Raw genomic sequence first — 227,221 nt, 5'->3', positions numbered from 1 at the left:
GACTGAACCCAGGGATGCTCTACCACCGAGCTATATCCCCAGTCCTTTTCGTGTTTTATTTTTTATTTTATTTATTTATTTTGGTTCTGGGGATTGAAACCAGGGATGCTTTACCACTGAGCTACATCCTTATCCTTTTTAATTTTTTGTTGAGACAGGGTCTCCATAAGTTGCTTAGGGCCTTGCTAAATTGCTGAGGCTGGCTTTGAACTTGCCTCAGCTTCCGGAGTCACTGGGATTACAGCCATGTGCTAATGAAAATCTAAGTTTTCATTAGAGATCATAGTCAGGAAGCGATGAAATTTCTCTTTGGCCTCTTCTCAGCTCCCCTTTCTGAATCTCTCTCCTTCCTCTCTGAACTGTGACCCAACCAGGAAGCTTCTTTATATCTTTTGATAAACTTTTATTAGGATCTCAGCATATCTAAACATCTACATTAAAAGACTTGATAGCTTCCTTGTCTAACTGACAAATATCTTAAGGCACAATAGTGTGACTTTTTTTTTTTTTTTTTTTAGAATTTTAATATTTATTTTTTAGTTTTCGGCAGACACAACATCTTTTTGTACGTGGTGCTGAGGATCGAACCCGGGCCGCACGCGTGCCAGGCAAGCGCGCTACCGCTTGAGCCACATCCCCAGCCCAATAGTGTGACTTTTTAAAGATGTGAAGCTTGGAGCAGCCAGACTTGCCTGAATTGAGGTACTTTCTTCCTTGCTGTGTGCAAGTTACAAATGCCCTTGAAGCCCCTTTTCTTTTTTAAAGAGAGAGAGAGAGAGAATTTTATTTTATTTTTTTTTTTTTTTTAGTTTTCGGCGGACACAACATCTTTATTGTATGTGGTGCTGAGGATCGAACCCAGGCCGCACGCATCGCAGGCAAGCACGCTACCGCTTGAGCCACATCCCCAGCCCAGCCACATCCCCAGCCCTCGAAGCCCCTTTTCTCAACTATAAAGTGGTCTCTGTAGCTATTATATGAGGGAATATACATGTATTTGGCACTCAGCAACGGGGAAGCCTGAGGAAGAAGGATCCCAAGTTCGAGGCCGGATTGAGCAACTTAGCAAGGCCCTACCTCAAAATAGAAAGTTAAAAGGGGGACTGGGGTTGTGACTCAGTGGTAGAGCACTTGCCTAACACATGTGAGGCACTGGGTTCAATCTTCAACACCATAAAAAACTAATAAACAATATTACTATAATAAATATAACAGTAATAAAAATAAACAAAAACATAAAAAGATCTTTATTTAAAAAAGGGGGCGGGGGTAGGGGTGTAGCTCAGTGGTAGAGCCTCTGGGTTCAATCCCCAGTACTAAAAAACAAAAAAGGCTGGTTGGGCTGGGGATGTGGCTCAAGCGGTAGCGCGCTCGCCTGGCACGCGTGCGGCCCGGGTTCGATCCTCAGCACCACATACCAACAAAGATGTTGTGTCTGCCGAGTACTAAAAATAAATAAATAAATAAATATTTAAAAAAAAAAAAAGGCTGGTCACTCAAGCACCAATGTGACTGACCTCCAAGATCAGCGTGTTGCTTGTCACATAATAGGTACTTAATAAATTTGTTAGTCATCGAATACAACATCATCTTTTTCTAACAGATAATGCAAATCTCTCCTGCCTTAATGAGGATCCTTCACACTGTGCCTTAGATGTCCTCTGCACGTTGCATCTTGCAGGACAAACCTCAGAGTCCTGAGCTCTGCTGACACTTCCCACCCACAGCCTGGTGGGTGCTCTGGTCCTCAGGAGATCACATGCACAGTGTGTAGGCCAGGGGTGACAGAGGGAGGGTGGGGGGCATCAAGATGGACTGCATGTCCTTATTGTCCTAGGAGGCCCTCCCCTGGTGTCTTCTCTGGAACACAGCAAAGGCTAAATAAGCAATATCTCAGGCAGAGTTTTCTTCTATCCGTTTCTCTAGCTTCCCCAGTTGTTCTGAAATCTGATCTTATTCTCCAGAGCTGACTTGGACACTGAATAAATTTTTGGTTTATTTCATCTCATCTAAGCCCTAGAAGCAGTCCCAGGACAATTCTGTCCAGTGTTAACTTTACTGTAGAAAATTGATATTATGGGCTGAACTGTGCCCCTCCCACAAAATCCACACGCTGAAGTTCTGACCCCAGAATGAATAGTGAAGTAACCTGGTGGAGAACTTTTTAACAACTCTATGGGCACAGAGCTTTGCAAGCACTGCTGGAGTCATTGCATGCCTTCTGGGCATGTGCAGGGTCCAGTAGCAGTCCTTGAAACAAACCAGAATAAGATTAGGTTTCAGAGCAACTCGGGGAAGCTAGAGAATCAGATACAAGGAGAAGATGGAGGTAGAACCTTTAAAGAGGTAGTTAAGTTAAATTGGGGTTGTTAGGGCCAACCCTAATTTAAGATGACTGATGTCCTTATAAGAAGAGGGAACTTGCACACACCGAAAGTCACTGGGAGCCTGACAGGATACCTGTCAAGCCAGTGACTCAGGAGGCTGAGGCTGGAGGATCACAAGTTCAAGGCCAGCATCAGCAATTTAATGAGTCCTTAAGCAATGTAAGACCCTGTCTCAAAAAAAATAAAAAATAAAAAGGGTTAGGGATGTGGTTCAGCAATAAAGCACCCCTGAGTTAAATCCGCAGTATCCAAAAAGAAGAAGAAAAGAAAGACAGACACTGGGAGTGGTCATGAACCAGGAAAGATCTTTTGAAGACAATCATCTGCAAGCCAAGGAAATAGACCCTAGGAGAAACCAGCCCTGCCCACACCCGATGGAAACCTTGCAGGCTGTGGGTCTTTGTTACAAAATCCCAAGCTACATGTTCCAATGGGAACCCAGGGGATTTACCTTGTGCACCCCGATACTACAGACCACAAGGAGCTCCTTTCAGCCCAGACTGCGCAGGGGAGTGCGGAGTACAGAGCTCACAGGGCCAGAGCCAACCCTGCTGCCACCCCTGACCCTGCAGTGAGGGGTCATTTCTGCAGTGATGGGAGCCAGCCAGCACCACACGGTAGTGCACAGAGTCAGGTGGGTGATGGCCGACAAGTGCTCTGTGTTTGGGTGCCACCTGACCTGCACATGGACAGGCAGCAACACATGCCTCTAGTAGTCTTTGCAAAGCTGTGTGCCCACAGAGCTGTTAACCGCCAGGTTACGTCACTGCCCACTTATTCCCACTATAACCCTGGAGGTGCTTTTTCCTACTGTGGGGAAATCTGCTAAATGATTACTTGCCATTGAGGAAGGGGTTAATGTGGTAGTCCTTCTTCTCCTGCTGAGCTGAACCTTTAACTTCTGAGAATTCACAGACTCACATTTCTTCCTGGTTTGCCTTTTATTCACTTTTCAGGGTCCCACATTCATAGATTCTGGAGAGTAAGGAATTGTACTTCAATAATTGATGTCCCCTCTGACCTGTGAAATCAATGTCCAGCACTTCCAATTCCATGCCTGATGGCCTGAGTGGAAATTAGCAGGCTAGACTCGAGGTCATATTTTGCAACCTGCACATTCAGTTGCACAACGTGCAACTCTATTCACTTCTCCATAACTGAACTTTCTTGCCTCATCTCCCTCCTGATAGCAGAAAACTGCACCTACTTACTTTCAGACTCTTCACACCTGTGTCAATGCAAAAGATCAATTCTGCTTTAAAGAAAAAGAAGATAGATTATTCTGAACCAAATATAAGTAGCTTAGGCCTGGGAACACAGATTCGAGTTATTTGAAGGCGTGTTCTGAAGAACAAGGACCTGCAAGGACCCTTTGGGCAGAGAACAAAGGTAATCACAAACCAGTTCATTCAGGGAATACATTGATAAAGTGGATGGTACCTTGCTGCATTCTTAGAAGACTGGAAAATCGGGGGCCTATTCTTTTACCTAGTTGTCAGTGCTAGGCCAGATACCAGGTCAGAACCATGACTTCTTTATCTTAGGGCCTCAGGTACTTTGTCCTGCAGGTCCATCTGCCTGGGCCTCATCTCTCTGGGGAGGAAGAAGTTATCTCACTGGTGCTTGCTAAAGAATTCTATTGCAATAGTTTCTTGGGAAATGTTTCATTTCACACTTTAGTGATTTTTCAGACATTTCAGGTTTAAAATTCAATCAATTCCACCTCGAATTGTTCCTTTTTCCCTGGGTGGGTCTGCACAAATGGACCTGGCCATGAGAGGCCCATACTCCTTGGCCTTGGCTGAGTCCTACATTGGCCAAGCTGAGACCCGATCTGCCCACTGTGCCTTGGCTTTGGCCCAGCCCCTGTGGCTTCTCCTGGGTAGCCTAACCATCCTGGGCCTGCTCATGTGGGTCTCTTGTTTGCTCCAGGAGGCCTCTAGAGCCTGAACACTCACTTTGCTATCATGCAGTTCTTCTGTGTTGGTGTCTGTGGAAGAACCCAGGAGCTCACAGGTACCCCAGGTCCCACAGGAAGGCACCCAAGCCTTCATTGTCGCCCGGCTCCTCACCTCTGCAGGAGAGAGGGCTTCTGCACCCAGAGCCTCCCTGTGGGAGGTAACCCTGCCTCTTCTCCTCCCCCTCTCCAGGCAGCTGTGCCCTTGTAGGAGAGAAAGGGACACTGGCTATGTTCCAGCACGTCTCCCCTCCCCCTCAAAGAACTTTGTTTGTTTTCAGTGCTGGGAATCCAACTCAGTCCCTCATGCATGCTGGGTAGGTGACACCACTGAGCTATGTCCCCAGCCTCTCCCCCAATTTTCTTTTTACTTTTTATTTAATTTTATATTTTAGTAGTGGCATTTGAATCCAGAGGCACTCTACTGCTGAGCTACATTTTAATAATTAATTTAATTATTTAAAGAAATTTTTTTGGTTGTACACGACACAATACCTTTATTTATTTTTATGTGGTGCTGAGGATCAAACCCAGTGCCTCACATGAGCTAGGCAAGTGCTCTACCACCGAGCTACATCCCCAACCCTAATTATAATTATTTAATAACAAGTTAATTATTTTTAATTTTGGGACAAGTTTTCACTAAGTTGCCCAGGCTGGCCTCAAACTTGTAATCCTCTTGCTTCAGCTTCCCATGTCACTGGGATTATAAGAATGTGCCATTGGGCATGGCTCAGTTTTCTTTTCTTTCTTTCTTTTAAATGTTTTTATCAGTGTGTTATAGTTGTACATCATAGCAGGTTCATTTCGTCATAATCATACATGCATAGACTATAATTTGCTCCATATCAGTCCCCAGTACTTCCTCTTTCCCTCCCCTCTTCCCTCCCACTGTTCCCCTTACTGTACTGATCTATTATTATTCTATGTATAATTGGTGCTTTATAGATGGTGAAACCCACTGTAGTGAATCATTGGGTCCATTTCATTCTGTAGTCCTTCCATTTCCCTCCTCCCTCCCTTTTCCCATCCCTCCTCCCTCCCCCATGGTCTTACACTTCACTCATCTGCTATCTGTTTTCCTGGGATACCCCCTCTTTCCTTCCCCTGATTTTGTCCTAGCTTCCACATAGGAGAGAAAATGTTAGATCCTTGACCTTCTGAGTCTGGCTGATTTCACTGAGCATGGTATCCTCCTATTTACCAGCGAATGCCATAACATGTTCACAGCAAAATGTAGAGGAAGGTTCAGAGATTTCCCATCTGTGTCCCCTGTACACAGCTGCTTATCTCTCCTATCTTCTTTGTTGGCCCTGACCTACTGGGCAGTGCTTCACTCTGAGTTCTTCAGTGATAAAGACGCATCCTGTCCCTTGGGTAACTGAAGCCTTAGATCTGCTGCCGACTCCTGGGTTGAAAATGAGTGGATGTGGCACAGACTGACAAACTCTCCTCCTGCCTATAGTTTAAAACTGGGTTGTTTTCTAGGAAATGTTTCTGGTTTATTTTTTATTTTTTAATTGCAGACTTATGTTCATTTGCATGCAATGTGGTCCCCTATCCCCCCAACTAAAAAGATTTTGTTACAATATTCCATTCAGTTTGGGTGTATTTTTACTACAGAGAAAAGAGGAAAAACAATCTTTTTACCTGGGGAAAGTTATATGTTGGTGCACACAAAGCTGCTTCAGAGTTATAGGTAACATCTGAGGGGAGATACAAGGAGGCTGGGCTGCACTGTCCCAGGAGGGATCTTACACTTGACCTTCTCACTACAGGACCATGCTGGAGGAAGCCCGGGTGGGGCTTTGTGTCTTGGTTTCTCAAGCTGGTGCTGGAGTGTTGAGATCCAAGCTTTCTTCTCCTGGTTTTGGTAACTGCAGGAAGGGCCAATGCAGGACGTGCTCAGTCCTGCCAGCTTCCTTCACCCTAACAGATGAACAGATCTCTCACAAATCACTCTTTGTTTAAAATATTCCCTCTTTGGTAATAGCTCGTGTCTAGCTCCCATGCTTAAAGACAAAAACACGGAGCAAATTTCCTGAGCCGGCCTCTGTGCATGAAATGCTTTAGGTTCACAGGCCTTTCGAAGACAGATTAAGTTTCTTAGAATGATTCCTGCAAATTATGCTAGGCATGTTATGAATGTATCACTATGCGTTCCAATTTTACATGTAATATAATGTGCCAACTTAAAAAGTAAACAGAAGGAAGACCAATAGGGTAAAGGAAGGGAATGCAGGGAAGGGGAGAGGAGGAAGTACTGGGGATTGAAATGGAGCAAACTATGTGGTATGCATTTATGAATATGTCAAAATGAATCCTACTATTATGTATAACTATAATACACCAATGGATATTTTTAAAAATATGTATTGAATTTCTGACAGCTGTCAAAATCAGTCATATTTTAATTGAGACAGTGTTTTATTTTACACTTTAAAAAACCTGATCTAAACTTAAAATTCTTTTTAGTATAGGGGTGTGTGTGCACATGTGTGTGGAGAGAGTTGGAGGAATAGTAAGCAAGAGGACAGGAGCACACACGTTTAGCTTCCAGGGATAAACAACTGACGAGATAAGTAATGAACACATGACCCATGACACTCCAGGTCTTGTGCAACCACAAGAATGGGAAGTTGTGCTCCACGTGTGTGTGATGTGTCAAAAGACACTCTACTGTCACGTGTAACTGAAAAGAACAAATTAAAAAAAAAAGAATTTCTACTTCTGGGCTGGGTGTGTATCTCAGTGAGTGGTGGAGTGCTTGCCTAGCATGTGTGAGGCACAAAAAAAGAAAAGAGAAATATTTTTTTCTACTTCTAAGGCAGCACTACTAATAGAGAATACATTTCATCAAGGATGAGCGTGGGATTCGAGTGAGATGAATGTATTCTGCTTGTTTGTGTCTCAACGGGAATTCTGAGTCTGGCGTAGTGGTGCTCAGGACGGCAGGGGAATATTGTGAGTTCAAAGCCAGACTCAGCAACATAGCAGCAAGATCTTGCTTCAAAAAAAAACCTAAAATAAAAAGGCTGGGGATGTGATTTAGGGTTAAGCTCCTCTGAATTCAATCCCTGGTACCAAGAAAAAAAAAAAGAAGAAGAAGAAGAAGAAGAAGAAGAAGGAGGAGGAGGAGGAGGAGGAGGAGGAATCATGATCAGTACCAACATTTGTCAGGAGAGGAACCTAACTTAATGGGGAAAACAAACAAATTTCCTACTTCTGTGTGTGGATGCACCTCCAAGTATGTGATTTGTCCTTTGTTCACTCACTTGTTCCACAGGTGAATATTGGCCATGGTCACAGGGGACACAAAGGGGAGGGGAGGTTGGGGTGCTGTGTCCTGCGTGTTGAAGGCCACACCCGGAGGGTTCCAGATGAAATTGGCAGTGGGACTGGACAGGAGAAGATACCACACAGGGAACAGGAATAAGATGACGGGGCCAGGCAGAGCCACAGGCTGTGTGGGATGGGCTTGACCATTGCTTCAGAGACAAAGGAGTTCAGTCAGCTACCATGGTCCTGTGGTGATGCGTCCTATCAGCGAGACTCCAAGGAATACGGAAACATTTCAGAATACTAGTCAGTTCCACACCTTGGGCAGAAACCTCACCTTAAGGGGGAAGCACTGCAGGAAAAAACAACAAAAAACTCCAAACATAGCAGCAGGCCAGGGCTGGGGGTATAGCTCAGTTGGTGGAGTGCTTTCCTTGTATGTATAAGGCCCTGGGTTCAATCCCCAACACCACAAGGAAACAAGCCACTAAATCTTTCACAATCCCACCCCCTCAAATAAGAATTTTTAAGACTAAAGTCACCTCCGGATAACATTTTCTCTACACACACACACACACACACACACAAATCCTTACAATGAAAATTTATTGGGTCATACAACTCTCCTGAGACCATTTCTCCTGGAGTAGAGGTGGGACAGAAAATAGACCTTTTATTTCCATTTGGAGAGCTGTGTTAATGTTTGTAAAGCTAACTTCTACAAAGTCCGTCCAAATGTTTCCTTATTTAGAAAAACTTCTGTGTGTTCATGAGCATTGAAGTCACCGTGTTTCAGGACAGCTCTCACCTTTCCTTTGACTAGTCACAATGCCCTCTAACGTTTTCAACAAATGCCACGCTTAACCCAAGTTCTAGGCGGCTTATTTCACACAGTTTACAGTTTTGTTATTTTGTATCCATATAAAAATATTTTACTTAAGACAAGAGCATATTTCTGCCCTGATTCTGAATAGTTTTGTGATTAAGAAAACAATGCAAAAGAGAAAGGGGATACAGTCCCTTGCTCCCCGAATCTCAGAAGGAACTGACCAGGAGAGGCATTAGAGGTGACTGCATCAAGATCAGGCAGGGCATGAGGACCCAAGTGTCAGTGAGAAACAAATTGGGGGGCCCTGGCCTCAAGGCTGTTGCCAGCCCCGTGGCGAGTGTGCCCATCAGGTGAACCCCTGGCTGCCAGCGAGGCCACTCTCAAGCCACCCTGGGGAATGCGTGAATGGCCCAACCAGATTGGGTGACTGATGAGAATTGGGATTTGTTGGTCTCACTGTCCCAGAGGCTGGCAAGTCCCAGAGCATGGCGCCAGCCTCTTCTGAGGGATTCTTGCTGAGTTATGGCAAGGCAGAGGGCTTTGCCTGGGAGATAGCAAACTTGGTCAGCTCAGGTCTCTCTTCCTCCTCTCTGAAGCCATGGAGGCAGCATGGGGCCACCCTTGTCTAATTCTACTTACCTCCAGAGGCCCCACCTCCAATTAGCATGTACATGGGAACCTAGGGACAAAGTTTCCATCATGGGAGCCTGGGTGGGACCCTTTCAAACCCTTGCAAGGGCTGAAGTGAACACATTCCCGTCCTGCAATATGAACGGTGCTTTCAGAACCTGGAAAGGTTCAGAAGTTTCCTGTGATATTATATAGGTTTTGGTTTTCAACCTCGGTTCCTGGCTTCCTTCCCCAAGGAGGCTCTTCCTCTGCCTCTAACCTGCTCTTAAGAACTTCTCTGACAGTGGGTCATAAGACTTCTTTTTTTTTTATTTTTTATTATTATTTTTTTTAATTTTAATATTTATTTTTTAGTTTTCCGCAGACACAACATCTTTGTTTGTATGTGGTGCTGGGGATCGAACCCGGGCCGGGGTCATAAGACTTCTCCTGCTAGAGGGATCCTGCCCATTCTGGAGGAAGACTGTGAGGGATCCTAATGCTCAGGCCTTGCTGAGCTCCCTCACCTGGTCTACTAGCTTTAGGTCAGGAACCTTTTGTGCAGTCACAATCACGTTCATGCAAAGAAGTGTCCATAAAACCCAGAGGAGCAGGGTTGGGAGCATTTCCTGATGGTAACACATGGAGGTTCCTGGGGGGTAGCACCACCAGAGAGGGCATGGAAGCTCCCTGTCCCTTCCTCTATACCGTGACCTTCAATTGTTCCATGTGTCCTTTGTAATACCCTCTATAATAAACTGGCAAGGTGTGTTCCCTGAATTCTTCAAGCTGCTCAAACAAAATAATCAAGCCCAAGGAAGGTCCTAAGAATCCTTATTTCTAGCTGGTGGGTCAGAAGTATGGGTCAGACAACCTGGGGCTTGTGACTGGCATCTGAAGGGTAAAGGTGCCATCTTGGGACTGAGCTCTCCACCTTTGGGACCTGACCCTACCTCCAGGTAGACAGTGTCAGAATTAAATTGTCATAGAGGACACTTGGCTGCCGTTGGGGGTGTCAAGTTGGAGTCCAGGTTTTGGTGTCCCAAATAAAAAATTGAGCAAGACACACATAAGTAACAGCCACAGTGCAGATTTATTGAAGGTAGCACTCCATAAGGTAGAGTGGAGAGGGCTGAGAGAGAGGAGGCTCAAGACCCTGATGTCTGGAAATTAGTGTCTTATAAGCTGAGCATGAGGCCTTCTCTTCCCTGTGCAGACCTGATTGAAGACCTGCCCCATTTCCCCCCATTGGGTACCTTGTGAAACCTAATTAGAATAGTATCCAATTTCCCCCCATTGGTTGCTTTAAAAAACCTAATTTTAATATTGCCCACTTTACCCCCATTGGTCATTTTAAAGCACCACATCTGTGGTGGGAGTTGTTATGGTGATACATCCTCATTGGCAGGAGTTGTCATGGCAACGGGACTTATTCTAACAGGAACACGCTCCCCTGTCTTGTCCTCCAGCGGCAGCCTTCTTGAACCCTGCTCCCACTCTCTTGGTGTCCCTGAACTCGTACCTCACAGGAGGTCTCAGAAGCGTTCTGTGTTGTGGTTTCCCAACACACATTCCCCCGTTGAGCTGGTCAGAAAAGGCCTGCCTAAAGCCAGCGGGTCAGGAGTCTCCTTTTCTTTATGCCTGGTTTGCTGGACCGCAGCTCAGCGCCTGTATTTGTGGCACAATTGCTTTAGACTTATCTATAACTAACACCCACTGCCACCCTCATGCATAACAATTACACCAATATGAACAGGTGATTGGAAATGATGATTTTTAACAGTTTTGCAAAATGGAACAACCAGTGAAGGCATGGCCAAATTAGTAGAGTGAAAAAAGAATCGAGTGAGAAATTAAAAAAAAAAATAGCAAACTGCATTTGTGTTGTTTAATCCGCAGCATTGTTTAGATCCACAAGTTCTCACCGAGTCATTCTGGATCAAATGGTCTGTTGCCTGAGACACGGATGAAGGAGGAAATAGAAGGAAGAGATCTAGGATAGGATCAGAGTTCTCCGAAAGTATAACCTAAGCCTGTCCCAAGGCAATCCCACGTGCAGCGGGTGCCTGGGCTTGGAGGGGAAGCAGGCTCAGTGTGGGCCAGGCTGGCTGACCCTGGCCCTCCCCAATCGGGATCAGCATGAGCCATAAAGACAGGCTGACAGCACTGAGGCTCTGATGGCCCGCGTTGTCACCGACTCCCAGGCTCCAGGAGACTTTCCTTTTCATCCTTTGCCAAAGGTTCTCTGTGGAAACGGCTGTGCTGTGGAGGGGCAGGAAGATTCGCTCCGTCCCCAAACACCAGGGCAGCAGAAGTGGCTCAGGACGTTCCAGAACACTAAAAATCACACTTGTTCCAGAACAAATGCCCTGTGACTTCCGGGGAAGAGGGTGTCAGAGACAGGGTTACCCAGCACACTGAGCCTGCCCTCTCCGTGGTTCAGGACACGAAGGAGAATGGAACACCCCAGGAGGGACCATCTCGGAACTTTGTCGACGTCCCTTTACGTCTCCTTAGTCCGCCACCATCCTTCTCAGGTAGTGCGATTGGTGACAGAGCTAAAGCCTGCGTGTCTGAGGGACGAGAGGTCTGAAGCGGGAAGTCTGTTCCTGGACATTCCACAGGCAGTAGTATCCAGAGCTTAGACCAGCTCCCAAGACACAAATGCTAGAAGGTGCCATGCAGAGGCTCCCACCTGTCATCCCAGTGACTGCGGAGGCTGAGGCAGGAGGATGGCAAGTTCAAGGCCAGCCTCAGCAACTTAGCCAGACCCTGTCTCAAAATAAAAAAATAAAAAGAGCTGGGGATGTGACTTAGTGGTAGAGCCACTCAGCCCCTTGGGTTCAATCCCCATAGTACCAAAAAAAAAGGAAAAGAAAAAAGATCTAGAAGGCCACTCTCCTTCCAGGCCCCAAGCCTCTCCTAGTTCTCACACACTGCCTCGTTCTCATGCCCCGTCCAGCCTCTGTCACCCTCAGGTCCCTACAGGCAGTACCCTGTCCTCTGCCCTGACATGTTTCCAGTTTCTCCTCTTCCCTCTGACCCGAACAGCCCCTAACAGTGGAGCCCTCTGGAAGCTCGTGGGCACTCCCAGGGCCAGTGTGCAGGGGTGAGGCTGGTGTGTGGGTGGCCGTGCCCTCCTCTGCCACCACACCCTGGCTCCTCTTGGGCTCTTCTATGTTAGGCGGGAACTCTAGCTCCCAGGAAGTCCCTGCCTCTCAGGTCACTGTCACCGTCTTGTGTGAGCTGGCAGCCCCCTGTTCATGTCTCTCCTGGCTTGTGACTTTTCGCCCGACCCCAACATACCTTTCCAGGTGTTGCCAACATTTAAAGAGTGGTCCTCACCTGCTTGTCCGCAAGGTGGCTGACAGCTGCTTGGGGCGTGTGGAGAAGTCAGTGAAACTGTGGAAAGGACCTGCACAAAGTAGGTGCTCACTAAACTCTGGCCTCTTTCCATTGCCTGACCTTAGTGCTGCTTGGTGGTGCATTTGCTTGTTCTTGCTAACTCTTTCCTTCCACTGGTTTCTCCCAAGCCCTCTGCTCTCTGCTCAAACCCCAGCCTCACACTGCATCCACTGCTGTGGTCCAAGCTGACTGCAGCAACCTCACCATCCCATTCTCCTCCTGCTTCTCCTCTGCCCAGACCCTGCCCTTCCCTTTGTGCTGGGGGCCTCCCTGCCTCCTCCTGCTGCCCCTCCTTCCTCTTCATCTCCTGTTCCTCCTGTGTGCATGCCCTCCGTCCATCTGCCTGCACTATGTCCCCCTTCCGCTCAGTCTCCTCTTCCTGAATATCCCTGTTGACCTTGTGCCTCTGGTTCCACCACTCTCCTTTGGTTTTCAGCCAATGTCCCCCAAAGAGTGCCCGTTCCTCACATAGATGCCACCCCTGTCACTCCAATGTCCCCAAGGAGTGCCCCCCTCCCTCACATAGACGCCACCCCCGTCATTCCTCAGTCCACGCCTCGCCCTGTGTGAGCTACTGCTCTTGCAAATGTCACCAGTGCCCTTCCAAGGGCTGCACACAAGGAACCCTTTAAGATGTCTCTCCTGCTGGTGTCCTCGATGGCATTTCACTCAGCGGACGACTGCTTGGAATTCTCCTCTGGGCTTCAGGACACAGTGTCTGCTGGTGCATTCCACGCCACTTTCTGGTCTTTGTGAAAACGCTCGCCTCCCCCTCCCCTGTCCACTCTTGGCCACGTTCTGCACGACTGCCAAGTGCCAGGCTGGAGGCTCGTGTGTGTGTGTGTGTGTGTGTGTGTGTGTATGTATGCTTGCCACGGGACAAAGGCGAGGTCTCGGGCCTCAGGGAGCACGATGTCAACGAGGTCCCCAGAGAAGCAGAATGTGAACGAGGGGCCTGGATTTGCTGAGCGCAGAGCGCATGCCCAGCGGGCTTCAGGCCCTGGGTTCTGTCCCCAGCCTGGAAAAACAAATAAAATGAGAGAATAACTGAAACTCCTGAAATACAGGGTGACCCCCAGCCACATATTTTTTTGTTTAGACTAATCAGTGGAAAGCTCGGTTCTCGGTCAGAACAGCTTTGTCCTGGACACTGAGGAGCCCGGCTCCAGAAAAAACTCTGTGGTCTTTCAGACCTGGCCCAAGGCGACTCCTTGCTCAGCAGGTCAGGTGCTGCCTCCCTCACTGGACCTGGTGTGCCGCTGGTGACCCCAGCTTATGGATGGATTTCAGTGTAGGACTCAGAAACCACCTATTCCAAGATGAGAGGCTGCCTCCGAGGACACTCTCCTGCCCCTTCCTCTTGGCTTCCTCTTCCTCTTGTGTGCACTCTGGGACCCTGAGGATGCTCTCCCAGCCTAACCCAGAGCTCATACTTCTCCACACCCAGCCCTCCTGGCTCTGCCCTGTCCCCAGGCCTCTGGGTCCTGGCAGCCCAGTTTATTCCAACTCAGTCTAGAAATACTCACACCAGGAAATTATTTGGTTTTCAAATCTGATTGGCACTTAATGATCATCTTTATTTATTTATTTATTTTTTAAAAGATAGGGTTTTGCTATGTGCTGCTTAGGCTGGCCCCTAACTGTGCTCTCCAGTGATCCTCCTGCCTCAGCCTCCCTGGTAGCTGGGACTTCAGGTGCTCACCATCACGCCCAGCAAGGGAGTTTAGAATTGAATGAATAAAAGCAGGTTTCCATTTTCGAGATGACAAACCTAAAGAGAGATCACTGGGCATGAGTGATGGGATAAGGCTTCAAGAAATTTTGTGGACAACTTGGCAAAGGAAACTTAAATCCTTAGATCTCAGATATGGACAAGGAAGGGGGATGTGGAGTTGACTGGCCATTGTAAGGTCAGCATGTTGAAGGGCCTGATGTTTGGAGCACATGGAGCAAGACCTGACTGAGCTGGTCACACTGGAGGTGTCCCAATGACTTCTGGGCAAGCTCTGAGGGTTACTTATTCAACTATGCGATGAAATACATTCAAACATGCAATCTTGCACCTGGCAAGTTTTTTTTTTTTTTTTCCCTAGGAGGGCAGGTACTGAAACTTCCACCACAGTCAGCTGTCTCCCATTGGCCATTGACCAACAAGAACATGTCCAAGGAAACAATGGTGTGAATCAGGATGTATATTTGGGGAAAGAAAAGACATAGTAGTGAAGAAGCTAAGGATGAACTATCTCAAAATATGCCAAATTGGTCTGTTGCTGATTTTGAGCTGATATCATTTGAGAAAGGATAGGCTTGGAGAAGGTGGCTCAGCCTGTCTGTATGAAGCAAGCCGGGAAGGCAGGGAAATGGCCTTCTTCACCAGAGCCTGTGCTTGGGCTGCAGCGGATGGGCTGGCCCAGCTCCCCAGTCCCCTGCTCTCCTCCTGGCTCTAAGTGACACCCCTGGAACTCACTGCTGACTCCAGATGGCCATCTGGGCTGTCACCCCTTGCCACGAGGGTGCTTTGGTCATCTCACTGTCCTGTGAAGGTCCGCATGTACATATGAAATTAATAAAGTTTTACGCTTTGCTCTTGTTAATGAGCTCCTGTGTAAATTGGGTTCCTGGATGCAGTTGAAGAACCCACCTAGGAACCGTGGAGGGTAGAGAGGACACTCCCTCCCTGCAGCAGCCAGGTAGAGTGTGGGGTGATAGAAGGACTCTCAGGAGAAGGGGCCACAGCCAGCTGCCTTTGCTAGGGCTCTCCTGGGACAGAAGCTCCCAGGCCCTGCCTGCCTCCTCCCAGCCTTTCATCTAACTCACATGGTAGTTGGTATTCTTCTGAAGGAGGCCCTGGGATTGAATGGGGCCAGCACAACCGCCACAGCGAGGCCTCCTCAGAGCCAGAATGAGTCCACACACTGCCGCATGCATCAGGGCTAATAATAGAGAAGAGCAGTGAGGCCTGACATTACTCAGGGTCTGGGAGCTCACCCAGTCAGTGCTACTCAAACCTGGGCAGGGCTGCAGCACCCAGGTGAGCACAGCACTGGGCGCCTTCAGGAGGGGCAGGTGAGCACAGCACTGGACACCTTCAGAAGGGGCAGAAGATCTCCTGCAGAGACTGCAGAGGAAATGCCCTCCTCCGGCTATAGGAATCCTAACCTCCACGATAAGCTATAGAGCATTCACAATTATATTTTTTAGCTGTGCCTTATACCTGACACCCCAAGTCCAAACTTGCAGTAGTCACGTCCTCTTTAAGTTGCCACAGTACAATGAAGTAGTAATGCACATACAAAAGCATGTGGCATTCCAGAAGAAGTCTTTTCTCAAACACACTCAAGCCAGTTGGGACTTACCAAATTTAACTTGCAATTGATTCCAATCTCCCACTCCTCCAGCCAGGCTGTAGGAAACTGGATTCCTACCTCAGGTTGTCCTGTGCTTTCTCTTCCTCACAGTGTGCAAGTAGTGACAACCTGTCCCACCACCCTGTCCTCACTGCAGCCCCAACAGTCCAGGGTAGCCTGTCCTTCAAGCCAGGTCAGCAAATGCTTGAACACACTGGCAGGTAACAGTGACAAGCAATGGCAGCCACATGCTGTGGGTTGCAAGTACCGGCTGAGTGTCCCTTTTCTGAAATGCTTGGGACCAGAAAGTTTTCTGATTTTGGATTTAAAAAAATTTTTTTTTTTTGCAAACACATCACGTGGTATCTTGGGGATGGGGACCAAGTCTAGACATGAAATCCTTTTATGTTGCATACACTGTATTCACATAGCCTGAAGGCAACTTTATGCAATATTTTAAATAATTTAATGTATAAAGATCAGCTTCGCATGGAATTTTCCACTTGCAGCATCATGTTGATTCTCCAGATTTCAAATTTCTGAGCATTTGGGTTTGGGATTCCAGACCCGGGTGCTCGATCTGTATTCCAGTTCCCACCAGCAGAGTTCCAGGCCAACATCAGGCCCAAGAGACACCACCTCAGTTCTGAAATCTCATCGGCGAGAGTCTGTTTCCTCGAGGCCAATCTGCCATCAGTCCTGGTCCTGGCAAGAAAACAGAAATAGCCCTAAGCATTTCAACAGAGAGAACTCGACACAAGAAATCGGTCAAGCAGGTAAAAAGGCAAAGGCAGGAAACCGAGGCCGTGAAGATAGCAGTGGAACCAGTTCCTGCCATCACCAACCTCAGGGCAGAGGTTGGGAGGACGGTGCCTGGAGCTGAGAGCCAGAGCCCACAGAGGACGCTGCTGGGCAGGCGGGCAGGCGCAGGCGAGGTCTTCCAGGAAGAGTGCTGCTGGCTGGTGCCACACATCCACAGGGCACAGTGAGGTGGGCCAGGGGTGCTGATGAGGACAAGGGCAAGCAGGTCCCTTGGGCTCCAGACGCCCTGTCATCTTTGTGCTCTCCCACTGCTGTCCCTGCTGCCTGGTCCTAGCAGAAACCATTGGCATAGGGGAACTGCATGTTCAGTCAGCCTCAGCAGCAACCTGTGGAGCAGAGGAGGGTGGCACTGAGCTCAAAGACCATGGCTTACAATCCTTAAAGCATGGCCCCTGGGGTCCTGTGGGCCTCGCTGCCCACCAGTCCTGCTGCCCTTCATGTAAGACAAGCTTCGTGCCCTCTCTGCAAGTAGGAAGGGTGAAGTTCTCTTTCCTTATGATCCAACGCACCTGCTCAGGTGACTGAAAGCCAGGGACCAGCCAGGCATGGTGGAGCACCCCTGTAATCCTACGGGCTCAGGAGGCCGAGGCGGGAGGATCTCAAGTTCAAGGCCAGCCTCAGCAACAGTGAGGCACTAAGCAACTCAGTGAGACCCTGTCTCTAAATAAAATAAAATAGGGCTGGGGATGTGGCTCTGAGTTGAGTACCCCTGAGTTCAATCCCTGGTACCAAAAAAAAAAAAAAAAACAAAAAACAAAACAAAACCTTGGGACCATGTCTCCTATATCATCCAGGAATCTGTTTCTCCCACTGATGCTGAATTTCAGTATCAAGAGAATGAGCTTTCATTGTTGTCTCTCCAGAGTCAGCACTGCTGTCCCTTTGAGTCCTGGGGCCATCTGTTCCAGGATGCCCCGCAGATCCCCAGATCCGCAGATGTTCAATTCCCTTATATAAAATGTTGCTGTATTGCGCGGAACCCCCATGCATCCCTCTGTGTACTTAATACAGGACCAACATGTCACCGCCTTTCCATGGGCTCAGCCTGGTCCTTGGAGCATGACAAACTCAAGTTTTGCTTTTTGGAACTTTATGGGTTTTTTTTTTTTTTTTTTTTTTTTTTTGTGACTCGGTCTTGTCAGGGCCCAGGCTGGTCTTGAACTCCTGGACTGAAGCAATCCTCCTGCCTCAGCCTCCAAAGTAGCTGGGATCACAGGTCGACACCACACTTGGCTTGGAATTCTTTTTTTCCCAGTACTGGGGACTGAACCCAGGGGTGCTCTAGAACCCTACTACTGAGCTACATCCTCAGTCCTTTTTACTCTTTATTATGAGATAGGATCTAACTACACTGCCCAGGCTGGCCTTGAACTTGCCATTCTCCTCCTCAGCCTCCAGAGTCATTGGGATTACAGGTGTGAACCACCACACCTGCTTGGCTTAGAATTCTTTTAAAAGGTATTTTCTATCCACAGTTGGTTGAATCCATGAATGCAGGTATGGAGGGTCAAATGTACTTTGGCTGGCACATGTAGGTACTTCAAAACATTTTGTTGGGTGGCTGGGGTTGTGGCTCAGTGGTAGAGCGCTTGCCTAGCATGTGTGAGACACTGGGTTCAATTCTGTGCACCACATGTCAATAAATAAATAAAAGGTAAATTGACAACTAAAAAAAATATTTAAAAATTTGGTTGGATGAAGGAAAATGTCTTAAGTGTTTGTCAAGTTTGGTAGTAATATTCTAATTTTAAGAGATCACATATAAGTTATAGACAAATGAAAAGTTTTAATGGGAGGTGAAGCATCCTGGGCTTAAATTTTTAAAGAATCCCTGATCTGCAGAAAACTGTAAGCTAATATAACTTCCATTTACAATCAAATGCTTGTCGTTTACTCTCTGGTAGTCTAAAATCCTCCATCTCCACAAAATAGTTTTGTCTAATGTAGGTAAATATCTGTGGCCTGAGGATAGGAGGTGTTTTGTTTGTTTTGTTTGTTTGTTTATTAGGGAGGGGTCTTGCCTTGATGCCCAGGCGGAGCCTAAACCCTAACCCTAACCCCCGTTGAGACTGCAGTGGGGGCCTGTGGCCATGGGGCCAGCATAGAAGGCGTTTGTAAAGTGGGGAGTGTTTTTCATGTTTTCTTTGAAAGATGGCTGTTCTTTTAGTAAGAATGGGAGAAGTAGCAAAACCACATTGTTCCCTCCCAGGAACACAAGCCATTCGACAGGAAGACACTCCTCCTTCCTCGAGAGGCATCTTCTGGTCAGGGGAAGCCAAGGGGCAGCCGGGGTCTCTGGCTCCGAGGTGCCCAGTGACAACCTCAGAAGCTAAGATGGTGCCAGTCTGATACTGATGTGAAAGGCGCGTGAATCAAGGGGCGCAGAAGTGAGCTTGCCCAACATGGTCAAGGCCCTGGTTTCCATCCACAGCACAGACAGGAAGGAGACCAGGGAAAGGGAAGAAAGCAGGGGAGGGGTGTGTGTGTGTGTGGGGACACCCACAGCGGACAAGAGGGCTGGGTAGCCTGGGGTTTCTTCTGAATAGTGGAGGAGAGAACAGAATGCTTCCCTGTTCCAAGTGGAGCAGCTGGTGGATTTGGAGCCTGATGGCGTCTGACCGTGGTTGTGAGGGCGGGCAGGACCACTACCCACAGCCTGTTCTTTGGTCCATAATTCCCAGGTGGGTGCTGGTCTAACTACTGGGACATTTATATCACGTGAGTGGTGCAAATGACTCCTGAGGTTTTCATTCGGCTGAGCTTATTTCACGTACAAAATTGGTCTTAGAACAATGTTCTTTCTACATTTTGGCATTAAAATATCATTTTTTAAATAAATTGACTGTTATGAGAAATGACAATTTTGTTTTGTTTTTCTTCCTCTCACTTAGATGTACAAATGGTTGATACACCTATGCAGGCAGCCATCTAAACAGAAACAAAAAATTTAAAAAATATCCCTTTTTGAGACCCTGTTGGTGTGTGGAAGCTGGAAGTCTGGGAAGCAGTGTGTTGGTCAGCTTTCCATTCCTATGACAAAATACCTGAGGTAATCCACCAACAAGAGGAAAGATTCACTTCAGCTCACAGTTTGGAGGTTTCAGTCCAGGTCCATTGTCCCTATTTCTTTGGGGGGTTGTGACGAGACAGTGCGGCATGGCAGGAACAAGTGGCAGATGAAGCTCCTCACTTTGTGGAAGCTCCTCACTTCAGTGAAGAATGAAAGGAAGGGGTCCCAAGGTCCCCTTCAAGGCACAACCCCAATGACCTCACTTCCTCCATGAAACCCCACTTCCTAAGGTCTCCACCGCCTCCAGACAATGCCACAGGCTGGGGACTGAGCCTTTAGCTGGCCTTCATGCCCAGTGATGAAGTCCCTGGGGGCTTCTCCCACCAGACATGGTGAGCCAAGGAGAGGAGAGTTGGGGGACAGGACATCAATAGAGAAGAGCACTCCATCTTTTCCCAGTTAAGAGTTGACAACAAAGTCACTGGTGAGAATCCCCAGGACTTCTGAGATCACCCAGCTTTTCTAAGTAGCGATCAGAGAACTTTCTCTCGGATTATGCCCTTTTAGAAGGAAAAAACAAAGAGCTGCTTTGTACATTCCCAAAATTGCATTAATCAGGAAAAAAGAAATCACGTGGTCCTCAGGTGAACCGAGCCCTGACCTTTGCATGGCTTGAGCAACCGGGTTTTATGCACTTCTCTGAACCTGTGGCTCAAGAGCGGTTGGTCGTGCGTGCACCGGGAAGAGGGCACTTTGCTGGTGTTTTCCATTTCATTTGCGTTTTTGTTTTTGTTCTGTGAGGTGGAGTCTCACTGTGGTCCAGGCTGGCCTTGAACTTGTGGGTCCACGTGAGCTTCACCACAGGCACATACCACTTGAAATTACAAGCTAAAATTATAAATTCAAAGACCTAACGTTCTCTCTTTCTTGGTTTCTAATTTTTTGAGGTGCTCGTTATTGAACCCAGGGCCTTGTGCATGCTAAGCAAGTGTCCTGCCACTGACCTACATTCCCAGCCCTCAAACCTGATTTTTTTTAAAAAATTATTATTTATTTATTATTATTTATTTTTGAGGGTGCTGGGGATGGAATCCAAGGGCATGGTTCAGACCTTCTCTTTCTTTGGCAGTGCTGGGGATGCAGCGGGAAGTGCTTGACCACCAAGCCACATCCCAGCCTCCCAAACCCACTGTACTTAAGCCCTTGTGTTCAGTTCATAAATCTTATTAATCTATTCAACAACCCAGTCCTGTTAGTAAGTCAAAAGATTTAGCTTCCCCTTATTCTTTAATCAATGCTCAATTTGTGCATAAATTGGACTGGTTAAATTCTCTCCCAAGCATAATATTTCCAAACTTGATTGAATTGCCTTGGACATTTCAGGCTATAATGATGAGTGTGATGCCTGATTTTTTTCAAGCATTCCAAATACACAACTAGGTGCTTTCATAATTTGCAAAGACAAAATCTCCCTGAGTACTTAAGTGGCTCGTGTGCTTAAGAAGGTTGACTTAGAACCCTAGAGAACCCGGTTCTCCTTGCCAATCCAACATCACAATCTCAACCAAAGCCCACAAACCACGGTATTCTAAAACCTGTCACGACAATGACAGAGCGTCAAAAACATTCTCAGCAACCGAGAGACAGATCTCTTATTCCAGGTCCTCGGTCTGGGCCGGAGCTGGAAAGCTGGGCCTGAGTGAGAGGCTTGGCTTAGTCTGGCATCTCAGGATTGGAGACAAGGCTCCCTGCTACCTCATTTCATTGCCTTGGTTGATTTCTTTGCTGTCAATATTTTTTGGGGGGAGTGGGGTACCAGGGACTGAACTCAGGGGCACTCAACCACTGAGCCACATCCCAGCCCTATTTTGTGCTTTATTTAAAGACAGGGTCTCACTGAGTGCTTAGCACCTGGCCATTGCTGAGGCTGGCTTTGAACTCAGATCCTCCTGCCTCAGCCTCGGAGCTGCTGGGATTGCAGGTTGCCACCGCGCCCGGCCAGATTTAGACTCAGTTTCAGAGGTTTTAATTTGGTCACTTGGTTCCGTTATTCTGGGCCTGTGGTGAGGTGGCACATCCAGGCTCGAGCTCGCAAGGAGCGGGTCTCGTGACAGTTGAGAGGGAGAGGCGGAGAGGGCCCAGGGACTGGACACCCCTCCAGCGCCCGCACACGCAAGGTTGCCCTTGCGGTAACTGGGCCACCGCCTGCAGTTCCCACCACCTCCCTGGAGTCCTCTCAATCATGAGCTCATCACTGGACCAATCCCTGGGAGATCAGAACCCTCAGACCAATGCCCTGTACGGGGGATCCAGCCTCCAACACGGGAGTCTGGGGCACTCCAGATCCCAGCCCCTCACTTCAGTTGTCCGGCTGGATGTGACTGGTACGCAGTGGGCTTAGCACAGTGCATCGTGTTCTCAAGCTGATCTTGGAAATGTATGCATGGCTTTGCTTCACCCTCCTTAGTCTGCTTGTCCCTAGGAGGTCACAAGTGACTCATGCCTTTTTTGCAGAATGGTTAATTTCTTTCTTGAATTATTGTCATGCAGCCACGGGAGCTGGCTTCTGGGGAGTCTTGGAATGCCCTCTGCTTTTCATGACAAGTAAGTGTGTCAGGATGGCTGGGACTCCTCTCAAGACACAGGATCAGACGCTGAAGTGCAAGCAGCCCAGGGACCCTGGGGAGGTGACACTGATTAGAGGACTTTAGGTAGCACCATGTGCTGTGATGTGTCCACAGAGGTTCCTGTGTTGGAGGCGTGGTCCCCAAGGTAGTGGGTGTGGGTGGGCAGTCAGCCCTCAGGACCTGTCCAGAGGCAGTGGTACCTTGAAGGGGTGGGACCTGTGGGAGGAGTGTCCTCCTGGTCCTTAGGAGGCAGAGACCCATCTCAGGGAGTAGGTTTGGTCACCTAGAGAGAGGGTTAGGTTGTAAACAAAATGAGTTTAACCAGGTGCAGGGGCAAGTGCCTGAAACCCCACTACCCAGGAGGCTGAGGTAGGAGGATCTCAAGTTCAAGGCCAGCCTGGGAAACATAGTGAGTCCCTTCTCAAATGTTCTGCTTTCTCCGATGGTTCTCCTGCTCCTTCTTACCAGGTGAGCTTTCTCACCACATGGTGCTATCAGCCATCACCAGAAGCTGCTATCAGGGCCATGCTCTTGGACCTTCAGGACTGTGCCTAAATGAAACCTTTTGCTTTATAAAGTACTCTCAGGTATTTTGTTACAGCCATACAAAATGGAGTAAGACATGAGTTTCCATTTATGGATCTGTTAAGCCTCCATCTTAACTCAATACTCTTTTGGTTGAAAACATCCTATTCTACAATAAAATCTTCACTTGTTTCCCTCTTTCTGATCTACCACTTCCTTCTTCTCTGACATAGCCATGCCCTCTTGCCAAGTTTGAAGTGCCATCCTGTGTTATTTTCCCCAACCATTTGATTGAATCACACTGTTTGTCTAGCATTTTTCTGACTTTCTGTCATGCAAGATGCACCTATTTAGATCTTAGAGTCTAAGCAGCACAATCTCACCTGGTTATAATTACAGCTCCATTTTCTCCTAAAATCTCTTTTTTTTTTTTAACAGTAGTTGTTCTGGATCCATTTGAGGTCAGCACACCCTATCAGGAGCTGCAGTTTATAGTGTTCAATCTGCAAGACTGACAAAGAAAATATCCTTCAGTACTTCGCATGACTTTCGAAGTTATATGCTGCTTCGTGAATAGAAGCAGTGAACATAATGGTAATCAATGCTACTTTACCACCAAACTACACTTTAATGTTTGTCTTCTAGGGTTTGAGATTGTAATAATCAGTGCTCAGGAGGACAGAAGAGGGTCAGGTAGCCGAGGGCCTTCAGGACATTAGTTCACAAGCATGTGCCTCTTACTGTGCCAGGCCCGCACCACCCCCCCAATCGTGCTCCAGTGCCAGGACACAGGGTATGTGGGTGGCCAGTCAGCCCTCAGGACCTGCGGGGGACCTCCTGTGTGCTCTCCACTGCTACACTACACAGCAGAACGATTCAAGCAGAGAACAAAATATCTGCCTGGAAAGGCACAGTAGGCAGAGTGCTGAATTGCTGTGGATGATTTTCTGTTAAAACAGCTGTTGCAGAGGCATGCTCCTGGAACCCCACCTGCTAGGGAGGCTGAGGCAGGAGGATCACAAGTTCAAGGATAACCTGGGCAACTTAGTGAGACCCCATCTCAAAAATAAAATTAAAGGGCTGGAGGTGTAGGTCAATGGCAGAGTGCCAGCCTCGCACGTGCAAGGCCCTGAGTTCAATCCCCAGAAATAGAAAAAGGGAAGAAAAAAAAAATCTAAATGTCACCCTTCTGGCCTTCGCTGGCCTTTTAGGCAGAATGCGCTGAATGCCCCTATCCAAGATGCCAGGGGTGGAGGGCAGGTTGCTAGGAGGGGAGTTGTTGTCTGTTGGTCCAAGCACCGGCCTGACCCCACCTGTGCCTTCAGGACAGGACAACCTGCGCTGCTTCTCCCCCATAGCTTCAGTCTTGAAAACTTTTTTATTGAAGCACATGTGCGTTCAGAAGAGCACATATATCCTTAACATAAAACTCACCGAATTGCCACAAACTGAATGTATCTGTGCGAACAGCGCCACCTTAAAATGCAAGGTTTCATTTTAATAATATGAATAATAATTTTGCACAGGACATGAATAAAGAAGACAAAAAGGGCGTTGTACAAATTAGTCTCCCTCCCCCCCCCCCCTTTCTCCAGCCACCCAATTCTTGCTAGAGATCAAAGCATCGTTAGTGGTTCCTTAATCAGTGGGTTTTAAACAGACGGGCTTTTAGACACCTGCACCATCCTGGCCGGGGTGTGCGCCTGGATGACGCTGGCGTGGTCTTTGTCAGCCAGGGCTGCTCAGCGGGGCGGCTCTTCTGGGCAGGACCCGGCACCGCGGTCCACTCTGGCGCGGCCTGGCTGGGACAACAGCCTCTCCTGGCTGTGGGAGAGGCCCGCACAGACCCAGGAGTTCAGAAGCGAGCCCTCGGGGCGCTCAGCCGCCACCAAGGAAGGTCCCAGCGGATGCCGGCCCGCTGGCTGGCGCCTGGCCAGGTCAGTCCTGGGAAAGGGGACAGAGGAGCCTCGAGTGGCAGCCTGTCCCCGCGACGCCGGCAGGAGGCAGCACGTCAGGCTGGGCGTGGAGCCCTGGGCCCGGAGGGCTCTCGCGGGTCCCTGGAACGCTGTGCGCTGTAGGTCCCGCCCGCCCCGGCCCAGGCGCGCAGCCTTGGTGGCGAGGCCCTGCGCTTGTGCAGTGTGGGAATTTCCAGGAGAGATTCCAAAAATAGCCCAGCGTGGGTGTGAAGGGCCGCAGCAGCTGGTGAGCTGCAGCACCTGCTCAGTCCAAGCCCCAGCACCTTGGGTGAGAGGCCAGCCGGGCCTCTAAACCCGCAAATACGGCCTCCTGGAAGTGGGGCAAAGGTCTCCGCGGAAACCCGCGCAGGGGTGTTCAACGGGTAATTTCTTTCCTTTGAAGAGGGTACACTTGTAACCGATTCATTTTTTTTTTTTTGGAGTTGTAGATGGACAGAATGCCATTTTTTATTTGTTTATTAGTGAAGGCGGTCCTGCACCCACTGTCTGAAAGCGTCACAGTGTGGGGGATGCTGGGGCAAGGCTGCACCATCTGGAAACTGGAACCATTAGGAATGTTAAGTGTTTTGTTTATGATACTCATGGTATGGATAACAGGGCATATTTCAATCAGTAATAAAAGTAAGTATTGCCTGAGATTGCAGGAAAATTCCCAGAATGAGACTAAGGATTCAATGGAGACATGCCATGAGGTGCGTTTCAATATCTCTCAGGATACAAACACTAGTGTTATTCCTCAAACCTGAGCAACAAGAAATATTTATCCCATGGTTAACAATTTACGCTCCCCCCCCCAACCCCATCCTAAAGCCACAACCTGTACAATAGCCTAGCTACAGAAAAACAATTGCTGTGCCAACAGTACAAGGATCACTATATGTAGCTTATGGTATCCCCTCCAGGACAAGAGGCTAACAAAAATACATTCCCCAACCAACAGACCCTCCTTTGCTTTATGTAGAAACTTATAATGAAAATGGAAAACACATAGTTAATATAAATGACAAATGAGTTGAGGTGTAAAGCCTGCCCTTCAGTTAAAGATTACAAAGACATAAGAATTGATGTGCTTTGACCAAGGATCAAGGAAGTTCTTTAAGAAAGCAATTGAATAGGTCATATTAAAAAAAGGAAATTACCTTGGAAATTAAAAATAGAATAATGTAAAATTAACATAGATATATTTTAGAGGCACTTCAGAATAGTAGGCTTTTAAATAATAGACTTTCACTACTTTAAGTATGTTTTACTGGGATTTTAGTTCAGAAGTAAGAAAGCTTGGGCTGGGGATGTGGCTCAAGCAGTAGCGCGCTTGCCCGGCATGCGTGCGGCCCGGGTTCGATCCTCAGCACCACATACAAACAAAGATGTTGTGTCCGCCGAAAACTAAAATGTAAATAAAATATTTTTTTTTAAAAAAAAGCTTACCAATAATCATAAATATGCTTTAAAGTTAAAGGTTAATGAAATAATTATAGGTATGCTTTAAAGTTAGAAGTGAATAATAGGTCAGGAGTCATGTAGTCTAGTTGCAGCGCCCAGCACCTAGTGATTGACATGAAAACCTAAAAGCTTAATCATGATTGTCTAAGGTTGCAGAAAAATATTTTGAACAATGTAATATCTTAGGTAATCAATGTACGTCAGAAAAGATTGTAATTCTTGAAAGTTATGTAAATCAAAAAAGTTTCGGGCTTTGAAGCTATCTATTAACTACCTGAAAAAACACCTGTAAAAAGGTATAAAAATAAAAGTCCCTCCAGGGTCAATGAGATGTCTTCTTGAGGTTGCTCATAACTTGCAACCTGTCATCCCGACTCTTCTTCTTTTGCCAATGCCACTCCTCCTTCAGGACCACCCTGGACCCTCACCTCTCCCCCTGCCGGGGCTGGATCTCGGCAGTTTATTTATTTGTTTTTAAAATTAATTCATTATTTTAATCAGATATATATACAGCAGAATGCATTTTGATTCGTTGTACACAATTGCAGCTTTTCATTTCTCTGGTTGTACATGATGTAGTGTTGCACCATATGTGTAGTCACTTGTACCTATGGTAATGATGTCCATCTCATTCCATCGTCTTTCCTGCCCCCAAACCCCCTCCCCTTCCCTCCCTCCCCTTTGCCCAAGCACAGTTCCTCTGTTTTTCCCCTGCACCCCACCCCATATGGATCAGCATCCACTTATCAGAGATAAGGCCTTTGTTTTTTTGGGATTGGCTTACTTCACTTAGCATGATATTCTCCAATTCAATCTATTTACCTGCAAATGCCGTAATTTTATTCTCTTTTAATGCTGAGTAATATGTGGTGCTAAGGATAGAACCAGTCATACATGCTAGGCAAGCACTCTGCCACTGAGCTACAGCCCCACCTTCCTTCTGTGAGTAACCCCCAAAGATCGTGCTAGTTCTCAATTCACCTGCTATCGAGGTCAAGTGATGAGCCATATATATATATATATATATATATATATATATATATATCCTTTATTTTTATTTATGTGTGGTAGTGAGACTAGAACCCAATGCCTCACTCATGCTAGGCAAGCATTCTACCACTGAGCCCCAGCCCCAGCCCTGATGAGCTGTTTTAATTCCTTGACATTGCAGTAAATTTTGAAGTTGACCATTAGATAACATGTTGATGGGCACCTAAGTTCAGCCCTGGGCTATGCCTCCCAGAGTCTAAAAGAGTAAAACTGAGCTCAGTGGATGTATACAGGGCACATGCCTGGTAGTGCAGGATTCTCCATAATAAGGTGTTAATTCAGATGACTGACTTTCTAAGAGTTGGGTGGGGAAGACGTGAGTGAGAACAAAGAATCAGAGAAGAGCCATCCATCTCCAGTTGGGTAAGATTCCCACGAGTCTTCCCTGGGTGACACTGCCCTAGACCTCTGTCCTCACGTATCCAGAAGCCTGTGTTAACTGAAGGCTGTGTCCACACGTCCATGTGCTGTCACAGGGGTAGTGTACACTATTACTAGTGCCCCAGAAGTGTGCCCCCACCCCCTGCAGCGGCTTCCCCTCCCTCCTGCACCTCCTGCAGGTACACACTGTTGTTCCCACAGTGACCACAGGCATTCACTGTTTGCATCTAAAAGTTACCTGAACGTCCTCTGTGCTAGCCATAGCTGTCGGCTACTGTCTCTGAACCTGTCCTTCTGTTCTGCCTCTCCCAGCCCAGACCCCGAACCGGGCACTCCCTGGATGGGTCTGCCCACCGCTGAGTCCCTCTTCCTCCAAGACCAGTTTTGTTTTATGCTCTCAGGGCTGAAGACAAGAAGACACCCCTGTGGCTGGCTATGGCCTCTCCTCCAAGCTTCCAAGTTCCCAATTATTTTTATTTGCTCTCCAGCTGTCTGTCCCAGGTTGCCAGAGGAGTCTGCAGTGGAGTATTCTGTTCCTGCCTCTCCAGAGCCGGGGCCCAGCACTGCAGATGCTTTCAGGTCTATTCACTTTCTCATAAAAATCACAGAGCCAGGCTCCCAAGTGTGAGCAAGAAAATTCTGTGGATAACAAGCAAAGTGGCATACACCCTGGCTGAACTCCATCATCTTTAATCAGCATCCCCTCCCGAAGCCTCCTTCAGAATTGGCTTGATTTTTAATTTGTTATGGTAAGCTCACAGTTTCTCCATTATGAGAGCTTCACTAATTATGCTACCAGATAATCAAAATAGTTCCAGACAGGCGGGTATGGTGGTGCACACCTATCATCTCAGCGACTTGGGAGGCTGAGGCAGGAGGATTGCAAGTTTGAGGCCAGCTTGGGCAACTTAGTAGGAGACCCTGTTTCAAAATAAAAATAAAAAGCCACTGACATTTCAGTCTGTGCTGGCAGGAAACATCTTGACCACAGATCCCAGGGCAGGCAGGATGTGGTGTCTCAGCAGAGGGCAGCTGGTGCCACCTGCTGGGCGCTAGGTAGATCTTATTCCGTGGAATACCACTCTCCACCTGATTGAGGGCCTGCAGCCTCACCATCTGGTGTTCCTGGCCAGCGGTGGTGCAGACTGTTTCAGAGGAACGCGAAGTACAATTCACCTTATATAAAAATAAATTTAAACTAAAAGATGCAGTCATCTGCTTACCCCAAAGGACAGCCCAAGGAGGAGCTAAGTGAATAGCCTGATACCTTTAGGGTGGTCTCAAGGTGTGTGTGGGGGGGGGCGGAAACCTTCCAGCTTTGCCCTGGGGAAGGGCAGCTGGCCCGGAGCTCAGTGCTAGGCTGGAATCCTTCTGTCATCGGCCAGTCTACTGGAGCCCCTTCCCCACAGACACAGAAAAGTGAAATCAGCCTTGGCTTGAGTTTCAAACTCGGCCCTCAGGCCTGTTGCTCAGGGAGTTGCTTCTTGGCCCTACAGACTGCTTCCTGCCCAGCCCTATGCTGTTGCTGGCCTCCTGCACCCCACCCCCTGGTCTGGGCTGCTGGCCTTCTAGGACTGGGGCCCCAGGTTCTGCTGGTGACCCTGCCCCTGGATGAGGCTCTCAGCTCTGTCCTCTCCAGGGAGGATTTACGTGTATCGAATCACTCCTGGTGTCTGCCGTGTTCTTCTCTTGGCTGCAGCTGACTCCTGACTCCTCCTTGGGTTGTTTTGGTGGAGTTTCAAGGTTCCCGCCCAATGGGTTTTACTTGCAGGGTGTGAGGAAACTATTTCCTCCAGGGTTAACTGGAAACTCCATGACCTACTTGTCAGATCAGGCGAGGCAGGCAGCGGCCAAAGGAGGCAGATTTAAAAGGGCCGCTGAACGAGGCTTTATTGAGATATCACTCCCGGGCGGAACTCGATCAGACCCACAGAGTGGACAGGAGAAGGGTCTGAGAAGAAACCATGTGGAGGCTCGACCCGACTGGACTTTTATGGGGCTTACAGCAAGAAGGGAAGGGCTTGGGACAGGAAAAGGTGTTTTTAGGGTCCCTTGTCCCCTTGGAGTTGGTCAGGGGAGTTGGCTGAACTCCAGGATTGGCCAGGGGATCCTGCTGATTGACAGGTGTTAGGCAGGAGATCCCGCTGATTGACAAGCGATTTCGCTGGCACCTGATTGATGTTCTAAGTCGGGCTGCTTTGTTCTAAGTAGCCACTAAGTCCCACCAAGTCGCCACCAAGTCACCACCACCGACCTAACATTACTTTCCCAAGCCCCGGGTCTGCTTCTCTGCAGGAGAACAGAGGGCTTACTGGAGATGACAGCCATGGATCCGGAGGAGTGAGGACCCCTGGGCTTCTGCCCTTGGAGCAGCCCCTGGCTCTAACACTTCTTCCCCCAAGGGCAGAGCCTCTGCTTCTGACGGTGTCAGAGGTGTCAGAGGTACTTAGTATGCGAACATTCCTACGTTATAATAAAAAGCAGTCTCTTTTGTCTTGGCTTTCTTCTATAATTTTATGAAAACAATTTTATACTTTCAACTGTCTTCAGAAGCTGTTCAGATTTTCTTAAAGACTGTCACTTTATTCTTCTGTGTGACCTTTCCAAAGGACTCCTACTATCATGGGAGCCAAGCTGCCATTGGTAAGGCTCATGCTTCTTGTGTGAAGGTAGAAACAGTCCAAGACCCAAGACCATTACTCTAGATTAAAAAAAAATTACAATTACCACAACAAATTAAATCAACTAAAACTTTGAAAGTGTTACAACAGGCTGGGGGCACAGTTCAAGGTGGAGCACATGCTTAGCATTTGCAAAGCCCTCTGATTAACTTCCAGTACCTCTATTCTCCCAAAGTGGTAAAGTCCGTGATGATTTTTATTTCCTGCCATTCTGGCCATATTTATTTTTCCTTTCTTTTGCATGAAATATCTTATTGACTATGTTCTGCAATGATGGTTTAGTGGTTTTGAATTTCTTTTAGTTTCTGCTTGTCATGGACAGTTTTAATTTCATCTTTAATTCCTAATTGTTTTTCAGGGTGTGGTATATATTATTCAAAGCTCTCCTGGCTATTATAGTCTGGGCTGAGAAATCAGTACAAATTCAAATTGACTTATCTCTAAATGTGCTGTACTATTTTTCCCTTGTGGCTTTTAGAATTCAATCCTTTTTCTGAATATGAGGTGTTTTATCCACAATTTGTCCTGGAGAGTGTCTTTTTTGATCTTATCTATTCGAGGTTCTAAATGTCTCTTGATTTGGATTTCTGGTATTGTTTAATGAAAAGGTTGTGTATTTATTTAGTTTGTATTTTGATTCCTTCATGTACACCAATTAGATTTGGTCTCTTGATATTATCAGATTTCTTGAAAATTCTGGTCATGATTTCCTAAAACCTTTTCTTTATTGTTGACTTTATTTTCAAGATTGCATACCTTGTCCTTGAAACCTGAGAATCTGTCTTCTATTGGTGATATTTTGCCACAGTCTGGCTGGGCACAAATGCCGCAGTCTGGCTGGGCACACAATCACGAGCCACCACACAGCTTGTAGATTCAAACAGCAACTCTTTATTCCCGAACTCACACCAGCCGTCTACAATCACGTTCTGGGGAAATCCACGTTCTCTGCCCAAATCCACGTTCTCTGCCCAAATCCACCTCCACTGGGCTTCTCTCTCCAAAAATATACTGTCTGAATCCCGTGAGAACTCAAGGGGAACTCAGGCAGCAGGATACGCCCTATTCCCAGCAGGAATAATCTTAAACCTTAAACCTGGAACCTAAACTGGGAACGCCCTAAACAAGATTATCTTAAAACCGGGAACACCCTAATCTGCCTTGGTCCTTGAGCAAGGTTAAGTACATTCAATGTCACTGCAACATGGGGTACGCTGGCAAGGAAATTGTCATACTTACTTGGCTAATGGCTCCCAGCATCTCCCCCCTTCTGATTAATTAAACAACAAGCAATGTGGCTTAAGGACCGTGCCTGGTAGGTTGTCCAATTCAACATATGGTTCTTACCCGTCATGGGAAAACTGACCTTTAGGCGTCAGCCTCCTGTCTTAGGTTGATACCACTGCAATTGAATCATACCCGTCACTGACTACCGGTCCAGCATACAGCCATACTTGTGGATAGGTCTATGCACCAGTGGGGGGGTGAGGTTCTTTGCCTCACCTCTGTTGGCCCCCAAATTTGGCCTTGGTGCCAGTGGGGGAGTGAGGTTAATGTGGCTTATGGACCGTGCCTGGTAGGTTGTCCAATTCAACATATGGTTCTTACCCGTCATCGGAAAACTGACCTTTAGGCGTCAGCCTCCTGTCTTAGGTTGATACCACTGCAATTGGATCATACCCGTCACTGACTACCGGTCCAGCATAAGCCATTGGCCCCCAAATTTTAGACCATCACTAGCAGAAGGGAGGAGGATACAGAAATGCCACGACACCAAGCCAATTGACGGCTCCTTGGGAAAAATTGCATCACTGGTGACACCATCAGCAAAGATATGTCAGCACTACCACAATTAACATGGGGTGCGCTGGCAAGGAAATAAAAATTGCATCACTAGTGACACCATCAGCAAAGATATGCCAGCATTACCACAATTCGCTGCACCAAACGATAGTTACATAGTCCAGGCAAGTTCTGCAAGCAGTTCAAAGCAGAGGAATCTATCAATATGTCCATTTCCTCCCAAAATCCGTTTCCTCCCAAAGTAAGTTGACTCTTTGATTGAGCATTACTTGTTGAGTTCTTCACCGGCACTGGGATGGAGATAGGAATTCTGGCAAGATGCTAAAGAGACATTATCCTGAAAAGAATTATTAAATATAATGAAAAGGAAAGGTGAAAGTAAACAAACAGATCTGTTAACCTACTTTAAAAACAATCCTTAACAGCCTTTTACCTAATTTAAACTAGTAAACAAACAGATCTGTTAACCACCTTTAAAAACAATCCTTAACAGCTGTTTACATAATTTAAATTAAACCATTTAAATCACGTGAATAAAAAAATAATAATAATTCGGATCCATTTTTTCATGAGCGCTCCTCATATAAGAAATATGGACATACGCACATACAGACATACAACACAAAACACAAGAGTGTACACAAACGTACAACACATAAGAAAATAGTAAAGGCCTTGTAGCTTTACCTAGGTGAAATCTCCATTGCAATGTTTAAAAACTCCACAGTCAAAAAATAAAACTGATCAGAAAAACATTAACCTAGGTTTGTATGAGCTCAAAAAATAAAAATAGAACCTTATGATGTGGAAAAATGCAATAATAAAATAGCTATTGAAAAAAGCATCCTGGTTAATCACTGTCGCAGATGTAAGAATGGCCAAGCTGGAGTTCTGGATATCAACTGTTATGGATTTGAGTCAAATCATCTTCTTTTCGATCTGTAGAAACTGTTTTAGTTAATCTCTCTGGAATCCAAATGGGCTGCTGTTCTCCCTGTGGAAAAACACAAACAGACCCCCGACTCCAGACAATCACTGGGTCAGGACCTTTCCATTGTCCTGTTAGAATATCTTTCCAAAGTACTTTAGGCTTATGTACATTTTTTGGATACATATGCCTTTCCGCAGCACTAAGTCCTGATGAATCCAAATTTAAAAAGTTTAGAGTAAAAAGCGTTATTTTAAGTTTATCTTTGGGGGATATATACCCCCTTCCAATTCCCTCTTTTTGCTTTAATAAGTATGTTTTAATAGTTTGATGAGCTCTTTCAACTATGCCTTGTCCCTGTGGATTGTATGGGATTCCTGTTATATGAGTAATACCAAATGATGAGCAAAATTGTTTAAAAGAGGTAGAGGTATAGCCAGGACCATTATCGGTTTTTAACTGTTTAGGAACGCCCACAGTGGCAAAATTTTGTAAGCAATGAGCTATAACATCTTTAGTTTTTTCTCCGGCATGAAGGGAGCCCATCAAAAATCCAGAAGAAGTATCGACTGTAACATGTAAATATTTTAATTTTCCAAATTCTGGCAAGTGTGTGACGTCCATCTGCCAAATATGGTTAGGTATCAGTCCTCTAGGATTGACTCCAAGATTAACTTGTGGTAAAAATGTCACACAATTTTGACATTGTTTTATTATATGTCTGGCTTGTTCCTTAGTTATTTTAAAACGCTTTTGTAAAGTATTAGCATTAACATGAAACCTTTTATGAAAATTTGTAGCTTCTTCAAATGTAGAGAAAATATGTATGTCATGTGTAGTTTTATCTGCTAAATCATTGCCTAAACTAAGGGCTCCAGGCAATCCTGTATGTGCCCTAATATGTCCTATAAAGAATGGATCTTTTCTGTCCCAGATTAGACTTTGTATAGTGGAAAACAAAGAGAAAACAGTAGAAGAAGGGGAAATCCTACCGGCATCTTCAAGAGATACTATAGCATTAACTACATACTGACTATCAGAAAATAAATTAAATACAGAATCTTTAAACATCAAAAAAGCTTGTAAAACTGCATTAAGCTCTACCTTTTGAGCTGATTGTTTGGGTACTAAAAATGTAAAAGTTTGATCAGGGGTAACTACTGCTGCTGTACCATTATTTGACCCATCAGTGAATATATTTGGAGCATTCATGATAGGTGTTTTTCTTGTCATTTTAGGAAAAACTACAGGATGCTTAGACCAAAAAGACAACAAAGGATTAGATGGTAAATGATTATCAAATGAAACATTAGATTTACACATGATTATTGCCCAAGTATTTAACTCATTAGCTAACTCATCAATTTGATCCATAGTATATGGAGTAATAATTTTATTGGGAGAAATTCCAAACACTCCCTTCGCTGCTTTTATTCCTTTGAGTATTAATTGTCCTACAGCCTCAGGATACCTAGTAAGAATCGTGTTAGGAGAATAAGATAAATGTATCCACAATAATGGACCTTCTTGCCAAAATACTCCTGTAGGAATATTTTTTGTTGGTAGTACAATAAATAATAAAGGCAAACTTATATCAATTCTATCCAAATGTATGTTTTCCATATATGTTTCAATAATTTTTAATGCCTTTCTTGCTTTAGGAGTTAACATGCGGGGTGAATTTGGATCTGATGGACCTTTTAGAATATCAAATAAAGGTCCCAACTCTCCTGTTGGTATACCTAGATAAGGCCTTATCCAATTTATGTCTCCCAATAACTTTTGAAAGTCGTTAAGTGATTTGAGTTGATCTACTCGTATTTGAATTTTTGGTGGACGGACCATGGTTGAGGATAGTAGAACTCCTAAATAATTAATTGGAAAATTTAATTGTACTTTATCTATTGCTATCTCTAGATTATAATTTTTTAATAAGTTTGTAAGTGTGGCATAACATTCCAGCAATATGTTTTTATCTTTATGTGCCAATAATACATCATCCATATAGTGAAATATTTGTAGTTCAGGATTTTGATTTCTAAGTGGCTGGATTGCTTTGTTAACATATATTTGACACATAGTTGGACTGTTAGCCATGCCTTGAGGGAGTACTTTCCATTCATATCTCTGATCAGGACCTTCATGATTTAATGCAGGGATAGTAAATGCAAAACGTGGACTATCCTCGGGATGAATTGGAATTGAAAAAAAACAATCTTTAATATCTATAGCTAAAACATGCCAGGTTTTTGGCAAAGCAGACAATTGAGGAATCCCTGATTGAGCAGGTCCCATAACAACCATCTCATTATTAATGGCTCTTAAATCTTGCAATAATCTCCATTTACCAGATTTCTTTTTGATGACAAAAATGGGAGTATTATGGGGAGATATGGAAGGTTGTATATGTCCTTCCGTTAATTGTTGTTTGACCAGATCATGGGCTACTTGTATCTTTTCTTTAGTCAGGGGCCACTGAGGAACCCACACTGGTCTTTCTGATTTCCAAGTAATTTTGATTGTCTCAGTGGCCCTTTCTGAAAATCCAACCCATGTCTGTCTGTTCCTTGATCTATTTGTACTGGTGCTGCTTTACCTTGCCCTTGTTTTCCTAATCTTTTTTCTTTCCTAAAGCCTTGTCTAGCCCTAGTAGTGGGCGCATTAGGATTGATGTTATTTGTTAACGTCAAACCTAATTGATCTAGGACATCTCGTCCCCACAAATTTATAGGAAGATGATCCAATACATATGGCTGTATAGTTCCTTCACATCCTTCAGGATCCTTCCAATCTAATACCATAGAACTTCTATGGGGATTAGTCGCCACTCCTAGGCCTCGAAGCGTTTGAGTGGCTTGTTGTAATGGCCAATGTTTTGGCCATTCTTGACGAGATATGATGCTAAGGTCAGCTCCTGTGTCCAGTAGCCCATTAAACTCATGACCTTGAATATTTAGTTTTAGCATTGGGCGAGAATCTAAATTTAAAGACAACATAGCCCAATCTACACCTGTGGAGCCTAATCCCCTGGAACCTCTTTCTACACTAAGACTAGGAAATTTATTATGTAGGCTGGGTATTATTAACAACTGTGCTATTCTATCTCCAGGTGAAATTACTGATATACCTCTTGGAGAACTAGCTATAATTTTTATTTCACCTACATAATCGGGATCAATTACCCCAGGACTTATCATAAGTCCTTTTAATGTAGATGAACTACGTCCCAGTAATAAGCCTACTGTTCCTTGGGGAAGAGGTCCTTTTACTCCTGTGGGAATGATTTGAACTCCCATCTCTGGAGTTAATACTGCTCTGGCAGAGGCACAGATGTCCAACCCTGCGCTCCCTCGGGTTTGTCTGATGAGGGATTTAATGGACAATGTGTCCTGGGCACTACCCTGATGGTGTTGCTGGGATCCTCCACTGCCCCGTATATTTGTGGTTGTGGGCCCCGGAGCATTGGGCCCCCCTGCCCGTTTTTTGGCAATGGAGCCTGATGCCTTTCTCCACGATATCTTGGATAAATACCTGGTCTTTGTCCGTTTTTTGATAAGGGAGTACCTTCTATGGTGGTTTGAGAACGGCATTCATTAGCCCAATGTCTCCCTCTACGGCATCGTGGGCAAATACCTGGTATTCTATTCCTTTGATACCTACTTTTGTTAAACCCTCCTCCTATGGGGCAATTCCTTTTAAAATGTCCTGTTTGTTCACAATCATAGCATGTTTTTGGCCTGGCATCTAAAGCCTGTTGTACTGCAGCTGCCAAGACTTGCCCTTGTTCATTAATATCTCTACATAATTTAATATATGTGTTTAAATCTTCATGTCTCCATGGTCTAATAACCTCTCTGCAGCAACGATTTGCTTGGTCATAAGCCAGTTGTTTTATTAATGGCATTGCTTGTTCTGTATCCCCAAAAATTTTGGCAGCCGTTTGAATTAGCCTATCTACAAAGTCAGCGTAAGGTTCATTAGCTCTCTGTATTACCTTAGATAGCTGACCTTGTAAATCTCCATGTCCTTGTAAAGTCTTCCATGCCCTAAACGTCTGCAGCAATTTGTGCATATATAGCAGGATCATATTCAATTTGTTGCCGTTGACCCTCATAAGGTCCTTTTCCTAACAACATATCTAGATTTCTTTGAGGGTAACCGGCTGCTGCATTTCGCCTAGCTGTCTCCGTGCAAAATTCCTCATTGGCAACCTTCCATAACAAATATTGTCCTCCATTTAGTACAGATTTACACATGCTAGCCCAATCTGCTGGCGTCATGTCCAAGTTAGTAATGGACTCAACCATGCTTACCGTGAAGGGAGCTTGTGGCCCGTAGGTTGTTACAGCCTCCTTTAACTGCTTCACTGTTTTAAAATTTAAAGCACGGTGAATTCGCTGCCCTCCTGCCTGTTCAAGTACAGGGCATGCTAATCTTTGAGGTCCTGTCTCAGGATCCCATTTATCAACTACGGGGTTTGAGGGCCACTCAGCTGTCTCCATCGGTGGGGCTGTTGGTTGAATTACGCCCTCTTGTGATAAAATGGAGTTAGTAACAGCCTCCTGTTGTGGCCTTTTTCCTAACAACCCCTTTTCCTTTAAATTTTCTTCCTCTGTCTGACTAGCTCGAGAGACCTTCTCTTTTGCTTGATCTAAAATGTCTTTCTCCATGGTCTGAACCTCTAACAATTTACTTAACATCTTTTCGGTTTGTTTTTTACTAATTTCTAATCTACTATAAAGATAACGCAACCCAATAAGATAGCACAAAACAAAGCCGAAACTGAATGAAACAAAAACGGAATAAAAAATCGTTGTATCAATTTTCTCTTCCTCAGGGCCGACAAACTTCAAACCTTTAGTCAACCATTTTTTCCAGTTTGCCTGAGAAATTTCTAGGGATAGGCAGCTTGAAACAAAAACAAGATAAATCAAAACAATAACACATTGTTTTTTGAATTGGTCACCCATTCTTTCGCTCTTCCTCAGGGGCAAGCAATTTCACTTACCTCCAAGCTTCAGAAGTTCCCCGTACAAGCCGCCAAATGCCACAGTCTGGCTGGGCACAAATGCCGCAGTCTGGCTGGGCACACAATCACGAGCCACCACACAGCTTGTAGATTCAAACAGCAACTCTTTATTCCCGAACTCACACCAGCCGTCTACAATCACGTTCTGGGGAAATCCACGTTCTCTGCCCAAATCCACGTTCTCTGCCCAAATCCACCTCCACTGGGCTTCTCTCTCCAAAAATATACTGTCTGAATCCCGTGAGAACTCAAGGGGAACTCAGGCAGCAGGATACGCCCTATTCCCAGCAGGAATAATCTTAAACCTTAAACCTGGAACCTAAACTGGGAACGCCCTAAACAAGATTATCTTAAAACCGGGAACACCCTAATCTGCCTTGGTCCTTGAGCAAGGTTAAGTACATTCAATGTCACTGCAACATGGGGTACGCTGGCAAGGAAATTGTCATACTTACTTGGCTAATGGCTCCCAGCAATATTTTCAATAGAATTTTTGAGTTGAGACTTTCATTTCCATTTCGGTGAGATTCTTTTTCAGAATCTCTCTTTATTGAACTGTCCTTTTATTTCCTATATTATCTCTCTTAGTTCATTAAACATTTTAATTGTCAACTTTATAAATTCTTTTCTTTTTTTTTTTTGAGGGGGTGTACTAGGGATTGAACTCAGGGCACTTGACCACTGGGCCACATCCCCAGCCCTAGTTTGTATTTTATTTACAGAGAGAGTCTCACTGAGTTGCTTAGTGCCTCACTGTTGCTGAGGCTGGCTTTGAACTTGAGGTCCTCCTGCCTCAGTCTTCCCAGCTTCTGGGATTACGTGCCTGGCTTGTTAGCTATTTGGGGTGGCTGATTCCCTTGATTTTTAATATTGTTAGTATTTGTACCCATCTGCTGGCAGGATTTTTCTCTTCTACTTTTTTGTAAGGGAATTTTTGCTGTTGTTCTTAGGTTGACATGAAAGTAGAGTGTATTTTGACGTATTATTCATAGATGGAGTATAACTTATTTTAGTTAGGATCCCATTCTTTTGTGTACATGATGTGGAGTAGTACTGGTCATGTATTCATCTGTGAACATAGGAAAGTTATGTCCAATCCATTCCACTGTCTTTCCTACTCCTATCCCCCTCCCTTCCCTTCCTTCCCCTTTGTCTAATCCAGTGAACTTCTAGTCTTCTCTCCCTCCCTTATTGTGTGTTAGTATCCACCTATCAGAGAAAACATTCAGCCTTTGGTGTTTGGGGGGATTGGCTTTTTCACTTAGTGTGATATTCTCCATTTCCATCCATTTCCCAGCAAATGCCATAATTTCACTCTTCTTTATAATTTCATTGGGTATTGTCATGAGGGGGCAAAATTATGACATATGCAGTCGAGGGGAGAAATAAAGAATGTCCAAAAAACACTTCTGCCCCTTTCAATGCTTTATTCACTCAAATTACTCAATACAATTTTACTCTATAGGTTCTTAATCAAAAAAACGACAATCCTTAATGCTAGGCGCTGCAATAGACATAATCAAGTCACAGCAAACACTTCTAGATTAATTAATTCACAGCAAATAATTCTAGATTAATTCTAAGCACTGCAAAACACAATTATGACAGGCTAATGGCAGACATTCCCTCTGCATGCTAAGTTCAAAGGTCTTAAGTCTTAGGCTTTTAAGTCCAGCAGTTGCACACTCACTCAGATGAGGCAGTAGAGTTTGGGAGTGGTGAGGATCATGCAGAGGCTTAGGGAAGGATGACAAGTGATGGGATGTCAGGTCCTCATCAGGCTCTCCAGTTCGAGTGCATCCTTGTTTGCTGGCTGAATCCCTGTTCATTTCCTTTATCATTTATACTAAGTTTTGGGTTTTTTTTGACCCGCCCCCTTTCAATCCTTATCAGCTACCACGGGATTTCTCAGTGACATCATTTACCCTGGGGTCAGAAACCTCTGGTCTGGTGTTCTCCACCCTGATCTTCTGGAAGCCTTTCCCTCTTATCAGGGGAGGACAGCCTGCCAGGGGCTGCCCTCTGTTTGTCAGGGTGAGGGGAAGTAACTTGTCTGAGGCCATACTGGAGGGCTCTGTGGGTGTGGCTGGTGAGACTGCAGGTTTCAAAATGGAGTTTTTAAAATGGAGTATAGATCTAGGAGTGGAATGACTGAGTCAAATGGTGGTTCCATTCCAAGTTTTCTGAGGAATCTCCCCAGTGCTTTCCAGAGTGGTTGCACCAATTTGCAGTCCCACCAGCAATGTATGAATGACCCTTTTCCCCCACACCCCCACCAACGTTTATTGTTACTTGTATTCTTGATGACTGCCATTCTGGTTAGAGTGAGGTGGAATCACAGTGTAGTCTGTAAGGGACATTTTAGTGAGTCATTTTATTTTTACTGTTTGTCCTGGGTTGGGTGAATGTCTTGGCCTCAATTTGAACTCACTGTTATTTCCAGTATCTAACTCCACATTGGGAGGAGATGCTGGTCTCAGTGACCACAGTCATTTCAGAACACTGTCTTGTGCTAATCAATCTTTTAAGAAAGGACTTATTAACGATGTTCCTCCGCAGCCCACTCACTTGACCATTGTTCGTGGTCAGGTTTCTAAAGTATGGGTTTGCTTTCTGGGGTCTCAGTCATCACGTGGTTCATTCTTAGCTTTGACCCTAAATGGTCAGACTCCTTAGGGGGTCTTTATGCAGAATTTCACGACAGGCTCATTCCTTTCTCAACTGGGCAGCCTTGATGTCCCCAATTTTTCTGAGCACATCTCAGACGAGTGCTGGGGAGGACAGTGGGATGTGCTGGCCTGCCCTCCCTCCACTTCCAGGCTTGAGGGGACTAACGCAGCCAGGTCTGGTCAGTAGTGCTCTTCCCCGAGAGTCGGCCAGGCTCCTAACAGCCAGGTCTGGTCAGCAGGGCCCGGGCCCCCATATCGCATCCCCGTCGGCCAGGCCCCTGACAGACTGCAGATGTCTGTTCCAATGCTACAGCGGTCTGCTCCTCTCCATTTGCCGGTGTGAGTGGCTATTCTGACTCACTCTTGGGGAGCTGCCATGGCCGTGTGACTTCCTCTGAACCCTCTTATCCCAGCCCCCCAGGGACAGTGGTCCCACCCAGGTCCTGGCCTGAGACCACTGTCCCCATTATACTCTGAGCTTTCTCTACATTCCTGGTTGGGAGTGAAGATAGTTTTTATTTCTTAAATTGTTTCCCTTTTAAGTCTGATTCTTTTCTCAGGTTGCCACTTCATTTCTAAATGCTCCTAATTCTGACTTATATTGTTCTTTAGCTCTTTTATGATTCTCTTGATGTTGTTAGCTTGTTCTGAAATAATACGCCATGGATGGGAAGTGTAGCTCAGAGGCAGAGCCTGTGCTGCTCACCTGCCTGAGGGAGGCCTGGGTTCAATTCCAGCACCAAACAATGAGAGAGACAGAGAGAGAGGAAGGGAGAGAGGGGGAGGGGGAGGGGGGAGAGAGAGAGAGGGAGAGAGGGAGAGGAGGAGGGGGAGAGGGAGAGGGGGAGAGGGGAAGGGAGAGAGGAGTGGGGAGAGAGGGAGAAAGGGAGAGAGGAAGGGAGAAAGGGAGAGGAGGAGAGGGGAAGGGAGAGGGGGAGAGGGGAGGAAGGGAGGGAGAGGGGGAGGGAGGGGGAGAAGGGTAGAGAGGGAGGAGGTAGGGAGAGGGGGAGGGAGGGGAAAGGGTCACAGTTTGGATCTGTTGTGTGGGCAAGTCCTTGTGGCCTGCTTTCTTTGTGGGAATGTTCTCTTCTCAGTTCTTTCCTGGTAATGGCCTTGCGTGTGACTGATCTCAGTTCTCCCTAGTGCTCATTCTTATGTACATGTAGAAGGAGGCAGAGTTTAGGAGAGCTTTGGCAACTTCATTTAATGTGGTCTTTCTGGACTTCTATCAAAATGCTATAGTCTGGGTGGTTTATGAACAATGGACACTTACCTCTCACAGTTCTTTAGGGTGGAAGCCCAAGATCAAGGTGCCAGCAGATTCGGGGTCTGGTGAGGGCCTGGTTTCTGTTGCACAGATGGTACCTGTGAAGGAGGTCCAGTTGCTGACCTCACCAACTTTATTCTGACCCTCTGATTCCATTCACCTCTTTACTTTTACTTTCCTTTGAATCACTTTCTTTTGCAGTTACCTTGAATTCCAGGAACAGTAGGCCTGATTGATAAGCATCTTTTTGACCAGGTACTGAGCCCAGCCCCCAGAGCTGGGAGCCCCACAGGACAGATGACCCCACAAGGAGACTGTCCCCTCAGCAGGCACTGTCATCCCTGGGGGAAGTGAGGCTGCCCCTTACGCAGGAGCAGTGACCTCATGACAGGACCAAAGACTGTCTAGATGGGCCCCCAGGGCATGCCTGGCCAGCCCTGCTACAAAGTGTTCTCCTTGCCATGGTCTGTGCCCCCTTTTCTAGAAAACTTCTAAGTGTCTGTCAGTCCCTTGAAGACAGACCTTTGGTCACTGTCCCCTGCATCTTTCTTCTCAGTGTGGCCACACGGAATACATCTCCTTTCCTGCCCTTCACCACTGCTCCGCCCTCTGACTGGCACATCGGGGTTGGTGGTGGAGCCTGGTCTGTTGGGACCACTAGGGCTGGGCCCCCTCCCAGGGACTTCCATAAAACTCTCCTGCCATGCCTTTATGGTAGAGGCTAAGGAACTCTCTGGGGAATTTTTTATTTTTATTTTTGTGTGATACTGGGGATGGGCAAACACTCTACCACTGTGCAACATCCCCAGCCTTTCTTCCTTCTTTATTTTGAGGCAGGGTCTGAGTTGCCCAGGCTGGCCTTAAACTTGTACCCTCCTGCCTCAGCCTCTGGGATTACAGAATGCCCTCCTATCCCAATCCCATGGGCTCCCCTGTGCTCCAATCCCTTCCTAAGCATCCCAATCTCCTAATCCTATCACTTTGGTGACTGTATTTATCGTGTGAGTTTTGGGGGATACAAACTTGCAGACCTTTCTGCTCTTCTCCGCAGGGTGACAACACACAGAGGCTCTCTGAAGTCTCCTTTCCCACTTTGTCTGCACTTGTCTGCACTTTCTCTTTCCTGCATTTCTCTGGTACACTCTGTGGGGGTTCTTATTCCCTCCTGGGAGTCTCCCCTCTGTGAGGGGCCTGGAAGGAGGGTTGGCTGTAGTCAGGTCTGGCCCTGGCCCCTCTACGTGCTCACTATTGCCTGGGGCCAACCCGTCCTCATTGGTTCTCCAACCTGGGGCAATCTGATGCTTTCAGGTCTCCTGTCTTCAGGTGCGTGGAAAGTGTAGCTCTATTCCCTGTTCCTACCTGCACAGGCTGATAGCTCGAAAGCCTCATAGCGTTCTGTGGTTCATCCCACCCCTTTATATGTTGGGCCTTCATGGAGATACACCTTTGATGTCTTGTGAGCTGTCTTGTTCCAAGCAATGTCCGTGGGGTTTGGTTTTGATACCTAGTTGCTCAGTCCATAGTACTTACAGATAAATGGCCCTTGATCCATATTAAAAAACGAAAAGAAAAAGAACATCTTACTGAGTCATTTTTAATAATTTGAACTATGGATTCTGCCTTGAACCAAAAATATGAAGAACAAAATCTTGAGAGAGTAATTCTCCCAAAAAGCGGAAAAAAACAAGCCACCCCCAAGTAATGAGCCTTAGAAGTATCTAAACCAAAGTTTCCTAAACCAGAATCTTTGCAACCACTTAATATGTCTTACTGTTTTCAAGACATTCAAGACATTCTGAGTGTGAATCTATTGCAGTTGGTGGTGCTAGTGCAACTAAGTGTGAAGCCTGGGCCTCTTCAGAGTCTCAGATCTGATTGTCCTTATGTCGGACACATGAGGCAGGACAGTAATCTGCAAATTACAATGACTAACGTAAGATGTCCTTCCACATCTCATCGCACATTGACCATAATCGATCTTGGGCCACCCCCCACCCCACCCCGCAGTTCTCTGTAATTCACTGGGATCACACTGCAAGCACTACTTGGAGGGAGGGAAGATGGATGGAGTAGGTACACTTTGACCCTAAGAAAAAAGTTGCAAAGGTCTAAGTAGCAAAACAAAATTTGAAATGCAAAGTTGAGGAAAACAGTTCCTGGAAGATCTTTCACCATCTTAAGCAAGAACTCAATGTCACATTAAGCTTTATAAAACAGACTAGAGGGCTGGGGATGTGGCTCAAGTGGTAAAGCGCTTGCCTGGCATGTGCAGGGCACTGGGTTCGATCCTCAGCACCACATACAAGCAAAGATGTTGTGTCCCTGAAAACTAAAAAATAAATATTAAAAAATTCTCTCTTTAAAAAAAACAGACTAGAAATAATATTTCACATTAAAACTGGATTCTCTATAACTTTCCTTCTGATAGCTCTCATCTGCTTTTATATCTTTCTCTTTACATTGTTTTTTTTTTTTTTTTTTTTTGCACAAATCCTATTTCCCCTTCCCCTGCATAACTTGGTTTAGGTATCTTTTTAATATATATATATATATATTTTATTTAGCTTTGATCAACCTGCATTAATTGTGTGCATTCAGTGTGATATTTTCACACATGCATACAAGGTGCCTGATAAAACCAATCCTCTCTTTATCCACCTACCTCCTTCCCAGTGCCTAGAGGTCACTATTCTACATTCAGGTCTACTTTGTTTATCTTTCACCTGAGAACAGGATGCACTCTCTTTCTGTGTCTGGCTTATTTCGTGTAACTTGATATCTTCCAATTCCATCCATGCTGCTGCAGATGACAGGATTTCATTCTTCTTTACAGCTGAATAGTACTCCCTTTGTTTAGATTTCTTGTTTGATTTTCTGGTGATGTTCTATGAAGAGTTCAGTACCATGTACATTCAGGTACAGGGCTACTCTGAGAGAGACCTTGAGACTTCTCCAGGCTTTGTGTTATCTCTTGAAATGAAGGTCGAATACCGCGGGTGGTGGAGAGAATTCTAAATGGCTCCCCAAGATCTCTCCCTTGTTGTACACTCAGTTGAAGCTCTTCTTGTCCATAGTGCCCAGAGTTAGAAAGGCTCAGTGCCTGCTGAGGCGGTGTCATTTCCCTCCAGGGTTCATTGAAAGGACACAGGCAAATATATATATATATATTTGTAAACATGGTTAAAATATAAGACTTGCCTCTGGGCTTCATCTTCTGGGGCTCTCAAATACCATTTCTTACTGGAAAGGAGGGGATTTTCATGGCTTCCTTATTGTACACTGGGATAAAAAATATTACAGGCCTAGGCTATGTTGTAGCTCAGGGTTATGTGTGCTTGCCTAGAATTCACAAGGTCCTGGGTTCCATACCCAGCACTGAAAAAAAAAATCTTGTTTATTGTGGTGAATTTGACAAGGTGCGAATTATTTATTCGATGCTTAATATGCTATTTGGGGAAAAAAAACCGAGGTCAAAATATTGTGGTCTATGTTAAACTATTCTATATTTATCTATTTTCAGAAATAGTTTTCTCAAAATTTTTTTATTTTATTAACTCTCTGTTTTATAAGTTTGGTGACCACTCCAGCCTTGTTCTGCCTGTCGCCCAGCATGCCAATTCTAAAGCCATCAATTTTGCAGAGTTCATTCCCGAGGCGTCCAAGTGTGTGGAGGAAGGGGCCCCAGGCTCAAATCCACCCTCCAGAGTTAGAGTTTGGGGACACACACGGGATGAAGCAGCAGGGGTGGCAGGTGAGGGGAAAGGTGAGCGGTGAACTGACGCCAAGCGCCAGGTCTGGGCATGCGTAAATGTCCAGGCTGATCTCCAGGCGCACACTCGGAAGACGGCTGCCTTAGTCCATCCCAGGGTGGCTTTTTTGCCTTCACACGTGAAAGGTCGCTCAAACGGTTAGCCATCAGACATTTGTGCAGGCCCAAGTGAAAGGCCTTCAACCAACCTCCTAAGCAAAGGGACATTTTACAACAGCCCTTGCCAAGGTGGCCACTCCTCGACTCGGGTCTGCAGCCAGCCGGCCCCGGCCCATTCAGCCGGGCCAGGCGCAGGGCGCCCATCGCGCGGCCTCGGGACTGGGGCGCAGGGGCCGGGCGCGCCCCGAGTGGGCAACGGCAGGAACTCGAGGCGGGATGCGGCCCAGGCCGGAGCTGCCACTCGCGCTGGTGGCTCCGGGCGGGAGCGCGCGAGCGCGGGGGCCGCCGTTGCGGGCGCGCGGCGCGGACAGTTCGGCTCCGGGGCTCCTCTCCACCGGCCGGTCCCCGGCGCCCACGACCTCCCGAGGGCGCCTCGCCTCGCCCTGTCTTGTCCCGCGGGACGTTCCCGGGCTCCCTCCTGCGCCCTCGCCCTGGGCAGCGACTTACGAGGTTCCGGGGCAGCCAGCGCCGCGGCCCGCGCTCACCGGGCCTCGGAAGCCCAGGAGGGCGGCGCGGGCCGGCGAGGACGGCGCGGCCCGGGTACGCTTGTGCCTTTATTTTGATCCGTTCTATGGGGTCGCGCGGAGCGCCAGCTGGGTTTCCTCCGGGAGCACCGGCCGCGGCGCCCGGGGCGCGCCGGCCGGGCCGCCTCCGCTGCCCGCGCTCCAGAACGCGGGCGCTGGGCCGGGGAGCGTGGGCCGCGCGGGGACTAGGTTCCCTGGCGGGCGGGGCGGCGGAGGTGGGGATCCTGGCGACAGTGATTGCAGAGGCGCTGCGGAAACAGGAAGGCCGCGGGATGCTCCGCCCAGCTGCGAGGCGGCCGGCCTGGTGCGGCGCGGGGGACAGCAGAGCCCCCGGGCTTGGCCTTTCCGGGGGCCCGCGGGGTCCCGGCGCCCTGGGGTTTTGTAAGTATCCTCGTGTCAGGATGAACTTCAAGGGTCATAGCTAATTTTTTATCACTGCAAAATGGAACTTAATGGTCCTTTGGGGTTGCAAATAAACCTATGGAAAAAGCAGCTTTCTGTAACGAGTTATTTGCTGGAAACTCTGGATGACTAAAGGTCGTATGTTAAATTGTAGGGGCCTCTCGCTCCGTAATTTATCCATGTAGATTGAATAAAAATGCTCTTATTTTAAAATAACATTTAAGATGAAAGATTTCACATGCAAATAGCCATCGAAGAGATTGTGATAATAATGTATTTAAGATAATGAACAATTAAGAGAAGAAGCTACATATTTAGTGTATTTAAATGATATTTTTCCCCCTGGCTATTTGGGGGTAGGATTTGGATATTAGCTTTGAAGTTAGAAGTCAGTTGATGGATAAAATACTTTACTTTCATTTGCAGCTCTTTTTTTCTATGTGTTGGGCAGTATAGAACAATGAAGTATACTTTCTGAGCCCAAGTATTTTATAATTTGAAAGATTTACTTGTAGTTTTCCGTGCTGGGGATGGAATCCAGGGCCTTGTGCAGAAGGCTTACCCCCCCCCCCCAGCTACATGGGGGTAGGGGTTCCTGGGTGATGGAACCCGGTCCTTTTACTTATGTTCTCAGCTGTTTTACTCTCAAGGTTGGTGAGGTTTCTTGACAGTAGTTCACTAAATGAAAACCATTCAGCAACTAAACATGTTTTTCTCATTCTTTAAAAGGTGATGAGATTCATGGGTTCTCCTGAGAAGCCAGACTCCCAAAGCTTTCTTCCTCCTGTTCATCCTGTTCCTCTCCTCCTCCTCCTCCTCCTCCTTCTTCCTCCTTTTCTTATTTAAATATAAAAAGTAATAGGGGCTGGGATTGTGGCTCAGTGGTAGAGCACTTGCCTAGTATGTGTGAGGCCCTGGGTTTGAGTCTCAGCACCACATATAAATAAAATAAAGGTCCATCTACAACTAAAATGAATATATATTAAATATGTAATATATATATATATATATATATATATATATATATATATATATATATATATATATATATATATGTAAGTAATAGATTTAAGGGTTGGAGATTTAGCTTGGTACTCAAGTGCTTGCCTAGCATTCTGGGACCAAGGCTTAAATCTCCAACACTGGGGAAAAAAAGCATAGATTTAGATTTAAAACGAAGCTCTCACATAGGACACTGTTAGCTTTTTGGATGGTGTGTGGTGACTTGTGAGATCTGCAACTGGAATAATGGACTTCCAAACAGCTTGGGTCCCCAGGTCACTTTTCTATTTATAGCTCTTTGAGGAAAAAGTTCTCTAAAGAGGCTCAAGGGAAGATTGTCCTTCTTCCCTCCAATCAATGGGTGAGTGCCTTAGCTCTTCCTCTCCGGCCACATAGAGGGGTGGCTGCACCTGTTTGCCAGCCCCCCCCCCCCATTCTTTAAATACTTTTTATCAAAGGCAGAAAGAATGACTTCTTTTCCTCCTGTTTATATGACTGTGGACTTTTAAGTATTTACAGAAAGGTGATAGAACAAAAGGGTGAGCACGTGTATTTTGTAATTCTCAAATGTTTGGTAAAATGAGACTACTTGAAAGCCATTGAATCAACAGATTTCTGTGAGCACTCACTGTGTGCATGCTGCATCCTGGTCATGGAGTGATCTCGACAGCGGAGTGTAGATGTTGTGGGGCAGGTCGATCAGAAAACACATCAAGTCCCAGTTTTGTCCAAATTGAAGAGTCTTTATTTAGCTGGCTGGTCAGCAACTGCTCGATACAGGACCCATAACTGTCTGTGCAAGGAACAGCCTCGAGCTTCAACATTTTAGGATATTTAAAGGCAAAAACCACATCTCAGTTGATATAGCTGCAAGCAAACAGGTACAGAAGCTGAACTGGACAGTTAGTGAGACAATGCAATGGGGTATATTGGTATTTCCCACAGGACTTCCAGGTTGGCACAGCAGCAAGCAAGCAGAAGTGGATCAAAATGACCCTAGTTCAGCACAAGTTAGAGAATGGTTACTAATGTCTAGAGGATCAATCTCTGACATTGCCCAAGAAAAATGGAAACAAAGAGAACGATTTTACATTGTATAAGAATTGCTACTTTGTGTTGCCAAGTATGCTGTGCTAGGAAACTATTAATGGGTACAGAGACAGGCTTTCTTAAGGGATAAGTATTTCTTACATGATGGAGTCTCAGGGTAAAATGCAGTCTGTTTGGTCATTGCCCATATAGCCTGTCCTGTGTGAGGGCTTCCTTTTAAATCTAAATCTACACTTTTCTTTTTTTCCAGTGTCGGGGATCCAAGCTTTGGTTCCCAGCATGCTAGGCAAGTACTCAAGTGCCAGGTTTCTGTTCTCGTGATTAAAAGGCTCAGGGGTCACTCCAGGTAAACTGGGCTAACTGGCCTGTGCAAAATAACCACAATAGAGACATAAATACATTTTTCTTTGGGGTCGCTGTGATGGCTCCTCTGACCTTAAGGGTCCACAGGAAGAGAGAGGGAGAGTACACGTGCTGACCCCTTTTATTGAGGAGAAGCTATTCAAATGAGGCAAGGGGTCAGGTTTCAGGGGGCAGAGTCTATCTTCATGATGTCCACTGTTAGCAGGTTGACTGACATCTGGGTAGGCCACACCCAAGGGCTCACTAAGAGAAGGGGACACACACAAGGCACTTCCATGGAAGATTCTATCCTAAACAGGGCAAGGGGTTATATTACAAAGAAACAGGTGAGCATAGCTTCACCCATAGGGCTGTAGCAAGACACACCTATGCACAAGACACCGTCCCTTGAACCCAAGAAGGTCATGGGGAAAGCTCTGCCACATTTCTGTGACTGAGCACCTCAGCACCCAGCTGGGGAGTCTGACTCAGTCACATGCAAGGTCCCCAACCCTTAACGCAGAGTGAAGTGTGTTTTGTATTGTGAGCAGTACTCATAGATACAGGTGTTTTAAAATGGGAATAGAAGTTTCATCAAATTAACTTTGACTACACCTTGTCCCTACTGTACAAGCTAGTATTTTCTATTATTATTTTACTTTTAAAAAATCATGGTCACAAATCATGAAACTGATTTCATAAACCAATAATGAGTCTCTTTAAGCTTTTTGAAAAGTTCTGCGATAGATGTTAACAAGTTGGGATTTTTGTTTTGCTCTTTTGTTATTGTTGTTGTCACGGGACAATAGGAGTAAAATGTAGATATGTGATAGAAATCAGAACATAACAAGGTCAGCATTCCAGTTCTGAAGAGGGCCTTCAGGGCCTTCACAGTCCAGTCTGGCTGCCTTGTTTACCACCTGCCAGGAGGAGTCCAGAGAGGTACCTGTTAACTTGCAATCCTAGGCCAGCTCAAATGGTACTGTACAGACCATATGATGGTGAAGTTTCTCTTGGGTTATCATTTGATAATAAAACTGGCAACTTGAGCTTTTAAAGTGAAATAAGTAAGTAATTTTGATTTTTAATCCCAAATCTGCTAATGCGCTTCTGGCATCTCAGCTGCTTTGGAGGCTGAGGCAGGAGGATTGTAGGTTTGAGGCCAGCCCCAGCAATTTATCAAGGCCTTGTCTCAAAATAAAATAAAATAAAAGGGTTGGGGGTGTAACTCAGTGGTAGAGCACCCTGGATTTAATCCCCAGTACAGCAGCAAACACAGGAATCCTCCTAGTATGGATAGAATCATTCATTCATTAATCATAGGGAGAGTAGCACACAGTGTGTGCTCTTTGTCCAAACCTCTTGTTTTTTAGTTGTACGGTTTAATGATTCGAGATAAGTGCCCACATCTCCCCATCTTTCCTGTGTGGGCAGGTTGAGACCGTCCTGTTTGGGCCTCAGGCACTCCCTTAGCTCTGGGGAAGGCCAGATCCCTGCTCACTTAGTCTCAGGAAAAGAGGCCCATTTCTCTTCTTGTCCTGTAAGAGCCAGGCTCGGGAGTGGCGTGTTCACTTCCTCGCATGCTGTGCAGGGGTGGAGGTCTAGAGCCTTGGCTGAGGCAAAGTTGAAGGTTCACATGACAGGTGACTCAGAAAGTCGAGGAGCTGCTCGGCCCGGTGACCACAGCCCCTAAGCTGTCTTCAGTCCTCAGCCTTTTCATTCTCCCAAACTCCATTTTGGTCCTTTGGTTCCAGAGATTGAATCCACTGAGCCACATCTCCTACCCCCTTTTTATATTTTATTTAAAGACAGGGTCTCTCTGAGCTGCCGAGGGTCTCACTAAGTTGCTGAGGCTGGCTTTGAACTCACGATCCTCCTGCCTTATCCTCCCAAGCTGCTAGGAATTCAGGTGTGTGCCACCGCCATTTTGGCCCTTTGAATTGAGCATCATTGCATGAAGCCCTTTGGGGTTCACTGGATGCTGAGGTTTACCTCCAGACCAAATCCTGACACATCTGCTTTGTAGAAGGATCTACAGGACTTGGTGTAACTCAGTGGTAGATCACGTACTAGGTGTGCAGAGACTGGAGCGTCAGTTGTCCGCACTGCACACACATATGCACACACATGCAAACACACACACGTACACACATGTACACACAATTATTTTTAGAAAAGAACAGTTGTGTAGATTATTTCTGTCAATCTGCACAACACAGTGAGGTTGGTGTTGTAGGTTGTGAGGTTCAGAAGGGGTGAACAGCCTGCCTCAGGTCACAGAGCCGGGCTGCGGGTCTGGCTTCTCGTCCATTCAGTGTGGCTCTTATCTCTGCTGATGGGTCTTTACAGCAGAAGGCAGAATATTTGAAGAGGAACGAGTTGTTAGCTGTACACAGAGCTCTGCTTCCTCCTTCCTACCAAGAAGGCAGGGCTGCATTGCAGGGGTCTTCTCATCAGGAGTGTCTGTGTAGCTCCTGCTTGCCATAGCAGGATCCCCTCAGCTGTCCCTCTAGTTGGCCCAGGAAGTGCGTGCAATGGGGAGGTCACTTTTACCCTTAAATTAGGGCTGACTTCTCATTTCCTAAAGCTCGCTTTGAAAGGCCTTTGAAAGGCCTGGCAGCCTTGCTGGTGCCACTCCTGGGGAGAGAATGATCCCTCTCTCTATCCCTATCAACTCTTCAGATGGTTTTGTCTTCATTTTGTTGCCATCGTCCCAACCAGGGGGCCTCAACTGGGGAGCCCCAACATACCAGGTGCAGCCTCTAGCCCCAAAAGACAAGTGGGAAAAGTGCTGGTGAGGAATCGAGGAGTCTCGCTCTGATAGCTCTCCTGGGAAATCAGGGACCAGGAGTCCTCAGCCTGTCTCCAGGGCACTGACCTGAGCTTCAGGGTCAGACGGGGGAAGAGTTGGGGTCTTTGACTCAGGGTCTTGCTCACACTGTGGTCTGGTTGGTCATTGTCTCAGGTCTGGGAGGTGCTGAAGTCCTCATTGCATGAGGGGCGGTCGGTTCCCATCTGGAGATGATGGTTCCTGCTTAGGGGCATCCTTGGGACTGTCATAGTCCGATTACTCCCAGTGAGGGGGCAGTCTCAGCATCGGGTGATCTGCCTGCAAGCTGCCTGCCTATTCCTGTTCCAGCGGCTGCCACAGGGGTCTAGAGCAGGTGGTCTTGAAAGCTGCTGTCTGCTCATGATGTCTCTGCAGATCTTGGACACACCTTCATTCCCCTTTATCTCAGTGCCTCCAGCCTTGAATTGGGGAGAGCAAGGTTAGGTGAGTTTAGGGCTGACCAACTGCGTGTTTCCAGTTTTTAGACAGTCTCTCCTTAAGGGATTACCATGTTTAGGTTCAGAGTCGATCAGTAATCAGACCCAAGTTCAGATAGCCAAGGGAGACAGCTGCAGAATGAAGGTTGGGCCAAGTGTGTCCTGCTTCAAGGTTCCCATCAGGAACCTGCAGAGCCCAGCAGAGAGTCAATGCCTTCAGCTAAAGTAGCCTCCGAGGCCCTGTTATGAATTCAGGAGGAAAAGGGCGTGTTTTGGACATAACATTGCAGACAACATTGGAAGTACTAACAGTAAGTGTTGGGTAGAGGAAGAAAAGGAGTTTTGTAAGATTTCAACAAAAGCAATTGTTTAAGGATCTGGTGTCAGAAGTTGCCTAAATACGGTTTTCATTTCTCTTTTCTGTTAAATGATCACATTATTACAGAGCGTGGGTTCACAGGTGTTAGGCTTTCTGGAGAAACTCCAGATCAGCACTTTGTCTCTCCCTGCCCTCCCCTCTTCTCTCTCTCTCCTGCTGGCCACGTCCCTGGCTGGAAGACTCTCTGTGGGACAGTTTTTATTTCTTTGTGGAAAAAAGAACCCAGAAGTCTGAGGTCTGGACCTCCCTCACCTTTTTTTTCGGTGGCAGCATGGCCTCCTTGCGGTGGCTAACCCTTTGGGTCCTACTGAGTGGGTCAGGTAGAGCTCAGGTTGCTGGGGAATGCAATGGAGGTTAGAGGTTTTGAGTGCCTTTGGCTCCTGAACTCCAGCTGGGGCAGAGTCACCTTCCTGGCCTGCAGCCTCTCCCACCTGGGAGTTGCTTGCTCCTCTTACTCATAACTGCTCCAGGGTTCTCTGATGAAAAGAAGAGGGGGGGCTGGGTTGTGGCTCAGCGGCAAAGCGCTTGTGTGAGGTGCTGGGTTCAATCCACATAAAAATAAGGAAATAAAATAAAGGCATTGCCCAACTACAATTAAAAAAAATTATTTAAAAAGAAAAGAAAAGAAGAGGGTGTGGAAGAGAGAGCAGTGGTCAGAGTTTCCTTCTGGTGTCTGATCTTGGGAATGTGAAACCTGTACAGCTGCCCAGCCCTGCAGGGGCAGGACGCCTTCCTCACACTCCTCCTGGTCTCAGGGCCGCAGGGAGTTTCAGCTGCTGCTTTGGGCTTCCCTTTTAGGAGTAGGAGATTCTAGGCCTTTTAAAAGAAACTGAGGTATTAAGACAAAGCAATTGCTTTGGGTATGTTTGATTTAATCAAACAAAGGCCACTGGGTGCTCTAAAAGGAACACTGTCATTATTCCTTGAAGCCTGTCTCTTCTCTTATCTCCTTAACCCTGGACGATGGCTCCACACCAGTGTGGCCTGGTACCATCATTTCCCCTCGATACTGGGGATTTAATCCAGGGTTGTGCTACTGCTAAGCTACACCCCGAGCCCCCTTTTAAAATTGTTTTGAGAGAGGGTCTCACTAAGTTGCCAAGGCTGGCCTCAAACTTGCAGTCCCCCTGCCTGAGCCTTGCCCGTTGCTGGGATGACAGGCAGGTGCCACAGGCCTGGCTGAAGGGGCACCCCTGTACTTGGTACAGAGGCCACAGGCCTGGCTGCATGGGCACCCTGTGCCTGGTACAGATGGAGTGGAAGATGGCAATCTTCTGCTCATGGTTCTCAGGTCCAGCGCTAGAATCTGGGGGCAGTGTGGTGTGCAGGGTGCTGCACATCCTCAGTCGCTGGGCCAGTCCTGGCTCACCGCTGCTGTGTTGCGCCTACCATCATCTCAGAGGTGTCCCTGGTTGGAGGACAAGGTTCCTGGTGATTCTGGTTTCATGGTCCATGGGGTTCCACTCGGAGAAAACAGAGGGGAGGAGGAAGTTCAGGTGGGGCAGGTAAGGTCTAGCATGTGGACCCTGAGGGCTGGGCTGGAGCCTGGCGATGGAGCTCCTGTGGGCTGCTGCAATGGCCATGTCCCTACTGACCAGGTCCTGCAGGAATCTCCGCTCTGCAGGAACATCCTTACCTCTGGACGATGGCTCCACGTGCAAGCGGCTGGGCCTTACTCTGCTCCAGGAAGACTTTCCATATCTTCGTGATTGCTTGTCATGGAACACCACTGTGACATAAACCGAGGAGTTTTGTAAGGGTCTGGGGTTTGTCCTTCCTTTTCTGTGATCAAATGTGAAACCATCCTGCAGACTGGCTTTCTCTGAGATGCCCCTTTGGCCTAGTGGACGTGAGGTTGTTCCTGACTCCACGCCTGTGAGCCAGGGAAAGTTCCTGGACTTACACGAGAAAATTCTGCAGAAGAGGACCTTCTCCCTCTGTGGACTCCCTCGGGGCTGCTGGCCATTGTCTCACTATCCCTGCTCAGTCCCCTGAGACCTCGGGGCTTCTCTGACAGGTCACTGAGCCCTGTGGGTCACTGCTCTTCTCAGAGTCTCCTCTTGTACCTGAGCTGCAGCACCTTGAGGTGGATCTCTCAGAGCCCATCTCAGGGTATCTTCCCCTAATGTGGCTCTTCAGAGTCTCAAACACAGATGCCTCTTTTCTTCTTTTTGATACCAGGTATTGAACCCAGGAGCATTTAACCACTGAGCCACATCCTCAGCCCTTTGTATTTTTGTTTTGAGACAGGGTCTCACTGAGTTGCTGAGGCTGGCCTTGAACTCGTGATCCTCCTGCCCCAGCCTCCACGTCTCTGGGATGACAGGCATGCCCGGCTAACAGACCATGTCTTTAGAGGGTGGAAAGTTCATCTAAAATTCAGGATGAATCCATAAACATTTTTAAGGACCTCAAAGTGAAGCCACTGTACATAAATTTCTTATAAAGACTAATTCAAGCCTAATTTGTGGGGGAAACCATTTCTGTGAAAACAGAATCCAGCTGCAGAATTCAGCATCCACATTAAGGAGGGTGGCTCGGAGCTCCTGGCTTCTGTCCAGTGTGAGATGAATTACTAGGAACTTTGAAGCACGGTGTCCATGCTTCTTTTAAGGAAAAGCCGAGTCCTAGTGTGGGGTCACACCAAAAGCAACGCATCCTAGGGCTTAGGACCCTGTTGACTTTTAAGGTCATGGGGGTGGTTGAGGTGAATTCTTCTGGGAGTCAGATTACACTTTTCCCATTAGATCCCGGCTTTAGCACACACCTTCCTGAAGGGTTTCCACGGTGTCTCCTGTATCTGTCCAATTCCACTTTCTTGGGTTGGGGTATAGCTCGGAGGTAGAATGCTCGCCAGGGTGCCCAAGGCCTTGAGTTCCACTCCTGCACCACAGAAAACATGAAAAACAAACACACACACCTTTTGGTCATCTTAATGGGAGGATCATCCTCACAGTGTTATTCTGGCACACGGAAGTAGGGAGACTTGAAGGCGTCAATGTTTATCTTCTGACATTGGGTGTACTACAGTGTTGAAGTCCAGACGGGAATGTGGCTAGGATTGTGTGGGTCACTGGTTCTGCTTATCCCTTTGCTTTTGTGTGCTGGGCTGGGACCCAGGACCCGTGTGCTAGGCGAGTGCTCTACCTGTTGGCTGGTCCCAGGGCCCTAGTGGGTTCTCCTGGAGGGAGGTGCTGATACTGGCCCTTGGAGGAACCTAACCCAGTCCCGCCCTTGCCCTGTAGGCACACAGCCGAGCCGGATGCTGCCTCCCACTCCCCGGGCTCCACGGCCTTCTCAGGGTGAACTCTTGATGGACTCGACCCCGTGGCCGGCGACCCTGGGCAGGAGACATGGCTCTGACGCGCTGGCTCAGGAGGCACAGTTTCTGCCTGTTGAGGAGGAAAAGGTCCTTGCTGTTGAAACTCACAGTGGTGGCCTTGGCTTCTCTTCTGTTTTGTGAATTTCTCATCTATTACCTTGTCATCTTCTGGTGCCGCTGGCCAGAGGTGGGAACTCCAGCCCCAGGCAAACGGGGGCCTGTGCTGAAGGCCATGTTTCTGGCCGATACCCACCTGCTCGGGGAAATAACTGGCCACTGGCTGGACAAATTGCGAAGGTAAGAGGTGAAGTTAGGACTGTGTTCTGGAATTCTGTAGGCAGAAAGGGGTAGCCCTGTCCCTATGGGTCAGGTGGAGTGGCTTTGAGTTACTCTTATTTTTCTCTTAAAGAAGGGCATTTGGGGACATTTGAGTTTCCCTTGAACTTAGTGTTTACTGGACATCTGTCCTACAGAGGGACTCAGATCTACGCTGCTGGTGGGCTTTCTGAGTCAGAGGGTTACCAGGGCCTTGGCCCCCCATCAGGACTGGGAGGACCTCACAGCTGTGAGGGAGGTGGGTGTGACTCTGGTGGGCAGGGCAGGCCTGGGCGGGGCTTCCTCCTGTCTGGACTGTGTGACTTTGAGTCCCCTGGGCCTCAGGGGTGTGCTGGCTCCCTGGGGAAGGGTCACACCCGTCTCCCCAATGTGGACCTTCTGATTTTCCACCAGCAGGCTTTTTAAAAGCCTGTGTGTAAGTGTGGTGAGATGCACACAGTGTCCACTAATCGTCCCCACCATGGTAGGCGCACAGTGGCTCGAAGCACATCCACGCTGTTGTGCAGCTGTCCTGCCCTCCTCCCAGAACCTTCTCTCCATGACACACCAGCTCCTTGTCCCCTCTGCTCCCTACCCCTGGTGACCGCTGTTCTCACTGTGCTTGTGGATTTGGCTGCTCCGGACACCCCATGCAGATGGAGTCATTCTGCGTCTCTTGTGTTGCGCCAAGATCCTCCAGGTCCACCTTGCTGCCCAGGGCTCAGGGTGACTTTCCTTCCAGGGCCGAGTCATATTCCCCTGTGCAGACTCTGAGCTTTGCTCCTCCTCCATCTGTGGGCAGAGCTGGGCAGCTCCCCGTCTCAGGGATGGGCTCTCCTTGCTCCTGGCCCGAGCCCCACTGCTGTCCCTCACTACCCTATGTTGTGCCCTCCGACCCTTATCATCCTAACAAGAGGCAGCGTGCCCAGAGGGCTGTGGATGTGGGTGAACTTGGGCCAGGCAGGTGGGTGATTTGCGAGGTCCCCAGGGATGAGTGAAGAAAGAAGGAAGGTGGGGGGCACAGTGGCTGCGAATCGGCAGAGGTACAAGTCCCAGGCCAGAGTGAGACCCCAGCTCTGAAGCTGAGGTCTCTCTCTCTCTCTCTCTCTCTCTCTCTCCCTCTCTCTCAGTACTGGGGATTGAACTCAGCAGTGCTTAACCACTGAGCCACACCCCTAGCCCTTTTTATTAACTCTTTATTTTGAGACAAGGTCTCACTAAGTTGCCCAGGCTGGCTTTGAACTTGCAATGCTCCCGCCGAGATGATGGGCATGTGCCACCTTGCCTGGGTGTTCCCCACGTTCAGTCAGACTCAGACTCAGTGGCCCTTTGGTGTGAGAGTGGGAGAGCAAGAGTGGGGTCGAGGAAGGAGAGTGGGAGCACTCAGCTCACGTCTAGTCTTTGTGGACCTGAGGAAGGACCCAGGGCTTCCCTCCTGCTGGGCCAGCGCTGCAGCACTGAGCCAGGCCCCGCCCTGGCTTCACTTGTTAAATGGCCAGGAAGACGGAAGTAGCCTCTGCCAAGGAGCATCTTGACAGGTTATTTTTTCCTGTTGTCCTCAAGGGAATGGCAAATGGAGAGGGCCTTCCAGACTGCTCTGTGGTTGTTGCAGCCGGAAGTCGTCTTCATTCTGGGGGACGTCTTTGATGAAGGGAAGTGGAGCTCCTCCAAGGTAGGACCCGGGCACCCTCACCCAGTGTGGGGACTCACCTCCGCAGTGCAGAATGGCCAGGAAGCTGTGCTGGCCCACGTGGATATACTGCTAAGTGCTCATACTAGAAATGTAGTTGAAGAATCTTAGAATTTGTGTATAATACTAATTTCAAATTTTACTTTTGTGGTGCTGGAGATCCAACCCCAGACCTCACGCATGCTAGGTGAGTACTCTACCACTGATTTTCATCCCCAGCCTATTTATTTCATTTTGAGACAGAATCTCACCAAGTTGCTGAGGCTGGCCTCAAACTTGCAGTCCTCCTGCCTCAGTCTCCTGAGTAGCTGGGATCACAGGTGTGCGCCCCTGTATCCAGGTCACAATTCTAACCTTGAATTAGGTTCCCGATCTTGTATTTGTCTAGGTAGGAAATGTGTGGATGGCCAGATATTGCTTGGCTTGAATTTACAGTCCTGTTAACCTCTTGGGAAAGGGAAAAGTGGGCAGGATGGCTGCTATTTCAAATGGTCACCAAATTACAGAATGTATGTTGAAATGGACACCTAATGGGACACATTTTTTTTTTTTTTTTTTGGTGGTGGTAGTGGTGCTGGGAATAGAACCCAGGGCCTCACACATGCTAGGCAAGCATCGTACCACCAAGCCACACCCCAGCCCTGTTTTATTTAGTTGCTACATCATGAGAATTGTGCTACAAATGTTCCTTGCTACTCTCCTCTGATTTTCTTTCTTAAGTGAGCGGCATAGAAGGAGCCTTGGGGTTCTTCTTCTTTCAGAGGGCCCCAGACATATGCCTGGGTATTGGTGTGATGTAAGCCTTTCAGTAAACCAGACAGAGAGGTTGTTCTCCCTTTAGCTGGCTGAAGGCTCTGCTCATGATATTCTGGAGATGAATGAAGGATTCCTCCTGCTGCTTAGTTAAAAATGTTCAGTCACTAATGGTTTTTTTTTTTTTTGAAAGGATTTATTTGGAAGATCTCTCTTATAAATCCATTGGTATTTCCCAGAACAGTGCTACAACTTGGTTCAAATGTGATTGGAACTTACTGTTTACAGAATTGCAAGTTTGTTATAATGTAGGCTCTATTTAAACATGATAATGGAAATATTATATGTAAATCACAACTAGTTATTCAATTAGATTATATGTTGCTTTTGCAAATTAAGAGCAACATTTTATGATTTCCTAGATTTGTTATTCTAAATTTAAATACCATTTGTTACCATGAATTCTTTGTAAAGGAAGGGCTTTATCTAGCACTTTTCTTTATGTTGAATCGTATACTGTATTTAACATTTTTAGGATAAAGTTGTTACTATCCAGAATAGATTTATTTTTTGTTTTTGTTGATTTCTTTTTGGCCCACCCAGGGTGTTCATCCAATTGATATTTTTACCTTATAAAAATAAGGAGGAGCTGGGCATGGTGGTGTGTGCTTGTAGTCCCAGCTCCTAGGAAGGCCAAGGCAGGAGGATCACTTAACCCAGGAGTTGGAGGCCATCCTGGCCATCCTGGGTAACATAGCCAGATAAAGCAAGTAAAAATAGTTAACATAAATGTCAGAATACTTGAAATGTTTATTGTAATAAAGGTTTTGTCTGCTTCCTCTGTGGACCTAAGAGTCAGCGTTTCCCAGGAGTCTGTTCTCCTCATTTCTTGACCTGGGGCTCTGTGCCTGGGGACATTGGAATAACAAGTGCCTGAACCAAAAATTTGGGGGAGTTGCCAGTTAAAAATGTTTAAACATGGAGGAAGACACCATCTGTTAAGATTTGGCATCAAATTAAATAAAGGATGAAAGCTATTGTAGTAGTCTTGGGGAAAGAGGTATTACGAAGAATTAAAACTCAAAGTTTTTTTTTTAATTTAACCTTATTTTATTTATTTGATTTTATGAGGCACTGAGGATTGAACCCAGTACCCCACATGTGCTAGGCCAGTGCTCTGCCACTGGGCCCCAGCCTCAGCCCAATTTTTTGAGCTTTATGAGCATCTGATTTGGACCCGAGAGTTAATTTTCAGCTGTGGGAAGAGAGGGTTCTGGGCCCTCAGCAGTGACCCTGTCTCCCCAGGCCTGGGAGGAGGAGATGGCACGATTTCGGCAAATGTTCAGACATCCCGGTCATGTGCAGCTGAAGGTGGTCGCGGGCAACCACGACATTGGCTTTCACTATGAGTAAGTGGTTCACCAAGTCACTGTTCCCCAGAGCCGAGGTCCCGCTCATGTCAGACCTGCTGAGATGCAGGGCAAAGCCTCACCTGTGTTGTGTGGGGAGCCTGTCCTCCAACCAAGCTTGAGAGTGTGAGCTGCTCAGGGACCCTTAACATAGTGGAACGTCCACCGAGTGTCTGCTACAGGAATGAAGCACAGTGCCCTTAGGAATCAGTGGCCAGACTATTTTCTTTAGGAGTCAGAAAACAAGACCATTGAGACTTGCACAGCTCACAGGAATGTGGGGCTGCAGTGTTTCATAGGAGCCTGCTCAGGTTTCTTCCCTGTGGTAATCCCCTGGTCTTTCCTGGGGCCTTTTGTTTCACTCTTTGCTCCAATGAGGACACGAGGTCCTTGGGAGCCAAGCAACCTGCCTGGGGCCTCAGGGTATGTAGTGGAGCTAAGATTTGAGCTTCTCTAGCCTGGGGTCAGCTGGAGCTCTCACCTAAAGGTGCTAGTTTGACACTCAGGTCCTCAAAGTTACTTGCAATGTTCAGAATAACTCCAAGGTTCTAATATGGCTTAATCTGAAAAAAATGTTTCTCTTGATAACTGAATATAGGATGAGCCCCTACAAAGTAAGACGATTTGAGGAGGTGTTCAGCTCCGACAGGCTGTTTTCTTGGAAAGGAGTAAAGTGAGTATTGGTTGTGAATTCTTATGAAGATCTGAATCCTTGGAGGCTGCTCCCTTCCCCCTCCTGTTCCTCTTTCCCTTCCTTTCCTCTTCCCTTCAATTTCTCCTCCCCTCCCTTCCCCCTCCTCCCTCTCCCTTCCCCCTCCTCCCTCTCCCCTCCTCCTCCCCCTCCCCCCTCCCCCTCCCCTCCCCCCTCTTCCCTCTCCCCTGCCCTCCTCCCTCTCTCCTCTCCCTCCCCTCCCCCTCCCTCTCCCTCCCCTCCTCTCCCCTCCCCCTCCCTCTCCCCTCCCCTCCTCCCTCTCTCCTCCCCCTCCTCCCTCTCCCCTTCTCCCTTTCCCCTCTCCTCCCCCTCCCTCTCCCCTCCCCTCCCTCTCCCCTCCCTCCCTCCCCCCTCCCCTCCCTCTCCCCTCCCCCTCCCTCTCCCCTCCCCTCCTCCCTGTCCCCTCCCCCCTCCTCCCTCCTGGTGTTGGGGCCCAGCCCAGGGCCTCTGGCCTGCTCATAGCAAGCTCTACCTCTCAGCTACACTCCTAGTCTGCAGACTTCCTTTTTGGAGGTGATTACCATGTTCAGTTAGACCCATGTTCTGTTGGACTGGTATCTTAGATAAGGGTCCCTCTGTGGGACTAGTCCTGGCCACTGGTTACCCCGGAGTTGACAGGAGACCTCACACCACCCAGGTTTTACCTAGCAACCCAGAGTGAATGGCCAGTCCTCAACTCCTCCCTGGCTGTGGGTGCAGTGTCCCTGCATTTCACCGGCCGTTCACAAAGGTGTCTTTATTTCACGTCCATCATCATGGAGTCTTGGGATTTGGTGTGTTGGGGGCACTCCTGCAGCTCCCATGAGCCTTGGCTTTTAGACCGAGCTTCCCAACCCTGAGCCTGGCCATTCACATTGCGGCCCTCTGCAAGACCACTCCAGTGCCAACATCTGGACCAGCCTTAGCAGGTAGCTTCCTTTGGTGTGCCTCCGTGGAGACACAGTACCCGTTGGTGATTCAGAAACTTTAAACACCCTCCTCAAGTTTCGGCCTCATTGTTTGAGTTTCAGAGTCATTCCTTACAGGCCCCTTTTCCATGCCCAGGTGGTGAATGCATGGGAGATAAAGCAAGTCCGTGGGAGTCTGTAGGTGCAGGAGCCATGGAGGGGTGGCCTTGTCTAGGCTGGGCAATACCCAGCCCTGCCAGCTGCAGGTAGCACCTGTACCCCTTGCCACCTGCTGAGTGAACATGGAGAGGGGGAGGTCTCTAAGTCTATGGACCTACTGATGGGAGGGCTTACTGTTCTCACCCCACCATGACAGGTGAGGCACAGAGGGGCTAAGTAACTCACACAGGGACACGCCTTTCTGGCTAGATGTCAAGCAGGCTGGCATCCTGAGCTCAGAGCTTCTGCCATCTGGGATTTCCTACTAGTTTAAAAATCCTTTTGCTGAGTCTTGGGGGCAGGACTTGGAAGTGACCTGGCTTGGTTCTTCCCACCATGATGCTCAGTGGTACTTGAGGAGCGATGGGGAGAGGAGCTCAGGCCTGTGTGGCCGTGGCCTGACCTGCCCACCCTGTCTGCCTCAGTTTTGTGATGGTCAACAGTGTGGCGCTGGAAGGGGACGGCTGCGGCATCTGTTCTGAAGTAGAGGCTGAACTCACTGAAGTCTCTCGCAGACTGAATTGCTCCAGGGAGGTAGGAGAGGTCCTCGGGCACAGGCCTGTGCTCCTGCCGCCGCTGGGCTCCCCCTTCCCTTTCTGCCGCGGGCCAGGTGTGCTGGGTTAACGGCTGACCTCTGACCAGCAGGTGCCGGGCTCCAGCCAGTGTGCGGGTGGGCAGCAGCTCCCTGCCTCCGCCCCCATCCTCCTGCAGGTGAGCTGGGGCAGTGGGAGCCGGGCTGGGCAAAGCCACCTGGGGTTCCTGAAGTTACATCCATCTCGTCTTCGGGTCCTGGCAGCACTACCCGCTGTATCGCGCCAGCGATGCCAACTGCTCTGGAGAAGATGCGGCTCCTCCGGAGGAGAGGAACATCCCTTTCCAGGAGAAGTACGACGTGCTTTCTCGGGAGGCCTCACAGAAGGTGTGCCAGTGGGTGGACCCCATGTCAGGGTGGCCCTGCTTTCCTACCCCGTGCATCGTGGCTAGTCAGGGGTGGGAGGCGCCCGGGTAGGGGCGGGGGCACAGGACCGGGGGCCCCTGGAGGACTAGGCAGTCCCTTTCTCCTTTCTCCATTTGGGAACATTGTAAAATTCTCGGCTATTGTTTGCAGTCATTCTCATAAACTTAAATGGATTTTGGAGTGTAAAGGGCACTTAGAGTCAAAATTTTAGGATCTTAATTAAAAATGCACTTTCTTAAATATATATAACAAATATAGACATAAATAGCATTTATAGATAATGAAATATAAGATTCATATTTATACTTGAAAGTGAATGAATTTCTATTTAAAATATATTTATGGAAAATATGAAATAAATTGGTAAAAATGTTTATAAAAATAAAACATGTAAAGTCTGGGGTGAGAAGAGTAGAGTCTAGGAGGCTGGGTATTAACAAGCCTTACTTTTTATAAACAAGATTATTTTTGGAGGAGAAAATAAGCCTATCCTCTGTAGCAACTGGGTGTTTAGCTCAGTATATGGTGGCCCCGGGCGGGGGCGGGGTCCACGCGGAGTAAGCGCTAACTGTCTGTCCCCTGGGTCCAGCTGCTGTGGTGGTTCCGTCCACGCCTGATCCTGAGTGGCCACACGCACAGCGCCTGTGAGGTGCTGCACCGCGGGGGCGTCCCCGAGATCAGTGTCCCGTCTTTCAGCTGGCGGAACAGAAACAACCCCAGTTTCATCATGGTAACGTGAAAGTTTATTTTCATCTGAAAGCTTTCATAGGTATATAAGTCAACACAGTAATCAACTATTTAATTGCTGCAATCTGTAAGAAGGTACAAAAGCCAGAAATCAGTGAGCCTCCTACACACCATGGTGTGTCACTCTCCCGTGTCCCAGCAGCTGCGTGGGAACAGATGAGCAGAGCTGGGTCCTGGGGCAGTTACCGCAAGCAGCATCTCCTGGGTGTGCCTTGCCCCGTGCAGAGGGCAGTGTCTGCCCATGTCACACTCTGAGTGGAGGCAAGATCATATCACTTGTCACCAACACTCGATTGTCTCATTCTGCAAACGCACTCGTTTGCCCCAGCAGACAGTGCTGCCGTGGCTGATGGACAGTGTTGGTCCATCAGTGACGGCTGGAGCGACCACACCCTGCTTTTGGTCATGGGATCCTGCGCCTGGCTCACGGATGCTTTTGTGGCAGGTGCTTTACTTCAAGAAAGGTGGGGGACCCTCGTATTGTCAAATTCCCAGTGTATGAAAACGTTCTCCACTGTCCTTCCACACTGTGCACTCGCAACCAGGGGAAGCCCGTGGGGGCCGGGATGTGACTCAGGGGCGGAGCGCCGGCCTGGCATGACAAGGCCCTGGCTTCCATCCCTAGCACCGCAAAAACAGAGAGTAGCCTGTGGACAGGTGTGGGCATGCGTGTGTGGGCATGGAGTGGCATGAGAACACCCTTATCTGCCTGTTCCTCGCTGACCATTGCTCCCTGGTCTCTGACACGCTCTGAATCTCTGTCAGGAGCTCCCCACTCTTTGGTGGGAGCCCCCAGCGCCGGGGTGAGCGCGAATGGCGAGATCCATCCGCATCGCAGTCCCCTCCCCCAGGCACGCCTGCCTCACCTCCTCTTGCCAGTGCCTGTGTGGGCAGGTGGAGGCAGCGCAGGCCGAAGGCCCTGATCACTTGGTCTCGGGTGGGAGGGCTGCCCCAGCCTCACCGAGGGACCCCTTCAGGGCAGACTTTCCTCTGGCGCTCAGTCGGGCTGCTGTGCTAGTCCTCTGCGAAAGAGTACCTTCCTGTTTCTTTCCCAGGGCAGCTTCACGCCCAGAGACCATGCCCTCTCCAAGTGCTTCCTCCCGCTGGAGGGCACAGTTCTGAGCACGTACTGCGCAGCCGCAGGGCTCCTGGTGGTCCTCACCTTCGCCCGCCTGGAGTGCCTAGCCTCGCCTTTCCTTTCCGTTTGGACCCTGCTCAGAATGCACATGGCCCGGTGAAGAGCGGTGCTGGCTGTGTGCCATAGCGAGTGCCAAGCCAAAGACCCGGCTCCTGCAGGACTCATGGGGCTCAGGCCAGCCAGGCTGGCTATGGGGCCTGCGCACGTCAGGGGAGGGCTGAACCTCTGAGGAGTGACTGTGGAATAAACCGCTGATGGTCCTCATGCGATAAAAATGGAACACGTACTCTATAACAGCCTGCTTACCCAACGTACGTGCGATCGGAGGTGGCATCTGCCCAGCACAGAGGTGCCCGATACCACTCCTTGCATGATGCACCACCCTGCTCCCTAGGAAGCACCCGCGCCCTGGTGCACGCTCAGGCTGACACGGGCACATGCACGTTGAGTGTGCTTCTGTCCTTCTGTGAAGTGGCTCTCAAATTCCTACGTCCTATGAAGCCCTACACTTAGAACTACAGATGCGATGTGTGGGGGCACATGGTTGATTCTTACAGACTTCTGTACTTCTATGGGAAACTAATAGAATCAGTTTTAGGTGAGTAGATTTTCTGTCTAGGAGACCATGTTCTTACATCTGAATTCAATGCCTGTTAATGATCAAAAATTGAAAAAAATGGAATGCTGATATATGGCTGTTAGTATTAAAAATGAATATTTTGATAATTTCAAGTCAGATGTCATGTCTCCTTGTTTTTGTTTCCTAAGAGTCTGGCTCTGTTTTTTAATCCAGCTTTTGTTTGTTTATTTGAGGTGGTGCTGGGGACTGCACCCTGAGCCACACCCCGGCCCTCTCCAGTTCCTAAGTCATACTTGGTCAGGGGAGTTGCCTAGTGGTAAGGAGTTGTAGAGTTGTAAGGAGAGGACAGCCTTCTACAGCTTTACTTGTTTTTGGTGGATGTGTATCTCTTCAGTTTTCTTCCTCCCCTGTGAAAGCAGAAGGGGACCTGAGACCATCTCCATTTCAGTTCCACTGCGTCTTAGGCCACCGTCGGGAATCAGATGGGGATGATGAGATAGACAGCCTATTTGGGAAGCTGTCATGGTCCATGGGAAGTGACATCTAAATCTGGTTGAATTCCTACATGATCATAGAATGCTGATCCACAGAGTGTACTTGAATATATTAAAGACTAAAAGAAAAATAATGAACTGACATAGGCTGTCCCTTCTCTGGACCTGTACTGTTGAAAGTTCAGTTCTGGACATCTTTACAGATTGTTGTAGGACGACCGAGAAAACCAAACCTGTGGCTGTGGATGGAACTGAAGCACCATTCCCGCAGCGATTGAGCCTTCTTAGGGGTCGTGCCAGGATGTAGCTCGTGAGGCTGCATTTGAGAGTCTTGCACAACAGCCATACGTTCTGCCTTCATATTTCAAATAAAGGTTCTGTGGGGTGGGGTGTAGCTTAGTGGGAGAGCACCTGCCTGGCAGGACAAGGTCCCGGCTTCCATCCCCAGCATTGCAAATAAAAATGATTTAAAAAAAAGATTTTATAATGTTTCATCTTCACAAGACAAATGAAGATGCAACCCTTTTCCTCCTCATCTGGACGCAAACACAGATTCCACTTTGCTTTTCTCTTGTTATCTGTTTACTCGCCTGGTGGAGTCTATGCCCAAAGCTTTGGCTATGGGGATGGTGGTCCTGTTCCTACCTGGGGAACTTGAAGGAGTCTTTAACTAGCAAAGTAATCAAAAAACATTGACTGGGAAGGAAAAATAAATCCCTAGCTCTTGGAAAGATGATGTTGTGATCTGTACCCCGGAAGGGAGTTCAGGATTTTGCAACTGAGACCCAGAGAAGCACAGGCAGGTGGCTGAGGCAGTGTTGGGACGTTGTTGTTGTTGTTGAGGATGACATATAATTCACAATTTCTTGGAACCAAGGGATATCTTACAAAGTCCCAGGCTGATGAGAATGTTGCCAAAGCTACAGATACCATTCGTTCCCTCTTATGGAGGAAGCGGCAGGTCAGGATGACATCAGGCTGATCAGCACGACTGAAACACAGGTCCTTTACAGGGAGAACCATCATCCAAGGCACAAAAATCTACAAGGAGTTTTCTTTAGTAGTGATACAAAAGAATATTACATTTTATGGTCTGTACAATGTAATAAACCATCAATAAACCAACAGTGAAAGGAATATATGAAAGAAGACTCCACCCAAATATAGTGAAAGCATAAGGGATCTTTTTTCCAGACAGGACAGATTTTCTAATAGTGAATGTGGCAGGTGTTCTGCCTAAATGCCAAAGGCTCAGAGGAGCTCTAATTCAAGTGCCTGAGGCTGGCAGCAAGGGCAAAGGAGACTGAAAAAGGGCTTCTCAGCTGGGTGTGATGGAGGCCGAGGCCGGAGGATCGCAAGTTCAAGGCCAGCCTCAGCAACTTAGTGAGACCCTGTCTCAGAATTAAAAAAAAAAATAAAGAGAGCTGGGGGTGTAGCTCAGTGATAGAGCACCCCTGGAATCAATCAATCCCTAGTACTGCCAAAAAAGAAAAAAAAAATCTCTGCTTGGTTGCTCAGGGTCTCCTCCATGCCTTGGGCCAGCCACCTGCTGGCCTTCCTCAAGGGAAATCAGAGGCCCCTGGCTCCCGGCACTTTGCATATGCCTTTGCAATCACGCTGAATAACTTGAAGAAGGAGAAAAAAAAAAAAGCACTTTCTCCATCTACCTACAGGGTCTTGGTGAGTCAGTCGACAAGTGTGTGACAGGGGTCCCCACCCAGAGAGGGCTCCCTGCAGCATCGATGGGTGAGTGGGAGGTTCTGCAGCAATGCAAATCTGGGGGGTGGAGGTTGTGTTCAGTGAAAACCAAGCAACAGAACTAAACCTGGGGGGTGGAGGTAGCCAGAGGCTTGGTGGGGCACACCCAGGGCAGGACAGACAGCAGCCAGAGGGGACTAGACACTCACTACACCCTACCATGGCTTGGGTGGATGAACACGCAGTCTGGCCACTCGTTGGGGTGGCGAGAGGGATGGGGGCAGCGGAGGGACGGGGACAGTGGGCCTCACAAGAGTTCATACTGCTTGAGGTGCATCCTCTGGATGATGTCACGGCAGTCGTTGAAGACCCTGCGGATGTTCTCTGTGTCCACGGCGCAGGTGAAGTGCGGGTAGCAGTAGTGCTTGCCATCCCCAGTGGCTGTGCTGATCCTCTGCAAGAGAGAGCCAGGGCTGAGGGCCGGGTGGGTCCATGCACTTGGGGGGCGGGTCGGGAGCACCTGGCAGGAGGTACCTGGACAACTTGCAGCTTACCTCTGCCCACAGGTGATCCCTGCTGAGCTGGAGAGACAGCACACAGGTGCTGGCCAGCCTCAGGAGAGGCAGGCTAAGGTTTCCAGAAATGGGCACCTAAGCATGGTGTGCTGGAACACGCATCACGTTCTCCTCTGTCCTGTCTACTGCTCACGGTGCAACCCAGGGACTGGCCTTAGCTGACGTAGTTTTAATAAGCTTATTAAACATCTGGTGTGACTGGCGGTCCAGCAGTGGGCAACGCACTGGTCACCGGGACTCCTGCTCCCAGATGGTCTTCAGCACTTGCTGAGGGTGCCCTGGGCTGGCAGTGGAATGTCTCCTGGCAGTCTAGGAGCACAGCACCCTGTTGTCCAGTAACTTGGGGGATGCAGGTTAAAGATCCCTGATCATGATGCCTGAGGAGGTCCTAGAGTGACAGGCGCATGCACACTCTGAAGCTGCATGGGTGAGAAATGGGCTGTGGCTGAATCTTAAGTCTGAACCGGCACAACTGATGTGCTCCCAAGAAGAGATTCGGACACAGACACAGGGAGTCCACAATGAGGAGGAGGTGGCCGGCTGCAAGCCAGGCAGAGAGGCCTCAGGAGGAAGCAGGGGGACTTCAAAGCTCTGGCCTCCAGCAGTGTTTGGAGACCTGCTGTTCAGGCTCTGGCAGCCCAGGACTGCTGGGACTCCTCGGGAATCCCTGCGCCTCCTGCCCCTCCCCTATCTTAATGAAAGGATCTGCAGGCTCTGTGACTCCTCCAGTGGGTGGGTGGGTGGGGTGGGGTTAGACTAAATTTGAGCACAAGTCTGGCTTCTCTTGACCTTTTTTTTGTTTTTTTTAATGTGCCGGGAGTGGAACTAGTGCCTTACCAATGAGCTACACCCACAGCCCCTATTTTTCATTTTTAAACTTGGGAACACCAAAACCAAGGAAGTTGTGTGTGTTTGTGTCTGTGTGTGCATGTGGGCAGTACTGGGGATTGAATCCACTCTGCCTCTGGGCCACATCCCCAGCCTTTTTAAACAATTTTTACTTTGAGACAGGGTCTGCCTAAGTTGCTGAGGCTGGCCTCCCACGTGCCATCTGCCTGCCTGTCTCCCCAGCCACCTGGATGACAGGTGTGCACCACCACATCTAGCTGGTTAAATATCCTTTGTGCTCTAAAGCACCAGGTGAGCTATGGGTGCACACAGCATAAGTGCACCGAGAACAAATCAAAAGAAGGCTGTTTTCTGTAACCACCAGACTAGCTGGTCCTGTCCCAGGGCAATAAAAAAACTGGGGTAAGGAGACATTACAAAGGTTGTTGCAACTTGCAGATCTCGCACAGTTCTCCTTGCAGCACACCTCCTTTGATCACTGGCTTTCACTAAGCACGAGGGTGGTAACTGGTCAAGGAGAACTGGCAGTCCCCGGCTCTCTGCAGGCCTGGGGCCCTCTCTTAGGAGACGGTGGTCAAGGTGAAGGAAGGCTCAGGGGAGCTGGTGAAGCACCAGGCAGTCACCTAGGAGGCAGGAAGACTGCCATGGTGCTGGGGTGCCAGGATGCAGCTGTCCACCCCACAGTCACCATCTTAGCTGGACCACTGGGAGGCCAGTCCAGCTCTGACTTGGCGCTCCCAGCTGGTTTCCAGTCTGAGGGACAGGATTGTTCCCAGTGACGGGCAGGACCCTGGGGGACACCTGCCTCTCCCACTCCTGGCTCCCCCAGCTCCAAGTTCTTCCTGCCTGTAGAGATGGTTCCACCTGACCCTATGGGAGGAAGGGCCTTGTCGGAGACTCACCCTGGTGGTCAGTACCCTCCTTAGGCAATGACTGTAAAGTGCATCTAAGGAGGATGCTCACTGGGCGCACAGCTGGCTCTCAAAGTGGACTTCCTGCCACTAAGCCCCTTGCTCCTCTGCCCTTCCCAGAGGACTTCTAGTAGGACTAGAAGTTTATGGTTCATTGGGCCTTAGAACCTAAGGCTGCCAGTCGAAGCTGATTTTTTTTGGGCGGGGGGAACAAGTACTGGGAATTGAACTCAGGGGCACTCAACCACTGAGCCACATCCCAAGCCCTATTTCGAATTTTTTTTTCGAGACAGGGTCTTCACTGAGTTGCTTAGTGCCTCACTTTTGCTGAGGTCAGCTTTGAACTCATGATCCTCCTGCCTCAGCCTCCTGAGTCATTGGGATTTCAGGCGTGAGCCACTGCACCCGGCTAGGTTTTTTCCCTTTCCAAGGAAGGAAAGGTTTGTCCAGACAAGGTCTGAATGCCCCTTATTTGGGGGATGGCGTAGTTTGTCTTTGGCACTGTGGATAGAACACAGAGCCTGCTAGGCCCATGCTCTGCCCCTGAGCATCAACCCTGCCATTTAAAATGTTTTTTAAAATTCTGAGACAGGGTCTCACTAAGTTCCTGAGGCTGGCCTCGAGCATGCCGCACTCCTGCCTCTGCCTCCCAAGTAGCTGAATTACAAGTGTGTACCACCCCACCTGGCTTTTATAACCTTCATCTCAATGCCCGACATTTTCATACTTAATTAACATTTAATTCTGATTAGAGTAGTGTTTCATGGGGCACTTTCTAATGTGTCTTATATTTTGAGGTCTTACAAGGTGCTCCTCAAACAAAGAATCCCTGGATCTGCTAGGAACTGAATTCTCTTATTGAAGATGTTTCCAGAATGTCCCCGTGTAGGGAGGCTCTGGGAATCTGACCACCAAACACCTGCTGTGGATTCAGAGCAGCAGCAGGCCCCAGATTTATGTACTTGCAGAAGGTTTTCTGGTACCGCCTGTTCACTTCCTGGAGAACTCTTCATCTCTCCGGGCATGGATTTCTTACGATCCTTACTTTCTAAATCAGTGTAGGGCTCAAAAGGCAACCTGCCCTTGGGGTGTGATGGCAAGGGGGGCAGGCAGGAGAGCTGAACCATGGCCCAAGGGCCACTCCTGCGCTGGCTGGGCTAAGAAACTGACTTGTCCAAGAGACAAGGTCCACTGCACCTGTCATGTGCACCTGCAGTCTCACCAGGAACATGCCCTTGGCATTCCTTGTGAGTCACTAGTTCCAAGCCAGGGAAAACTCACAGCCAGCTGTAGGTTATTCAAGAGAGAGAGAGAAAAAAATGTAGACATATATACATAGAAACAGCAAATTCGGCAAAAATTTTATCAATCTGGGGTCAATTTGCATAGAGTAGATGGGAATTATTTGCATTTTTTCCATGTTTTATGTAAATCTGCAAGGATCTCAAAGAGTTGAAGATGAAGAAAAAAGAAAATATCTTAATTTGAGCGGGTCCATTTTTATGTTAAATTTTTCCTGTTATTGCTTTTGGAAGTGAGGTACCAAAGTATGAGAGCTGGAGTCGCAGCCTGTGCAGGAGAGTTCTGTTCTTTTCAGAAAGCACAAGTGAGTACTGTGTTACCCTGGTGAGAAACCTGACCTCTCTGATTCTCAGTGTGTGCCGCCGTGAAGGGAGCGAACACACCTTCTCTCGTGGCTCATGATTTTTGGGAAGACTCAGTGAGATCATGAAAGGCTAAGGAATCTGTGAATTATAAGGAACAACGTAACTTAGAAAATACTGCTTACCAAAAACAAGTCCCGGATAAAGAACTTGGCTCTTGTGACTTTGGGGTCTTCTCCTGCATCTGGTGTCGCTGCGGAAATTAAGAATGGAGATTTAAGTGGTGAAAGAGACAAGTGTGTGGAAACAAAGGAGGAATGGAGCTGGGCTGCCCTGGTTACCGCGTCCACCACGCCAACAGAAGGCTCTTTCCTTCTCCCCCAGATCATTGACATGTCGTTCTTGGGCCTCTGACAAGGCATTCTTTGGCAGGGCTGTGGCCTGAAAGTGTGTGTCCCTCCCAAGTTCTCTCAAAGCTCAAAAGGTCGGTCCTTTGGAAGGCCATTAGGTCAGGTGGGCTCAAGACCCAGGGAGGTTGGGCACACCTTCCACTGTGTGAGGATGCAGTCAGAGGTACCATCTGTGAAGCAGAGACCCCAAATCTGCTGCTTCCCAGCCTCCAGTACAGGGAGCAAGAAATTCCTGATGTTTATAAACCACACAGTCTCAGGTATCTTGTCATAGCAGCCAAAATGGGCTGAGGGAGGTAGATACTCTCCACTCAGATAAAACGGGCGCACCTCCGTGCATGCTGACCACAGCTCCAGAGCCGGCTCTGCCCGCAGGCCTGCTCGGACAGGAAGACTGGCAGCCCTGGGCCTTCTGGGGCGAGGGTTGGCACTGGCTGCTGGTGTGACTGCAGCTGGCTTCCATCAGCCCTGCTCTGAGGGGTGGAGGGAGGGGGGCTACAGCGGGCACTCTGGCCCCAGGTCCTCCTGAAACGGTCTGTGGTCCTGGGACTGGTCCCACATTTTCTGCACTCGGGATATCTGTTCTCCTGCGACTCGGGCTGCACAGGTGGGCTCACCACTCTGCCTTCTCTACTGAGGGTCCGTGAGGACATGGCCACTCTCCTGGGAGTGGGATGGCAGGCCTGCTCTCCAGACCAGCCAGGCTTGGCTGGAGGGAGGGCTGGGCAGGCCATGTCGGTGTAGCAGGCAGAGAGGGCAGCACCCCCTGCTCTCAGCCCAGCTGTGTGGGGCATCACTGAGAGCTTCCAATCCCACGTGACCCTAGGCACTGGGGATGTAGCATGGAGGAGCACTGCCCAGCTGGTTGGATGCGCAGAAGGAAACCCTCCCTATGTCTGTGGCCCTCGTGCGCCTGCAGACACTCTATTCCTTCTCATGGCCACAGTTGAGGCCGAGGAGGAGGACGCGAGCCAGGCCACCATCGGGTGCACGGATGCCAGGGACAAGTGGGTGCCCTGGGAGGTCCAGGGGGATGTGACGCAGTGCCCAGGTGTGGCTGTCACTGGGCCTGAGCCACTGGCCCTGTCCATCCCCTGGCTGGGGCGGGTTGGCCCTGGCTTGCAATGCAGTTAAGCCAGTGGCCACGGTGCCCCTTAGAGCGAGCGTAAGTGTGGTGGTGGTGGGGATTAAAGGAAGATGGCTTGGCAGAATTTCAGAGAATGTTCTGGAAGGATACAGGAGGCCAGGGAAGAAGCTGTGGCAGTCTCTGAGACAAGGAGAGTGAGGACCTGGACCGAGGACGTGAGGGCAGAAGGAAGGAAGAAGCTGATGTGGAGGTGGCTCTACAGAGCTCGGCCACCTCCGAGATCCGGGAGGCCAGGGCTGGAGGTGGGTGGCACCAGGAGAGGTGAAGGCCTAGCTGGCTGGGAGGGGGGCAAGGCCAGCAGTACGGGGCACCAGCAGCCCCGTGGGTCCCCTGAGGCAGGCAGCCTGGCCCGCTGTGAGCTTTAGCAAGGAGAGGAGGAATGCCCCGCAGGCCAAGGTCCCAGGCCACTTCCAGGGCTGTTCACCCTGCAAGGAACCCTCGAGCTCCTGCCCTTGGCCAGCACATCCAGGGTGGTTCAGGTCTTGCTCTGACTGTGCTAGTCAGGGGCTCTGCCATTATGGGGAAGAGAAAATTGAACACAAAGAGCAGGAAAGTTAATTACAAATCCCAAATTTCCTTCCCCTCTTCACTGATGATAGAAAATAAATCCCCCAAACCTGAGCTGGTCTGCAGGAGAGTCCCTTTCATTTGGCTTCATCTAATTTGGGCTTCAGATGTTGAGAAATGATGTCATTCTGCCTGTGACAAATCACCCGGGTGCTTGCTGACCCTGAAGCACAGTGACCAGCCCTTCCTAGTGACCTTCCTGCCTGGATGCTCAGCCCTGCCAGCTCAGGTGGACGGATGGTCCCCCCAGGGGAACTCGATGGGCGTAGCCAAGGGCAGCACAGGGAGGCTGGCAGAGCCGGCTGTGGACCAGGGTTCAAGGAGTGTGCTGCCCACACAGGCCCCCGGTGTGTGGCCTTGAGCAAGCTGCCACCTCTGTCAGCCTTACATTCCGTGGTAAAATAATAGGAAGCACCACCTCAGCTCCCAGGAAGGAGGAAGGCTCCCAGCCACACAGACCCCAAGAGGGGCCCAGAGGCAGAACTTACTCAGCCAGTGACACATTCATACCCCCCCACAATGGTCCTTTCTTCTTTTTGTTGGGGGCGGGTACTGGAGATTGAACTCAGGAGCACTCAACCACCGAGCCACACCCCCAGCCCTATTTTGTATTTTATTTAAAGACAGGGTCTCACTGAGTTGCTTAGGGCCTCGCCATTGCTGAGGCTGGCTTTGAACTTGTGATCCTCCCGCCTCAGCCTCCCAAGCCACTGGGATAACAGGCTGCACCACTGCCCAATGGCCCTTCCCTGTGTTGCACGGGAGTGTGAACCATTTACAAGTGGATCCTAAGCCAGACACTGTAATACAGGTCAAGCGTCCTGAGATGCCCCAAACCTGAAGCTTTTTGAGCATCAACATGACACAAGTGGAGTATTACACATCTGACCTCAAGTGACAGTAACAGCCAGAACACAGGTGTGCTACAAACCTGCAACCTCACCTCAATCCACGGTGTAAGGTGGACATGAAGCAATGAGTTCCACGGTCAGACCCGGGCCCATCTCATTATGGAGGTGCAAACATCCCCAAATCATAAAGCCCCTGTGGTCTGAAGCACCTCTGTCCTGTCCCTGGGTAAGGGTGCTGAGCCTGTGTGCCAGCACTTCAGATGGCGCTAGAGGAGAGGGCTGATGGGGACTGGTGGACGTCTTAGTTCAGGAGGTGTTTGAATGACTGGACCAGAGAAGTCGTCACTCTTCCGTCCAAGGACCTGCTGGAGCCTTACCATCTTCGGGGACGGTGTAGTTGGCGTACTCTGGGAAATAGTCTTCGATCTTCGATTTCCCCGCTAGGACTTTTTCTGCCAGCATGTCCTGTTTGTTCAGGAACAGGATGATGGAGATGGTCCGCAGCCACCTGGAGAGCAAGAGACACAGACTTCACCTGTGCTGGGTGAGAAAGCTCCGGACAGGGCTGTCGCTCAGAGACAGAGCGCTCGCCCGGCACAGGCCAGCCCTGGGGTCACCCCAACATTAAAAAACATTTTGTCTTCCTGGAAATGTACAGGACTCATTTTTTTAAAATTTACTTATTAATTTTTTTGGTACTGGAGTTTGAACCTGGGACACTTGACCACTGAGCCACATCCCCAGTCCCTTTTTTATTTTGAGACAGGGTCTTGTTAAGTTGCCCAGGCTGGCCTGGAACTCGCAATCCTCCTGCCTCAGTCTCCTGAGTCGCTGGGATGACAGGGGTGTGCCACCGTGCCCAGTGATGTTCAGGAGCTACAACTGTTTGGTACACCAGTACCTCCTTCCATCTGCAAGCCATGATAAACACTGGGAGTTAGTGGAGCAGTTCAGCATTTTCGAATTCAGCTTCACTAGGGACATAAATCTACTGGTACCAAAGCCAAGATTCATTCATTAAACAGAGACAGTAGGATTTCTGAGGTGTAATTTACTAATAAAGGGTCAGAAGACTCACACTGGAAGAATCGTTAACAACAGCAACAACAATATATCACGACTCATTAGCTCAAGGCAGAACCTGATGTGCCCCTCACTGGGTCTCCTCTACACCCAGCCTCTGGAGCAGTGGCCTTCCTGGGGCCAGGATGTCCATCAGATCTGACTCCCTGCATCTCTACCACCAGCTCAGTACAGGGCGGGGACATCTGGAGGGGTCTGTTCTCTCCGCCTCATGAAACAGGAACTGAGAACTGGCTCACAAAGAGTCTAGCAAAGCAAGGAATCAGTACCGCCTTGGGGGCCCTTGCTTCCGAGCCGGCTAGTCAGCCCACAGTCATCTATTCTAAACTAAAGCACAGGCCAGGCATGTGGTGCAGCCCGCAACCCCCACCACTTGGGAGGCTGAGGCCTGAGGATTCAAATTTGGGGCAAGGCTCAGCTATTCATCTAGACCCTATCTTGGAATAAAATTTTTTTTAAAAGGCCTGGGGATATAGCTCAGTGGTAAAGCACCCCTCCACCCCCAGGAGGGGGGGCAGTCCCCAGGACCACACACACACACACACACACACACACACACAACAAAATCCCCAACCACTTCCACCACAAATGGAAATGGTGTATAGCTTCTTCCAGTTATAAACTACATAAGCTTTATAAAAAGGTCATTTTGAGAGTATTTTTCTATTATCTTAGATTAGCCTTAATTAAGATAATAACTTATCATCTTAAATTACAGAAAAATATTCAGAAAAAACTCAAATGTAATTACACCAGAGAAAATTACTATTAAACTGATCATGTTTTTACACCCAGGTTTTTCTTCTACTCTCACATATATTTATAAAATAAGAACATTTTTTTCAAAACCACTTATTTTTGTTGTCTAGGGTGCTGAGGGGGGCACCCTGTGCATGCCTGGCCAGTGCTCTGTCTCTCCGCTGGTCCTGTGCCTGCTCAAACTGCAGCATTGTGTCCTTCCTCCCGGGGGTGAGCAGCGGTGAACTTACAGCCACTCCAAAGCAGAGGCAGGGTTGGCATTTAGTGGCCCGATTTCTTTCCCATTAACTTCTTAGACCACAAAACTGAAGACAGTGTTGGACGCTTGATAGGGATACTTTTCCAATGATCCAAGCCTTTTGCAGGGCTAACTTATATTCCCTGGGCTCCTTGGAGACACATCTCAATGCCATGTGAGTAAGCAGTGCCTGTGTGCTGGCACCTCAGCCACAATCACCTCGGCCACTCTGCAGTTGGTAGAATCAGCCTGGCTGCGGCTGTGGTTTTGAGATGCAAGGGCTCTTAGAGACCCTCAGTTACCTGTAGGTGCCTTTTTTTTTAACTGGGGATCGAACCCAGGGGTGCTCTACCACTAACTACACCCCCAGCTCGTTTTATTTATTTTGAGACAGAGTCTCCCTAAGTTGCTGAGCCTGGCCTCGAACTTGCCATCATCCTCCTGCCTCAGCCTCCTGAGCCACTGAGATTACCATCACCACACCCTGCAAGTGGCCAGCAAATGTTCTAAGCTGGATTCCTAAAATTTAAGCATAGAACAAGATCAATTTTAAACCCCAGATGTAATCTCAGGATTTCAAAACAGGTCTGAAATGTCTTGACAAAGCACATTCTGTTTCATTAGAGCACTTCCCTCATCGTCCACACACTAGGTGGGCGAGGGAGGCCCTTCTTATGATGGCTCAGGGTCCATCAGTGAGGACAGAGTATGTTTCTGGGGGAACAAACATGAACGCATTCTTCATAAGAGAAGACATGCAGTCCCGTGTGAGACTGCGTGGCCCCCGCGTGACCTGTTGTTCCAGATGCTTTCAAACAGGTCCAGGGACTCTCGGAGCCGGTTGGTGTTGTTGTCCTCCCGGATCACCATGTTGTAGCTGCTGCAGGCCGCCACGTAGATGATGGCTGTGACGTCTACATGGGGAACAGAGGAAAGGGAAGCCTGTGGTCAGACAGAGGCAGTGGCCGTGGGGTCAGGGTCAAGCACGCGCCTGGTAGCAGCTCAGGCCAGGGGCACGGCCGTCCACTGACCACTGCAGGCGTGGTGTGTCTGGTGTCAGTGCACACCTCACGGGTTGCCCCAAAGAGAGGTCACTTTGGGATGCTTAAGTTCTTTGTGAGATTTGTGTTTCAAGAAGAAGCACAATGATCTGATAAAAAATGCTGCAGTTTGGCTGGGCACATCGGTGCCCGCCTGCCCCAGAGGCTCTGGAGGCTGAGGCAGGAGGATGGCAAGTTCAAAGCCAGCCTCAGCAACTTAGGGAGGCCCTAAGCAACTCAGTGAGGCCCTGTCTGTAAATAAAATATAAAAGAGGGCTGGGGATGGGGCTCAGTGGTTGAGTGCCCCTGAGTTCAATCCCTGGTACCAAAAAAAAAAAAAAAAGCAGTAGTTTGCATCCTAGGTAGGGGAGGATATCCCAATCAACAGCAGTCACACCCGGGCTTGCTGAGCTGGCCCTCTACCGGGTCCTGAGGGTGCATGAAAATCACCGTTGAAACACTGGATCCATTTCCTTCTCTCGTCCCTCTGGCCACCGACGTCGAACATGCTGTGGGGAGCAAGGGGAGACTGTTGGGGCAGCAGGAACCCGGGCGTGCCCACCTTCCTCCTCTGCTGTCAGAATGTCCCTGTTCAACGCTGCATCTGCCTCATCAGGGCCACGCGTGGGGCTGCCAGCTCTGTCCCTCCTCTGTGGCCCTGCACAGTGGAGGCTCAGGGAGGGCTCAGATAGGCAGCAGCCTGCAGTGTGCAGGGGCACACAGTAGGTGCCTTATAAATGCAGTGGTTTCTAGTTCACACCACATCCTGCGCAGACTTTGGGGCCTCTCTGAGTACGTGCCAAGTGCCCACCCAGGGCAGCTCAGGTGACCTGTCCTGGCTCTCAGACATGGTATCTCTCCTCCCCTGGACAAGGGAGAAAGGCTCCCTGCCCTCCCAGCTGTGTCTATGTCCCTCTGGGACACTGCAGGCCTCTTCCTGGGCCTGCAGTGGGTCTGGTCCCCTCCTGCATCAGTCCAGATCCCTGGGCTGCCCAGGTCTCCCTCGGGGGCCTCCCCTGCAGCTCTCCAGGCAGCATCCGCCCCTCCCCAGCATCTCTCCTGCAGCACCCCTCCTCCACACCCCCCAGGCTCCTGGCTAAGCCAGACTTGGGCTTTGGGACCACGCAGTCTGTACCAGCTGGCCCAGCAGGCTCATCAGCCATCCTACAGATTTTAACCTGCTTTGCCTTAGCACGTGCCAAGCTGCTTGATGAGCAGCCAAGCCGCAGAGCAGAACACTGTTCAGCAAACCCTGCTGCAGTGGGACGTCTCCTTGTTAGTAAGTCCCCATGCCCGGGACCTGCTGCGGTGTGGGTCACTCCATAACTGTACAGCTCTGACCACAGCGTGGACCTAGCCGGGCTTTATCCAGGCCACACGGCCTGACCATGTCCTGCTGGGTTCTCAAGAAACGCAGAGGAAGTACACATGCCTGCCCGTGGAAAGTTCTGGGCCTCGTGGGAGTCCCGCTCAGGGCCCTCACTACTGACTCGCCACGGAGGTGATGTGGGCAGGGGACAGGAGCATGTTCTCAAGTGCTGAGCCGCACAGCAGATGTAGCAGAAGCTCCAAGGAGCCCGTGCGCTGGGATTTGAAGGCTGCTTTGATGGATCTGTAGGGTTTGCTTAGCCAGGCAGCATCCAGGGCTTGGAGGACTGGGTGAGCGAAGGCACTGTGGCAGGGGAGCTGGGTGAACTTTGAGGACAGTGACCTGGTACAACCTGGTGAGGCAGAAGACTGGCCAGGCCTATCCGGATGGTCTGGGTGGGAAATATGGGGGGACTAGGATGGGCAGTGCAAAGGGCTTTGTGGATGGAGAATCAACTGAGGGTCTCAAGGGAGGAAAACAAAGAAATAGGTTCATTCAGTGAAGTTTGTGCATGGACAGCCGGAAGAGCCCCCCCCGGGGTGTGGACAGGGGGAAAAGCCCCCAATGGGGGTGGACAGGGGGAAGAGCCCCCCCACCCCAGGAGGGCAGACAGGGGGAAGAGTGGACAGGGAGAAGTGCCCTTCAGGGGAATGGACAGGGGGAAGAGCCCCTCCCCCCAGGGGTGTGGACAGTGGGAAGAACCTCCAAGGGGGGTGAACAGGGGGAAGTGCCCTTCAGGGGAGTGGACAGGGGGAAGAGCCCCCGCAGGGGGGAGGACAGGGGGAAGAGCCCCTCAGCAGGATGGACAGCAGAAAGTGTCCTCCCAGTCAGGGGGACAGGGGGAAATGCTCCTCAGGGGGTGGTACAAAAGAGATTGCTGGCTTCAGTTCTCAAACTCCTGATTTAATCCAAGGGCCAGTCAAACCTGTGACCAGGGTGAAATGTCACTTTCCTTGAGGGGAACACTTCATAATACTACTACTTGAAAGTGGGTGGTAAAATGCAAGATTTCAACCCTTGCTCGAGATCAGATTTCACCCAACAGCCTCACCTGAAAGGATCAGTCTCCTTCAGGCCCCTCCAGCCCGAGGGCTGGGTCCTGGGACCCCACCCTCCATCCCACCTGAGGCTCCCCTCTGAACAACATACTCACTGAAAATTCACTTTGTCCACTTGGAATCGTGTCTCGAAAATTCCCGATGTCAGCACCCTGCACCTGAGCAGGTCCTGGGAGCAAGGAGAGAGAAGCCAGCTCAGCCCTGCCCTGCTGTAACCATGGTGACTGACACTTTCAAAGGACAACTTCGACTGTAAAAAAGCAGTAATAGCTAAAGACTCAGATGAATGCTTGTCTTATCCTCCAGGGAAAATCTACAGTGAATGTATAGATTTGGTCCCAAAGACTTGAGAACTGTGCTTTTCTTTTCTGTTTTGTTTTTGTTTTTGGTACTGGGGATTGAACTCAGGGGCACTCGACCACTGAGCCACATCCCAGCCCTATTTTGTATTTTATTTAGAGACAGGGTCTCACTGAGTTGCTTAGCGCCTCGCTTTCACTGAGGCTGGCTTTGAACTTGCCATCCTCCTGCCTCAGCCTCCTCTTTTTTCAAAAAACGTTCCCTGTGAACATCTTGCGACTGCTTTGCCCCTGACAACTGAGTCACAGCGCTCGCCTCTGGGGAGAGCACCTCTGCTCCTGTTCAGCTCTGGGTGAAGAATACTTCGGAGAGAAAGTAACTCTGCATTCACAAACCAGGGGCCATAAGACTAGAATCGATTATAAATTTGCTCCCTTCCTTGAATATCTATTCTCTAAGATCTAAGATGACATGGTCCTCAGGGGTTGGAAAGCCAGGGGGTTTCACTAAGGGGATGTCTCTGCTTCTCAGGCCACCTCAGGGTCTTCTCTTAAGCTCCACCTTTGTGATGTTGATGAAGCGGTCACTGTGCTGCCATTCTGGACCGAGAGAGGTGGTCCTGCCATTTTACACAAGGAGGAGTGTTTAGGACAGGCCTAAGGGATCCGCCTGAGGCTAGGAAGCCCAGAAGGCTGTCAGATCATTTTAAGCTGTTGGAATTGGCTTCAGAGAGAGAGGGACCTTAAGGGAGAGAGAGGACCTCAGGCTTCCAGGGAGGGGAGAGGAGGGAGCCTCCAGGGGCCCAAGGCTCAGGGCCCTGGGATGCAGCTCTGGGGGGCCTGAATGGAGCCCCTCTTATCCTCTGGAAGGCCTGGTGGCTGTGGAAGTGAGCCACCTGGGCACCCGTCTCTGCACATGCCTGAGGCCTCTGTGTGCCTACAGACGTGCCCAAGTTTGCTCAATCCAAGGGAGACCGTCGGGCACACCTGCAGTGTCCTATGGGACCCCGCTGGACCCAAAGCAGAGAGCCCCCGTCCACAAAGGGGAGTTGAAGCCTGGCTTTCCTGCTGCCTGGGCTTCTTTCCAGGCCCGGGAGCAGGGGCTCAGGCTTGGTGACGGGCTGAGGACACTGGCATGCACAGTGAGCACGCAGGAGGCATCTGAAAGATTTTTTTCTTAACCTGTTTTAAAACGGTCACTGAGTCTCTGGGAAGTTGGCTGCAGGCTTGCACAGGGTGCTGCTTGCCTACCTGGTCAGTGGGAGTGTAGTCCACCAGGCTGACACTGTCGATTCTCTCCAAGAAGCTGCAAGAAAAGCCATGTACGCTCAGCGGCAGGTTCTGATGCCTGTCCCCTGGGTTGGGGACGCATGGTCAGTGCAGAACAAAGTGAAAAACCAGCCTCTACCTCAGAGCAAAGCCTGTCCAAGGAAGGGACATGACCTTTGTCCTTGGAAAGACCCACAGAGCACTCCTAGGCACATTCCCACCCTGCTAAGTTGTTTATCTACAAATAACAGGAGAGATCTGCTGCACCAGGTGTCTCTGACTCAGTCAGGCTAGGTGGGGATCCATAGCAACCCCCTAGCAGCCACCAATCAGCATGAGACAGGGAAATACCTGGGATGCCAGATGACCCTCCCAGTGGTTTATGGTGGTTGGTAACAAGTTGGGAAACCATGTAGTTCAGCACGTACACCCCTCTTGGCTCAAACCAATCAGTTCAAACGAATACCACTTTTGTACTGACCAATCACCCTTACCCAACTTGTTCCCGCCAGTGAATGTGCTAATCATGTTTTAGAGTTGTTATTTGATTTTCCCGCGGTGTGTGATGATTTGCTAAGAGATGCTATGATGTATGTGGGGGGTCCCTGCCTTCTCCAAAGAGTGTATAAAACTGCTGCAAACCCTGGGCTGGGGCCTCTCAGCGTCACCAGTTGCTGTGTGCACGCAGAGGACAGAGCTAGCTCGCAATAAACACCTCTTTGCTGCTTACATTGATCTTGGGTCTCTGGTGGTCTTTTGGGGGTCCCGAATTCGAGCATAACAAAAGCACACGAGGACGAGGGCGGGCTGAGAGCTGAGGTCACCGTCCACCTTCCTTCCTGAATGCATCCGACTCGATAATGCTACTGTCCTGATGAAGAGCAAAGGCCTGATTCTGGTGTGTGTGTGTGTGTGTGTGTGTGTGTGTGTGTGCGCGCGCGTGCGCGTCTTGGGGATCGAACCTGGCTTCCCACAGGCAGGGGCAAGCACTCTGCCCCTGAGCTAAAATTCTTGAAATTTTGAGAAAGGTCTTCCTAAATTGCTGAGGCTGACCTTGAACTTTCGGTCCTCCCACTTCAGCCTCCCGAACAGCTGCGATTACAGGTGTGCACCACCATGCCTGTCTTTTCTCTTTCTTCATTTTAACCTCTACCTTCCCTCTTTCTTCTTCCCCAGTCCTACAGGGTTGGGGAAAGGGCCAACTTGGAAAATGAGGAAATGGGGGGCCTCCTTTCCAAAGAGAAGACAGTAGAAGGCATTGTGATGTAAATAAAACATGGAAGTTGAGAGATGACCAAAGCCGTGTGTGGGAGTGGAGTTAAATTGTGCCTGTAGAGACACTGCAGAGCTAGGATCCAGGTGACAGGGCAGTGAGAAGCTGGTGGCCTCTTGGGAATGGGTAGTGTGGATCCTTGTAGCTGCCACTGCCTCCCTGGCTGGAGGAGGGAGGGTCTGCCCCAGTTGAGGCAGGTTTGAGAACAAGAGAGGAGGTTGGCTCAGTGGCGCTGGCCTCCAAGGTGGCCGTGGTAGAAAGCACGAGGGCAGGACGCCCCGAGTCCCGCCCCCCCTACCAGGAGGGAACGTGAACAGAATCTGCAAGTGGGAGAAGTCCCTGCCCGTGGTGGGCGCTCAGGCCTGGGGCTGACAGCTGGCTGCTCCCCAGGCCCCCGTGCTGTCAGCATTGACCCAGACTGGCCCTACTGACATGATACTGGCACCTGGTGCTGAGCACTCCAGGCAGACTCGAATCAGCTCCCTGGAGAAGGGAGCAAGGCCGAAATTAAACCTGGCACCCAGGATGCAGGGTGTAGGAAGCAATTGACTTAAAATGGATGCACTGGGGCGGAGGCACCCGGAGAATGTATTCAGATGGTAATAACCTGTATGAGCAGAAACAGTGAAAGAAGCTGACAAAAAGCACACCTGAGGTTCTGGAGGAACGCAATTAAACACTGCCTTCCAGAGGAAGTGGTGGGAGAACCGTGTTGAGCCACTGTCCCGAGATGCTGGTGGGTCTCCCCCCACCTCCAGGGCAGGCATTGCGCTGCCTCCAGCTCGGCTGCCTGGCCCAGGTCCAGGGCTGCCACACTGGGGGCTCCTGAGGTTACATACAGAGGTGAGCTACAAAGGGGACTTGTAGTCACATAGTCTTGCACATGACCACATTTGAAAGGGTTATAACATTGTCTCCTTAAAAATGCCACTGCAACCTATGAAGAAAAATTAAGGAAATCTAAGAATTCCCCTTGCAAACCTTTGACTACATACTACATACAGAGCTTCAAAACATCATTAAACTGTGAAAAGTCACTTCTGCAGGAATGGAGGTGCACACGTGCAGTCCAGCAGCTCAGGAGGCTGGGGCAGGAGGATTGCAAGATGGAGGCCAGCCTGTGAAACTTAGTGAGACCCCGTCTCACAATAAAGAAAAAAGCTGTGTGTGGAGCTCAGTGGTAGAGGACCCCTGAGTTCAATCTTCAGTAACCACACCCTCCCCCCAAAAGTCACCTGTATTGTTGAGAATGTAGACAATGTACCTTTTTCTCCTTTTCCCTTTGAAACCTCAGATTACATCCCCATGGAACTCTCTCCACCTGGCACCGAGGCATGCTCTGTTTAGCAGAGTGCACGGTCTTTCATTGTGATTCACCCCCTTCTTAGAAGTGGCGATAGGAGACACATGAAGCATGTGAGCTACACTCATCTTTTTTTTTTCCCTTTAAAGACACAAAACGCAAAACCAAACCAAACCAAACCAAAAATTGCAAAACATTCCTATATTGTCCAGGCTGGTATAGAACTCCCAGGCTCAAGTGATCCCCCTGCCTCAGCCTCCAGAATAGCTGGGGTTACTGGTTTGTGCCACTGCCCACCTTGCACCAATCTTTAAAAAAAAAAAAAAAAAAAAAAAAATATATATATATATATATATATATATATATATATATATATATATTTAGTTGTAGATGGATACAATACCTTTATTTTATTTGTTTATTTTTTATGTGGTGCCAGGGATCACACCCAGTGCCTCGTGCAGGCACGATAAGTGCTCTACCACTGAGCCCCAGCCCCCCTACACCAATCTTAAGTGTTCAGTTTGATCTTTTTCACACCCATGTCCATATTTCCTTTTATGTGCATGTCTCATCTAGTATTAGTGATGCTTAAGGGCAGACACTAAGTTTTTTAATCTCTAGAGAGAAGTGTCATGTAGCTGGTGCCTGATACATTTTGGTCTGGTCTTTCACCATGTCCCATCATTCTGAATAAACACCGCTGACCTGTTTGTCCTGACACTGTTCTGGTAAGAGACAGACTGCCAGCCCCAAGGAGCAGGGACAAACATTTCCATCTGGACCAGTGCCGTGAAGGGCAAGACACAGGGCTTCCGGCACCCACACCCGGGGCTCTGCCTGTGCTCACCATGGCTGTTCCCTGCATCCACTGTTGCCATCAGGGAGCTCCCGGCACTGTCAAGAGAGCGCCCCAGGGAGGCACACTTGCCCTGGTGCACCAGGAGCTCACGGTATCAGGTGCCAGGCCAGAGCAGACCCTGTGTGGTCCTGCTTCCCATGGAATGACATCTAGCTGTGCAAAGGTGGATTTCGGGAAACCAGGCAGGCATTTGCTAATGGATTAAAATCAGTTAGTTGTTTACAAACATTACAGAGGGCTGTTCATCAGTTTGTTCAACGTCCCTGGCTTGTAACTTTTGTTAATAGTACTAAAGATTCGAACTTGGGTTTTGGCTACAGAAACACCCTCCAGGTGGTGCTTGTGTACTGCAGATGAACGGAACCCCTCACTTTCAGCTCTTAGTGGGACGAACTGACCCTGGTACCACGGGCAGTAAACAAGACTGTCAAATGGACAGTGTGCAGGCCTGTGGTAGGTCCTGTTGAAAGGCACACAGGGTGGCCTGAGGCTTGCTCTGTTGGGAAAATAGTTTTAGTTAGAAAGGTCTTGGCAGACACATCTGAGTTGCTGTATTCAAATAAATCAAAATTGGAGAAAAGTTAAGTTTGTGTACCTGTTTACCTCTATGTCTCTCCTCATTCTTTTTTTTAGGAAATTGAATCCAGGGGTGCTTTACCACCAAGCTACGTTCACAGCCCTTCTTATTTATTTTTGAAACAGGTGCTGCTAAGTTGCCAGGCTGGTCTTGACTCAGCACCAGCCTCCAGAGTTGCTGGGGTTACAGGTGTGGCCACCACACCTGGCTTTCCTCAATAATTCAAACCTCAGGTTAGAAACTTCATTTGAAAGCAAGAAAATAAGACTAAAAGTAATGTTAGTAGTTGCACGAACTGCTTTCCCTGGTGTGTTTAAATTGGACCCAGTCATAGGCTACTTGTCTTTGGTCTAGAGACATTTCAACAGAAGATCTTGTTGCCAGGAGGAGACAATTACTGTAAAGAAGGGATAGACAAGGCTCCGAGAAACGTGCAAGATAATGCCATGTTGACCACACAGGAGCTCAGGTGGGAAGATGGGGTGAGGAGCTCAGGTGGGAAGACCAGGTTGGGGGTCGGGGGGGTCGGGTCTGGACAAACACCAGGCTTTCTGAGCCAAATCTACCTCTGGATTCTTTTTCTTTCTTTCTTTTTTTCGTGGTGCTGGGGACTGAATGCATGCTAAGCACAGCCCTACTCTGAGCTACATCCCAGCACATAAGCAACTTTTTAAATAGGACCCATACTCATATGCAATAACATGCAGTTTAAAACAATTTATTTAACAAAATTTCTGTGATTTACATCTTATCATTGCATCAACTCCAAAAGTGAGGAAATAATTCATGGGCCTGTAGTGGTGCTTTTGAAAATAATATTTGATTCATAAAAAATGTACATTCATATAGTATGAAATGAACATATTTTAAGAAAGTTCAAGCATATACAAGAATTGTTTAATCTCACAAAATATATTTTAATGGGAATATCTGCACTACAAAAGTGTCTTCAACATACCAAAGAATTCAACACTAAGCTATTTTTTGAGTTCTAATTATAATTTTCCAGTCCAAAGAGGGTTTAAGACACATGCTGTACTCACACCAGGCAGCCTTTGCGAAACCAAGTGATGAGAGGACACCTGATCTGCTAAAGGCCTGTGACAGAAGACTCTGGGCAATCGACAAGTGTCCCGTAGAGCAGACTTCTGAACAACACCCCGTCAAATATACTTTAAAAAACTTACTATGAAGGTCAGTCCTCATCTGCATACGCTTCTTTTTTCCTTAAACATTCATTCACACTGGAAAACATGTTATCTATGCGTACTTGGTGGTGAATCTTTCAAAGAGCTTGGAAAAGTCCCTATTTTCAGAAATACCAGAATTCTCTTAGGGAGAAATCTTCCGGTGAATAAAGGAGAATTTTAAAAACTTACAAGTATTTAACTTAGTTTAATTTAATTGCCAAGCAAAATAAGTGCAATTCTCCCTGTTCTGAGGCCAAGCAGAGTGGAGAAGGCCTGCTTTGCTCTTCAGCCAGACACACAGCCTTGGGAAATGATCCAGCCCCGCATGCCATTCAGACCCCCAGCCCTAGCTGGCTCCCCTTCCCACACTTCCAGCTGGCCGGAGGAACATGCCTTGTTTGCATGGCTAAGTCAAACATTACAACTTGTATTTTTAAGGTTTTTAAAGTTGTTACTTTAAGACAAATAACAAGTGAAAATAATTAGAACTTAAAATAATTAGAACTAATTTTATTTCATTTTTGGTTGTTAAAATAAAAATGAAACCTATAAACATACAGTCCCAAGGTTTCCCCAGACCGATCAGCTGTTCTTTGGCAATGTTAGGTGTGTAAAATGACTATCATGCTAATTAACATACTTTAAGGAGAAGTCTGATTAAAGTGATGACATCGTGAAATAACTAGGAAACTGTCAAACATTACATCTAAGTCCTTTAAAAAACTCTCTGTAAATAGAAAATATAAATGAACAAATTTATTTTTCCCAATAAATTAACTTTTGTGGCATTTTCTCCAGTTACACAAACTCCATTATCACATGAAAATTTATAGAATGTAAACAGCAAGAGAATATTATTTTAAGATCTAAGATAATTTTAGAGTAAGTTATGAGAACAAATAGTCAATTGTAGTCTTGCTTTGATGGCAAAAACCAAACAAATCAAAATCGAAAGAAAGGCTATACAGAAACAGCACTGCCGACTGAACGAAGTGTTTATAGCTCTGTAATCAAAATAATCATCCCCTTCCTTAATTCTCACGGACCACCTGTCACTCGGTGTGCCACCAAACACGCGACACACGCACACACACACTTGGCCTCGGATGGGACCCTCCTCGGTGGGCAGCGTCACCGAGGGGCCGAGATCCACGCCCACCACTCAACCAGTTCTGTTAAAAGGCGGCTATAAAAATACACGTCACCACGAGCGGCAGCTGCAGGGCGGAGGCGGCCTCGCGGGTCTGTCCGCGGGCCTCCTGCGGCAGCCTCCGGCCCGTCACACCTGGTCGCGCAGGCGGGCGAGTCTCTGCGACAGCTCGTCCTGCTCGGCCGAGGCCACGCTGGTGCCCACGGAGCCGGTCTGGCCCTGCGGCAGCTCCATGTTGAGGTCGAGGCCCGCCTCGTCTGCCATCTCCTGGAGCAGCAGGTCCACCTGGTTCTGGGGAGTGGTCAGCGTCGTAGTGCTGCTCATCGTGTCCTCCATCTGCTGCGTCTGGACGTCCAGGGTCTCGAACTGGTGCTCGAACTTGTCCATCAGCGCGGAGATCTTCTCCAGGTTCATGGTCTTCAGCGTGGCGTCCATCGACTTGACCACGCCGGCCATCGACTTGGTCACCTTGCCCATGGTCACGGCCGTCTGCACGCGGGCGGCCACGGCGTCCACGCGCGCGCTCATCCTCAGGAAGTTCACGGCCTGGTTCTTCTGGCGGATGGCGTTCTCGGCGTGGATCCGGGCCACTTCCATGTTGCCCTTCTGGATGGCCTTCTTGATCTTGGCCTTTTCGGCCTTCTCCTCCTTATCGCACTTCTTGGCACTCCTGCTCAGTTCTTTGGCGGCGAACTTCAGGTTGAACAGGTGCTTCTCCATGTTGGACATGGCGGGACGCCGCCTCGGGGTCGGCGGCCAGGGCCTGGGCTTGCGCGGAAGCGAGGCGAGGAGAGGCAGGTCCGCTCCCGGCAGCCGCTCCTTTGTTTTGGTCCTACTTCCTGCTTCCACCGCGCGCGACGCAGACGGTGACGTCAGAACTAGGCGCCGGGGCGGGGCCTGCGGGACCGGGACTGCGAGCCGAGGGAGCCAGGGGCGTGTCCTGCGTGGCGCGGGGCGCGGAGAGGAAGGGCGGGGTTACGGGTCGGAGGGCGCCGGGGGAGGGGTCTGCGTGACGCACGGCGCCTCGGGCGGGGCTGGCTGGACCGCCGACGCCCGCGCTGTGCGGGTCGTCGATTTACTGACCCGAGCGCTGGCTCCTCGCGGCTTGAGAAGCGTTAGCCGGTTTCCAACTTCACCGGAGCGGCGCTCGCAGGCGCTGGCGTAGGAGTACGTCCTCTGACGTAAGCGGCTACGCTCGGACCTGCACGTCAACGCAGTCAGGCGCCAGGCCTGCCGGGCTTCAGCAGAGGGTCTGGCCGGGGCTGGAGACCCGCAGGAGACCGGCGAGGTCTGCCGGTGGGAGCTCGCTGATTGACGCGGGCAGCTCCGCTTTCTCAGGGGAACCTGAGACCGTGGATGAAGGCAGGGTCCGCGCTGACCCACGGTTTGCGCTGCAGAGCGTGGCGGGTGGGAAACCTCAAAACCTAGGCGCCGCCGACTTCAGCAACCATCACCCCAGGTCTGCCCGTGGCTGAGGAATAAGAAGACCTGGGTTCTGCTGTCTTTTTGATGTTTTGATGTTTTATAAATACCCAAGGAACTTCAGTCACATTCCAGGTTGACAGGCAGAGGACGGCGAGGTCCGGAACCCCGCACACGGGCATGCGTCACAGCTGTCACTGGGTATCTTACCCTTTAACAGTAAATGCAGCTTCTGGATGGCAGCAGTGCGCACCGTGACTTTTCCCATTAGAAAAGCCCCTCCCACGTAGCAAGAACGAAAGGCAAGGGACGTCCAACCTGTCCGGATGACCTAGGCTGCAGGGAATACTCAGAGGATCCTGTTTACAAGTCATTTCCTCTAGAGTCTACATGTCTCTGGGGCTTCTTGGGCTAGTTTCCCAGTCAGTTCAAGGGGTGCCAGTGCCGGGTGCATCCCCTTGAAGCACAGCTCTGATGATATCTCTTGCTCCAGACCCGGGCATGCAGGTTACACTCCTTTGGGGCATCCTGGCTCCTTTCTTTTGCTGCCCGATGCCAGTCAAACCAGGTGGAAGCATGGAAGCTGCTAGTCGGTTGAGTCACTGGACCAAGGCAGAGGATGAGAGATGTTGCTCCTCCCCATGTCCTGGGTTTTCTGTCCACCACTTTGCCACCTCCTCCATGAAGCCTTCCCAGGACTCCCTTATGTCCCCTGAGTGCTGCTACTGTATTCTGTGTGGATACCACAGCACAGGGCATATGCCTGGCTCACAACAATTATACATGAGCTACTTGGATGTAAAGAATATTCTCATTTTGATGGCATGTGGACTACTGCAAGTGCTCAGAGCACCCCAGGCACTGTATGCAGTAAGGCTTTTCTGAATCCAGCTGTCGCAGAGAGGGGCTGGGACATGACCCTAATTAGCAGCTTAACAGATTCCCCTGCCTCAAAGCAGAACTCTTTCTCCAGAGAAAACTTCTAGAAATGTGATATAGAAATGAGTAAGAGGGAAGAAATCTCTCTGAAGTGGGGATGGAGCGTGGAGGGCCCCTCCTCTGCTCACCCTCCCCTCCTTTCAGCTCCTTGGCTCTTCTTTCAGTTTGCAAAAACAGTTTAACATACATGTTTTGTAGGGTTTTCTTTTCTTTTTTGGTACTGGAGATTGAACCTAGAGGCACTCTACCACTGAGCTACATCCCTAGCCCTTTTTATTTTTTTATTTTGAGATAGAGTCTTACTAAGTTGCCCAGCCTGGCCTCAAACTTGCAATCTTCCCACCTCAGCCTCCTGAGTAGCTGGATTTGCCGGTGTTCACCATGCGTACCTTCTTAATAACAAATTCTAATTAGGTGAGATGGTTTGGAATATAATCATGAGAGATGATGATGATTGTGACAACTACCATTTATTAAGGACTATGTGCCAGGTATTGTTCTAGGTACTTTCCACGACTTAACTCGCAGCCCCTGTGAGGTGGATACTGGTAACATTGCCAGTCTGCAGATCAGGGAAGGGAAGCACAGAGCCCAAAGGCATTTGTCCGAGACCACACATCTGGTTATGTGGCAGAAACCAGGTTCCGTGGATGTGTGGGGACCGGGCACAAAACAATGGGGCATCTGTTCCAGGTAGGTTAGGAAAAACAGAGGATGCTCACTTGACCTAAAAGAAGGGAGGCGACTCAGCAGCTGTCGTGTTGAGAAGAAGGAGGGTTGTGTGGACTGCAGGGACTGCAGGGTCAATGTTCACTGCAGTGTAGCTGCTAAAAGAAGGTGCCACCACCTGAAGCTGCTCATGGAATGCCGGGGCCCCACCCTGGCTGGACAATGTACAAAGAAAGGGGCAGAGTTCAGAAGCCAGTCAGAGACGGGGCTGACAGACCTGGAGGACCTTGGCAGAGTTCAGAAGCCAGTCAGAGACAGGGCTGACAGACCTGGAGGACCTTGGCCCCTGCTGTCCATGCCCTTCTGGGGAAGTAGCCAAGCCCTGCCTCTGGTCCCCGCCCCCAGGGGCCCCACCTTGCCAGCAGGATCTGGAGCAGGTTTTCCTGAGCTCTCCATCTCCTTGGCCCTGGATAATCTGTGACACAAGACCCTTCGCAGCTCCTCGGGGTGACTGAACTCAGTCCTTGCCCCCAAATCTCCTCATCTCCACTTAGCCATGGCACCCCCTCCATGGGTTCTTCAGGTCAGAGTCTTAGGAACCCCTGAGGCCTCACCCACATCTGTGTCTAACGCATCTCTATGTGTTTCCCATTCTCTGCCCCCCGCTGGGGGTGACAGCTTTAAGCTTGTCTTACACTGGTGTGTGTGTGTGTGTGTGTGCGCGCGCGCGCGTGCAACGAACAAAGGGAAGGTTATTTGGTGATTACTGTCAAAAGAGACTTCAGGCCTATGACAGTTAAGATTGCTCCTAAGAACCTGCAGGATCTAATATGGGGGATGAAAGTGCAGTTCAAACCACTGGACTAGCCGTGGCTGTGGCTCCCTGCACCCCTAGCCAAGCAGATCTTTCTCAGTGAAGAGAAGTAATGTTCTGTTAGACTGCCAATGTTTCCAGAAAGCTGTGAGTCAAACCAGTTAATTATTTTCATTGTAACATGTTAGGAAATATATGCTATAATTTGGAACTTTTATTTCCCTTTTTGAACCCATATAGGTATTTAATCTTCAGATACACAGGTAGGATATGAGATCCGATTTCATTGGGAAAGAATGAATCATTTGCTAAATCTAAAGACATTAAAAAAAAAGGAGAAAACACAAAATTTAATTTTGTCCTATGTGTTAAAATATTTCAGGAGCCTGGGCTTGGGCTGAAGCTCAGTGGTATAGCATGAGGCCAGTACACGTGAGACCCTGTGTGTTTCAGATTCTCTCAGCCACCAAGTCCTCCCCACCACGACTGCACCCATGTGGCTCTGTAGGTGTCCTCGCTCTGCAACAGCCCTTCCTTCCCTCAGCACGGGGCCTACTGGCTCATCACTTATCCCTGTCCTTCTGCAACACAGCAGATGCTCCATGAGCTCCTGCTGAATGTGTGAATGCAGGTAAAGGAAACAGTTCTGTGTACACAGCCACTTGGTGACCATTTCAAGGACTATGTGACTACGTGTATGTGCGTCATATGATACATGCATGTGTTGATATATCCCATATGTCACACACATATATGTATCTAAATTTCCCTCATATCACTGTTCTTTTCCAGTGCTAGGGATCAAACCCAGAGCCTCAGGCATGCTACAGAAGCACTGTACCCCTGAGATGCATCCCGTCATTCATCCGTCTACCATCTGTCTTCCTATCTGTCGCCTTTTTATACAGGAACACAGCTGTAATTCAAAACCCTAAGACTCCTCAAAGCTTATACAATCTCATGGTCACTACACTCAGCTTATGTTAGCATGATGTCAAGTTTAACCAATAAAAGCAAGGAAGCCTCAGCAGGGAACAGAGCCGAGGCATGACAGTGGCCGGCACTGCTTTGTCGCTCCTCTGAGGCCTGGTGACTCAGTTCTGGACAGAGAAACCTGCTCCAGATGCCCTGAAGGCCTAGTTTGGCATCTACCACTATACTAACAGAGAGATCTACTTCTCTTCCCTGAACAACTTACTGATTTGGTAAGTTTGGGATGGAATCTAAATGCCCTGCTCCTCTAAGACAGTTCAGAATTTCTTTTGGCACTGAGTAAAAGCAGTGACCCCCTGACCCTGGGCCTTCATGGTGGGCAGGCTTTATTCTGTCTTCCTAGGAATAAAGAAAAATCTGACTGGGCATGGTGGTACAAGCCTATAATCCCATCCCAATGTGGGAGGCCAAGGCAGGAGGACTGCAAGTTACAGGCCAGCCTCAGCAACTCAGTGAGACCCGTCAAAGAATAAAAAATAAAACGGGCTGGCAGTGTTGTTCAGTGGTTACGAAAAAGATACCAGACCGCTCGCCGAGGTTCCTCAGAGTGACTGAAAGCCACCTGCGCACACTGTGTTCATGTCAGACTCCACATCTGTGGAAATGTGGTAGGAAACTGGAGACCCACGTGTTACTCGGTCTGTGAAGTAGGCCACATATTTTCCTTTCTGTTCCTTGCTGGCCATCTTATTATGTCCCTTTTTCCCTTTACGAAAGCTGTTTCCCTGCAATAGCTGACAGTTGCCTGGCCGTCTGTGGGCAATACCTGGTTCATCCCACCAACGGTTCTGACGCACACTGGCCTCATGACCACATGCCCGAGGCTGGACAGGGCAGCACACTGACCTCGTGACCACACACCCAAGGCTGGACAGGGCAGCACAATAACCTCACAACCACGTGCCCAAGGCTGGGATAGGGCAGCAGACTGACCTCATGACCACGTACCCAAGGCTGGACAGGGCAGTGCACTGGCCTCACGACCACTCCCTGAGGCTGGACAGGGCAGCACTGGCCCCCTGTGGTGCTGCTTTGCAGGAACGTGGAAGCTGATCCTTCTCATGTAATTTTCTTTTATACCTGAGCCTACAACCCATAAATTAAAAACTCAGCCTGCAGGGTCCAGCCCATTCTGCTGTCTACTAAAACCTCATCTTGTGTCCTGAGAGCTTTGACTACACCTAATGGACACAGACCCCTGGGAGCTGGGCCTCTTCCCAGGGCCAGTGTGGGGTTTATTGACAGTGGATGGAGTGGAGGGAGCAGTGTCTACCCATGTCACTGCCCTCTGGGAATGTGTACATGACTTGCCACGTCCTTGATCAGTGCTGCACCTGCCCCACCCTGAGGCCCGACTTCTACTTAGTGTTGTGTCTTGGTTAAATTAAGCTTCAGAAGGGTAAGTGATTTAAAATGGTCACGGTCAAGGGAGAGAAGTGCCCATTCCAACAGCCAGGTATGCTGAGAACCATTTAAAACCTTTTCAGTTCCTGTCCAACCCACATTACGTACTGGGCTCCTTGACCATTAGTGTTCACAGAAAGGGGTCTTGGCCATTTCTTCCGGTGAAGGAAGGCCTGAAATTTAGTTTTTGAGCCCAAACAAAGATATTTTTGTTAATTTAAGCTAGTATCTTTAAGTTAGGAAGAAAAGCAGTATTAGAAATCAAATATAACCTATCTTAGGGAGTCCTACTAGAAATTATCCTTTTTTTTAAAAAAAATTTTTAGTTGTAGTTGGACACAATACCTTCATTTTATTTATTTATTTTTAGGTGGTGCTGACGATCGAACCCAGCCGCAGCCCCAGCCCTGAGATGATCCATTTTAACACCTCTAATTTGAATGTAAAAGATCCTGTAACAAGGCAGAATATTTCTTATCATTTCTGTACTATCATAATACACCACTGCAGTTGCCAGCTTCCTCTGAAACATGAACACTGTGGTCTACAGAGAGTCAAGGGCAAAGTGCTAACTGCAGGAGGCAGAGGCAGGGGGATTGCAATTTAGCAAGACACTGGGCGACTCTGTCTCCAAATAAAAAAGGGCTGGGGATGTGGCTCAGTGGTTAAGCACCCTGGGTTCAATCCCAGTGCCCCCACTCCCCGCAAAAGTGTCAACTCTAAAATGATGTTGAACTAAGTCATTAGGTAGGAGGTATCTGAACTATTACAATGGAGATGTTTTCTTCTGTTAGCCGGCAGAGGTGGGCTAAAATCTTCCAGTTCATGCCTGCATTCTATAATATCTACCAAGTTCTGGGTTAGTAGAGGTAAATCAAGCATTTAGGCAAAAGCCAGGCAAAGAGGGCACATTTACATTAGTCCACTCACAGAGGTCGTGATCTCTCCCTGAGTTTCTTCTAATGAAAGTGCAACAGTGAGTTAGAAGATGCTTTTGCTAAAAGCACTGACTTTCTTTGTGGGCATGCAGATGCCCAATGGGCGATTAAAAGCAGGACAAAGCCTGGCATCTCTGATTGTATTTTGTAACTGTCTCCTTTATTACTTTTTTTGGCACTGGGGATTGAACGCAGGGGTGCTTAACCACTGACCACACCCCCTGCCCTTTTCTGTATTACATTTAGAGACAGGTCTTGCAGAGTTGCTTAGGGCCTTGCTAAGTTGCTGAGGCTGGCTCTGAATTGTGATCTTCCTACCTCAGCCTCTGGAGCTGGGATTGCAGGTATGCACCACCACGCCCTGCTTCCTTTATTACTTTATTTTTATTTTGTATTTTTTTTGAACACAATGCCTTTATTTTTTTTAATGTGGTGCTGAGATTCGAACCCGTGTCGCGCCTGTGCTAGGCAAGCACTCTACTGCTGAGCCACAATCCCAGCCCCCTTTATTACTTTAAACCTCCAGTTGGGTTCCTGCTTGGCTCTACCGGTGCAGGGCTTGAGGAGTGTCATACAGGTTGATGTGCTCTAAGTTTACCTGACCTTTCTCGTCCTGCCTTAAGACCCAGAACACCAGGCTAAGAGTAACTGAGGTATCTGCAAGATATGCAAGGACATCCAACTGCCAGCCTTTGTGACCTTTGGCTGTAGACCCTTGCAGCGGTGCCTGGACGTGTCCTGTCACTGCCCTAAACCTGCAGTCATCTTGGGTTCCAGGTACAGCACAGCCTCACAGACAGATGATGGAATCCCCCAAGTGGAGGCACTACCCCAGGAGAGGAACAGAGGCTGCCCAGCTCATGGGCACCTGGCTGCTCCCTCAGGTCTAGTAAGGACCTCTGCAGAGTCTCCATGCAGAACCAGACCTGAGGTGATGACCGACAGGACCATGGCATGACCACACTGCCTGGGACACGGACCCCTCTGGGCCAGCTTTTGCTTGCTACTGCTGAGCTCCTGTCAGGGCCTGCAGGCAGCGCTGCTGCGGTGCTGGACTCCACTCGCCTTCAACATGGCCACGCTGATCAAAGGTCCTTTCCTGCTCTCCACCACTGCTTTTTCCACGTGATTTCTGGGCTGAGTGGTCAGGCCTGAGTTTTTGGGACCCCCAGAGCTGTGCCTCTGGCCTAGAACTCCAGGAGCAGAAGGGTCTCCTCAACTTAGGGACAAGGTGCTGGCCGAGCAGTCTCAATATTTTGGATGAGGGAGGCCTCTGGCAGATATCTCTTTGCAGGAACCAGGCAGTCTTTAAATAACCACCTAGAAAGCAACACTAGTAGGAAATCGGAGCACATTGGAGGAGAAGTGTATTCTGAGAGTAAGCTTGTGGGTAAAGAGAACTGAAAGCTAACTGAATTCCAACCAGGTGGACACGAAACTCAGAATTCCACAATGTCATGTGCGTGAACTGAAAGAAGGCAGCCCCTTGCTCACGCAGGCCTCCTGTGTCTCCTGTTCTCCCAGCTGCCACCAGTACCTTGCCTCTGGTCAGCTTCATTGCCCTGTAGCCCCTCCATCCCCTTTGGACACTTTCAAGGAAGAAGGAGATGCATATGGTCAGGACGGGGTGGAGAGCTGTGTTCTGAGGACTTCCACACCAGGGAGCTCCTGAGAGGGGCACCCCAGAGACCAAATAGGGTCTGCACCCCATATCCAACCCGCCAACAACTGCAGGTTGAAAATTCCATTAAAAAGGACACTGTTTCTGTCCTCAGCACACAGACGCTTTCTCCCTGCCGTTATTCCCTGGACAGTAGAGTATGACCCCTGCTTATGGGCAGTCACACGGTCTTAGGTGTCAGAAGTCATCTAGTGATGGTTTGAAGTCTGCGGCAGGTTGTGTGCCGGTTACTGGCAGATACCATTCCATTTTATGTAAGAACTTGAGCATCTGTGGGTTGGTATCTGAGAGGTCTGGGAGCTGGTTCGCTGAGGATCCTTCAGCTCATACCATGTTTTACAGGAAGAACCAGAAAGAGAAACTGACCTTTGAATCAACGTTTACCTTATGCTGAGTTTCTCACGTTAGGAAATCTGAGATGTCATCAAACACGTTCAATTGAGGGTAACACAGAGCTGCCTTTTTTGGCAAAACGCTGTTAAGTCCTGTCTCTCTTAGAAGAAGATATATTTAGCCGCCGCATGTAGCTTAGCAGAGCCTCTGTTCCTTAGCAATTACCGCCTGCCTCAGGGAGCCGGGAGGGGGTCCTTCCATTCCCTCCTCACAGAGGTGATGCCCAGCTCAAGGATTTTACTAATATCAAGTAGAATGAGAAACAAGGGCACCCCTGCACCCAACTTCCTCTTGTGAGTAGCAAATGGAAATTCTGTGCTTAGATTTCCTTAGGTGAACATAATAATACAGGAGAGCTTTGACTTCAAACGTAGCTTTCTGTGGGTATCAGAGATCCTGGTGGATCTGCAGAAACAAAGGTATTGAATTCTAATCACTGATGCACATACTAGCTGAAGGAAGGACTTTCTTTTTTCCTTGTTCAATGCTTTCTTTGATAGGAAATTGTTAAAAGCAGCTTCCTTATATCCTACACTGTTACAAAGCTTTCATTGTATTTCTTGGTCTTGTGAACACATTCTCACTTTCTCCTGGGAAGAGGGAAGTACTTACATGATCTACTTCCCATTTCTCCAAGGCAGTCAACACTTCTGCTCTAAAGGAAGCCACATAGTAGGGTATACCAGAACCTCATTCTTTTCACTTTGTTTTGTTTCGTTTTTTGGTCCTAGGGATAGTACCCAGGGTCTCACATTCTAAGCGTGCCTTCTACCACTGAGCCACATGTGCAGCCTTGAGAACTTTTATTTTTTATGCCTGAATAATATTCCCTTATACAGCTGTGCTGTATTTTCATCAGTTGATGAATACTGTTTTCCCCCATTTTTGGCTATTGTGAAGCATGCCATGGTGAACAGATAACGGATAATGTACCAGATCTGGCTAGCTTCACAGAAACATTGATTTTGTTTACAGGAGAGTAATGAATGATGGTGTAGAGAAAGGCTAAGAAGCGCAGTTGTAATGTGAAAATCCAGTTGTTGACAAATTCACGGCACAGCTACTATGGGGCCAGAGGCTGTTCTAGCACCGGACACGGATTCACCTGAGCAGTCAGTAAGGCGCACTGGCCTAGCCAGAGTGGGGAGCTCACAGACCCTGGTCAGACTCACACGTTCACGTTGTTATCTGGCTGTGAGAGGAAGGAAGTGCTGCTACGTGCCCCAGCATCTCATGTTGGTGAGCCGTCCTTGCATCAGGCCCTGTGTGGGGAACGAGTCCCGAGCCTGTGGAAACAACCTGTCAATCACCTGCTCAAGTCTGAGATTTTAAGACATACATATGTTCACTATAGGACCCACATCTTGCATCTGCATTTTTACTTTTCTTTCTCCCCTCCCCCTCTTAGAGGAAAGTATGCATGGATGCTGACTGTTTGGGCTCTAGCTCTGGGAAGCACCGTGGCACCCTGGCGAGGCACCATCGTGGAAGGGAGCACTCTGCAGAGCACTCTGTTCACTCCTGCTGGGCCTTGGTGTTGGCCAGAAAGACCCTGGAACCAGGCGGATTTAGGTGATCAGACATCTCTAGATTAATGCTACCGATGCGTCCAAGAAAGCACATGATTCAGGGACTTTTCTGTGTGCCCAGAATCACTAGCCATCTCCACGGCGGCAGCATTTCCATCACTCCAAAAAGAAACCTGGGCCCACTGGAGTGACCACTCGTCCACTCCCACCCCTCAGCCCTGTGGGACCCCCATCTGCTCTGTCCCTACTCTGTCCTACTCTGGGCGCTTCACAGCAATGATTATTTTTTCCTTTGGTGGTACCGGGCAGAGCCAGGGCCTCAAGTGTGCCAGGCAAGTGCTCTGCCCCGACTGCACCCCAGCCTGGACGTTTCATATACAAGGAATCAAACAACATGTGGCCTTTCAGTCTGGCTTCCTTGACTTAGCACAGCTGTTTCATCCATCAGTAGGATGCACGCACTGAAGGACAGCAGTGCCCTCCCCTAGGTGTGTGGCCGGCTCCTTCAAGGGGTGACATGGTGCCGCTGGTGGCTAGCTGCTCTGTCATCTGTTGGCCATCCCTGGGCACATACATGGCTGTCCCCACTCTTCCTTGCTGGAGCACTTGTCTGTGGGTTTCCATGTGGGTGTGAGCTGGCAGGTCCTGGGTGTCCACCAGGAGTGGGGCTGGGGGTCCCTTTCTAGAATGGCCATGCTGTTGGCCACCAGCGTTCCCCCAGCAGCAGGAGGTGCCGGTGGCTCCACAGCCGCCCATGCTGCTTTCAGCTGTTTGGGTTAGAGCCATGGAGGAGGTATGAAGTGGGGTTCTGGGTCCCTAATGCCCAAGGACACGGAGCATCTTCTCACGCGCTTAATGGCTATTTATACACCTCACTGGGGAGGGTCTACTAAGATGCGTCCTCTGCCATTTAAAAGGTGAGGCATTGGTCTTTTTATGATTGAGTCATGAGAGTTCTTCTGATAAGAGCTCCTACAACTCCATCACCATGCAGTAGCCTGACATGGAAAGTCAACAAGAGTCACTTCAGAATCTGGGCAAGTGGCAGCCCTCTGACAATCCACCTGGGGGGCCGTGCTCGTCATCTTTGACACTAGTACCTGGCACCACCTGGCCAGCATTGGAAGGTCACAGAATGCCTGTTGACATTTTACTCCAAAAGAGTCTCTCAGAATCTTCAGGTTTCAAATGTGAGATCCTGGCCACATCAAGTGGTAGTGTGGTGCCGTGGAGCCCTGTGTCGTCTTGTGTGACTTTGAGTTCTCCTCTGCCTGACAGGATCAAAAATTCCTTGGGGTCAGTGTGAGGACTAGTATGTTAACTCAGATCCCGTGCATGGAACAGCCCCTCTGTGGTAAGTTTCAACAAATACGAGCGCTCCTCTAGGTGCACGTGAAGCTAAGAAATACAGGACACGCCTCTTAAATTATTCTGAAACTGTATATTTGGTGAGCAGTCGTAGTTAGTGGCTTTCCATCTGAGTTCCCTGGGCTCCTTGGAAGTGTTTCAAAGGATTCTGCAAACATTTGAAAATAACTGAAGAAACCCCTCACATATTCAAATGCCTTATCGGACTGTAATTTGGGGGGACCTCCAATTTATTAGCTGTGCTACTATGTGACATTTTTCTAGAGACTTCGGATCACGTACACTTACATGTTTTCTTTCTTCCTCCTACATTTTACCATAAGCATTTCAAACACTAAACAACTTGAAATAATTTCAAAGAAAACACTTGAATACCTTTTATCTAGATCCTGCCATTATCATTTCACTGTATTTTTTTTTTTTTTAATGTGCCTACTGAGGACAGAATCCAGGGCTCTGCATGCTAAGCACGTGCTCTACCCCCAAGCCACGCCCGGCCCTGCTGGTTCTCTGTAGGATGCAGGCACTGAAGGACAGCAGTTCCCCCCCTAGGAGCAAGACCTAGAAGGGACAAAGGTGCACAGCCTGCTCCTCTAACACCAGAGGGGCTGGAGCTCCCCTGGCAGGCCAGCTGCCCTCTTCCCAGGGGAAAACGCAGCCCACTCCAGTGCCGTAAATAGAGTACTGACGGGATTTCACATTCATGCTATAGGACTGCGAAGAGTTGTTCACGATGGTTAAAAACTCAGCTTGGAAGAAAATTTATAATGATTCTCTTTTTCACATTTCAGCATAATTTAACTTAAAACATTCCTTGTGGCAACAAGGAAAACAAAAATAAAATTATTTTTCTGCTACTGCTTGCAACCAGCCATCCACACGTGCCAGAATACTTCCATACAGCCTCCTGCCCAACAAGAATGAAGCGGTGTCCAACCTGGCAAAGGCTCCACTCTCACCTCTGATCACTGGATTTCAATTTTGTTCCTATTAAAATGGCTAAAGAGGTCTTCTGGTTCACTTGCAATGAGCAAAAGCGTAAACAGAGCATCCGAGATACCCTGTATTCACTCCACTCCACTTGGACATATTTGTTCCAATAAAATACCACTCTGCGTTGGCACTTGCTGTGCATTTTGAAATGCACAGTGTGGCCACCACACCCTGGGGAGCTAGGTGCCTGCAGGCTGCAGAGGGGCCCCAGCAGCACCCGGAGGCTGGGGCTGGGGCCTCACCCAGCCAAGCTGGAGCAGTCTGGCTTTCCCCACACAGTTCCACTTCTGGGAACGTTGAAATTTACAGCTCGAAGGCACTGAAAGGATGCTTTCTTTTGTTTGTTTTATTTCACTATGTAAAACATGATGTTCACAGCTTTTTGCATGAATCTAGCAACATACAGCAAATGGTAAACACCGTCAGAAGCTTGGTAAGATGTGCAAGGAAGAGGCTGAGGATTGAACCAGGCAACAAACAGGGTGGACTACACTCTTCAATCAAGGCAGTGTTTGTTCTGGGATATTTTATTTTATTTTTGGTACTGAGGATTCATCCCAGGGGTCTCTACCACTGAACTACACCCCCAGCCATTTTTTATCTTTATTTTGAGACAGTGTCTTGCTAAGCTGCTTAGGGCCTTGCTAAGTCACTGAGGCTGGCCTTGAACTTGTGATCCTCCTGCCTCAGCCTCTCGAGTTGCTGGAATTACAGGTGTGCACCACTTCACCTGGCTCAATCTGAGGTATTTAAAACCACTTTTTACACAAAAACATTTGTGGTAAGTGGTGTCAAGAATTTCTTCTGCATGTGTCAATTTCTTCTGCATGTAGGAGTTTTCAAATGAGGGTAGAAGAAATGAATACTCGCTGCAGGACTTACCTCTGAGATACCCGGTTCACCTGCTCTGCTTCGGCTGCTACCTTTGCTATTCATAAGTACAATGACAAAAAGACTAATTGTACTGCCTATAAGCAGTTCCAATTTTTTCAGATACAGAAAGTCTTGAAACAATGGGTAGAAATAAAGGCCAAAATAAGCGCCAAGAGGAATATGTATGTGTACCCAGGTAGTTGTTATGAAGTTAATGAATTTAACGTATACTGTAATATTTGTATTTAAAATTACAGTTTCTTTTATTTTAAAATAACCAGCAAAAAATAATGTTGAAGCTGAAATTTCGTTGGTGTTAATGATTTCCAGATTGTCCTGGAAGCCTAGTATTCCAGGACTTGCCAGCCCTTCGGCTGGAGTTGGGGCCATAGTGAACATGGTTATGGAGACTCCTGACAAGTGACAGGGACACTTGTAGCCAAAGAGTAGCCTGATCTTTTTCCCCTGCTCTTTTCTTTTTTTTTCTGGAATATTCTCTCTGCAAGTATTCAAAACCAATTATTCAAATGGATGTGCTCCTGAGCAAGCTTACGTAGCTGAACAAAGCCCACGAACCTACCCAGAGCCAAGGCATTCAGAGTTACATCAAGCAAAGTCTGACTTTATGAAGCTATTCTGAAGATCCATGTTCTCTGGTTTTTCTCTCTCCTAAAATAGCTGTTTCCATGGTTACGTGATCACTCATTATTACACTCAGAGGAAGTGCATCTTGGGGGTAATTCAGTAGACTGGGTTATGATTTTCACAGCAGGACCTGGGAAATTCTGCATCAAATATGATCTCTGTTAATTTGCACAGCTTACGGCTTCAAAGACGCTCATTTTTACTGAAAGTATGAAATTTCAGATTCAGCCACATGATGGTTTCCACAATCCTCTTGTGGCAGTCCCGGGGCTGGACGGAGCAGCTGGCTGGCTCTGTCCAACCACAGCCTCAGCTCAGAGACACTGCCTGGGTCAAGGGGGCCCAGCAACCTGGCCGGGGGCTGGTGTGAAGGATAGAGTCAGAAGCGAAGTGGTCCAGCTCCAGCAAAACCCATCTCCCTTGCCCCCCTGGGAAGGGAGGACTGGACAGGGAAGGACAGAACCACTTCTCGACAGCCACTGAGTCACCCGCAGCCTCCTCGCACACGCAGCAGCTAGCGAAGACCTCAACAGCCTTTGACATCTGTGCTTTATGTGGCTTGCAGTCCCTGGGTGGTCGCCACCCACAGGCCTGGGGCCTGGTGCTGGGCGCTGCTGGTTGGCCTGTCTGAAGAACAGGCCTCAGAGGCAGGCACACCCTCCCTGCCATGTGGAAGAGCACCTGGGGAGCAGGAGGCCAGAGTGCGAGGCTAGCTTCGCTGAGTCCTCACCAAGACGCGCCAGGCCCAACATGACCACTGTGTTCCCGACACACCCCTGCCTGGGCTGCCGGGGCTCCCCCTCCTCCTGCCATCTTTTTTGTTAAAACTGAGATATAATTCACATAAGATAGGATACCATGCACCCCATAACCCCACACCCACCGCTTTGAAGCCTACAAGTCTGGTTTTAGGATATTCGCGAGGTCCTAGTTCGAGAACAAGCCTGCTATCCCAGAGACCACAGGCACTCAGCTTCCCCTCCCAGTCCCTGCACCACAACTCTCCCTCTGCCTCCGAGGAGGTGCCTCTGTGGACACTTCACACCCAGAGTCATCTACAAGTGGCCCTGGTGTCGCCTTCTGCACTCAGCACAGTGTTTTCAAGGCTCATCCATTCTGCAGAAGGTTTATCAGCACTTCATTCCTTTTTTGTTGATGAATAATATTCCACGGTGTGGAATTTCATATGTGGTTTGTCCACCAGTCAGTTGATGGGCACGTGGGTTGTCTCCACTTCTGGCTGTGATGGATGAGCCAAGAACATGTGCCTTCGAGTTTCTGTGTCAGTGTCTGTTTTTAGTTCTCTTTGGTGTCCACCTAAGGGAGCACTGCTGGACGCACAGGCGAACTGCCAGATTCTCCTGGGTGCCTAGCCGATGGCTTCGCCTCCCTAGCCCGAACAGGATCCTGACATCAACCAGCATCTGCTGTTCCTCAAGTGTCCCCAGGAGCTGCACCACAGGAGGCATGACCTCACTGGCCTTGGTACTGGCCCCTTTCTGGTGTGTCTGCAGGTTTGGAGTGCAGTGCAGGCCTGTGGGGGACACAGAGCCAGCCCATGAGAGACACACAGCGACTCAGCCTCCCCAAGGTGCAGATCGGGTCTGCCCCAGAGCCACTTAGATGAGGGGAGGAAGGTGTGTGGAGGCTGTGTGGGGAGGACGAGCAAGTGCAGAGGCCCGCGCACTTCTGAAGGCTGCGGTCAGCACTGCCTGCCAGCAGTGTGCAACCCGGGGCTCTGCCAGTCCAGCTGCAGCCACATGGACAACGTTTCCTTCAATGCCAGATGCAGGCAGGAGTGGCCCCGAGGTGACAACGGAAAAACGGTCTCCATGTCAGTGACCTGGCAGCTGCCCGGTGTCCCAGCACAGTGCGGGCCTCGCGTGCTTGTGGCGATAGCGGTGGGACGACCTGCCAGACATCCCTTGGGGCTCGCGTGTCCACCACACCGTGCTCTGCTGTCATTGCTTTGGAGCGCAGTCCTACTCACAGAGAAGGACATCTCGGTAACACGGTTGGCCATGTGCGGACGGCCAGCTCCGAGCACCCTGAGCCCATCAAGCCTCCAAGTCGCATGGTTTTCTCTCGTGCTTGATTTAACCTCAGCTGTGTTGAGCACCGTGCGCCTGGAGCTGTTCTGCCCACCTCAAACACAGCCCAGGGTGTAGAAGGCCGGCAGTCGGGTTGTGTGAGTGCACCCCAGGACATCTGCACAGTGGTGAGATTGCCATCAGGGGGTTCTCAGCACTGTTGCTAGGTGACCCACGACTGCATTTCAAGGTGTGTGTACTGAGCACTGGCTTCTGCAGAAGACCCAGCCCGGAGCGGGGCTTCAGAGCTGAAGGAGACTCGTTCCCGGGGATCAGAGCCTGATGGGCTGGACAGCAGGCGTGGGGAGTGGGGATCGTGGCCCCAGGCTGCGTGGAGCTCCGTCCCTCTGCTGATCTGACTGACACCTCCCTCCTCTGACCCAGTGGAGGAGGTGGGAGACGGACACAGTTTCTATTTGAACATTTCGTTTGGCAACTTGAAGGATTTGACAGCTACACATTGGTCTGGCAGAATGACTGAAATGCCACTGGCTTCTGAGCTCCTTCCTCCCTCAACCCCAGAACCGAGCACAGAGGAGAATCAAGGCAATTATCAAGAGAGAAAGGTTCTGGACCATCGTGATTCCCTCGTGCATTAACATGGATAAGACGAGGGAAGGCGGAGAAGTGAGGAGTAATCCAGGATCCCCAGGTCTTGGTGTGGGGCTGGTTCCCGTGGTTCTGCCTGGCCGGGGACAGAGGCCAGGACGGAGGCCAGCACAGAGGCCAGGACAGAGGCTCGGGCTGACCGTGTTTTATTCCTGACAAGCCTGGAAGGTCTCGGCCTCAGGCCGGGAGCCTCACTTGCAAGGCCTCCTCTATCCGTGGCTTCCTGCGGTGTGAAAGGCCAGAACTGAGAAAGTGAGGTGGCTTCTGTGACGGGGCAGCCGTGACCCCACGGCCCTCAGTGCACCTCCCTGGGCCTTGGTTTCTGTGCTGGTGACACATGAGCGAGAGGCAGAGCTTCTCTGGGGCTTCCTCTGCGCTGGGCACTCTTGAGGGCTTTGATAGCTACTGACTGAATCCTACCAGGGCCAACTGGGCACAGATGCCATGGTCTCTCCCACTGAAATAACCTGCCCCAAGCCCCGCGTGGCACCCCCGGGAGCCAGGGCTGAACCCGGTTGTCACACTCAACCTTATATTTTCATTTTCTATTTAAAGTTGAATCATTGATTGTACCACCGTGGTGATGCACGAATAAGTAGTCGTTTATTTTCCTGTGTGTGTTTAAAAAAGAGATTCCAGTGTGGGACTGAGTGGCACTCTGGTTCCCCCGGCCAGTCTGTGCTCAGGGCCCAAGGGCACAGGCGGACAAAGCACCTCGGCGGCAGTGCACAGGGTGAGTGTCCCCATGGTGACGGGCTGAGCTAGTAATGCCCCTGTCTGCCCTCCTGGGCCTTAGCACCCAGTTCTGCCATGGCTTCTAAATGATTGGAGGGAAGTACCGCCCGAGCCAAGCCTCTGCTGACCCCCACGACATCTCGAGCTGCCCTCGAGCTCCGCAGCAAACCTCCCGCAGCAGCACAGGAGGTGAGACCCAGTGGGCAGATGCAGGCAGAGCCCCATCAGTGGATGAATTAGTGTTCTATGGGGAAGGAGTCAGCTTTCAGGGAGTTCAGCCCTTCTCACTTCTACTTGCTTTTCTTTCTGCGACGAGGTCCTTGATGGCACAGACCAGATGCCATTGCTTCAACTGGTGATTTCTGGCCTCCAGAACCATAAACCAAAACAAACCTCTTTCCAAGTTACCCAGTGTCAGGTATTCTGTTACAGCAACAGAATGGATGATTCTCTCTGAGCTTCAGGCTCCTATAACAATGGCCTGCTTGAGGTCTCTACTCTCCATCCCTTTGGCATCTCAAACTTAAAATGCCCAAATCAGAGATCCCTATCCCCCCACCATCCCACAGACTAAATCTCCCAGGCTTCCCCATCTCAGAAAATGGCACTGTGCTGCCCAAAACCCTTTCCTCATTTCTGCCTCTCGGCTCCCAGTGTGCAATTCCACGGATGCCCTGACCCGAGCCACTCAATGGGCTCTGCCTCCTCCATTTTATTCTCCCTCATCCAGTCAAAGCCACTCACTGCACTGGAAGAAAGCCCAAGTTCCTCCACATGGCCTCAGCCCTGAGGTCCTGGCCCTGGCCCACCTCTCGCTTCAGGTAGCCACTCTTCCTTTCCCATCCATGCCGCTGCCTCCAGCGCCAACTCCTGCCATGACCCTTCTCAGCACTTGTAGGCGGGACCTTGCTGGGTGCCCCACGACCGCCCCAATGGTGCCTGCACCTCTGCAGGGAGGAGGGCGCGGTGGCCACAGGCCTGCTTGCTTCTTGGGATCAGCACTCACGGTGCAGGTTCCTGAGGGCCAGTCCCAGGGCTTAGGCTGAGAGGCTCTGAGCTCTTTGCTGTCCAAAGGGCCACATGAAACAAGTGTCATGTCCCCTGTGTGTTATCAGAGCAGCAGACACTTCTAGAACTTCTCGGTTATTGGACACTCTCCTGGGGAGCCTCACTGTCTAACAGTAACAGAATGTATCTAAAAACAGCACAAGAAATAGAACATAAACATTTAGGGAAACGTAAGGAGTCCACCTGGCATCAGGCGTCGTCTCATTACCGTTTCCCCTCATATGTGCTTATTATGTCAGTTACCAGCTGGATCACTAACGAGATGACCGCGTCACTTTAAGGGTCTGGCCTTGATCATGTGTGTTGGTATTATTTTAAAATTTAATTTGGAGACCCCCCAGCTCCAAAATGAAAACATAACGAGCACTTACGTCCATTACACTTTACAAACATGCCTGCGACCCCGTACAGAAGGGAAGAAGTGACAGACTTGACCACGAGGCCGAGCCAGCACAGCGTTCTGCTCCTGCTGGGCCTTCTGCTCTGTCTGCCAGACACACCCCTCGATGAGGCTGCTCTCGGCCCCTGGACCGCCCGCCCCAGCTCCCGCCGCGGCCCCGGCACTTACTACTGGGCGCAGTCGATGAGCTGGTACTCGTTGGACCTCTCGAAGCAAGCCTTGACGCCCTCGTCGTCCCAGAGCTTCTTCACGTGGTCGAAGAACTCCTGGGTGAGAGACCGCAGGTGAGAAGGCGCCCACTGCCCGCCTCCAACGCCAAGGGCAAAGGGAGCTGCTCACAGCAAAGCACAGGTGCTACCTCGTGACAAATCCGCCCCCCGCCCCCCGCCATGCCGCCAACGTCTGTGGTTCCAGAACGTTCCCCCAGATGGAATCCAGAAGCACAAAATGCCGTCATTATCTAAAGTTCCCGGCACTCAGGATGAAGGAGGTGAGCGGCCACTTCAGCGTGGACACAGCTCAGGTTCTGTCTCGGCAGCTTCTCCTTCAGCCCTTCCCTGTGAGCCGCCAGCACGATGGACGCGGTCCACTTAGGGTAAAATCTGGCCACTAGGTCCATAAAACTGAAACCTTTAAATTTACACGTTTTGGTGATAACACTGTGTGTGTTTGGGTGGGGGATTTTCCATTTACCCCAGAGCCAGGAGGGCCATGCCCCATCTCACCCATCAAGGCAAGCCAGACCCCCTGAAAGCAGAGCGTTTCTCATCTGGAGGTGGAAGGCCCACTTGTGAAGTCCCCTCCCAAGTTACCCAGGCTGAATTAACCAGAGCTGGGGCGCAAATGAACATGTTAGGTGCGCCCTTCCCACCCTGGTATCTGACCCCTGCTGGGACCCCAGGAAGCACAGGACCAGCTATGGTCTGTGTGCAGGGGTTGAGGCTGCAGCCTTTCCTGCCTCCACCTCCAGCAGACGGCCAAGAATCAATCCTAAGTTCCCTAGGGGACAATAAGGGTTTGCTACATGTTCTTAGAGAGCCACAGTTCCATTCAAGAGTGGGTCCAGGCACTGTGAGGCACCCTACTACTTAAAAGGGGAGGAGGAGGAGGAGGAGGAGGAGGAGGAGGAGAGGGATGGGGGAGGAGGAGAGAAGGAGGAGGGGGGGAGGAGGAGGAGGAGAGGGGGAGGAGGGGGAAGAGGAGGATAAAGAAGAGGAGGGGGAATGAGGGGAAGATGTTGAGGAGGAGAGGGCGTAGGAGGGGGAGGAGGGGGAAGAGGAGGAGAAAGAGGAGGAGGGGGAATGAGGGGAAGATGAGGAGGAGGGGGGAAGGAGGGGAGGGGGAGGAAGGGGGAGTAGGAGGGGGAGGAGGGGGAAGAGGAGGAGAAAGAGGAGGAGGGGGAATGAGGGGAAGATGAGGAGGAGGAGGGAAGGAGGGGAGGGGGAGTAGGAGGGGGAGGAGGAAAGGAGGAGGAGAGAGAGGAGGAGGAGGGGAGGAGAAAGAGGAGAGGGGAGGAGGGGAGAGGAGGGGGATGGAAGAGGAGGGGAGGAGGGGGGAGAAGGAGGAGATAAAGGAGGGCGAGGGGAGGGGAGAAGAAGAAGTAGCAGTAGAAGAAGAAGAAACCAAAAGGATGATATGAAATCAAGAATAAGACCCTGGGTTTGAGCCTTAATGGCTTCCGATATCTCCAACTCTCACTTCCTAGAATGAAGAGCCATCTTTTAGGTTAGGAGCTGTATCTCTCTACCTGTCTAAAACGGTCACCACCAGCAAATCCAAAGTTCCCACAGTTGAAAGAGGAAGAGCCGATCTCTGCCAGAGCCCCTGCTTGTATCTTGTCTCCCTAGACTTAGGCTTCCCTTCTGGAATGTTCCTCTGCTGTTTCCCTTATTCCAGGAAAGGCGTTTGTAGTTTCCTTACAAATCCTCCACACACCCACCCACACACAGACACACACACGGCAGCCACTGGCTGGGAAGAGGGTCCTGGAAGAGACCCATAACCCTGCATCACAGTGACAAGCACCTCCAGTCGCCAGCGCTGGGGCACCTGAGTTCTCTACACGTGGCGGACTACAGATAAATGACCACTAGACCTCAACGTAGGAACCACAGTACACACAGCTAGAAGTCCACACAAGGATGGTCCACTATGATAGGTTTCCAAATGGCGATAAAAACGAGTGTCCACGGTAGGAGCGAGCAGCCAAACCCGGTCAGTAAGAAGAGACCGGCCGCTTCGTCTGGTTTCCAGGCATCCGGAGAGGCCGGGAGGAGGGACAGGGCCACTTGTAGACCGGTGACCGGCTCTCTGGGGTCCCCAGCTGGGGACCTCGGTGGGTTGCCCCTGCCCACTGGCCACCAGAGTGACCGTCTATGGGGAGGGCCTGGACCTGAAGGTGGGGGCAGGGGCCGGAGGGGATTAGAAGCCCCCTGAAGGTCAGCGCTATGACCCCGGCCTCCTGTGCCGTGCATCCGCGCTGTCCCCACGCAGCCCTCCTCCCGGGCAGGCGACTGTGGATGAACTGCCCTCCGACCAGGTCCAGGCATGCTAACCCCTTAAACGGGGCGGCCACTGCAGGCAGCGCTGGCCTGGCTGGAGGTGGCCCGGGGGTGGCGGGCCAACACGGAGGCAGGGCTCCTGGTCCCCGCTCAGGGCCCACTGGGCTGCCCAGCCAACGCCAGCGCCGTGTCCGGCTGGCCCCATAACTAGGGGTCGGCGTGGGAACGCGCCCTGCAGAACTCCCCGGCCTGGGCTCTGCTCAGCGCCCACTCCAGGCGGCCGTTTCCTTCCCAGCACCCGCTCCTGACTCGCTCTGCATCCATGTCCTGGACCTCACAGTGAGATCCTTGTTGGCACCACATCCTGCCCTTAAGTTCTCAGGCGGGTCTTATTTTGTTGAAGGCCCTGCGCACGATATTCTAGCACACGATTTCCTTTGTTTCTCCCAAAGATGGAAGAGTAGAGAGGATGAACCCCGCGTCTGTGTCTCGTCCCCCTTATCCTACACCTTCCTTGTGTTTAGCGGATCTCTGAAGCTGTATCATTGCATTTCAACATTATTGCTAAAGGATTCAGACAGCCCAATACCACTGTTTCCACCAAAACCACACAAACAAATTGAGAAGGGTTCTTTAAAGTCACTACGTGTTCAGTCAGTCAAACAGCTTCCTTAGCTGTAAGCTGGACGTGTGGCCCGGCTGGCGAGGTTCAAATGGGCCCAGTTGCCCTGGAGGTTGTCTGGAGCAGAAGGCAGCTGAGAACTGCAGAGGCAAAGGGAACGCTCCCCGCCCCCTTCCTGTCCAGCTTCCTGGACCAGGATGGGGGAGTCGCTGGGCAGAGACCTCCTACCCACCCCTCTCCCCATCCCTATCCCCAGAACTTGAAACCCCTTCTCCAGGACTTCTCTCCCTTGTTAAGATGGCACAGAATCTCTGAATCACACCGGTCCTTTGCGGGGCGGGGGTGCCATTTCTTTTCTGTGATGCCTCTGCACACAAAAAAATCAAAGCTGTCACTAAGGGCTGGGGTGGGAGAGCACATGGTGTGTGTGTGGGGTGGTGCGGAGAGATGCTCTCTGTATGTGTGTGTGTGTGTGTGTGTGTAATGTGGGGGCCCTTGGTTTGATCGCAGCACCCCCCCACACCATCTCTCTCCACCAACACACACACACACACCATGTCTCTCCACCAACACACACACACACATACACACACACACACACCATCTCATTCCACCAACACCCATACACACACCATCTCTCTCTACCAACACCCCCACATACACCATCTCTCTCCACCAACACACACACATACACACACACACCAACTCTCTCCAACACACACACACATACACACACACACCAACTCTCTCCAACACACACATACACACACACACACCATCTCTCTCCACCAACACACACAAACACACACACCGCAACTCTCTCCACCCTCACACACACACACACACACCATCTCTCTCCACCATCACACACACACACACACACCCCTCATCTCTCTCCACCAACACCAAGGGTGCATCAAGGAAGCCATTCCCCTCTGTTCCCGTCTGCCTGCCTTTGGTCAGTCTACTTCACGGGTTCCTCTTTCTCCACTGCACCACCAACTACATAGTGCAGGTCTATTTTTAGACTCAAGCCTGGTTCTCTGATGGGTGGGATCTATCTTGGGCCAACACCAGGCTATCCTGATGACTGTGGCTTTCTAGAAAGTGTTAGGACGCTTTCTGTTTGTTTTGCTGTTGGGATTTTAACCCAGGGCCCTGCACATGCTAGGTATAAGCGCTGACACTTGCTGACTTATGCTCCATCTCCAAAATTAGGTAGTTTTTATTTTTAGGTACTGAGAATTGAATCCAGGGACACTCAACCACTGAACCATATCCCCAGCCTCCTCCCTCCTTTTTTAAAAATTTGAGACAGGGTCTCACTAACTTGTGGAGACTGGCCTTGAACTTATGATCATCTTCCTACATCCTCCTGAATCCCTGACTACAGGGAAATGCCACCTTGCCCAGTTTAAAATTAGGTACTTTTAAATTCTCCAGCTTTGTTTTTCTGTTCTAACATTGTTTTAGCTATTGTAAGGTCTTTTTAGTTTTCACATACATTTTAGAATTACCTTGTCAGCTTCCATAAAAAAGTCTGCTGGTATTTTGATTGGGATCACATTGACTCTCTAGGTCATTTTGGGGAGAATTGTCATCTGAATCATGAATCTTGTAATCCATGAACATGGTGTGAGTATTTATGTCTTATTTAAGTCTCCCAATAGTGTTTTGTACTTTTCAATGTATAGATAGTTTAGATCTTTTGTTACTAAGGCCAGGTGCAATGGGACACACTTGTAATCCCAGAGATTTGAGAGGCTGAGACAGGAGGATCACAAGTTCAAGGCCAGCCTGGCCAACTTAGTGACACCCTGTCTCAAAATTAAACAGGCTGAGAATGTAGCTCAGTGGTAGAGCAACCCTGGGTTCAACCCCAGTACTGTAAGAAAAAAAAGTCTTCCTAAGAAAACTTTTTGGGGTATTTTTTTGAGTGCCCATGTTTTAAAAATGTTATTTTTTAGACATTTTCATGGCTGGTACATAGAAACAGTGATCCCTGTGTTTGGTCTTGTCTTTTGTAAACTGCTAAGTTTACCCATAGTTCTAGTATTTCCAAAGGCATTTTCATCCTGGGGCAGAATTAGAATTCCACGGGGCTCTGAAGTATGGGGCCTCACCGAGGGACGCCTCAGCACCACAGCCAGCTCTCCTGGTCTTTGTGGCTCTTACACTTCATTTTTAAAGATTCCCAGAGCTTTTGTTCCCAAGCTGTAAGCTCACACACAACCGTGATAAGTCTAAAGTTTCAGTGATCAGATCCATGAACCACAGTGGAGAACTAAGTCTACCCTGTTGTTATGGGAACATATAATTTTCCTTAAGTTATCTTTTTTCCACAAAATTATTATTTTTTTAGCTTTTGAGACTTTTCTCTTTGCAATACTCCCACTCCTACCCCTAAGATCCTCTCTGTAACATCCTAATTCTCTGAGAAAATTTGTGCAATCACAGCATGCCAAAGACACTCAGTAGAGAAACTTATTTGTGTGGGAATAGAAATACAATAATTAGGTATTTTCATTAGGGAAAGAGACTCCAAGAATCACGACTTTAGATTTTGCTCCCAGACAAGGTGCTAAGTTATCTGACAAAACCCCCAGAGCATCAAGCTGGGATTACGTAACATTTTAAGGTATTATTCTCCTCCTCAGTCTTCTCAGTCACTGTGGGTCTTTCTGCTTTGTGTGCTGGAAGGCAGAATGGCGAGTGAGGTTGAATTCAAAGAGAAGGTTGGCATCAGCGGGTTTGTGTTCCTGCTGAGAAGCACAGAGGTTCAGGCTTCTTGAGGAAAACTGAACACGAAGCACAGGGTCGAATGGGGGGAGTCATAAAATAGTATGGGGGTGGACTTTGGTGCCTGAGGGCTCAGTTCAGTCCCAGCTGTGTGTGTGGGGTCTTTGTGACTTTGGAGACTCAGTTTCCCCTCCTGTCTGGGGACAGCATGGAAAAGACAGTTTATCTGGCAGGCGGTGCAGTAGTGGGCTGAGCAGGTCACCACTCACAGAACTCTGGGGTAGATGGGAGGGTGACAGGCGGTGGGCACAGAAGACGAAGGGAGAGCAGAGGTCAGCAGGGGCTCAGACTTGGGCCCTCTGCAGCCTGGGCATGGGGACGCTCCAGGAACATGGCCTTGCCGCTCTGGTAGCGTGTGGCAAGGCCCATATTCCAGCAGCCTGAGAGGACACGCAGGGAAGAGGCCGGAGTCACCTGAGGATGGAACACCTGCAGGGCGTCTATGTGAGGGACAGAGGGGTGAGCATGCCCTTGGCTGGACTCCCACTGCCTCCTGCAGACTGCTGCACTGGCCATGCCTCAGACCCTTCTGGAAGGACTTGGGCACTAGAGCCAGGCCAGGAGCGAGGACCAGACGAAGCCTGTCACGGGAGGGTGGCAGAGTCCCCTGTGCAGACTGCAGGGACTTTGGGATGGCCTGGAGGGCCCTTGCTGTAGACTGAGCTTCCAGGCCCTCCTCACAAAAAGGGACACCCAGGCCCCTGGAGACCCTGGCTGAGCTTCCAAAGATGGTGACAGGCTGGGACCGATCCAGCCCTGCCCAGCCCACTGTGACCTCCAGGTCACACCTGCCAGTCACCCTACTGGGAAAGGCCAGGGGACCCTGTGGAGCAGTCGGGTGGAGCCAGGAGGGACAGTGTGGGCACAGGCCATGATCTCTGTCTTCCAGTGGACAGGCCACACCCTAAGAGCCAGCGGGCAGCATCCTCACGGGAGGTATCCTCATGAGAGGGCCGAGAGCAGGTAGGCACACGACCCCATTGGCTGTGTGGGCCTCACTGTGCCCAGGAGACCTGACGCGGGCTCCTGTGGGAGGACAGGCTCGACCCTGAACTTGGAGCTCCAGAAGTTGGTCCGTGGTGGGCCAGCTCCCTTGCCCCGGGCCCAGGACGAGGCAGAACGTCCTGGCGCAGGGTGTGGGGAGGACATCTGCTCAGCTCATGGCAGCCAGGAAGCAGAGCAGAGCCAGGGACAAGACCTGTGCTCCTCCAGGGCTCGATGCCGCGACCTTCCTCCTCCAGCCACACCACCCCTCCAGTGGACAACCCTGAAGAGGCGAAGCTCCCTGGTCTGGTCACCTCGCCTCTGAATGCCCCCGCACTGCCCAACACAGGAGCTCTGGGGGGACGCCTCGGATCCAAACCCTAACAATGAGGATTTTGGAAAATCTGCGCATGGATGGGAAGTCATCGGGGCTGTGATGAAGAGGATCCGACCTCCGCCTTGGGGACAGGAACGCGGGGTGCAGCACAGGCCAGTCTGCAAGGCGCACCTAGGGAACAGAGGGGAGATGGGCTTGGAAAGAGGCCGCTGGGCTCCTGGCCGGACGATCAAAGGTGTCCGGAGGGACTGGACCTGGGTGGGTTGGGGCTAAAGACTGGATGAATTTGGGGAAGGGTCTTTTTGTGGCTGATGATTGAAGTCCTATGCTGAAAGAAGGCACTGGGGGTGAATAAGGAAGAAGGGACAGTGGGACCCTGAGAGCACTGGGACGTGGGGCGCGGGTCGGAGGAGAAGACTTAGGAGAAGACACCGAATGTCTCACGAAGCCAGAGCCCACGTGGGGCGGGGCCACGGCGAGGTGGGATCCCACACACCACAGGTCACAGTGGGGCACACAAGGACACCTCCTTCCAGTCAGCGACTCCAGTCAGAACCCAAGGGAGACTCCGGGGCCCACATGGCATAAAAGCCCCGCACAGAAGACTGGACTCTACTCGTCTACCTTCTAGGGCCAGACGACGAAATGGGCAGGCAGCAGTGGGGGCTGGGCAAGGCACAGAAGCACAAGCTTTGGCTCCTCGACTGTTTTGCTAACTTGACTCTTACTATCAAGAAAATGCCATTTTCTTGTCAGGTGATCTGCAGAGAGTGGATGGACGAAGGCGTCTGACAAATTACAGGAAATAGGAACGTTGTTCTTGTCATCTTTGTCTGAAACTAGATTTTATTCCTACCACAAGGAAAATGGCCCTAACCTTTCAGGGAAGCAGGTGGCCAAGTTCACATTTGAGAAAACAGAATCTTCAACAGGGCTGTGCATCGCGTTGATGGTGGCTAAGGCTGTCCCGAGGACCCGGGCACTGCTTACCCTCTGACCACATGGGGTTTCCCCCAAAGAGCCTTCTACTCACAGATGGCAGAAAGCTCCCTACATCCCCATGGGGTGGACCTGAAGTTCCTGCGGCCAGGGCTGACCTCATCCCCACTGGGGTGGACCTGAACTCCCTGCGGCCAGGGCTGACCTCATCCCCACTGGGGTGGACCTGAACTCCCTGCGACCAGGGCTGACCTCTGGCTCCCCCAATCTGCTCCGCTGCAGCCCCAGCATCTCAGCGGAGGGTGCCGTGGTTTTTCCAGTGGCTCAGGCCAAACCATGAAGCCAGCCTGGACGCTCCTCCTCCTGTCATGTTGGACGTGTCTCCTTTCTGCCCTATCCATACTTGGGAACCTCCAGACACACGTCACGTGCCCTATATGGTCTCCTCACCTCCACCAGTGTGGGCTGGCCCAGTCCCTCCCCTGGCTCGACCTTCTCCAGGGGGGCCCTGGTCACCGAGGACCCTTCCTCTTTGTCCCTTCCCCACCTCCTGTCCAACCTGGCCACCTCCTCATCCTCCTGGCTCCCTACTCCAGCCACAGAGGGCACTTCCTCTGTTTCCTGCACCCTGGGGTGCTCCTGCTGGGGCGGGGTCTCAGCACTTCCCCCAGGCGCAGCCCCTCCTTAGCTCAGCCCTCCGGGAGCCCCTCTCTGACCACCCTGTTCCAGGCCTGGCCTGCTCCCATTGCTCATCCCCCTCAGGCGCGTCTGTTTCTAAAGATGGGGCGCAGGGGCGCAGGGGCGTACCTGTGAAGTTCCGTTATCTCTGACCTCTCTGCTACACAGCAGGCCCCACCAGGGTCTTTCTCCTTTGCTCTCTGACCCTGACCCTGACCAGCACTCACCATTGTTCTGGGCACATACCCGGGCACAGTGGACAGCCGTCTCAGAGCGAGAGGATGGGAAGCTTTGCCGGGAGCTGTCCCTCTCTGTCCTCTGCTGAATGGCAGGGTCTGTCACCACAGAGCTGTGCTCCTGTGGTTGGACACTCACGCCACGTCTCAGTTGGTGACCTGACTGGTGGGGCTGCGCGTTTTGACACTCCCTGGCCCGTTCACCAGGGCTCTTCTCCATGGTGACTTAGAGACTCCTGGAGTCCCCGAGCAGAACTGTCCTCTGGAGTTCATGGGCCCCTGATGGGCGGGGGAGGGGGATGCACTCTCCCTTCCACACAGGCTGTGGCCCCTTGGGGTCTCAGCTGTGGCAGAGCGGGGAGGAGCAATGACATTGTCAGTGCAGTGTCATTGAGGACACCTCGAGGACAGTGGCCCAGGCACTGGGTGGCAGAGGACAAGTTCGACTTGCCCTCAGGGACTGGGGGCAATCTCCAGAGTGGGTGACCTCCGCCAGGATTCAGCCCCTCCTCTCCACTGGTAGCACTCTGCCCCCCAGGGTGCCCATGGGGACTGGCATTCCTGCCTGCTCAATCCTTATTCTGACCTCTGCCGGGACCATCTGCACTACCTGGGTTCATCTGTCGCCTTCACACCCCCCGCAGTCCATCCCAGGAGCCCAGTAACTGGCCACTGCAGGGGTTGGCGGAACACCTACTGCCGTCACTTCGTCTCTCTTCTCTCGTTCTGTCCACCAGCCCACCTCCCTTCCTACCTGTCATCCTGTCACCTATGCAAGTGTGACATAAGCACGTGGGCAGATGGACACAGCCTCACAACACCGCTGTCCATCCATACCTGTGGGTTTGACATGGGTGGATTCCACAACCACAGGTAGAATATTCTGGGGGGAAGGGGCTGCATCTGCACCAAACACGCACAGACTTTGTTCTTGTCATTGTCCCTAAACGATATGGTATGACGACTATTTATATAGGACTTGCATGGTATCAGGTAGTCTAAGCAACCCAGAGATGATTTAAAGCATCTGGGAGGATGGTGTAGGTGATGTGCAGACACTGTCTGTTTTATATAAGGGACTGAGCATCTGCAGATGCTGACATCGGGTGGGGAGTCCTGAGAGTCAACCCTTTGCTCTCCCTTGGCTGTGTGCAATGATACCAGTTCACTGTGACCAAAGGCTGTGAGCTTTCCGTTTTCTCCCCTGTGGGCCTGTGTTATTATTACTATTTTAAATTACACGCCACATTTGGACAGACTCATTTCTCTCTGTTTTTCTTTCCTGTGACGCTGCGGTGAACCTAGGGCCTTGCGTGTACCAGGCAAGCACTGAGCTACACCCCAGTCTGGATATACTGCTAAACTCAACGGGAAGCTTGTTTCTTTGACAACCCTGTCCAAAATGGTGATAGAAAAAGAATATGAAACAATCAAGTTTGGTCACACACTGTGTAAGACATTTTGTAAATGGTGGGTGCAAAAGTGTCCCATAAGATCACACTGCCCAGTGACATCCTAGGTGCTTGACCTGTCCAAGTCCACTCTATGATATTCACACACAGTAGAAAATGTCTGACAACAAAATTTTCAGAATGTATCTGCATCCTCACACTATATGATGTAATTCAAGAAAGGAAGCTTTCTATACTATAAACAAAACATTTTCTTCTAAACATCAAGGAGAGTTAAAATTAGGTCAGTCCATAAAAAACCAAACCAAACAAACAAACAAACAAACAAAAACCCCCCAAAATAAACAATATAATGATACAAATTAAAAGGTTTAAAGACATCTCTAAGCTATTTTAGTAGGAATTTATCCTCAGGGAAAAAAATCAGAGGGTTGTAAAAGCCATACGCACATTCAGTATAACATAATCACAATTAAACGTCTTCAATGGAGAGTTTCTCAGTGAGTAACGGGATACTCACAAGGAATAGTATATAGCCATCAAAAGTCAGGCGGTATAGGCGTATTGAAATGACAACAGCTTTTAATATGTTTAAAAAGCCATTCTGAACAACAAGCAGATTTGAAATCAGTAGCCATGCTAGGATAGGTTGATTTAAAATTGTCTCCTTCAGGCGGATGGTGGGGGGTCTCTCAGATGTCTGTAGTGTCTTTCTCTGGGGGCCTGGGGCGATGAAGGTTCCAGCTTCCCGTGGGGTACTTCCCAGTGTTAAAGGCAAACCAGTCCTACTGTCCTGCTGTGCAGCCTGAGGCCAGCCGGCCCCCTCTCCTGGCCTTTGCTGAGCCTCCATCTCTCAGCAGGTGGCTTGTCTGCACAGCAATGAGGACTGCTTTGCACCAATGTGAGAACTTCCTCCTCTCAGGTGACCACCTGGTTACCCGTTAGTGACCCCAGCTTCCGTGAACCTCATAACTGGGTCCCCTGCTCTAGGCAGGAGCCAGATCTGCCATCTTGGGAGCTCTGTCGGGTCACCTGGGCTGGTGAGGTGGGGATCCTTCACTGTGCACTCAGAATGGCCAGTTCCTTGGGAGGGACTGCTTTTCCTGGAGCAGAGGGTCCTCCTCCCACCCCAGGGTTTAACCCTCAGGAGGTGCCGGAGGCTGGGCAGCCCATGTCCGCAGCAGCTCTCATAGGGCGAGGGCGTGGACACCCAAACAGTGCAGGGCTCGGGTTTCCAGGAAACACCTGTCTGAAGGGGCCCCAGCTGGACTCTCACCAGGGCCCTGTGTTGGCTCAGTACAAAGCCTTTGAGAACATCCACTCCTCCGTTGCTCCCTTAAACCTGTGCCTGTCGGGGGTGGGTCCCTGGCAAAATTGCAACGTTTATAAGTGACCTTAATCTCTCCTTAACAAAGTGGAAATGTAAGAAGGCTGATTTTCCCTGACGATGGGTGCGAATGTCGTCGAGATGCCTGCTTTGTGCGTCTTTGTCACGTGTGTGCTTTAAACTGAGGGCAAATCCACAGAACATGGGACTGCCCACGTCCAGGTGGGTATGCAGTGGCACTAGTGTATGCACGATGCCGGGTGATCACCACCTGTATGCAGTCCAGTGATATCTTCATCAGCCAGTGAAACCCTGTGCCCACTGGCCTGCCCCTCTCCAGTCCCTCTGTCCCCCAGTGCCGGCAGCCACCATCATGGAGTTTCCAACGGAGATGTTTCATATAGAAGGAAGCACACACAGCTGGGCTTTAGTGTTGGGTTTTTTTTCTCAGCACCAAGACCTGAAGGTCTATCTGGGCTGTGGGGGGCAGGGCTACTTCACTGCTGTGTGGGGCTGGGTGGAACCCATGGCCCTGTGTCCCTCATGATTGTCATCCAGCCTCCTGGGTCGTTCGGCTCTTTGGCTATTGTGAATCAGTGTGCAGACCTCTGTTTGGGACTCTGCTGTCCGGGACTCTGACTAGCTTTACAGTATTCCGAGGTTCAGCTTTGGGAGCTGTTTCCATGGGGACAGCACCATCTCACATCCACAGAAATGCGGGGCGGTTACAATTCCCCACCCCCTTGCCGACACTGCTGTGCCTGACCTTCTTTTGCTGTGGTTTCAATTTGCATTTCCCCAACAGCTCGTGATGCTGGGCATCTTCTCATGAGCTGGCCGTGGCAAATCTTCTCTGGAGAGACCTCTGTGCGAGGCCCTTGTGTGTTTTAACTGGAATTATGGGAATTCTTCCTGTATTCTGAGCACGAGGGCCTCTGTGAGATGCGCAAGGCTGGTGCACTTGCCTCTCATTCTGTGGGCCGTCCTCCTGCCTTTTAGATAATGTCCTCATGCACACACGTCTTTAAATGGAAGAGGACACACACTCTCTAAGTCCACACTGCATAATCACACCTAATTTTATGAAGGAAATCTGTAGTTTCTTCCCTTCTACAAATAGAACACAAGGAATCTCCTAGTAAAGCTGTGTCACCATGTCACTGGGTCCGCAGTTTGTCACAGACATTTTAAAACAAGAATCACCTTTTCTTTCAAACTTGTAATTGTGCCACACAGTGCCCAGGTGCCCACTGGGCAGTGATCTTCAGTGCTTGCTGTGCTCCACTCCATGTTGAACCCATGCTGGGAGCCAGGGCACGGGCATGAACGAGGGAGGTGCCCTGGGCTGCAGGCGTCTGTGTGTGGTAGAGCATGTGCCCAGTACACAGGCAGCTCCTGGGGGTGCAGGGATGGGTCTCCCCCTGCTCTCCGGAGCCGCCCTTTACTAGGGCATCCACTACTCAGATAATCAGGACATGACTCCCCGCAGGAAGCACTGAAGTAACACAGCCACTAAGTCAATGGGCGCGAGAGCTGAGGAGTCCAGGGGAGAGATGTCCCTGTCTCAGTATAGGCGGACACATTTGCACAGGAGGTGGGCTTGACCTCCAAGAATAATCAGGGAATGAAAGATGGAAGCAGTAGCGGTCATTACCCAGGGGTCTTGAACCTCGGGCCACCTGGCTCTGCTGCAGGGGAGGTGTCTGCCGGCTGCACTATGTGGGGAGGTGGCCCCTGGGGGGCTTTGCATACTCCCTGCTGGAGACGAGGGAAAGCTCCCTGAGGCCAGCCTCCTCTGCCTCCTGCTTCTGTGCACCAAGACACAGGAGCCGAAACGTGGGTCTAGGTGACAGTCCCTGGAAGCCAGCCTCCCTATCCTCCAACAAGAGAAGTGGATGTGTGTGTGTGTTGTTATTCCATGTTACCGTGTGACCTTAGTCTTTTATTTAGATAGTGCAGAGTTGGCTACAGCCTCCCCCACACCCTGTTCTTTTAAAAAGCTTTTTTTTTTTTTGTTTTTTTCCTGTTGTTCTTTTTTTTTTAATTTTTTATTGTTGGTTGTTCAAAACATTACATAGTTCTTGATATATCATATTTCACACTTTGATTCAAGTGGGTTATGAACTCCCATTTTTACCCTGTATACAGACTGCAGAATCACATCAGTTACACATCCATTGATTTACATATTGCCATACTAGTGTCTGTTGTATTCTGCTGCCTTTCCTATCCTCTACTATCCCCCCTCCCCTCCCCTCCCCTCTTCTCTCTCTACCCCCTCTACTGTCATTCATTTCTCCCCCTTGTATTATTTTCCCCTTTCCCCTCACTTCCTCTTGTATGTAATTTTGTATAACCCTGAGGGTCTCCTTCCATTTCCATGCAATTTCCCTTCTCTCTCCCTTTCCCTCCCACCTCTCATCCCTGTTTAATGTTAATCTTCTTCTCATGCTCTTCGTCCCTACTCTGTTCTTAGTTACTCTCCTTATATCAAAGAAGACATTTGGCATTTGTTTTTTAGGGATTGGCTAGCTTCACTTAGCATAATCTGCTCTAATGCCATCCATTTCCCTGCAAATTCTATGATTTTGTCATTTTGTAATGCAGAGTTATAGTCCATTGTGTATAAATGCCACATTTTTTTAATCCGTTCATCTACTGAAGGGCATCTAGGTTGGTTCCACAGTCTTGCTATTGTGAATTGTGCTTGCTATGAACATCGATGTAGCAGTGTCCCTGTAGCATGCTCTTTTTAGGTCTTTAGGGAATAGACCGAGAAGGGGAATAGCTGGGTCAAGTGGTGGTTCCATTCCCAGCTTTCCAAGAAATCTCCATACTGCTTTCCAAATTGGCTGCACCAATTTGCAGTCCCACCAGCAATGTACAAGTGTACCCTTTTCCCCACATCCTCGCCAGCACTTGTTGTTGTTTGACTTCATAATGGCTGCCAATCTTACTGGAGTGAGATGGTATCTTAGGGTGGTTTTGATTTGCATTTCTCTGACTGCTAGAGATGGTGAGCATTTTTTCATGTACTTGTTGATTGATTGTATGTCCTCCTCTGAGAAGTGTCTGTTCAGGTCCTTGGCCCATTTGTTGATTGGGTTATTTGTTATCTTATTGTCTAATTTTTTGAGTTCTTTGTATACTCTGGATATTAGGGCTCTATCTGAAGTGTGAGGAGTAAAGATTTGTTCCCAGGATGTAGGCTCCCTATTTACCTCTCTTATTGTTTCTTTTGCTGAGAAAAAACTTTAGTTTGAGTAAGTCCCATTTGTTGATTCTAGTTATTAACTTTTGTGCTATGGGTGTCCTATTGAGGAATTTGGAGCCTGACCCCACAGTTAAAAAGCGTTTATAAAATGTTTTACCATGAAAAATACCCAGGAGAGAAATCAGCTAATTTATTTTAAACAAACAGCATGATCTCTTGATAACCGGCCTTCTGTTTAGAAGGCGAATCGTGTCCCCTGAGGCTTCTCTGATTTCACCCCTCCTGCCTGGTGTCTCTGGTGCCCAACAAGGGAGCATATTCTTCTGTGGCTACAGAAAAACACTGCTGGTTCCTTCCCCATCCTGTGGCTGACAACAGGGTTGCGAACAGGCCGGGATCTACAGTGACCGTGGCCAGTGGGTCTGTGCAAGCTCCCACCTCGCTTCCTTAGGACCCAGCAAGGCTTCAGAGCCCGCATGACCACTCAGGTGCCCCTGTGCCCAGAGGACAGCTCGGCAACACTGCTTTGGGCTCTCCATCCAGCCACGGAAGTGACAGCTTACTAGAAACCAACTCTGGGAGTCGGGACTCTCTGTTTTCCCAAATCTGGATGTTCTGGAATGGTTTCGATAGGAAAGTCAGGAGGAGGACTGAAAACCACGCATTTTACATTTTGCCGTCAGAGGGGTTTCCCCACACCTAACGCCAGCATGTACTCCGACCCCCTTGTAGTGCTAAGAATTGCTTAAAGTGGTCAGAAATGTCTATCCAAAGAAACTAAAATATAAAGGTTAAAAAAAATCTAAAATGCTGATGAATCTGTATAAAAATACTGTCTTAGTTTGAATGTGACATATCGTAAACATCACGTCCCCGAGGACACAGTGATGTCAGAGGTTCAAAGCCGAGGGACAGGGAGGAGCTGGTGAATACCTGGAGAGTTCTTGTGTCCCAGCAGTGGTGTGGCAAGTCCCCCAAGGGACAGCCAGCTCTGAAACCCTGCCTGATGGGCACAGAAGACAGCTCTCAACTCCTCTCTGAACACCTAACATTCAAACTATTAAAACTATTCTCCCACTTCAATTTTTTTTTTCTCTTTTTGGTACTGGGATTGAACCTAGGAGTTCTCTACCACTAATCTACATCCCCAGCTTTTTAATTTTTTGTTTTGAGGCAGGCTCTTACGAAGTCACTGAGGCTGGCCTTGAACTTGTTGGTCCTTCGGCCTCGGCCTCCTGAGTTCTTGGGGTCACAGGCAGGTGCCACAGGTCCAGCCCCCACTGAGGCTTCCACTGTGAATATGTCTGGGCTCTCAGTGTGGTGAAAGAGACCCTTTTCCTGGTGTCCAGGGGCTTTCTAGAAAATTAAAGACTTTAGCTTGGTTGCCTGGAATGTTCTTCTTAGTTTCATCCATGACGGAGGTTTTCCTTCTTCAAGTAATCCTACACATTGCAAGTAAGGAGACTTGTTTTACTCCAAATAAGACGTTTACCTGTATCTGAGAGTTTGACACTTAATCCCATCAATGACTCAGAGGCACCTCTTGACGAAAGGCATTGTATCGATAGCATGAAAGATCCTCAATCTAACATCGTTCCTGACTCCTGGTGGCAAATGCCAAGATAAAAGTGGGAAAAAAATTCAAGCAGGATTAAAGAGAACCCAGAGTACTTCACTAAAATAACCCACTCAAAGGACGTTGTCACTTCTGTTTAGCGTCTACAGAGGTGTGACATTGACTGGCGGGAAATCTGGTTAGCTGCCTGTGGCTTTCCCACCCTCCCTGCTGTGACCTTGTGTCATGTGTGCATGGGGTCATCAAATGGCTGAGAGGTCGTGAGGAAATCCTGTACGGAGGTGTGTAAGCCATCTTCAGACAGGGCCAACCAGACTGGAACCTGCCCCCTGTAGCCTGGTCATGGAGAACCTGGAGCAGGCTTTGCTGGTACAGTATTGGAGGCCACCTTAAGCTTGCTGACCACCCCGTTCACCCAGGCTGACACGCCTGTCACCTGGGAGTCACCAGGTAGGACGTGGGCTTTCAGCAGACTCCACGGCTCACCTGGGGCTCACCTTAGCTGACTCACTCGTGAGCCAAAGCTGAACCCCGCACCCCACTGGCTCTCTGGCTCTCCTGTGTCCCTGGAGGGTGTGACTTGACACAGCAGGTGTGGCACCTAGTGGGGAGGCCACTCGGAGGTGGGAGCAGGTGCTGGATCTGGAGACAGAGCCAGCTGTGGTACAGAACCCCCCGACAGCCAGCACTTAAATGTACCAGACAAACTGTTTTTAAGTGAAAACACTATGAATACCTTTTCTAACTTCAAGGCTTAGTTGTAAATATAAAAGGGCTATGGGAACACACCCTGGTTATTATGATTGGGGACAGGAACTACGAGAAGGCAGAGGGTGTGTGTTGGGGGTCCGCGTGGCTAGCTGACACTCAAGAGAACCTGCAAGTTCATCCTGGGTTTGGGCCACATCCTAACCTCGGCTCCTGTTGACAGCCACACTAGGTGTTGCGTGGCCAGTGCCAAAGCTGGTGGTGCCTTGGAAACCCTTGGGGAGACTTTAAAACAGGCTTGCGAACCGTCACCCAAGCATTCCTGAGTCAGAATTGCTGGGAATCCTCTGAGGATCTGTGCAGGGATCTTGCGTGACAAGCTCCCCGGGGGGTTCTGAAGCACAGCCCATTAGGAACAGCACACATATCCTCTACGGCCCAATTAAGTTAATGGCTCTAGGACTAATTTACTGGGCACAGCAGGAAATAAAAGAGGGGTGTTGCAGAAGGAGCGGGAAGTTGGAATGTCGGGGAAGCTGAGTGCCTGAGCCCACGCAGGCCTCCCCTGGTACCTCCACTGCAGGTGCCTCCAATCTCACCCTGCAGGTTCCCTAAACACACATGAACTTCAGCAAGGAGTCCACGGAGGCAGGCAGACCTCCGACATGGCGGAGCCAGCCTCCTGGTTTAACGTCCCTCAGTTCAGTACAGCTACCCAGCCAGCATTTGATCCACACACAGTTCTCCATGTTTCCCTGCAGAATCACCGAGGGGTGACATCATGGCAACGCTGCGAGTGCTGAGCAGCTTCAGCCACCTCACAGGCCACCACACTGCCAGCCCCAGGCACAATGACTGCTGCCCCAGAGGGCTGTGACCAGCAGGTCCCTGTTCTGCGTTTCTGCATCACGAGGAGATGCCAACTGCTTTTCACGACTGCTGGTCCTTTCCTAGTAGCTCTAGGTGAGGGGTTATCTTAAAATCCTCCATCCCCCCTCGAGTACCTGACCCAACGCCCTGGACAGCATAAGGTAAAGCAGACACATGTGAACCCATATTTTCATTAGCTTGGGGTGTACGACACGGAGTTGAATCAACAGGGACATTATGAATTGATGTCCCCAAACATAGAGTCAAAGTGGAAATCTGTAAAGGCCATCCCTGGCATTCCCTCAGCTACACGTAGCAGAATCATCACGAACACTGCTTTTCCCTCAGAGCTGACCCCAAGTGCATTCCGTTTCACTGGGAGTCTGGGTGCTCAGAGGACTGAAGAAGATAAGCCGCTCCTACGCCTCATTCCCCTAGGAATGTCGGGGTCTTTGAGCAAAGCTGCCCTGTGAGGACCTAATCCTGTGAACCTGGGTTCCCAGGCACGTGGTCCCTGTTAGTACTGGACGTCCAACACCATGCAGGCAGTGGCAGGTGCGGGGCCTCCCCTCCTCCTAGTCCCTGGGAGGCAGGTGCCCCTCACAGGAGGGAATAAGGAAGGAGAGACAGCCCCACTCTCCCTCTCTCTCCTTTTTAGAACACAGAACAGTCATTTTCTCTCACTTTAATAATTTCCTCCCTTGCGAGAGGAATTCAAACGTCTTTCACTTGCAGGTGAGTGGGAGGCGGGTGGGTGGAAGTCTCTAGAGACCTTCAATAACAGCTTGACACCAGCGGAGCTGGAGGAGCTGGCGCTTAACCCCTGCAGGGCCAAGGCCTTTGCAGGAGGGGATAATAAAAGCAGGGGTCAGCGCAGCGCGATCCCTTCCGGCCTTCTCACACTGGCCGTACCAGCTGGGGCCCCATTTAGGAAAAGGAACATTGGAAAAAACAGAAACAGTGCATTTCAGTGACACCGAATTCTGTCACCCACGACCATTAACCACCTGCTAGAGAGAGAAAAAACTGAAAATCCTTGTAAAGGCTGTGTGGGGTATTGTGCAGGGTCTGGGTTCTTAGAAGGGAGTGGCAGGTGACGGGGTCCTCGCTGGCCTCTTTGCTGGGCTCCCTCCGGACCCCAGAGTTGTGAAGTGTGGCCCCATGTCCTCATCGTGACAAGTGTTTGAAGTTCACACTGTCTGCCTCTGTCGGCAGGTTCCGCATCCATGAACCAACTCAGGATCGAAAGCACTCCAAGCAGGTTCCTGTGCTGAACACGCAGAGTTTCTTGTCATTGTTCCCTAAGCAAGGCATGTAGCAACCATGTACACTGCACTTACATGTCCTGGGTACATAAATGACCTGGAAATGATCTACAGCACGTGGAGGACATGCCCAGGTCACATGCAAAGCCGTGTGGTTTATAAAGGACTCGAGCACCTGGGGATCTGGGTGTCCACAGGGTTTCCTGGGACCAGGGCCTGGGCCTACACAAGGGTGACTGTATTCCAGGCTCATGGCTCCCTACGAGGTGTCCCCAGCTCCGAGAGCCCGGTAGACACCCCCTCCACACTTGCAGGGTTCCCTCAGGGTGGCATCGTGAGAGGGTGCAGACTCAAGGTCCATCTGTTCAACTTTCACCTCTCACCTTTCCAAACTCTGCCAAGTGGGATCTGGTAGAAAACCACCCAGAAGACCTTGCTGGCCTGAGGCAGGGAGGCAGGGCCTCTTTTCAGGAGGCCAAAAACTGAGCCCAGGGACAACAAGCACCAAGTGATAGCTCCAGACTTTGGAGAAACTAAAAATGATATACTATCTGGAACTTTCTTTCTACACTCATGAGCTGGTTGTCTTTCCAGGTTTAAATCCTAGTGATTGAGTAACTCCTCTTGTTTATTCCCTTTTCCAAAAGCCACTTCTTTGTGCACCATGAATCACAGATTTCCTCCCACGCTCCGGGCTCCCGTGGTACAGCACGGGGACCCGTGCAGGCTGCTAGCTGGGGTAGGCCACGCAGAGCGGTTCCTGTAAGACCCCCCACTCAGATCTTGGCTTTCTTTTAATTTCCCCCAAAATCCACAGAGTTGGGAAGCAGCTTACCTCATATCTCCTACTCACATTCAGAATGTAGTGCTTTTAACATGCACTCAGGCCACAGCCAAAGCTTGGCTCGGAAATAAAATGCTAATTTGTGTTTTGAGTGGATTACCAAGTACCCTAAAAAGTACATGCATAAAACAAAAAGAACAAAATTACACAACCTGCTCCTGCTTGAGCAATGCAAAACACACATGGCTCTTTTTGAGCAAGGGATCAGGAATGAGTTTTAGGGCCAGGTGTGGCTGGGGTGGAGCCCTTTCCCGAATGTGTACCCTGAGTCCCGTCCCCAGCACAGCACCAGGTTTTGGAAAGCCACGAGGGTGTGACAAAGTTAAGTCTGGCAGTCACACCCGCTGCCCACATAGGGTCCGGCTGACTACAACCACCATGCAGGGAGGGACGAGGGCCACCTGGTTAGATTTGGTCTGGTGGGTGACACGGGAGATCAGAAGCAGTCCATTGGGCTAGGGTCACAGCCACTAGGTGGACACTTGGCTCACCAACCTGGAGACACACAGGCCTCTAAGAGCAAGAGGTTCTTGTCAGCACCAGGAGACCAAAGGCACGTGGTCTGGGCCATGTCAGGAGGAAGCGTGACTCCCAAGCACTGGGCAGTGCCCACGCCTCAACCTGAGAGCAGGGGCCGGGGGTGGGCCAGAGAGGCCTGCGGCCAATGAGCAAGTACAGACAGAGCCCATACCCAGCCAGCACTTTCCAACCACGGACACTGACGCTATCAAGGAAGACACCATTGCAGGCTCCTCCTCTGGGGGAAGGAGGATGCCCAGATCCTCAGATGGCAAAATAGTCTCATATAAGCTACAGAATCCTCCAGTATATTCAAATCATCTCAGATTATTTACAATACCCGATATAATATACATACTATGTAAATAGTTACTGTGCTGTATTGTTTAGGAGGAAAAAAGTTTGTTCCACAGAGAACAGATACAGTAACTGTTTTCTCTCTGCAACTGGTTGAACTTAAGGACAAAGAGCCCAGGATATGTGTCCTCCGGTTCCCACCTGCCCTGTCTGAAATGGTGGCCATTAGCAACAGGTGGCTTCTGAGCACGTGGGGATGTGGCTTGCCCGACTGAGATGTGTGAGGCATGTGAATTACACACTAGATTTAAAAGATCTATCATGAAAAAAGAATATAAAATATCTCATTAATAATTTCTAAAAATCACATATAGAATAATATCTTGGGTATAGTGTATTAATAAAATGTATTGTTTAGAGTTTATGTTATTCTTTTTATTTTTTGAAAAATGTGGCTACTAGACAATGGGAAGTGACACGTGTGGCTTGCATCTGGGGCTCACACGTGGTGTCTGCCTCCTGTGTTGGTCACTGCTGGTGGAGAGACATGTCTGTCAGAACACGCTGGCCACGGACAGCGGCCGGCTTTTTCAGCTTTGCAAATGCAGACCATAAAACTGTGATTTAAACATGATTTTTTCTGAATAGCTAAGAGGGCTTATGAGGTGCGACCTTTGAGCCTGGCCTTTTAATCCTTGCGGTTCTCATGCCCATTTCAGAGGACAAAGAGAGGGACCTGAGGTGACGCTGCTTGGAGCAGCAGAGGTGGGCTCCGTGCTTACGGCTGGCTCCAGGGGGAGCCTCCCCCACCCCTGTGCCTGCCAGATGTGAGGTGGTCAGCAGACACTGCTAACATAACCTGGTCACGTTCAGGGTGAACAAGTAACCAGCACGCCCTTGCTTCCAGAGTCTGACTAACTGCAGGAATAAGGGCTAGAAACCTAGAGCACGACGGTTAGTCACTCAACCAGGTGCGGATCCATCTTCCCCATCTGATAGTTTGTCTTTTTGCGGGTAGCACCTCGTGAACTTGGTGGTAGCAATTCTGAAGCATTGTCATCCATCACAATCAACACAAATTCCAAATACGATTCTTGGGACTTAGGTTCCTCTTCATTGCATGTGCTCACATAATGCTTTCAATATCAGATACAAATATATATATATATATATATATATATATATATATATATATATATATATATTTCTTTTTTTTTTTTTAAGAAGGCATGACAGAAAGAAGAATGCTTGTCAATAAACCAGACGGGGCTGGGGAGTGGCTCAGGGGTAGAGCTTGCTTTGCATGTGCAAGGCCCGGGTTCCATCCCCAGCACTGCAAAAGCAGAACAAAAGCACTCAAAAAGGGAAAACTTTAATTTCTTTTTAGTGTGTCTGCAGGAGATCATTTGTTTGTTAAATAATGCAAAGGACACCTTGAGCCCCTCCCAGCCCCACAGCAGGCCTGGTCAAAATCTGTGTTCTCTAGTGTTCCTTCTCCTCCCATCCCTCCCCCTGCCTCTGTTCCCCTCTCCTGAATGTTGTGACCACCATTCTCATCATCATCATCCCAACACACGTGTGCTTGTGCGGCACAATGTCATTCTGCTTGTTCTGAGCTTTCGGGGAGCGTCGTGCTGGGTACGATCTTAGCAGCGTGCATCCTTCACTCTGTGGAAGGCACTGAGACCTGCCCCGTTAGGTCGAGTGTGTGCAACCCATTGGCTGCTGTTTTATTTCACTGTGTGAACATCCCACATGTTGTGTATCCGCTGTCCTGTTACTGGGCATTTGAGTTCTTTCTTTGCTTTTAGTCTTGCAAACAGTATCGCTATGTATATTCTAGAGCACGTCTCCTGTTATACATTTTTCACGACAGTATTTATTTAACAAATTTAATTTTGCATCCATTGTATCCCTGTTCTCTGCAGTACCTTCTCCTAAGTTTTCTTCAAGCAGCAGAATAAACTGCAAGGTGGTGGCTTGAGATGTCTGTCCTGTGCAGCTCAGGGTTTGCTTTCCTGTGGCTTCATGGATGCAGCCCTGCAGCCTGTGTGATGCCGGACAGCCCGACACAGTTTGCAATTCTCACGGAGGCAAGGTTAATCTCCCAAGAACCCAGTAATTCACTAATTTGCTCCTTATATAAAATGACATTTTAAAAAGGATTATGCAATTAGCCAAGGAAATGTCTACAACTGCAGTTTTCTTTTTTCGAAGCAATCTGATGCTTAATTTTCTACAAAATGATATATTTTTTTCCATTCTTGATGAAGCACTGTTTTAATAATAGATTTTTGAGGGTGTGGGGGTGTATGGGAGGAGAAACGCTATGACATGAGATGTGCATGTCTATTATAAGATACAGAAATCACATATTGTGTGAGGTGCATTGTCAAGATCGCCCAATCCAGAGGTGGGCTTCCTGGCTCTGGTAGCACAAAGGAATTCAGGCTGCAGAGCTGTAGTGGACTGTGGGACACTCTAAGACCCATCATGTGTATAAGTTGGGACACGTTTGTTTGCAAATATTGCATGTTGCCAAGATGCATGTAAAAGAAAACGTAGATTAAAAAAAAAATAAAACATTTGTCTGACACTTAAATTCACTCAAAACGGCCCCCACCCAAGCCATGAGTATTAATTGTAGCCCTAACTGTATAATTATAGTAGTTGATATTTAAAATTCACTTGCAGCACATCAATCCTGCAGACAAGCCCCGGGTCAGCTGAAAAGCAAAGACACCTGGGGGGGGAACAGGTTGGTCCTGCTACCAGTCACTGTCCCCTGGTGTGACTTGGGTCTTGCCTAACAGTGGACCTCTGGGAACAGGGCTGCCCCGTCAGTGTGTCAGCGTCTTCTGGGTTTCTGGATAATTTTCATTGCAATTCAAGTCCCTTCATGGTTCCAGTCTGTGAACCTGGCCAACAACCACAACAGTAATGATTCACGTGTACTGTGTTCTTCACCTCCCCAGCTGCTCCACGCACCGATCCAGTTCATTCCTCAGGGCAAGATCCTCATCTACCCATTTTCCAGATGGGGAGGCCCAAGGCAGGCTGGCTGAGAGGCCGTGCCTGACGGAGGACGGACTCCAGTCCTTGCAGGTTTGGGATCCAGGGTCCCACACTTCACAGGGGCTGACTGGAATAGTTTTGAAATCTGTGTGGACGGAGAATCATGCTCCAGTTTATGGCAGAAATTGAAATATTTTTTCTTTTAAGGAGTCAAAGAAGTTTCCACCAGAAAACCATAAACATTTTTAAAAGACCTTAAAATATTTACATCCCAGAGTTGGCAGTCTTACATTTAACAAAAATCTTTTTAAAATAGGAGAGACATAATAAGAATTTCAGATATTTGCTTTGAAAGAAGACCTACGTACAAGAAATCCAACAGGATAAACCCCTGGGCCAGAGTGGCTGTACAAAGACACCCTGACTTCCGGGGTTGGCTTCAAGGGCCTGTGGAAAAACTTCAGGTCACGGCACAGAGAAAAGAGGTTAAAAAATCAAAGATAGAAATTCGTCACAGAGATAATTTTGTCTTACACCTGAAAAGTGTAACCCAAACCACCAGAGTCCCTGTAACAGATGGGGTATGAAAGCAAGGCCAGGCACAGCCTGAGCTAGGGGTCTGAGTTCTAATGGTCCCAAGTCATCCTGTTCCAGGGTCCCAGGTAGGGAACACCTGTGTGAACTTAAACACGGTCCATAGTGTACAAAGATATCGCTCAGAAGGTTATTAGTATACACAACGTTGATAGCACAAGTGCTAGATTATGATTCCCAGCCTATCTTAATGCTCCTGGGCCAATTTTGTAGAACCCGTCACAGAACTGAAAACCTGGACTCAACAAAGACATCCTTGACTACTCAGTAAGCAGAAGAAGGCTTCTTCAAGTGGGTGGAAAATGACCTCAGGTTGGTATTTTCCATCCTAATCTTCACTAATGGCTGCACAATTAAATTTCATAGTATGATGCAAGGAAACGAGTGGAACTGCAAGTGGCCCCGGGGGTAAGTGGCTCACTGCTGAGAGAAGCTTGCTGAACTCCTCGGGGAGGGACTGTGCCTTGGTCACTGTGACAGCCCAGTTTCCAGACCACCCGACACAGGAGGTGACTGGGGAATTTACCCAAAGGTGGCCGGCCCAGGGACACCCCCAAACAGAGTGACTCCTAGATCTGAGTTTTTGCTGAATAGTCGGGTTGTTCTGGGACCCGGACCTGGTGAGCTCCCTTCATTCCAGGTGACTTCCCCTTTTCGGGTTGCGCAATGAAGCCTGCTCTGCCACACAGGCTCATGTCAGCAGGTCCTCTGTGCCTCAGGCCTGGAGCCTTTCCGCTGCTTTACCTGCCAGCAGCCCCGGCCACGTGCCATGTGCCCCTGTGAACACTGGTGTGGAAAGCACGCTTGCATCCAGGGGAAGGAGGCTCGGGTGGAAGTCCCAGGCAAGAGAGGCGAACTGCCACAGTCTGCTGTGGCGCCTGCCTTGGATCAGCATCTCTGGCCTTCCCTCTGCCTCACCAGAGACCCCCATCTCCAAACTCCTCTGTCTGCCAGGGCCACTGTCGCTGGCCTAGGAGGGGCTGGCCCTTCCTTTCCTCTGCAATTCGCCTCTGGCTCTTTCTACAATTTCCAACTCTTGCTGTTGGGATGTGTCTCCCTGACGATGCCAGAATTTGGTAAAAACAGGGTTTGCTTCTCTTCAAATGTTCATTGATGTGCCCACTGTGTGCATCCAGGAGGACCTCTGTTGCGGTTCCCTGGGTCCCAGAGCTGGCAGGCTGCTCTGTATCCCCTTGCCCAGAGTGTCTCCGAGTGACATTCCACGGCTCACAAGCACAGGGAGGGGGAGGGAAGACAAAACCCTTCCGTAGCATTTCTCTGTGACAGGACATGGCCTCTGCAGATGTTACCCAGGCCCCAGACCAACCCTTTGGGATGCCCAATCAGTTGGTAGTTGACACCATTTTTGAGGAAATAATAAAAATAGGAGGAGGAGATAGGACTTCATGTGACGCACAGTGATCTGACGGGACAGATCCACCAACAGGGCACGGTTCAGATACCCCAGGGAACTGACTCACCTTTGGTCTTCAACTATGGTTTATCTGTGCCAAGGGTGGACATTGCTTGGGGGCCACAGAAAAATCCCCAGTGCTCAGGGTAGGTAACTCAGGAGGTGAAAGGCAGCCTAGCTCGGCAGTCCCAAGTCACCACACATTCGACTGTCCGTGCACACTGGGGTGCCCTTATCTGAGGAGCACGGCGTGGGCCACGATTAACTGTGGGAAGGCAGCCGTGCCATGGGATGCCAAGCATGGGGCAAGTTGTGGGAAGGCAGATCTGTCCCAGGGGCAGCCAGAGAATGGGAGAAGAGCACAGAACAGATTCTGGGGTTCCCATCCTGAACCCTCCGCTGACGGGCTGCTCCACCTCCATCTCTGCACTGCAGTTCCCTGACGGTTCCTGGTGGGGGCGCCATGAGGACCCAGTGAGCACTTATGTCTAAAGCCCCAGGAAGTAGAAGGGGCTATGTGACGGCCCATCCTTCTGTGTGGGGTGAATCCTCCACAACTTCAAAACCTCTGTGGCTGCCCATCTGACTAAATGGTTTGAAAAGAAAAGCATGAAGGGTGTCATTAGGGAAAGCGCTTTCCGAGGGGTGCCCGGGCTGGCCCTGAGCTGGTGGGCTCCAGAGATCCTCCTGCCTCAGCCTCCTGAGTAGCCTGCACCACGGCACCCAGTGGGAAGACATGTCAAGGGTGCTAATTAAATGACTGGCAAGGGAGATTGTTCTTTGTTGTGTCCCTCAAGTCTTGAGGCCTCTTCCGGTCCAGCGCTCTGTGCTTTCCCACTGACCTGTGCAGCCGGAGGTGAGGTGCAGAGATAGATGTACTTCCAAGTTCACTTGCTGTGCGATGTCCTCGTCATGAGCAGCAGGTGCTCACTGGGTTCTGGACACAGGGTGCTGTGAAGCTGGCTCCATATCAGCTGCCCGTCACTGGCCTTCAGGAGAGCGGGGCACAGAGTGCTGGAGTTTCCCACAGAGGCCAGCTGTAGTTACACAGGATTGGGTTTTTTTGGTGGTCCTGCGGATGGAACCCAGGGCTTCATGCGTGCCAGGCCAGTGTGTCACCACTGAGCAACACCCCAGGTCTGGAGGTGATTGTGGGTTGGGTGGTTCGTTGTACCTTAAAAGTGAAGGATTCTCACCAGGGCCGCATTGTGGACACCTGAGTTGTAGGAATAATGGTCTCAGGAGGAGGAGTCCTAGCGTCTGGTTTTGGTTTTTCACCGGTGTGGTCTACACCTGGACAAGGCCCTCCATCTCCTGGATTCTGTTGCTCATCAATGAACTCCCTTGGACATTCTCTGAACCAATTCCTATGCTTATGTTTAAAAAGAGGACCAAAGGATAGAAGAGTGGTAAAAAGATGTATTTTCCTCCTGACTCCTGATGTTGAGAACAAGAACAATGGGTTTTTATCTTGATCTGAAGCGTCTGGTTTTTGGACTTCTGGAGTGACCTCCTAGGAGTCTGGGAAGCGGACGGGGACCTGTGTGTAGCCTTCCTCATTCCTAGTCGATAACCAGTGATGAGCAGAAGCCGCTTCAGCAGAACTGCAGTTGGTCCAAACTCAAGGAGGAGAGAGCACTATTTAAGTCCCCATCAGTGCGTCCTCTCTCACCCCACAGGGAGAGTTGTGCCCCACGAGGGGAGCTCTCACTAACACTCGCTTTCCAATGAAAAGAACTTCTTTTCTCAACAGCATGGAATTCTTCTTCCTAACGAGCAAACTGGAATCTGGCTGTTTTTTGCAAAACGTCCTGTAGAGTCCACTTGGAAGAGGCTGGAGAGCCTGGGTTCCAGCTGTGAGGAGGAGGAATGTGGCTTAGGGGCCACGGGGTGTGCACACTGGGGACTCTGCAGGGTCTCTCCCAGCAAAGGGACACCTGACTTCTCAGGTGTCAGCGGGGAGGCGCTGAGCGAGGGATGAGGAGGTCATAAACTGCCTCCGCCTGCAGCCTTCTCATCGGGTCTTGACTGCCGCGGTGGACCTCAGGAGAGCAATCTCAGTGAATGAGACAAAAAGCTCTCCAGGTGGCCAGGTCCACTACTGTGCTGTGGTGGGGACACAGAGGCGTCCCAGGAAATGAGTCCTCGTATAGAATGTCCCCGAGGATGTGCTTCTGAGCTCTGGATGTGTGCCTGAGCATATCTGTCCCTGCCTGAGATCACGGTATAGTCACGTGCCATGAGGCTTAGTCCATGATGGTAGCGTGCACCATAGTGGTCCTGAGAGATGACCATGGAACTGACGAATTCCCTCACAGTGACAGCAGCTGTCTCACGCTGCAGCATGAGGTGCCACTTGCCTACTCGCAGGGGCATTGGTGTACACCAACCTGCTGCCCCCAGCACGGCCATGTACTGCCACGACGCTCCAGGGCCACTGTGAACACCGATGTCACTCACTTGGGAGATCACAGCCACAGCGAGTGAGTGACACACACTCAAGACTGCACAAGTACCCTGTGATGCTCACGCACTGACAGAAGGGCCTAGTGACCATTCCTGAGAGCAGCTCGCGGCCACTCTCCTCCTGGCTGTCCTTGTTCCTAGCAGGATGTGGGCCTAGGGAACTCCCTCAGAGTGTGGATGACACCTCCAACATCTTGCTGAGAGTGTCTCTGGTGCAGGCTCCCCCGGCACAAGCACTGTCCCTCCACCTGGCTTTCTGTCCTCTATACAGGGCCGGGGACAGGCTGTCCCTCCACCTGGCCCTCTATCCTCTTCACAGGGCCGGTGACAGGCTGTACCTCCGCCTGGCCTTCTGTCCACTTCACATGGCCGGGGATAGACTGTCCCTCCGCCTGGCCCTCTCTCCTCCTCACAGGGTCAGGGACAGGCTCCTTGACAAGTGTGCTAGGAGTCAGCCCATGGACACAGAGCGCTGAGCACTCAGGACTGGATCATGGCTCTGACGCGGGGTCTGACTATGTGGGCACATGGAAAGCCGGAGGGTACGGGCAGGTGTGGCCTTGAGGCCCGGCCCATAGCCGATGTCTGCCCCCGCCCTCCTACCCAGGAGTGTTGGCAGGAACTCCTCAGCCCCTGGAATTCAGGACCCTAGCCAGGTCCCTCCAGGATCACTGGCTATGGCTGGGAGGTGTCCCACAGTGATTCCTTCAGACTTAGGAAGCCACTGCTGGTCAAGGGGAAGCTCAGCAGGTCTCTGCCACACAGAGTCCTCTGCAGAGGGATGGCCACTGGCTGCAGGGAGGGTTGTCACCATGAGATGCAGAGGTGCCCAGCGGGGTGAGCCCACCACCCTGTTACTCTGCTCTGTGCAGACCCAGGGCTCAGGCTCTGTCACACACCAGCGGTTCCCACCAACCTGGGCTCTGAAATTAGGACCACAGGAGGGAAGGCCAGCCGATGGACGACCCTGCCTAGAGGCAGGGTGCCAGGGGATGGGGAGCCACTGAGCTGTGCGGGGGCAGGTTCTGGGTCAACTGCCTGGGCTAATCCGACCACCTCCCCAGCCCACGGCCTCCTCGGGGCAGTCTCGTCCCATGTGAGTCTGTGAATGGCAAAGCAGCCAGCTCCTGCAGGTTGTGAGTGGCCATCACCTTCACCTACCAGGGTGGGGCCCGTCACCACCACCACCAGACACCCAGAGGACGGAGCGGAAGCATTTCTGTGTGCACGTTTATCAGAACTACATGACCTATCCCAGGCCGAGGCACTTCCTGTGGAATGGGGCACTTTGACCCTTCCCGCACAACACCAAGCTCTGGAGGGCCGCCAGAGGCCCAGTCCCCTGGAAACCCACAGACTGGTCATCCATCCAGAGCCAGGCGTGTTTCTGGGCACGTGCGTGGCTTCTGGCCGCATCGAGGAGGCATCCGACGGGGGAGTTCCGTGCCACCCCTCCATCTACCCAGGGGCCCATACTGCTCCCTCAGGAGTCCAGCAAGGATAGGAGGAGCTGCCCTGAGTCTCCAAGGAGACAGGGAGAGCCTTGCTGTCACCGAGGCATACGTGGGCTGGAAAGCAAAACCCCAAGATTGAGTGTGCAGAGCTTCAGAGCTCAGCAACATTCAGGACAGCAGCTAAGTGCCACGTTACAGGGGCCTGGGGCAGCACGTGACACCTCTGAAGTTCACCCTGCTGCCCACAGCGTGCAGCACTGTAGATTATTGCATTTGATTCCCCCAAACAGCTTTGTGCGACAGGCATTCCCGCTACCATCCCACTTCACAGACGGGGACACCGAGCACAGAGATGCTCTTGAACCCACCCAGGGCCGAGAGACAGAGCAGGGCGCAGGCCAGGTGAAGGGCAGGTCCATACCCTTTTACATTAAGGGTGGTTACTCCAGCCACCAACATCCCAGATACCAGAGCGGCTGAAGGATCATGTGGGGAATGATTATTATTAGAATTTTGGTTCTATTTTGTTTCCTTTCTTAAAAACAAAACAAAACAAAAAAAACCCAAGAAGCGACACCAGGTGGACTGTGGGAGCAGCCCCAGAGGCTGGCTCTGCAGAGCGCCCACCTGTCCGCCTCCCACCCCACCACACCCTCAGGACCCTTGGGTGACGTCACTGACTGCTAACTGCTGCAACTGCAGGAAAGGGGACACAGTTCCTGCTTAGCCACCAAAATTGGGATGCTTGGGTGCTGGGCTGCTGTGGTGACGTGACACAGGTAGCTAACTGGGAAACTGCCACCTCTGGTCCCACAGCAGGGACGCTCCAGGACAGAGGAGGGGAAGTGGGGGGAGGGGACGCTGCTGACCGGTGGGAGGTAGGAAGACGCAGGCAGGGGCTGAGAGCTGCAGTGTCAAAGAGAAGGGTCGGATGCCATGGCAGGACTGCAGTGTTCCCCTCAGGGCACCTGCCACACATGGGGACAGGGACATAGGGATGGTACCAGAAACTGATGGGCACGTGCCACCTAAAGGTTGCTACCTTATAGCTCAACGTGGCCAAATGCTGGCAGCTTCTTAGGGTCCTACCTCACGGAGGACACTGTTCCTCTAGGGAGGAGCAGCACTGAGCCACAGATGGATGAACATGGACGTGTTCTGAGTGTGCCTCCAGGTCAGCACCCCCCTGGTGGCCACATAGGCCTTCTTGGGTCATCTGTGAAGCCTGTTTGCACGGGAGCCCAGCTCCACTGCTAGCTGAAAGGCCAGGAGCCATGCTGAGCCACCATACTGGTGTGGGTGGAGAGGCGGGGCTGACGGTGTCTGAGAAGCCACTGCGCCGGCCCCTTGGACCTCTGCAAGGGGACAGTGCTGGGCCAACCGTTGGGCCCAGAGGAAGCACCTGACATAGAAAGCCCGTGCAGACCTAGCCAGCCCCAGAGCAGCATGGAAAGCCATCGGGCGGAGGGGCTTCCAGCGCTCTCAGGAGGGCCAGCAGGACAGTTGAAAGCAACCTTTTTATGGGAGCACAGAGCCGGCCTGAGCTTCCTGTAACCCTCTTGTGTTATGCGCACTGGGTTTTATTTATTCTACTATAATATTCAGGCCACATTCATGCTGTAAGAGTCTCCACTGCAGCAAGGGCCAACATGTCCAGATGAATTGCCTGAAAATTCAGTCCAGGGAGGCCTCCTCCTGGGAGGGTTCTCCCATGACCTTCCTGTGGGGCTGGACTCTCTTGAAATCCTTCCTGAGAGGCAGAGTTTCTGAGGAGGAGCCTCAGGTGTGTCTTGACTCACACCTGGCGCTGCCCTGGCTATGCCTCCAAGGCTGCCCCTGGTCACCCGCTTGGCTGCTGGCCTGGCCTTCCCTGGGACAGGCTGCTCCCTCGGGGCCAAGCCCACGTTCCTTTCACCCCCTCGGGACAGTGTGTCGTCATTATTCATTCAAACCCCGTGTGTCCTGCTGGAATTGCCGTGGGCACGCATGACGCAGCCATCTGGCACTTCTGGCGCTGCCATGCTCACAGGATGACACTCCTCACATGTAAGTTTTAACAGGAGACGTAAGAAACACTGGTGGAAATCGTCACAGGCTCAGTTCAGATCTACTGTCCCAGTCGAGGATGCCAGTGGGCGCCATCTTGGTTTCTGGGGAAGTCAACTGGAAACCATAAAGAGACCACAGCTTGGGGCTGATAAAACAATCCATGGGGAGTTTGAAGCAGAACACTCCGAGGTGGAAAGTCATCCCGTAAAGTGGCACCACATTCAGACAGTGAGGGGCAGAGGCCTGAGGGAGGACGGGGGCCGCTGGTGGGCTCCAGAGAAGGCATCTGTTGGTGCTGCCACACCTTGACCAGCAGGCACAAACACAACCTGACTGCAACGTCACAAAGCCCTGAATGTGGTTTTCGATAAAAATGAAAACTCAAGTGACAGTTTTCATTTGTCTACAAACATACCAGTTAAATTCTTCTCATTAGAGACTGCACAGACGGCTCTAGAAACAGTTAAACTATGGCTGCTAAAGCTCCCGCCATTCTCATCTGGTGGTGGGAGAGTGGGAAATCAAGAGGAGATGTGTATTTCCTGTTTTGGGGTTTAGAGCCAACTCTAAATGTTTTTGCTATGAAGAGATCTTTCATTCTTTTTAGACATTCTTGAAGAACAGTCACGGAGCTGGCTGTTGTGTCTGGGTAATATTTTCAAAGCAATGTTCGAAATGCAGGTAATGCTTTGTGCATGATTCAGGCCCATGTGTATGTGTGTGCACATGTGGGCATGTGTGTATGTGAATAAGTGGCAAGAATAAGCAAGATTAGGGAAGGTGCTTACCTACAAGGTGCCACATTTAAAAACAGGAAGCGTGTCCCTCTCCTTGGCAGTCCTGGCCCATCTCTCTGTCTCTGCCCCCAACGCCCACCTTGGGCCCGGGCAGAGGCGGTGTCCTTCCTCCACAACCTTGAGTGAGACTGTCCCTCAGCCAGGAAGTCCCACCACCTCAAGTGCTGCCGAGTGAGCTCATCTGCTCCAGGGCCCTGATCTGCACGCTGATGTCCGTGCTGAGTCCTGCTCCTTTATCTGTGCTACATGTGAGGTATCACACACGCGTGTCTCTCCATCAGGCCGGAGCTTCCCGAGCCTCGAGGGCATACGGTGGCCTCCTCTGTGAGACCCATGTTCTGAGTGCCGATGGAGCATGAGTGGGTGGCCCATACTTGGTTTCAGCACCCACTTACTGAGCACAAATGTATGCCAAATGCCACGCCAAGCAAGGGGAAGGTGAGTCCTGCCCCTGATCAGGGTGCACTAAGTGACAAACCCAACGTGACTAACCACACCGTGAGCTTCAAGAATGAAAGGGTAGGCACCGAAAAAGAAATATTTCAAAGTATGCCACACAAATCTGCTTTCTAAATAAGCCCAGCCTTGGTAAATGGAGAGAATTAAAAAGCAGGCAACTAACCTGTTCTGAGTTATCACTCGACATTGACTGACTAGTTACCAGGTGGTCGAGATTGTCGTTCTGGCCTCGGGCAGATCAACGTGCGGATAAGGACAACCACACGCTTGCAGACTGTGGTTCTGGGAATCTGAGTTGATCAGGAAGAGGGAGAAAAGCAGCAGGCAGGGCAGAGGGGTGTGTAGCACTGGGGACTGAGCCCAGGGCTGGCACATGCCAGGCCAGTGCTGACCACTGAGCTGCACCCCAGCCCTTCTTATTTTAGTTTGAGACAGAGTCTCGCTAAGTAGCTGAGGCTGGCTTTGAGATGCTCCTGCCTCAGCCTCCTGAGTCCCAGGTTCTACAGGTGTGGCCACCGCGTCCAGCCAGGTTTGAGGAGGTGGGAGAAGACCTAGTAGGAAGGAGGAGAGAGTGCAGGGGCACAGAGGGGCAGATGTGGACAGAAAGGAAGCCAGGGGTTCTTTCTTGGGCAGAAGTTTCAAACTGGCTGAGACAGAAATAGACACAGGTGGGCAGAAGACTCTAGATGGAGAGCTTCGGCCTGAATGGCAGCTCCTGGGAGGAGGAGGACCCCTGCAAGGACCTGAGCAGGTTGGAGACACGTCCCAAGACCTGCCGGCCATTATCCCGGGCCAGTGACCACCACATGGGACCCAGAGGTCGGCTGCTCCCAATGTCCTTCTGCTAACCACGGGGTTCCTCTGGGGAGGAAGCCGGCAGCTGGACACTTCAGAACAGGAACATGGGGGATGCCCAGTTGGATTTTCCTGCGTTTCCAGGACCACGTGTTCTGGCATTTGTCTCAGGCCCCACAGTCCCATACGACTCACTGTAAGGTTAGATTTTATGTAAAAAACATAGCAATTCTGTACAGATATTTCTTCACTAATGAGGTTAACTGTGATTACAGTTCACAATACACGATCTTCATTAGAAGATAAAAATATGTAAAGGGCTGGTGGGTTCCTTCCCCAGCACCTCACACAAAAAGCTGTGTGTGTGTGTGCATGTGCATGAGTGTCTGTGTATATGTGTACATGTGCATGTCTCTCTGTGTTGGTATGTGTGTGCATGTGTGTGTGCGTGTGTCTGTGTTGGTGTGTGTGTCTGTATGTGTGCATGTGTGTTTGTGTGTCAGCATGCGTGTGCATATGTGTATGTGTTGTGTGTGCATGTGTGTGTATGTGTTGTGTGTGTACGTGTGTGCGTATGTGTATATGCATGCATGTGTGTATGTGTGTCGGCATGTGTGTGCATGTGTGTCTGTGTCAGGATGTGTGTGCATGTGTGCATGTGTGGGTGTGTGCATGTGCATGCTGCATGTGTGCATCAGTGTGTGTACATGTGTATGTGTGTCTCTGTGTTAGTATGTGCACACACGTGTGTGTCAGGGTGTGTGTGCATATGTGTACATGTGTGCGTGTGTGTCTGTTGGTGCATGTGTGTGCGTGTGTGAGTGCACATGTGTGTGCATGCATGTGTGTTTGTGTGTCAGTGTGTATGTCTGTGTGAGTGTGTGCATGTGTGTGCATGTGTCTCTGTTAGTGCATGTGTGCATGTGTGTGTGCATGCATGTGTGTCTGTGTGTCAGTGTGTGTCTCTGTGTGTGTGCATATGTGTGCATGTGTGTGTGCATCTGTGTGACCGTGTGCATGTGTGTGTGTGAAGAAGATGGCTGGGGTGCTCTAACTGCTGTTGTGCCGAACACTCAGCTGCTGCATGTCTCACCGGCTGCCTCAGGTGAGGACCTGGGGGTGAGCAGCAGGAGAGACCCTCTTCGTTCCATCTTCTTTCCTGTTTTTGGCTTTTATGCCCACACTGATATTTCCTATTCCAACACATACAGACATGATTTTAAAATGGAAATTCCTTCCGTGGCAAGGATGTTATGTGAAAACTGATTGAATTGCATGCATTTACATGGCATAGCAAGTGCCAGGAATTATTTTAAGAGGTGAAGAGACCCCATGCCTTCATGGAGGGCATCCTCGGGACAGTTGGAGCCCTGTGCAGACCTTCCAGGGCTCCCCAGCCCCTCGACACCTCTGCGCTCTTGTGCCACCCGGGCTGACTCACGTCGCCTGCTTCCTGCCCCTTCTGCCATTTCCCAAGAGACAGCTCAACAGTTCAAAATATTTTCTCTCAGAGTTACATAAGGCCAGCAATGAAAGGGATAAAAGGCACTCATGCTAAAGTATCTTCCTGTCCTGTTCCACAAACAGCAGGTGTCCTTAGAGGCGAAGGCAAGTCACACTACTGGCTCTAGGGCTCGTAACCCCGGGGAGCCTGGGATGGAGAATCTCTGGTACAACGTCACACAATCCCAGGGATTGCAAGAGTACTGCCTTAGTTACTCTGATTTCAATTGGACCCCTGTAAGCACGAGCCCTTTAGATAAAAGCCACAAGGCTCAGCTCCTGGCATCATGGTGGGACGCTGCCAGCATCAGGCGGGTCTCCTCGGCACATGGAAAGCAGCAGCCTGGGCCCTTTGCCTCACGTCCCCTGCAGGATTCACAGAGTCCACAGAAGGAGGACCAGAGGGCAAGAGCATCCCCTCTACGTGTTCAATGTGGTTCAGATTCACTAGTGTGCTAAAACCAGCACATGAGCGCTAGGGTAAGAACAGGGCATTTATTCTGTCCCCAAAGACATTCCTATATTTACTTAGGAATGACCCTGGGATCAGGGGCCCCTTGCAGGGACGACCCCACCTCAGCTCCATGTGCAGAGTTAATTTCACAGCCACTCTGAGAAGGAATGGAGATCCCTCAAGCGTCCTTCTTGCCAAACACAAAACCCAACCTGGTCACCAGAAAACATCGGGAGCCCTCAGCCAGGGCTCTGACCAGGACCTGCCACATCCTGGTCAGGACAGGAAGAGGTAGAGATCGGAGGTCCTGCTCCATCCTGGATGGGATTACTGGCAAGATAACAGCCGGTAGCTGATAATTACTGATTGCTGAGCTGTGGTTACACAAGTGGATGACCTTGTTCTGGGGACACACACTGCCATGCGGGGGGGGGGGGGGGGAAGGGGGGTGTGCGCCACCTCTCAGGTGTCTGTGGGAATGTGCCTTAGAGCAGAGAGTGAGGAAGCACCCGCCCACCCGGGGAAGCAAGGACGGACTGGAGTTTGCTGGACTATTTTTTCTACATTTTGGGAGTAATTTCAAAATTATTGCAAAATAAAAAGAGTTTATCAGGAAGACCCCTTATGACAGTATTTTAAAAAATGGACTTTTAAAAAAGCATCTTATGGAGCTCTAATACGCTTGACACATCTAACTTCAATATTCTGCTATAAGAGTTCCTTATTAGCATACAGGATATGCAAAGTAAGAAAGATAATGACCATAAAAATGCTCCTGGGGTCCCCCCAGCATTCCTCATGGACCTGTGGCCTGGAGATAGGGCTCCAGCAGAGGAGATGCCCGAGCCCCATCGAGACCAGCTCCAGCATACTGTCCCTCCGCAGCCTCGCTGTGAATATAGGAGAGACTGTCCCAAAGGCAACCAGCTCTCGGTCCCTGCCTTGAGGGAAACCTGTGACTGACAGGGTCTCTGCACCCGAGAGGAGAAGGGGCCCAGCCCCTGCCACGTTGCATGGCCCCACCCAACCTGATGCCCAGGTGTGGGTGCCTGTCTGAGCTGCTGCCTGCAGGTCGCCAAGCTGTCCCCTGCCTCTGGTGCCCGTGCTTGTCTCTGCCCACCTTCGCACCTGACCCTTGGCCCTGCAGGGGCTCTTGTTCAGCACGAGCCAGCTGGTGGGGTCCTCGTGTGCTCCCAGAGGTTCGCTCTGAGCGCAGCATCATGGAACGGCACCACCTCCCTGTCAAGCCTGAATCCCCTCCAGCCTGAGAAAAGTGCTGCTCCTTATGCACCTCCCTGTGCTTGGCAAAGGAGCAGGCTCAGTCCATGCCACCTCCAGTACAGATCCCTTCACACCCGGCATCCGTAGTCAGAGCCCAGGGACCTCAAGGCCAGCCCTCAGAAGACCGCTGCTTACAGAGTCCCCTGGGAAGAGCCAGGGAAGTCCCACTCCATCCTGGCCCAGGCCAGGGTGCTCCATGGACATCCCGGGAAACCAGCAGATGTTCCCAAGTCCTACCTCCTTGTTCCTATCCTCAGCCAGGACATCACACGACAAGGACCTCATTCCCAGTCTCCTCAACACACACCAGTTTCAGTTTCAAAGTGTGACTTCTAGAATTCTCTATGGACTCAACATGGCCTGAATCTGACAGGCAGGTGGCCCTTCTAGCAAATTCCAGAAGAGAGAGAGGCTATCATAGGTGCAGATTAGAGAAAGCAGCTCTAGCTTAACGAAATGGCTCATTTAAAAGGATCTTTTTGGGGACATTTAAAAAACCGATGGAGACACCTAGGATATTCAGAATATCTCATTTACAAAAATTCCAAATGCTGACTACTTTCCTGAGGAAATGCCTGTCGCTTGAAAGCTGGTCTTATTTTAGTGTTAACTCCCCTGGGCGGTCAATTCCAGACACCTCTCACCTTTCTCTCTTCAGGTAGCACAAAGCACTTTGGGGTGAGCACCCGGTCGGATTAGCTAAGCACTTGTCAGGACCCGAAGCAAAGCTGGGCAGACCCTGTAGCCCCAGAACAAGGTGAAAGGTGGACGAGGCCCAGCAGAGCCAGCACAGGTCCAGTGCACCGTGGGAGCCCGGGGCCCATCACAGAACCCGGCAGGCCCCAGGTGGGAACCGAGGACGAATAAGTCGGTTTAAGAAAGTCTGACTGAAAGCAAGATAGAGAAGTGGGTGGGGGTCCCTGGGACGCTCTAGTGACAGAGCAGACAGGAAGCAAGGTCCAGGCATATCATTCAGTGGGGTGTCTGGAGGACTCTCACACAGAAACCTGACCTCTGAAGGGAGGCAAAGGTTAGGATTCCAAGCATGGGGCCAGCGCTGTCCCCAGGGCCACCGCCCCAGGACGCTGTAAGGTGGTAGGGACAGTGCTGGTCTGTGGCAGGGGCTCAGAGGGCTCTGCCTGCGATCCAGAGGGGATGGGTCAGGGACTGGGTGGGTGTTTAGACCACCAGGATCTCAGGGCGCATGGGATGGGAGGAGCTCAGGAGGTTTGGGGCCGAGCTGATACGGGAGGAGAACACAGGGCCCCTGACCTGCGGTGGCTGGGCTGCACCCAGCTGCCTGCCGCCCATGCTCCTTCTCAGGCACAGCAGGCAGCTCATGTGGAAGCTGCTGCTCCTGGGGACCAGCCACCGCCCCAGATCGTCACCCCTGACAGCCGCGTGCGGTCGGCCTTGTGATCACTGCTGCTGAACCATGCAGAGCAGACAAGCAGTGAGCAACCCGCCCAGGTCACGGCAAGCACGGGGCAGGGCTGGACTCGGAGGGCAGCCAGGCTGGCTCCTGAGTCTCCCCTCCAGACCTGGCCGCCATCCTGCCAGAGATCCCAGAGGGATGTCCTTCAACACCTGTCCCTCTCCTGCACCTGACTGGCCCTGCCCCAGCCTTGGGCCCACACAAGCAGCCCAGTCCCTTCCACCCCATGGCTCCTGCTGTGGCAGACAGTCAGGCCTCCAGAGGAGCCACCCTCACTTCTAGCCACACTGAGAACATCTAAGACGACACCTATTCTTCACGCCATACGTGAAACTCCTCAAGCATTTCAGCTCCCTGTGGAAAGCAGCCCCGGGCTTCCCGGCCTGGGACCCTGCTCTGAGGCTTCTTCTCTGTCTGTCCTGCTCCCGGGGCTAGGGAAGGATCCCGGGACCTCACGCACACCAGTGCTCTACCCCTGAGCCGCACACTCCAGGTTCCCAGGGCCAGAAGAGGGTGGCTGTCTGGACATGGATTTCAACATCATTTTGAATTCATTTGCCTCCGACACTCTAGCCAGCCCACCCTGGCATATCATGCCCACAGGTCCTCAGTGAGCAACAGGCCTTTGGTGACATTTTCAGTGTACCTAGACATGAGATGCAAATTCCAGTGCCAGCTGAGGGTGGGGGGTGGGGGCCTGGTCCCCAGCTGTTCTTCGGGGAGCTGACACAGAAAGCCTGCATCTCCCAGCAGTGCCTGGCTGAGTGGGGGGGCCTGGGAGGAAGGTCCAGGGGAGCACCACTGGAGGACGGTGCTGGGGACCTGGGCTCCCACGGAGGCACGCACTCTTACCCGATTTACACAGTGGCTTCAAATTGGCTGATTGACTCAGACAAACAGAAACAGCAAGGAAAGCCCCTAAGCTGGATGACTGCCGTGTGTTCTAGAAATTCTACACTCACTCGCCACAAGGCAGAGCACATGGGCGAGCGTAGCTAAGAGGTCATGCCCCCAGAGACAGTAGAGCTGAGACCCATACTGGCCAGCCTGGTTCGCCAGACCTTGCCCCAGTCCCTGGGGGGTCCTCTGTCTCTACTTTAACTGAGCACTCACACATTAGCTCAGCTGAGCACCACTGACGAGCTAGCTCTCTGGATTTTTAACTTAGAAGCCATCCAGTGGTAACGATGGGTCATCGACTGCCAGATAGAACTACATTTTGTGGGGGGCAATACTAGAACTGAACCCAGAGTCACTTCACCAATGAGCCATGTCCCTAGCTCCACTTCCCTTTTATTTTTTAATTTTGAGACAGTGTTTCATTAAGTTGCTTAGGACTTTGTAAAGTTGCTGAGGCTGGCCTTAAACTTGTGATTCTCCTGCCTCAGCCTCCCCAGCCACTGGGATGACAGGCGTGCGCCACAAGGTGAGACTGCTTTTGCATTTCTTATTAAGACTCATTTATTCTCTTCCCCTTAAAAATTTAATGAAACATAATTTTAAAAGAGCCAATACAATATCACATTTGAAGAAGAAAAATTAACAAATAAGCACTTCAGTTTTTCTCAGCAGTGATTTTGCTTAGTTCCACACCAAAGGCTTTTTGGGGACTTGGAGCAACTATGACATTTTCCTATTAATAATCGACCCATTGATCTCCGATCTCTTGTGATAGTTACTACAGCCTATTCATCTCCCCTCCCTCCCTGTGTATATGCATCAGGTGGGATCCAAAACTGGGTTGCAAAGACCTGGGGCCAGCCAGGGAAGGGGTCTTGGGGAGAGTCAGTGCCCAGCCAGGGTGATCTCAAGTCTGGACACACTGATGGGGAAAACACTATCCCAGGCAACGGGGGCTGGATGAGTCACCTTGGACCAGCACCTTCCCTTTCCCTTTGGATTTACATGCTGCAAAGCGCTTTTTCATTTATTTTTATTTGAAATTCAAATCCAACACATTGTGCTGGGCTTGTCCCCAGAATTCCACAGTATCCAGCAGTGAGCCTCTTGCTGGCTTCGAGGACAGCTGGATCGTTTGCTTCTCATGTCTGCAAGAACTCCCTGTTTACACTGTTGGCTGGTGAAGGGAATAACTGTGTCCTGGGGCTTGAGGTCAAAAGGGCTCAACTGTCATTGTCCACTGAGCTCAAACAAAACCACAAATGGCAGGTGGGTTGGCTCTGGATGATTCCCACACGAGACAGTCATCTTCACCTAAGTCGCCAGTTTGCTTTAGCAAACTCTGTGCCACCAAATCTGAAGCCTCACCTGGCCTGCGCCTGCTGCTCTGCGCTCCCTCCTGTCCAGTGGCAGGTAGTCTGTCCTTCTGCCCTGTCAACAGCCATTCTCCGCCTGTACTGCCACTTTCTCCTGCTTCACCAGACAATTCAGGCCGTGTGCATTCAGCTGCTTCTAGATCTTTCATCTCAAGAGAAGCCCTCCCTGGCCTCTGCTGCCCTTGGACTTACTGCCCTGCTTCTCAGCTTCCCGTCACAGGAGGACCTTTGGAAAGCCTGTCTGCCCTGCGGCTCCAGGGTCCCAGGCGGCACCCTCTCCTTAACACTTGCCAGCCCAGGGCAAGGGCACTGGGGACCTCAAGCTGCCAAAGCCATGTTACCCCAAGGCCCAGTTGAGCCCTCAGCCCTGCACTGGCCCAGCTGCTGTCCCTCGACCTCTGGCTCTCTCCCCGTCGGCTCCTGAATCTTCCTCAACGACCACCTCACCAGAACATCCCTGGTCTGAAGGTCCTCAGCCTCTTCCACCCTGGGCTCCAAACCCGCAAACCAGGCTTTCCACCCCATCCGCAGGACAAGTATGAACAGCGTCTCCAACCCACCAGGAGAATTCGCGGCACCTCCTCACACCCGACTCTGCCCACCCTCTTTCTACCATCTACGGGAAATTCAGGCCAAACCCCTGGCCTTGTTGATTTCTCCATCTCCCTCCCAAACCACGTCCAAACATCAGCCAGTCTGAGTGGCTCCATTTCCACAGTGAATCCTAACTAGGGCCACTTCTCTGGGTGTCCATGGTCACCAGCTCACACCAAGTCACCCTATCACCTGGCATCTGGAATGCTACCTCAGCCTCTAAGTGGCCGCCAGAGCTTGCCTCCTTCCAGACCCCTCCCCCATGGCCAGCGTGATCTGGACCAAACACAGTGGCCTCCTGAAGCCCATTGCCCAGCACGTGCTCAGCACCTGGCCCAGGAGGCCAAGACCTGGCCTCTAGCTCTACCCTGCCTATAGTGGTCCTGGCTTCTAGGCAGGGCCACATTTCCCTTCCTTCCATCACCCCTGAAGTTTCAGAGTTCAAGTGAATTCAAAGAAAAGGCAGTAGAACAAAGCGGAACCCACCTGTATTTCTAAATAAGTTATTCTTCTAATTTCTCCTGCTGAACTTGAAGAACTCAGAAATTTGATTTGTTCTGTTTGGGGGCCTGGGGATGGAATCCAGGGATTACGCATGCTAGGCGCGAGCTCTATCACTGAGCTACTGGCCCAGTTCCCAAAATTGATTTCTGGTAATAGAGTACATTTGGTTCAAAAGTTATTTTACTGGGGTTGGAGATGTGGTTCAAGAGGGAGCCCCCTTGCCAGGCATGGGAGGCCCTGGGTTTGTCCCCAGCACAGCTAGAGCCAAAGGTGAGAACCTAGAAACTTATGATCCAATAAAATAAGTAGTGTGACTATTTCCAGGCACTCTGGGAAAAATGGATACATGTTCCTGGAAATCATGTGCATGCATCATAAAATAAAAATAACATTTTCAGAAGGAACACTATATATTTGATATTAACTTCCTTATTTGTGTAAGTCTAAGTTGTAAATAAAACATACTCTCATTTGACAGGAGTAGACAGACGGCAGAATGTCAGCATTACAACAGGACTGGAGTCACCCTGGAGAAGAGCATCATCTCTAAAAGAGGATTACATTACTTTTGTCTCTGCTACTGCCCAGTTCTCTTTTATTTTTTTTGAGAGTTAATTATGGTTTCTGATCACCAATTTTAAGTAACCTTAAAAAACAAATGTGAAAGTACATGCATTCAAAGGAAATGGTTCCTCAAGTTTTGAATATTTTTATTTAAACTAAATATAATTTAACTTAGAGACCACGTTCATGAATCAAATGGATTCCTTGGATAATACCGACAGTTTCTGAATAGATTGAATAAAGGCTCCCTTCTCTGTGAGTGCGTCATGAGGAGAAAATGGTGTGGAACTGATTGATGCGTCTTGACCTATTGACACGTGGAGAGATGACTTTCTTTCCTGAGCAGACACAGCAGAACTGATGTCCATGTTCACATGTGGTCTGTAAATGTCTAGGGGACACCACTGCTGCTTCCAAACTAGACCCCACCGTTTTGGGTGATTTCTCCTACATGCAAAATGCCACAGAGACCTAGGAGGTCACCAGCACGCTCTGGCTGGTACAAGGGGGCTCCTGGTGTGGCTGACGTGTGGCCCTGGCCTCTCTGGCCCCACCTTCCCTTCAACCCTTCTCTGCCATCCAAGTAAAGACAATTTTAGAAGAACAGTGTGCCCCTGTGCCAGATGCCCAGTCCCTTCCTCTGCCTGGGTACCACCCCAAACTTCTTTTCAAAAATTCTGGTGGTGTCACAGGCTAAGTTGGGGTGCTTGTCAGAAGCAAAAAAATCACAATAGAGGATGCAAATAAGAACGTAGTTGTTATTCCTCGTACCAATACAGAGGGTGCGGACAACAGAGCCTTGCTAAGAGGGTGTGGGCCAGTGGGGGTGCCCGGCCCTGCAGCCAGGGTGGACGGAGCCCCTCCACTCACAAACTGGTGTCTACACAAGCTGTCCTTGAAGATAGGATTCCAAGAATGAAGGCTGTCTCCAAACCACCAAGCCAGGCCACAAAAATGCTAATGTACTTTCACTGATATCTCTCTCTCTCTCTCTCTCTCTCTCTCTCTCTCTCTCTCTCTCACACACACACACACACACATACAGGCTCTTTTGGTGCAACTGTAGCAAAAATGGCTTTCTGAGGAACTGAATATTTTTCCTTTAAAATCTGCTTCATGGAATTTCCAACTGGCAATATTTTTAAGAAATGTGAATCCACCAAACAAGAGGCCACTAATACTGAAAACTCCCCTCTGCACAAACCAACTGCCAAGTAGTGATGAGGAAGGCAGCCTGCGGAGGGTTTAACTGGATGCAGCACACCTGTGCACGCGCTCTGCCTGGTGTGGGGGAGTCGGACAGTGCCCTCTGAGAGTCCGCAGGACAGTGCCCTCTGAGAGTCCGCAGGACTCTGCCCTTTCTGTTACTCCAGGGAGGTGATTGCGTACCATCAGTATTCTTCTCTACTAATGTAATCTCTGCTGTTGAGATCTAGGATGTTGCTTAATTGTTCATTTTAAAGAATACAGGAAAAAGCTCAACCAAGATTTCCTAAAGGCATGCTGTCTTCCCATGAAATTCATGAAAGCACTTGTGACGGTCCTACTGTCTTTAATACTTTTAACAAACACGAATATTTTCTTAAAGAGGAAATATTTAATAGAGCTATATTTTGAAGAGTTAATAATGAATGAGCATTAACACTGATTCTCAACAAGCCATCCTATTAAAAACAGTTATTGAAAATATTTCTGGAAGGATTTACTTACCTGAGAATATTCAAAGTCAGTGATAGGCGCTATGCTCTTGATATAATCTGATCGAAACTGGTTTTCGGGGTTGGCCAGTGGGACTGGAGGTATTATAGTACTCATTGCTGAGACGATTGTCTAACATGGGATGAAGAAAGAAACAGAAAGAAACGTGACATGTGGGCTCCACGTGTGATAATCTCACACATGTAATCTCCACTTGTGTAGTTTTAGAGCACAGACTACTTAATCTTTCTGGTAAACAAACATTAAGAATATTTCTTACCACAATAGCATCTTTGACATTTTTCCTGATGTCCAGAATTTTCTGTTTCTTCTCCCTATGTTGGAAGAAAGTTATTAATTTAATTCTCCCTCAGCACTGATTGGTATCCAATGAGTGGGATTTTACACCTCATGCAGCATTGGTAGAATTCGAGGTCAGAATTGACTCCCAGGACAACATCTGTAAAGTTTTTACCAGGGAAAGGAAAACAACCCTTTTCTAATTTGTACTCTAAACAAACTTGAATGCCCCAGTCTTATAACTAAAGCATGCAGATCACACAAAAACATGGCGACATTGTGATGAGCACTGCTTGTAAATGCAATGATTTGGCTACACTTAAATCTACCCATGTGTACAAACAGATGTGAGCAAGAGAGACTACAGAGAAAAGTGTACCTTAAAATACCGCTGGACTCCTTATATGCACTCCACATAGGTGGAGTCAACTGACTAGATATAGAAAATACAGGGGAAAAGAACCACATCTGCACCCAACAGACTCCCCGGTTATTATTTATTAAACAATTATTTATTTACATAACATGTACATGTATATCAGGTATTATGAATCATCTAGAGGTGATTTCAAGTGTTTGAAAGGATGTGTGTGGGTTACATCAAACCCAGGCCATTTTATGTAACAACTCAGTCACCCCAGGACTTCTGGTATAGGCAGGTGTCCTGGAGGCAATCTCCCACCCTCCAAGGACCAATGTATTGGTTGAGTGCTCAGAGCAGTGCCAATATTGCACATCAATACCCCAAGAATACCTAATAGATCATATTTTGTTAAACAATTTTTTTTTAAACTCTGCACTGCCAGAAGAAAGATTTGCCTAAATTAAGCAAGTTCAACAACAGAATTTCTATTCCCCCCCACCCCGCCCCGCCAAAAGGACTCCTGGGTCATCAAAGGAGCTGCTGAGAGAAAGGAATTGTTGGGAGAGCTGGGAGAGAAGTCACAAAGTCTGCATGCAATTCGGTAGCAAAACTGAAATTGGGCTTTCTTACTCGGGATTAAATCCGTTCACGTGCAGGATCCTCATCTGTTTGACGATAGTGCTTTTCCCAGACTCTCCAGCCCCTAGGAACAAACAAAAAGAATGCTGTCAACTGTACGCTCATCGCGTGGCCACCCCTCCCCGCTAACCCCTATTATTTTCCTGCCCCTACGTGGGGATTTTCGCGGACACGCAGGTTGCTGCGGAGGAGCTCGCCGCGGTCGGCGGCGTCGGGTCTCGGTCCCCTCCCGCTCCTGCCCGCCCCGCCCGGTGCTCGCCGCTATCCTGGACTGGAGCTCGGCCGTGCGCTCCGCTGGTGCCAGGCGCGCCGGGCGGAGCGGCCGCGAGCCTCCGACCTTACCCAGCAGCAGCAGGCGGTGGGTCGCTTTGTAGGCCAAGCGCTCTTTCTGCAACTGCTTCTCGATCTTTTTGTTGGCCTCACGTCGTTCCTTTTCATCGACGCCCTGGTCTTCTGCGGTCTTGCTGTTGCCCAGACAGCCCATGCCTGCCCGCTTGGGTGGACGTCAGGCACAGGTAGGAAGGCGCACCGAGAGCAAGAGGGAGGTGCAGGTAGTTGTGGGTCCTGCGAAGGCGTCTTTTCTCCTCGCTGCAGAAAGAGATGGTCTGGTCTCCCGGTGTTTTCCGATCACAACGGGCGGTTCTTCTCCCTCCCTCTGCCTACCGCAAACTCCCAACCAGGAGGACGCAAGCAACACGCGCGGAGGAAAACGCTTTTTGAAGGGACTTAAAAATCTGCCGGATAAGCACCGCACAACGCAGGGAGCCGGGGCGCGGGCGGCGGGCGGCGGGCTCTGCGCGAGACAGCCAGGGAGGCGCTGCGCCCTCGGCTCGCCCCAAGGCTCCGCGCCCGCGCTCAGCGCCTGGTCCGGTACCGCCCAGGGGGGACCTCCAGGGGCGGCGCGCTCGGCCGGTGCCGGGTCCCCGCTGGTGTGGTGGCCGAGCGCAAAGCAGAGGGACCGAGTGCGTCACCTGGTCCCCGCTGGGCGACTGTGGCCACCTTCCGGCGCAACCTGCTCAAAGCCTGGGACACGCGCCCCCTCCCGGGTCTGCACTCCCCGTGGGGGACAGGGGAAGGGGCAAGGAAAGGATGTTGGTTCGGCGGGCAGCCGGGCGCTGACCCCAGGGCTCTAGGAGAGGGGCTGCGGCGCGGGTGGGGTCGGGAGCGGGAGGAAGGGCAGGACGCTTACACTGGCCCGCGTGGGTCCCGAGCCGCAGCCCGTTCCGCCGGCCGCGGCCGCCTGGCTGTCTCGCACCCCGCGCCCGAGAGTGCGTCTGGGCGCGCGCTCCCCGCCTCCCTTGGACGCCTCCCCGCTCCGGGCGGGCGGCGAGGCCTCGCTCAGGATCATGCATATTCTATCAGGGAGGAGGGTCTCGGAGCGCCAGTCACTCCGCCTTTGTTCCCTGCAGTTTCTAGACTGTTCCGCTCACCCACGCCGCCGCCTCCCTGCTCGCTCGCTTTACCTCCAGCCCAGGTTTCTCCTCTGCAGTTGGGGACAGCTCTACTACTTCTCAGAAGGCACCGTGGCGTCGAATTCGGCATTGTGGCCGCAGAGCAGAGAGGGCACCTGTTGTCCTGAAGGGTGACTGAAGTCCAGGGCTCTCCATTCCGCCGCAAGGCGGGCAGCAAGGGGTCAGCAGCTTTACTTTCGCAGTGTTGAACTCGCGAGGCAGGAGGGCGAAAGCCACAAGCCGCGACTGGGCCAAAGTCGTGGACACCAGCATCCAGCCCTGAAGATCACTCTTGTGTGTGTGGACAGATTGCCTTGGGGCCAGCGGGACCTGGGCACTGCTCACCAAATCCATGTCTTTGCTCAGATGTTTAAGCCCCCGCCGGCCCTGCCTCCCCAAACCCACACCATCTGCCGGCAGTTTCGCACACTGGCCTCTGTCCTGAGGGAGAAGCCAGGCCTGCCAGTCCTTGCACTTTCCACGTGGCTGGGGTGGGCTTCTGTCCTCTGCACCCTCCAGCTCTCCCTCTCCTCAGCCTCTCTTCCCACACTCTGGTTTCCTTCAAGCAGGCAGACACATGAAGCTCCGTCCCATTATAATCAAACAAAACCTCATTCTGGCACCTGGTCAGTTCTACCAGCTTTCCTCCTGCACTGGGCCTCTGCCAGCATTTCCTGCTTCCTGGCCACTCTGGCTTTGGCCTGTGCCTTCCACCAAAAACATCCTCTTTAGTGGGCTTCCAGGACCTCGACCTCTTCAGGGGAGCCAGCTCTGACCCCTCCTGGAGCTCCTGCCTTTGGCTCCCCATGCTGCCCTTTGGCCTCTGCTCACCCCTGGCGGGGACTTGAGCTCTGACTCCCTGAGCCAAGTTCCTGGGGCCTGGCTGCATCCTATGGACTCCATATGCCCAGTTCTGAGGACATCAGCATCAGACCTGCAGCCTGGTGCACCCTGCCATCCGCCACTGTCCCTGAACTCACCGAGATCTTCAGGCATCTCCAGTTAGACTTACCCTGGACTGAGCCCCCCCCCCCCAGTGTTGGATGGGCCCTCTCCCTCTGTGCTCTCTCTGGAATAAAGGACCCTGATTTCCAGGACCAGGGGCATCATGCAGGACTCCTTTTTCTTCTTGCAAACTCCCAAAGTGACTGTGTCCCTTTGGACCTATGCCCTGAACTGGTGTCCTGTCCTCTTCACTCATCTGCCTCCACTGAAGCCTTGGATTTCAGCAGAATCCTGACCCTTTCTACCAGGGTCCTCCTGTCTGGCTGAATCCAGTGCACCTGGCACAATGATGTCACAGTGACAGTGCACATCCAGCCACGCCACTGGGCCCACCATCTACAACCCACGGCATGGCCCTGCCAAACCTCTAACTTCAGCTCTCATTTCTCCCCCTCCCACCCCACACTCCACAGTCCGGAGCAGGTGGTTCAATGGGCCAGCCACTCCCTCCTGGGGAATACCTGTGGCCCCTCTTCTCAGCCAGCTCCTATTTACACCCATCCTTCAGTTCGCATGGGCGCCTCCCTCATGGCCAGGGTTAGGCACCCTCTCGCGCTCTTACTGGGCCCAGGTGATGGCTTGCTACTGCCCCCTCGAACCCCACTGGCTGTGACACTGCCAGCTGGGCTGGGTCTGCCCATCTGTACCTGCCTCAGCGTCAGAGTCATGGGTGCTCTCTGGGTCCTTGTTCAGTGGAATGACGAGTTCGCAAAAGCCAGAGATAGCTCCTGGTCAAAGTGCGGATTCTCACTAAAGGAATCTCATGATCATACTTTAAATTTGTAAAATAGTTCTCCATTGTTTCACTATATGGGAAATAATACTTTAAAAATGAAATAACTCTTCTTTTAAAAATTTTTATTGGTTAATTACAATTACACATAACAGTGGGTTTTGCTGTTACACATTTGTACATGATACAGTATAACCCTATCCTCTGGCCCACCTCATCCCTGGTGCCTTCCCTTTGCCTCCCCTCTTCCCCCCCCCCCACTATCAGCTTCCTCTGCTCCACTGATCTTCTTGTTATTATCATGGGCTTTCCTTCCTCCTTTTCTTCCCTTCCTCCTTTTCTTTAGCTTCCACACATGAGAGAAAATGTACGACCTGGACTTTCCAAGTCTGGCTTTTTCCTCTTAACTTGATGGTCTCAAGCCCCATCCATTTTCTTGCAAATGACATAATTTCATTTTTCTTTATGGCTGAATAAAACTCCATTGTGCATATAAATCCTACATTTTCTTTATCCATTCATCCATTGATGGACACCTGGGCTGTTTCCATAGCATGTTGATAACCCTTCTTGACATACGCAGACACAAATGCACAGCGTCACACTCCATCCTGAGCTAGGCTAAAGTTCTAGTTTGTGAACCAAGAGTACTTAGCACGGGTGCCACACCTGTGAGTGAGCTAGCATGTCTCTGTACAGGTGATAACGTGGCTAATGGGGTGGGCAGTCAGAAGCTGAGAAAACATACATAAAAAATATAGTGTGGGGTAGAGAGTTTGTAAAAGTATGGGTTCTTTTTTAATGACAAAAATTCTATATGTTGTTAGAGAAAGGGAAACAAAAAAATCTGTGAAAACTTATGAAGGGATAATTCAGTTAGAACTCAGAAGCCACTGTTTTAAGACAAACTGATATTCAGTTACCCTGAGAATATAACAATAGGTTTTGATGTGTTCACATTTAGAAATTAAGGTTAAAGACAACAATGTTTGGTATTTAAGAAGGAGTAGATAAGGAGATTTGATGAAACACACACTCTACTGGAACATGCATTTGTTTATCAGCAAGAGAGTGAGAATATCTGCCCTGTAAAACAGCCTCTAGCTATCTATCAGGGTGGCAGTGGGCTTCATCTGTCCGTGAAAAACTTTATTCAGTGTTGGCAATAGTCCCCAAAGACAGGAACCATGGTAACATCACTTTAAGGAGCAGAGGGGTGAGTGAGAGGGTAAATGACCGGCCACAAAGTCAGTGAAACATCATCTACAGTGACGCCTCCACCCATGACAGATGTGACAACCCCAAACACTCCTGTACCTTCCTTGTTCATGGGAGAAACGTTTCTTGTGAAAACTGCCAAGCCAGCATTTGCCTATTACCAGACAGGAGCTCAAGACCTGTCCCCTCCCTCCTTGTCTTCTTCCCTTGGTGCTGCCTGGGGAACAACATGAGGCAAGTGCCACATTCCCTGCCCCCAAACTTTTTTTTTTTTTAACCCAATCGTCCGGTCCTCTGCTATTTAAGTGTGAGAAAACGATCCTCATTCGTTTCAAGCCATTGGATCAGATTCCAGAACACTAGCTTGCTTATCTGGAGCAGAGGAGTGGAGCTGTCGGGAAACTGAGAGCCGCTGCTGCGCAAGCATCTGTTGCCAGGCAACCACAGCAGAGCAGCATCAGGCTCCTAGGCAACCAGCGCCCGGCCGCAAGGTCCACCCGTGAGCAGCCCCAGCAGAGGGCGCGAGCGCGCAAGATCAGGGAACCACCAGTTCCCCAAAAGCAGTGAGAGAAGGCCCTGCTCACACCTGCTCACACCTGCTCACACCCTGCTCACACCCAGAACGTGAAGGGCTCAAGACAGGAGGCAAAAGGACAAAGGTAAACCAAGCAGATTCTTCCTCACTCTCGCTGATGTTTAAGACATAAAGAATATCTCGGAAATTTAGTGCATCTGAAAGTTTTATTTTAGTCTTATATTTGTTTTGTGAATTTCAAACAATGGTTTAAAATTTTGTTTTGGTTTGTTTCCATTCCTCTGACTGAAGGTGGCAAATGGTTTAAAAAAAAACAACAAAAACCCCAAACCAGTGGTTGTTCTCAGGGGAGCTGAAACCCATGCCCAGGAGAGCAGAGGAAGGGACTGTGCCTCCTGCCAGAAGGAGGCCCCACAACTGGGTGAAAAATCCCAGAGGGCTGCTCCAGTTAAGGACAGCCCAGGCCAGCAGAGCAGTCCAGGGAGGACTCATGTGGCGTGTTTCATGTTAACCGAAGTCAACACAGATATGTGTAACACCTCGGTGTCTACGGTATTCACACCGTCAAGGTTCTTCACTACTAAAGTGCACGAAGACCTTGACACAGGGGCACCAAAAGTTGTGGAATAAGAAACTAGTTGATGGGAGGCCAGGGGTCACTTCAGGAAGCAGACGGCCGAAGCCTGAAGGTCACAGGTGACCGGCCTTTTCTGCACAGGCTTTATGATCATATTTAGGATTTATTGCAATACTATAGCTCCCTGTTTTCCTCCCAAAGCCAAAGTAATGCTAAGAAGCTCTCAGAAGAGCCATGCCCAAAGAATACCAGCCACCTTGAGCGACAGCTTCAAACACCAAAACAGCCTGTGTTAGTAGGAAAAACCTGTTAACAGCTCTGACTCCACTTCATGTCCAAAACTCCAGAGTGAAACACCCTTAGAACATGCCTCGGCTTACCATGCCTGTGTTGTGACCGAATGTGACCGAATGTGTTAAAAAGCAAAATAACAACGCAACAGGCACGTCTGCCAACAGATGAAACTGTCAAAGTTCTAGTTAAAAAATTACTGAAAGCCACCCAATGGGCAGCTGTACTACAGTTGGGCTGTGTGACCCTGAAGGCGCACGTGATGATGCTGGCCCCAGCCTGAGGCCCTCCTGGGAGACAGGTGAACCCTAAGAGGTGGGTCCCAGTGGGAGGTCTTTGGGTCCTTGGGGGGTACCCTCAAAGGGCACACAGGGACCCCAGTCCTGCCTCTTCCAGGGACCCCCCTGGTCCACTTTCTGCTTTGCTACACAACCAAAAGTAACAGGGCCCCCCAGCCACAGACTGGGACCTCTAAAACCAGGAGCCGAAAGAAGTCTCTTTATACATTGAGCATCTTGGGGGTCTGTCACAGTAACGGGAAGCTGAAACGCTGCAGAAGTGGTGGCAGAGCCCATCCAGGGACTAGAGTGACTAGAGGTAACTGCACACTTTAAAACATATTTTACAACTAAGTGAGATTCAGGGGCTCCCTGGTGTAGGAGGGGCACCCCTGGAAGTGGAAGTCAGGGTCCCTGTTGATTTCATTCAGCTCTTCACCACAAACAGCCTAGGGAAGGCTTGGACGGCAGCAGATATTCACACACATGGTGTTTAATTGATATAACTGAGTACTTGTGTGAAGTTGCAAATGGTCCGGCTAGCTTTAAAGGCAGTTCTTCCCTGACTAACAAGCATCAGATGAAGTCAAATGTAAGCATTTTGCATATAATTCTACCACACATGAACAAAACCTCCATCTTAAGGAATGTTTATGATAAAACAGGTATTTAGCGGGTTCTAGATCCACGAGTTTTCACATTCTCAAATGATCATATTCACTAACCTATTTTCTTACCAAGTGAATCAGACCCCACCAAGTTCCTTGATTTGGCATGAAAAGAGAGACATGTGGCCCCCCACTGTAAATGCTTCCCAATGCTCTGTGTTGGTGAGAGCTTGGGTGGGATTTTACCAACCAGAGAGCAAACAGAGGTATGCAAGGATGTAGGAGGGGCCCCTTCCAGATCTTATTCTGCTCTTTGCCTCAAATCACCCACACAACTTTGGACGGCAGCAGACACTCACTCACATGCTCTTTAGCTGACGTATTTGAATACTAAGCATAAGTCCCCAAAGTAGCGAGGCCAGCTGTGAAAGCTGCAGGGCATGAGTTCCTGCACGGCACCCTGGTTCTGTGCCGCACTTCAGACTTCTCCACCTGCTTGCAACTGTTCTTGTGTTTTAGCAAATCCCGTGGCAACACGCTACGAAGGAAGCCAGTTCACAGACTCCAGGTCCACGTCTGCACAGCTCAGGTGCCTGTCATTAACACGTCTGCTCCTTCCACATCATCTGATGAACGTGTTACAGATTGGGTAAGAAAAATGTAAGGCCCGTCTCTTATCTTCTTCAACAGCGGGGGATATGAGACTCATTGTAAATTTAGCATCTCAAATCCCTAAAGCCAAAATATGAAACTTTTTGAACAATGTTAGGACACCCCACCTGACCTTGAACGGCAGACAGGTCATGGTCAAAACGCAGGCGCCCTGTGTTTTTATAAGCATGTCGTATAAAACGAACTTCGGGCTGAGTGCATGAGGTGCCTGTCAGACATAAATGAGTTTCAGGTTCAAACTTGGGTCCCATCTTCGAGGAATCCAGTTATGGGTACGTGAGATTCCGAAATCTGAAACACTTCCTGAGCATAAGGAGCGCTCAATTGGCACACTCCAGTGCTGCGGAAGCCGCACGTGACAGCGCGCATGTACCGAGGGCCAAATGGTGTGGAGGGGACTCTGCTGGGCGTGTGAGGGACAGAACTGGGAAAGGCTCAGGAGGAGGAGGGCTGGAGGTGTGTACTAGAGGAGGCACAGGAGCCAGGTGAGGATGAACTCAGGCGTGGAAAGCAAAGGTCAGAAGTTCGTGCTGCTAGGAGCAAGGTGGACAGAGAAGAGGACAGAGCCTTGGAGACTGGGTGGACCAACGGGGCCGCAGGAAAAGGCACGTGCTTGGTGTGGCGGTTTCTCACAGGTGTAACCTCTCCTGTGAGTTGTGCGGCCTCGCAGCTGGCCGGGAGGAACGCTAGGGTTCCAATCCTGCTGCGTGTTGTTCTGTTTCCATGGCTGCGAATGGTGAGGACAGTGTGTTCACTCCAAGGACAGCGTGACACGGGTGATTTCAGGTCTCAGCCAGTGCAGGAGAGCAGGAGGCTCTCGATCAAATTGGAAATCACATGATCATTCAGCACTAGTTTAGCAGATTCACGTCCACTTTCTCCCTTTACAGGGGACACGCTGATGTTCTTCGGGGAGCTCCTGGCTTTCTTCTGCCAGGGAAACTCGACAACAAACTGCAGCAGTCAACAGCTATTGACTGAGAACCTCCCACGCTCGCTGACCAGTCCCAGCTCCTGGCTGGGACCATAAAGACCCTGCCAAATGAGCGAGCGAGCCAGTCCTAGAAGTGGAACAGCTAGGGTGCAGTTCCACTTATCGAGGTGCTGGGTCAGGCAAATAGGCAGAGACAGAGGCAACCGTGGAGCAGGGGACTGGGGGTGAGGGCACCAGGAGCCTGTGCAGAAGTTCCAGAGATGGTGTGGTGACAGTCATGTAACGATGCCACTATTCTTGGTGCAGCGGACCATATACTTCAGAACAGTTAAAATGAGGAGCATGGGGGCGCCTGGCTGCAATCCAGCTACTGGAGGCTGAGGCAGGAGGATGGCAAGTTAGAGGCAAGCCTAGGCAATTTAGTGAGGCCCTGTCTCAATAAAAGGGGGGACAGGTGGAGGTCGCTCAGTGATAGACTGCCCTTGGGTTCAATCCTAGTATCAAAAAAAAAAAAAGTTTTAATCTTTTTAAAGGTAAATTTTATGTTTTGAATATTTTTCCAAAATTTAAAAATATGCCCTTGTGGCATCTCCATCACAGCAACAGTGGAAGAGAGGAATGCTTCTCAGGTGATGACATGTCTGTGGCTTTGGGATAGATTTCTTCTGACTTCTGGTGGCAGGTGAGTGACCTCAGGCGCATTGCTGCAATTACAGGTTATGGCCAGCAGGTAGCAGCACAGAGCCAGAAGGCCGGCTGCTCAGATCACTGAACTCTCCCTATTCATTGATCAATCAGAGCATTTTAAAATTAAAAAAAAAAAAAAATTCTTTTGTAGTGCTGAGGACTGAACCAAGAGCCTCCCACATGCCAGGCAAATTGTTTACCCATAAACCACACCCCCAGCACCGTAAAGATTTTTTTTTTCTTTTGGTACGGGGATTGAACTCAGGGGAACTTAACCACTGAGCCACATCCCCAGCCCCCTCCTATTTTTTTTTTTTTAATTTAGAGGCAGGGTCCACTGAGTTGCTTAGGGCCTTGCTAAGTTGCTGAAGCTGGCTTTGAACTCACAATTCCCCTGCCTCAGCCTTGGAGCTATTAGGATTATAGGCGTGTGCCACTGTGCCTGGCTCTCCATAAAGCACTTTTAAAACACCTACTGGATATCTGGTACATTCCCAGGCCTGGATCACCAGGACGAGTGAGATGATGCCCTGATCTCACCTGGAACAACTATCTAGGAGAGGGGGCTAGCCTACAGCTGACCCCACCCCACCTGGACTGGTCATCTAGTGGACAAGGCTAGCCTGCAGCTGCTCCGACCTCACCTGGAGTGGTCACCTAGGACAGGTGGCTAGCCTACAGCCATCCTGACCCTACTGAAGCAATGGTGTAGGGGACGGGGTACCCTGCTGTCGAGTCCCCTAAGCCTTCTGAAGATCACAGTGGGAGCACAGAGCAGAGGGCATGGTCATTTCTAAAGGTTTAGAGAAACCACCATTTCTTTACTAGGGAGACCTGTGCTACCCTGTGCAAGCCCTCTTTATCTCAGTTTGTAGGAGACTCTGAAGGTGCTTTGTCTTCGGCATCTCATTGGCCATCACGAGATGCACATTGTCAGCCACAGATGGTCTGAAGGTAACATGGGAGTCTGAAAAGAGCCATGACTCTGATTATCAGAAGGAGCTGAAGCCTCCCATACTGAAGGAAATGACACCATTCTCCCTTCCACTGATTTCAAAAAGGGGGAAAAATTAAAGAAATCTTCCTCCTTTCCCACGCAGGCAGATTAATCTGCATACAATGACTGTTGAATTCATTATCTCTTTGCCTGGTTGCCTTAGAAACGGGTTTCTTTTAGAAGTTGGTTTAGTTAGAGTTTGAAGCCATTGTGCTCTTCATAAGAGAATGTCACGTTGTGTATGAAATCAAACCCAGCACGGCCCATTTCACCCCAGGTGGAAACCATGCGCCTTTCTCTGGAAACTTGGACGGTTCATCCTAACCCTGGCAAGCTGGTCACAAAGAACGAGAGGTGCAGAGCTCAATGTCCATCTGCATCTGCATCTGTTTGTCACCAAGTAGCAACCACTCAGTGGGGTCCAACCACAGAGAGGGTCCAGCACAGAGGTACAGCACTTTCCAGGCAGGTGCGAGGACCTTGGGCTCCACCCCCCTTCACCAAGGGAGGAAGGGAGGGAGGAGTAGGCTAGACAGGAAGAGTGACGTCCAAGAGGGATCCTTTCATTGAAGACGAATCTTGAGCAAATGTCCATGTGCAACGCTGCTGAGCAAATGAAGAATGGACTGATGTCTTGGTTCAGGGCAGGATTTTCTGGGAGAAAGAAGGACCAAGAGGAAACCCCACCGGGATGGACCAGAAATGTGGAGTTGATGGGAACTCAGGATTTCCAAAGTAGGCATGGACATGTTCATGAATGTGTCCATACAAGCCTGCGTGCACATGTGAGCCGTGTGTGTACACGTGTGCACCTATTTCCTAGTTCTGTCTGTAGAGAGTTCAAAAAGTCAAGACCCCCAGGGGATACGCACCAGGCCGAGTCCCTGGTCCTCAATACCGTTCACCACTGAAAAGCACCAGGGCCCTCCCTGCAAGGCTGATTTGAGGCTGAGGGGACCCTGGAGCTATGGATGACCTGAGAATGATGAACCAGAAAGGAAGGACGTGTCAAAAGATGCTGGGGACACTTCATTAGATCACAAGAGCCACATGGAATGGCTCTCACTCTGCCAAATCTGAGGCCATGTCACTAGAATGCAAGTGCCCCATGGAAGGGCTGTCACTCAGTAAAATTGGGGGACATGTGACTAGAACACAAGGCCCCATGGAAGGGCTGTCATTCGGTCAAACCTGGGATGGTTTGAGCACCAAGATCGTTAAGCCCACTGATGAATTCCAAACTGGGAGTACAGGAATGCCAGGGGACTGCCACAACTAGACAGATAACTGGCGGGGAGGGGCACTGTTGCCCACGGGCAGCTGGCCCATGTGGGAGGCAGGCTGCCAGGGGAGAGCTGACGCTTGCCACCTCGTGAGGTTGGCATCAGGCAGAATTGCCAGGATGCTGGGCCCAGGGAGCCTTTCATGAGGAGCAGGATGGCTGCAGGGTCCGTGTCCCCACAGAGCGCTGACTGGTTGCTACAGGGTGGAAAATCAGGCTCCTGGTAGTGGAAGGGACCGGCCAATGCAGAGGGCTGGACCCTCCCTGCTTCCAGATGTGGGGCCTGGGAGGGACAGTCTATGTGGTGTCTGGCCAGGGAGGCACAGCCCAGATTAGAACCAGGGGAACATCAGGCAGACCTCACATGAAGGAAGGAAAGGAGGGAGGGAGGGAGGGAGGGAGGGAGAGGGAGGAGAGACAGGTGGAGGGGGAGGCCTGTATTCTCCAAAAACACCGAGTCATAATAAACTAGCTGATGATGATGGCAACCATGGGCGACACGGAAGGCTGAGGCAAGAGGATCGCCAGCCTCAGCAACTTAGTGAGGCCCTCGGCAGCTTAGTGAGGCCCTGTCTCAGAATAAAAAATAAAACAGAACAAAAAAAGAATGAGTCTGTGGGTGTCTTCTGCTTGGGGTCAGGTGGTGTCCGCTCTGGAACCTAAAGCCTCATCCATAGAAGACCTGTGAGATAAGCAGGGTCCTGGGCCAGCCCGCGAGCAGGCCACCACTGAGGCCACGACCCCAGCCTCAGGGCCCAGAGCCAGCCAGTGTCCCCGAGCCCACGCCCTGTGCCATCCGCGGTGTGAAGACAGGCTCCTGGTCTCCCTTAGTCCCAGTCCCACAGGAGGCCACCGAGCCTCTGGGAAGGGGGCTCCCTCGGAACCCTGAGGGGCTCAGTGAGGCCTGGGGCTCCCCCTCCAGCACGAAGTGGCCGTGGGTTGGCAGAGTGACAGGGGCGGCCAGCAGCTGCAGAATCTCATGCACAAACAGGGCCTAGGCTGGTTTTTAAAAATTTCTTTTAAACCTAGAAAAAATATTCCTGGGAGAGAAAGAGCACACCAACAAGAGGCCAGGACACTCCCACTCCAGGGTGCTGCTCAGGCCCCGGGAAGGCTTCCTGGCCCACCCGTGGGTGCTGACGTCCAGCTGGGCCACCGCCTGACATTCGTTCCCTGAGCTTGAGATGAGACACCATCATTTCTCAGAAGGAACGCTAGGCCCCCCCTCAGACAGAGCATCCTGGGTGGATGGCCGCAGCCAGCTGAGCCAGCATCCTGTCGCACAGTGGGTGGCTGAGAAGACAGGATGGCCAGCGCTCCTGTGCGACAGCACCACCCTGTGGCCGCTTCGGGGAATGACCCAGCCTGAGCCCAGGTCTGTGCAGGGTTTTCTCCTGCAAATCTTGCAAATCAGTTACTCCCAGTTCATAAAACTCCCTCTCCAGGGCCCATGGCTACAGACACCCCCTGTGCCTCCGCCTGCTTTCTTTCCCCATTTCTGAACCTGCTATGGACCAGGCCATATGGGCAATGACCAAACAGACTCCATTTTACCCTGAGACTCCATAGCATGTAAGAAATGCTTCTCCCCTGGGAAAGCCCAGCCTCTGTACCCATTAATAGTTACCTAGCACAGCATACTTGGCAACACAAAGTAGCAATTCTTATACAATGTAAAATTGCTCTCTTTGGTTTCCATTTTTCTTGGGTGATATACCTTATCAGAGATGGATTGTCTAGACGTTAGTAACCATTCTCTAACTTGTACTCAACTAGGGTCATTTTGACCCACTTCCCTTCTCTTTGCTTGCTGCTATGCCAACCTGGAAAGTCCTGTGGGAAATACCAACGTACCCACTGCACTGCCTCACTAACTGCCCAATCCAGCTTTTGTACCTGCTTGCTTATAGCTACGTCAACCGGATGTGGTTTTTGCCTTTAAATAACTTGAAATGCTCAGGTTTGGGGCTGTTCCTTGCAGAGACAGTTATGGGTCCTGCAGGGAGCAGTCGCTGGCTGGCCAGCTAAATAAAGACTCTTCAATTTGGACAAAACAGGGACTTGGTGTGTTTTCTGAGCAACCTGCCCCACAACAAAGCTGCAGTTCCTGCCCCCCCCCCCCCCCCCCGCCGACTTCCCCGAGCTCTGCTTAGGTTGCTGCTGTAGCTGTTAAAGCACTGTGTCCACCCTAATGGTTAGGTCCTGCTGCCTTCACACTCACATGGTCAAACAGTGTCTCAAAGTATAAGGACGTTTTGTTCAGAAAATTCCAGTGTCTCCCCCAGACATGGGAATGCGGGCAGGGTCCGATTCAGAGCCCTGGAGTTCACAGTGCGTTGAAATGACGAAAACAGGTGCAGCTTGACAGTGTGGCCCGGGAGCGGATGTCCTGGTCAGGCCTGGGCAGGCCGAGGGTCCCGTGTGGCTGGTGCAGCCTGGAACCAGATGCTCAACATCACTAGGACAGAGAGCTCAGTTGACATGTGCACATGCCCTGGACAGACACTTCTCTAGGGGACACGCACACGAAGGGCGCTCAGCAGCGTTAGTCCTCAGGGGTTGCACGTCAGACGCTCTGTGAGCCCTGTTCACCCGGGGGTGGCTGTCAAGGAAAAGCAGGACCGGCAGGCGAGGCCCTTATGCTGCTGGTGACGACGTGAGATGGCTGGGTTTTTGTTTTTTCCTTTCTCAAACCTAAACTGCCTGGTCGGACGGCCCAGCAATCAATCGAGCTTTCAGGAAGCACTGGAGGGAAATGGAGCTGTGTCCAGATGAAAAACCTGTACCCAAGTGTTCACAGCCACACTGGTCGACATAGCAACAGACGGGGCCCAGGAATGCTCACAGAGGTGGGCAGACACGTCAATGAGAGGAAGTCTTCCACCACAGAAGGAGTGGGGTGCCAGACAGTGGCCCATGGGGGAAGGGGTGATGTGCAGTGTGTTGCCAAAAGCTCGGTCCTTGTCCCCAAAGCCAATCCAATAACAAGGACATGGTCTTGAGAAAAAGGAAAAAGGTTTATTGCTTTGCTAGCAAAGGAGAAGCACAGGGGACTCCCGTCCCAGGGGCTGTGATTCTGCCATCAGCAGGAACAGGAGGTTTTTTTTGGGGGGGGGCAGTACCTGGGATTGAACTCAGGGGCACTCGACCACTGAGCCACATCCCAGCCCTATTTTGTACTTTATTTAGAGACAGGGTCTCACTGAGTTGTTTAGCGCCTTGCTTTTGCTGAGGTTGGCTTTGAACTTGTGATCCTTCTGCCTCAGCCTCCAGAGCCGCTGGGATTACAGGGTGCACCACTGCACCCCACTAGGAACAGGAGGTGTTTAAAGAAGGGCTTCACAGGTTGCAGTGTAGGTGTTCTCCGTTGGAGTTGAATTCACTTGTTAATTTGGGAGACAGTCGTTCCTGAGACCTGAACGACTTCTTTCCTGTGGTGGGTGTGTGCTCAGGGACGGACACCTGTGCCTGGGTGATCCTGTTTCCCCTGAGATCAGGGAGAAGCAGAGCGAGAGGAAGAGGAAGAAATACGTCTGCTTTAAAAAATAAGTCGCAGTGGCAGAGCAGGGTTGATCAAAGCATAAAGTGGCCACTGCCACAGTGGAGCCAGAGACCACGTGCCACACACGTGGACACCCAGCAAGGGAAACCCACAGGGACGGAAGGCAGCTGGTGGCTGTGGGTCGGGCCGGGGACCTGGGTGGGCCTGCCCGTGGGGATAAGGCGTGCCCTTGGGAAGGCAAAACTTTCTGGGCTCTGAGTAAGACCTGCCACAATCTGTGACCACACTAAAGACCAGCGACTCGCAACGTTAGGAAGGGTAGATTCTGGTGTCTGTGGATCTGCCTGAAGGGGAGAAAAGCCAGTCCTCTGGGCAGAGACGAGTGATGCCCACTGGGGGGCGCCAGGCAGACAGGGCCTCCCTCCAGCAGGTGCTGCTGTGAGCTGCTCCAGGTCCAAGGAAGGTGGGAAGGCCGGGGGCGGGGTTGCCTGGACCAGGCCTCCAGGTCAGGGGGCACCTGAGTGGACGAGCAGGGCAAGCACTGCAGGGCTCAGGAGGGACAGCAGCATGGTACGGACAGGTCTGGAGGCCTGTCCCTGGATAGCCAGCAGTGGCTTGGAGAGGGACCGCATGGCCTGTTACAGGGAACCCAGGGGCCATCAGGCAGAGCTCCCGAGGTGTCCTGGGGGTCCAGGGCTGGGGGAGGGCCATGGGGATGGGAAGGAGCTTCCTGAGTGCGACTCCGCAGCAGTGACCCACACTGAAGCCCTGTCCTCCAATGGGGGAAAACACCAGGCAGGCAGAGGCTGTGTCCCCAAAGCCCATGGCCCTCAGCCCAAGACCTCGTCCTTTGGGAACTGTGACTTTGGAGCCACTGTGACTGACGGGTGACAAAACCACTTCCACAAGTGGCCAGGCTGACCTCATGCTGGGGAATCCTGCCCCTGGCCTTTGGCTGGACTCTAGGACACATGGGGTCAGCCTCAGAGGTATGAGGTATCCTCAACCGCCAGGGAAGGCCAGCCTCCCTCCAGGAGAATTGCTCAAGGACACAGGGACAGAGGTGACAGAACTCATAGGGAGTTGCTCACCTGAGAAGGGCACAGCAGGACTGGAATCCCATGCTGTGACCCACAGCCCTCTCTCTCTCTCTCTCACCAGGGGTGCCACTGGTCACCTGCCCAGCCTGGACGGCAAGGCCTGTGCACTCCCACCCCAGGTGTGCAGCCTGCTGTCTTGGAACCAACCTGTGGCTTTACTGAGTCTCATTTTAAAAGACAGCTGGGGGTGAAATGTTGGCCAGGTGTGGTGATGCACGGTGGGAATTCCAGTGGTTTGGGAGGCTGAGGCAGGAGGATTGCAGGCTCAAAGCCAGCCTCAGCAACTTAGTGAGGCCCTGAGCAACTTAGCAACATCCTCTCTCTAAAGAAAATGTAAAAAGGGCTGGGGATACGGCTCAGTGGTCCAGTGTCCCTGGGTTCAATCCCTGGCACTAAATAAAACAATAAAATTAGTATAATCACTCTGGAATATAGTGAGGAGATTCCTCAGAAGACAAGTAACGGAGCCACCAGGGGACCCAGCTGTAACACTCCTCAGTGTTTATCCATAAGAACTAAAATCATCGCACTGTAGAGACGCATCCGCATCCGCAGCAGAGCTCACAATACGCCAGAAAACCAAGAAGTCCTCCTTCAAAAGCAAAGGTGAAAATTCATCCTAGGTGTGTAGATGCAGGAAACAGCAGACACTGTGATTTCAGACGTCCAGCAGGACCTTGACCTTTCCCCCACAGATAAAGAGGGATTCCTGGGTAAAGCCACAGTCCGCTGCTGGAAGAATATGCACACAGTCAGTGGGCCAGAGGAGCGAGCCCAGAAAGAGAGCCACGTGGACTCAGGCAAAGGACATTTGCAAAGGAGCCAGGAACGGGATGGGTCGGGTAGGCTTTTCAATATGTGGTGCTAGAACCGGAGAGTCACTGTGGCTAAAATCCAGGCCAGCGACAACACCAAGAGCTGACAAGAAGCGGGAGCCACGGGACCCTCTTCAGTGCTGGTGGAAACAAAAATGGGATGGACAAAGCCTCGTGCTGGATGCCTTCCCACGACCCAGACAGCGGAGTGGCCACACCAAACCCACACGTGCGTGCAGCACTGGGTCCGCAACCTCCCTGAGCAGCACAGAAAGACGCAGAGGAACCTCACACCCCGGCCACCGGGTGAGAGAAGCCAGTCCCAGGGGCCACGTCCCGTGTGACCCTGTGTGACCTCCTGGGAGGGCAACGCTGCGCTGAAGAGTCTCCTAGGAATGCTGTAACTGAGTGCCGCGGACTCGGGGCGCACACAAGTCCATCTGCTCACAGATTTGGGGGTTAGAAGCTCTTGACCACGGTGTGGGCAGGGTATTCTCCTGGGGCCTTTCTCCTGGGCTAGCAGGTGGCCGTCTTCTCCTGTGTCCTCACGTGGACATCCCTTGGCCTGGCGTTCCGATCTCCTCTTCTAGAAGGACAGGGGTCCTTCTGGATTGGGGCCCACCCGCACGACCCCGTTTTGCCTTCGTCACTTCCTCTCTGCATGCAGCCACACTTTGAGCTGTTGGCGTTGAGACTTGGGGACAGGGTACTGGGAGGGTGCACCTCACTCCCAACATTGGGTGTCACTCTGGTCCTCTTCTTGGGGACCCACGGAGCTGCTGGTTTGGAGTGAGATCCAGAGCAAGAGGTGGTTCTGGCCCCAGCCACGCAACCCAGCTGACCGGTGCCTGGCAGGGTGAGGGCAGGTCGCAGAGCCTTCGCAGGCTCCTGGGGGTGAGTCCCCACACAGACGCGCAGGATTCTAGATCAGAGCTCTCCTTTCAAGGAGCAGCTTCTGAACGCTTGACCATGGCCACAAGTCACCCCGGGACCTCAAACGTCCCTCGTGTCATCTGACCCGCCAAACCCTCATGCTGGGTGCCCAGCGCAGCGTCTGTCCTGAAAGGAAGCGGGCCATGCCGGTCAGCTTCCTCACACCACCAAAGGATCGCAAGAGCAGCTCAGGGAGAAGGTTCCTTCTGGCCCCTGGCCTCAGGTGTTGAGTCCACTGCTCTGGCCTAAGGTGAGAGCACAATGGCAGACCGGCATGGCAGAGGCAAGCCCTCAGCTCACAGCAGCCAGGAGGGAGAGGGAGGTGGCGTGGGGGGGGGGCGGGGACACGAAAAACCCTTCCAGGTGACCTGCTCCCCCAACTAGGTCCTGCCTCCCAGTGGTATGTCCAATGTAGTATCTATCAAGAGGATTGACCACTAAGGGGGGCAGCGCTCTCAGGACCACTCTTCCCTAGAAGCACCACCTCTGGACGTGCCTGCACTGGGACCAAGCCTTCAAGCACACAAAGGACCGTCCAGGTCTGACTGGCCCGACCCAGCCCTTCAGATACAAGCAAGTGTGGAGGAGTGGCCACAGGCCTGTGGTCCCCACCAGCACTACGCTGCCTCCCCTCTGCTGTCCTCACCTGCGCTCGTGGGCACCCCCTGCAGTCCATCCACAGAGAACAGGGAGACAGGCTGCATGGACAGACAGCTCTGCCCAGTACCCAGGCACCCCCGGACAGCTATGGCACCACAGCCCGGCGTGACGTCCCCGAGGGATGCTCATCCTCCTGGGCAGGCCCTGAGAACACAAGCTGCCACGTGGTCTGCGGGGCGCTGCGGGGAAAGCCTTGGGAAAGGGATGCAAATCCTCCCAACCCAGAAGTGCAGCTGACCTGGAAAGGCACCTGCCCAGGTGAGCTTCTCTACACCAGACTCGAAATCGGAGATGCTCCCAACTCTGATGCTGTCAGAGCGATGACAAGACGCCACGGTGGAGAAGCCACCCTTGACATCATGTAGCGGATCACAGGTGTGGCCTGGAGAGGAGCATGGCACCCCCGCACCACTTCCTGTTCTTCTTCCTCTCCCCTGCCCCCCTTCCTCCTCCTCCTCTTCTTTTTTGGTCCCAGGGATTGAACCCAGGGCACTTAACCGCTGAGCCACACCCCGGCCCTTTTTATTTTTTATTTTGAGACAGGGTCTTGCTAAGTTGCTTGGGCCCTGCTAAGTTGCTGAGGCTGACTCTGAACTTGAGATCCTCCTGCCTTAGCCTCCAGAGCCACTGGGATGACAGATATGGGCCTCTGCACCCAGCATTTTTTTTCTTTTGCTTCTTTACAGTAAGATAAATAGTTGTCTCCACCACATGCTTCAGCCACAGTGTGTTACCTCACCACAGCTCCAAAAATGATGGGGTCCATTAATCATGGATGAACTCACAAACTGCTAGCCAAGATAAGCCTTTGCTCTTTATAAGTTGAATACCTCAGGCATTTTGTTACAGTGATGGAGAACTGACTAACACAGTTTCATATACACCCTCAGAGGCGTTGGTCTCCTAGGTCTTGGCCCAAGGGTTTGCAGTTCTAATAAGCTCCTAATATTTTTAGTGCATCTAAATTTTGACTATGATCTGCTATATGAGAAGGCCTTGCCCATGCAGAAGAGGAAGGACCACAGCCAAGGAATGTGGGTGGCCTTTGGGTGCTGGAAAAGGCCAGGACACGTTTCCCTGGATCCCTCAGAAAGGAATACAGCCCTGCAGAGCCCCACGCCCAGGGCGGCGAGGCTCCTAGAGGACTTCTGACTATAGAAGTATAAGACAAAGTGGTGCTGTTTCCATACACTACATTTGTGGCCATTTGTTACAGCAGCAGCAGGAAACTAATACGGCAGGCCCTCCGCTGTGCCCGTCAGCATCCCCACCATGGCAACACACACTCCAATCGAGGAAGGGAAGGGTGCACTTTGGCTCACAGTTTTGGAGGATGCGTTCAGGACAAGTGGCCCTGTCGCTTTGGGCCAGTGGTGGTGAAGTACATCATGGCGGGAGCCCGTGGTGGTTGAGGCCTGTTCACCTTGTGGCTGGGCATGGAAAGGAGGGGGAAGAGACCAGGTGGCACTGTGCCCTCTGGGGCACACCTCCAGTGACCTACGACCCCACTCAACCCACCTCTTGGAGGTTCCAGCACCTCTGGAAGGTCCATGCTGGGGCCATTTGAGGCAAGCACCCCCACCCAGCCCCACCTAGCAGGAATGTAGGTAGAAAGCTCCTTCCCAGCGGCAGCTCCTCCTCCCCAAGCCGGACCCTTTCCATGCTCAGAGGAGAAGGGAATTCTCTCTGAACCAAAGGGCTCCAACAGAGAGTGGCGGGGACGTGCCACCCTCCCATGAGGGGCCACTTCTGGGTTACACCACCGGCCATCCACCAGGTTGCTCAGGAAAGAGGTGGAGTGACTTCCAGAGCCCCAACGGAAAAGAGAGGAGTGACTGAGCGGGCCGGGGCCTGAGAGGAGGCCACTGTCTCCTGAACGGGGTGACATTGCTGGGTGGGCTTCCTGCAGGGCTCCGCCCCTCGCGGTGACATCAGTGGGAAGGGCCAGAGTACTTGGTTGGGATCCCCCCCCCACCCCCGTGTGAGCAGGAGCTGGGCCAGTCTTCTGTGCCTTCAGTGAACACTGAGTGTCTACCCCAGGCCTGCTTTGTGGTCACCAGGGTGGGGGGGTATCCATCTCCCCCGGTGAAAGTGGTCTTTCAGAGTGATCGGCTCACATGTGTGGGGCTGTCTGTAGGGTCCAGACCTGGGCTACCAATGTGGCCTGTGGGTGACCCTGGCTAGCTGCCTCTGTTTGTATGAACTGAGAATGTTTCTCCCCTCAAATTCATATGGTTTTCCCCATGTGCCCCCCCATATTTACATGGCTCATTTGTTAGCCAAGCAAGAAAAACCACCTGCTGGTATTAATTAGATGCTTGATTGCAGCAGCAGAAAAAAGAGTGTCCAGGGAAAATAAACTACTAGCCATTTGCCAAGAACAGTTGCTTAAGGAATCAAGGATGCTGGCAGCAAGATTCATAGTTAATTAAAAACCAAGGTGGTTTTCTTGGCTTGTGATGGGCTAGGTGTCAGTACTGGTCATGCTCAGTTGTAATTGTTCACTCAAGGCATCAGTGTTGAGTGCAAAGTGACTGAGAGGTGACCTCCAGGAACAATCTCTGTAGAACAATCATGGTGAAGGTATTTTCAAAGACAGAGAAAACTCTAATTTAGTGCCACCTTGAGGGGGATCCACTAAGATGAGCCAACACTACGAAGGGTAGTAGAAATGAATGTGGACTAGAGAAAGGTTTAGTGAGACAAATCTGCAAAGCTTGTGAAAATATAGAGTGTTTGCATCTGGCGGCCATTTATGGTCTCCCACCAGCAGCTGTGGACTCTGCTTACTTTAGTGGACATTGTCAGTTCCATTAATGTTTGGCACAAATAGAAGCTCCTTAGGTTACAGCACTTCAGTGGCTTAGCAGTGGTGATGTTTCAGTGTGAATTCTTGAGCTCAGGGATGAGATGGAAATTTTTATGGAAAAAGAGAACCTTTCACGATCTTCATTAATGAATGCTGGATTGCTTTGGGAATCAGCTTTTAGTGAAGACTTGTTTCTCAAGTAATCCAACCTACAATTATGAAGCAAAACTGCACTTAGATGCAAATCTTATATTGTAAATAGGCCATCCAGAGGACACTCATGTTTGAATCACAAGTAATGCCATGTGCGTTCCCTCACACATGTCCTGTGCTGTCAAAACCCAAAACAGGACGTGATGTCTCCATTCCCATCCAAATTTATGGCAGGGACATTTTGCAAACTCAAAGGAAAATTTCAGGAGTATTTTAAAGAACTTGACGTACATGCAAAGGGAATTTCCAAATTTCAAAACCCATTTAACTGTGCAACGGAAGAGATCCCACCTAACCTTCACTTGGAGGTGATCCATTTGTGATGTGATGGAAAGCTGAAAGGGAGACATCAAGAATGAAGTTTTATAAATTAAAAATGATTCATATGCTCCATTAGAATCCTATGCTGGAGTATCCCTATGAGAGGCAGGGCCTCAGGAATGGGTCCCCAATGTAGAGAAAGTATTGAAGGGAAAGCCTGTGTTACCTTATGCCACAGGGTCTATGAGATGAACTTCAGTCATAAGAACTTGGAATGTAGACACGTCTATCATGATTTATTGTGATACATGGTTCTCTAAAATTCTATTTTTTTTGTATTGGTAAGGATTTCCAAAGATAGCTTATGAAGAAAGTAACCATTTCTCATTTGAAGGTGATAAATTGGGTTTTCTGTTTCTAGCTTGAGTCATGTACACACACACACATGTTGTGTGTGTATGTGTGTGCAATCTCATTAACACTTTTTTAAACATTTATAAGTTGCTAATATTTAAAAGTGTCAAAATACCTTCACCTGGTGTCGAATTATACCACACCTTGATTTTGCTGATACATTGAAAATACCATGGAATTTCTCTAAAATTCTGATTTTTTTTCATAATTCCCCAAACCAGGGCTAAGCTTACAACTGGGTTTCAGACTTTATCACTGAGGAGATATAAAAAGGTTGCACTGATGAACACTTAGTCCCTTCAGTAATATTTGGATCGTGGGGACTGGTGTGCCTGCTCCCGTGACCCTCCTGCCCTGCACCTCAGCAGTGCCCTGCCAGGTTTGACCCACCATTGGTCTCCCTGTCTTTGTCACTGACCACATAACGTGAAGGACAGTAATGCTTCTGGTGCAAACGCCCATCAAGGCTGTTGCTGTGTCTAGCAGGGTCCCCAAGGACCCAGAGTAAGGCTTGGTCCCCAGGGTAGGGCAATCTCTAGGAGGTGGGGCTACTGGGAGTCCTTAGGTCACTGGGGTGTGTGCTAGGAGGGGACCATGGGACCCAGTGTCTTCCTCTTCCTTTGTGCTTCCTGGCTGGTGAGGTCAGTGGTTTCCCCCACATACTCCTGTGAGGAGAGTCAAAGGCCCCTCAATGGGGCCACGTGACCTTGGACTGGACACATCAGAAGCCTGAGCCTTCTCGGGTATTTGCATGGCAGTGTGAACAGCTAACACAGGCGCCACAGTTTGACTCCTGAACGTCCCCCAAAGGGCTCTGTGCCAAAGGCTTGGACAACATTCTGTGGTGCTCTGGGAGCTGGTGGGACCTCTAGGAGGTGAGGCCTGGTGGAAGGAAGTTAGGTCACCGGGGATGTACCCTTGAAGGGGAATTGAGACCCGGCCACTCTGGTCTCTTTGTGTACCAGCTGCCATGAGGTAAGCTGCTTCCTCGGCCACAGACCCCCAAATAACAAAGTCAACCAGCCATAACTGAACCCTTTGTAACTGTGACCCCAAATAAATCCTTCTGTCTTTAAGTTATTTATCTCGGTCATTTTGTGACAGCAATGAAAGCCAACAACACATAGGAAGTTAGCTTTTTATATTTTGCAATGCTGGGGATGGAACCCAGGGCCTCGCACATGCTAGGCAAGTGCTTTACCCCTGAGCTGCATATCCAGGTTTTAAAAATAGAGTGACCACTACAGAGTAGGTGCCCACTACCACGTATTGTAAGTCTCCAGGGAAGTAACAGTGAGTAAACATGAGTCCCTTCTCTCTTGGAGCTTCCGAGGGAGGGGGAGAAGCACGGTGAAGAGCGAGCCGGGTGAGGTCGACTTGGAAAATAGAGCGAAGGGCGGGAGAGGCTGAGCTCTTCTAGGCAGGACAGTCCAGTAAGGCCTCTCTGCCAAGAGACCTGGCTGAAGTGGGCAGTGAGCACGTAGCTTCCAGGGGCTGCGCTGTCCCTGTGAAGGGAACAGTCAGAGCAAGGCCCTGGAAGGAAGCGGGAGCACAGCCACCGAGGGCCACCTGCAGGACAGACCCAAGGTCACTCTCTTAGAGGCTCTGAGCGAGCAGGAGTTCATCACGGTGGACGCCGTGGTCACGACGGAACTGAGCACTGTCGTGTTGAGGCTGGGTCACCTTCCATGGGACTCCCGTGTCAGTGGGGTGGCCAGGCCGAGGGCAGAGGGGAGGCCCTGGAGCGCGGAGGGCGCCCACAGCAACGAGGACAAGAGCGAGGCTCGGTCAGGAACAGAGGAAGGCTCTGTGGCTGGTCCCCGGGAGAGCAGGAAGAGGGCAGGGGGCGAGGCCCACGGTGCGAGCACGGAGCCTTCGCCATGGTGAGGGATTGGCATTTTTAACTCAAGTGGTCATGAGGCACCCAAAAAGTCTGGTTGAGAATTACGCAAAGTGGTGGGGGTGCTTAGAGGGAGGAGGGGAGGCAGACTTACTGTGGAATGTGCCCCCAGGAGCCAGGTCTGAGGGGCTCTGTCCACCCCCCGTCCCACGGTCTAACCTGCTGCCTCGCAGGAATCCCCAGATGTATTTGCTCGTGGCAGAGGAAGGTCATGTCGAAAGCCCAGACTTACTCATGTGCTGGATTTTGTTTGGCAACAGAAAACTTCCGTGACTTCATAGCACATTCACCGTTTCAAATAGAAATCAAGAACAGAGGCTGGGTGTGGCTTGGTGACAGAGCCTTTACTAGCATGGAGTCCTGGGTTCCGACCCCAGCACCACAAAACACACACCACCGCCCAAACACGGAAGCAGCAAAAACAGGAGCTCAGCACAAGATGTCTCCTTGGGAAGGGAAAATGATCCAAACCGCCTGCGGCCAGTGTCCACCTCCAGCCCCCCTGAGGTCTGCACAGACGGCTGAGGGACGTCTCGCGGCAGGTCAGCAGCACCAGAAGGACATTCACGGTGGATTCGGACCACAGGGAATGCTGGCCGTGAACCCCAATTAAGTGAAATCATAACTCCTCCCAGACACAGTTCCGATCTTCTCGTTAGACTTGTCTTACAAAAGTCATAGCAATTATTTTCATTGTATTTGATCTATCACATTAGGATTTGATAATTTTTTTTGCAAATTCTTTCTTTTTTGTGACTTACGTATCTGCATGACAGACAGCACCCTTGACTTTACCTTGTGGCCTAAACTGTCCCTCTGCACAAACAGCTGATGCCTGCTCCAAGCTCAGCTGGCCCAGGTGCTGGCCCTGCAAGCATGTGTTCTGCAACACATCTTTGCCACTCTCAGTTTTCTTTGAAGCATGCAAAAAAGATACATTTAAACAATTCCAACTCAAAAGTTGGGCATGGTGGCGCACACCTGTAATACCAGCTACTTGGAGGCTAAGGCAGGAGGATTGCAAGTTTGGGGCCAGTGTCAGCTATTAGTGAGGCCCTAAGCAACTAAGTGAGATCCTGTCTCTAAATCAAATTTAAAAAGAGCTGGGGATGTGGCTCAGTGATAAAGCACTGGTCTCCATGTTGTGGGGACCTGGGTTTGACTCCAGTAAGACCCAAACAAGACAAAACATCCCCCCAAACCAAATTGAGATCACACACCTCTACCTTTAACCCTCAACAACCAATAACCAATAACCAAGTGATGCTATCTCAGTTGAAATTGTGAGGATTCTTTTTTTTTAATCTCTGGAGGTGGGGAGGAAAGATAAAATAATTGATAAAATTGATAAATGTTTAGCTAGACTAAAAAAAGGAGAGAAGACTCAAATGAATAAATTCAGAAAGAAGAGACATCACAACTTATACCATGGAGACAGAAAGGATCATAAAAGATGACATATGCCAATAAATTCAGTCACCTAGAAGAAATGGATAGATTTCTAGAAATATACAACTTGTGAAGTCTGAATCATGAATACATAGAAAATCTGAACCCAGACCAATCATGAGCTAGGAGACTGAGTCCGTGATTCCAAACTAACCAACAAATAAAAGCCCAGGACCAGTGAGAATTTGCTGAAATTCAACACTCTTTTATGACTAAAATTTCACTGGAGAAACTTACTGAACCCTTGAAGAGTTAACACCAATCCTCAAACCCTTACACACAATTAAGAAGAGGGACTACTTCCCAGCTCACGGTATGGGACCAGCATCCCTCTGACACCAAAGCTGCACGAAGACGCTGAAATCAAAACCATAGCTCAACGTCCTTGGAGGCCATGCACACAGAGGTCCTCAGCAGAATCCTGGCAGACTGGACGGAGAGCACATGAAGAGAGGCGACCCCTGGGGTGCCGGGTGAATGAGTGCGCTGCAGACGGGCTGGACACATGCCAATCAGTGCATGTGACAGACCACACAATCAGGTCCTGCAAAGGTCACATGACCTGCCAATGGCCGCTGAAAAGACCTGACAAAGTCCCACACTCTTCCATGACCTGAAGTCCGAATGCCAGGTGCAGAGGGGCTGCACTGGACATGACGAGGTTACCCTTGAACTCCCCAGTGAAAGCCTGGAAGCTCGTCCTCCAAGACCAGGGACAAGGCAAGGGTGCCCTCTGTCACCAGTTCTATCCAGCAGCATCCTAGCAGCGGTAGCCAGAGCGATGAGGCAGGAGACAAAGGGCATCCACACTGGAAAGGAGGAGGCACAGAGATCTGTTTGCAGATGGCGTCATCTTACACAATGGAAACCCTGGGCTCCTCAAAAACTGTCAGCACTGTTCAGTGAATTCAGAAAAGTGCAGGATACAGAAAAAATGTACAAAGGTCAGTTGCATTTCTTTATATAAACAAGGAACTATCCAAATATGAAATTAAGAAAACAATCCCATTTCTAATAACATCAAAAATAACACCCCCAAGATGCACTCAGCAAGTGGTCAGTCTCCAAAATACCTACCAAGTCCTACAGCTCAACAGCAAACAGCCAACCAGCTCGACTGAAAGACGGCAGAGGATCTGAAGGACGCTTCTCCAAAGGGGACATGCAAATGGTCAATGGGTTATGAGAAAATGCTGATGTTATTCATCATCAGAAAATGCAAGTCAAAACCTCTGTGAGCCATGGCCTCACACCTGCTCGGATGGCTAGTGTCAAAAACCAAAAGAGGGTGAGTGTTGGCAAGGATGTGGGGGTTGGGACTCTTGTCCACTGCTGGTGGCCACAACATGGCACTGCTGCTGTGGAAAGCTCAAAAGACAACCACCGCAGTGTTCAGCGATCCTGATTCTTGTATATGTCCCCAAACATTAATCTCTCTGTCAAAGAGAGCTGCATTCCTGTGTTCACTGTGACATTACTCATAACAGCAAGCCACAGAAACCGCTAAATGTCCATGGGTTCATGAATGGATGATCAAAATGTGGTATACATATGCCATGGAGTATCACACAGCGTTAAAAAGGAGAAAATCGTCCCGGGTGTGACACCATGGATGGATGAGCCTGGAGGACGTAATGCTAGGGACACATGCTGGTCACAGAGGGAAGGGAGCTGCCTGCCTCAGTCACATGTGGAATCCACAGGAGTCCAGCGCAGAAGTGGAGAATGGAATGGCGGTTTCCAGGGGCGGGAGGAAGGCAAAGCCTCAGGCACACAAGAGGAGCAGGATGTAGAGAGCCGGGTGCGACACTGTGCCTGTGGTTAACAGTGCTGAGTGACACATGTCGAGTATCTCCATGAAAGCAAACCAAGGGCAGGAGGAGACCTGCAGGTGGGGGATGTGCTTATTCCTTGGTTGTAGGATGGTTTTGGGGGCACATGCATGTTAAATTCATCCAATCATCCGCTTTAATATGTGCGATTTTATGTATCTCAATTACAATATCAGAAAAGCTGTTAAAATTTAAACAACTTTTGGTAATGGACTTAATGTTTACCCCGATGAATAACTTTATAGGTCTGCGTCACATGTTCCACAAAAGGGCAAGATTCGATAAGAAAATGCGGACACTCAATAAGAAAATGTGGACCCTAAAGAAGAGAGAAGAGTGCAGGAGGTGGTGTCGGAAGACCCCTGCAGGCTATGTGGCTGTGCGGTGGCAGGTCCCTTGGCATGGGAGCAGGGCCTGCCAGAGCCCGCCTGCCTCCCTCTGACCTGGGCTGGCAGGAGTCTGGGGTATTTAACATGGGGTGTGCCTAGCTGTGGGTTGACCCTGAGAGACCTGCTCCTTGCTGTCCTCACCCTCTACCCCAAGACCCTGGCCACAGTGGTGCCTCAGACACTCTTGGTCTTTAGGCACAGTGGCCCATGACAAAGCATTCAGGTGCAAGGTCTCCCTGGAGGCTGGGACCACAGTTGAGGCAGGGAGGGGACACTGTCCTCTGTGTGACTGGCCCTGTAACCCAGGGGCTGCGGTCACTGTGACCCACTGCTACAATTGGAATGTGTCCGCCAAAGCGCACATGTCCCCAGGGCCATGGTGTTCACAGGCAGGGCCTTCAGGGGCTGCCATGGGAGCAAAGCTGAGACTGTGCCCTCCATCTGGGGGAATCTCTGTGACCCAGAGAAGCACACTGTGGACCCTAAAGAAATGCGTGTGGTTGACAAATAAAGTCACCTTTGCCCCTGACACTCCAGGTGTGGATACGGTGCTCCTCCTTTTCCAGTTAAGACCCCTGCCTGAGCTTTCCCAGGACAGTTCCCTTCCTTCAAGGGGACGTGGCTTTTCAAAATGTTCGTGAACACCAACTGGAGCACTGTGGGCCTCCATCTCCAGGCCTCTGCTAGAGGATTAGGGGAAAGTGGCTCCAGAGTCCTTGAGGTGCTTACTGACGTTTCCTCAGGGCAGCAGATGGACACGGCAGGGCTGGAGAGGGTAGCCGGACCCCGAGGCTGATGATGGGAACTGACACCATCGGCAGGGGCGCTGGGAGAGGCTCCCACACCAGCATCAGGGCGAGAGCTGCCATTCCTCCCGACAAGGCCAGAGCCAGGGCACCAGCAGGGACCAGGGCCAGCATGTGTGCTGGTCTCCGTGTCCAGCAAGGTGTCAATACCACAGAGCCAGCCTGAAGCCTCTGCTGCTGGGGACAGTCACCCAGAAAGGCATCAGCGGGGTGTAGGTGATGGTCTTCCTATCACAGGGTGCGTCTTTTAACTACGAACACTTCGTTCCTGCTCTGGCCAACCTACCTGGGCTCTTTTGGAGGAGGAGGTGGTGGTGTCTGTGGCCCTGAGAAGCTTGTCAGATGACCTGCTCTCTGGCCCTGCGAGTCCTCCTCCCCATCAGCTCCCCCTTCCGGGATTCCAATCAAGGACAAAGTCTTTTCACCCACCTCTTTTCCTAGTAGGGAGTTTTTAGAAATAGACCTTCTAAGAGTAGTCTTAGGTTCAGAGTAATACGGAGCAGCTGGCACAGCCGTTCCCCATCCCCGTCCCTCAAGGCACTGTCACCATGCCCGGAGCTGTCCATCTGGTGCCATCCACGGGGCTGGACTAGACACCATTCCCGCCCAGGTCTGGGCTGCTCTTCCTCTTTGCTGGGTGTTCTGTGGATCTGCACAAATGAACAAGGATGTGCATGTGGAGTAGCTCCACGGCCCCAAGTGCCCTGTGCTCTGCCTGTTCCTCCCTGGAAAGGGAACTGAAATGATGGGACGGTTTCCACCTGACTCTTGAATACAGGAGCCTGACGCTGCTCCAGTTAGCAGCACCGAATTTTCAGCCAAAGGGTGATTTCAGTTTGGAATCAACCAGAACTGATATTAGGTATGAGTGAATTACACAGGAACTAAATTATTCTGGGTGCTGGGAGATGAGGAGCAATTCTGTAGGGTTCTTTATTCTTATTTAATTACATAGTGGTTGCCATGGTTTGCATGGGAGGCACCCCCCAAGGCACCTCTGTTAATGTGGAAATGTTCTGAGGTGAAATGACTGGATTGTGAGAGCCGCGAGCAAATCAGTCCATTCAGACTAGGAAGTAGTCTAATGTGACTAATGGTGTGGTAGCTTAGGCAGGGGGTGTGGCTGGAGGAGGCAGGTCCTGGAAGAGTTCTGGAGGGTGCCTCTTCCCTTGGCCCCTTCCTCCTCTCCCCCTTTCTTCCTGCTTCTGGTTGCCAGGGATAGAGCAGTGCCCTCCACCATGCCCTTCACTTGAGCCCAGAGCAATGGACATGAACCTCCATAGACTGAACCTCTGGAACCATGAGCCAAAATAAACTCTCCCTTCTTCCTGTGGCTCTTGGCAGGTGTTTTGGTTATGGCAAGGCAAGCTGAGCAACACACTGGGGAAGTCTCCTGATTGTCGCTTTCAATGTCATGAGCTGATTTCAGGCCCTATCAGGTAGGTGTCGTTGTTGAAAAGGCTTATGTCTGGAAACCTGGGAAGATGGGGTCAGCAAGGGAACTTGCTGCCTCTCCTGGTCCCATCTGAACTGCAAATCCTGTGTGCTACTGCAGGATCTCACTGTAATTTACAGACGTACGCAACAGTGTGGTGGAGGGGCCGGGTTGGATCCATGCCCCAGTGCTACGTGGTGGACTCATCACCAGCATCAAAGCAGAGGCTACAGTGATCAGGAACTTCCTGAGCTGGAAGACGGTAGTTCCTCCCCCACCTTTACCTTCCTCTTAGAAGGAGTGCCACTAGGGCATCCTCTGTACCCTCCTGAGCCACCTCTCTGTGGGCACCAGAGAGGCACGGGGGCAGCTGCTTTGTCTTCTGCAACCAAGTGCACCCAGAACAGGCACCGTGGGTGTCCACGTTCACACTGTGTCAATCTTCAGCCCGCTCCTGATCCCACAAGCAGCCAAGCCGATGGATCACCTTCAGTATTATCTTCAAGCTCCTGGTTGAAACTGCTGCGTGCTCTCTTCCTCTCAAGCCCTTTCCTGCCTGGCCTTCCTCCAGCGCCTCTGGATGGCCGCAGTTCCATGAGCCCCTGTCCAGGCCCTTCTCTTCGGCTCTGCCCATCCTGGGCATCTCTCTGGCTCCACCTGAGCGTTCCTCCTGCTGCAGACCCCCAGGGACACCCAGCCCCTTCACAGATCTGCCATGGGAGCCCCACTGCAGCTGTTTCCAATGCCCAAAGCGAAGCTCCTCGTTCTCTGCTCCCTCCACACCTCTGCCTCTGAGGTTCCTTGCTGAGGAGAATGGTGGCCCCACATTACCGCAGCTAGAAGGCAGAGAGATCCAGGTGTCCGGCCACCGCCTCGTCAGTCCCCAGGGTGTTGAGACCCCACGAGATGCGCCATCCAGCTCAGGCAGCCCCTCTCCCTCCTCGTTTTTGCCCACGCCTGCGTGCCCATCCGCATCTCCCGCAGGACCACTCCACTGTGCGACCTTCTGCCGCACCCTGTAGGGCTGTGACTCTTGTGCGAGTGTCGTGTCGTGTGCACCATGGAGAGCATGAGTAGCACCGGGAAAAGATTCTGTTGGTACAGTTGGATGCGGGGTTTTGAGACCGGTCCACCTTCCTGAGTGTGAGCTCACAGAGATCACCTCAACCCATTTCGCTGACTCCTCCCGATGAGTCCTCACACTGGTATTAGTATTGGCAAGGGAGCTGAGGCTCAGAGGGGCTCATCTGGTCTGTGCAGGGACTCCCGGGGGAGGAATGACCGTGGGGAGGAGAGCACCCGGGACTGTGCAGCCCTGAGCTGTCTAGCTGGCAGCCCTGCAGCAAGGCTCCCTCCTGGAGCCTGTGAGTGCTCTGACCCCCACGCCAGGCTCCCCACTCACTTCCAGAACCAGTAGGCAGGCGGGGCAAGGAGAAGCAAGCATCTGAGGACATCCTTGGTTGCATGTCAGGGCTCCGATTCAAACATTGTTTGCTCAGTAAATCCATCGGGAATGCCAACAAAACCAAGAACCTTTCTGTGTTCAAAACTCAAATCTACAAAACACCTGACAAACAGCATCAGACAGAAGTAACAGCCCGAGTTGCAGTGTGAGGTCCTTGGGTGGAGAACTTGGCACACCAGTCCTCTCATTCAAGGGCAGGTGGCAGGCGACGTTGATCACCAGCTCCACTAGGCCGGAGATAAACCATGTCCATGAATGTGGTCATTCAAAACCTGTTCAAAGAATGGGCTGCTTAGAGCCCACCATTCTGTTCTTCAGACACTACCTCCCACTTCTCTTTCCCAAAAATCAGTTTACTAAATTTTTATTATATATTCATTATTTCTATGATATATAACAAATTACTAATAATGTTATATGTAACAAAATAACTAACATATAACAAAATAACAGTAATTATTATTTCATCATTATTTTGGTGCTGGGGATGGAGCCGGGGCCTGGTGGCACACTAAGTACACAGTCTACCACAGAGCTTCCCACCGTCCCAGAACTGCTTTTCATTAATTTTCTAGAGATATGTTTCACTATACAGTCTCATTAAAACTCACAAGAAGAGTGAGTAAACATAATAAGACTTTTAGGGGGCCACCTTCACATAATTTTCATTACAGTAAGTGGTTATAATTGCTGTTTTGTTCGTCATGCCTTCAGACACATTATAAATTAAACTTTACCACAGGTGTGTATGTATAGGGGAAAGCAGGTACAGAGAGGGTCTGGTGCCTACACTGTCCCAGTTATCCATGGGACCTTGGATCAAACCCCTGGAGATAAGGCAGCACTATCATATTTATTTTGTGTTATTTATTTGAAAACAATTCCCTTTGTTTTAGAACTCAGATATTTTCCCATGACATGGCAGCAGGTTCATGTTGTTTTAATCATTCTTGCAGCAGGTGAGTCCTTCTAAATTCAATATTTATTGTTGTCTAGATTTTAAAAGTCACCTTCATTTGTAAACAGACTTTTGACTCCAGTCATGGGTTAGCTCCTTCCCCCTCGCACAGCAGGGCTAGACCCAAGTAGACTTCTTCCTTCTTGTCACTAACTTGAGATCAAAAGCCCACGTCACTTTGTCACTTTTTCCCCTAAAGTTTAAAAGGGAACAAGTAGAGTCAAGAATTCAGGATCCCCGCCCCCCCTCATCCTACAGCAGAGCGTCCAGGAAGTGACTCTGGCCGCTAACTGGCAGAGACACACCTGTGCTCGCTAACGCTGAGCTCGGCTGGGACAGAGCACCCGTCACGCAGCGGTGAGCGCGCTCGGTCCTCCGCCTGCCTGCAGCCCATGCTGGGACAGCTGTGGGAGCTGGGGACGAGGAAGCGTTCCCACAGCGCCGGGGCTGAGCGGGGCTTCGAGATGCCCTGTAGGCGCCGGGGCCGAGGCTTCGGACGCTGACGTTACTTCCCAGCAGTCCTCGAGCCACACTCGCCGGCACTCTTCTCCAACACAGGGGTGGGAAGGAGAGCTTTGCGGTCAGGCTAAGAGGCCGTGTAACGCCTTCCCTTGCTTCTTGCCTGACGCCGGGGCAGGGCGCGGAGCGCACTGTGGGAATCAACCCGAGGACGGGAGGGAGGACGCTTCCCGAGAAGGAGGATGCTTCCGGGAGAGGCTCATTAATTACTTACAAGCGCGCAACCAGCCGGCATCGCAAAGGCGCAAAACCACCCCTGAGCGTGTTCTCAGTGGCTGCAGCAAAATACTGTCCGGATAAAGCCTTTCCAGGCCTGTCTCAGCCGGCGGTCTCCCAGGCGGTCTGACCCGCCAGGACCGCGTCTGCGACCGTCGCCCACCCCGCGGGGAGCCGCGCCCTGCGCCCCGTTGTGCCCGCCCGCGCGCGGGACCTACCCAGCAGCAGGAGCCGGTGCGTCTGCTGCAGGTCCCGCTTCTGCTCGCGCAGCATGCGGTCGATGCCGCGGCTCACTCTCCGCGCCTCCCTGGCGGCCTCGCGCTCCTCGGCGCGCAGCTGCTCCGGGTGCCGCCGCTTCCCCTTCGGCTTGTCCGCGCTGGGCCGCGCGCTCGCTGCGCTCTGGCCGCCGCCTCGTGGGAGTGGGGTCCCGGCCGCATCATTCCCCGCCGCCCCGGCCGCGGCCGGGTCGGGCCGCGCGTCCTCTAGCCGGGACTCGGGGTCCGCAGGGGCGTCCTCGGTGTCCCCGAAGAGAATCGGCCGCAGGCTGTAGCACAGACCCATGGGGGGCGGGCGCAGGGCCCCGCGCTCAGGCCGGGCGCGGGCTGAGGGCCCCGGCCCCTCACCGCGGCCGAGGGCCGTGCCGCATTGTCCGCGGGGTGCGGAGAGGCGGCCGCCTCCGCCAGAGACCGCGGGACTCGGAGCCGCGAGGCAGCCCGCTGCCGTCAACCCCGCCGCGGGCTCGCCGTCGTTACCGTAAATATCGCCCCCGGCTGACCGTAGACTCGCTCGGGCCCGGGCCCTCGCTACCGTAAATGCCGCCGCCCAGCCGGCGCGCAGCTGCGGACAGGGCCGCCGCCGCCGCCGTGCGGCCACCGCCTGGAACCGCGGGCGCAGCTGTCACAAAACCAGGGCAGCTGTGGTTTCGGACGGCGGTGGATGAGCATCTACAGCCTGGCGTCGGGACGCAGCTCAGCTCAAGGTCGTTCTGCTCCCAAGTGTGACTTGCAGGGACGCATCGCCTTGTCGCTCTTTTTCTACCAGCCGTTCACCCCTCCCACTCTTGATACTTTAATACTTATATTCTTTGATCCCGACCAAAATCTCAAATGCTGGAAGTCCAGGCGTCACTTGCAACAATCTCCACAATTTCTTAAAAATTAAAAAGCCGAACCGGGCGCGGTGGCGCACGGCTGTGATCTCAGCGGCTTGGGAAGCTGAAGCAGGAGGATCAAGAGTTCAAAGCCAGTCTCAGCAATTTAGTGAGGCACTTAGCAACTCAGCAAGACCCTGGCCCTAATAAAATATTTAAAAAGGGACTGGGGATGTGGCTCAGTGGTTAAGCACCCCTGGGTTCAACCCCAGTACCAATAAAAAATAAAAACCAGCACTTATAATTGTCATGTATTCAACATACGTGCTAAAGTGAGGACACGGAATTGCACCTCGAATTCATTTCTTAATCTAGAGGCAGCACAGAGAGGAGAAGGGGTGCACCACACTGGGTGTGTACTCTCTCCTTGCCTCTGCAGGTGCGGGCCCTCCAGGGTCCACCTCCCCAGGTGGGGCAAACTTCAACACATCATTCTGAGTGTCACAGGTACGCTGGCCTTCCCAGGAGAGCTGGCAGCTGCCTTCCTCCCTGATGTCCAAAAGGTTTCAGACATGTGACTGAGTTTCATTAGAAGGAATAGTAAAATGGAAAGGGGGGGCACTTAAGGGAGAGAGTGGGTCCTCTCTGAGAGAAGGACAGTGCACCCTCTGGCCCTCCACTTTTACTGGAGAGTCTCACCCAGGTCCAGCTTTTGGTGGCAGGTGATGGGGTTTCCCCCATAGGCACTCCTGCCCTTGCATTTCTCCGGCAGATCCAGGTCGTTTGCTCAGCAATACAACACATCCTTTTGGCTTCAGACAGGCAGGCTACAGGTCAATTGCTTTTACGAAAGCTGTTGGGGGTCAGCACAGTGAGAAGCAAGGTGACTGCAGCATAGAATTGGCACAGACCACCTCTGGGAGAAGGCAGTGGGGTGTTTCAGGGACACTTGAGTTCCCCTGGTTTTGCCCTTAGTTAGCTTTCAGTTTTGAATAGCCCTCAGCAGATTTTGTGAGGGGCTTGATGTTTTAGTTGCCATGGTGATGGGCAGAGGTGACATAGTTGGTGGTAAGGGAGGGTCCAGGACCTGACAGGCTGTGACCTGATCTATAGCTGGGGGAGGTTTTGACATCCCCCAGGAGCTTGCCTGTCAGGTAAGGCTCCTGTGCTTTTCAGTCACCTCTCACCACCTTTCCCTGCTCATCCACTCGTGGCTGACCAGCTACCTAACCATAGGTGAACATTTCAAAAAGGTTTTTAAGACCCTGCATATAATATGTGTTCTTAGCCGGGTCCACTCTGTCATCCTAGCTACTAGAGAGGCTGAGGCAGGAGGATGGCAAGTCCCAGGCCAGCGTGGGCAACTTAGCAAGACCCTGCCTCAAAGGAAAAAATAAAAAGAGCTGGGGATGCAGCTCAGTGGTAGAGTGCCCTGGGGTCCACCCCAGCATGCCCCTCCCCACACACACAAAAGAAAAAAAGGAAAGCGTGTTCTTTAATTTTGAAGACAATGACAGGGAATCTCATAACGGATAGTTAAATACATCTGATGCGAACACAAGGACACAGCAGATTAGGCCATCTAATGCGGCACAGTGCTGCGTACATTGTATCAGCTGACACTTGTCTTTGATTTTTAAAGAAAGAAGTTGGAGACCTGGGATTGCCATTTCTGCTGGAGCCCTGCTAATAACAAACACACGTGCTATGCAGTGCTTCTGACCTAGCACTACTTCACACAACTTGCCCAGATCACGGCATGCTTTAGGTCTTTGAGCAGTAGGAGGAAGGGAGACAAAAAAGTTACTAGACACCAAATTTTCACTCTTCATTCAGTCTTTCATCCATTGACTCATTTGATAGAGAACAGACAGATGCCGGCAGAAGGAACCCAGGGTCAAGAGGAAGTCCCATAAAACTGGGCCACTGTACTGAGCCCCACATGCTTCTTCCTTTCCTTTCCCCTCTCTTCCATGTTTCCTTTCTTTTAAATAAAATGCCGTTTACCCGAAACCCTGCCTGGCTTCAGCTGACAGGACATGTTACGTTCCTCAGTGAACAGCCTGTTACCTGCAGAAGGAACACGCGTTACTTCGAAGGGGGGGGGTACTTTTGTGACCTTTACACAGAGCAGATCCTGGAACAAAGGGAGACAAGGATAATTTACTCTAACCTAAAACCTGAAAGAACAAGTTCCATTAGAACTGGTCAATGTGGGCCAAAGTGACCCCGAGTGGTCATGTGCAGTGGGAACTTCAAAGTCCAATGTCATCATGCTGTCAGTCAAAAATCAAGAGGTGGACCCAGTGGACTCTCTGGAAACTTCCATACCCAACAAAACTGGAGGGTAAGAGGGGTGCCTGCTGTCTCCCTGGGGAACGTCCCCTTCCCCTTTCCTATCCTAATAAAACTTAGGTCTGCCACTCTGAGCAACACGTCTTTAGTCTTTCTGGTCTGCTTGCAAGAATCAGGGTGAGAAAGGGCAGCAGTGCCCGCCTCTGCCCTGTGATGTATTCACTCTGTGTTTGTCAAGCACTGACCATGTTCTAGGCATACTGGCCATTGCGGGAGGAAAAGGATATAGGTTCTTGTAGAGTTTACATACTAGTGAGGTAGAAATATGTTGAATCATAAAAATGTAGGTTAATGTATTACTGTCCATTGCAATTATACATGAGCCATGAAGACAGATGGCAGGATCTTCCAAGCAGTAAGGGAAGGTCCGATTTAAATTGGTGTGCTCAGGTGAGGTTTGTGAGACAGGAAAGGCCTTCAAAGGAAGGGGTGGCTGAGCTGAACCCTCAGGGGTTGGTAGCAATTACTTTCCTGCTATAACTTACTAGCTAAACTCTCATGTCACATGAGAAGGAAAAGGCTTAGTTTATATAATAGAGCCAGCTGAAAACGGGAGCAAGCAAAGCAGAGATTTTTCAAACTTAAGTTTATAAATTAAAATGTGGCCCCTTGTTGAAAAATTAAGACACAGCAGAGCATTGAATCCAGTGCCCTGGGTAAAGTTGCAGGCCACAGGCCCATAAAACTGGCCTTGCTTTCTGGCTGGTGATGTCAGAGAAGAGAATTTGGACCTAGGAAGTCCTACAGATCTGTATACAACACCCTCTCAAAACACTGGCAGGCCACTCAACAATGTGGATAAGGGACACACTGGTGGCCCCATAGACTACAAAGGCTAACAGAAGATAACCAAGATTGCAGGTGCTTTTCACATCAGGGAAGGCAGAGTTGGGATCTGAGTACAGCCAAGTGAACCAGTTTAAAAAACAAAAGTTCACTCAATAGAGAAACACAATAGCCCTAAGGTCCTTCACTATATAATTTGTAATGTCTAAAGTCCAACAAAAAATCACTCAACCAGCCTAGACCAGCAAAAAAAGCAATCAATATAAAGTGATGTTTAAATGGCAAAGATGTACCCATTACCAGATAAGGATTTTAAGGCAGATGTTATGTATGAATGCCTAAATATGACATATATATTTATTTGTTATAATAACATGTATTTATATGGTATGTAAAGATTTTAAAGAAGATGCAACCACAATAAAAAGATAAAAAGCAAAATTGGAGCTCTACAAGAGAAGCAAACACAGAGTCAAACTAAAAAGTACAATAACTGAAGTAAAAACCTCACTGTAGGTGCTTTACAGCAGAGTGAGGATAGATCAAACTGATGAATCAGAAAAAAAATCAATACAAATGATCCAATATGAAGAACAGAGAGAAAAAAATCAATTAAGAACAAATGAACAGAAGAAACTCAGAGACCTATTAGCCAACATTGTCTGGTATAACATAAGTGTAATAAGAATCCTGGAAAGAAAGGAAAATAAAGTGGAAGAAATAGTGGCCTCAAATTTCTGAAATATGGTAAAATGCATTAACTTATAAATTAAAAAAGCAAGCCCAAGACTGAATCAATATGCAGGACTATAGAGCTTAGGTATATACCTAGGAACATAAATTAAGTCCACACGCACAGGCACCCTGGTGACACCGTGAAACGTGAAGAGAGGGCTGGGAACATGCCTTGGCACACAGCGGCCGAGCACATGGCCTCGAGTGAATAGCCTTGGCTCTTTGCCAGAGCGACCGAGGCCAAAGGCGGCAGAGCAGCATGGCCAGGTGCCGGGCACTGGTATCGCTCCAGTAGTCCACTCTCAAGATTCGGACATCAAGCTCAGGTGAGTGGGGTCAGAGAGAGGAGCACAGGGGCAGGCATCACCCCCAAGGCTACCCAGGACACAAGCAGGGGAGTCCTGCTTCTCCCGAGCCGTAGGGTGAAAAGTCCTGCCACCGGAGCGGCAGGCTGCCCTCCTGGACAGAGGCCGGTGGACTCATCAAATGGATCTAGACCTAAGTCGTCCTGAGTGTCAATGGTCGGCCGATAGACCACCCAGCAGCCTTGCCGGGAATGCAGAGCGGGGTGCCCAGGGGCTCTGAGAGGGCTGTGTGAACCCGCCTGAGCCTGGCCTGGACCCCACTGGGCCTGACCAGCCCGTGGAAGATGGCAATGGAGCACATTTCACCCGGGGAACCCAAGATGCAGAGGCTGGAGGGAGGCCAGCTTTCCCCAACCCGAGTCCTGCAGCTCACAGAGAAGTTGGAAGGTGGGGTGCGGCACCGTGCCCTCAACCTGCTCAGTTGACCAGTCCAGCAAACCGCCCAGTCCAGCGCCCACTGGGTTCCCAGGACCCACCCAGAGTGGCACCCACCAGGTCCTGGCACCAGCCTGGTCCCTGGAATCACCCTGGTACATCAGCCTTAGTACACCACCAGGTGCCTGGGCCTCCTAGGCCCATGGGGCATAGCCCAGCCTGCCAGGCCTCCACTATGCCTCCAGACTTGCCTGTCCATGGACAGCCCTGGCCTGCCTGGCCCAGGTCAGCTAGGCCCCCAGACATAACCAGCCCCTTGGCCACCCAGCAGCAGCCCAGCCTGCTCCACATGCCACCTCCCTGCCAGGCCCAGCTGCCCCAGCGTTGGCCTTCCACATGGCGGCAGCCCCACCAACCTACAGCAATTTCCCAAGAGGGGAGGTCGGGAAGTGGTCAACCCCAGCCTTCAACTGGGTGAGTGACAAAATAAAAAGGAAGGATTGGATAAGCCCATGGCCCATACTCCCCCCACTTAGTTCATCCCTCAAGAAGAAAGGTAGACAATCAGCTGGGCACTCACGGCCAGGCACGAGCTCACTGACTGTTATGTCCACCATAGTGGAAAAGACTCCATAACTTCTTAACTTTTCACCAAGATTCTTCCCACTCCCTACTTTTTTTGCTGTTGTTGTTTTGTTTTAGGTTTTCTATATTTGGTTTTTGTTCTATTTGAATGTGAATTGACTGATTCAAGGAATTCTATGTATGTAAATTTCTAGCCTTTTTTTTTAAAGGTGTTATTTTCTCATGCTTTGTATTTTGAGGGTTAGGGGTTTTGATTGGGATATTTTGATTTGATTTTGATTTTGTTTTGTATTATCTTTGCCACTACTCTATCTCCCATCTCACTCTCTTTTTTCTCTGGCTGAGAGCCAAATTCCATTTTCTCTCTCCTCCTTTATATTCCTACTTTTATTTTTTTTCTTCTCCTTTCTCATTAACAACATATCCTAAGTTAGCACTGCATCTGCCCCATTCACTTTTTGAAATTGCATACACTTTTCTACCTTCCTATCTCTTCTTCTTTCCTCATGCTAAATTATATCCTTAACAACTCTTAATACTAATGTATATACCGTCTGCCCCTACCACCAAGGTCACAGCAATAATTAATATCTCACAAGTCATAGACAATACCTATTGTTTGATTTTAAGCCAGACATAATTCATGATTATTTACTGTTTTTACTGATGGAAATTGCTGATCCTACTATTTCTGCATACTGTACCAATTAACACTGTGGGTATCAAAACAGGAACAAAGTGCCTAGTCTACTGCTATATATTGTTGGCCTAGATTGTTGCTATCATTGGACTCCCCCTCACACATCTATGAGATACTAGCAACATAGAGGGTCACTCTAAACTTGTAATGTAGGAACTATACAGCTTCAAATCATCTAGATAGATGGGTAGACACACAAATCATAAGAAAAAGTAAGGGGACAAACCATCCCAAACAACACAGAATACCTCAACAACAGACTCCATTGACACCACAGTGGAGGAAATGTCAAGAGATGGGATTCAGAAAGTCCATGGTTAAACTGACCTGCAAGGTAAAGGAATAAAATTAGACTAAAAAATACAGGAAATGAAAGTTCACTTCAACAAAAAGAGATTCTGAAAAAAAAAATAAGCAGAAATCTTCAAAATGCAGGCATCACTAAACTAAATTAAAAGTTCAATGGAAAGCATCACCAATAGACTAGACTACCCGGAAGACTGAGTTTCAGGCCATGAAGACAAAATACTTAATCTTGAAAATAAAGTTGACCATGAAGAAAAGATATTAAGAGACCACGAGCAGAACTTCCAAGGAATATGGGGTAGCATGAAAAGACCAAACTTGAGATGTATCAGGATAGATAAAGGCACAGAGGCACAAACCAAAGGAATGCACAAATTTTCAATGAACTAGTATCAGAAAATTTCCTAAACTTTAAGAATGAAATGGGAAATCAAATACAGGAGGCATACAGGACCCTGAATATACAAAATCACAACAGACTCACAATAAGGTATATTATTATGAAAATGCCTAGCATACAGAATAGATAAATTTTAAAGACTGACAGAGAAAAATGACAGGTCACATTTAGAGGGAAACCAATCCAGATCTCAGCTGATTCTTCACCCAGACCCTCAAGGCTAGGAGATCTTAGAATAACATATACAAAGCTCTGGAAAAAAAGGATGCCAGGCAAGAATACTAAACCCAGCAAAATTAAGCTGTAGAATTGATGAAATAAAAACTTTCCATGATAAAAAAAGTTGAAACAATTCACAACTGGAAAGCCTGCACTACAAAACATACTCAATAAAATATTTCATGAAGAAGTTAAAAATAAAATTGAAAACCAGCAAAGGGAGGAACTACAGAAGAATAGGAGAAAGTAATCCAAGTTAAAAGCCAGAAATAAATCAAAATGACAGGGGATAAAAATCATATCTCAATAATAATATTGAATGTAAATGGCCTAAACTCTTCAATCAAAAGACAGACTGGCAGATTGGACCCAACAGTATGCTGCTCCCAAGACTCACCTCATAGGCAAAGACACCCACAGACTGAAGGTGAAAGGATGGGAAAAAACACATCACTCACGTGGATCTTAACAAACAGAGGTTTCTATTCTCATATCAGATAAAGTGGACTTTAAGCCAAAGTTAATCAGAAGGGACAAAGAAGGCCATTTCCTACTGCTTAAGGGAACTTTGCACCAATTGCATACAAAAATATATTAAAAAGATAGTGCATCATGATCAATTGGGGTTCATCCCAGGGATGCAACTTTGGTTCAACATACAGAAATCAATCAACCTAATTCATCATATCAATAGACTTAAAGATAAGAATCATAAGATCATCTCAATAAATGCAGAAAAAGCATCTGACAAAATTCAGCACCCCTCATGTTCAAAACACTAGAAAACCTAGGGATAATAAAAGCATATCTCAACATTGTAAAAGCAATCTATGCTAAACCCAAGGCCAACATCATTCTAAATGGAGAAAAACTTGGGCTGGAATTGTGGCTCAGCAGTACAGCACTTGCCTCGCATGGGTGGGACCCGAGTTTGATCCTCAGTACCACATAAAAATAAAGGCATTGTGTTGTGTCCATCTACACCTAAAAAAAATAAAGAAATATTAAAAAAGAAAATGAGTGGAGAAAAATTGAGAACATTCCCTCTAAAAGCTGGAACAAGACAGCAATGCCCTCTTTCACCACTTCTAGGACTTCAAGGACTATTCAACATAGACATTGAAACTCTAAGCAGAGTAATTACACAGAATAAAGAAATTAAAGGATACAAATAGGAAAATAAGAACTCAAAACTATCACTATTTGCCAAAAACACGATTTTACATATAGAAGACCCCCCACCCCCTCAAAAAAAACCTCAGTTAGAAAGTTTCTAGAACTCATAAACAAATTCAGCAAAGTAGTAGGATACAAAATTAACATCCATAAATCAATTTCACCAATGGTGAATCAGCTGAAAGAGAAATCAGGAAAACTACCCCATAGTGTACAAACAAGCAACAACAACAACAAACAAAAAAGCCCCACAAAACAAACAACAAACAACAACAAAAAACTTGAGAATCAATCTAACAAAAGAGGCAAAAGACCTCTACAATGAAAACTACAGGACACTAAAGAAAGATATTGAAGGAGACCTTAGATGATGGAAAAAAACTCCCATGTACTTAGATGGGTAGGATTAATATTTTCAAAATGGCTATACTACCAAAAGTGCTATACAGATCGAGTGCAATTTCTATTAAAATTCCAATGACATTCTTCATAGAAATGGAAGAAGAAATCATGAAATGTATTTGGAAAAATAAGAGGCCCAGAATAGCCAAAGCAATCCTTAGTGAGAAAAGTGAAGCAGGAGGCATAACAATGCCAGGCCTTAAACTATACTACAGAGCTATAGTAACAAAAACAGCATGGTATTGGCACTAAACAGACAGTGTTACAGAATAGAAGACACAAGAGACAAACCCACATAAATTCACACTAGACAAAAGTGCCGTAAACATACATTGGAGAAAAGGTAGCCTCTTCAACAAATGGTGCTGGGAAAACTGGAAAATCTCATCCAACAAAATGAAATTAAACCCTTGTCTCTCACCATGCATGAAAGTCGACTCAAAGTGGATCACATACCCTGGACCTACTGGGAGAGAACACAGGCCCAACTCTCCATCATGTCAGCGGAGGAAACGACTTCCTCAACAAGACCCTTAAAGTGTAAGAAGTAAAATCCATAATCAAGAAATGAGATGGTATCAAACTAGAAACCTTTTTCATAAAAAGGAAACAATCAAGAATGTGAAGAGAGAGACCAGAGATTGGGAGGGAATCGTTGCCACCTGCCCTTCAGATAGAACATTAATCTCTAGGATATACAAAGAACTCAAAACCATAACCCCATCAATAAATGGGCAAAGCAACTGAACAGGTACTTCACAGAAGAAATATGAAAGGTCCAACAAATATATAAAAACATGTTCAATATCTCTAGCAATTAGAGAAATGAAAATTAAAACTACACCGAGATTCGACCTCACTCCAGTCAGAAAGGCAATTATCAAGAATGTAAGTAACAATAAATGCTGATAAGGATGTGAGAAAAAGGTTCACTCATACTTTGTTGGTGGGACTGCAAATTGGTGTGACCACTGTGGGAAGCAATATGGAGATTCCTCAGAAAACTTGGGATGGAATCACCAGTTGACCCAGTGATCCCACTCCTCGTTATATACCCAAAAGACTTAAGATCAGCATGCTGTAGTGACACAGCTACATCAATGTTTATAGCAGCTCAGTTCACAATAGCTAAGCTCTGGAATCAACCTCAGTGACTTTCAACAGATGAACAGATAAAGAAAATGTGGTACATGTACACCATGGAATATGTGGGACTGGAGTTCAGCCATAAAGAAGAATGAAATTATGGCACTTGCCAGTAAATGGATAAAACTGGAGACTGTCTGCTAAGTAAAATAAGCCAATCCCCCAAAACAAAGGTTGAATATTGTCTCTGATATGCGGATGCTAACCCACAATAAGGGGGGCTGGAGGGAGGGATAGAAGTTTATTGTTTAGACAAAGGGAATGAGGGAAGCTAGGGGAGATGGAATAGGAAAGACAGTGGGATGAATGGGACATCACTGTCCTATGTTCATATATGAATGCACCACCAGTGTGACTCCACATCATGTACAACCACAAGAATGGGATCCTCATTAGAGTAATTATGTTTCCTGTATGTATACCATGTCAAATGCACTCTACTGTCATGTACATCTAAAAAAGAACAACAACAAAAAGAATGAGGGTGAAAGAATATTTAAGATAAAAAATTTCAGGGAGAATTTACCATCAGCTCACCCACATCAGGAAAGATGTTAAGGGGAACTCTTCAGGCCCAAGGCCTGTGACAGGAGGTGGTGTCCAGTCAGGGGAAGGTGAAAGGCCACAGAAGTGGCACAGAGGTGGGCAAGCACACAGAGCTTGTCTGCTTCTCTAAAGCTCAAAAAAGGAAGAGTGATGGGTATCTTGGGATCTGTGACACATGCAGGAGACACACCTGTGAAGCTATGAATAGGTTGTGAAAGGTGGGTTTCGAGTCTGAATCGATGCTCTCCTGAAGGGCTTGTGTTGAAGGCTTGGTCCCCAGGAAGCAGTGTTCAGAGGTGGGCGTGGACCTTGGGCACTCTGACGGTGCCAGTGGATTCATCCATACCTGGAGGGCTGGAGGGGAGGGGCTCTGTCTCTCTGCTTCTGGCCTCTGTCACAATGGCCAGGGGGCCAGCAGCTCTCTCCAACCCCCTCCACCTTGTGCTCACCAGAGGCCCCAAGCAAGTGACCACGGATTAACACCTCCGACACTGAGCGCAAACCCAGCTCTCCTCCTTCTCCTTGTCTTGCTCCCTTAATTCTGTCACAGTGACGAAACACTGACCAGCACAATCAGAGTGGAAAAGCCATATTCTCACACAATCCCAGCATTTATTTCACATAGTATAATATTAACCATAAGTAGCTTGTGATGAGAATAACCTTCCACCATGATAGAAATATTCCATATCTGCCTCGCCCTGCGGACTAGCACACCTGTGAGGTCATTTCTGCCTTGCCCTCTGAGGTGCCTTGTAAGACTAGCCACATGCACTCGTCAGACTCTTGAAATGTGAGGATTGTGGCCACAAAACTAAATTTCAACTGTAATTTTAATTAGCTCAAATTTAAATAGCCATATCTATGGAATGAGGCTATTATTTTGTATAATGCAGGCCTAAAGTACTAAAAACCAACGCCAAATAGCGTACCTTAAAAGCCAACGGGGAAGAAATACCATATAATCCAGCTGCACACTTCTCAGTATTTATCCAGGTGAACTGAAGGCAGCACCCTTCAGAGCTGCCACGCATGCGTGTTACCCTCCCACCCCTGCACTCCTGCCACCTGGAGGGATCAGTGTTCATCAACGTGGATGGAGGAAGAAAGGGTGGCGTGTACACAGGTGGAGTTTCACTCAGCTATAAAGAAAATCGAAATCATGTTGACTGCAGGAAAATGATGGAACTGGAGTTCATAATGCTGAGAAATAAGACTCAGAAAGAGAAGTACTGTGTGTTTCCTATGGGAAGCCAAAGGGGACAGAGGGACAGACACCATGAAAGTAGAGGGGAGACCTGGGGGTAGAGGAGACCAGGGAGAGGTCAGAGGGAAGGGTGTGGGAGGGACAGGGTAGTGACACTCACCAAACTTGTGCCTTCACCTGTGTGTGAAGATGTCACAATGGCCAGGCACGTAGCCCATGCCTGTAATTGCCAGTGGCTCTGGAGGCTGAGGCAGGAGGATTGTGAGTTCAAAGCCGGCCTCAGCAACTTACTGAGGTACTAAGCAACTCAGTGAGACCCTGTCTCTAAGTAAAATACAAAACAGGGATGGGGATGTGGCTCAGTGGTCGAGTGCTCCTGAGTTCAAACCCTGGTACCAAAAGAAAAAGGAAAAAAAAAAGTCACAATGACCACACTGTTCTCTAAACTTAAGGGTCACCATGGAAAAATTTCAGGATCTTCGTTAGCAACCCCTTTCACAGTGGAGATTATACGGAGTTCCATTCCCACCAGGATGGGCTGTCTACAGTATTTTTTCTGATGCGAAAAATCTACAATTACCAGAGCTAAAAATGCTTTCATGAACTCAGGGGGGAACTCTCTGCGAATAAAGGTCATGTGTCCTATCTTCTTTTGAATGCATTGGCATAGTACAAAACACCATGTAAAAATCCATGGATGAAGCTCTGAAAGAATACCAACTTGTCATTTAATTAACATCCCCATCTTTTCATAGCATTCATTTACCTCCTATGTATTACATATTTTGATTATCACCTGCTTCAAAACACCCTTAATTCTTAAAAAATGCCAATATGGAATTAAAACTGAAATGCCAGAAAACATTCAATGAAGCCCTTAGGAGGATGGAAGAGAGGGAAACAGAAGCCAAAGTGGCCAACTCAGATCCAACCACATTAATAACATAAACGGACTAAATCCCCAAACAAAAAGCAGAGACTGTCAGAGGGAACAAGCCCAAGATCCAACTGGACGCTGCTAATGAGAAGCATACTTTACATCCAGACACAAACAGGTTGATGTTAAAAAGAAACAAGAACAATGTCCTGAGACTCTGGACTGCATGTGTCCACTCGGTTTCCATGTCCAAGTCCTTACCCCCACCTGATGGTGTTTGGAAGTGGTTTTTTGGAGCTGAGGGGCCAAGGGAAGTCACGTGGCTTCAGGGAGTGTGTTCACAGTCTCTCTGCACCTGAGTCCACAGCCAGACTGAGGGCCCTCACCCCATAGACCAAAAAGCCACTCCCGCATCTCAGACCTCCAGCCGCCTCATCTGTGATATTTTGTTTTGTGGTGTCAGCTAGCCATATGTATAGCATATTGATCCCTAGGACTGTGGAGACAAATCGCCAGCTGGGAGGCCTCACTACAGCATAGTCTAGAGGGCAGTCCAAATCTTAGGAGGGCCGGGCCAGGCTCCCCTGAAGCCTCCGGGGAGAGCACATCTCTGTGCCCTTGGTGTGTGGCAGGGCCACGCCACTGTCTGCCTCTATCTCCGCCTGGCCTGTCTTGTTCTGTCTGTTGTGAGGACAGTCTCACTGAACCTAGGGCCTAGCTACCCAGTGTGTTCGCATCTTGATCCTTGCTGTAACTATGGTCTACAAAGACACTTTATAAATAAAGTCACCTCCTGGGGCTCCGGAGGGATGTGCATTTGGAGAGGAAGCTGTTTGACCCACTAAGTCATGAGAAGCCTGCAGTGTCTATGTGGATATCAAGCAAGACAGACGTCGAGGGCGAGGCCGATTGGAAACAGGGCTACTTCACTGTGATCAAAAGGTGAGCACATCAGGAGGATGTGACAAAGAAAAATGCCTGTACAGAGTTTCAAAATATCATGTTGGACAGAACTTCAGGGAGAAGTGAACAAATCCACACTCGTAGTGAAATCTCTTAATGTGCTTATCTCATTAATAAAAAAGCAGGAGGTCCAAAGGATGCTGTGAGCCACCTTTGATGCCTTGACATGTTTGAAGCTCTGCACGTAACAAAGGCAAACGCTTCTTCCCACGGCTATGTGCCGCGTTCACCAGGAGAGACCAGATTCTGGGCCAAAAGGTAAGTCTTGGCCAAAGTCTGATAGAGCTTGCTTCCTGTCCTCATTGGAGTTACCTAGAGTAAATGAAAAGCATCTCAAAAAATCCCCCAATGTTTGGAAATTAAATAAGAAGCCTCTGAACAGCCTGTGGCTCTAGGAAGAGGCACAAAGATGCGAAAAGTGCTGTGCCTGAAGGGCAGAGAGAACCACGGGGGGCCTGGGGGACGGGGCTGGAGCTGCTCCTGATGGTCATCTGCAGCTTCCATCACTTTGCTGGACACGACAACAAGTAAAATGTCAACTCTCCAGGGCACTTATACAAAATCCTGGAGCAGAATTCATTCAAGTTGAAGCAGTTATTATAATGGCTGCTCCAGTGCACAGTATCCATTGAGAAGGGTCACGGAGTCGGGGGGAGACAAAATGTCCATCATTTGCATGGGATGAGGGTTATACTGACGGACCGTTGTTCAAAATTCTACAAAAAGACGTGTACGTCCCAATATATGCAAGCCTTACCTAAAATATTTAGTCAGTGGACTTGAGTGTGGGCAGGTAGAGTTACAGAGGTCAGAAAAATGGCCAAACATCATGACTCTTGAAGTTGAGTGATGAGCTGCAGGTGACCTGGGTTTATGACAAGGTCTTACCTGGACACACCCACTGCATACTGAAAACATTGTAAGTTGGAATGGCTCCCTTATCTTGTCCCTGAAAGACTGATAGCTTGAGCCAGACTGCTTCTTGTGACCAGTCATGAGGACTGTCCCCAACTTGACCCAGGTGCAAATGGGCACCAGGGTGTCTTTCACCCCAAATTGACATGCTCAAGAGCGTGCATCTTACAGGTAGTGTTGATGGTATTCTGCTGTGTGCTAGGCCCCACTTTCCTCGTCCCTCCACCTGTTGGTGGACATGCGAGTTGGTTCTCCATTTGGGCTCTGGTGAATAGTCCTGCAGTGGCCACAGGAGTGCAGGGGTCTTGGACGCACTGCTTTCAATCCTTTGGTTCCATACCCAGCAGAGAGACCCTGAGTCCTGTGGGAGTTCTGTTTTTGGGATTTCAAGGAGCCTCTCTACGACACCGTACATGGCCGCAACTGATGAGCCTAGACTGCTCAGCCGTTATCCTGCTAAGACCCTGGCTCCCACAAGGGTCCAGCCTGGGCGCTGTGTGTTCCAGGGGCTGGACACGTCTCCACAGTGCTGTCTTTTCCAGAAGGTCAGTCACACAGGACCTAGCTTCCCAGGCTGGCTAGATTCACTCGGTTACTTGTGGTCAAGGCACCGCCGTGTCTTTCCATGGCTGGACAGCGCACCTCTTCCTAGGGCAGATCCTCTTGCCTGGCCTGGATCAGGGACCCACTCACCAACTGAAGAGCGTCTTGGTGCTGGCCACGATGAGCAACCTGCTGTGGACATCTCGTGCAGGTCTAGGGGTTCGCGGTTCTCGGCTCAGTGCCCTGGAGGGCCATGGCCGGGTCCCCTGTGCTACCTCTCCTGTGCGTGCGTAGAACCCCTGGCTCTCTGCTAGGAACCTGGCTCTCCTTGTTCCTCCAGTTCGACCCCCTCTGATGACTTCTTGAGAAAGTTCGTTGAAAGTCGATTTTTTGAGACTTCTGCCTAAAAAGGCCTCGTGCTCTGTTTAAATTGCTAATTTGGCTGGATATGGAATCCCAGATTGGAGATTTATATATATTTAAAAATGTTTTTAGTTCCCCCAGCACTGGGGAGGGAACCCAGGCCCTCGTGTGTGCCAGGCGAGTGCTCGGCTCTGAGCTGCACCCTGGCTCTGTGGGACCTTTTAAGGCTTCAGGCTGTGCCTTCTGGGATTCGGCTACTGGGCTAGTCTCCATCCTTCACAGCCCCACCTCCCCTCGCCTGCATGGCTCTTCTCTGGCTTGTGGGGTCCTGAACTTCCCATGCAGCCCTTGCTGTGGCTGTCATAGTGTCCCTCTTGCTTAGCACATTGTCTTGGCTTTAGCCTCTACCTACTGTTCTCCTCTAATCTACAAATTTAATGCTTCAATTTTGAGAAAGTTTTTAGTTAATTCATGATTTTTCTTCTTCTTCTTCCCCTCTTTCTTTTATAAAGAAACATGGTTATTCAGATGTTGGACTTCCTGGTCTTATAATTTTTTAAAATTTCTTATAATTTCTTTTAATTCTGTTTTTGGTTTTTGTGTATGTGTGTGATTTTTCTCAAGTTTATATTCCAGATTTTCACTGATTTTTAAAAATAATACACAAGATACAACTCACTTGTGATAAAATCTACCCTTTTCAGGTGGAGTGTGTTGGATTTTCTGGTTTGTTCTCAGTGTGCTTCCCTCACCAATTTTCAGTTCCAGAACATGCTTTCCACCTCCACGGACACCCTGTGGCCCTGGACACGTGGAACCCTCGGTGGCATGGTCTTCTGGGTCTTTCAGAAAAGGTTCTCAGGGTCCATCCGTGTTGGAGCATGTATCTGTGCTTCATTCCTCTTCATCAAGACGTGAAATCCCATCGCCTGGAAACGCCGCCTTTCATTGACCCATCGTCAGCTGGTGGACGTTTGCCCTTTCTGGCCAACATGAATAATGCTGTTGTGAACACCTGGCTACCAACTTTCATGTGGACACTTGTGTCCATCTCTCTTGGGGAATCACCGTTTCAGTGCAGCTTTTGGAAGGCCTCCAAATCTCTGGCCTGCAGAGGCTGTGCTGTTTTATGTGCCTCTGCCAGCAACAGGTGAAGGGGCCAGTTCTCCCCCAAGCTCACAGATGCATGCTACTTCATTATAGCTATCAAAGTGGGTGCCTTGTGCATCTCGGGTTTTGATTTGCATTTCTCTAGTGACTATTCAATTTCCAAGTTTTTTTTTCTTGATGTATGTATGAATCATATCTATGTTTATATATATATATATATATATATATTTATAAAATCATTCTATTCTTGTTAATGAGTATATATCTTTCCTTGACTCTGCAAGGTTATTAATTTTTTTTTTCAGAGACAGAGGGAGAGAGGACACACAGAGAGAGAGAGAGAGAGAGAGAGAGAGAGCACAAAGGAGAAATTTTCTTATTCAAGAATTTGCTCCAAGTTTCTCTGTTTTGGCATCTTTCATTCTGTACCTCTGTCCTCAGGCTGTCCAACCCTTAGGAGCTTGGGGGGCCTGCACACATTTACAGGGTACTACTGCTGGACCCTCCTCCTCCCAGGGTGGGGCTGGAATGGGTCTCTGTGGGGAGGAGCCCTGCTGGGCACCTTTGGGCCTTTTTCCTGGAAGGCCAGACTCCCCAGGAAAGCCTCAGGCATGGCTTTATCCTGAGTCTTAATTGTGAGCTTGGCTCCAGCAATTCCCGTGGTTGGGCCGGGGGTGGCAGGGGGGCATCATCATTCCCCTGCAGAAGTTCAGCCAAGCCCCCCACTTCAGAACCCAGCCGCTGTCCCCTGTGTCTGGAGCCTCCCTTCAGACCCCCGCACCTCGGGGAGGACTGGCACGCGGGGGCCTGGGGCAGCTATTCCACCGTGTGGCGCGGGGGACAGGGGAGGAACGAGGCCGTGAGGACCGTGGCTCCAGGCTCCTTCATTTCCACATCTACCTGACATACCGTCCCCTCCTGACCCTGGGGTCCAGTGGGGGCCTCTGGTTGTCCCACCGCCCCCTCTGCTCTGCTTTCACAAGCTTCATCTATGACAGTCAATCCATCTGATTTCCTGTCTCCGAAATTTTGTGTTTTCTTCTCAAACATTATCTTTCACCTTTTAGGTTTATTCAGTCCAATGGGGCTTGGGAACACAGCAGACATTAAGTGCCCTCAGGCAGTTTTAGACTAAAATGAAGACGTCTCAACAAAGTCCCTGTGCGTCTTGGATCACGAAGCACATATTCCTTTTAATGTAAAGGAGCCTCATGTGGCCCCCCCCTTCAGGGAGTGCAGCCCACGGGCGAGCCCCGTCAGCCAGGCTTGCCTCTGTCAATGCTACAACTTCTGAAACGCAGGCGCCCTTGGGGGACACCCAAATTACAGCAGGATGTCACTTTAGTTTATCCAGAACTCTGCAACAGCCGACATGTAAGGGATGTTTGGATTCATGGGACAGTGACCGTAGATCCAGCACAGCTACCTGCACCCAGTCTTTGTCTCCAGTAAAGATGCATTACTGCCCACTCCACATTTCTGAATCTGGTGTCAATTATGATGGGGACACAGGAAGTGGGTGGGGCGGTGGTCATCTTCTGTTCTCAAGATGGCTCTTAATAGTGCTTAAGAGTCCATTAAGCGTGGCCTTGCTTCACTTTTCACTAAGAAGTTAGGGTCAATAGCAAAACCCAGGCCTCATCTCGTGGCCACCTGCCAATGCACTGTCCTCTCTGTGTCCCGGCTTCCTCCTGGCGGGGACTGTGGCAGACACCCCTGCTCCCTGGGAGGCTGATTCCTGCGGCCCAGGGAGCCCTGCCCGTCAGCCCCACAGCCCTTGCCTTCGCTGGGCACCCTCTCTCCCCCACGTGCCTTGCTTTCCAAGAATCATTCCCAGCAGGAACTTGGGCCCCATTCGCTTTTCACCCTTTCCTTCCATCATCCCCAGAGACGGCTCCTGCCATGACAAGCCAGTCTCCATGCTGCCAGGGCCAGGGCCACCGCTGCAGCATCCCATGACGACAAGCCTCCGTGCTGAGCCAGCCTCTGTGATGAGCCAGCCTCTGTGCTGAGCCAGCCTCCGTGACGAGCCAGCCTCTGTGTTGCCAGGGCCAGGGACATTGCTGCACCATCCTGTGATGAGCCAGCCTCAGTGCTGCTAGGGACAGGGCCACCACTGCAGCATACCATGACGAGCCAGCCTCCGTGCTGAGCCAGCCTCCGTGCTGCCCGGGCCAGGTCCATGGCTGCAGCACTGTGGGACTAGGCTCCAATCTTAGAACCAGTCTGTCCCCTTCCCTCCGCCTCTCCCTCCCCTTCCTGGTCTCCTTGGAGGTCTGCACTTCCTTCACTTGATCTCTGGGTGGTGGCAAGTCCCAAGCCTGGGCTCTGAACCCCCCCCCCCCTCTTTTCTGCCTCTTTCAGGTCCTGGCTTCAATTCCAGCCGTAGTGCAAATCCCACCTAGGCAGCAAAACCTACCCCAATTTCCATCTCTGGGCTCAGCCATTGCCCTGAGCTCCAGGGGCCAGGGCAACACCTTGGCCATCCCGGGACGGTCAGTGACCATCCCATTTTCACACCTGCAAATTTGCATCCCGTGTCCCCCTAAATAGCCAACTGCTTTCCCTCTCTTCCCCAACTCAGATGAGGAGACCGCAGCCTGTTCATGGCTCAAACCCCGGACTCAGGAGGGCTCTTGCCTCCTTTTTATGTGTGACCAGGGCCTATCCCTTCAACCCCCTTCGAGTACCCCAAGGACTTCTGTCCCTACCACCTCAACCCTAGTTCAGATGATTCCCTTCTTGTACTTGGTTTTCTGGAGTCCTGAGGTCCTAAGGATTTCTTGGCTCCGCTGCAAAGTGGCTGCACTCATCTTTTCAAGGTACAAATCCAGTTACGTCACTCTGCTGCTTGGAAACCTGCCACGCTTCTCCTTGGCATTTGGAACCAAAGGTCCCCCTCCTTGCTTTTCCCGGCTTTTGTGACCTGGTCTCTGGCTCCTGCCTCTGCCCCCGACATATGTGTTGGTCACCCTACAGACTTTTTATTTCTTAAACTCCAGGTTCGTTTCCACCTGCAGCCTTTGCAACTGTCCTTGCCTCAGCCTGGAAACCTTTAGTGAGCAGCGAGTGGCTCCCGACACTCCCGGCTGAACGGCTGGCTGGTAGCAAGGAGTAAGAACCCACGTCAACTCCATGGAAGGAAGATTTAGTGTTTTAGATTCTCTGTTCCCCAGTGTCTAGCTCAGGGAATGGAGAAAAGGTCTTTTATTCACAGCATTTCTCCAAAGTAAGTGCCTGGCAGAGGGATGAGAAGGCGGAGAAGTATTCAGGAAGAGAGGGTTCAGCAGACCCACTGCACCCACCTCCCCAGGGTGGGCCCTCCAAGGTGGGGAAATAGAGAGGAGTAAAGACACGCACCCTGCTTCCAGGGCTGGGGGGATACCAGCATTGCAATGAGCTCCCAGGAGAGGATGACCAAGGTCACACTACAGGTGATGCTGTGGAAACAGGTCACCCACAGGAGTGGCAGGCAGCGCCCTCAGACCTAAGGGGCCACGTGGCCTTTGTGGGAAAGGTCTCCATGGACAGGTGAGTGGGGAGGACAGCCACCACAGCAAGGCCACAGCTCGCCTCTTGTCAGCCATGTGGGACGGGCTGGGGCAAGGTGGGTGGTAAACTAGGGCTGGCTGTCCCAGCTCCTGGGAGCCAGTTACACACACAGCACATCCTCCCAGACACACGCCTGTGACCCCTGTTCAGTGACATCATATGGTAGCTTGGAGTTGGCCATGGTAGAAGAATTTATAACATGGAAATTGGCAAGTTCTAGAAGCAGGGCTCTTTCCTTTCTCCCCTGCCAGCTCCCTAGCTTCCCAGCACACCACTGGGGACACACCTGTAACTGAGCCATTTGCCCAATCTGAGGAGGATAAAATCTTTGAACAGAAACTCATGTGACTTGTAGGAAGGTACGTGTTATTCTTTGCATGCAGGGGGATGGCCACTGCGATTCTCTTTTACTTTTCCATGTTGGGGACGGTTTTAGGTGGGATTCCTCAGGAGCAGACTCAAGACAAGAGGCTGGGTACAGTGATTTGTTAGGAAAGTTCTCCTGGGGGGAAGAGGTCAGAGAGGAAGGCGGTCAGGCAGGACGGGGCCACGAGTGGGGCCCAGGTCCTTTGCAGTTTCAGTCCTGCCTGAGGCTGTGGCCTTGCTCCGGCCGGTGGCTCTGGGCTGGGCTTCCGTAGACCACCCTGGCTGGCTATGGCTGTGCCAGGTGGGATGCTCGCCCAGGTGCCTCCAGCCTTCGGCCCACAGGCTGCCGTATGCCAGCAGCCTCTGGGGGTCTTCTAAAGGAGGCCTGGCAGCGAGGGCACAGACCCAGGACTCAGGGTGTGGTCTGCGCAGGGAAAGCACCAGGAGGTGGCTCCGGGGCTGCCGTTTCCTTGGTTCTTGGCACACTGTCACCCTCTGTCTCTGGAAGGTCCTTCTCTCATTTCGTTTTTGCTGCTTTATCCCCAGCCCCCCTCACCAGCTTCGAATGTGTTGGTGGGTATGTGGGCAGAGGACAGGTTTACCTATGGGAGGGGGACAGGGTGCTGCAGTAACTCAGGCAGGCCTCAGTGTTAGAAATGGCACACAAGCCAGAGGGGAGGAGCAAGGGGGAGCCCCACTCTCAGGTGGCCCCAGGGCACAGACTGGGTCACCTGCACATAAACACAGGGCACAGGCGTTCCTCAAACCCTGGCAACTCCAAGGTTGGGAATGGCTGAGGAAGGTTCCTGGCCACGTGTCTGAGGAGGCCAGGCATGGCCGAGGTCAGCATTAGGGCTGCTGTTCAGGGCAGCAGCTAGGGAAGCACTATGAGGAAGCTCTCGAGAGGGCATCCGGTCTGCAGCCCAATGGCTCCACCAGATGAGTGCCAGGCATCAAGCTAGACCCCAGGACTAGCAGGGAGGGCTGAGTTCCCACAGCTGTGCCGCTTTCGTTCCCCTTCTCAAGAGCTAGAGCAGGGAAATGGGCAGGAGCGTCCTTCTGTCTGTGCAGAGACGGACGCAGCCTCCGTGGGCAGCAGGCTGGGCTCGGAGCCTGCATGGGCAGTCACAGCCTGCCACCCACCTCTGTGGCGGTTCGGAGTGGGCCTGCCCGTTCTGGTTGGCGAGTTTGTGTTCTATGACTCCATCCCATGAGCCTGCTGAACCGGGTGCTGGGCTCCCAGGAGCCGGGGACCGCCATAGGGAATGAGAGGGACGTCAGTTTCCAGAAAGAAATGAATGAACTAGGGAACGGCTCTTCAGGGCGGCAGAAGCAGGGACGGGGAAGACACTGAGGGCTTTTCCGTGCGGGTTCCAGCCCCTTCCCAGGCCTGACTGTGATCCTGGCCTTGGGGCCTGGGCAACAAAAGCCCGCATTCTGGTCTTTCTACCTTGTAAACCTGGGGACTTGCTCCTTTCCCTTCCCACCCCTTTCCTTTAGCAAAGCCCCTCGGCCCTTCCTGGGCTGGGTGGGGGGGCTCCCCTTCTGAGTTCCCATAGAACGCTTAGCCTTGGTCCCCCTCAGTCTCTGAGTTTCTGGAAAGAGCAGAAGCGCTCCGTGGCATATCACAGGACTTCCAAGAGGTCCCCAGGGGAGGGTCATGGAGCAGACGCGGGAGTGCTGACAACAGCAGCTGTGAGGAAGGGGACCCAGGGTGGGCAGCGCTCCAGAAGTCTGTCCAGAGAGGGGAGGCCGGTGGGCGATGAATGACCTACAGAGTGACAAGAGAACACAGGCCAGCAGGAGCCCAGGGCACTGGCAGGACAGGCTGGCCGTCAGCACAGGCCTGCCTACCCTGACATTCTGTGCAAAAGCTGAAATGGTATTTTTCTGGACCTTGAGTCCCGGGTCACCCTGTGGTGTGGAGGTGGAAGGGCCCGGCAGACCCAGGACTAGACTTTAGACACAGCTCTCAGGAGTGGCCGGCCTCAGCAGTGCCACACGCAGCGTGTTCTTTATAAAGAGAAGGTCATTCTGTGGCCCCGAGCTGCTTTGGGCAATCATCTTTATGTGGGTCCCCCAAGGGTCTGTGCGTGGAGAAGCACGAGGCCCCTTCGTAGAGATGGTGGCCAGCCCTAGTGCCCCTTAGAAACCGTCTTAAAGACAGGCAGGTCCTGGGGTGAGAACTGAGGAGCATCAAGAGAAAAAGACCATGGATGGACCAGGGGGCCAGGCCGAGAGGGCGGCGGCTGGCGGTACTACTGAGTGGCAGTTGCTGGGGGCAGTTGATGGGCAGCAGTTAGAACCGCAGGCAGTTGGACTGGTTCCGCTGCAGTGGGTAGGAAGGACCCTGACTGCTGGGACTCTAGAGCCTCCTGGGCTGAGGCCAGGGAGGCCAGGGCGAAGGCAGACTGCTGAAGATGCCCATCTTGGGCCTTTAGACCCCCAGTGCCACTGTGGGATAAAGAAAGACCCAAGAACATGGAGAGCTGAAGGGGCCAGTGCTCTGCTGGCCCCAGGGACTGGAAAGAGTTGGGGGGGTGGTGAAGAGCTTGGCCTTAGAGGTTTGCTTTCTTCTGCGGCCGTCCGCAACCAGTGGCATCTCTACACTTGGAGCCCAGCTCAGCGCTAGCCAGTGGAGGCCCGTCTGGCCTTGGGAACAGTCATTCCTAGAGAGGGTTCTTGGCAGGGGCAGCAGCATCCATCAAGTCTGTTGGACTTGACAATAATTTGGCTCCTGTTTCCCTAATTGCTTGTGTGAAATGAGGCCTCTCCTTCCCCACCCACAGCCCTGTGGACACTCGGGGCTCCCGGGTGGCAGGAATGCCTTTCTTGGTTGTTTGCCTGACTCAGGCTACACTCCAGGAAGCAGCCAGAAGGAGAGCCATGCTGTCCCCAGCCACACTACTGAATGTCCCCTGAGACTTTCTGGGCCTCCAGGCCAGTCTTTCCTTCAACCTTCTGTTGCCAGTCCTTAGACACTGCTCAATCTGGTCACCCACGTTCTTTTTAAGAAACACATGACCAGCCCTGGAGACGTCCCTACCTCCCCTGGGCATCTTCTAGGTCTCAGCAAAACACCCCCTGGTTTGAGGTCTTCCTCGATCACAGTGCCTCCCTGCCATGCTCTGCTGCCACGTCTGATAACCTCATTTCTAGTCCTTCCACAAAGTGTGGGCGTTCCCCTGGCCAGGTGGGCCACTGCAGGCTCCCTTTCTTCACCCAGCACCTGGCACACAGGTGTGGGCCTGATGAAGGAGCAAGCCCAGGTTTCTCTCCTGCCTGCCCCTGCCTCCAGCCAGGACAAGAACCGGCCTGTGGCTTCCTGCCAGAAGTCTCGGTAGCTCCGGTTTCCCTAGGCTCATGCTCCCAGGCTCCGGCAGCTCTTCCCACTCTGGCCTGGTGGTCCCTCAGAGAGCTCAGCTCTTTCTGTACTGCGTTGTCTTTTTTCCCATCCTGACACCTCTCTCTTCCCATCATGAGCTTGTTGCTTCCAAACATTGCCCTCTGAGTTTTCTTCCTCTGCACTATTTTCAGGATTCATTCTGAAATTAAACTTGTGTCACTGGGAACTCTTTTTTTAAAATATTAACTGTTTTTGTGCAAGGGCCGTGTTCTCCTCTAGCTACTTAATGTCTTCAAGGGTAAAGACTAGGGACTATGAACTTGCCCGAGGTGCTTTGAATTTGAAGCACAAGCAGAATCTTCTCAAAATGAAGTGATTCATGAAGACAAATATGTTCTACCAGAACACAAATCCATGTGATAGCATCTGGGCAATGATTTCTTTCTTAAAGCTATTTTGAATTTTCTTGTGTCCTTGGAGCTTTGAGTCGTGTGGGGGGTACATAACCAAATACTGGTTGAATGAATTAATCTTTTAAAACATGGTCAGAAAATATACAGGCAAACCCTCATTACATGAAGCATCTAGATATTCTAATAATCAACAAAATTACTTGGAAGTAATGCCCCTAACTTGTCCTAGTCAGTAGTTTTGAGTGATTTTGAATGTTACAATTTATAGGCTAAACACAGATGCTGGTGGGGAAATAGTATTTTGGTTATTGAAGTTTTCTTTCCAGGCATCTCAGGGACATGATCCTTGGGAAGAGACGTCTACTCAAAAGCATTTGCAGAACTGGGCAGTAGGCATGGAAGAAGGTGCTTGTCCTGGGGTAGCAGGTTTACCATCCCAGGCGGGTTCTGTGGCTAACCAGCTGCAAGACTCTCTGGTCGTGGCTTGTCTCATTCATAGACATGAGGGAGCTAGAGTGGGCTCCCTCTGGTGGGTTAGTGCTGGGGGTTGTACTTCCTGGTCATGGAAGCTGTCTCCAAGCTCACCCTGATGGGGTGGGAAATGATCTTGCTATCTCAGGAACAAGACGTCAGAAGTTCCTTCCTGATATGTAAATGAGATGTATCAGGAACTGGAGTTTGACCTCAGGGACTTCCCCGGTGCATCAGGCACAGATTCAAGATAAGTCAGTCCTTGCCACCTCAGCAGGAGGGGCCGTGCAGCGGGCGGGCGGCTGGAGATGCGGTCTGGAGACCCGTCTTTACTTACCTCTGTGAAGCACTGACCTCCACAGCTGTGGGGAAAATGATCTACAAGCAGATGGCTTAGAGCTCAGACCATCTGCAAAAGCAGGGTGGCAAGAAACATGAGGAAGGAGGGTACTTCTACTTTCTTTACACGGTGACAGGTGGCCCCCCCAAGTCTTTGTTAATACGTGGGGTTGGGCTAGTTACTTGCCAAAGACACGTGGAGAGAGTATTTAATGGACCTCATTTTCTCCAAAATAATAGAGTTGAAATAGATGATCCTTGGACTTCGTTTCAGCATTACCAGTCTGTGGTGTGATGTTGCATCCCTGAGAATTAGGTACTAGAGAGGCTTCTGATGTGGTCTGACCTCTTGGGTTTCCTGGCTTGAGATTCTTTGTTGGTAGGAAGGTCTGGGGCCACGCTTGCTGCAAACCAAACCAACTCATGGGAAACGCTGTGCAAATGAGTGCTTCCCCTTCTCAGCAGGTTTCCTTTCTCAGTGCTGATGGGCTCTAGGAGGAAACCTCGGGTGCTGGGGGCACTCTTCAGTTGCTACAGTGGAAAAAACAGGCTGATGCCAGGCCTGAGAAAGTCTCGGCTTTCTCAGTCTCCCAAGGCCTCCTCCTATCCACAACGAAACCTCCTCCACACTCTGTCGTTGCTACTGAATAGACGGCTGACCTCAGTGCTTTCCTTCCTCTTGGCTTGAAACGCGTTGGGACAACGCGGCCTTTCCTCTTTACCCTGTTGGCAACAGCCTGGCTCGAGGCGTGTTCTGGCCATTCTGCTGCTTTCCATCAGTAAACAGGCCATGGAAAGCAAGGGTTTATGTCCCTAATAGTGATGTTGACGCAGAGGACATTGTCAAGCTTGCCTTTTCCTGGATAGGAGGTGCGAGAGAGTACAGCCAGCACACCCAGAGCTGGGAGCTTAACTCCCAGTTCAGTTTCAGTGTATACAGCCGGTGCTCTTGGTTGCAAGGGACAGAAACCCAACTCAAACTTGTTTAAGCAAAAGCAGGAATTTATTGGATCAGAGGATTGAGAGGTCGTGGGACGTGATGGTGTTGTCCAGCTTGACTACGCCGAGGCAGGCACACACTGTCAAGACTGTCCCTGTGTCCTCAGCTTCAGTCTTTCTGTGTGGGCCTCGTTTCCGGGTAGGATGCCCCTGCCTGGGGGGGCCAATGAGGCTTGCCTCCCCCGACAGCTCGTGCTCTCCGAAAGAGTCGCTCCTTTTCTGATAATTCCGGCAGAAGTTCTGGGAAGAGGTCAGACTGAGCATCCTCAGTCACACGCTTGCTAGTGACCACGTCACTGTGACCCTGTGGAAAAAGAAACCTGAGGGCTGGGTCTGGGCTGGTGGCAGGGATCAGTCCTCTCCCCAAAGCAAGGACAAGGACAACGGAGGGTAGAGGGGTGTGTCTCCCCAGTGCCTACTGGGCAGGCCAACAAAGTTCTGTCTGTAGTTAGAGAATGAAGGGGGCCAGGCCTTCTCCCTGTGCCCAAGCACACAGCAGGGAGACCCGTGTGGTCCTCACAGGGCACAGCTGTAAGCTGTAGTGACTGACGCCTGCCCAGGAAGGGAGCGGTGTCTCTACACCTCTACAGGGAAGTGAAAGTTCAGATACAGGAGGCAGAGGTCTCTCTTATTCTTCACTTTAAGAAGGGAGGATGAAACAAGAGGAAGGTATCAAAGTTATTTATTATTTTATGTCCAGCATCACATTCTCCTGCACTGGGTCCCCTGAGGTGCTGATTTTGTTCCACGCTTCCTGAAGTGCTGAGATGCAATAGCCATTTAACAAGGAATTCTTGGCAACGGGGGGTGGCTGTATTTTCTCATCAGTGTTCAAGAATAGGTTTGGTGCCACACCTGGCACACAGAGACTGCCCAGTGGTGCAGGGAGTTCCTGGTTCCCAGGTCAGATTTAGCTCTTTTCATCGTTTTGGAGTCTGAGGTTTGGCCATCACCTCCCTTTCCTGATGGGCCACATTAGGTGATGCCATCAGCTTCTCCTACGGCAGAGGGCTTTGTGTGATTGTGCCTGGGAGGCTGCTTTCACGAAATGCATTTTTTAAAATGCAAACAAAGACCACCTATTATATAATTAAAAGTGACACAGGAGCGGTATACCCTCCGCTCTGTCAGGTTGAGCCACTGAGTCCGAGTGCCTGGCATGCTCCCCACCTAGCAGAGTTCATATTCGTGTTCAGTCAGGATCCAGCTACCTATTTTTGCTGCCAGAAGGTGTTAACGGTGTTGTGGTTCTACACACGAGCCCAAGGGGCAGTCAGGGACCTTGGGAGGTGCAGAAGCACAGGCTGGGCTGCAGGCAGCAGGGAGACGTGAGGCGTGCAGGTCAGAAGTCCGAGGCTCTGGCCTGCTGTGAACCTCTCAAGTGCTGGCACTGACGGAGTGCTGCCCACGCTGACAGAGGCGGGGCCCAGGGACTGCCCTGTGTTCTTCATTGTAAGGGACTGTCTAAAAAAGTTGTTCTCTAAAAGCAAAGGAAACCTTGGGATACAATTCCTCTCAGCAAAGCACCCTAAACACCCGGGAGTGTGGGGTGGGGTGGGGCTGGCTTACACGGGACAGGGACAGTTGTGGGTTGGCCTGAGCTGGCAAAGGCAGAATTAACGTTCCCTCAGCTGAGCTGTTTTAGACACCGTGGCCACCAGCATTCATCTTAGCTACCTGAAGGAATTGGGTGGTTGTCCAGCTCCCAAACTTTGCACTGTAATTCGGAAATAAAGCCTATCTGAACTTTGGCCACCCTTCTGAAAAAAAGCAAAGGGAACACACTAAGAACTATAGACCAATAATATGCTTGATGAAAATAGATGCAAAAATCTTGAATAAAATATTAGCAATCTCCACTCAAAAGCACACCAAGGAGATTGTACATTATGATCAAGTAGGTTTCATCTCACGAATGCAAGGTTAGCTCAACAGATATAAACTAATAAATGTAGTTCATCACATCAATAGAATTAAAAACAAAACTCACATGATCATCTCAATAGATGGCAGGAAAAAAAAGGCTTTGACAAAGTTTGATACCCATTCATGATAAAAGCATTGAAGAAACTTGGGGCAGAAGGAACCTACTGCAACATTATAAGGGTATTTAGGCCAAACCCAAAGCCAACATCATAGTGAACCCCTGGGACACCTAAAAGCATTTCCTTTAACATCAGGAACAGGACCAGGTTGTCCACTCTGACCACTCCTATTCAATATAGTTCTTGAAATCTTAGCCCGAGCGATTAGGCAAGAGAAGGAAATTAAAGAGATACAAGTCAGAAAAAAAGAAGTTAAATTATCTTTATTTACAGATGATATGATCCCATAGATCCCCCAAAAAAACTCCATCAGAAAGTTAGTTAAAATGTTAGTCTGTGTGATAATCAGATCAGCAGCCAATTTCAGAGAAACCCTTCAAAGTTCCTTAAGAGAGAGGCAGAGAAGGGCTGCTGTGTGCTCTGATGGGGTACCTGCGCTGTGACTGTTCCTACCCCATGACAGTCACTCTTCCCACAGGGAAGTGTGAGTGAGCCAAGCAGTGTAAACCCAGGACAGCTGCAGAGCCTCACGCCCCAGGCCACAGACTAGGAACTGGCATCTCAGAAGTCCAAGCCAATCTAGCAGAGGTATTATTTGTTTCACATGGAATTTTGAGAAAGTTTGAATTGGTGGCAGACGTTTTAAAAAAATGGAACTTTCCATCCTCAAAAATGTGTTTCTGGCTTTTCTTGGGGGAAAAAAAAAAAAAAACCCAATAGAAGCAGCAGGCCTGGGCCTGTGTGTCCACGTGGAGATCACTGCCATGCCCCAGGGCTGCCCTGTTCCGACCGAGGCTGTGACAACTTGGGTCGTTTTCATGCCGCCTCTGGTCTTTGAAGTTATTTGAATTTGTAATCTTTGATGCTAAGTAGGATTTTCACTTTAAGAAGGGAGGGTAAAACAAGAAAAAGGGAGCAAAGTTATTTATTTTAAGCTGAACTTTCTTGGTGGAGAACCCAGATGCCATCCAGGGTATCAGGAAGGAAGTGCCACATGAATAGTGACGGGCCAGAGCCTACACTTCATGACCTGACTTTTCTTGTTGCTTTCTGGTGTTTAGTCATATGATTAAAGTTCTTTAGAAAATATCCGCCTTTTTGGATGGACTGAGGCTTCTGAAGAGGCAAGGGGTGGTGGGAGGGCAGGTGGGAGCTGTGCAGCGTGGGAGGGTGGGTCCCGAAGGGCCCAGAAGCACACGCCTCCTTGGTCTTCCCCACCTGGAAGGTGCAGGGCCTTTTTGTTTGTTTATTTTGGTTCATTTTGCTTTCTTCACATCTGTCAGAAAAGCTGATTGTCCCAGGCTGCAGCTGAGAAAGGTGTAAAAGAAGCAAGACAACTCTACAGGGAGGTGAAAATTCAGATACAGGAGGCAGAAGTCTCTCTTATTCTTAAATAACTTTGATTTTTTTTTTAATGGGCAGGGGTAGCCCCTAAACTTGTGAAAAGCTTATCGAAGGAAAAGGGATTTGTGTTGGGGTTTTGGAGTCGACTTCTCTATTCTCGTGTTTCGAGTGTCACCCTCGACTCAGGAGGGAGCTTGAGGTCACTTCACAGGTGACACAGACCCGGCCTGGGGTGGGCGCTCAAGAAGGGCTGCTACCTTACCATACCTGCTGAGTCCCTGTGACCCAGGCAGATTTGCATCACCTTCTGGTGTAAAGTGGCCTCACCCAGAGGGTCCCTGCTAGGGGACCACCTTCCTCTCGGGTGCCCCCTCTCCATCTGTGCCCACCCTAACATCAGAGCTGGTGGGTCCCAGCTTCTGACAAACTATCACATCTGTTGAGCTCTGACAGATTGGCTCTGTTTGCACCCAGGTTTTGAGGGGGAAGGAGAGGCTGTCCCAACCCTCAAAGCCTCCACTTCTCTTGCTCTTTCCTGGCTCTGTCCCTTGTCATCTTTCCCTCTCCAGTGTGCCCTCTGAATGCTCCTCCAATGCTCTCGCTTTACTTCTTTCTGTCTCATTTCTCAGAATCTTCACAGGTGGCCGTCTTGTGGGGGTGGGGGGTAGAAATTGGGCCAAATGCTGATGAACACCTGCTGTCTGAAGCCAGAGCCCTGGGCAGGCAGGCAGCCAGGAAGGGCTCACCTCCACAGCTGGGCGAGGCTCCAGGAGGGGAATTCTCCTTAAGGGTGACTGGGTCCTGGCTGTCAGTGGCCTCCTGGGGACAGGGACTCTGCTGGGAGAGACTGACTTCTGAATCAAAATCAGACCAAATCCTGGATTTCTGTATTTAAAGCAGGAGGAAAGATAGAGTGAACGCTATATAATGTAAAGAGCCTCATTTGCAGGCCATGAGCACAGCTGCTCTGTTGAGGGTGGTGTGGGCCCTGGGCTTGAGGCTGCAGGGTCATGTAGGATGTGGGAAGGGGACATGGGGGTTCTCTGCCCTCCCAGTGGGAGGGAGGATTTTGCAACTGCCGGCTGAATGCTAGGGTTGGGGGTGGAGGCGGAGACAGTCTTCCCCCAAGAGGCCACATGATGGGAAGAAAGAGAAGTCCACTGTGGAGATTCAGGTCTCCTGCAGAAATGGAGGTGGCACCCCGGGGACACCCTGGCTCCCGGGGATGATCGGTAAAGACCCACTGGTTGACCACTGCTTTCGCTCCAGTCGTTATTTTGGGGTGAAGTTGAAGAGAAGGTGAAGTTTCATGAGCTGAGAGGCGTGGGGGTTAGGGTGGCCTCAGGGGCGGAGCTGAGAGTACTCAGAAGTGTGCCTGTAAGTTGGTAGAACTGTCAGTACTGTGCAGTGTCCCTCTGCTGCTGGGAGCCGGGGTGGGTGGTGAGGGGCAGGGAGTGACTGTGGGCCTAGCCCTGACCCTGACTCTAACGCTAACCCTGACCCTGACCCTCTGCCTCCTGGGAGCAGGGGTGGGTGGAGAAGGGCAAGGGGTGGCTGTGGGCCTAACCCTGACCCTAACCCTCACCCTCACCCTCACTCTAACCCTGACCCTGACTCTGATCCTGACCCTCTGCCTGCTGGGAGCAGGGGTGGGTGGAGAAGGGCAAGGCGTGGCCATGGGCCTAACCCTAACCCTAACCCTAAACCAGCAGAGGGGCACAGAGCCCCTTTGTCCCAGTGCCTCTCACGCTTGCTCTTGATCTTCAGGTGCTGAGAAAATAACGATGGAGGAGGTTGTCAGGAAGCCCACAGGAGGACAGTGAGGGACCCGGGAGGCTCAGGCTACGTGTGCTAGCCGCACCTGGCAGGGACCTGTGGCCCTGGCTCACCAGCCCGTTTAGAGGGTGGCGTGCCCACTGATCTGCTTTCCTCTAGAGTTGGGGACGAGATTTTGATGTGCCCTGTGCTCTCAGTGCGTTTGTTCGGCATAGGGATGACTGGATGGCTCGGCCATGTTTGGTGGGCCTCCTTCCCGTGTCTGTGAAGTTACCTAAGAGCAGTCTCTGTGACACAGGATGGTCATGAGTGTTGAATGACTCAGCAAATGCTCAGGGGGGACCTGCTGTAAGGACCCAGAGTGCCCAGGGTGGACCTGCTCCAAGGGCCCAGAGTACTCACTTATTTTACTTCTAATAGCTCGGTATGAGAGTCACACAAACCTCACAGTGGGACGATCTGGACATGGCTGGGGTGCGGTATACCCATGGCCCTTCATCCCCCTCACCTGGGACTTCCGTGGTTGCCATCTGAATCCCTGCTGCACCCCAGACAGCCTCAGCCTGTCCTGTCCCGACTGGTATCTGTTTCCCATGGTGCAGATGGAATGATAACTCATGGGCACATCTACCTGAGCCTGGGCTCCGGCTGCCTTCTGGTGGAAGCCCACTCCCCCCGGATCCTGTTCAGCGAGGACATGAACAGGATCACTGAGCCCTCCATTCCTGGGGCCTCTCGGCCCTTCCTGGCCACTTCTGGCCTGGCTGCAAATCCCCAGCAGGGCCTCTGTCGCTGCCTCCTGCCCAGCTCTGCTCGAGGCCTAGGCGTGTTGTGTACCCTATTCTTGCTTCTTAGAAGATATCTCTTTTTCTTCCCACATTACAACACCCTCCTTGCTCTGCCTCCCTCAGGAGTGTTGAGAACATTAGTCTATAAATTTAGTAGTGGGGAGAAGAACAGGAGGAAACTGGAGACCATACAAGCCTGGGCTGGGCTGAGCCTGGTGTGGTCAGGCAATCAGGTGGCTGCACGTCCAGGGGCCTCTCGGCAGTCCCTCCTGTGGATGCAGTTGGCTTCCTGGTTGTGGCCGGAGGTGCCCTGCCCTGCAGGAAGCCCTGTGTCGGCTTAGAGCGAGGTCTGCCTTCCTCGCGGGGACCCCGAGGTCTACACATTCTGGTTGGTGCCTGACTCTGCGCTATCATGGGTGGCCGGTTCTCTGGCCTTTGTTCTGCACAGGGGATGGGCCCAACCTGCACCTGCTTGTCCCAGAAAACTCTTCTCCCAGCTGCAGAGTGACACCTGAGAAGCAGCCCACGCCCAGCCCGCGCTCTCCAGCCTGTCCTCACACTCCCCCACCTGCTCGCCTCTGTGTTACTTCCTGGCTTGGGTTCTACCTGGGGCCCCTCCTTGGTTGGAAACAGTGAGGGCAGAGGCTGGTCCGCGGAGCTCATGGCTTCTCTAGTGGCCACAGTGCTGTCCAGCACATAGTTGCTCAATAAAATCTATTGGGTGAAGGTCTTGCTTTTCCAACCAGACCGGTGAACTCTTCACCGCATGCTAACCGATTGCGCCTTGGAGGTCCTAGACTGTCACCTCTGGCAGCATCAGAATAATGGCTAAATCAAACTTGGCTTCCTTCTCAAAGCACCTGGAACACAGACAATGCCGGGCGCACATCCACACGCAGGGCGGTCAGTGGGACCCGAGAGGAAGACACCTGGGGTTGCAGCTTCCCAGTTGTGCTGCGGGTTTTCTCCTCCTCCACGTCAAAGTTAGGGGAATGTGGGCGGGAAGAGCTGGGATCTGGACCCCAGTTCTGTGGGTGCCTCTAGCTGGCTGGGGGCCCGCAGGCAAGCCTTCCACGTGTGCTCCAGAGGAGCAGGTCCCCTGGCCCCTGCGACTCTCATTCCTCACATCTGTGAATACAAGAATCAGACCAGGGACCCTGGGGCTCCCTTTTACTTCTGGATTCCAGACCTGGTCTGTGGGAAGCCATCCTGACACGTGACTGGGCGACTCCCGGTTTGGGTCTGAGGCTTCTGGCTGTGTCGGAATTTTCCCGGCCCTCTCCTGATGAGAGAACCCGTCCGTGTGGGGGTGTGACTGACCACTGACCCCGGGGGCCCAATCACTGACCCTGACCTTGGAGTGCAGTCCCCCCTCAACCTTCATTGGATGGAATTATCCCCTGAATTTCTTGTTCCCCAATAAAAGGCTACTCCCAGGCGTGTCCACTCTCTCTCTCTCCTGCTAGCCCTGAGTAATCCTTGCTGCCCTGCTGGGCGGTTAGAGGTCGGAGCCAGAGAGGGGAGCCGTCTCGGACCTGGCAATAGAAATAAGGTAACTGAGTCTGTGTGTTTTATTTCGATCTCTTCTAGCTAACTTTATGCCAAGAACCTCATTAATGAAACCATCGCGCAGGCCGCATGGTGGACTGGTCCCCTTTGGGCCAGTACCAGCACCACCGACATACTGCTTCAATTTGGCTTCTTGAGTAGGTTAGCTGAAAAATGATGGCTTATCTCAGCACGAAGCTGGGGAGGCACGAGGTGGGAAAGGACCAGGGGAAGGGGAAGAGGAGGAGCTTGTGGCGGGGAGCCAGGTCTGTGCCGTGCCAGCTCTCGTGTTCAGGGCTCGCTGTGACATGGGCACTCACGAACACGTGGCACACCACTCATGGGAAGGGACCTGAGAAAAAAGTCTGGCAGTGGGAGTGAGAGGGCCGCCATCAGGGCACATGTGAGCTCTGCAAGGCAGCAGTCATGCTGGGCTCAGGTTCACAACAACCCCTGGGGAGGGGACGCTGCCCTGTGAAGTGTCCCTCGAGGGCCCTAGCTGATGCCCAGAAGCACATGTGCTGGGGAAGGCGGGCTGCTGGGCGCTGTGGGTGGTGTGCTCCCTGGGTGGGTTAGGACCCGTCCCTCCTGAGTGGCAGACGGGCAGGCGGATGGCACCTTGAGGAGAAGACAGCCCAGTGCGTCCCCTGAAGCTGTGCCCTGGCCTTCTGGATGGCTCCCAGCATGCATTTCTCTCCACCCTGTTGTCTGGCTGATCAGGCACCAGGGCTGGGAACCAGGGCCTCCCTGCCCACTGCTGGCGGGTGCTGAGAGAGTTCCTACAATAGTCATCTCTGGTGTGACGGGACTTAAGTCACCGAGGTGCTCGTTCCCCTTCCTTTCCTTGTCCCCTGTCAAGCTGTGCCAGTGTGCATGTGAGTGGGCCTCTGCCTCAGTGACCCCCGTCTGGCACCCCAGACCCTCGGTGGCACTGAGCACTGCCCTGCAAATCCAGCCTAAGTGTGGAGAGCGGAGGCCCCGCCTGGCTCCTTGGTCCTCCTAGCAGGAGCACGGAAGTACAGTGCCGGCACCCGCAGGGCCCCCTCCACCCAGTCACCACTGCAGTCCACTGCCAGGCCCCAGGGCACCGGACCCCGGCCTCTTGGCTTGGCCTCGTGGATGGACGGGTCTTCTCTCTCTGGCTGGCAGTGTTGGTTTCTGTCACTGGCAATGTGCTCGCACACGACCCCCGTCACCTCCTAAGGTTCAAGTCTGGTGTCATAGCGAATCTTCCTGAGAAAGAGACTTCCTCTCTGAACGTTGTCTGGACCCCACCTCCCTTCCCCGGAGAGAGCTGCAGACTGTACCTTTGGCTGTTCAGAGGTTTACAGAGACTAACGGATGACTTCAGGAATGATACATTGAAAAGAAAATGAATAAATCACCTGGTTCCAGGGAAAGGCGTCACTCCCTCCCAGCACATGGACAATGATACTCTTAGGAGGAGCGTGCAGACGCATGTCAGTCAGGAGCGTTTTGGGGGAGATTTGTGCCTTTCCTTATTTTTCAGTCTTGATCTTTTGGTCTTTACTTGTGCCCATGGGAAACCAGAATAGTCACGGAAAATAGCTGTTTGCATGAAGTCTGCCAGTGAAGTCCATCTCTACCCACGTGCCAGTCACTGTATCTCACCACTGAGGCCGGTGGGACAGCTTTGAGTGAAACATACTCACGGGGGTCCCGGTAGGAAGACAGGGAGAAGCTCAGCAAGCAACCCTTGCCGGTGCCTGTGACTGGTTTCTGTCTGAGCTTCTCTGGTGACAGAGGACCCATTATCTGTCAAGAAAGGCAGTGGCCTATTTGATGGCTCTGTTAAGTAGGTCTTGTTTTAATCCAGAAAGGGTCTCCTCGTGTGAGTGGTGATCTTCCCTTCAGGGCCACATGGGTGCCACAGGGTGCCGCTGTCATCTGGGCTCTCCAGAAGTCAGAGCCTGGGGCAGAGGAAGAGGGTGGGGCGGAGGGACCTGTGATGAGGAGCGTCCACATCAGAAAACTGGTTTTTGCCTGGAGTGAGGGACTCCTCCATCCAGGGACTGAGCCTCTGAGAATTCACACCCACCAAGCCCCAGGACATGCCCTGGGTGGTGGAGAGGGAGGGATTCATGCAGGGGCACTCACGTCCAGTTAAGTGCTAACCCCTCTGCCCTCCAGGTCACACCATGTGGGTGTGGATGCCTCTGGGTGCCTACTGGCCACGAGTGCAGAGTGGGTGGCAGGGGGTCTGAGGCCAGGGCTTGCAGGGAGGATGGTTCCCGGGCTGTGTCTGCATTAGGTTGGTCTGAGCTTGGTTGCCATGTTGGTATAGCTCAGCACTTTAGTGAACAGGAACACAAAGACTGCTAGGACAACAGGTGTGAAATAAGTCACTCCTGGGTGACTGGGGTGCTTGGTCAGGTCAGAGGCCCTAAAGAGGCACAACTGGCCTGCGGGAGAGCCACGCTGAGGGTCACTGAGTCGCTCGATGAGCATCGAGTGCCTGCTCATGCCAGGTAGCGCCAGGTCTCGGGAGGCGATGGAGCTCCCTGGGCAGGGCTTCTGCTGGGAGAGCGGGCACCTGCTTTAAACAGTGTGGTGGCAATCGTGTGATCACACCCTAGTGTTGAACCACTGAGAATACACAAAGGGCACCACCTCCCCTGAGGACGGTGGCAGGGTCTGCCCTTGTCCAAGGGAAGGAAGACCCTGACTCTAGGAGCAAAAGGCACTGGCCCCCACAGCCTGGGATGGCATGATGGACAGACGCGGCAGGACCCCTGACGGGTGGCTTCACGTTTTCTTTGAAAGACTTAAGATAAGGTCATCAGCCATATGGTGGCAGAATAAAAACAAAAACGAAGCCCTGCTGCAGCTGTGACAGACTACGGAAGGGATCTGCCCGTGCAGGGGAGGGCACATGTTTGGAGGGGGCACAGAGTCCACCAACTCCTGAATGTTAACAGGACGCTTTCCCCCCAAGGCCTGGAGAGCTGAGCTGGTGACACGGAGGGGTCCCTGTCTTCGGTACTGTTGCTGTCATTTAAAACCCAGTTCCCATCTTACCCCAACAGGGGGTGCTGGGTCCAGTCACTTGGCTGGAACGGTGTCCTGCCCTTTGAGTTTACCCATTTTTCACAAAGTATTGTTTTCTGCTCCTTGTCAGGAGATATGGAATTTGGCTTGTAAAGATCCCTCTTAGAGTGTCCAGACCCCCAGGGCAAAGTGGATTTTGGTGGTTGTTGCTTTTGTGTTTGTGGGTTGGGGTTGGGGTGGGGTGAGGGCTGGAGGTAAATCTCATCAGCGTGGGGAGGCCCCACATGTGCGAGATTCGAGGTGGCAATCGCCCCCTCCCTCCCTCGTGTTTGGCTGTGGACACAGTGGTCAGCTTCTCAGGACCATGGCTGGGGCGGGAGGCTGCTGGAGTGGGATGCTCACCCAGATGGGTCACAGAGGTTGTGTGTGGACAGCTGCCCACACCACACTCCCTGGGAATGCCTCAGAGACTGAGGGCATTTGGGAATATGCAGGAAAATCTGTTCCAATCCACTGTTTGATGAAGGGCCTCATTTTGACCGTGTCCTGCTGAGATGGAAAGGGAAGAGGGGGAAATCGCTGGCCTGGGTCTGTGGACAGGGGGAGAGGACTTGGGTGCATTCTTCTCTGGGCAGTAGAAGCTTTGCACCCAGAAGTTAGGATCATGGACCCGAAAGTTATTTGCTCTTCATAAATTGAAAAACTACCCCGCCCTCCCTTGGTCTCTGATGCTCCACAGTCTCACAGAGCCCAGTCTGAGCAGTGTGGGTTGAGGGCAGATGAGCCACTCCTGGATGCGTGTCTCTGTTCACCTTTTGTTCCCAGTACCTTGAAGACAGGGACACGTCCTGCGTGGTCACCTTCCCAGTGTTTCCTGTCCAGTGAGCATTTGTGGACGTACTCACCTCCTTGGAAGAAGTTGCTCTGTTTTGAAGACTGGACATTGAATCTGCTGTTGGAATTTTAAGGCTGGGCCTTTTTTTCTTTTGCTGTGATATCAGAAAGTCCCACTTCCCCTCTGCGGGGGAGACAGTAGGAGTCCCCTGCTCTCAGCATCTTCCTTTTGGGGACCCAGCTCCCAGGCCCTTCTGATTTATCCCGATGGTCTCTGGACTCTTGAATTAGGAAGAGAGGAGCAGCGAGTGCAGAGCATCCGGGAAACAAGTGGCTGCATTGTTAGCTACGGGAGATATTTAAAGTGTGGTCATCACATGTGAATTTCATCCCGCACAAGCCCACCTGGGAAAACAGATAACCGTTCAGACAGCCCTCTGCAGGCTTGGCTGAGAGTTCCAGCAAGTCCTGCGGGTTCCCTCTGTCAGTCCCAGTAGGGAAGAAGAGATAGCTCTGCCCAAACCTGGAAACTCATCTTCTCAGAAATCCAAGGGTGTAGCCGTCCTTGGGCCTTCCTGGTGCCTGTGAATCTGTCAGTGAACAGTCAAGTGTTGCCTGGGCAGGTCACGCTGCTCTGGAAGTCGGATGCTATTTCTGCTTCACCACCTCTGATGCAGCCACTGAGTGGGTTGTCCCTGGACTTGACACTCCAGTGGGAAGCTGAGGGCCCAGGGCTGGGCTCTGGCAGGGAGACAGAGGAGGCCCATGCTGGGGAGTGGCTGGCACTGAGTCCCGGGTGGAGGTGCCTTTGGGTCCTGGTTCCTTCCCCATGCTGGGGTTATCCTGGCAAAAAAGTCCAGGTGATTTGACAAGATGATTTCTAAGGACCCTTCCAGCTATCTGTGTATCCCTGCTCCCAGGGCCTTGGAATTCAGGCAGCATCTTTACCTGAGCTTCCTGCGGCCACCTGGTAAAGGCACACAGCCTGACTGTCCAGGTACGTCAAGTTGCCGGGCATGAAGGATAGACCTGGGTGGCTGGGCTTGCTGGGAAGGACACGCCTCTTTCCAGGCCACCGGAGCACAAGGCCCTTGCCGGCTGTTCCCACCCATCTTTCCCTGCCTCGAAGCCAGGTCTAGACATTACTCCCCAATTGATCCTGTCACCATGACACACTCTGAGCAGCCCCTACCTCCCTGCTGCTGCACAGACAGGTGGACGCTGTTGGAGGAAAGTGTGCCCAGGTCCCCACCTGTCTGCGGGCTGAGCTCAGCAGGATCTGCCCCCTGGAAGTGCCTTCCTCTAGCAGCTCACCTGCAAGCTGCTTTTGGCAGTGCACCCCCTCATCCCTTTCACAGCCAAATTTCTTGAAAGCAGTGTCTACATCCGCGGGCTCCCTTCCTGTCTCTTGCTCTCTCCGTGGCCTGCAGAGTCTGGCTTTGTCCCTCATGGGCACACCCCTGAAACTGCAGGAGCTCAAGGTCCACCCACGACCAAGGGCCCTGGCCACTGTTGCCGCCACCCCCAGGAGACCCGTGCCCCATTTCCGCACCCTGGTCTCCCCCACCTTTGGCTGCTTATGTGTGGCCTCGAGGGTCCAGCTGCCTTGGGTCCCTTTTGGATGGGCCCCAGACGTTTTCCTGTTAGGCTCCATGCTCTGGACTGAGTACAGAAGGGAGCACAGGCAGGGATGGGGACACAGAGACTGAGGGGGCTGCTGAGGTGGCAGAGGTGCACAGCCCTGGGTCACGTGGGTCCGGGCAGCTGGGGTGCTCAGGGGGGCCTGGTGTGTGCCACCTGCAGGGTGACTCTGAGCACCTGGCAGCCTCCTTTCCTGGAACAGGGTGGCCGTGGTGAGGGCCCCTGACGATAGGGTGGCATGGCAGCACCCGCAGGAGCCAGGGGCCGTCATGGTCACCAACACGGAGTGCGCCAGGGTCTTGGGAGCATGCCCATACTGAAGGAAAGCCAGTATCCAGCTGAAGGAGGAGACCTGGCCCCAGAGCCTGCTGTGGCTGGTGCAGATGGTGGGACGGGGAGCAGGGCGGCAGGAAGTGGCGCTACCATTCGCCCCATGGCCCTCCAAAGGAGCTGCTTGGGTCGGGCCCAGGAGAGTGAACTCTGGGTATCACCGCAGGAGCCAGCGGGCTCTTGAGAGGGTCCACATGGTGACAGGAGATAAGGAACCCATGTTTTCTTGGCACTTCTGATTGGAAACTGAGAAATTCTAAAATTTTTCAAGAAACTGAAAGGGTCTCCCGGGTACCTGCACTAGTTATAAACATGCAGTTCCTGGGTGGACGTGAAAACCCCGTCGGGCGCAATATTACATGAGCAAAGGTCGAAACTTACATGCCATGGTTTCAGCCACGTGACACTGTAGGCACTTGAGTATAATTTGGAAAAGAACTTGGGGGACTGAAAAGAGCTCTGTTACTGTGGTAGGCATGTGGGTGGGTGGATTTTAGGAAAAAAAAACTCTTCATTTGATTGACCACTAATAAAATGAAATTATGAATAAATTCATTTTCTTAATGATGGTCTATTTCAAGGGCGAAGAACGGAAAGCTCGTATTTTCTTTGTTTTTTCTCCTGGTGATGTAGTCTGCTCTACCCTTTTACTTTCACCCGAGTAGGTTTCTGTTTGGAAATCACAACATGAATATGTCTGTAGCCATTACTTATTTTCTCATTCATAAGCAAAAATATATTC

General features: G+C 50.4%; 3 protein-coding genes across 7 annotated transcripts; 1 reads left to right on the top strand and 2 right to left on the bottom strand.

Moving 5' to 3' along the window:
• Positions 1-46,474: 46,474 nt before the first annotated feature.
• On the top strand, positions 46,475-65,800 carry Mppe1 (metallophosphoesterase 1). 3 transcript variants are annotated; one of them, XM_058571852.1, is made up of 10 exons: positions 46,475-46,492; positions 56,164-56,537; positions 58,119-58,227; positions 60,304-60,407; positions 61,006-61,080; positions 62,651-62,759; positions 62,868-62,936; positions 63,022-63,144; positions 63,773-63,913; positions 64,986-65,800. In XM_058571852.1, the coding sequence occupies exons 2-10, from the start codon at positions 56,272-56,274 to the stop codon at positions 65,166-65,168; spliced, it is 1,179 nt and encodes a 392-aa protein (XP_058427835.1). In that variant the 5' UTR covers positions 46,475-46,492; positions 56,164-56,271; the 3' UTR covers positions 65,169-65,800. The 3 variants fall into 3 exon arrangements, with proteins under 3 accessions (XP_058427835.1, XP_046277377.1, XP_046277376.1); XM_046421421.2 differs by lacking the exon at positions 46,475-46,492 and adding an exon at positions 46,727-46,857 and having other exon boundaries at positions 62,871-62,936; XM_046421420.2 differs by lacking the exon at positions 46,475-46,492 and adding an exon at positions 46,727-46,857.
• A 1,384-nt stretch (positions 65,801-67,184) lies between these two features.
• On the bottom strand, positions 67,185-187,188 carry Gnal (G protein subunit alpha L). Of its 3 annotated transcripts, none has more exons than XM_046421418.2 (13): positions 186,733-186,750; positions 153,913-154,158; positions 153,562-153,634; positions 152,548-152,602; positions 152,280-152,399; positions 107,956-108,053; positions 81,852-81,906; positions 80,397-80,470; positions 78,325-78,383; positions 77,628-77,748; positions 75,132-75,262; positions 71,965-72,032; positions 67,185-68,294 (listed from the first exon to the last, which is right to left on the bottom strand). In XM_046421418.2, exons 2-13 carry the CDS (start codon positions 154,052-154,054, stop codon positions 68,148-68,150), a joined length of 1,143 nt encoding a protein of 380 aa, XP_046277374.1. In that variant the 5' UTR covers positions 154,055-154,158; positions 186,733-186,750; the 3' UTR covers positions 67,185-68,147. The 3 variants fall into 3 exon arrangements, with proteins under 3 accessions (XP_046277374.1, XP_058427834.1, XP_046277373.1); XM_058571851.1 differs by lacking the exon at positions 186,733-186,750 and adding an exon at positions 154,760-154,835; XM_046421417.2 differs by lacking the exon at positions 153,913-154,158 and having other exon boundaries at positions 186,733-187,188.
• Positions 86,587-89,078, bottom strand: Chmp1b (charged multivesicular body protein 1B). Its single transcript, XM_046421422.2, has one exon. It carries the CDS (start codon positions 88,951-88,953, stop codon positions 88,354-88,356), a length of 600 nt encoding a protein of 199 aa, XP_046277378.1. The 5' UTR covers positions 88,954-89,078; the 3' UTR covers positions 86,587-88,353.
• Positions 187,189-227,221: the final 40,033 nt, after the last annotated feature.

This window comes from Marmota monax, unplaced genomic scaffold (genome assembly GCF_021218885.2).
Source record: "Marmota monax isolate L192 unplaced genomic scaffold, Marmota_monax_Labrador192_F-V1.1 WCK01_AAM20220418_F8-fsc00254, whole genome shotgun sequence".
In the NCBI taxonomy this organism is placed as follows: domain Eukaryota; kingdom Metazoa; phylum Chordata; class Mammalia; order Rodentia; family Sciuridae; genus Marmota; species Marmota monax.
Note: the sequence above shows the minus strand (reverse complement) of the source record. Positions and strands in the feature narration are given on the sequence as shown.

Excerpts from the sequence above, each read along its gene's own strand:
- Mppe1 (XM_058571852.1), top strand. The coding sequence starts at position 56,272 with ATGGCTCTGACGCGCTGGCTCAGGAGGCACAGTTTCTGCCTGTTGAGG. Across the intron at positions 60,408-61,005 it reads GACATTGGCTTTCACTATGA|GATGAGCCCCTACAAAGTAA; the intron begins GTAAGTGGTTCA and ends AACTGAATATAG. Across the intron at positions 63,914-64,985 it reads ACAACCCCAGTTTCATCATG|GGCAGCTTCACGCCCAGAGA; the intron begins GTAACGTGAAAG and ends TTTCTTTCCCAG.
- Chmp1b (XM_046421422.2), bottom strand. The coding sequence starts at position 88,953 with ATGTCCAACATGGAGAAGCACCTGTTCAACCTGAAGTTCGCCGCCAAA.
- Gnal (XM_046421417.2), bottom strand. The coding sequence starts at position 187,075 with ATGGGTCTGTGCTACAGCCTGCGGCCGATTCTCTTCGGGGACACCGAG. Across the intron at positions 75,263-77,627 it reads GAAAGCATCTGGAACAACAG|GTGGCTGCGGACCATCTCCA; the intron begins GTCACGCGGGGG and ends CTTGCTCTCCAG. Across the intron at positions 72,033-75,131 it reads CTACACCGTCCCCGAAGATG|CGACACCAGATGCAGGAGAA; the intron begins GTAAGGCTCCAG and ends TAATTTCCGCAG.